This window comes from Pinus tabuliformis, chromosome Q (genome assembly GCF_031772625.1).
Source record: "Pinus tabuliformis cultivar Carrire ecotype Pingquan chromosome Q, CPIR1, whole genome shotgun sequence".
Classification (NCBI taxonomy): domain Eukaryota; kingdom Viridiplantae; phylum Streptophyta; class Pinopsida; order Pinales; family Pinaceae; genus Pinus; species Pinus tabuliformis.
In genome coordinates, this window is record NC_142296.1 from 922,292,751 (window position 1) to 922,581,108 (window position 288,358).

Here is a 288,358-nt window from a genome sequence, read left to right on the forward strand (position 1 = left end):
CGGAGATTAAACTTAAGTGTTAGCGGAAGATGAATCCGGAGGAGTCGTTGCAGTTGTCTGATGGATGAAGATCTATAGTCATCGCATGCCAATAAGCTCGTGCAATAGTCAAGGAAGAAAGGCAGTTTTATTAGCGAAGTTTTTTATCGATTGAAGAAAAAGTGGTAAGCGATTTTTAGAAATTCTAAGCGATTCCATTAATCGACTGACACGTAGCACTCGGTGGAGAGAGAAAACCACTTTATCGGGTGGGTAAACATTGCGCAAGATTCCCGTCTGATATCGTTGTTAACCGTTGGATCAAATGGGTTCTGATCAATGGTGGAGGATCACCGAATTATTTTGTAGATCGGGGGAGCCAACAACTGTTAGATTGAATGGTAAGATCAATGGTGGAGGATGAACATGAAAAAGTGAACCTCGAAAAATGTGTCAAGGCCGTGGAAAGGCGGAAACATAAAGCTTACGTGTGTTTTATGTGTATTTCTATTATATGAGGGTTATAATAGAAATCATGTGGATTAATGTATTTTGGGTTAAGTCGGGTGTAACCAAAGGCAATTGACCATGGTATGAGGTTTGGTCAATATGAGGGGGGGCATAAAGATTAACTAAAGTTTACAAGGGTGTATAAGATTCTGCTGGAAAAATTTATTCAGGTTTAAGAATATGGATAGTCAAATAAAATGTTTCTACATGAGATTTAATTAAAGGGCCTTAAACCTTTATTTGTGAAGGTTTTCACCATGGATCAGGTGATTAATTCCTGGGACCAGTGATATGCAACTTTATTTGTATAATGTGGGTATTGTCGACTTAGGCTGGCATCATAAAGATACAAGCAAAATACTTAATAATGTAAGTCCCTAATGTCAGGTTCTTCGATCTTGACTTTCTTTAAGTCTCCTTCTTTAGCAAAGTTGGCTTGATCTCTTCCTCTCTTCTTATTCCTTGGATTCTCTAGACAGTCACTCTTGTAGTGACCTTTCTTATGACATTGATAGCACTCTATCTTTGATATGTCAACTTTCTTCTTAGGTTCCTTCGATCTCTTTCCTTTATGATGAGCAACATAATCATTTGATACTCCTTAAGGATTGGCAACCATTGAGATCCTTAATTATTCTTGACTACATGCGGTCCATAATTCTTCAAAGGTGGGAGCTACCTTCCAACTGTTAAGACCTAAAACAAATGCACCCCAAGAGGGTGGCAATCCTAATATAGCAGTGATCACCAATTCTTTTTCTGCAACAATCTCGTCGATGGCTAAAAGTTCATCCCTAAGTCTAGCTATCTTCACAAAGAAGGTTGCCACAATATCTTCTTTTGTTATCTTTGTATTCCTCAGCTCATTCTTCAAACTTGCTACTTGATCGATGTTCTTAATAGTGAACAGCTTCGAAAAAGTTCCATACATCTCTTGAGCATGATCGATGTTAGCTATGAATGGGCGAAGATTTTCCTTTATCCCTTCTACCGTCAGAGTCATAGCCACCAATTCTATATCTCTGAATTTTTCTTTGTCGGCATCACTAGCTTCTTCTGTGGGTTTCTTTACATTTCCTTTCACTAAGTCCAGCACCTTGTTCTTCTCGAGAATTAGGTCATTCCTCTTCTTCTAGGATCTGAAGTTTGATGCTCCTTCAAGTTTGTTTTCACCCTTGATTGAGTTAGACATATTCCTTGAATATAATAGACTCCTTCCCTAAGATAGTGCCTATGAATGGATCTGCGTTTTTTTTCTTTCTTCACCAAAGCGCTGATACCATGTTGGAAAATCAGAAAGGCGGTAAATATTTTCTTGATATTGATAATTACTTGTGATGTTTATTATTATTATAATTCTTTATATATTCTTTCTTTAGTCCATCAAGCAATTACCAAAAGCAGCAACGCATAAAACAATGAACACAAGATGTAGGCACATGCCAGGGAAAAACCCCCCTCAAGGGGAAAACCCAGTCAAAGTAGTTCCTCCTTTCAATAGTATTCTTTGAGACTCTTCACCCTAGACCAAGACCAGAACTTCCTCCACACCAAGTCAGCCTCTACAAGATTGACCTCTACCCAGCAACTTGCAACAGCTAATAGCTTCTGACAACAGTCCAACTTGGAAGACTTCAATCTCCCAATCCAGAGCACGAAACAGAGAGAGACCACCACCAAAATTTTGATTTTCCTTGACTCCTTAGACTCACCCAAACTCGCATTCACTTCAGCTTCCCGACAATAGACTTTCCCAGCTACCCACTTCACACTTCTGCCCAATAGAGAGAATTCAAACTTGATGAAAAGTGATGCTCCAAATGAATTCAATGTCCTTCCTTTTATAGGCTTCTTTTGGGGTCGAATAGGGTCTTAGGCCGACTTGATCTTCCCTTAGGCCAACATGGTGTGGAGGTTCCATAATTCATATTTGACTCAATACTAAACCTTTTTACATGATTCAAAAGCCCAAGAATAGTCTCTTTAAATGTACAATAATTCTATAGACTCAGAGTAAATCCTAGAAGGCCTCGATGGGGATTTTTACCTAAAACATGGTGACCCAAGCATGAAACCCATGCTTTAATAGGTCACAATAATAATAATAATAATAATAATAATTTTCTTTATTCTTTTGACAAGTACATTACATAATGACTCAAATACATTATTGAAGACCAAACATAGTTACTTTTTCGAACAACTACAATGTATGTCATGGTTCTTCTTTATCTCAATATCGGAAGTCATCCTAGAATAATATATATAGACTATGGATAACATGTTTCCATTTCTATCTATATTACTATTTGTATTTTATTTCTATCAATTTATATGGTTAATTCTATTTATATTCCATGATATGGATGGATTGTTGAGATAACAATGCACTCTAAAGCTAATATGTTTCTATTTCAATTTTTAAGGTGTAAATATTGATAAAAAAAAATATAAATTCAAATAGACATGTACACAATCAAAGCATTATAAATTAACATGTACACTAAAATCAACAATTATGTATAGGCATATTGAATAGAAATATAAATTTGTATATACGCTAAAATTAATGCATTAAAAATTGAAATTGAAATAGAAATTGACATGTACACTAAAATCGACACATCTAAAAATTGGCAGGTACATTGACATCAATGTGTTAGAAATTGAATTATAAATAAAGTTGATATTGAATAGAAATTAGCATTGAAATTGAAGTTAACATCGAATAAAAATTGAAATTAAGATACATTAAAAACAATACATAAGAAATTGATATGTACACCAAAATCAATACATTAGAATTTTAATAGAAATTGATATTGAAATTGAGTAGAAAATGACAATAAATAGAAATTAAAATTGACATGTACATAGAAGTCAATGCACCAAAAAGTGACATGTACACTGAAATCAATAACTATGTATGTATATGGAATAGAAATAAAAATTGACATGTACACTAAAATCAACAATATATATATATATATATATATATATATATGAATTTTAATAGAAATTGATATTGAAATTGAATAGAAAATGACAATAAATAGAAATTAAAATCGACATGTACATAGAAGTCAATGCACCAAAAAGTGACATGTACATTGAAATCAATAACTATGTATGTATACGAAATAGAAATAAAAATTGACATGTACACTAAAATCAACAATATATATATATATATAGCTTTTAATGTACACTTTTTAGCATTTAACATAGTTACTTTATTTCTATTTGATTTATTCCTCATGTAACTTTTGAAGTATACTTCTAAATAACACTCTCAACAAACCGATGCAACTAGTAAATTTAAATTAATAAGATTTACCTCAAATTTATACATATACATAATTTTGATCCTCTACAAATTGTGTCACTATTCTAAAACTAAAGAAGATAGATTGACATTGATCCTATACTGTCAACTGAGTTAAGTGTGTAAATTTTAAATGATCAAAGTAATATTAAATTTCAAATAATTATAGTAATATGAGATATATACATATACATATGTTGATCATTTGCAAATTTTGTGTGATCTCCCGATGATTGAAACTAACCTAAATCCATCTTAAGCCCAAATCTAACATGCATTGAGAGGAATCAAATCTCTCAAGGTGCAATTCTTTCATCAAATTTTGCACTAAAAAAATAGGCATCAAGAAATTTCATCCTCTCAACACTTCATAAATCTGAAATTAAGATGAATTGAGAGTGATGAAAAGCATATCCTACTCACTATTCAACCAAAACCAATCAACCAAACATATATACATTTCAATTTTATATTTACTTTTCATATACATAAAATGAAAACTTTATTTCCTCTAAATTTTGGTGAAGATAGGCATTTTAATTAAAGAAAAAAACACCTTTCCATTATTTTAAAAAAATGAATACTATTGGGATAAACAAATTTATTTCCTTTATATCTTTAATAATGATTAAAGTGTGCAATAAAAATGCTAAACATTTCATAAACTTTTATTTCCTTTATATCTTTAATAATGATTAAAGTGTGCAATAAAAATGCTAAACATTTCATAAACTTTTGCAAATTTTACTTTAAAAAATTTAAGCGACATTACAATATAAATATTATTTATTAACATATATTTACATTTATATAACCATCATAAACACTCTAATATAAATTTATGTTATCTCTTAATTAATCGAAAAACTATATTGACTTCTAATTTACCAAACGTTAAAGATTTATATTTTCTAACTAATACATATTTAAAATCTCAAATCTCAATTTGAAACTAAATTTCAATAATTCTTAAATTAAAATTAAAAATTATTATAATAATAATATAAACTTAACATCAAATGAAATTAAATTCCAAAAAAATCACTTTACATAAATTTATTAAAAAATAAACTTAAAACAAAATATCTATATTTCAAAATAAAATTTAACTTAAAACTGGATTTACCAAGTACCTAAAGGGATCAAATCTCTCAAAATGCAAATTTTTTTTTATTACAAAATTTGAGCAAATTTTTGCACCCCCAAGAGATTTGATTTCTCTCATAACTTGATAGATCTTTAAGTAAGATGGATCTATGTTGGTTTTTAATGATATAAATTTATGTTATATAAATTTTGCATCTTTGTATATAAAAGTATTTTCATTTTTTATTTACTAATCTTGATGGAATATCCACTAAATATTTTTTAGTAGTGAGGATAAAGAGTTTAGATATATCTCAAAAGTAATTATAATCTCTCTTTTTTTATATTTAATTAAAAATTTTATAAAATAAAATAAAATATTATGATTGTAGAATAAGTTATGGGTTTTGGGCATGTGGTATTGATAAGTTATGATATTCATACATAATATTGTAACAAAGTCAATTTACATGTTAAATAATATAGTGGAGATGAATATCCATGGTCAAAAATCGTGTTATATTGTAAGTATTAAGTTATCATGTGCTTATCAACTAATTTATTTGTTTTTGTAAGTTTGGTAGGACTGCATCTTCATCATGTCCAACTTCACAAAGCCAATTTACATGCTAATAATATAGTGGAGGTGAATATCTATGATTAAAAATCTTATTATATTGTAAGTATTAAGTTATTATGTGCTTATTAACTAATGTTTTTTTTTGTAAGTTCGGTAGGATTACATCTTCATCATGTCCAACTTCTCATCCCGATCCAAGGGGTAGCGTAAGATTTGAACCTGAACTCAAGACTTCCAGTTTGGTGAGAATTCATTATAGAATTATTATTTTAATTTATATGGTAAAATGGATCTTAATTTAAAGCTATTATTTATAAATTATTTATTTTAATGTGATATGCATATTAGGATTTTTGGGGTAGCACAAGATTTGAACTCAATACTTCTAGTTTGGTGAGACTTCATTATAGAATTATTATTTTAATTTATATGATAAAATGGATCTTAATTTATAGCTACTATTTATAAATTATATATTTTAATGTGATATGTATATTATGATTTTTGGGGTAGCACAAGATTTGAACTCAATACTTCTAGTTTGGTGAGATTTCATTATAGAATTATTATTTTAATTTATATGGTAAAATGGATCTTAATTTATAGCTACTATTTATAAATTATATATTTTAATGTGATATGTATATTATAATTTTTTTTATCTAAAAAATAATTCATAATTTTATCTTGTCCCACGAAGAATAACACTAGATGGTTCGAAACATGACAAAACTCTGATAATGTGACTTTTACCAAGATATATATATATATATATATATATATATATATATATATATATATATATATATTATTTTTATTATTATTAATTAAGTTAACATTTAAATATTTACAAACCATACTCGACTCTATATTACTTTTAACATTTTATTTTTTTAATTAAACCCACATATAAATGTTTACAAATATTTACACTAAAATACCTGTGAACCCAAAAATGAATTTAGAATAGTATTAAACCAATGATAATGATAAAAAATAATGTGGTGCATTAAATTTCCCTAACTCAAATAGCAAAATTCCTTGTTGGCTTACTTGTCCGTAGTACCTGGCAAACCATCTTGATAAGTTATGATATTTACACATAATATTGTAACAAAGCCAATTTACATGTTAATAATATAGTGGAGATGAATATCCATGGTTAAAAATCGTGTTATATTGTAAGTATTAAGTTATCATGTGCTTATCAACTATTTATTTTTTTTGTAAGTTTGGTAAGGCTACATCTTCATCACGTCCAACTTCACAAAGCCAATTTACATGCTAATTATATAGTGGAGGTGAATATCTATGGTTAAAAATCTTGTTATATTGTAAGTATTAAGTTATTATGTGCTTATTAACTAATTTTTTTTTGTAAGGTTGGTAGGATTACATCATCATGTCCAACTTCTCACCCCGATAAAGGGGGTAGCAAAAGATTTGAACCCAAGACTTCCAGTTTGGTGAGACTTCATTATAGAATTATTATTTTAATTTATATGGTAAAATGGATCTTAATTTATAGCTACTATTTATAAATTATATATTTTAATTTGATATGTATACTATGATTTTTGGGGTAGTACAAGATTTGAACTCAATACTTCCAGTTTGGTGAGACTTCATTATAGAATTATTATTTTAATTTATATGATAAAATAGATCTTAATTTATAGCTATTACTTCTAAATTATATATTTTAATGTGATATGTATATTATGATTTTTGGGGGAGCACAAGATTTGAACTCAATACTTCCAATTTGGTGAAACTTCATTATAAAATTATTATTTTAATTTATATGGTAAAATGGATTTTAATTTATAGCTACTATTTATAAATTATATATTTTAATGTGATATGTATGTTATGATTTTTTGGGTAGCACAAGATTTGAACCCAAGACTTCTAGTTTGGTGAGACTTCATTATAGAATTATCATTTTAATTTATATGGTAAAATGAATCTTAATTTATAGCTACTATTTATAAATTATATATTTTAATGTGATATGTATATTATAATTTTTTTTTCTCTAAAAAATAATTCGTAATTTTATCTTGTCCTCACGACGAACAACACTAAATCGTTCGAAATGTGACAAAACTCTCTTAATGTGATTTTTACCAACAATATATATATATATATATATATATATATATATATATATATTATTAATTAAGTTAACATTTAAATATTTACAAACCATACTCTACTCTATATTACTTTTAACATTTTATTTTTTTAATTAAACCCACGTATAAATGTTTACAAATATTTACACTAAAATACCTCTAAACCCAAAAATGAATTTAGAACAGTGTTAAACCAATGATAATGATAAAAAATAACGTGATGCATTAAATTTCCCTAACTCAAATAGAAAAATTCCCTGTTGGCTTACTCGTTTACCATCTTGATAAGTTCTAATATTCACACATAATATTATAAGAAAGCCAATTTACATGTTAATAATATAGTGGAAATGAATATCTATGGTTAAAAATAGTGTTATATTGTAAGTATTAAGTTATCATGTGCCTATCAACTAATTATTATTCTTTTGTAAGTTTGGTAAGACTACGTCTTCATCATGTCCAACTTCACAAAGCCAATTTACATGCTAATAATATAGTGGAGGTGAATATCTATGGTTAAAAATCTTGTTATATTGTAAGTATTAAGTTATTATGTGCTTATTAACTTTTTTTTTTGTAAGTTTGGTAGGATTACATCTTCATCATGTCCAACTTCTCACCCCGATCCAGGGGGTAGCACAAAATTTGAACCAAAGACTACCAGTTTGGTGAGACTTCATTATAGAATTATTATTTTAATTTATATGATAAAATGGATCTTAATTTATAGCTACTATTTATAAATTATATATATATTTTTTTTTTTTCTACATAAAGGCTATCTAATTCATATATTAACTGTACAAGTGAAAATTACAAACTGTGAAGCAAGTCTTCCAGGGCTTCTGGTAGCTCTCTGGGAACCAAGAACAAAATTCTGAGGTCTCCCTCTCCGGGAAGCCTTCACAAAACCAAACAGACCAAGCACAGAAGTAACGCTCCCACGCAGGGGCAGCACCAGACCACATATGCAAAACCAGAATTAGACGTCAGCGGGCTCCCCTTGGAGCCCCAGGAAGAGGATTCAAAACATTACTACCCACGCAGGGGCGAATTGCCAGATGGGATTGACTTAACAACCAGGGGCGAATTGCCAGATGGGATTGACTTAGCAACCAGACAAAATTGAAATTGAGAATTGACCAACTGAAAGTAAGACCAGACCAGCTCCCAATCAAAATTACAGAAGGCGAATATGTAGGCATCCACTGCCAGCCATCAAAACGAAAGCGCCAGAGAGAATTACCCGTGTCAATTTTAATCCTTACGATGTGTTGAGGAAGAAGGAAGGGACGCGAAGAAGGCATCAGCTTCGTCGGCAAGGCTGTTGTCCTCCACGGTATACGCCCAGCCCTCTCCCTCTGGTCTACCCTCCCACATCTTTCGCCATGTTTCTTCAGCAATATCCGGAGGAGCTGGTCCCACAGGAGGAAACGATTCGTGCTGTCCAGCCTCAGACGCTGGTGGCTCCAAAGCGGAGCTTTGTTCCCCTGCTTCCTGTACTCCTTGGACAATTTCTTTGCCTTTGCCCTCCGCTTGCTTCTTCTGCGAGTTTTGAGGGGCAGTTTCCCCATTTTCTTCCAGAGTTCTTGTGAACATAACTGAGATGTGGGCACTGAGCCCTGGGTTGCTCTCAGCACTTGGCAATGTGAAAACCACTGAGCCAAAGGAGGGAGGCTCTGAGTTGTCCTCATTAGCACTTCCAACCTCCAAAAACTGGCTGATGGGAAGTGGAGTAGCTTTGGCTCTTCGATGGCAATAGCAGCAACAACAGTGGTGATGCTCATCCACTGCTGGAGCTCGCGAGGAAGAGCCTCTAGCTGGACCTCTCCTACACGGCTGTCGCTGACGAAGTTTAACCATGGTGAAACTGACTCTGCTCTTGTGTGTGTGCAGGTGAGCTTGGAGTCGAAGACTGAACCTATTACTTCCCAAATCTTTCTCTGGTACCCAATTTCCTCTCTGAGACCCGTTCCTTGGTGGCAAGGTGGACCAATTCCGGTTCTCACCCAGCAATTGAGCCAAGTGCCACCGACTACAAGACCAGTAACCAGAGAGGCTATGGCAGTGATAGTAACCACAAGAAACCCGACAGAGCTGCCACCGCCTCGGCTCTCAGCAATTCCTTCTTTTCCCAAATTCTCCAGACATACATTTCTTACGCCCTCCATCGCTCTTGTTATGCTCTGCCTCATGCTCTCGAAACAGGCGCGCATTAAGTGCCCTGTACAGATCCATAAACCTACCACCCGCACCATTAATTCCATTAATCGCAGCTGGGGGTTCAAGTGCCGGTTGACGGCCTTCATATGGAAGCCGTATTGTCTACACGGGGCAGCCCATGCATAGCATGTGGCATGCCCAACGTTGCCGTCCCGCCACCCGCATCCGGGGTCTCTTTGTCCCTATGGATGAGACTCTCACATTCCTGCTTCCTTTGATTATTTGGGATGATGTTCAGGTGTCCCTCAAGGAAGGCCTTATCTGAATCAACCCCTATGTTGGCAAGAAGATCAGCCACTTTATTACCTTCTCTTTTAGTGTGATTGAAAGAGATAGCATTGTAGTTGCCAATTTCCTCCGCCATGCTACTGAGTCTGGCCTCTAGTCTCCAACTATTGGCGATTTTCCTGGCTTTCGATCCATTCTGGATCCGAATAGCCATGTTTATGAGTATTTGGGAGTCCCCCTCCACTATCAGTGGTTGAAGATTGTGTCTCCTTGCAGTAAGAAGTCCTTGCCACATGCCCTCCAGCTCTGCTGAATTATTGGTATCCCAACCTAGATTGCCAAAGTAGAGTTGTTGCAGAGTTCCTAGGTGATCTCTGATGATTCCTCCAAATCCTGCAGGTCCCGGATTGCCCTTGGAAGCGCCATCAAAGTTTAGTTTGTATGAATGGATAGGCGGGGCTTCCCAATTTTCCTTTTCCTTATCATTGTTATTTGCTGCTTGCTGAGAGGTTGGTTCTTGTGTCAGTTGCAGTCCCCAATTAGATAATATGTTTTTCTCATTGTCTTCAGTTGGGAGATCTTGTTGGGTCCAGGACTTCAGTAACATGGTTTCTTGGATGTTGGCGTGCATACTGTTCCATATGACCTCCCTGTTCAAGCTGCTGTTTTTGAAAATGCGCCTATTCCGTTCCTTCCAAATATTCCATAGGAGAAAACCTGGAATTAGGTTCCACAGATGATTAAGCAGGCCACTTTTGTAAGGGCTTTTAGGCCATTGCCTAATGGTGTTTATTATGCCTCCCATTTCTCTGCAACGCCTTTGACTCCTAAATTCTATCTTCTCCCATAGTTGAGTAGCAAGCGGACATGAGTCTAGAAGATGCTGTAATGTTTCCTCATTCTGAAAGCAATTGTGGCAAACTGAGGGCCCATGGAAGTTGCGTTTTTGCAATTTGTCCCATGTGAGAATTTTTTTGTGTCCCACTAGCCACAGAAAGTGAGTGATTTTGGGCCATGTTTTGAAACTCCAAATTCTGGACCATAGAGGATCAGGTTTGACGGGAGGGTCTTCCAAAAGATTGTAGGCTTCAGAGGTGGAGTAAGCGCCCTTGGGGAGGTAGCCCCATCTGAGGATGTCGTCATTGATGTTGTGCTTAATTCTTCTTTTTGCCAATTCAGTGCTAAGGGCTTCTGCTTCCTGCGGTCTGTTGGTGGTTATTATTTGGCTGCTAGCAAGCCATTTCCTGAAGCCGCTTCCCGTGTCCGAATTCCAGAATTGGTGGACTTTGGCGTGCTGTTGCTCTTGCCCTTCTGGAATAATAGCTGCTGGTAGTGCATTGGATAGTTTGGGAAGTTGGTTCCATGCATCTTGCCAGAATCTGGCATGTTGACCATTCCTTATTTCCCAGAAACTATGTTTCTGAATCAATTGGTGGTGCTGCTTGGCCGCATTCCAAATGAGTGAACCTGGACTTGTGGGGGTGAATCGTATAAGCTCTGCATGCGGCATATTGTTGGTGTACTTGGCATTCCAAATTCTGGCCCATGGTTTGTCCGGATTTGTTAACCATTGCCACCAGATTTTGGCGGTCATGATGATATTACTGTGTTCAGGGTCTCGGAGGCCAATTCCACCTTTGTGCTTGGGCTTGCTGGTGGTGTCCCATTTAACAAGCGCCCATTTATGATTGGTAGCTGAACTTCCCCAAAGAAAATTGCGCTGTAAGTTTCTCAGCCTTTTCAGGACCCATTTAGGAGCAGCTAGGATGGAGAACAAGTATAGGGGCATGGCTTGAAGGATGGCTTTGAGGAGCACTGCTCTACTTGCTAAGTTGAGGGAGCGGTGAGTCCACAGGTTCAATTTACCTTCCATTTTCTCAATAAGTCGTCTCCAAGCTGGTTGCTTTATGGCGGAGGCGGTGAGAGGCGCTCCCAGGTAAGTGGAAGGGAGAGAGGCCGTTTGAAAACCCAGAATGCGAGAGACAGCGCGCTTGACAGAGGGAGGGGTATGGAAGAAGAAAATTTCGGATTTTGTGCTGTTGATTTGGGTGCCTGAAGCATTGGAGAAGTCATTAAGCAAAGATTTCAGACAAGAGGCTTCCTGAGCAGAGGGATGGCCATACAGCATGGTATCATCCACAAATTGCTGGTGGGTGGAAGCAGGGGAGTTGTGGATTGAGATACCCCGAATATGATTATCTTGCCTAGCTTGCTTGATGTGCCGACCTAGGCCCTCCGCCATTATTACAAATAAGAAGGGGGATAAAGGATCCCCTTGCCTGATGCCTCTGGAGGGCTTGAAGGGGTGGGAAGGCAGCCCATTGACAAGAATGGAAAAGTGAGAGGAGGAGATGAGGCTCATTATCCATCTTACCCAAGTGGCACAGAAGCCAAAGGCTCTCAGCATGTTCTGAATATAGGCCCAGCTGAGTTTGTCAAATGCTTTGGATAGGTCAAGCTTGAGTAACATGCCCGCTTTTTTGGAGAGCTTGAGAGAGTGAAGGATCTCATGGGAGAGCATTATACCATCCATTATTTGTCGACCTTCCACATAGCCTGATTGCTCAGGTGAGATGATTTGAGGGAGAAGGGGCTTGAGCCTGTTGGCTATGACTTTGGTAATGACTTTATAGAGAACATTGCATAGGGCTATGGGCCTGAATTTGTCAGGGGTGATGGAGTTCTCTTCTTTGGGAATAAGAGTGATGAAGGTAGAGTTTAGAGAGGGCAGCATCCATCGAAGGGCTCGAGATTCCTCTACAATTTGCCAAACCTCTACCTTAATCATATCCCAGAAAGCATGAAAAAAATCAGTGGTAAAGCCATCAGGACCGGGAGCCTTACCTTCTTTAAGCTGCGCCATTGCTTCATCCACCTCGTGGCTGAGAATCGGGCTCATGAGCAGATCGTTTTGCTCCTCCGTTATTAACCTGGGAATGTTGCTTGTGATTTTCTCTATAGCTGCCGTCCGATCCCCTGTTTGTTCTTGGTGGACTTGTTTGAAATGATTGAGGAGGGTTTCCTCAATTTTCTCATGCTCCTCCTCTTTACCTCCTTCCTGGTTCTGGATGAATGAGATCTTATTGTGCATTCTTCGTTGCACTGTAGTGTTGTGGAAGAATTTGGTATTACGCTCTCCTTCTTTGAGCCATCTCACCCTTGATTTCTGTTTCCAATAAATTTCTTCTTGTTTTCTTCTTTCCTCAAGTTGATTGTAGATGCGCTTTTCTTCTTCTAGTGTAGCCTCTGTATGCCCTGAATTGATGACCGTCTGGTGGAGAAGCTTGAGCTCCTGATTGAGTTGTTGTTGGGCTTCGAAGATGTTCCCAAAGGTCTCCTTATTCCATTGTTTGAGGTGACTTTTTAGGTACCTTAGTTTCTGCTGGAGTATGAACATTTTGGTGCCCTCTGGAGGAACAAAGGAGGCCCAAATAGTTTTGACGAAGTCCTTGAATGCCGGGTGGGTTAGCCAGAATTTTTCAAATCGAAATGGCTTCCTGGTGCTGCTCCCTGGTCTTTGCCATTGCAGGGCAATTGGCCAGTGATCCGACCCAGAGTGAGCCAGAATCTCCGCATTGAAATCTCCCCCGATGTGCACTGCGTTGTCCGATAGCAGGAATCGGTCCAACTTGGAGGCAATCTGATGCTTCCCTTTCCTGTGATTGCTCCAAGTGTAGATACCATTACAAAAGGGCAGATCAATAAGGGAGGCATTTAGGATGAAATCCTTGAAGTGTTCCACTTCAGGTTCCAATCTGGTTCTTCCCCCGATTTTATCCTCTAGTCGGGTGATCATGTTAAAATCCCCCGCCACAATCCAGAGAGGATGTTGTCTGCTGTTACTGAGTGCCTCGATGGTGTCAAGGAGTATTTTTTTACTGCCTCCATCCTGTGGGAAGTAAACATTGGATAAGTTCCCATGTACCTGAGTGCCTATAATGTGAAAGGCTGCCTGAATGAGATGGTGGCCTGCATGGAAATCCGTTAGAGTTATAGCTTGAGTGTTCCAGGCTATGGCAAGTCCTCCCGAGGCTCCAGTCGCATCCACGGCCACAGAATGGCAGCCCGGCCAGGCTTTGGAGAGTATTCGTCCCAGAGTATCGCTATTACATTTGGTTTCTTGAAAAAAGCATATGTGCGGCTTCTCCATTTTTATCATGTTTTTGAGCATTCTATATTTTGCAGGGCCGTTAAGGCCTCTAAGATTCCAGGAGATGAGCTTCATTGATAACTAGGTTGAGAGGGGCTGAAGTATTTCGTAAGCTTCGCATAGTGGCCTGAATCCACTAGGACTTCTCCAAGCTCTATTGTTCTTTGCAGAACTGTTTTCCTTCCTCTTTTTTTAAAATCCTTTGGACGCAATCTACCATCCCAGGTGCTTCCTGCTTGAATCCCTAACTGCTGTTGTTGGTAGACTTTGGAGATGACCATCTCCAACTTTTCTAGGTCAGTTTCAGCGATGGATTCAAAGGCCCTTTTCCTGCATGCTAACTCTAGTTCATTAATGTCCAGTCCGTGAAGATCCACGTTTTCAGCTTCTTCCTCCATTATTTCTATGACACTGTTGTCTTCCTGTGCAGGCTCTGAAGTCTGGGTAGATTTTTGTTTCCCGTCTATCTCCATATTCTTGGGTGTAATCACCAGATCCTCCTGATTTCTAGATAAAATGGTGGGAATAATGATAGGGGTTTTCGAGTTGGGGGGGGGGGGAGGAGGGAGGGGGGCGGCTTGAGGAGGATGGATGGTCAGATTTGCTGGGATTTTCCATGGGTCGTTCTTCCGGAATGTTGTTGAGGATTTCAAAACTATTCTTGGATGCTTGGTCTTTGTGGTTATTCGATTGAGACTTTTGCCCGCTGGCATTTTTCCGGTGCGATCGCCTTCTGCTGGTTACTTTGGTGAACCCATCTTGATTTGGCTTGGTGGTGGGGTTCTGAGACAAATCTGGGGCATTTAGCGGACAGTCCCTGAATAAGTGCCCCAGAGCATGGCATCTTCTACATCGGAAGGGCACCTGTTCGTAGTCCAAGGGCTGAATCCATTCCTCATCCCAGTGGGAGAGTGTTATCGACTCTGGCAGCGCTTCATTTAACCTTATAAAGACACATATGCGAGCATATGAAATGAATCTGCGGGATTTGGTTTCTTCAGCTGTCCTGATGTATTCTCCCACACCATTTCCAATTCTTCTGAGTGAATCTTCGTCCCAATATTCATCAGGGAGTCCATATAGCCGGATCCAAACTGGTGCCCAGGTTAGGTCTTCTTTATCTGGGTTGAATCTGGGTTTCCAGTCTCGCATGTACAGCCCTGCAGCATTGAAGAAGTGTGGGCCTGTACCTAGCACCCTGAGTTTGTCTTCCACACAATAGAAGATGACTGTGAAGAAGCCCTTTGGTCCTAGTTGTAGCAGCACATCTCCCTTTGGTTTCCATTTGGCTGCTATCCAACCGTTGAGGGCTTTTTCTGTTGGCCATAAGCCTATAAATTTTCCTATGATTGCATGCTCTTTCATAAATTCTATCCTAGCATTTACCAGGTGCCCTTGTAGTTCGATTCTGGGCCTCTCTGCAGCAACAGGTTTGCAGGTGGCTGAGGTGGCCTTTGGCGTTTCTTCTTTGTCATTTTTCCTTTTGTCCTGTGGTCCTTTTTCCTGACCTGGCTGATCTTCTGTATTGCTATTCCCTTGCTCTGTGGCGTGTTCATTGTTTATTACTTCTTTGCTAATCGAACCGAACAGGAGATACGAATCCTTCTCCGTCTGCATTGGGGAGGGCCCTGGCGCCCCCCCCTGTGGTGTTTCCATAGCGCCTGGCCTGCGCAGTGCTGAGGCGATGCGGTTACCGTGCCTGGAATGGGTCAGGGATTGCAGTAAGCGCTTCAGTCTGAGGCGCCGTCACGGGTTTCAGAGGAACCCTAATCGCTTGCAGAGTCGCTCGTAGTCTCTTTTCTTCGAGCTTGAAATTTATAAATTATATATTTTAATGTGATATGTATATTATGATTTTTATTTTAATTTATATGGTAAAATGGATCTTAATTTATAGCTACTATTTATAAATTATATATTTTAATGTGATATGTATATTATGATTTTTGGCATAGCACAAGATTTGAACTCAATACTTCCAGTTTGGTGAGACTTCATTATAGAATTATTATTTTAATTTATATGGTAAAATGGATCTTAATTTATAGCTACAATTAATAAATTATATACTTTAATGTGATATGTATATTATGATTTTTGGGGTAGCGTAAGATTTGAACTCAATACTTCCAGTTTGGTGAGACTTCATTATAGAATAATTATTTTAATTTATATGGTAAAATAGATCTTAATTTATAGTTACTATTTATAAATTATATAATTTAATGTGATATGTATATTATGATTTTTGGAGTAGTACAAGATTTGAACCCAAAACTTCTGGTTTGGTGAAACTTCATTATAGAATTATTATTTTAATTTATATGATAAAATGGATCTTAATTTATAGCTACTATTTATAAATTATATATTTTAATGTGATATGTATATTACAAATTTTTTTTATCTAAAAAATAATTTGGAATTTTATTTTGTCCTCACCATAAATAACACTAAATGATTCGAAACATGACAAAATTCTCATAATGTGATTTTTACCCCATACATATATATATATATATATATATATTAAATTAACATATTTAAATAATTTTTTATTATTAATTAAATTAACATATTTAAATATTTACGAACCCTACTAAACTCTATATTACTTTTAACATTTTTTTTTTAACCCACTTGTAAATGTTTACAAATATTTCAAACAATACTAAACCAATGATAATGATAAAAAATAATGTGATGCATTAAATTTCCCTAACTCAAATAGCAAAATTCCTGTTGGCTTACTCGTCCGTAGTACCCGGCATTTATTTACCATCTTGACTGTTACACCAAACCATAAATTCTCACCGCAATGGAAATGTAAAAGCCAACTATAGAAATCTCGTCGTCCATGGCCCTTCCACTGGCCTGCTAATAACCTTATTGGCCTCCATCTTCAAATTCCTTTGTCAATCTACCCAATTGCAGGCGTTAACCTAGACAGCAGAAATGCAATTCTCCAATCATCTTCATTATGATCTTTAAACAAACATCATTTCCCACGAAAATCTAAAGCCTAATAATTCAGGCCTGAATTAATGCTCAGCATGATACAAGAGTCATTCCCATATATCTGCGAGATCTAATTCTTCTACATTTTGGATTTGGATTTAGATTTCTTTATGTAAGATTTATTTTTTCTCTATTTTAGATTTTTTAATATTTTGGAATTTTAATCTGGTGATATAAATTTTGATAAAGTTGTTATTTTTTATTGTTTAAATTATATTTTAAATGCTTAAAGCACTAAATTTTTTTACAGACTTCACCACTCAAATCTACAACTGCAACCAATCTCTACTAAATTTTAAGCAAGATAACCAAAATATGCCGAGAAACAAAAGGACCAAAACATAGAATGTATAGCAACAACCCATATATAACATCGTTGACTACCATCTTAAAAGTCAGAATGCTCTCACTGAATTTCAGAAATACTCGACACTGCCTTTTTATTTCTATTTGTATTGTCATTAGTGAAGAGGCCAATAAAGTATTAGTTCTTGCTGGCTGGGGAACTTTTGGATCAGATAACGAAGTGAACTTCCCTTTCCATAACCGTCCAAAGCATTAAAGTTCATCAACCGATAATTTAATGAACCCTTCTTCCTGCAAATAATTGCAGGACTGCATTAAGCGCTTCAGCTACAACACTGCACAAACCCTGCTGGGATTGGTTCCCCTCTCCCCTGTATTCCGTATCGCCTCATGCTAAAATGATGGTTACCTAGTTCTACAATTACATATAATTTCTGGAAATCTAGTTTAAGTGCATAATGTTTAACTACACTGGCACCCGTGTAATTCATGAAGCTCCATGCTAGGATAATGTTTTTATAGTTTTACAGTTGCAACAAATTTATATACATCTAGTTGAAGTGCATATTGTTCAACTAGGCCTAATGCTAAGACAACGTTTATCTAGTTTCACAATTACATAGAATTTCTATACGTCTAGCTGAAGTGCACGGCATTTAAGCTGGCATTCTCAAGTCACCTAGATTTACAATTAGATAAGATTTATATACATCATCGTATTTACGCTGGCATTCTCAAGTGCGCAGAAGCCAAGGTAGAGTTAGGGGCTTTCCAATAATGATGCGGAGAGGAGAATTTTACCTTGAGACTGGCAGAAAAAATGCATGAAACCCAATGCCATGAGGTAGGATGCTATCACATCAACCCAAGAACTTGTGCCTCCAAGCTAGCTTCAAAACTGTAAAAATTTGTGATGCAGGCAATGTCTTAAAAAACCTTTTTTTCACACAATTGTTATGCATGTGGCATTATTCCCAACAACACACATAACAAAAGTAGAGTAATTATTGGTGAGAGACAAGCTCCCAATCATAAGGATATGCACTGTAGTAATAACTTGTAGTGCATTGCATAGACTAATGATAATTTTGTTTGGTTGCCACTTGGCAATGTTCACAATTTCTTCAAATTAAATCTTGTGCACATCCAGTGAGCATCCTATAGTCTCTGCAAAGAGTTTGCTAACAAGCATTCCGATAATCTTGTTACTTTCCATTCTCATTTCTTCTGATTCAACTTGTATGAGAAATTTCAAACTATAGTAATCAGCAATTTTTGTTCTCGTAATGTACATTTTACAAATGAAACAACTTTAAATATGTAGATTTAGAGCTCCAAGTTATTAAATAAACGATATCTGTGCATGTGATTAATCTAAATAAATGGACAAAGATGACTATCTTGTAACCTACCAGCTAGCCACAAAGCATTCTCTCTTTAAGGTGTCACTCAAGCAAATGCTTGTACAAGTGATGCTAAAACTTCAAATTATCATCTCCCCTTGGTAACAGGCAGATGAATCCTCCTGCATACATTGCTTTTCACTATTTTCCAGCAGGCTTCAAGAGGGCCTTGAATATTTCTAATTTTTCTACACATGCAATTGCTTCTTCTGCATTTTCAAGACTAAAACATTTGCTGACCACTAAATCCCATGGTAGATGTGATTTCTTGTCCATAAATTGTACCCCTCTGTAGAAATGGCTGAAATCTGAACCCCATGAACCCTTAATGGTGATGTGTTTACGATTGATCAGGAGGTGAGGGTTTATGCTTACACTCCCATTGTCAGTGTACTGACCCACAACAACATATGTTCCACCATCCCTACAAAGATCCAATCCTTCTGAAACAGCTTCTGGACGTCCAGTTGCTTCAATTACAACATCAGCAAGTTTGGCTCCCATCATCTTCATGGATAACATCCTCCTCTCCGCAGGATCAGGAAACTGTCAATCAAATATTTATAACAAATTTAGACAAGGAAAAATAAAGTTTTTACAGTTTAATCCCAGAAATATCTTTTCTAAAGGTAAAAATCTATCATAATACCCTAAAAAGTATTCATAATTGTTGATAGCATTACCAAAACCAACTTTCTATCAGAGACTGCTTACATCCATAATGTTGATAGTGTCTTCAAAACCAAATTTCCTAAAAATTTCCAGTCGATGAGCAGGGGCTCCAATAACTATGACCTGAATAACATCGAAAGCAAAATTAGAAATTTCAAATTCTGTTCATTCTGAACAAGGCCAGAGGCACCTTGTCAACATTTGCACATCCACATAATCTCAGCCATGTTGTAACAGAGATAAAGAACACAACAAAAACTATGGGTTCATTCAGAACCTTGCCAAAAAGAAAGAAGCTGGAAACTAAACATAAGATTTTGTGTTATTCCTCACTTTAATTAGAGAAGTAAAGACAATATTCCACCTGGATTTGCAGTCTGAAGAAAAGAAAGGAAGAAAGAAATTATATTACAAGTAACCAAAATAAGTCTGGAACTTGTACAATCAGCTATAGTGGCAACGCAGGCTTGCTAAAGGCATCCCCTAGATGCAAAAAGGGAGTAAAGAATAAAAATAAAATGTAAAGCGGAAAATTAAGTGAACCATAGACAAGGGAGTAGACACTAATTCTGTAGGTAAGAGAAGTACTAATCTGCAGCAGAATCAGAAGAGGAGCTAACATCTTCATAAACCACTGTGAAAGTTACAATGAGAAGCCTGAGGATATCTTCAGTAGAAGGGCATGGGATAAGATGATCAGTCTGGGTTAGCATGGGGAGAAGCGTGCTCCTCCTCGCTGAAGTTCTCCTGACATCCAAATTACAGGCCAATAAGTCCCTAGTAGATGAGTGGAACCTGGTAATGGGTGCCTGTCTGCTTGATCTGGATGGGGAGCCGCCTCCACCTCTATAGCGTTTGCTGTAAAGAGCATGTCTAGGTGACCAAATCACATGTAATAGGTATCAGAATTGGGTAATGAGCACCCAAATGAACAAGGTCCAAACAGGAAAGCTAATGGGGCAATGACCCAAACATACATTCTGCGAACTTTGTCAACCCAAATGCAGAGTACGTGTGCAGGTAATTTGTTGTGCTGGGTCCTAAGTAATCACCAACCTGTATACTTTGTAGAGTTCTCTGATGACTTTTTTTAGAATTCTGATCAATTCTCCTCCAATTGCTCTTGTTCTGACTCTCGTCCATTTTTGGACTCGATTTCTACTGTTGGAGCTTCTACATGTGGCATCTGACCAGTCTTAGGCCACTTTCTTTACTCTTTCCAACCATTTTGTAATTCTCTGCGTTTAGCTCCACCTCCTACTTCTGATTGGGGATAGGGTTTCCTGTGCTCTAAACGTTCTTCACTGCCATCCCTCCAAAATGTTATTTCAGCTTACTTGTTGAACCGCATTTAGGCTTGCCCCTTTGAACTCCAGAGTCCATTGGTAGTGTACTGTGTGATCTCTTCCCAGACAGGTCCTTGTGAGCTAAGTGACCCCCATATGTTGGGTCCTAAATGGTCACCAAAATGTAAATAAACAAACACAACAATGGCAATATCTATACCACGTGGGCTCAACTTAAGCTAGGTCTATTTCTCTCACTAATACTTCAGCCACTATCAGACCAAAACATTGAACTAAATGGCAGTTAACATTCAGAACCTATCAAGCTGAAAATTGCAATAAACGGAACCAAACAGAATGATAGCATACTTAAAAGTTAATACAATGAGCAATAACAGTCCCAACAATACGAGATAACGTAGACAACAAAACATAATCAACAGGCAATTTATTCAGATCTAATACCATAAAAACGAAGTTAAATGATTAAAACACCAGAAAATAACAGAAAAAACTAAATTAAACGATTAAATTACCAGAAAATAACAGAAAAACTAAGTTAAATGATTAAAATAAAAGCATAATACATATTCTTGTACATTTACCTTACCAATCACAAACGATAGATCCATATGATAAAACCACACAAGAAGTAATTAAGTAGGGAAATCCGGGTGTCAAGAGGAAACCCAATGCAAAAGAGGCATAAGTATTAAGCTCACGTAATCAAATGTACAAGATCCAGCGTTGTAGCATGCGATCATATATAATCACAAAGTCCTACATCACCTCTTTATGAGTTTTTATTCTCATCTGTTGATCAGGTGTCATCCTTATACATTGATGAGTTTCCAATGTGAAAACATATCTATATCTAGTGGTGGTTACATTCATGTAGTATATATTGATATGATTGGATGTTTTTACAAGAGTCAAGAGGAAACCCACTGCAAAAAGAGGCATAAGTACTAAGCTCCGGTAATAAAATCTACAAGATCCAATCCTGTGTTAGACTGTGAGTCCTTATATAATCACAAAGTCCTAGATCACCCATTTATGAGTTGTTATTCTTATCTCTTTAGGAAGTCGCATTCTTATCCATCGGTAAGTTGTCAATGTGAGAGCATATCTAGATCTATATGGGGTTACATTCATGTACTATATATTGATAGTAGATACCAATGGATGAATATATTGATAAGATGAATTCCCCATCGATTTTATTCTCTTACATTCACAGTGTTAAAATATAATTGGCAATATATATTATAAACTGCTTGCAATACAAATTTAGATCAAATCAAGATAACCTTATTGTACCCTTATACCCCCTAATGGATGTAGATCCGCAATTTTGTTAGTGTAGGAAGTGTTGTTACTCTCTCATGGATCATTTCCATGGAGCAGTTCCATAGTATCACCATTACTCTATATTTGGCTCTTCAATGGCCTCCCATGGATCACTGCCATGGTGCTATCTTGTCACTAATGTCATGGGTCTATCAAACCTCTAAGAGATCTACCCAGGTAGAAGGAGATCCAGCAATCATTTCTAGCGACAGTTCACCCATCCTCAAGAATGATCTGACCACATGATCTATATCCTCAACCAACAATATGCCTGATCTGTGATCTAGAAATCTAGGTTTTGCCACCATTTATGCTGGCAATTTGCAATTGTGACCTGCATGTTGTGATCCATGTCATGATTCATAAGAGATCTATCATTTGAAGAAGCCACTGCCTACAACATCTGGAACACACAATTGATAAGCCAGCAATCCATACAGCAAACATTTATAATTTGGACTTCTGCAGCTTAATTCTCTCCAAAATTGGTGTACCCAAGAGCCTAATTTTATCCTCACTGACATTGAGAACAAGATACTTTGTATCTTGGAGGACATCCATTGTAATAGTAATTTGTCATCGAATTTATAGGCATTCAAATCAGTCTGGAGCTCCATATCATAACATTGTGGGACTGCAAACTTGGGCAATCTCAAAAAGTTTTTAAACATCTTGCTAGTTGTGGTTTCTTTCCAACAGCTCCGTAGCTGTGATCTTAAGAATGCCCCAGTCACCAATGCCCCACGTATGAATATTCATCACAACAAGGAAAACAACTTTGTGCACCTACTGGTTCAAATGGTAACTGCCATATTCCTTTCCTCACCATTGATCACATATGTACATGGCCAGAATGCACCAATCAGCACCACAATAGAAGGCTGAATCACTGAAAACAACCAGCAGATAGTGGATATCTGGTCCATTTGGTTGCATGTTTAGCTTCGTATTAAGAGCAGGCTTGTAAAGTTAACTGCATAGGTGGCCTGTACGCGTGAAAATAACTGGAACGCTATCGCAGAAACCCTCGAATTCGACTCCATTCTGAAGATGTAAGAAGAATGCGTCATGGCATTGTCGTCATGGAAGGACCCCATGCACATTCATCACTTGAGCAACCCATGTGAAGGATTCAATCACCAGAAAGAGAATCAAAGAAGGCCAGTGGAGTTCAGGCATCTGCTTAAAGGAGGTTATATTTTTATTACATTTTTGGTTTTGACAAGTTATCCTACACCCAGCTCTTCCTCCATCAAGTTATCCCACTCAGCAGACCATGCACACTAGAATGCATGTATGCAGCACTTCTGGAGGAAAAATGCTAGCCGGAAAGAAATGACACAACATCAAAAAGTTTGATATAATTGAAATGCTTTACCTCACATAGTAATAAAACCCTCATGTCATACAGAAAAATTGATGTCAAATGTAGCAAGGAAATGAACTACAACGATATCATGTAGGAAGTGGTGAATTGTAAGTTGTAACCTTGTGGAGCTTCTTGTAAGACACTGTAACGAATAAAATATATAAATAATATAAATATAATGTAAAAGATAATAATCATAGATAATAGTTAGTTAAGCTAGTAATTAGGTTGAAGAGGCATGTCTAATAGGACATGACTCTTCATGAAGAAACATTTGCTTGGTATATAAGCAAGCCTCTCGTTTTCATTTGTAAATCATCATTATCATTCTTATTATTTATTTTTAATATATAATATTTATATTCTCATGGATATATTTATATTCCAGACCTTTTGGAGTAATTAATTTATAGAAGGAACTTTGTTCGCTTCATTTGGTATCAGAGCAGTTCGATCCTCTAGGTTGCTTAACCGGTGCACAGAGCTCGTTCTCCGATCCAGGTCCTTGGCTATTGAAATTCGTCAACCTTGCTGCTGTACAATTGAAGCATTTTGCTCAGAATTTGGGAGTTTCTCTTTTTCTCCCTTTTTCTAGGCCTTTGGCCATAAAAACAAAAAAATTAACCCAAAAAAATAATAAGTAAATAAAATAAAATAAAATAAAAAGAAGAAAAAAAAAAGTAAAAGAAAAAACAAAACGGATACAAAATCTCATACCAAGTATATTTAAAACTTTTTACGTGGAGAAGCCCGTGGTTTTAAAAACAACCCATGGTAATAGCCCATGGTATTTTAAAAGTTAAAGAAACAGAGGGATACAAAGCTCTTACATGAAAAGTAAATATTACTTTTTACAAGAGATTTTAAAAACAACCCATGGTAATAGCCCATGGTATTTTAAAAGTTAACGAAAAAACAGGGATACAAAAGCTCTTACGTGAAAGATAAATATTACTTTTTACTTAAAAAGTATTGTGAACATCGTGACCGTGTCATATGAAAATACGTGACCTTTATATTTATTAAGTGTGGTGACATCATAAAAGTTGATATTAAGTGTGACTTTTATATTAAGTGGGGTGACATTAAAAGTTATCAAGGAAGTAATCAAGTATATAAAAAAAGGGACCAATTTATTATTTAAAAAAAAAAAGAAGTGAAACTACTATTATTATAACATACTAAAGTTATTTTGAAAAGGGCTCTTAATATAAAGAAATACATACATATATAGAGGGCAACCATATAAAGGAGTATTTTTTTAATAAAAGGGTATTCAAGTTTTAAACAATCCACATTAAAAGAGAATAGTTGAAAAAATATATATATAAGAAATAAGTGATATTTTATAATAAAAATAGCTCCAGTTGACATATTGTTTACGTAAAAACATCAAGACAAAAATGGAGACTAATAATGAAAGGTTTCCTGAAACCCATATTACATGTGTTTGCACACTATTTAACAACAAAGGATCACTTGCAGGAAGAGACATCATAATCTCTATCAGTCTTACTAAAAGAAGTAATTATGTTAGTCCTAAATATGCTAATCAATTGGTGATTCCTGAATCAAATATAGTTGAAACAAATATTTTTGGCAAACAACACGATATAAGCAATCTACACATAAATATTGGAGATTATACTTTTACCTCACAATTCACCGTGAAAACCTTAAGTTTTAATGATAGTGACATTGTTTTGGGATCACCATGGATGAAAACTCTAGGTTCCTTTAGTCAAATACTAAGAAAAAGTTTTTAACATTTTCTTACAAGAAGAATAAAATAACGCTCCAAGATGTTACACTAAAACCTAATTCAGTAACGCTAGAAGATATATCGGATATTTCAAAAGTAATTTCTCAAGAAGGTAAAAAAGTATTACAAAATATGCAAAATGAAATTGACAAAATCACTATTGACAAAAATAAAAAGTTTCTAGACTTAAAAACCACAGTGAAAAAATATTGACGCAAATTAAGAAACTTAAGAAGGATAAGAAGTCATTAGAAAACAAGGTACAACAATTTATCGAGAAAGAAGTATCAAATGTAGGAATTCAAGTTGATGACAAAACAACAAATACCGATCCAGTGAATATGACAACTCAAGAAGACAAGTCAGTTGAAGAAACAACACACATAGATGTTGCAGTTCAGTCAATGAACATCCCAAGTGAATGTTCCATAACCATCTCAACAACATCTTTGCCAGAAGAAAATATAAAAATTGGCACATGCCCAGTAAGGAGAAATCAAACCAAACAAGTTCCATATCGGCATCCGAATCATGAGAACAGACAAATCAACCATGCTACATATTTGAACCAGTCAGAACCGAAACAACAAACTGAGGTTCCGAATAATAGTGATGGAATCTCAACCCAGTCCTATGCTAACAAGTCGTTACAAAATTCCAGTGATCACAATACTACACAGAAGATTAATCTAGGATGGTCTAATCCCTTCTCAGTGCGACAATCCTGTTTGTCACTAAGAAGATCATATCAGCTTGTATCAACGAAGATGACTATTCCAAGACAGAAAGACGTTCAAAGCCGAAAAAGAGATCAAGCCTTTTGTCATCGACAAGCTTTGAGGACAAAGCTTTTTGAGGAAGGAGGCAATGTAATGAATAAAATATATAAATAATATAAATATAATGTAAAAGATAAAATCATAAATAATAGTTAGTTAAGCTAGTAATTAGGTTGAAGAGGCATGTCTAATAGGACATGACTCTTCATGAAAAGACACTTGCTTGGTAAATAAGCAAGCCTCTCGTTCTCATTTGTAAATCATTCATTCTCATTCTTGTTCATATTTAATAAATAATATTTATATCCTCAATGGATAATTTCATATTCCAAGTTTGTTGGAGTAATTAATTTGTAGAAGGAACTTTGTTCGCTTCAGATACATTGTGAAGCTGAGTGTTTAGAAGTTAGAGCACAACCATAGTGGAAGAATTAAGAGCTAAACGATGCCTTGGTTGCATGGGTGACATTCCCAAAATTTCTCAAACAAATTTGAGTAAATTGTTTTTATCTCAATTTTTTGAAGCATGCTATTTTTTTTGCAAAAAATGTAAACAAAAGGTTAATAGAATATTTTTGCATTCGAAGTAAAAAGAGAAATATCAGTCATCATGAAAAAATCCATAACAAGATCTTTTGAAGCAGTAATATTGACCTGGACATGTCCTGAAATTTGAATAAGGGTTTCTAGGGTACATTTATGCTTGTGTATGATGCTTGATTTTGTGTCCAGTTTTGACACTCAATCTTCACACTTGCAAAAGAAAATTTACAACTACTTATGGTGATTATAACTGCAACTTCAGATTAAAACACTCATACAAAAAGCAAGTATCTAATCTCATGTAACAAGAGGGCTAAGAGTTGATTCTGCCTCTCCACTTGATGGAGCATTGTAAAAAATTAAAAGGTCATAACCATTTATGGTCCATGTAAAATTTGCTCCAATTGATCCATGTCAAGATTAGTTGCATGGCTCTTGAATTCAAATGTCTTTTGGGTTAATAGTTTGTTTAGTGATTGAAATTGAAACATAAGATTGAGTCATTGAACTAGGTCATTGAATTGTATAAAGGGTGGAGTTACAAGAAGCCCTTCTTCGAAAAGGACCCACCGAAATTGAATAAGGTCATTTTCATTGAAGTCTAATCATTGTAAAAGAACACTTTGAGGTGCATGATTAGTAGTACCCGACTCCCCATGGTTGGCAACAAGAACAAGCAAGTGTGATACAAACATATACAAGCAAGTGTGACAATTACAAATCTGAAATGGGTAAAGGAGGAAAGCATTTGCAAAATACCAATCAAGAAATTAAATAACTATAGAAGATCTTACATGATTTGGACAATTGGGTTGTTGATCTTCACAAGTAAATTGATCTTAAGGATAAACTGATCAAACACTTCAACTCAAATTAATTGAAAAAGTGTAGGAAATGCTAACAATGCAAATTGAGAACATGGTTGATAAATGACCCAATGCAAATGGTTGATATTACTTGTAACAAATATGACCTGGTGAAAATGATTAATATAGAAGCAACAAAACATATGGTTAATGATTCATTAACTGGCCATGAGATGGAATCATTCATTAACAATGAATTGATGAAGTAAAGTTTCGTTGAAGATAAGTCACAAGGAAAAGCACAAAGTGATACCTATTGTCGCTCAAATTGTACACCAGATTGCGACAACGCTCAGGGTAGGGGTTGTCACTTTGATCCCTGCCCTCTCCATTTAAGTTGTCTCCTAACTGTAGACTAAGGGGGGTAGTCCCTAGCAGCACTTCACCTTGTTCCAGTTTCAATTGAAGCTCTTTTCTTACAATGGAGATTAGATTTCATAGGTGAAATAGTTCCAGCTTCCAGCAATCAACATGGATATTAACAGCCACTAGTTATTTCACAAAGTGGGTAGAAGCAATTCTTGTTAAGAATGCAACTGATACAGTAGTGATAAAATTCATTGAAGAAAACATTCTGTCCAGATTTGGCCGCCCAAGACAAATTGTTATAGATAATGCTCAAGATTTCAGTAGTATCAAAATGATAGAATTATGTCAGATTACATTACATCATTCTACACCTTATTATCCACAGGGTAATGGGTTGGCAGAATCATCAAATAAAATTATGATTAAAGTTATCAAGAAAGTCTTAGCAAATCACAAAAGAAGTTGGAACAGTCATCTCAATTATGCAGTGTGGGAAAACAGAGTTTCACATAAAAGATCTAACGGCAAATCTCATTTTCAACTTGTATATGGAATTAAAGCAATCCCTACACAGTTAGCATTTCCAGTCATGAAGTTTTTGCAAGAATCATATGAAGAAGCAGAGGATTTTTCAAGGAGAATCAATCAGATTATTGGGTTGAATTAGGATAGAGATGAAATTCAGCATAAACTTCGACAATATCAAAATAAAATGAAGAGTTTGTTTGATAGGAAGGCTAAAGAAAGACATTTCAGACAAGGAGATCTAGTGTTGAGATGGGATGTTAGAAGACAGGAAAAAGGCAAGCATGGAAAGTTTGATAATTTATGGTTGGGACCTTTCAGCGTTCCAGAAGTGAAGGTAACAATAAATTCATTTTATGGAACTAGAAGGGCAGTATTCCTCATTGCCAGCCAATGGGCAATAACTCAAGCATTATATTTAGTATTAAATGTTTGTAATCATCATCATTGTACATTTCTGGTTTTCTTTAAATTTCAGTAGCAAGTGTGATTTTCACAACAAAGACTCCATAACCCGAGGAGAAGGCACATAGATCTACAAATTCTCTGCATCCCACAGGGGGGAGTAGTCCCTAGATGGAGCCGATGTTGTAACTTATTTTTACCCTATTAATATTTTCTAGTTTTTCCCTTTATGTTCAAAATAAAAAATAAAAAATAGAGAAAAAGAAAAGTAGAAAAGAAATAAAAGTCAAAAGAAAGAAATAAAAGGGATAAGAGAAGAATAAAATAAAATAAAAAATCTCAATAAAAGGCGTGCACGATTAAATGTCGCCTATTATAGTTTAAATGTATTTTGTATGTTTTATATAACAAAATTGTTTGATGTGATTGTCACCCATCAGCATTCAACAACAGAGATTGGGCCCGCTCGAATCAACAGTCCCCAGCTAATAGCGGCACCCCCCGCATCCCCTAACGTTAATGAAGGGAGGGGTTCCGCAAAGCGGATTTCCGAAATCCCTCTTTTTCTACGTGGCAGCCCCCCTCCAGTAAATACCACTTACTACTCCCAACCCCCGCAAACCACTCTTCTACCATCCATTTCTCCCGCCATCCAACATCCCGCTATTCTCACCACTTGCCAGCATCCCGCTATATTTAGTTACTGTTATTCCTCCCGCTAAAGTTAGAAAATGGCTGTTGTTCATTTATAACTCCCGCCAGCATTCATTTGCATTTAATTCCTCACACGAATAACGGTTAAACTAACAAAGAAACCATTATTCGCTCCTGATAAACATGGTTATCCTATTCAAATCGGTCATTTGCCAAATTCTGCCTGTACTGTAATCCACGAAACGTTACTGCAAGTAGAATTCCAGCATACAACAACCTCCTATCAGCGCCATATTTTCGGGTAACTCTATCTTGATTTTCTCAGTATTTTGATTTCCTAATGGCTTCCCATAAAGGAAAATCAAAAATCTTTGTAGATAATCCTTTGTTGCCCCCTGTCAATAATCTAGATGAACTCCCACTAGTTGACACTCAGTTTAAGATTCTAGAGACCAATTGTGAGTTCAATATGTACGAACTTCACAATTGAGCATATCAAAAGTTCGAAGACGCCTTTGATAAATTTTGTTTTTGGGAACCCCTACTGCCCCAGTTCTACTTCCCTCAAACCCATCATTTCCCAGAATTCATAGCCTGGTGTGGAGCCCGATATATTCCTAGTCAAAGAGTTGTAATTGCTCAGAATAATGAAACTCTTTTCCATATTACATTTACAGCTGAGTCAATTTTCCAAGCCCTTTAGCTAAATCCTCAGGACTCTTTACACCATTTTTCTTCTGTTGCTCTAATGGAAATCTATCAAAAACTTACTTTCCCACAGAGACCTCACATATTTGAGTCATTTTTTACCAGAAAACTCAGAATTAGCCAGAACTAACCCACCTTATCACTCTGCCATGTTTCCTGAGCTATCTAGGCAAGTAATTTCCATAGTGTCTTGTCTGGTGGGATATCCTAGTGATCAGTGGGTTGATGAAGTCATCTTAGGCTTTCTATCAGTATATTCTTAAGGTAAAAAACCTTCAATTATGTTCAACTATAGTCAGTTTCTTTCTGATATTATTCATGACCAATTTTTAAAGTTCAGCGTTGAAGGATCATTTAAACACCAGTCAATTTTGGTTTACTTGTTCTTATATCATCAGTATGAAAGATTCAACTTTCCTTTACAAAATTTGGATGTTGAAGGTAAACCTTTGTCAGTGATCCATTGGACATCTTTGGTGAGGAAAACCTCTGAAGAGTTTTCTTTTAGTGATTTTGTTAATCAATTATTGTATATAGCTACTTGTTTGTTAAACAGTGATGCAATCCCCAGGATTTCAACAGAGATCAAGAGAATTTTGCATCTGAGTGAGCAGACAAAGGTTGGAGACTGGTATTTATACCAGAATTTCACTGAACTCAGGATTTATGGCTACGAGCTTCAACCATACAAATTTCCAATGTTTCTCCCCATGAGAATTTTTGCACTTGAGTACATCAGACAAATGTTGAACATGGATGAGGTTCATTTTGTTTCCAGAAAACAAAAAGCTCAGTTTAAATTGAAAGCGCAAGTTGGTCCATTCATAGTCAACACCAGAGCTGCAGAGAAAGAGGTCAATGACTTATTGAGCCAGATGAAGTTTAAGTTGAGTTTTAGTTGGTCATATGATCCATTAGGAGTAATCTCATCAATGAGAATTGCTTAGAAATCTGCACCATATATGCATGTGGCAAAACCTGAAATTGAGCAATATGCCAACAAGGAAGAATGGACAGAGAATGCATTGCGGGAAATTGAAGAGCCACTTTCCAGTCAAAAAGCATTGGAAAATCCAAGGATGACAGAGAAAGAGCTAAAGGGACCAAGAGAAAGTGCATCTCCAACAGGGTCAGAACTACAGAAATCAACATTTAAAGTATTCAAAAGGAGAAAAACCGTAAATATTGAAGAATTTTCAGAAGCTCAAACTTTTAAAGAGCTTACTACAGTTGTAATATCAGCACAGTCTCCTTTTTCAATACAGCAGATTCCCGAAGACACATTAGATTCCCCTTCTTCTTCTCCAAAACACCAAAGTATTTTTGCGAAGTTCTTAGAAATGAAGAAAAAAATGAGGCCTTAAAGACTTCTACATATGCAGAGTTCTGAAAGCAGCCTTCCTCAACTCAGAGCAGATTACTTTCGGCCCTTGGCAGTGAAAAAGGTTAGCTCCAATTAGCATTCTTGGAACCAAAGGTCCGCCTAGAAGTGCTGAAGATTATAAAACTTTTGTGTTTTCATTTGACACCAAGCAAATTCATCCTATTGACCAGATTGACCTTCATAAGCAAGCAGGGGAAATGATATATTCATCCTTAACAAGTTCTGCCATGGCAGCTTCCAAGTTACAGGCTTCTCTCAATAACATTCATTCCCAATTAAAATTGGAAAATATGTCTTCTTTAGAAAAGGACACTAAAATCAAAGGGCTTGAAGATTTGGTTATAAAATTAAGATTAGATCCTAAAGATATAAAGGCAGCGGATGAAATAATCAAAAGCAAAAATGTTGATATTCAAGCATTGAGGAAACAGTTGAAGCTACCAACAACTGAACATCCACAGGCTCAAGAAGTCAATCAATTAGAGAAGGAGAAGGAGAACATGTTGCGAATAATCGTTGAACAAAACATATAGATACAAAAGATGGAAGTAGAAATGGAAAAATTAATCAAGGAAAAAGAGCTACAAGTCAGTACTAGAGTAGCAACTTTTACAGTAGTGACTTCAACACCAGTGATTTCTCTAGCAACAATGTCTACAACAAAAACAGAGCCCACACGCCAAAATTCAGCATAACAGTTGTCAAAAGCTATGGGAGACTTGTCATTCAAAGATATTGAAATTGAAAAACTCAGAACACTACTGGAGAAAATTCAAAATGACAAGATAAGGGTTGATAATACACTTCGGGCTGAAGTTCAAAAAAATTTCAGATTAACCAGACAGATAGATAAATATGAAAATGAGTCATTGATTGCACAAACATTGGCAAAGGCAAAAGAGAAAATTGGGATTGATATAAATTCTACCATGATTGAACTTTGGACTTCTATTCAAATTATTTTTCAACATGAGGAATTAGTGGAAAGATCAAAGGCAGTCATTACAGGAGTCAAAAAAGATTTGGAGAATATGCATGGAGAAACAAATAAAATAATTAAAGTACTCAATTCTAAAACTAACGAAGAATTAGAAGAATTTGGAATTGACAACAGGACTGATACTGTCCTAGAGGTAAGAAGAGTTTTGACAAAGAAAAATTTGATGTTATAGTTAGAGAACAAGTGTCAAAACTTAGAAGCACAGATTAAAAGTTTCACAGAAAATTCAATATTTTGCAGGAAAAGGGACTTCCAGCGCTACGACATGCTAGCGGCCAATTGAGTCCACAAGAAGATTATCAGTACAAATTGCACCAGATAGCAACAGACATAACCATTTTACTTAAGTCAAAGGAATAATCAGTGGGAAATCATTTTTCGAACGCCTAGAGTATGATCATTTCATTCAGCATGAAGTTAGTCATTTGTTCATCACTAAGCCAACTTTTGAAAAATATACGGAAGCTGATGAGGCATATAGGAAAGTAACAAAATTTGTTATCCCAGATGAAAAGAGATGGGGTAAGTTACTTGAACTCATCGAGTAAAAAGAATGCAAGGAATTTAGTGACCATCCATAGGAAAAGGAGGAGCAGTAAGCTGAGAAAGAGGAGCAAAAAGCAGAAAATTCAATTAAAAATAGCAGTCATCAAACAACACCCTTAAATTGTGTGTTGATTATTCGAATCAGTTTAGAATAGCTATTTTCCACTTCTATTTTTGTAAATAAAAAATAGTTTCAGATATTATCTCATTTTGTAATAAATTTTGGCTTAGATCCAAGATATTTTTGAATTAGATTCTATAAGTATTTGGTAATTCAAAGAAGTCGAGGTTGAACCCTTGTAATGAACCAGTGACATGCTTGTAATGTTCAAAGCTATCTATGAAGATAATTGAAGGATTTTGGATTCATTCTAAACAGCTTGTGTACCTATGTGAGTTTGTCATGTTATCAATTACATTTTTCAAATTTATATCTGCAATGTTCAAGGTAACATAGAAGTTTCAGCAAGGCTGTATTGAATATCAATCCCCCTGAAAGCCCCTGCAAATTTATAATCATTAAAAGAGATTAATTAACTGAACAGTTTGTCTTAGTTAATTCCTCTAAATCTTTTAATTGTCGTCTTCTGTCATCTCTTGAATGTGTTTTGTTTGGTTGTCGAAAACTTCCACACGCATCTAGTGTATATGATAAATTAAATGCTCAATATGAATGTTTGACAGTGATATACCTTCTTTATTTCCGCTTTTCAAATCAATTCAAAAATTAATTCTGTAAGGAATGAAAATCAGCCCTTCAATTTTCTCATAAATACTTAGGAATTACATATGTTTAAAGGTTTAAAGCACTGGTCATCCATTTAAATCAAAACCTTACTTTAAATGCTTTGGCACATTTCCCCAACCTAGAACTATCTACAAAGATACAACATCAGATTGGCGTTGTTGCCGAGGAATGGAGATTTTATTTTGTTTCCCTGGGACAACAATTAGACTTGCCTCTTAACGGTGAATAACAGGTTAGTAAGATAAAATCCTTCACCTGGCGACTCTACATATTAAATATGGCTTCACGCAGGCATACCAGATCTCAATCAGATCCATAGCTTTTCTCTCCTTTATTAGATCCAGAGGGACTAGTTAGAATTGCATCTATTAGAAATAGGTTTGAAGCCTCTCTTGTTGCTTCTGCCTTTGTTTTATCTGAAGTACCCTCACAATCTGACCCTTTACAGTCAACTCTAATACCTGTTGAATTATCAAATCTTCCTCCAAAAGTTTTAGAACTCCTTTCTAGAGGAGTTGATCTTCAAACTACACTATTAGTTCATCAGCTTGAGGCCTTTGAACTTCCTTATTCCCATTTGGAACTTTCTGACAATGAAGAAGATCCTAAACTTTCTCCCTCTGAATTTAAACCAGTTGATTTTAAATCTTCTTTGTACATACTTATCCATCCACTTCTACTAACCTGAAGAGGAACTTAGTATTTATACTAATCCTCTAGCTTTTGAGGATCCTGAAAAGGTTTTACTTTGTCATGTCCCTTCTCAAACACATTTGTAACAGGGTGTTGCTACACAATTTTGCACAATTTTGGCTAAGAAAGAGAATCCATCATTTTCGACTTAGGGACTTAGGAGGCAATTCGACTTTATTTGGTTGCTAGTGGAATGTGGGGGCCACCCACATGGGACTTCGAATTGGCCCATTCGAATAGCTTGGAGGGAAAGTCGAATAGGTGGATGGAGGGGCCCACATGAGGCTAGGGAGGCCCAAGGATTTATAAGGAGGGAGCAGCTCTCATTTTGGATTCATTCTTACACCTTGCAATCAAAATTACTTGATTGTTCGCTCTGCTATTTAGCTGAGTCAACCAGCTGTTTAGCCACGAATCTCTCAAGCGGGAGATTCAACCTCTACTTCGAGGGACCATCTGTGCCCGCCCTAGAGAGGCAATTCCATAAGTATTTCAGGAGTTCCGGGAGTGTGTTACAGCACTACCATTCAGCCACAACAGGGAGTGCATCTTTCTGGCTAGCTGGATGATAAGCAGGGGGAGTTTGGAGCTATCAATGATCAAACATTTGTCGGAAGAGTTAGAGGATTGGGAGAGCAGCAAAGGGCCAGCCTTCCTTGCGAGTTTGGAGCCAGCGAAGGCAGCATCTCAACAGTCTGATTTACAGTTACCTGGATCTGCATAGAGAGCAATCACTAGGCTCACATGGGAGTTGGAGGAAGGAATTGTAGAGCTGGAGCTGGTCGGTAGAAGTAGGAGATCACTTGGAGGTCCTTTTGAGGAGGATTGTTGGAGTTGGGGGAGCAGAGATTGACGGGATCAGTCACAACAACAGAATTCGAAATTAGAGGAGGGACAAGCTATGAAAGGTCAATTTTTGAAGGTTGGAACTAAGAGAAACCCTTTCTGGGTTTTTCTAGGTTTTGGGCAAGGATCGCACTCTTAATTTTATAGAATTTTCTGGGCAGATCTAAGGAGTCAAACAGGGGTCCCAACTCAGCCAGCAACTAGAGGAGCTAAGGGGAATTTGGGCCAAAATTCCAAGGTCAACATTTTTCCAATTCTTCGTGGGTTTTTCTGGGTTTAGGCTAAGGAGCAAGGAGATAAAATCTCAAAATTTTCTAAGCATGGGAAACAGTCATTCCATCCCTTCGAAGTCAGCAAACAAAGTAGTTTTTTGGGGCAACGCAGTTCAGTTTGGTGCAGCAGTTGTAGCAGCCTTCAGTTCAACATTTTCTCACTTGGGTTTTGTCATGCTTGTCCATTGAGACAAGCCCAGGGGCACCATTCTATTTGACTATTGTATTTGCTCCTGAATAAGTAATAAAATGGCTCAACAGTTCTTTCTTTCCAGTGTTTCCATGGGTGCTTAATGTATATTTCGTTTTTTTAATTGTTGGATTGTTTGCATGCTTTGTATATCACTTACATTCCTGTTTAGGAACATCACATACCTGAAGTTCAGAAATTGTTTATTAATCATCAATTCTTCCAAAAACCTAGACCCTCATCACAACCTTCTTCCAGTAAAGTTGTTTCCCCAAAAAAGACAACTTCATTAAAGTATCAAATGGTTGGTTTTCAACCAATTGTGGTAGCACGCTATGCAGCATTAGTTCTTCCACCAACAACCCAACTTCATGCTTTTTCTGATGGGTATTTAAAACATTTAACTAGATTTAATGCAGAAATTGGGCCATCTGCTGAATATCACTTGGATGCATTTCTAGATTTTGCTGATAACATGAATATTGAGCATGAAGATGTTTACTCAACACTTTTTGTTCAATCATTAGGAGGAAATGTTAGAATATGGTTCAGACAACTACATGCTAATTCTATTAATACATGGGTTGAACCAATCAACATTTTCAGGAATCAATGGGGAATCAAAAAGGATAAGGTTTACTATTTAACAGAATTTGAAGATTTGAGCAGGAATCTCGGGGAACCTGTTGCTGATTTCATTAAGATATTCAATAAAATTTATAACAAGATGCCCCCAGATTGTAAACCTCTAGTTATTGTTGCTAAAGTTAGGTTTTCCAAAGCATTTGAAGATGACTTTGTTGTAATGCTTAGGGAGAGAAAATCTGAAACTTTAGTAAACATGCAAACTAATGCAATCGAAGTCGAAGCTAATAGGTCAACATCTAGTAAACTGAAAGCAAAGGCAGAAAAGGATGAAGAGAAAATGAAAGTTAGAGAAGAAAGCACCTCATCATCAAAAACTAAAGATGAAGAACATAAAATTGATGAAATAACCTCTCTACTTAGAAATCTATCTAACAAAATCTCAAGAATGGAAACTCAACCTAGAGTAACCCAACAAGTTGCAAATAGACCACAAGTTCAATATAGAAGACCTTTTCAACCTCAAATTTTGCAAATACCAAATAATGATCAGCGAATTCAACCTCCCGTAATGATTGATGATCAAGATCCTAAAGAAATTGATCCTATCAATACAAACAATATCAATTATTTTGAAGATCCATCATCTTGAAATGCTATTGTTCCAATCAATCATGATTAGTCTCTAATTCAAAATCAAGATAATTCTCAAATTTCCAAGTATCAAGCTTTTTCTGAATTCCTCATTGTTGAATTAAATATAAGGTACGACTCAAGACCAAGACCGGGACCTGTCAAGAAAGTTACCTTTGATGAACCTCAAGTAAAAGCAGCTGAAATACAAATATCATCAATTCAACCACAAAATCAGTTACAAGAACAGAATACTTCTAAAAAATATGTTCCAACTGTGTTTATGTTGAAAAAGAGTTAGAAAGAGTTAAAATTCCAATTCCATTATCTTAACCCTCCAAAAATCAGGTTATAAACATCAAGTCTCTAAATGGATTTAATCTTCAAGTGTTGATGTAGAGGGGGATGTCATTAGTTTACAGGATGAAAAACCTTCAGTTGTTTTTGGTCTTAGTTCAGATATGATTGATTAAAGTGTACCTCCTTTTTATGTCACTTTGAAAGTTCATGATTACCTTTTATATAATTGTATGCTAGACTTTGGTGCTTCCCGTAATCTAATGCCTAAAGTAATCATAGATCAACTTCAATTGCAAATCACTAGACCATATCATGATCTGTACACTTTTGATTCCAAGAAAGTACCTTGCTGGGGATTAATTAAGGATTTAGTTGTAAAACTTGTTCAAATCCCAATGAAAAGTATAATCTTCGACATTGTTGTTACAGATATTCCCCCAAAATTTGGAATGTTATTGTCAAGATCTTGTTGTGCTAAGTTAGGGGGAAGTCTACAAATGGACATGTCCTATGCTACAATCCCAGTCTATGGAGGTGAACATTTAAGACTATATAGAGAAGCAAGATTTATCAATATAGTTTGTAAAGCAAATCAGGTAATTAATCATCCCATTTATGCAATTGATCAAGACTCTGGATGTTTTACTCTAGCCGCTAATGATCTTCCAAATCCTCAAATCAGCATTGAAGAAACTATGAATACCCTCACTCTTCAAACACTGACATTTGGAAAATGTATTTTGATGGGGCATTTTCTAAAGATGGGGTTGGGGTTGGAATTGTACTCATCTCTCCTGATAAGAAAATTATAACCCAATCTTTTAAATTAGATTTTGAAGTCACAAACAATGTGGCAAAATATGAAGCCCTAATTTTAGGATTGGAGTTAGCTAAGAGTCTAAAAGTTCAAAACTTGGCAGTATACAATGATTTAGAGTTAATTGTAAAACAAATCAAAAATCTTTGTCAAACTAAGCATCCTAGGCTCATTATAGAAATGAAGTTTGAGATTGTGAAGAAAATTATTTTCAAGCCTTCAATATCACATCAATACCAAGAGAAGAAAATATTCATGTTGAAGCTTTGGCAGTTTCTGCTAGTTTTTCAAAATTCCCGGTCCTCTACAATTACATTATCAAATTGAAGTAAAGTATAGACCTTCCATTCCTGACAATTTGAAACACTGGCAAGTTTTTGAAGATGATGAGGAGTTAAAAAAAAATTACAAGCAATAAATGAATTTTTTGTTTTACATGTTGAAGAAGAAAATATTGATGAAATCAAATCAAATGAAAATGATCCATATTCACATTTAAAACAGAAAATTGTTGATCATGATATTATTCAATTATCAAATAATTATATTCCCATGGGGTTGGTTCCCCTTCAAAAACTTTTTGATCATAATGATGCCTCAAAATTTCATTGTTAAATTCACAACAAAAAGATGTTCAGGACTGTGATATTGGTACTTCTGAAGAAATCAGAAATGTTAAAATTTCAGCATCATTGCCTCAAGAAATCAAGACAAATATATCAATATTTTCAAACATTATGGAGATGTATTTGCTTAGTCATACGAAGAATTGAAAATCTATGACACAGCCATTATTGAGCATAAAATTCCTCTCAAACCAGAAGTTAAACCATTTCAGCGAAAATTAAGAAGAAAAAATCTAATCTTGCTTCCAATCATTGAGAAAGAAGTAAAGAAGTTATTAGATGCAAAAATAATTGTTCCCTTAAGATATTCTGAATGTATAGCTAACCTAGTGCCTATAAGGTGGAAAAATGGATAAATAATATTCTGTGTTGACCTGAGGAATCTGAACAAACTATCTTTAAAGGATAATTATCCATTACCAAAAATGGACCAATTACTTCAGAGAGTATCAGGTTCTAACAGGATTTCAATGTTAGATGGTTTTTCTATATATAACCAGATTCTATTTAGTCAAGAAGACAGAGAAAATACAATATTTACAACTCCATGGGGTACATTTATGTATGCCAAAATGCCATTTGTTTTAATCAACGTTGGAGCAACATTTCAAAGAGCAATGGATTTGGCATTTGTTGGTAAGATAAATAAATTTATTGTCATTTATCTTGATGATTTAACTGTGTTTTCTAATTCTAATGATAAACACATGAAACACTTGAGGAAATTGTTTGAAAGATGCAGGAAATATGGGATTTCTCTTAATCCCAAGAAATCACTTTTCGCAATGAAATAAGGAAAGCTATTGGGAGATATAATTTCAAAGGAAGTAGTAGTTATCGATCCAAAAAGAGATTCAGCAATTCAGGTAATCAGTTTGCCTAGAAACAAAAAGGAAATTCAATCATTTTTAGGAAAAATGAATTTCTTGAGAAGATTTATACCTAATTATGTTGATATTGTAAAAGATATTACTGATATCTTTAAAAAGGACCATGAAGTCAAATGGACAGTACAGACTAGATATTCTTTTTCACATATCAACGAAGCAATTTCAGAAGCCCGGTAAGAACCTTAATCTTGAGCTAATTTCAAAATAGCAAAACATGAAATTTTAAATACAGAATTTAAATAATTAATCTAATGAATACCAACCTGCTTGCTTTGCTGAAAATCTGTCTGCTCTGCTGCAATTCTTGTCCGGCTGCATTACCAAAATGGCCAAAACCCACCCTGCCGAACTGGGCACAACCTAGGTACACAGTCTCAGAATGTTTTCCAATTGAAGCAATCTGATCCCCCGTGCCCAAAAACTCCAGTACAATCAGAACTCAAGAGTGTCAGTATCTCTGTTTTAAAATTGGAATTGCTCTCTGTTTTTCTGCCTCCCCCTTCTCAAGATTTCTTTCCTCCTTTTAATTCCCCGTCCACTGCCTTCCTCCCATCTCCATGTCATTATTTTGATACGTATAATTTTTATAAAACCAAATCTCATTTGATTTTGTTGATTTTATTCGAATATGGAGATTTGATTTGATAAAGTTTATTTATTATTTTAATGAATTTATATTATTATTTTATTAATTTTAAATTTTAATTTGCAAATTGAAATTAACATTTTCTGTTAGTTTAAGGATTATCATATATATATATATATATATATATATATATATATATATATATATATTCTGGTGAGGTATTAATTCACTACTTTCATTTGTATCTCCTCCTGTAGTAACTAGCTTATATATAGTGCGATACATGCGGGTCCATGCATACGTAGCTATCGTATGGAGGTCTCGTATGTATGCTAATACTCGTATTTTATTTATAGTTATAGGTGGGTCATTACATACATCCTTCCTTCCAAAAACTTCGTCCCGAAGTTAGGGCTTCTAAAATATATTAGTGATTAATGTGAGTATATAAGTCTTTATATTTCAAAATTGAATTCATTTTATCTGGGTACTTAAAATTTGTTTTTTTCAATATTTTAAGATTTTACAACTATAATATTCATGTTCTTCCCCGGTTGGTTCCCTAACTACTCTAAAATCATCCTATCCTTCCTAATCTCTTCCGCTTCCATCCTATCTGTCATCTACTAGAATGTGCCATGGCATCAGCTATACTGACTAACCATTCATAGGCTCTCAAGGGTATCAGCGTCGATTATATCAACCTGATTGCCCAGTATGTATCTAGCAGTTATCATCACACGTCTATGGGAGCGTGATTTGCACAGTCCTCCCATGGCTCCAAGTTTTGGAGGATAAACGGTGGGCAATACCTCCACCCCTCCTAGTGGGACCTGAGTCAATACTCTTTCATGGAACCTCATTGAGCTTTAATTGTACTGAAGTTTTTGTCATCACGTGGCCATTTTGGTAACCTGCCACGTAAACACTTGTCCATATATTATAACATATGCATCAATATTTATAAAATAAACAGTTTATGTATAACTCATACATATTGTTATCTACAGTATAACATACTTGTCATGTCCTGCTCATGTTATTGGCTTTCATATTGAAATTGTAATCATTCTTTCATTTCTATCTCATTAATCATATCAATATGCATAAATGAAGCAAAATTTATAATATCTTAATTCATAGCATAATTCAAGATTTAGATTTTATAACAAAGTTAATCAAATATTGAACTTCATCTTAGTATCCATAACTCAGTAAGGTAAATTTAAATAACATATTTCATCTTCGTATCTACATACCAGTAGAATTAAGCAGGTAACATATATCTTATTTTAGTAACATAAAAAATTCTTCCAAAAATGGTTTTGAGTATCTGATTTAAAGTAAAGTAAATATATACAAAATATGGCTTAAAGTTCTTCAAAATTGACACAAGTTGGGGTATTTTTGACATGATTTTCGTATCTTCCCAAGTAGCCGATCCAGGACTATACTTGTCCCACTGGACCTTAACTTGGTCTACCAGACAATTCCTGAGATGTTGAACCCTATGTTCCAGTATATGTAATGGTTCGACTGATATGATTCCCTCGTCCGATACCTGCAGGTCCTTCCATTGAAGGTTATGAGATTTGTCAGCTATGTAATGCCTTAATACAGATACATGAAATACATTATGAACTTTATGCACGTGAGGTGGCAATGCAAGACGATAGGCGACAGGTCCAACTTTTTCTATGACTTTAAATGGTCCAATAAATCGGGGTGACAACTTTGTCCCTTTTCCGAATCGAGTAGTGCTTTTATTTGGTTTAATGTGGACGAAAACCTAATCCCTACTTCATACTTTCTGTCAGTTCTATGGGCATCAGCATAACTCTTTTGTCTATCATGTGCTTCTTTTAACTGTTGTCTAATTTGTTTTACGTGTTCCTCCATCTCCTGGATTAATTCTGGCCCTACTATCACCCGATCTTCTAACCTGTCCCAACTTAACGGTGTTCTGCAAGGTCTGCTGTATAATGCTTCAAATGGAAGCATTCCAATTGAATTGTGGTAACTGTTATTGTATGCAAATTCAACTAAGGATAAGTACTTTTCCCAATGTGATTGTTGATCCATAACATACATCCTCAACATATCTCCTAGTACTTGATTTACCCTTTCTGTTTGCCCATCATTCTCGGGATGATAAGCTGTACTCAAATTTAGTTGAGTCCCTAAGACTGACTACATGCAAGTCCAAAATCTTGAAGTGAATCGCAAGTCTCTATCTGATATTATCTTCTTAGGTATTCCATGAAATCTGATAATTTCATTTATAAATACTCGAGCTACGTCAGCAACTTCGTAAGTATCTCTTACAGGAATGAAATGGGCGTTTTTCGTTAATTTATCCACTACCACCAGAATAGCATTGTGTCTTTGAGAAGTAAGAGGTAGCATAGTGATAAAATCCATAGAAATGATCTCCCACTTTGTCATAGGAATGTCATGAGGTTGTAAGAGACCTGATGAATGAAAATGATCAACTTTTACTTGTTGACATTCCAGACATTTTGCAACGAATTGAACGATATCGCGCTTCATGCCCGACTAGAAGAAGAGTTTCTTGGTATGAGTATACATTTTCTTTACTCCGGGATGTGCACAATATACTGCTCTATGGGCTTCCTTAAGAATGGTGTCTCGAAGATCCCCATTATCAGGAATATACATCCTTCCATAAAATCGCAAGATTCCATCATCTTCTAGTTCATATCCCTCAAACTTAGGTTCTTTTGACTTTTTACTATCAAGATTAGATCTTACCTTTAAATACCAGCTATCTCTTATGAGATGTTCTAGTACTCGTTGCCTTAAGTCTACTTTTATAGGTATGAGGAAAAATATTCGGGGTCTTCTGCTTAAAGCATTTGCCACTACATTCTCTTTTCCTTTAATGTATGATATTCCAAAGTCATATTCACTTAGGAATTCACTCCATCGTCTTTGTCTAGCATTCAAGTCTCTTTGGGTGAACAAACACTGTAGACTTTGATGGTCGCTTTTGAGCATAAAACTTCGCCCTACTAAATAGTGTCTCCATATCTTTAAAGCTAGTACTACAGCAGCTAACTCTAAATCGTGAGTGGCGTAGAATTCTTCATGAGACTTTAACTTCCATGAGGCATACGCTATTACTCCTCTATCCTGCGTTAATACTGCACCTAATCCTTGCTTGGATGCATCAGTACATACAGTAAAATCTTTGTCCATATCCTGGACTCGTAAGATTGGTGCATTGGTCAGTAGTCTTTTGAGTTCAGAGAATGCTTTATTACATTCCTCAGTCCATTCATATTTAACACCTTTACGTTGAAGAGCTGTAATTGGCTTTGCGATTTTGGAGAACCCTTCCACAAATCTTCGGTAGTAACCAGCTAAACCCATAAAGCTTCGCACTTCATGTGCATTTTTCGGTATTGGCCATTCCATGATTGCCTTTACCTTCTCGAGATCTACTGAGGTTCCTTCATTAGATATGATATGACCTAAGTAAAGTATCTTTTTTCTGAAAGAAAGAACACTTGGATAACTTTCCATATAACTGGTGTTTTTTAAGGCAAGATAATACTATCCGTAAATGGTCTTCATGCTCTTTCTCGTTTTTAGAATAGATAAGAATATCATCTAAGAAAACTTGTACAAATTGATCAAGATATTTGCGAAAAACATTGTCATAAGGTTCATGAATACTGTTGGTGCATTAGTCAACCCAAATGGTACCACTGTGAATTCATAATGCCCAAAGCGTGTTCGGAATGTTGTCTTAGAAATATCGCTTTCCGAAATCCTTAACTGATGATAGCCTAATCGAAGATCAATTTTTGAAAAGACAACAGCTCCTTTCATTTGATCGAAGAGGTCATCAATTCGAGGCATTGGATATTGATTCTTTACTGTAGCTCGATTCAAGTCTCGGTAATCTATGCATAATCTTAAGGAGCCATTTTTCTTCTTAACAAAAATTACGGGAGCACCCCAAGGTGATATACCGGGTCGAATGTGTCCTATATCCAATAGTTCTTTCAATTGAATTTGTAATTCTTGAAGTTCTGGAGCTGTCATTCTATAAGGTGTTTTAGAGATTAGTTGAGTACCAGGTTTCAATTCTACTGTGAGATCTAGCTCTCTTTCGGAAGGTAATCCTGGTAGTTCCTTTGGAAATACATCCGGAAATTTAGCTAACACCGGATATTGTTCCAAGGATGGTCCTTTTTCTTTACTTACTTCTTGAATTACATATGCTTGACAACCTTTCCTTAAACAACGCTTCATTTTCATTGCTGATATGTAGCATAAAGATACTTTTCTCTTGATACCTTGAATTTGGATTGCCTCTCCTTCATCATTTATACCGAGAATTCTTTTCCCATAATAGTCTACCCAAGCTTGATGAGCTTCTAACCAATCCATACCTATGACAAGATCATAAGTTCCTAGGGTTGTGACATAAACTTTCAATTTAGTCGAACAGACCCCTAGATCAATTTTGCATTGATCCACACTTAAGTCTACGGATTGGAGTTCTCTTGAGGCCATTTCTACCTGTTTGAAATCATTTTGTTTGCGAGCTGCCAACCCACATTTATTTAATGCATATGACGAAATGAAACTATCTGTGGCACCAGTATCAAATGAGATTTTGAATTTTATACCATTAATAATACCTGAAGATTCCACTACAGTGGATTGACATGCTACTTGATTGTTGTTAACTACTGCATGGATTCTATGATTGCCTTGGGTATTTGGTATTGGTTCTTTTCATGTCCTATGCAATATACTTGATGAAGCTTCTGGACAATCACGTTGAAAATGTGGTCCTCCACATCCCAAACAATTAACCTGGGTCGGTCCTCTTGAATCATAATGTGAGTTTCTAGATAAAGAGCTTCGCCCTCTCATGTTGCTTCCTCTCGAATTTCTTCCTCTATTAGCAGTTCCACGAGATTTCCATGGACTTGTGTTTGATGATTCAGCGGCTATAGTATTAAGTTTTAATTGTCATAGGAGCTCTTGCTCCTACACTTCTTGGGGTAAATTTATTACCATAAGGTGGCCTTGAGCTACTTCCCCTGAAGAAATTTCGGGGACTCTTTCCTAGAAACCCTGATTGTAGAGGTTTTGCTGGTCCAACATCCTTTTTTATTCCTAGATGCTCTTCTGCATAGCGGCCACATTCTACCACCTCGGCTACTAATGATGGCTTCCACATCCTAACCCAGGCCCTGATGTGAGGGTTTAACCCAAATATGAAGCGTTCAGCTTGACGTTCATCGGAATCTTAGTAGTGAATGTATTTCACAAGCTCCATAAACCTTATTGCATATTCTTCCACTGTTTTATTACCTTGAATTGATGTATGAAAGGCCCGAGCTTGTTGTTCTTGAAAATATGGAGGTAAATACTTAGCGCAGAATCTTTTCTCGAACAATTCCCAAGGGACATTATCCTTTGTGAGGTGTAATTGTTTTTCTAGATTTCCCCACCAAATCAAGGCACTTTCCTTTAATTGAAATACGGCAATTTTTGTTTTTGAAGAAGAAGGATACTCTCTTAATTTAAAACATTTGTTCATTCCTTCTAACCATGCCTCAGCACGTTCTCCAGCTCGTCCTCCAGAAAATTCTAGGAGTTTAATTTTCTGTAACTCCCTACAAATATCTTCCTTTGATCTTTTGTACTTAGAATTTTTTGGTTCCACTGAATTGGTTTCTATGGGTTGAGGTTGCTCTTCTTTGGTCTTAGCCATTTTCCATTTTCGACCCTTTTAATGTTTCCAATAAGGCTTCCAATGAGTGCGTTATCACGGTCAACTTCAGTGCTGGAGCAATTGGTGTTGATGATGGTCTCGATGGAAACGGTGATGGTGGTGGTGATGAAGATGGTGATGACAACGGTGGTGGCGTTAATGATGGGGTTGTTGCCCGATCACGTCGCCATCGCTGATATGTCCTTATCATCGTAGTGTTTCCTGTATACATAATAAAATTGTAAAAATTTTGAGGTATACTTTCAGATTTAACATATAATTTTGTAATTTTAAGGTTACAAACCAGTATAGTTTTTTTTGCTATTTTTACCTGCTAGGCAGGTTTCACTGGTACAGAGGTCAAGGAGGGTGGTCTCGCGACCTCCTTGTCCTAATGCATGGTATTCTATTCTAATGCCTCATAATTCTTAATAAAATGCATGGGTCGTCATAAACCATAATATTACTTCATAATTTTCTATATTATAATATTTTTTTTACCCTCCTATATTATATATTTTCAATATAATTTCTTATATTTAAAATTCATAGAGATAATAAATCACATAAAACATATAATTCATATGTATATATAGAAGATATAAATAATATAAAACCATTATAGCAATGTCCTATAATTATGTGTTTATAACATGATACTAAATTATTTATTAAAATTTAAAGATTTAAAAGTTTCTAAAGATTGTAATACTTTGTCATATACTTTATAAAATTGAACTTTCGCGTGTACATGAAATATGCATAAAATCTTAAAATTTTTAATTTACCTATTAAAATCTTAAGCTAAACTTTTTGATACAGATTTATTTAATTATAAATTTCAAAATCGTATTATACTTTTACACACTAAGTTTCCAATTAATATAACTCGACGTTGTAATACCTATATTATATATACTCCTTGCACGATTTATAACAAGAAACGCCGATAGTATATGAAAAACTTTTTAACATTTATTTTTTTTTTCAGAGAGAAAATCTACATATCGCCGAAGCCTACAGATATTTTTACAATACGGCAGAAGCCAGATTTTCAGAGAGAAAATCCACATATGGCCGAAGCCTACAGATATTTTTACCATACGGCCGAAGCCAGATTTAATAACCGAAGCCAGCAGAATACGGCGTAGCCGTTCAAAATCACCCAGCAAGGGGCCGCCGCAGGACTCGATCACGGCTGGGGTGCGAAAGCCAACCGCCCCAGCCGTCCTAACATGCACGTCATGTGCAATTAATATATATATACATAAATTAAAATCAATAAACAATGTTCAAATAATGATTTATGAGTTATAATAAAACACAGTAACGATTCGCATATTGCAGCCGTGATTTCAATTTGAAAAAGAGGTTTCAAGTTTCCTCTAAAACTCGGTTAACTCGGTCGATATTAACGCTGAGACTATTTACACAGTATCGTATATTTACAAAAAGTATAGGACCCACACAGAAACGCCTCCGTGCAAAAAAATGAAGATAATGTTAATAGTTTTGGCCGGATACTAAGCAAATTAAAACGATTTATTTCTTTTATAATCATCTGTATTATTAAAAGTCTGTGCTTTTTTTTAGATGCAGTAATTAACAATTGTTATTGTTAATTTAACATCGTCTCTGTGGTTTCGAAATTAAATATATAATTCCATGCTAGAATTAAATATAATCCCTGTCGTGGCTCATTCTTTCTCCAATAAATAAAGTTACATTTATAAAATATAATTTTTCTAATTTGATATTGGCCAGATGAACTATCCTACGTATCACTGTTTTGCCAAATGTAAAGAAATGGTTCTACCACGAAAAAGCTTAATTGACGCGCATTAATCTTTGGACTTGGTCTGGTTTCACTTGACACCGTGTGACAGTACCCAGCTTTAAAGCCGAGTATTTTCACCATGCGGCTAGTCGACTCACGGCATTCTTTCAGGGAGTTTACCAGCTCTGCGCTAGAAGAGAACTCACATTTTAATTGATGCCAAGTTTGAGTGGGTCAGGCCACTATGAGGGCGGGCATCAGCTTCACTGTGTTCGGTTTCTTTCTGTGCTCAGGAATTAGATCGAAGAGTCCACGGTCCTCTCAAACCTGATATTTCTAGTATTTCGATTATCAGTTCCAATTACATGCGTGCACACATCTGCACATGCACGCACACTTGCCCTAGCACTCAACATTACCAGAGGGACTCAGTGCTCACATACAGAGTCTAGAGTCTGACGGATATAATTCAATTTTAATGAGTGCATATTGTAATGATTCATGTTTGTGAAGATGAAAACGGTTGTCAGAAGACTGGAAATTAGGTCGACTCCAAGTCAACAGCAGAAATGAATGCAGTCGTCAATTCCTGTAATGCACTGGGGAATTCTTTTTCTTTTAATTTTTTCTTTTACACAATTTTATTGTTGTTAAATTTATTTTTATTTTCATTCACACAATTTCGTTGTTAAATTTATTTTTCATGTAAAAGGAAGTGGGTTAAGCCCAATAGCTGAGAACTGGACTGTCATATTACATATTTATGTTTATGAGTTAACAATTATTTTTGGCTTCGGAATAATTGAACAATTATTCTTAGCTACTGAAACCTCTTACAAGGAAGAGAGACATCAACACATAATACTTATTCACAATTACAAGGAAGAGAGACATCAACACATAATACTTATTCACAATTTTGACAGGAACGACATATATATATATATAATCAACAAACATGTTGATAGATTTATACATTTAAATACCTGAATTAGTTACTTCTAGGGCCTGCAAGGTCCCAAGGGTTTAAAAACTTGCTCTGATACCAAAATGTAAGAACCTTAATCTTGAGCTAATTTCAAATCGCAGAACATAAAATTTTAAATACAAAATTTAAATAATTAATCTAATGAATACCAACATGTCTGTTTTGCTGAAAATCTGTGTGCTCTACTACAATTCTTGTCCGGCTGCGTTACCAAAATGGCCGAAAACCACCCCGCCGAACTGGGTACAACCTGGGTACACAGTGTCAGAATGCTTTCCAATCGAAGCAATCTGATCCCCCGTGCCCAAAAACTCCAATACAACCAGAACTCAAGAGTGTCAGTGTTCTGTTTTAAAATTGGAATTGCTCTCTGTTTTTCTTTCCTCCCCCTTATCAAGATTTCTTTCCTCCTTTTAATTCCCCATCCACCGCCTTCCTCCCATCTCTCTGTCATTATTTTGATACGTGTAATTTTTATAAAACCAAATCTCATTTGATTTTGTTGATTTTATTGGAATATGGAGATTTGATTTGATAAAGTTTATTTATTATTTTAATGAATTAATTTGATTTATTTAATTTATAATTTAATTAATTTATATTATTATTTTATTAATTTTAAATTATAAATTTTAATTTGTAAATAAAATTAACATTTTTTGTTAGTTTAAGGATTTATCATATATATATAATATTCCGGTGAGGTATTAATTCACTACCTTCATTTGTATCTCCTCCTGTAGTAACTAGCGTATATATAGTGTGATACATGTAGGTCCGTGCATATGTAGCTATCATATGGAGGTCTCATATGTATGCTAATACTCGTATTTTATTTATAGTTATAAGTGGGTCATTACAAGCCCCAGTACTATCTAGTCCAGAGAACACAAAACCTTTTAGTATCTTCTCCTTTGTCTCAGATACTACCATAGTAGTTGTTTTACTACAAAGAAATGATGATCAATATGAGCAACCAATTGTCATTTTCAGTAAGATGATGAGAGATGCTGAACTAAGATATGACATCATTGAGAAACAAGCTTATGCCTTGGTGCAAGCTTTGAAATCATTTAGGATCTATGTCTTACATTCTCCTATAATTGCTTATGTTCCCAACAATTCAGTGAAAACCAATGTTGCAGTAATCATTATCGGGATAATATCGGTAATGGAAAAAATCGTAAAAATCGAGAAAAAAATCATAAAATACAAGAATATTCATTTTTTTCAATTTTTTTAATATCTAAAACATCTACAACATAAAATAAATACATTAACACATAAATATGATAAAATAACTAATATATAAGATGTGTAATATCATTTCTAGTGCTACATCACACATAACAGTGAATCATGTCCTGAATAGTCAGTCCTGACTCCTGAGTCCCAACTCAACCTCAAAATATCAACAAAAAATATAATAATGTATCTCATATCATGAGTGATAATGTCATATACAATGAAATGAACCAAATAACTAATACCACTGATTTCCTCTGCCCCTCTTGTGAGAAAATGCGATAGTTTTCCCTCTAGATGTAGATGTCAGTGGAGTTGGCAGTGGACTCTGCTGTGCTCTAGAAGCTAAAGAACTAAGAGCTACAGGAGGTAGACCATGTCCTCTACTAGTGACAGGGGTTGCCTAGGTAGGTTGTGTCACCTCCTCCTCCTGTTGCTCCTCCTCCTCGTCAAAAAACGGCTCATAAAAAAATAAAAATAATAATCAAGATTTTTTCCCAAAAAATCGCGATTATTTCAAGTTATCGCGATTTTTTGCAATAAAAAAATTTAACGTAAAAATCGGGCGATAATAACGCCAAACTCAAAAATCGCGATTTTCCGATATTATCACGATTTTCGCAATACTGTTAAAAACAGTGCTAACTCAATCTGATATAGATGGAAAGAGAGGAAGATGTATTGCTAAGATACTTGGGTTTGATCTAGACATCAGACCTACCAAGTTAGTGAAAGGACAAGGTTTAGCTAAACTTCTAGCTAAATCAAATTGTAAAATACTTGGTATCAACACTATCATGCAAATTTTAGGTGAGAAGAATCCACAGGAACCTTCTCAGATTTCAGATGAGAAGAATCCACAAGAACCTTCTTCCAGTGCAGATCTTGTTCCTCTTCCTTTACATATTGATGAGAAATTTTTACTTTCAAATTGGTATAAAGACAGTGCATTTTCTTCATGATTTTGAGTATCCTCTTGAATTCACAAAGAATCAATGCAGATCTCTTAGATTCAAGGCCATGAAGTATTGTATAATAAATACAAATTTGTATTGGAAGGATCCTTTGAATATTCTCTTATTATGTTTAACTGAGAGTGAAACTGAAGGAGTAATTGAACAGTTTCATGAAGGCATTTGTAGAGGACATTATGCTTGGAAGGCAACTGCATATAAAATTTTGAGGGCGGGTTTCTATTGGCCCAAATTGTTTGTATAGGTTGGAGCAAAGGTGAGGAGTTGTATTCCATGTCAGATATTTGTTGGAAAAGAGAGACTAGCAGCACTTCCCCTTGTTCCAGTTTCAATTGAAGCTCTTTTCTTACAATGGAGATTAGATTTCATAAGTGAAATAGTCCCAACTTTCAGCAATCAACATAAATGGATATTAGCAGCCACTAATTGTTGGCGACATGCTTAACACATGCAAGTCGGACGGGAAGTGGTGTTTCCAGTGGCGGACGGGTGAGTAATGCGTAAGAACCTGCCCTTGGGAGGAGAACAACAGTTGGAAACAGCTGCTAATACCCCATAGGCTGAGGAGCAAAAGGAGGAATCCACCCAAGGAGGGGCTCGCGTCTGATTAGTTAGTTGGTGAGGCAATGGCTTACCAAGGCGACGATCAGTAGCTGGTCCGAGAGGATGATCAGCCACACTGGAACTGAGACACAGCCCAGACTCCTACGGGAGGCAGCAGTGGGGAATTTTCCGCAATGGGCAAAAGCCTAACGGAGCAATGTCGCGTGAAGGCAAAAGGCCCACGGGTCATGAACTTCTTTTCTCGGAGAAGAAAAAATGACGGTATCTGAGGAATAAGCATCGGCTAACTCTATGCCAGCAACCATGGTAAGACAGAGGATGCAAGCATTATCCGGAATGATTGGGCATAAAGCATCTGTAGGTGGCTTTTCAAGTCTGTCGTCAAATCCCAAGGCTCAACCCTGGACAGGCGGTGGAATATTCGAAAGAAATATCTGACAAGATGGGTATATCTAGGGAGATATAATTTGTCTTAAAGCAACTACTCCCTAGATATATGAATAAAAAAATTGAAATATTTTTATATTCGACAGTTGGATCAAATTGGAAAAGACCTAAAGTTAAAGATTCATCAATAGGCAATGCTGCCCCAATACCTAACCAAAGGGCTACTGCAATACCGATCAAGGATACTGTTGTAGCTACTGGACGACGAAATGGATTCTGAAATTGATTCACATTCTCTAGAAAAGGCACCATTAATGATCCCGCGGGTACTGAGCCCATTAAAAGGACACCTAATAATTTGTTAGGTACTATACGAAGTATTTGGAATACAAGGAAAAAATACCATTAGGCATAGAGCACAGCTAGAGGGTCTAGGCAGATAACAGGTAGGTCAGGCAGGTTGGAGAAAACGTTATGGGCGGAGGAGCTTAGTTAAAGGAGCAACGGAGCTAGCAGCACCAATGGCAGTGACAGGTCCAGACTAAGCAGTTGATCCGGGTGATTCGCTAAGTCACTTAGGTAATCTTAAGAATACTACCACAAGCTTAACCTTCTTCCTTGCTCTCGCTGGCAGAATGGTGAAAATAGCCTCTAAGTATTATGTATTGCGCCTTGGTACTAATATGACTCTATTCATTCTGACCTACCTACTGCTATGCCTACTCCAGCCAGCACAAAGTGGGTAGAAGCAATTCTTGTTAAGAATGCAACTGATACAGTGGTGATAAAATTCATTGAAAAAAACATTTTGTCCAGATTTGGTTGCCCAAGACAAATTGTTACAGATAATGCTCAAGCTTTCAGTAGTATCAAAATGATAGATTTGTGTCAGAAATATCAGACTACATTACATCATTCTACACCTTATTATCCACAGGGTAATGGATTGGCAGAATCATCAAATAAAATTATAATTAAACTTATCAAGAAAGTATTATCTGATCACAAAAGAAGTTGGAACAATCATCTCAAATATGCGGTATGGGAGAATAGAGTGTCACCTTAAAAATCTACCGGCAAATCTCATTTTCAATTTGTATATGGAATTGAAGCAATTTTCCCTACACAATTAGCATTTCTAGTCATGAAGTTTTTGCAAGAATCATATGAAGAAGCAGATGATTTTTCAAGGAGAATCAATCAGATTATTGGGTTGAATTAGGATAGAGATGAAATTCAGCATAAACTTCGACAGTATCAAAATAAAATGAAGAGTTTGTTTGATAGGAAGGCTAAAGAAAGATATTTCAGACAAGGAGATCTAGCGTTGAGATGGGATGTTAGAAGAGAGGAAAAAGGTAAGCATGGGAAGTTTGATAATTTATGGTTGGCACCTTATAGCGTTGCAGAAGTGAAAGGTAACAATACATTCATTTTATGGCACTGGAAGGACAGTATTCCTCATTGCCAGTCAATGGGCAATACCTCAAGCATTATATTCAGTATTAAATGTTTGCAATCATCATCATTATACATTTCCGGTTTTCTTTAAATTTCAGCAGCAAGTGTGATTTTCACAACAAAGACTCCATAACCTGACGAGAAGGCACATGGATTTACAAGTTCTCTGCATCCCACAAGGGGGAGTAGTCCCCAGATGGAGCCGATGTTGTAACTTATTTTTACCCTATTAATATTTTCTAGTTTTTCCCTTTATGTTCAAAATAAAAAATAAAAAATACAGAAAGAAGAATTGAAAAAATACAAAAAAAAGAAAAATAGAAAAGAAATAGAAGTCAAAAGAAAGAAATAAAAGCGATAAGAAAATAATAAAATAAAAAATCTCAATAAAAGGCGTGCACGATTAAATGTCGCATATTATAGTTTAAATGTATTTTGTATGTTTTATATAATAAAATTGTTTGATGTGATTGTCACCCGTCAGCGTTTAACAATGGCACAACAACCAATGGCAGAGATTGGCCCCGATCAAATCAACGGTCCCCAGCTAATAGCGGCACCCCCCGCATCCCCTAACGTTAATGAAGGGGGGGGGGGCTTCCGCAAAGCGGATTTCTGAAATCCCTCTTTTTCTACATGGCAGCCCCCCTCCACTAAATACCACTTACTACTCCAACCCCCCGGCAAACCACTCTTCTGCCATCCATTTCTCCTGCCATCCAACATCCCACTATTCTCACCACTTGCCAACATCCCGCTATATTTAGTTACGGTTATTCCTCCCGCTAAAGTTAGAAAATGACTGTTGTTCAATTATAACTCCCGCCGGCATTCATTTGCATTTAATTCCTCGCACGAATAACGGTTAAACTAACAAAGAAACCATTATTCGCTCCTGATAAACACAGTTATCCTATTCAAATCGGTCATTTGCCAAATTCCCCCTATACTATAATCCACAGAACGTTACTTCAAGTAGAATTCCAACAAACAACGACCTCCTATCACCCCCATATTTTCGGGTAACTCTATCTTGATTTTCTCAATATTTTGATTTCCTAATGGCTTCCCATAAAAGAAAAACAAAAACCTTTGTAGATAATCCTTTGTTGCCCCCTGTCAATAATCTAGATGAACTCCCACTAGTTGACACCCAGTTTAAGATTCTAGAGACCAATTGTGAGTTCAATCTATACGAATTTCACAATTGAGCATATTAAAAGTTTGAAGACGCCATTGATAAATTTTGTTTTTCGGAACCCCTACTGCCCCAGTTCTGCTCCCCTCAAACCCATCATTTCCCAGAATTTGTAGCCTAGTGTGGAGCTGATATCTTCCTAGTCAAAGAGATGTAATTACTCAGAACAATGAAACTCTTTTCCATATTAAAGTTGAGTCAATTTTCCAAGCCCTTCAGCTAAATCCTCAGGACACTTTACACCCTTTTTCTTCTGATTCTCCAATGGAAATCTATCAAAAACTTATATTCCCACAGAGAGGTCACATATTTGAGTCAGAATTAGCCAGAACTAACCCACCTTATTACTCTGCAATGTTTCCTGAGTTGTCTTGGCAAGTAATTTCCATAATGTCTTACCTGGTGGGATATCCCAGTGATCAGTGGGTTGATGAAGTCATCTTGCGCTTCCTATCAGTATTTTCTTAAAGTAAAAAACCTTCAATTATGTTCAACTACAGTCAGTTTCTTTCCGATATTATTCATGACCATTTTTTAAAGTTTAGAGTTGAAGGGTCATTTAAATACCAGTCAGTATTGGTTTACTTGTTCTTATATCATCAGTATGAAAGATTCAACGTTCCTTTACAAAAGTTGGATGTTGAAGGTAAACCTTTGTCAGTGATCCATTGGACATCTTTGGTGAGGAAAACCTCAGAAGAGTTTTCTTTCAGTGATTTTGATAATCAATTCTTGTATATAGCTACTTGTTTGTTAAACAGTGATGTAGTCCCCAGGATTTCAACAGAGATCAGGAGAATTTTGCATCTGACTGAGCAGACAAATGTTGGAGACTAGTATTTATACAAGAATTTCACTGAACTCGGGATTTATTGTAAAAATCTCTGTTTTCCCACCCCGGTTTTCAGTTTCTCCTTATTTCTCCCATGTAGTTAAATGCCCATTCCCATAACCATACATTTAACAGACTGAAAAAAATAAATATTGCTGAAAACACAAATTCTGGAAATTTTTCAGAATGCTGGAAATTGCAGAATTAAAAATCAGCAATCAAAAACAGCCGTTAAAACACATTAAAACACTGATATTTTTGGTCAACTTGACCCTGGAAAAACCCCCTACAACTCTTGGGGAAAACTAGTTTGAGAGCTCTTCTTTATTTCTGAAAATTGCCTTTTTACAGTGAGAATTATTCAGCAAAAAATCAGCAAGCAAATTTACAACTTATCTCCTTTCCCGTGCCTCACAGCAATCTGGAAATTACAGCAAACAGGACAGCAATAAATGCTATACGACCTCCATTTTGTGTGCAGAAAAATCAGCAAACTGCTCCTCGATTTTTGTGCAAAAATCTGCCTTTCACTATGTGCTGAATCAGCTGTACAAATTTGCTCAACTGCTGCCTTGGAATGTGTGCCAAGCTGTTGTCTCCTTCTCCTCCCTGCTCAGAAATCTCTCTTGCTCTCCTTCTCCCAATCTGCTCATGAAAGAATGAATGATCTTTTCCTCCTTTTCCTCCTTTAATATAACTCCAAGTGACTTTTGGGTGATCCAAGTGACTTTTGGGTGATCTCTAAATCCAATGGCTGAAATAGATTTAGATCAATGGCTGAGATTAAATGCTCATTTAAATCTCACTTTCTATTTTTTAATTCACCCCACTTTAATAAAGACCCACTTAGTCATTTATTTCCAAAGTCACTTTTCCTTTCTAATTTTTCATTTACTTTATAAAAGTTACTTTAAAATTAGACTTAGTAACTTTATCACTTAAAGTCACTTTTAAATTAGATTTAACTTTATAAAATTATAAAGTCACTTTAGGAGAAAAATTAAATTCTTTTGGACACTTTTCCCTAGGCCAAAGATCAAAGCCTAAGGGAACCACCTGTCCTCCGGTACCGAATTTCAACACCCCCTCTTACCGAGGAAGGTGTTCCTCACCACACCCATCTTGTCTCTGAAGTAGACATGCTTGCCCCGTGGTAAGGCTTTGGTAAGGATATCTGCAACCTGCTCATCAGTGGAAATATACTCAAGTTTCACAACTCCCTTCTGAACATAGTCTCTGATGAAATGATATCTAATCCCGATATGCTTTGACCTGTCATGAAATACTGGATTCTCCGTGAGTTTAATGCAACTATGATTATCACAGTAAATCACTGAAGGTCTCAACGGCTGACCAAATAAGCCAAACAACATCTTGCGAAGCCAGATGGCCTCACAACTAGCTAGACTGGCTACCATATACTCTGCTTCCGCTGAACTCAGTGCTACTGACTGCTGCTTCCGGCTGAACCATGACACTACTGCTGAACCCAACCCAAAACAGCACCCTGAAGTGCTCTTCCTATCAGAAGCACAACCTGCCCAATCAGAATCAGTGTATCCTGCCAATCTCACTCCATCTCCCTGCCTGTAGTCCAGACCATAATCCACTGTCCCCTGCAAGTACCGCAAAATGTGTTTTGCAGCCACCCAGTGAACCTTCCTAGGCTCACACATAAACTGACTCATCGTGTTGACTGCAAAACAGATATCTGGTCTACTGTTGACCAAATACATCAAGGAACCAATCAGTTGCCTGTACAATGTGGGATCCACCAACTCGGAATCCGAAGCATGAAGCTTCTTCCAGTTGGTGATCATCGGTGTCGACATGGGTCTACAATCCTCCATGTGGAATCTGCTAAGGATGTCCACAATATACTTCCCCTGCCCCAGGAAGAAATGCCCCTCCTCCTGCCACACCTGCAAACCCAAAAAGTAATGCATCAGGCCGATGTCCTTCATCTCAAACTCCGCCGCAAGATCTCTCTTGCAGTGCTCTATGAGTCTCTCTACACCTGTAATGATCAAGTCATCCACATACAGCACCATAATGAGAGGCTCCTCACCAATCACAATAAAGTAAAGGTTCGGATCTGCCTCACTCTTTGTGAAACCCATCCCCTGCAAGTATGTATCTATCCTGGAGTACCAAGCTCTGGGAGCTTGCTTCAGGCCATAAAGGGCCTTCTTCAGTCTGCACACATGGGACTCCTTCCCATGCACCTCAAAGCCCTGTGGCTGCTCAATGTACACCTCCTCCTGTATGAAGCCATTGAGAAATGCGGTCTTCACATCCATCTGGTGGATCTTCCAACCCATCTCTGCTGCTATCGATATAATGGAGCGGATCGAAGTATATCGAGCCACGGGAGCGAAGGTCTCCTCATAATCAACTCCCTCTACCTGGGAGAACCCTCTAGCCACAAACCTCGCTTTGAATTTCTCAATGCTGCCATCTGCAGCATGCTTTACCTTGTAAAGCCATCTGGAAGTAACCACGGATTTGCCCTCAAGCCTCGGCACCACCTCCCAAACATCATTCTTCATGATAGAAGAATACTCCTCCTGCATGGCCTCTCTCCAGACCTGCTGGCTAGCTGCCTCCTCATAGCTAGAAGGCTCAGAGTCAAGGATGCTAGTAACCATCGCCATATAGCTACAAAACCTCTCAGGTGGTCTACTCTCTCTGACCGGCCTCTTCGGCTCAGCAACAGATGTGGCATCTCTCAAGGTGTCCTGAAGCCACTTGGGCTTCCTCTTCCCTGAGCGCACTTCTCCCACTGGAGAATGAAACTCCTCCTCCTCATCATCATCAGTAGCCTGAACTCCTGACTGTCTGTCTGCTGTCCTCCTGCCTGCACCTGAACCTGTAGAAGCTGAGGTACCGTGTGAACTGTCCATCAGTGGACTCCCTAGTGAACTGCTCTGTGAACTGCTCTGCATGCTGCCCGGAGCACCACCCCTCTGGCTCGATGAGCCACTGCTCACTGACGGACCTGACATCCTCATAGATGTACCTCCGGATCCTCCTGATCCCTGCCCACTGGATCCCTGCGACTGACTCAACTGCTGCTGAGGGTCTGGCTGATCCAGATACTCTAACTCCCGTGACCTCCTAAAGGCCCTGTCCTCCTCGAACTTCACATCCAGTCTGACAACAACTCTCCTCTGTGCAGGAATGTAAATCCGAAAGGCCTTTGAGGTCTCACTGTAGCCCACAAAGATACCCTTCTCTGCGGTGGGCTCTAGTTTGGTCCTCTTCTCCTTGGGTATATAGGAGTATGTTATGCATCCAAAGATATGAAGATGACCAATATCAGGCTTCTTCCCAGAGAAAGCCTCCTCCGGAGTCATGTGCCCCAAGGCACGATGCGGACTCCTGTTCTGCAAGTAAACAGTTGTGTTGCAGGCTTCTGCCCACAAGAACAATGGCAACCCCTGATCATGTAACATGGCTTTGGCAGCCCCTATGATGGATCTGTTCTTCCTCTATGCAACTCCGTTCTGCTGGGGGTTGTAAGGAACAGTGAACTCCCTCCTAATGCCTGCCTCCGCACAATAGTCAACAAACTCTCCAAGGGTGTACTCTCCTCCATTGTCCGACCTCAAGGACTTGATCTTTCGACCTGTCTGAGTCTCCACAAGAGCTCTGAACTCCTGAAACCGCTTGAAGACCTCACTCTTGGTCTTCAAAAAATAAATCCAGGTCCTCCTGGAGTGATCATCAATGAATAACACATAGTACTCATATCCACTCAAGGAAACATGAGACATCCGACCGCTCACATCGGAATGAATCAAATCAAGTATCCCCGTCGCTCTGCTGTCACTGCTGGGAAAAGGGGATTTGGCAAACTTGCCCATCGCACAACCTCTGCAAGTATCAAAGTGATCAGTACTGAAATCTGGCACACCTGTAGTGATCTCCCGCAATATCCTCAAGGCTCCATGATACATATGTCCCATCCTGCGGTGCCAAATCTCACACAGCTCAGAACTGCTAGCTCTGCTGTCGGTACTACTGCTCAATGTCAAAAGGGGCTGGAATGCAAACTTGTACACCTTTGCATGGCGTACACCTATCACTCTAGCTGAATTAGTTGGAGTGTCCCTGGGATACATCAACACCTGTCCTCCCCTGAACAGTACCTCATATCCTCTGTCCTCCAAAGCTGAGACGGATATGAGGTTCTTCTTCATCTCTGGCACATAAAGAACCTCTGACACCTTCAAGGGAGGTTTGGACTCCCTCTGAAATGTCATTGTCCCCACCCCGACTGCTCTAACAACTCTGTCATCACCGAGTACTACCTCAATATCAGTGCCACTCTCTGAAAGCTCTGAGAAGTACTCACGGACTCCTGTCATGTGACGTGAAGCCCCACTGTCCACATACCAGATACCTGAAGATGCTCCGTTAATCGAGGGAAAAGCATGCTCCCTCTGAACCTGTGTGGCAGGTGATCCTGCACTAGAGGACTCACACGTAGTGAACGCAAACTCCCGGTCAAAACGACCTGCAAAGTCCTCAATCTCTGCTGAAGCTGCCACGTCCTGGTTCTTCCCCTTCTTCTTCTTCTTCTCCGGACACACAACTGCATAGTGTCCCATCTTTTGACAATTCCAACACTTCACCTTGGAATAGTCCTTCTGTGTGTTCCCCTGTTTACTTTTACCTTTGCCTTTGCCCCCACCACTGCTTGTGGAAGCCTGCTTCTTCCCTTTGCCTTTCTTGCCTCCTGCCACCAGTGCTACGTCCTCATCCTGCTCAACTGGCTTGGCTGCCCCAAGCTGTCCTTTTTTGATCTCTGTCTGAATACAATCATCCCAAAACCTCTCCCATGTGGGAAGGGTCTCACGTGCACAAACCCCATCAGCAAAGTTCAACCATGAACGGGGGAGGCCATTCACTACAATACGCACCAACTCAGTGGATGGAATGGCCTCTCCAATCGCTGCCAACTCATCTCTCACATTGGTAATCTTTGTGAGATATCCAGCTGCACTATCATTCCCCATCTTAATGTTCTTCAGCTTCTCCTTCAGGACCATCTTCTGGTTCTCATTGGTACTCTGGTAGAGATTGGACAATGCTGTCCACATCTCATGGGCATTGCTCTTTCCTCTCACATGAGGAATGCAATGGTCTTTGATTCCGTCTAGAGTCAGCCTCTTACCCTTATTGTTCTTCTTTTTATACTCAGCCAACTAAGTAACATCAGTGGGCACAACAACAGGGTTCTGTGCGGTATGCACCATGATATCTCAGACTTCTGCCTCCTCAAAGATACTCTGCATTCTCTCCTTCCAAACGCTGTAATTTATATGCCCATCCAGCCTATCCTCCACCCTCAATCCCAATGACATCCTGCTGTCCTAAAACTGAAAAATAGCACTGCTGTAGTAAAGATAAAACTGTTGTTTATGAAAAAATCAGCTTGCTGGAATTTTCTGAGTGAAAAATCAGCAACTGTAATTTTTCCTTTTGCTGTCCCAAACTGCCCTTCAGCACTCAAGCTCTAATATCATGTAAAAATCTCTGTTTTCCCACCCCGATTTTCAGTTTCTCCTTATTTCTCCCATGTAGTTAAATGCCCATTCCCATAACCATACATTTAACAGACTGAAAAAAATAAATATTGCTGAAAACACAAATTCTGAAAATTTTTCAGAATGCTGGAAATTGCAGAATTAAAAATCAGCAATCAAAAACAGCCGTTAAAACACATTAAAACACTGATATTTTTGGTCAACTTGACCCTGGAAAAACCCCCTACAACTCTTGGGGAAAACCAGTTTGAGAGCTCTTCTTTATTTCTGAAAATTGTCTTTTTACAGTGAGAATTATTCAGCAAAAAATCAGCAAGCAAATTTACAACTTATCTCCTTTCCCGTGCCTCACAGCAATCTGGAAATTACAGCAAACAGGACAGCAATAAATGCTGTACGGCCTCCGTTTTGTGTGCAGAAAAATCAGCAAACTGCTCCTCGATTTTTGTGCAAAAATCTGTCTTTCACTATGTGCTGAATCAGCTGTACAAATCTGCTCAACTGCTGCCTTGGAATGTGTGCCAAGCTGTTGTCTCCTTCTCCTCCCTGCTCAGAAATCTCTCTTGCTCTCTTGCTCTCCTTCTCTCAATCTGCTCATGAAAGAATGAATGACCTTTTCCTCCTTTTCCTCCTTTAATATAACTCCAAGTGACTTTTGGGTGATCCAAGTGACTTTTGGGTGATCTCTAAATCCAATGGCTGAAATAGATTTAGATCAATGGCTGAGATTAAATGCTCATTTAAATCTCACTTTCTATTTTTTAATTCACCCCACTTTAATAAAGACCCACTTAGTCATTTATTTCCAAAGTCACTTTTCCTTTCTAATTTTTCATTTACTTTATAAAAGTTACTTTAAAATTAGACTTAGTAACTTTATCACTTAAAGTCACTTTTAAATTAGATTTAACTTTATAAAATTATAAAGTCACTTTAGGAGAAAAATTAAATTCTTTTGGACACTTTTCCCTAGGCCAAAGATCAAAGCCTAAGGGAACCACCTGTCCTCCGGTACCGAATTTCAACATTTATGGCTGTGATCTTCAACCATACAAATTTCCAGTGTTTCTCCCCATGAGAATTTTTGCACTTTTGTACATCAGACAAATGTTGAACATGGATGAGGTTCATTTTATTTCCAGAAAACAAAAAGCTCAGTTTAAATTGAAAGCGCAGGTTGGTCCATTCATAGTCAACACCAGGGCTGCAGAGAAAGAGATCAATGACTTATCGAGCCAGATGAAGTTTAAGTTGAGTTTCAGTTGGTCATATGATCCATTACGAGTAATCTCATCAATGGGAATTGCTCAGAAATCTGCACCATATATGAATGTGGAAAAACCTAAAATTGAGCAATATGCCAACAAGGAAGAATGGAAAGAGAATACGTTGGAGAAGATTGAAGAGCTAGTTTCCAATCGAACAATATTGGAAACTCCAAGGATGACGGAGAAAGAGCGAAACAGACCAAGAGAAAGTGTATCTCCAGCAAGGTTAGAACTACAGAAATCAACATTTAAAGTATTCAAAAGGAGAAAAACTGCAAATATTGAAGAATTTTTCAGAAGCTCAAACTTTTAAAGAGCGTATTATAGTTGTAATATCAGCACAGTCTCCTTTTTCATTACAGTAGATTCCTGAAGACACATTAGATTCCCCTTCTCCTTCTCCAAAACAGCAAAGTATTTTTGTAAAGTTCTTAGAAACGAAGAAAAAAAATGAGGCTTTAAAGACTTCTACATATACAGAGTTCTGAAAGCAGTCTTCCTCAACTCAGAGCAGATTACTTTCGGCCCTTGACAGTGAAAAAGGTCAGCTCCAATTAGCATTCTTGGAACCAAAGGTCCGCCTAGAAGTGTTGAAGATTATAGAACTTTTGTGTTTTCATTTGGCACCAAGCAAATTCATCCAATTGACCAGATTCACCTTCATACGCAAGCAGGGGAAATGATATATTCATCCTTAACAAGTTCTGCCATGGCAGCTTCCAAGTGACAGGCTTCTCTCAATAACATTCGTTCCCAATTAAAATTGGAAAATATGTCCTCTTTAGCAAAGGACACTAAAATTAAAGGGCTTGAAGATTTGGTTATAAAATTAGGATTAGATCCTAAAGATATAAAGTCAACTGATGAAATAATCAAAAGCAGAAATGTTGATATTCAAGCATTGAGGAGACAGTTGAAGCTACCAACAACTGAACATCCACAGGCTCAAGAAGTCAGTCAGTTAGAGAAGGAGAAGGAGAACATGTTTTGGATGATCGTTGAACAGAACATACAGATACAAAAGATGGAAGCAAAAATGGAAAAGTTAATCAAGGAAAAAGAGCTACAACTCAGTACTAGAGTAGCAACTTCTACAGTAGTGACTTCAACACTAGCAATTTCTACAGCAGCAGTGTCTATCGCAGAAACAGAGCCCACAGGGAAAAATTCAGCAAAACAATTGTCAAAAGCTATGGGAGACTTGTCATTGAAAGATATTGAAATTGAAAAACTCATAACTCTGCCAAAGAAAATTCAAAATTACAAGATAAGGGCTCATAATACATATCTGGCCAAAGTTCAGAAAAATTTCAGATTAACCAGACAGATAGAGAAATATGAAAATGAGTCATTCATTGCACAAACATTGGCAGAGGCAAAAGAGAATTTGGATTGATATAAATTTTACCATGACTGAACTCTAGACTTCTATTCAGATTATTCTTGAACATGAGGAATTAGTGGAAAGATCAAAGGCAGTCATCACAGGAATCAAAGAAGATTTGGAGCATATGCCTAGAGAAGCAAATAAAATAATTAAAGTACTCAATTCTAAAACTAAAGATGAATTAGAATAATTTGGAATTGAGGACAAAACTGATACTGTCCTAGAGGTAAGAAGAGTTTTGATAAAGAAAATTTTGATGTTACAGTTAGAGAACAAGTGTCAAAATGTGGAAGCACAGATTAATGTTTCACAGAAAATTCAATGTTATGCAACAAAAGGGACTTCCGACTCTACGACATGCTAGTGGCCAATTGATTCCACTAGAAGATTATCAGTACAAATTGCACCAAATAGCAACAAAAAAAACCAAATTCGCTAAAGTGAAAGGAATAATCAATGGGAAAGCATTTATAGAAGGCCTAGTGTATGATCTTTTCATTCAGTATGAAGTTAGTCATTTGTTCATCACTAGGCCAACTTTTGAAAAATACACAGAAGTCGATGAGGCATATAGGAAAGTAACAAAATTTTCTATCCTAGATGAAAAGAGATGGGATAAGTTACTTGAACTCATCAAGTAAAAAGAATGCAAGGAATTCAGTCACAGGAAAAGTAGTAAGTTGAGAAAGAGGAGCAGAAAGCAGAAAATTCAATTAAAAACAACAGTCATCAAACAACACCCTTAAATTGTGTGTTGGTTATTCGAATCATTTTAGAATAGCTATTTTCTAGTTCTATTTTTGTAAATCAAAAACAGTTTCAGATATTATCTCATTTTGTAATAAATTTTGGCTTAGATCCAGAGATATTTTTGAATTAGATTCTATTTGGTAGTTCGAAGAAGTCGAGGTTGAACCCTTGTAATTAACCAATGACATGCTTGTAATGTTCAAAGCTATTTCTAAAGATAATTGAAGGATTCCGGATTCATTCTGAACAGCTTGTGTACTTATGTGAGTTTGTCATGTTATCAATAATGATTTTCATATCTATTTTTGCACATGTTCAAGGTAACATAGAAGTTTCGGCAAGGCTAGATTGAATATCAATCTCCTTAAAATCCCCCGCAAAGTTATAATCATTAAAAGAGATTAATTAACTGAACAATTTGTCTTAGTTAATTCCTCTAAATCTTTTAATTGTTGTCTTTTGACATCTCTTGAATGTGTTTTGTTTGGATGTAGAAAACTTCTACACGCATCTATTGTATATGATAAATTAAATATTCAATATGAGTGTTTGGCAGTTATATACCTTCTTTATTTCCGTTTTTCAAATCAATTCAAATATTAATTCTATAAGGAATGAAAATCATGCCTTCAATTTTCTCATAAATACTTAGAAATTACATTTGTTTAAAGGTTTAATGCACTAGTCATCCATTTAAATCAAAACCTTACTTTAGATGCTTTGGCACAATTCCCCGGCCTAGAATTGTCTACAAAGATACAACAAAACCCATGCTACAAAATAATAATAATAATATTTCTTTCTTTTTACAATATGCAAGAATCAAGAGTACATTTCATATTTATGAAGACCGAACCTAGTTACCTATTTCAACAGATTATACATGTATTTTATCTTGTAACTTAGCGTTGTTATTGATAAAATTTTTATCTTATGTCTAATGTATGGAATGCATTGATTATCTAGGGTTTTTCTATTGGACAATTTATTATTGAAGATCAATTGTATAAAAGCTAGATATCATCATTATATGAATTACTCATGTATGGAATGTGAATGGTAATCCCCTTGGTGAATCTTTGTAATAGCTCTCCCAAGTGATAATGATCCCTCACAAAGATAATGGTTAGGATTTTGTGCTAGGGCATCAAAACATCCTTACTCCTTTGCAAGATTTAGCTAATTTATCACACCCATAGACTCCATCATCCAAGCTCTAGGCACTACCCTTGTCAATCTGGTGATCAAACCTCATTTTATCCATAAATTTGAATTTCGCTCTCTTTCTCCTAATTTCGGCCCTCTTAAGGATAGGCGACCAAACTAGGGCTTAGTGTGAATCAGCCTAGAGGAAGAATTTTGGGTGGTGGAAGGATTCAACATTAAGATAAGACTTGGTTTCCTCAAAAACAAGATTCTTTGGGGCTAGTCTTTCCATTTTAAGCCTTAATTCTCTTGCCCTAGCTAATTTGCCCTAGGTAAACCCTATGTTTGCTAAGCTTCAACTTGAGGACTTTTCAAAGGTTTCTTGTGCCATTGGCTTACTAATATTTGTTGTTTGAAAACCTTTTCTTGGGATATTGACCTTAGAATATTCAATTTTGTTTGCTATCTCTCAAACCCTAGGTCTAGTGTGCCCAAATTTGGCCTTTCTAGATTATGTAAATCACATTATTTTCCTTAATTGAACCTTGTACTTAAGAAGAGCCATCCTCTAGTAGCCTTTAGTGTCACCTTGACCCTTAAAACCTAGAATATCTCTCATTGGCAACCTATATAACGGGAAGCCTCCCATTGGTGAAAGTCCATAAAGAGCAAGGGGTAGTGGTTGTGGTGGTAGTGGGCCATACCTCATTGTTGTCACTTGGTCTAGTGCTTGTCTTGTAGGGTACCCCACTACAAGACCTGCTAGATTTTGAGGCAACGGTAGAGACAAGTAGTAGTTATCTCATCCCTTAGAGGCTCTGCCATATGGGGACTAGATACTGACAACTACTTCATAGTACAATTATTCCTATAGATCTGGGCTAGTGGGGACAACCACTAATTATCCCATCCCTTAGATGCTCAGTCATATGGGGTTGACATCATGACAACTACTTTATAGTACAATTATCTTTATGTACAAATCAAAATATTGGTCCAACACACTTCAATCAGGAGTACATTCTCAATATCTTTCAACATCTAAGTAAGAAAGATGGAGATCTCTAGTCCTCTTCATATCTTCAAAAATAGGTTCATTAGGCAAAAATCCGGAGTCATTGGAGGAAGCTGAAAAAATCCTCTATGAAAAGGGGAAGCCATGTGTTCTCCTTGGCCATAGCCCTGCATGAACTTGGAACCAAACCATGATGATGCATGTCACCATTTTTCTCTAGTTTGCAAGTCTTCAGCAACCAACCCCATGTTGATTCTAAGGAAGTCTAACTTGGAAATAATACCAATGATAATTACGGGTGCCTTAAAATAAATCAACACTTAAAAGTTAATTCTACATATATCTATAAACCTTTTAATTCTCGATCATCACATGGTGAAAATATTGACATGAATACTACAAACCATGAAGTGACATGGATTCGAGCTACTGTAGAGCAATCTCAAACTATCCATATTGATCTCCTATATTTTATTAATTTGATGATCTCACAACAATTACCATAATCCCAGTGAGTATCTAGAAACTATATTATTGTTTGACCTATATATGGCTCATGTTTTAATAGATGGATTACAAAGTCTCTATTGTGAGCAAAATAGCTATATTTATTTTCTAAATCATAATTATATGACTATTTTTCTAAATTCTTGCTAAGCTCTTGACTAATTTTTTATTGCTTGTGCAAAGCAATTCCAACAGAAATTGCGCTCACGTTATTTTGTCATGCTTGCTTGGATCTGGCTCACTTGTTGAACAAGATGTTTCATATGCAACTTGCTTCGCCTTTTCTTCTGCTATAATGAATTTGATGAATATTGTGTTTGCAACAGCTTCTCTAGTGAGCATATCAGCAATACCATTTCTTTTCCAGGTTTATAATGTATGTCAAAGTCATAACCATCAATGCGAAGACTCAATCTGAATATTCTGCTATTTCCCTATTCTAAAATCCTTTCATTTTTTAGCATATTTGCCATGTGCTTTAAATCTGTGTATAATGAATTTCATAAGTTCGAGGAAGAATATGAATCTAGCTATGCTCTTTTTCATGGCTAGAATTTCTTTGTGGCTTGAAAGATACCTGGTTTCTACATCTTTGAAAGTTCCAGATGTATACATACATATTTCCTCGTTATTATTCCTTACTTGGAGCAATACCCTTGACCATGAAATATCAAAAGCATATGTTTCCAAAATATAAGGAAGATGATCTTCTAGTAACCTGAGGGAAGGCAAGTCTTTTACCTCATCTTTGATTCTTTGGACTGCTTCTATAATTTCCTGTGTCCATGGATGATCTTCTTTTTTCAACCTTCGGTACAAGCAGACTGCATCTTTTGCTTGCCCCTTATAAAAGTGTCTAACATAGTTCACGGCACCAAGAAACATTGCGGCAGTTGTTTCTTGTCTTTATTCTCATTAGGGAATGCAACGAGTTTTTGTAGTACATTATCTTGGAGCTATAGTCTTCCTTCTACTATGATAAGACCTAAGAATTCCATTTTGGTTTTCCCACTTTCTATATTTTAATCAAAGAGGACTAATCCATGTTGGTACACCTTTAGGTAAAACTTTTCCAACAATTTTTTAATGCTATTTCTAATCCTTCGAGCAAATAGAAAGATCATCACTTTATACAATAATGAATTCCAAATCATTGAAAATATCTTCCATCTATTTCTTAAACTCGGATGGAGCATTCTTAAGACTGAAAAGCATAATTTGCCTTTGGTATTGACCACGAGGAACTTCAAAGGTAGTTTTGAACCTATATTCCAGTTTTATTCCTACTTGCTTGAACCCATTCCTCGTATTGAATTTCCTAAACAAATTACATCCTTTGATATTTTGAAGCAATAGCTCTTTATTAGATATTGGATACCTAAATGGCAATGACGCTTTATTTAATTTTTTGAACTTTTATGACCAAACTTGGCTTACCTCATTTCTGTTGTGAATACTTATTGTTATAGAAGGATGGGGAGGCCCATGGGCTTCTGCTTTTCTCAATCAACTTCTGTGTGAACTTTCTGGCTACCCAGAATGTGCTATTAACCCAGTGAATTATTTCTTGTTACTTATTCACGACAAATTAATTCTTCTGTGAGAAGTAATGAATAATAACATGAACAACACCAATCACATAAGTAAAATTACAGGAAATATTCGAGAAACCAATCACACAATTTACACCAGTATTTTTTGACAAAAGATCCCTGGAAAAACCGCAATATGGGGCAAACCAATGTTCAGATCTGAGGGCTTTTATTATTATCTTCAGAAAAAACTACTATTGAGAAATTACAACTGCTTTCCTGACAATGGCTAAGCTCCGACAATATTTTTATCATCACTTTTGAACAAATTGATCTGGGAAACTTCGTTATCTCCCTCTGCAAATTAACTTGGCCCCATGAAAAATTTTAGGGGCTAATATTCGTAGGTGGACTAATTTTCATGTTTTTTCCAAAAACAATATTCGCAAATTTCCTTTTTTTCTAAAAATGATTCGCCCAAATTTTACAGTACAAAATTTTTGTACCTTAAAATTCGCCAAAATTTTATATAGACTAATATAAAATCATTATAAATTTAAATATTTTTACAAAAATATCATCAAACATTTCATAATTTGCATATTAGGGACTAATAAGATTCACCAAGGTTTCTAAATTTTAAGATAAACTTCCATCCTTGAAATTTTCCTTGCTTGGCCCTTTCTTGCGATTCGCACCTCCTCTGAAACTCGCACTGGAACCCTCCAACAATTCATACTAGCAATGTAGCAGCCTCCAGAAATTCGATCTACCTTTCCTACAATTCGCACGACCTTTTCCTATAATCGCATTGCTCTTCCTGCAATTTGCACCGCCACTGGAAATCTTAATCTGGCTTTCCCGACAGCTCACACTACCTCTAGGAATTTGCTCTGGCAAATTGCACTAGTAAACTGGCAAAACTCGAACTAGCAAATTCGACCTCCATCTGCAGAAATAATTCGACTTCCTTCTATCACTAAGAAACTGGAAACTCTATGAAGAATAAACTTCGACAATTTCTTCCCAATCACTACTACTGAAACTGTCTTGGAATCTCTGAAAAATCCCCCACTCGATATATCTCCAAAGCTTCCCATCAACTTCCCTTTATAATCTCTCATTCACAAATGAATGGCCATGATTAGAAGTTAACTTGATCCAATTGATCGCTAAGATCAACTTGGAAACTTTATACAAGCTTCTAGAGGAAAAACGATCTTATTCTTATCCCAATAAATGTCAATTAATTATCCATTTTTCCTAAGTTTAGACTAGGGAAATATTTTTAAAATCACTAATTGTCATAATTAATATATTTCAATTAGGAAAAATTACATGGGTTTGGAGATAATTAATTCCTCCATGTTCTTAGCCTTAATGACACCTATCAAGTCTAGAACACATGTCTGAGCTACAAAATCTAACACTTCCTCTTAGCAATGAAGGTGTTCTCCACAACGCCCAACTTATCCTTGCAGAAAACAAACTTTCCTTTACTCAAGGCCTTCATCGGAATGTCTGCAATCTGTTGATTTGTGGGAACATACTGTAGTTGAACAGATCCACGCTATACACAATCCCTGATGAAATGGTATCTGATGCCAATGTGCTTCGATTTATCATGAAGCACTAGATTCTTAGATAACTTGACGCAACTCTGATTATCACAATAGATACTAGTCGACTCCATCCTTTGACCAAACAATGCCATTAGCAGCTTTCGAAGCCATATGGCTTCACATGTAGCCATGCTTGTTGCCACGTATTCTACCTCTGCAAAACTTAATGCAATTGAGTTCTTCTTCCTGCTATACCAAGAGACAATCCCTTATCCCATACTAAAGCACACCCTGAAGTGCTTTCCTTGTCCACTGCATTACCTGCCCAGTCTGCATCAATATATCCCATCAAATTGACACCATCACCCTGAGAATATCTCAACCCATACTCAATTGTACCTCATGGATATCACAACACTTGCTTTGTTGTTGTCCAATGCACTCTTTTTGGCTCCATCATGAACTGACTAAGAGTGTTGACCGCAAAGCAAATGTTTCGCCTTGTGTTAACCAGATCCATGAGAGAGCCAATAAGTTGTCTATACAAGGTGGGATCCATTGCCACCTGCTTTGATGCATCAAACTTCTTTCAATTGGTTATCATAAGCATAGACATGGGTCTACAGTCCAACATCCTGAATTTCTTCAAGATCTCCATAGCATATCTCCCTTGACCGAGGAAAACCCCCCCATTTGTCTACCACGCCTCTAGACCTAGAAAATAATGCATGAACCCTAAATCCTTCATCTCGAACTCTGCTGCTAAGTCCCTATCGCAGTCCTCTATGAGGCTTGGTGACCCCATAAAAAATAGATCATCCACATATAACATGAGAATGAGTGGCTCACCTCTAACCATATGATGGTAGAGGTTTGAATCTACCTCAGTCTTCACGAAGCTCATTTCCTGCAAGTAGTTGTCAATCCGACCATACCATGCTTTGGCAGCTTGCTTGAGTTCATATAGCACTCTCTTCAACCTACAGGCATGGGCCTCCCTCCCATGGGTCTCAAAACCCTTTGGCTATTCGATGTACACCTCCTCTTTTATAACTTTGTTCAAGAATGCCATCTTGACATCCATCTCATGGATCTGCCATCCCATTTGTGATGCAAGTGAGATCACGTCCCTAATGGAAGTATACTTGGTCACAGGAGCAAAAGTCTCCGCATAATCTCTTCCCTCCTTTTGAGAGGACCCCTTGGCTAAGAACCTTGCCTTGAACTTTTCTATACTGCCATCTGCAGCATGCTTGATCTTATAGATCCAGCAGAATCAATCATTTCTCTGTCCAATGGTCTAGGAACCACCTCCCAAACATCGTTCTGCATGATATAGTTGTACTCCTTCACCATTACAACCTGCCAGACCTAGTGTTGTGCAGTTTCCCGATAGCTGGAAGCCTCACTGTCAATGAGTTCACTCATCAATGCCTTATCCTTGGTACGGGAGCCCTAAACTGTTGTATTATCAGTTTGATTAATATAATGAAGTTGGGTTGTTGTATAAATTTGTAAAAAGTTGTGTATATTTTGTGCACTTGTAGATTTACTGATATATAATATTCCACTGTGCAAAGTAGTCTTGTTGTGATACTTGGATTGGTAACATCAATAATTTAAGATTCTACCCTAGACTACAGTATCATGGAAAAACAACACACAGAGATAAAGTAAGAGATTGTGGTAGAGAAGAAGAGCTTAACCATTTTTCAGACACAGAGCTTGATAACACTAGAGAATGCATGTAGGACTAGGGGGGCAACGAGCAACCTAGGCAGAATGGGTGAGATCCATTGCTGGAAGAGTTGGTGAGGTCGAACCAGTAGATGATGAGGCAAAATCAACAGGTTATAGACATGATGTGACAGATGTTGGTTCTACAATTGTAGAACATACAAGGAGGGGCCAATGATGGAGAAGGTGGGTCTCGGACAGGAGAGGGGAGTCATGTGCATGCACACACAAACCAATAGTTGAGCACCCACACTTATGGCCAGAATATGAGACCCACAATGCCTCACTTCTTGGAGGAGCCAGATAGGGAGAGGGAGCTAGACGCATTTGTTGAGCTGATGAGATCTTTCACTGATGGAGTTGATGAGTATGAGGCATTGGACCCAAGGGTCAGGAGGATCCTGTCCTTTGGTGACTACTGCCACATAAAGGAGAAGTACAGACCTGGGCCAAGAACACCTTTCAAAGGAGGACAACAACATCAAAACACAGACACTCAAAAGTTGGCAGGGGAGGTGATATTTCCCAGCTTTGATGGATTAGCTAGGAGTTTAGCTAGGGCATGGATTCAAAAGCTAGATACATACCTTCATCTGAATCCCATGTGGGTGATAGATGCGATCATATTTGCCACCCTACACCTAGACAAAGGTGTGGAGGAGTGGTGGTACCACCGGTTGGTCACATTGGGGCATGCTTCTATTACATCTTGCACCGAGTTTACAAGGAGGCTGGTGGAGAGATTTGACAGGAAGGACCTCTAGTTACACTTCAGGGAGTTGGCCAACCTGAAGCAGACAAGCAGTGGCGAGGCATATATGGTAGAGTTCTAGAGACTAGTCATTATGGTCTTTGACATCTCAGAGACGAGGTTGATCATGTTGTTCATTGAGGCGCTGGTAGAGCCACTACATGGTTGGGTGAGAGCTTACAGGCTTGTGTCGTTGCAAGATGCCATTAACTGGACCAGGGACATGCTTGATGCAGTTCCAAAGGCCACGACACTAGTACCTCTCAGGCTTACATTTCCTCAGAAAGGTAAGGACATTAGACCTCCACAGAACGAGTGAATGGGGCAACGACAGTTGGATGACGAGACTAGGAGAGACCTCCAAAGGAGGAAGTTATGCTTTACGTGCTAGGAGCCATGGGCACCAGGGCACAGGTGCACAAAAAGCAAGGCCCATTACATAGAGGTGTTCTCAAACAGTGAGTCGGAAGATGAGGGTGAGAAGGAGACATTTGGAGGGGATTGCGGGCCACAGGCTATGGGAGGAGGAGGACCATCGCCCCCTCCTAGAGGAGGCCCACCACTACCCACTAGAGGAGTTATCGCTTCACTTCCGGGAGTTCCAAAGTATTTGACATTGAGGATCAAGGGCACAGTGCAGGGGCAGCGAGTGTCGGTGTTGGTGGACAGTGGGGCTACCCACAATTTCATTGATGCACAAATGGTGGAGCGTAGAGGTATACACACAGAGGCTTTTGAGGGGTTCTCAGTGTTGGTGCCAGGAGACAGGACCATGTAATACATGAGATATGTTCCCAGTTTGACCCTGACCATGGGGAACTACTCCATGACAAATCATTTGTTTGTTGTTGATGTGTCAGACACCAATGTGGTGATTGGTGTCCAATGGCTATATTCTCTAGGGCGTGTCACTACCGATTGGAAGAAACTGGAGATGGAGTTCGCAGGGCCATACAGGATGCTAGTAGTACTTAGAGGCATGCATTTGAACCCACCACAGACTGTGTCAGCTCACAGGATGGAGGTTGATTTGAGACATGGAGACACAACGTGGGCACTAGAGTTGTGTATTTCAGAGTTGGGGAAGCGTGAGCAACAGCCACACCCAGATATTTTGGCACTATTAGAAAAGCATCACGCAGTGTTCGGAGACATTCCTCCAGGTTGTCCACTGGATAGTCTTTGAGCACACCATAGAGTTGGATGAGGGGGTGCATGCAGTCATTACCACTCCATATAGGCATCCCAAGGCATACTAGGATGAGATTGAGAGGGTTATTCAAGAGTTGTTGGTATTGGGGCACATTAGGCTCAGCTCCAATCCCTTTGCTTCTTCAGTTGTGCTAGTAAAGAAGAAGAATGGGACAATTTGCATGTGCATTGACTACGGGGCCCTCAACAAGAAGACGCTAAAGAACCAGTACCCGATTCCACGCATTGATGAGTTGATGGACGAACCTAGAGGGGATAAATACTTCTCTAACATAGACTTGTGTTTTAGATACCATCAAATTTGGGTGAGAGAGTAGGATATCCTGAAGACTGCATTCTGGTGCCACTATGGGCACTTTGAGTTCTTGGTGATGCCCTTTGGGCTAACCAATGCACCAGCAAATTTCTAGTCTTGCATGAACCATGTGTTCCGCAAGCGGCTACGCAAATTTGTGTTGGTGTTCTTTGATGACATTTTGATGTACAGCAAGACTTGGGAGGAGCACCTGCGGCACTTGGAAGAGGTGCTACATATCCTAGAGCAGCAGTTATACGCCAAGATGTCCAAGTCTGAGTTTGGACTTACGGAGATGTTGTATGTAATATTCCTAATAGGAAAAATGCAGTAAATAATAGAAACAATGAACTAATTACAACTATAAAATTTTGAAACACACAAGCATAGATATTAAACACCATAAATATGAACCAAACTCTGAGCCATTGTATTAATAATAGGAAATATGGCACAACAATGAGAGTAAAAGAACCTGGGCTTGATAGTGCAAGCTTAAGGCAAAACCCATGTGTCAAAGTTGGCTCAAAGTGTTGGTAGCTCTCCCCACAAAAATTGTGCCCTGCTATGAAGTTTTTTGTTGCTTCTAGATGGAAAGGAATAGGTGTTTCAACCCTCTAAAATGCTCAGAAAATTCTGGAAATTTAATTGCAACCTCCTCTCAATAGACCCACAAAAACCTAGAAAGGGTTTGGGCCCCTTCCACCCAACCTCGGGACCCCTCAAGAAATGCAAGTTCCTCCTACAGCTAGAAATTCGCTCCCCTGGAAATGTCACTTCAAAATAGGCACCAAACTCCCTAAAATTTCCTCCCAAATTCACCTCTGAAATTCCACCAATTTTAGCTCCAACTTATCACCTGTATGGGGTAGTGATAACTGTGTGCACCCCCTCCACCAACTCTATCGTGTGCTCAAACCCCTTATCTAGTGGACGACCTAGAGGAATGTCCCCGAATACTGCCTGGTGCCTCTCCAAAAGTGCAAGAATATCTGGGTGCAGTTGTTGTGCCTGAGTGCTTGCCTCTGAAATCCTAAGCTCCACAGCCCACTCTATATCTCCTCTCTGTATATCAGCCTCCCATCCGATGGGATGATACCTCTTGTGGCGGGTATGAATGCATGCCTGTCAACGCCATGAGCTTCCCATCTAGCCCAATAAACTTCATTTCCAACTTCCTCAAATCAGTAATGATTGTCCCTATGGAATAGAGCCATTAGACACCCATCACCACATTGGTGTCTAGTACATCAACCGTAAAGAAATGATTTGTCACCGAGTAGTTTCCCATGGTCACTATCAAACTGGAATGTAGCAAGTACAATGCATAGTCTTGTCCCCTGGCACCAGCACTGAAACCCCTCAAAGCCCTCTATGTGCAAACCCCTCCTCTGCACCATCTGTGCATCAATGAAATTGTGGGTAGGCCCACTATCCACTAACATAGACACACGCTACCCCTGCACGGTGCCTCTGATCCTAAGTGTCAAATAATTCAGAACTCCTCTCAGTGAAGCAATAACCCCTCCAATAGGAAGGGTTGGACCTCCTCCTCCTATACCCAGTGGCTCACAATCGCCCCCACCTGCCTCCGGCTCAGCCTCATCCTTTGGTTCATTGTCTGAAAATACCTCTATGTAGTGGGCCTTGCCCTTGGTGCACCTATGCCCCGGTGCCCAAGGAGGTCTCCCCTAGTCTCATCATCCAACTGCCCACGCCCTAACATCTCCCTCTGTGGTGGAGATCTGGTATCTCTACCTCTCTGTGTGAAAGCAGGTCTAGTGGGTACTGGTACTCTAGTCTTGGGGATTGCATCTTGCAGATCCTGGGTTCTGCCCACTACATCCTAAAGCCTAGGGATATTCGACCTCACTAACCCACGTAAAGGCTCAGCTAGACCCTCTACAAATAAAGAGACTCTCCTGGCCTCTGACAAATCTGGCACCATCACTGACAGTCTTGAGAACTCTGCTACGTAATGCTCTGGGTTGCTTGTCTGCTTGAGCTGGGTCAACTCTCAGAAGTGTACTTCAAGGTCCCTCGGGTCAAAACACTCCATCACCCTCCACGTAATATCCTCATAAGAGATCACACTAGCATGCCCCAACGTAGATAGCCCATGGAACCACCAATCATGAGCTTCCCCTCCCAAGTGCAAGGTAGCAATTTTTATTGCTTCCACCTCTGTCATCTGGTTAAGTTGAAAATATGTGTCGAATTTCTCAACCCATACCCTAGCAGTGCTCTTGGAAGAGCCATCAAAAGTAGGAAGGAACAACCTCCCAACTAGGTGCTACAAATCAGTGCCCTCCGTAGCTGTCACATTAGATCCCTTGCCTTTAATGCCATGCTTGAGCTGGCAAAAATCCTTAAAAGTTAGAGCAACTCAAAACTCTTCCATGATGGACTGATACTCACGAAAATAGTCCCCTAAGGGCATACCATCCATATTTGTTGTCCTCCAGTCCCTGTAGTCAAGAATGTGGGCATGGTAGATCTGGGTGGTCCACTATAAAGTGAGGGTGGCTTTTGTTAGTTTTTGTAGCATCAAATGTGTTCTGGCCTTGAAATTTGGTGGAGAGGCTAGAATAAATGAGATCTCCAAAACCCATAAATCGTTTCTAGAAATTCCTCCTAGAAATGACTTAATTAGATTATTAACCAGTTTTTAAATATTTCCTAAGTCCAAATTTAGGGAATATGGTTAATTAATTAGTATTAATTAAGTCAAGGCAAGAATCATCTCGAAACTCACACGGATCTATCCGAAGATGATCCTGGCCATTGATTAAGTTTTAATCTTGGTCGTTGGCGCTCCAACAGTGGATTATAAGAGAAAATCGATGTGGTGATGGAGAAGACACTTGTGAGGTTCGATTTTTGAGCAGATTGATTTCCAGAGTAGCAGCATTCAGTTGTCGGAGAGAGAGCTAGAGATTGAAGTAGTGTGAGAGGGGCGGAGACAGTGATTCGGAGGAAAGATTTCCAGATTCGAAGAGGCAGCAGCAAGAGGGCCGAGTTATCCCAGCGTGGTAGCAACAAGAGGGTCGAGTTATCCCAGAGAGGTAGCGCAGACGCTCTGCACAGTAGCTTCAGCAGGCAGATCGATTTGTTGGTGAGGAAAAAACGTTCTCAGTTCCAGAGGCCCAGCAAAGGTTCCAAAAGGTCGGAGAGACGATTCTCTCAGCAGCCAGAGGCAGAACGACTTCATAAATGGCAAGCCACACATGTGGCGGACAACACAGAGACAGTGCAGGAGAGGCTCACGTTGGGGTTTGGAGGCCGAATTTTCTGAAGGCAAGTCGTGCCAAAAATTGCTTCTGGGAGAAGGGAAATTCCCTTCAATATTTTGCCCATATTTTCTTGTTTTGGATTGCCAATTTCAGGCATCATGATTTTACTCATATTATTTCACTGTTGCTTAATATTAAAACCCTCATCTCCTGCACTGATTTTCCAAAGTTGGGTTTTCCGAGGACTTTTGTCCAAAAATAACTGTGTAATTTTTATTTATGTGTGCTAGCATTTCTTCTAGCATTTATTCTTTCGCAGTTTTATTTGTGTAGATTGCAGTGTGATTTATTAAGTATTTGTTGTAGAAAACAGTAAGTAAATTGTTAAATTAAATTAACAATTAGGAGAATAATTTCCAGTTGTTGCAATAGGATTCTAGTTTGTAATTTTCACATGGTATATCGGAGCGCAGTTGATCAACCGGAGAGCTCAGAGGCGAAGAGAGAAGGAATTTCGCTACTCATTGTGGGCAGCAGGCCAAAATTCCCAAGGGCAGCGCAGTTATTCTGCCAGGAGGCCAAATTACTTGTGGAGGTTCGATTTTTCTAAGTTAGGGGCAGAAAAATTATATCTTTCCAGATCAAGTGATTCTAGAGGCAGAGGGAGCAGCTCAAATTTTTCGTTGAGCAGATCTCTAGCTAGATGTAGTGGTTTTTGCAGCAGTTTGCTAGAGCAGAGCCAACATCAGGTGGAAGGAAGAAGAGCACACACTAAGGGAAAATTTTCCTCAGGGAACTTCTAGTCTCAAGAAGTTTGATTTTTCCTTGCAAATCAACAGTCATTGTGAGCAGTTCTTCTCACTCCAAAAGCGTGTGCGAATAGCTGAGCAGTAACTGAGCAGAAGGAAAGAGGAGGTTTTCGACATTTTGTTGAGATGGCCACTGTTGGGCTTCCTGATCAGGACAGGTTGGATGGGGCTTCCAACTATGTCATATGGAAGGCAAAGATGTTCTTCCTTCTAGATGAGTTTGGCCTAAAAATGTATATCGATGCAATGGTAGCAATTCCCCAGGATGCAAATCAGCTAAAGGAGTACAGAAAGGAGATGGCACAGGCAAAACATTTGATCCTAGATGGAGTCCGAGACCATGTGGTTTCACACATAGCTGGCAAAGATACTGCCAAAGAGATGTGGGATGCTCTCTCTACGTTGTACCAGGGTACTTCCGAGCAACAGAATATGTACCTAGAAGAGAAGCTGAGGTGTGTCAGGATGCAGAAGGGAGAAGGCATAGACCCCTTCCTTACTAAGATTCTGGAGATACGGGACCAGCTTGCAGTTGTTGGGGCAACGCCTCAACCCACAGAGATAGGCGATTGGCACTCAACAGTGTCTAGAGGAGTGGCAGATATTCGTCAAAAGTATCTTGGGTAGAGATACCTTGTCGAGGTGGGACAGAATGTGGGCCGATTTGTAACAAGAGGAGTTGAGACAAGCTCTATTGAAGAGCTCCATCAGTGGCAGCAGCAGCGGATTCAAGCAGGTGAAGGAGGAGGGGAATGTGGCCCTCGCATCGAAGGTCCCAGTCAGAGACAGGGGGAACAGAGGAAGAAGATGAAGGACCTGTCGAAGGTCAAGTGCTTCAAATGTGGTGAGCTTGGTCACTATAGTACCCAGTGTCCTCTCAAGAAGAAGGATAAGGAGGAGAAGCAAGGCCAACAAGCAGCCTCAACAAAGATTCATAGGCTTTCCTCCAGGTTGGAGGAAGAATTCGCCATGTTTGCTGATATACCTCCAAGAATGAGGTGAGGAGATTTGGTGTTGTAGCCCCAGAGAGCTACAGAGATTAGGCAGGATCCATGAGGATTCCACCTCATGGATCAATACCTTGCTACGGTGGCCCACAGTTTTCAATAGCAAGATGGATTAGTGACAGTTGATGCAGTCAAATGCCACTGTGACAGTTGCAGAGACTAGTAGTAGTCAGATGCTGGGGAGCGCAATGCAGAGTTGGCAGCAATACAGTTGGCATAGTGCAGAGTCAACAGCAACGAAATTCTTCAGTGACATTGCAGATACTAGCAGCAACCAGAGACTCGGGTGATAGATGCATTATATTGATCACAGTAGATTCAGTATTTTGGATGTTTTTCAGTTGCATATGTTGCAGTTGCAGCAGAAACAGATGAGAGGGAGTTGCAATGCAAATGTAGTGTTGGCAGCAGTATGGCAGTGTCAGCAACAGCACAGATGCAACGTATATCAGAGTTGCGCAGCGGTCGATGAGCAGTATGGCCAAACATCAGCAGCGTGACAGGAGATGATACAGAGACAGGGTGTTGCTACAGGGTGTGCAATAGCACTAGAACACATTCCTCGCTAAGAGGGAGTGTTAATTTTTGCAGCATCGAATGTGTTCTAGCCTTGAAATCTGGTGGAGAGGCTAGAATGCATGAGATCTCCAAAACCCATAAATCGTTTCTGGAAATTCCACCTAGAAATGACTTAATTAGATTATTAATCAGTTTTTTGGGATAACTCAACCCTCTTGTTGTTGCCTCTCATCTGGAAATCTTTCCTCTGGATCACTATCTCTGCCCCTCTCACACTGCTTCAATATCTAGCTCTCTTCGACAACTGACTGCTACTACTCTAGAAATCAATCTGCTCATAAATCGAACCTCACAAGTGTCTTCTCCATCACCACATCAACTTCCTCTTATAATCCACTATTGGAGCACCAACGACCAAGATTAAAACTTAATCAATGTCTACGATCATCTCTGGATCGATCTGTGTGAGTTTCTAGATGATTCTCGCCTTGACTTAATTAATATTGGTTAATTAATCAGTATTAATTAAGTCAAGGCGAGAATCATCTAGAAACTCACATGGATCGATCCAGAGATGATCCTAGCCATTGATCATTGGTGCTCCAACAGTGGGTTATAAGAGGAAGTCGATGTGGTGATGGAGAAGACACTTGTGAGGTTTGATTTCTGAGTAGATTGATTTCCAGAGTAGTAGTAGTCAGTTGTCGAAGACAGAGCTCGAGATTAAAGCAATGTGAGAGGGGCAGAGACAGTGATCCAAAGGAAAGATTTTCAGATGAGAGGCAGCAGCAAGAGGGTTGAGTTATCCCAGAGAGGCAGCGCATAGGCTCTATGCAGTAGCTTCAACAGGCAGATTGATTTGCTGGTGTGTAAAAATCGTTCTCAGTTCCAAAGGTCGGGCAGAGGTTGCAAAGGTTCTAGAAAGCAGAAGAGACGATTCCCTCAGCAGCTAGAGGCAAAACGACTTCATCAGTGGCAGTTTCGAGCCACGTGTGCGGCAAACAGCGCAGGAGAGACTCACGCTAGGGTTTGGAGTCCGAGTTTTCTGAAGGCAAGTCGTGCCAGAGATTGCCCGTGGGAGAAGGGAAATTCCCTTCAGTATTTTGCCCAGATTTTCTTATTGTGGATTGCCAGTTTTGGGCATCCAAATTGTACTCGGATTATTTCATTGTTGCTTAATATTAAAACCCTCATCTGCTGCACTGGTTTTCCCAACTTGGGTTTTTCTGGGGACTTTTGTCCAAAAATAATTGTGTTGTTTTTACGTGTGTGTGCTAGCATTTCTTCCAGCATTTCATCTCCTCCAACATTTCCTTCTACTCCTTTGCTAGATCATTCCAAGCCTTCAAGAGACTTTGGAAGGTTGTGTCCTCCTTGCTAGTGTCCCCCATGTTTATTTCTTCCACTTTCTATTCAGAAATCTTCGGATCAAGGCTAATCTGCAATTTCCTTTCTCTACTCTTGTATTTATGCTTCCGATATGGTATATTATGCTTGTCTTCTAGGATCATAGAAAAGGGTTTTTCCCATAGCTGGCCAGATCACTGCTCTGATACCACTGTAATATTCCTGATAGGAAAAATATAGTAAATAACAGAAACAATGAACTAATTACAACTATAAAATTCTGAAACACACCACAAATACAAATATTAAACACCAGAAATATGAACCAAACTCTGAGTCATTGTATTAATAATAGGAAATATGGTACAATAATGAGAGTAAAAGAACTTGGGCTTGCTACTACAAGATTAAGGCAAAATCCAAGAGCCAAAGTTGGCTCAAAGTGTCAGTATCTCTCCCCACAAAAACTATGCCCTACTATGAAGTTTTTTGTTGCTTCTGGATGGAAAGAAATAGGTATTTCGATCCTCTATAATGCTCAGAAAATTCTGCGAATTTAACTGCAGCCTCCTCTCAATAGACCCACAAAAACCTAGAAAGGGTTTGGGCTCCTTCCACCAAACCCCGGGACCCCTCAAGAAATGTGAGTTCCTCCTATAGCTAGAAATTCGCTCCCCTAGAAATGTCACTGCAAAATAGGCACCAAACTCCCTAAAATTTCCTCCCAAATTCACCTCCGAAATTCCACCAATTTTAGCCCCAATTTCTTCTGCCTCCATGCCACAATAAATTTACTCCCCAAGTGCCTGCACAATCCCAACCAGTAAACCTTTGTGCAGTCCCTAAAGACAAAAATTTGGCTTATAAGTTGGCCTCATATCCAGCCCTGCAAACCACCTCAAATTCCCTGCAAAATTACTAGACAAAGCCCCTCCAATTTCCCGGAAACCAATATGCAGTACTAGACAACGCCCCTCCAATTTCCTGGAAACCAACATGCAATACCAGACAAAGCCCCTCCAGTTTCCCGGAAACCAACATGCAGTGTAGTTGCTCCTCTAAGTAATTTGACTTCCCTCAACTGTGCCCAGTCTACACAAAGAGCAATTTGAATCCCCCTGAAATCAACTCTAGAACAACTCCAAAATGTAGCAAGATCTCCCTTAGGGTGACACTTAAGGTTCATCAAAGGAGTTGGAAATTCCTACCTGGAAATTCCTTTGTGCTAAGCAGCATGAGTTGACTTAGCTAAGCAGCTCAAGCAAACTATGGCTCAATTTTCAAATTGGCAAAAGACTCCAAAATGGAGCTCATCTCTTCTATTTATACTTGTTGCCATCCTCTCTCCTTGTGGGCCCTCCCATTTGACCTCCTTTTCTTCTCTCTCTTCCCCAAAATCAAATTTCCTTGAGGGGTTCGAATTCCCTCCTTGAGGTGGGCCCCACATTCCACCATCCAATAAATTTTCCATTCTTTCTAATGTTTTGGAGCCTCCCTTCTCTTAAAAATTAAAGTGGTGTCTCCTCATCCACTTTTCCTAAGTTTTATGCCCAAAAATTTTCCATCATCAAAATTGCAAAAATCTGGAACTTACATAGCAAAATTAATTACTGGGGATATTACATTGTATCATGGCCATGTGATCGGTGAGGATGGGGTGTGTGTACATTAGGAGAAGATCAAGGCCATTTTGGATTGGCCTACGCCCAAGAATGTGATGGAGTTGCAGGGATTCCTGGGTATTTGTACCTACTACAAGTAGTTAGTAAAGGGGTTTTCTCAGCTGGCAACACCCCTCATGGACTTGACGAAGAAAGGGGTGTTCGAGTGGACAGACGTGGCACTGGAGGCTTTTGAGCCCCTCAAGAGGGTGATGAGCAATTGCCCAGTCTTGACCTTACATGATTTTTCGCAACGCTTTACCTTGGAGTGTGATGCATCTGGAGAGGGCCTTTGGACGATTTTGATGCAAGGGGGCCACCCAATTACATTCGAGAGCCGAGAGCTATAGTCCTTAGAGGTTGTATTCCATATATGACAAGGATATGTTGGCCATTATGCATGCTTTGGCAAAATTCCGACAGTGTTTGGTGGGTAACAGATTCAAGGTGAAGACTGATCACAACAGTCTTCAATTCTTCTTGGAGCAGAGAGAGCTGAATGAGAGGCAGCAGAAGTGGGTCAGTAAGATCCAAGTGTATGATTTTCATATAGAGTATGTCAAGGGCAAGCAAAATGTAGTGGATGATGCATTATCCAAGAGTCTCACAACACTCTCATTGATGGACATCACTCAGGATTGGAGGGCACAATTACTAGTAGAGTACTCCAAAGATCGACAGGCGTGTGATATCTTGGATGGTACTGTTGGGGATGATAGGTATAGAATAATGAACGAGGTGATTTCCTACAAAGATAGGATCTATTTGGTGTCAGGCTCACAGTTGCGAAAGAAGAGCCTGCAGGCGGCTCATGGTTCACCCTTGGCTGAGCATCAGGGGTTTTTCAAAACATACCGCACTATCAGGGAGCGCTTCACTTGGAGAGGCCTCAAGGAGGACATTCTGAGGCATGTACAGGAGTGTGATATTTTCCAGAGGAACAAGGGGGAACAGACACATCTAGCTAAGCTACTATAGCCTCTTCTAATTCCGAAGAGGAAGTGGGAGAGTGTCTCCATGGATTTCATCACAGGTCTTCCAATTGCACACGTGCGTGATTTCATCTATGTAGTGGTGGATAGGTTGACCAAGTTTGCTCAATTTTTTGTAATTCCATCCTGATCCTCAACTTCACAAGTAGTTAGATTTTCTTCCTATAGGTATTCAAGCTGCATGGTTTTCCCAAGACCATCATCAATGACCGAGGTAGCAGGTTTAGGGGGCATTTTGGCAAGAGTTGTTTAGAATGGTGGGTATTGAACTCACTCCCAGTACTAGCTACCACCCCTAGACAGATGGGAAAACAGAGATCGTGAATAAATGGTTGGAGGAGTATTTGCGGAACTATGTGACTGAGCAGTAGCGCGCATGCGTGAAGTGGCTACAGCTTGGGGAGTACTGCTACAGCACCACTCACCATTTGTCCATTGGTATGTCACCTTTCCGTGCCCTTTATGGTTATGACACATTATCTTTTGTTGATTTGGTTTTTTGAGACAGTCAAACCCCCAGGGTAAAGGATTGGATACAGGAGAGCCAAGAGATCCTGAGGGCTCTAAAGGACAGCTTAGAAACAACAAAAAACCAATAGAAGATGTATGCAAACAAGCACTAGGTTGAGAGACATCTCTAGTTGTACAGGGAATCTACATTGAAGCAAAAGGGAGCTAAGAAGCTCAAACTACGTTTATATGGGTCATATAAAGTGACTATGCAGGTTGGAGAGGTAGCTTATGAGTTGGAGCTCCCACCAGGGAGCAAAGTGCACAACGTGTTCCATGTATCTTGCCTGAAAAAGGCCTTGGGACAGTAGGTGCAGCTGCCACAAAGTTGTCACCCTTGGATGATGAGGGACACTTGGTTTTGGTGCCAGAGGCTATTTTGGAGGTGAGAGAGAGGAAGATTAGGAACAAAACCATCAAGGAGTTTCTTGTCAGGTGGAAGGACATACCAAAGGAGGATGCCACATGGGAGGGAGAATAGGTACTACAACATCCAACATTACAATTGCTTGAGGACAAGCAAGCTTTAGGCGGGGAGGATTGTGATGTCCCAACTAAATAATTTTGCTAAGTAAATTCCCATTTTTGCAGTTTTGGCATTAGGAAAATATTTTGGCATGAAAACTTAGGAAAAGTGGGTTGAAGAAACCCCACTTAAATTGTGGAGGAAAAAGGAAGCCATAACATTAGAGAAAAAGAAATAATTGGTTTGCTAGTGGAACGTGGGGGCCACCAACAAGGGGTATTTGACCCCCCCTTGAGAAATCCGCACTACTAGAAGGGAAGAGAGAGAAGGGAGTTCAAATTAGTGGAATGAGGGACCCACTAAGGGAGGATGAGAAACACTTATAAATAGCACAAGGAAACCACCATTTCACATCATTTTTTTTGCCTATCTAATTCAGGAGATCAAACTCTCTCTTCGAGGTTGTTGAGCACAAGAGGAGCAGAGTTGTTTAGCTCGAGTTTCAAGCAAAACTCTCTCTCATTTCAAAGAACTTCGAGTGTCTCCCTAGTCAGGCTTAGGGGAATCTACTTCAAGGCTTGTTACCACTCAAACCAGCAAGGGACCTAAAAGGGTTCCTAAGAGGGAAACTGCTAGGTTAAGTCCAACGGTGGAGGCTTAGCTCACTGTCACCACAGCTAAGTCTCCCTGCTCTTTACGGACTTTCATCGATGGGAGGAGTCTCGATAGTGTAGGGATCACTTGCAAAGTATATGTCAATAGATAGGTGAGAAGTGACCCTGAAAACCCTTTCCCAAGGATGGAGGGAAGAATGGAACTTGCTTGCTCTTTAAGCAAGGGACTTGGTCCACCAGGGATAAAGGGTGAGGATTGGAGGGTTGAGGGAGAAAGGATAGGCTTATAAACAAGGTTTTCAATCCCTATAATCCTTGGGAAACATGGATTCCCAAATGGTCCTTGACAAATAATCTTTACTGAGAAGTGGGACCACACGAGGCCAAGTGGACCCAGCCCAAGTTCGGGGATGGAATGCAACAACCAGTGATGTTCCTATCCTGGACAAGGTGATGGGAAAGGACTAAACAAGAATATTCACTTCAAAAGGTTGAATTGATCCTATTGAGGTCCAGCCTTGGGGATGCCTATGCAAAATTCGATCCTAGAGCTAGGGCTTGGGATTGTCGAAGATTCCATTGTTAGAATTGCCTCAAATTTGGAGGAGAGGGAGGAGACCCACTAACGCAGTAGCCTATAGGAGATCGAAGTCAATTCCCGAGAAATTGATGCCCTAGGTGACCTAATGGGGCTAGACTTCGGGAAAAGGGGGAAAATGGTAAAAAGAGGGTTTAAATGATCATCCCTTTAAGGGACCAGTGCCTAATTCACTTGGGGATATGGAGTCAAGGATGGTAGATGAGTAAGGACTTGGTTTCTTGGTCAAGGAGGCCCAGAAAGTCACCTTCATCCAATGTTGAGAGAAAGAAAAGAAAAGTGACCTTCAAGCATTTATACTTCAAAGCAAACGATGCAAGCTTATCAACACAAATAATCTCTAGGACATTTCATTCATATAACATTGGCCCATACATTAAATTAGCTAAAACATGCTCAATTCCACATTTCGATTATGTAGCTACTAGCCCTAATTTTAGCAGTATGCAGCAACAGAATAATAACATCAAAATTCACTTACAACGTTATAGAGTATATCCAACCAGCATTTCGTTCACAAGACAAAACTCCAAGACAAGATAAATAACCCAAATTCATCCGTCAAAATTCATCCATCTCTAGAAAATATCCTCCAAGGAAAAAATGTGAAGTTCTCTATTATTAGAGAGATCCCAAGTCAAGTGATGATCCAAATGAATGTATCTAACATCAATATATAGCCTCCTGAGGAGTTTGAATTACCCTGTGGGCCTACATTAGCCCCTAATCATAAAATAATGTGCAAATAAAACCCCTATTGGTGACAAGCCCACCAAACTAGCTCACAAGTGTAAAAATAAGCCTCACAAGGGGCCAAATAATAATATGTACATGTCGTGGGGCCCTCCAAAGGCCTAATAATGTCCTAAAGTGCCATACTAAGGAATAAATTCCTCGGAATATGATGGACAAGGGGGTGGCCCCTTGTTCTCCAAGTAGTAGACCTATGGTGCTCGCAGTCGGTTTGAGGGCACATAAATGACCCCATAAGTCTCTATATGGATTGGAGATGCCTATAGATCCTCTGCAAGGGTACGAGTGGTGGAATGAATGCTACCATGACATTGTACAAGTCCTGGGACACCTGTCAAGAGTGTGGGGCTCCTATGGGGGTCTGTTGGGCATAATGTACCAAGCACATCACGATCATCCCAAAAGTGAATCGCTAGTAGTCTCTAAGCATCGATGAAGATCTGTGGAGTGTTTTCTGTTGCTGTAGAGTCCAATGGTTCTCTATGCACACCCTATATGTGCCAATGTAGACCTCTAGGGTCAAGATCCCATATAGGGAGACCAAACCCAAATGGAAACCACCTGTAATGCTGCATAAGATCCAATGCGTCCCCTAGGCTTCCAGTACAACCAGTCATTGAAATAATTGGGTAAAAGAGTTTACAAATCATGGATAACAAAGTGGACACTTCATAATGGCATGCCCTTCCGAAGTTGGCTTTGGCATGTGCTAGTGTCTCCAAGCTCCGAAGGCAGTTAACCAAGTACCTTATTAGTTGGTTTTAGCCCTTGAAGAGGATAGTATGTCCAAAGCACATCCCTCTAATAGGGGTGGCAAGTGATAAATAAGTGGAATGGAGAGGGAATGAGAGGGGCAATCCTGGGCCACATATTTGGCATAGGGTAGCTAGATAAGGGGAAGCCCACACTTGGGTATGTAATGTGTAGGAGGGAGAAATCGTGGTACATGAGGTGCCCTGGCCTTGATTTTTCCACCCTTCTTTATATGTCTTTTGCCTTTTATGAATTTTCTTTAATTAACTGCTCGGGGCTCAAAGGACAAGAGCATGATGTGTAAGATATAGCAATGATTACCCCCTTTTAGGTAGGGTTGTTCATTGCCCTCCGGGGGTTGGGACAATCATGGGTTCCTGAATGATAAAGGAGGTTCATCTAGGGCCTATGGAACCAGGGTGATGACCATGGATTGGGGTAGCGCTCATGTATTGCCTTTTGCCCACGTGCTAATTATTTTGTCCCGGCCATCCTTTGCATTTTGTGGTACAATTTCCTGTTAAATATGGCCACTTATGCTTTTTTCTTTTTCTTTTAATTGCTTCAACCTTTGGGGCATCATTCCAGGCCTGACCCAAGGTGGGGGCAAGGGGATAGGAAGGCTAACCCTATGTGGACCCTAGGGAAAAGTGCTAATTCCAGAGGAGAATTTGCAAGAAATTATTAGCTATTTGTGCATAGGTTTGAGCCATTTTTCATTTCCTCTAGTTGGGCACAAAACTGACTGGCTGGATAATTCTCACTTTTTAAGGCTTCCCAAGTCAACTGGAATTGGCCTAAGATATTTCTAGGTTTTGGTGGATTGGGTGCGAGGAGCCTCCAATTAATTTTGCAGAATTTTTAGAGCAAATTTGAGGGCCAAAACTATAGTTCACCTCCAGTAGAAGCAACAAAATTTCTGGGCAAAGTGAATTTCTAGTTTGAGCCATTTGTAGTTCAAGGTCCACATCATTTCGCCTAGGTTTTGCATGCTTGCAGTAGCAAGCCAAGGTTCCATTGTTCTACTCTATTTGTACCTAGTTTTAGCATTGATATTAATAAAATGGCTCACAATTCCTACTCATGTTATATGGTTTACTAATTGTGCATGCATGTGAAAATTTTTGTTGTTGTAGCTTAGTACATGTTTCTATTATTTATTGAATATTCCCCTTAAGAATATTACACTTGGAGAAGAGGAGTACCAAGAGGAAGAGGAGGAGGAGGATAAAGGGAGTGAAGATGACGAAGAGAAAACCAAGGTATACCAAACACCCTTGTGGAAATATGTCACAAGGCTTGGAGGAGGGAAAGGGGGTCGAACCACTAAATTTGTATACCCCCATTGCAATGCTACTTACATAGGTTCATATACTCGTGCCAGAAAGCATTTAAGTGGGAAATGGCATGGGATGGGAATAAACAAATAGGAATCAAAACCTATGCAAATGTGTCAACACAAAAAAGAACCAAATATATAAGGGAAGAGGAGGAAGCATAATACCAATCAAAAAGATCAAAGGCTGAATATGACACCACTAGCACACATAGAGCAACTACAAGAACTCCATCAACATCCACCCCTGGTAGTGGATTTGCAACCACATGTACAAACATCCCTCTAAGGCGTAAAACAATATCAAAACTCCTTGACAAAGGGACATGGATGCAAAAAAATTCCGATTTCTCTATGCATGTGGCATACCATTCAAGGTTCTTTGCTCACCTTCTTGGCATGAAATGGTTGCCACCATCAATGATGCCCCTAAAGGATATAAGAGCCCTAGGTATGACAAAGCTAGAACCGTGGAACTTGACAGAGAAAAAGATAAAGTAAAAAATGCTTTGGGAAAATTCACAAATTCTTGGAATGAATATGGGGTATCCAATGTATCTGATGGTTGGACAAATGTAAAAGGAAAGCCATTGAAAAGTGTTCTTGGTGTGTTTGCTATTGGTGCAGCCTTCCTTTCATCTCATGACTACTCAGATAAGTTTAAGACCGACATCAACATTACAAAACCATTAATTCAAACAATTGAAAGTATTGGGCCATACAATGTCATCCAAGTCATCATTGATAATGCTTCTAATTGTAAGGCAACGAGAGCAATTATTGAGGATAGATACCCCAACATATTTTGGTTTGGGTGTTTGGTTCACACAATGAACCTTTTGATGCATGATATTATTAAGATAAAGGAACCTCAATACAAATGGATTGGTTCATTGTACAAGAAAGGCAAGAAAATGATAAGATTCATTACCAATCATAGTAATACCCATGGCCTTTTCCATATTCACTCAAGGTTGGAGCTATTGAAGATAGCAAAGACTAGATTTGCTAGTTATTACCTCACCTTCAAGTGCCTTTTGAAGGTAAGAGAGGCATTGGCTAGCATGGTATCAAGTGAATCATGGCAGATATTAAAGGATAGGGTTGCAACGACATCTGACAGGGAAGATTTTCAAGAGGTGGAGGACATCGTTCTTGATGGTCATCTTTGGACAGGTGTGAGTAATGTTTTGCAATTCACCAATCCCATTTATAATATGATTTGTTTTGCAGATACAGATGCGCCAGTGATTGGGGACATGTATGAGTAGATGGATAGCATGCTAGGGCAAATAAAAGATATTGTTGAACCAAAAGATCCCATCTTGTATGATCATATTCATAAACATGTGGTCAAAAGGTGGGATAATATTAATGTTCCACTCCATGCCTTGGTGTATGTCCTTGCGCCAAAATACTACTCTCCATCTTGGTTGGCCCAACCTACACCTGGGGGTGGGGCTAGGAGAAAAGCCCATACATATCCAAAGGTACAAAATGGCTATATGACTGCATTAAACAAGTCAGTGCTTGATAGGGAGGAGTGTGTCAGATTGCATGGAGAATTAAGCAAATACTTCAGTCAAACTGGAGTGTTTGGTTCTTTGCATGCTATTGATGATAGAGATAGAATGGATCCTATTGAGTGGTGGAACATGTATGGCTTCGGGGGGCCTTTGGAAAAATTGGTAGTGAAAGTGCTTTCATAGGTGGTTAATACTTCTTCTTCAAAGAGGTGTCGGAGCACCTATAGCTTCATCCACAATGTCAAAAGAAATTGCATCAATGAAAATTGGGCAGAAAGCTTGGTTTATGTACACTAGAACTTGAGGTTGTTGATACATTATAGTGATCGGGCTCGATATGATAGAGCATATGTCACTTGGGACAACAACCCAGAGGAGGAAAATTTAGAGGATGAAGCCTTACATTTAGAACAATTGGAAGTAGAAATTTTCAAAGATGAGGATGAAGCAACAGCAACAACGTCAACAGCCATGCCACCCCCATCATCCACTAACAGGGCTCACATTGCAATGGCTTCGCCGCCATCTCCATTTGCAACCTCACATGGATGTCATGTGTCTTCTGGTTCTGGAAATGGCCGTCCAACTATACGGGAATAGCCTAGACCACGAGAAAAGAAATTAGAAATTTCTCACGGCAATTTAATTGTCTTTCCTAGTTTCCAATACTTTTTATGACTATTGACTTTTTCATATTTATTATGGTATTTTTTGTAGACAATATATGACAATTTAAGTTTGAAGTTTGAAGTTGGAAATTATAATTCATTGGTAATGATTCATAAATTATGAATATGACGCTTCATTAAAGTTGAAACGTTTCATTTCATGTTTGATATTCTTTGTTGTAGTTTGGTAATGGTTACAAGAACAACTTTAGTGATGACAAATGTTATATATTGAACTTTGAAACTTTTAAATTTTAAGATTGATGAATCACGAGAATTGAGATGTTGTAACTTGTAACTTGTGGACCTGTGGTTGATGAAGATTATAACTACTAGACGATTGATGGTATATTGTTTAATCCATGTTGTTATGCTTTTTATAATTAATTCATCATTCTACATGCTTTTGTTGACATATACACATCAAAGTGTATAAAAATATATATTATATAAAATTTGCTCCCGACATGGAAGCTTCTGAAAATTGTCACTCCCCACTCTCGCTTCCACTTCAACTCCCTGCTTCCAAGCAACGTTGGTAACAAGTCCAATGGTGTTGTTTTCATCCAAATCTAAGAACTTTCTATTTTTAGCAGTCAGCGCATAGCAATAGGTCTAAATCTGACAATGGTGGTTTTGTCTCATTCTAAGAAATTTTTATTTTAGCAATCTTGATAGCATATCTGGGTTCCCCGTCAAGATTCTAAGACTAATGAGTATAATATTGTGGACATGCAAACATATTTATATTTTACTAGTACCTATTTTTTGATGTGCCATATATGGCAAGGTCCCCCTATCTATTCAAGGCAGTTGATACATTTTCCTATTTTTTTAAGGGGATTCCTATTTTTGGCATGTCTAATTTTAGTAGAATGAGGTGGCAGTCTGATTGGTCGACACATGCTAACAATTGAGCATGCACAAATGGCAAGGATTTGTATGAGTTATCAATGACATGGCTAAAGATAAATTGACATGGCAATTGAGCAAATTTATTTTTCTCTCCCTGTGCATTTCCCTTTTCTAAATTCTCCCCTATTTCCCCTCATCTTTATTCCTTCTCTTCTATCTAACTTTCCCTCCTAGTTTTCCTCTCACTTGTCCCCCTAAATCTTCTCCCATTTTTTCTCACATTTCCCTTACTTTCCCTCCTAAATTCCCTCCCCATTTCCCTCCACAAAAAAGCAGAATAAATTTGACCCCCAAATAAAAGGCTAGTTAAACTGAAACAACACAGAATTCCAAATTTTTATTAAAACCCCAGAAGGAAAAATCAATTATATTCTGGGTTCGGGCCTCAGAGAGGGTCTACCAACTGAAGCAAAGTATTTTGCACTTTCTAGGTATTCTAATTCTCTTTCAAACCCTGATCTTCGAAGGAAAATCTTTGCAAAGATGAACTAAGAATACAAGAGTACAACATTCTTCTGTCATCCAACATCATATTAAATTTGAGGCTTTGGGGAGGCTCTCCTGGTCCAAGCAATCAAAAGGGAACAGAAGGAGTATTCAGATCTAGTCTCCCCAAAGGATCATAATCGAATCAAGGACCAGTATATGGAGGTCTTTCATTCAAAGACATCCTAAAAGGGAAATCTGGAGTATCAACAAAACCATAACAAACACACAATCTACCTAGTCCCTATATAGTGGAGTCGCTAAATCAAATACCAGCTATGACTGTAGATATTACAGAAACAATTGATTTATGCACCACTTATGAATCACAAGTTTTTATATGCAAGTTCAATGGTTTCTAGCCAAAACCAGTGGATCTTTTTCACTAGATTCTCACAACTTGGTCAATAAATTGTGAGATACACCTCTGCTCCAGGGGCTTTTTCATAGTAAAATTTGCATCATCAGAGAAACGTGAATATGTATTGCGAGAAGGCCCGTGCTTTCGGGGTTCTACAGGACTTTTTGTCACCCCATGGTTCCCAGATTTCGATGCCAATACAATGGTGGTATCAAGAACGCCAGTATGTGTTAGATTGCATAATCTCCCCCTTCATTTTTGGCACCATAAAGTGCTTGGAGGCATTGGGGACCTCTTAGGGAGATAAATTAAGATAAACACACAAAGAATCGAAGAACGAATTTTCACTTTTGCCAGAATTTGTGTGGAGGTGGATCTCAGCGAAGGATTGTCGGACCGTATTCTCCTCACACATAACAAGCAATGCTGAACACAGTTTCTAGATTTTGAGAACACGGCATTTAGATGTCGATCACGCCGGCAAACAGGACATTTACAAAGCTTATGCCCTAATAACTAGAAAGTACCTCGAAGGAAGAAGAAACCAGGAAAGCAGCCCAAAGGATGGCAATTCCCACAGCAACAGCCTGAAGAAGAAGAGGATGAAGAAGAAACAGTGCACCCTACCACTGAAGAAACCCAAAAGCCACAAGACAACGTAGAAAAGGAGGGAGTAAATCATGAAGATTTAGGAATCCCAGCACACACATCGAGGCAGGAGACCATCACTAAAGCAAAGGAGACAGGGGGCTCTAAACATCATCATGTATCTGATAGCTCGGATTCAGATAAGGAAAATCCAAGAAAGAATGAAGGATCCCAGCTAGCTCTTGTAACGACCACTCCATCCCAAGGAGAATGGAGAAAGGTAGAAAAGAAGAAATGGAGAAGAGGATAATGCTCATCTCCATTTCGAAGTTAACTTTTTGTCTATGTGAACACCAGTTTCGACTGGAATGATTGAATGCATTGTAAGCATCTACGACATGTAATTTTGTTTTCATTAATAAAATTACAGTTTTTCCTAGGGAAAAAAAGCCAAGTCAAATTATAGTTAATGAGAAAATTGTGGCAAGTCAACTCACTTGATGAAAAATAGCCAACTTGAATTGCTAAAATTAATTAGGAATGTTTTTTTCATGAAAAAGTTTGCCCAAAAATTAGCTAAGTCAAATTTGATAAATAAGTCCCGGAGCTATTTTTTGTCTAATGCTTCAATTTAACTCAAGAAAGAACCACTTAACTCAGTTTCTTCTCCACTCAAAGCTCAATTGATGCAACCATGCAAAGTAATGCCCAATTATGGAAGAATTTGACTTTTCCTCCTCATTGCCATAATTGCAAAGGAAAAAACTATTTAAGTGGAAAGCCAGCCTTTCAACTTGAGTTGTCCTGAGTAAGAGAAAGCAGCCATGCTTTCTTCTCTCTCTCTCTTTTCTGGCTCTTATTACTCTGTGGCTGGGTATCATTGTATTCAAGTTCTGTGATAGTCATCTTGGTGCAGCCAACCTTCTGCCTCTCATGGAATAAGTCAATTTTGATCCACTCAATCTGGTTTGCTTGATTCAATGTTATATTGTGCAAATTATTGAGAGTTTTCAGTGATTTATTTGGGCAATTAGCCACTTAGATACACTTTCTTCTTGTATTACTTTTCTACATAACAGGCTGATTTGTGAAGGACTTTAATATATGAAGTTTTACATACTTGTTTGGCCACTAACTTGCTGATCAAACAGCATTTACCTTGCTGTTTTTCAAATGTTTTATTGCAGAATTACAGGTTAAAACAGCAGGAACAAACATTAGGGGGACACCCCCCTGAGGTTGGCAAGCACAAGTCCAAACGTAGAAGATTTGCCAGTGACCCATAGGTCAGGTTTTCCTATATGTTCGCTGATTTTAAAGTTTATATCAGCTCTAAGGGCATAAAAATTAGTGCTAACAGGTAGATAACAAAGGAAGGAAAAGAAGTCATAGAAACAAGAAGGCTGAAATTTACATCCTGAAAACAATATCTTTACTCATCTGTTCCTTTATTATAAAGTAAGTCTTCAAAGAGAGAAATTCAAGGCATAGGAAAGAATTGACTTGGCTCATCTTCATATTTTTCTGAACAATATATTTACAACAGGATTAACCATAATCATCATCCTCTTTGGGAAACGAAGCAACCTAAATGATTCCTCAAATTCCTCCAGAAACTTTGCGGCATAATATGCATGTTGAGCTGACACACTACATATTGACACCTTAATCAAGTAAATCTTTTATTTATAATTCAACATATAATGTGCATATTTAGAGTTGAAATTCATGTCATTGTTTATCTGTTATTTCAGGGTTGTAAGTTAATCTTATAATGTATCGATCAATCTAGTTTCTATGAGAAATTGACAAAATTGTTTATAGCTTGACTGCTTTCTGTAGAAGGTTCTGGCTTGAAACAATATGCTGGTTTCTGAGTCAATGTTAGTGAGAAGCCTGCATCATATACCCATTTCCAGAGGAAAGCAAAGCTTAGGCTACAATAACATTATTATCTTTTAGTAAGGTTACGCAGATCTTTGTACATTTCATGATAAATGAAGTTTTCAAATGGGGAATAAACTTGAGTGGGCTACGAGTTTATGACCAAGATCATGCAATATCGTTCTCGGGTATATGTATCCATCTGCTATAGCTTTGTCCCTTCAAATTGAAAAAATCAAATAATCTACCCTCACAAGGGCAGTGCTTTACTGCAACCATCTTAATATTTATGAGATTGCATAGTGGATCTTTACTAATATTGCAGTTTTTGCATCATAACTATGGATAAGCATCTCCAACTGCAATTATGTCCCCCATAATTTCATATATTGTTCTATCATAATGCATATATTAATTTTTAAAGCATGGATATTTATCGCAAATAGATGAGTAAAGTCCAAACTAGTCTTTCACCTGAAGAGCCCCACTAGCTTGTGCCAGCACTGCAGCTAATAACCCAACAGGTCCAGAACCTTGTATGATTACACGGTCCATTAGACGTATATTTGCCCTGTCAACTGCATGCATCGCTGTAGGGAGCCTACAAGAACCAAGGTTTGAGCGGAATTAAAACACAAGTACACATGAATATAAGCTCCATTTAAAAAGTGGCAGTATAGTTCAGTGACAAATTATATTAACAAATGCATCGTGCTGGAGAAGGCCGAGAAAATTATCCAATAGGAGAAAGGGATATAAACCAAAGTGGAATAAGTGTCAACTAGAAATGACTAGAAAATGCTTATAACCATCCAGTTCAGTTTTGGATTTACAATGACCTAGATATTATAAAGGATGTAAAAGATAAGTCGAACCTCAAATGAAAAATGTGCAGGAAAAATTACCCACAACCTCCTGCCATGAAAACTTGTGGAGGGAGAGTACTTGGGAGTCGGATTATTTTGGTATTTGGTGGAAGATAAATATATTTTGTCCAGCCACCAAGAAGCCCTCTAATGCTTGTATGGTCTGCTTTGCAAGTAATCCCCATAACTCTTCTTTTAGGACACCGAGTGGATTGTTTATCCACCTGTTGGTAAGTCACAGATAAAAGCAAAATGCCATAAGGTTGCAGCTGAACAAAAAATGAAAAAATAAACAGACATTAACTAGTTGGACTGATTGTGGTCAGACTTAGAGTATCAAAATTCATTGTATTTGAGTGCCTATTGTAGAACTGCATGAGGATTTTTCTGGAGAACAGGCTTACATACCAGGCACTGAATGCAAGAGTTACAGGTGTCAATCACATCCAAAAAGGTCACCATATCACCTTTCTCAACCTGCATAAAAAAAATCATTACTCACTCTAATGGACAGCTCTCAGACAGCTACTGAATTACAAATTCAAGAAAAGATAAAATTTTAAATATTTATATGCTACTCATTTATACTTCCAGAAAAAGGAGTAATATCTACACTATCTACATCTGTAATATGTATCTACACAATAGCTTCCGCACCCACCACACCACCTATATAAACAGCCTCTGGCATGCCTGCATGCATAAAGGATTTCATTATATCAATTATTTACCAAAGTTATGTATTTGTACACCATTGTATTTCTAAAGTGAGAAATGAGCTCTGCGGCTAGGAGTAGGCATCAGAGGTTAAAGCTGCAGGCCCTGAAGCAGACAAAAACCCCAATAAATTCGATGTCTAGATCCAGGATTACAGAGGAGGAACATCTGGATTACACAGAAAACCCCTCTGAGTGATACCAGGACATCACCAAAGACCTCAGGTAGGAACCCTGCCCTCTCCCAATTTCTCTCCAAGTGAGCTGAAACAAAGCCATTGGAGGAAGAAGCATTGGAAGTTTTGGAATCCATCATTAAGGATATTGGAATCCAAAGGCAGTGGACATCTGATGGGACTGTGGATTTGCCACCTATGTGCACAAGTTTGTTGAATGATTTTGGCACAAGGGCACCTAAAGGATTGCACAGATTTGGATTGGAGGAGGATCTGCTCATTCACTCCCTTTCTGAGGATGCAGAGGAGACAAATCATTATCCCTACACGACATCAAACTCCACCCAAATCAAGAAGGAGGTCAACACTCAATTGGGAATGAGAAGTCAATTTGGATTGCCCTCGGAAACTGAATTAGCTACACACATAAATGGCAGGTTTATTACAAGATTTCTCTCAGGAGATCTTATGTGCGACATTGCACCAGAGAAGAATGTGGATAACATCTCTAAGAGGACCAGAGTGTGATGTGTGGGGAAGCCTAGGAAGAACTGAAAATGTGTCAAAAGAAAAATAACTGAAACCAATATAAAAATAAGGGAAGAGATTATGCTACATGAAATTATGGAAATGGAGGATTTGGTCATGGTGGGATGTTTTGCAAGCAAAAGAATGTTGCCAAGAATGTTAAAAAGCTAGACAATTGACGATTTTCCCAAAATTATTAGCTATGAACCTCAAAGCTTGATATTAACAAAAGGGTGGATGGTATGGATTACAAAATCAGGAACGATGCCAAAAAAAACCTTCATTCAAGATGAAGCTGAGGATCTCAAGCTCTTTTTCTAGAAATAAGAGATCAATTTTGACACATCCAAGAAATTAGAGCTAGTGCCAATTTGTGTTAGACACCCCAACCTGCCCTTGATTCTCTAGTCACAAGAGGTGTTCAAAGAGATTGGAAATGCACTGGGGTTTTCTTTATCAAGGGGACAATTCCTTCCGGTTCAGTTGCTATATGGCCATGACCCACATCTTGGTGTGTCTTAATTTATCAAATGGCCTGCTACACTCCATTACCATCAAGAGAAAGAACATTTTGTTTTGCTAAGAGCTAGAATATGAGGGGATTCCATTTAAATGTGGATGATGTCACTCCTATGGTCACCTGCCAATAGATTACTTCATATTCTCTAAGCACAAAATGAGTGCTTGGAAAGGATTGGGTGCTGCGGTAGCATCTACTCAGTCTACTCTGGAAGCAATTCAAATGGAGAAGGAACCAACAGAAACCATTTAGCCAGATGATTGGAAGGATGCAAATCCTCCAAAGCAGATAAATGACCCCTCAAAATCAGCCAAGCATTGTGCTGAAGATTTGATCTTTGGTAAGCCATGTTCTCTTCCCTCTCATGTTCCTCTTTCAACTGAAAATGAAATTCAATTCGGCTCCCTTGGAATTTTTCCCTCTACCTATTGGGAGACCATGGGAAAAGACTTCCTTGCTAGCCTTTCAAGCCTATGGGGACCCTAACCATCAACCTTCATTCTACTTCATGAGGTAAACCATACCAATGAGGACTCTATTCCTCATAAAATCTGTGACCCCCCTGAAGTCACCTCTGCATTGAAGAACTCCCAAACCGACCTCCAGCATCCCGAGGTGCTTGTTACCCACCCAAGTGGGTAACCCATAGGAGAATTTTTTCCCCTATTTGTTTAGCTTGCCATCCAACAGCCTTATGATGATCCATAGATAGCTAGCCTCAAAGGCCCCCCATCCATGCTCCGGTAAGTGCTTTACTTCATCTAGCTTACTTATCAGACAAAGGTGAGTCATCTATTATAAGGTACATTAACCATTTTTAATATCAAGTGCTTCCATTTAATATTTAAGGGCATTCTGTTGGAAATAATACTGAGAGGGGGGGTGAATCAGTGTTATCAAATCAATATAACCTTTTCATTTCCATATTCAGATTCATATACGCTACTTCAGTTAAGGCAAACCGCGTGTATACGCAACTATGATTAATGCAACCAGCGTATATCCAGTAAACTTATGATTCAGTTAGTTGATCCTTAATGAGTGCATCAGAACATTATTAACCATATGAACAGTAAACAGAAGCAGTAAAACAGAACAGATCATCACACACAAGAAGCACACATGAACACCATGATATAAGGTGGAAACCCAATGTGAGTGAAAACCACCTGATGCAAGTCGTCTCTATCTTCTTTTAATTAGAAACTTCTTTTTACAATGATTCTGTATTGGTGCAGTCTTATACCAGTACACAGGGTTCTACCTGCAAAAGGCTACAACCTTCTCTCGTTCTCCAGACGCTCCTGGAAGGGAGCTACAACCCCCTTAGCTCTTGAACTAGCCGATCCATTTACTAGTACGTAGGTGCCGGCCTACTGAAATGCTCCAATATTTACTCGTTTTCCAGCTGCTACTGGAAGGGAGCTACCACCCCCTTAGCTCTTGTACTAGCTGATGTACTAGTACGTAGGTGCCGACCTACAGAAGGCTACAACCTTCTCTTTCTTCCTCCAGGTACCACGTTTCATAAATTTTCAGACTAGATACTCCTGAAGCACAACTCCATAATCTGAAAGGCCACGTTTCATCCAATTTTCATACTGGACCCATCAATATCATTAAAGCACAAAATCAATCAATACTAGCATCATCAATCTCTGAATCACTGAAACACTGAAACCATGTCAACAACACAGTCACCGGAACTCTGCAACAATAACCAGATCCAACTGCAACTTCAAATATCAAATGTCATAATGTATACGCTACTATGACGAACCAAACCCGCGTACATACGCGCTTTAACCAAAGCCAACCCGCGTACAGATCTACAAATATTTTCTCATAACTTTGCAGTTGATCCAGACACCAGTCATACCCATATCATAACATTTACAGAACATTACATGCGTCAGTATATAGATCTAGAATAAGCATGATCAAACCGTATAGACATGATTCATTCCAAGCCATTAGATCCCGATCTCTCCTTAGATCTTGTTCTCCATCAACCGCTTAGATTCCTCCTTAGCAAAGCATCATGAACCCATAACCTGCATACTGGATCTCATACTTCATCAGATATTCAAGACTCTCTCAATACACTTGCCTAATGATCTTCTCCTTTTATAGTCTTAGGCCTTATTCAATACCATGGTCCAAAACCATAAATAATCAATACCTTGGACCAAATACTTGGGTTCAATATTTTAGACGCAATACCAAGGACCAAAACCATAGGTTCAAATATGTCGGACTAAATACCATGGACCAAAAGATAAGTTTTTCACATGTACGCGCCTTTCCGTGCATGAATGTGCGTGCATACGCATACGCGACTTTTGGTCAGCAATATCGCGTGTATACGCGCCTTTGTATTAGTGAACCTGCGTATATACTTTTCTCTCTTCATTCTTGTAGTCTGATCATCAATTCCTTGCTACTGACCTGCTGCACTATGATTTGTCATCTGTATCAAGAACAACACTTGTCTCATAATGCCAACAATCTCCCCCTTTGGACTTGATGGCAAAGCTAACTTGTCATACTGAGAACTGTCATCTGATTCCTTTGAGTTGTCCTGCATCCCATGCATTCAGTCACATCTAATATCTCTTTTGTAGATTCATCTAGTTATAAATAAGTGAGATGTTCTTCTACGAGTGGATTGCCATCAAGTACAACACATGCATCATACTGCCAACAATCTCCCGCTTTGGACTTGGTGGCAACAACACCAAATCACTCTCCCCCTTTGACATCAAGGGCAAAGGGCGGACCAAGATATTCTGTTTCCTTGATAAACATTCCGTTGTGCATCCTCCCCCTGAGTACCTGCAGAAATCTCTGAATGAGCTCCCCCTTTGTATATGCCAAGGTGTACCAATCTGACCATGCTCCCTCTAAGTACATGCTGAAGTCTCTGCTCTGCTGAAATGTGTTGTTCATGCTCCCCCTGACTGTAAGCAAGGTCTGCAAAAATATGTTCTACAAGAAGAACATGACTCTATCATAAATGACCTTCCTATCAGTAAGGACTCATACATACATCCATCTCCCAACCCAGTGGGGATATACCAATATTGACTCATCCACCTAACCAAGTGGGGAAACCAACATAGGTCGTTACATGACCTTGATAATAAAAGAAATACATGACTGAAATATTTCATCATCCTTCCTATGCATAGTGGGGGTACAAATTACATCATATGACCAGAAGAGATTTCATCAAATGACTACAATAGATAGAGACACACTATTACATCATGAGTCTTGATATGACCTTTACATGAGACCAAACATCTAAATAAGACCATGATAGTCATCAGCAACTATCATACACAATGTATGATCTGCTCCATAAGCATCTGTCAACAACATCTAGACCAGCAATCATGTTCTCCCTCTGCACCTGTTCCAGATGGTCTCTGTCAGACCCATAACAGACTTTTCTCATTCTGAGTCTGGCCCACTGATTTCCAAAATATACGCGACTGTATCCACAGAAACATGCGTATATACGCGGATGTCCCTCATAAAACTCGCGTACAACCACTTCCAGATCAGCAACCTGTAAATGTCCTGTAACAAGGTATGTTTGCATATAGATATCAACTCATCATCATAAAATCATCACATTATAACATTTGTGAAAAACACCATAGTCATCTCATCATCATCAAGAACTGCATGATCTTATATACCATCCATTACGCGGAAATATCCCTTATCTGATAATCATCAATCATCATATGTGAGTATCAACCTATCATCATATAGGTAAGAACTCATCATCATCATATCTCCAACAATGCAACTCCATGTATCCAGCACTATGTATCTAAAGCTCAAGATCTTTTGACAAGACCTCTTGATATCATCAACAGCCACAATCCTCATCCATGTGAGCGCCAAGAACTATAGGAATCCTGCATCATAACTGTATTATATGATCCTTATGACTAATCATCAAGTAATGAAGATATGTATTTGAGCTTTGTACTTCTCCTTATCCTTATGAAAATCACCATGTAAGCATCATATATGCACCATCAAATAATCAATCCACAAATCTGATCTGAACACCAACTATGTAACCCCAAGAATCATATGAGATTTTGTCATAGACAACTTATAACCATATCATAGCAAGATATATCATTTAGTCATATAAGCATCATTACCAAGGACTACTAACCATAATGCCAACAATGCATTATTAAAAGGATATGCTCCCCTTGAACCTGTGCCATCTGTTCACTGTCAGATCTGATCATGCATATATCAGCAAGAAGTATCAAGGCATCATCATCATTAATTTAAGATCAATAATACTTTAAAACATCTTACAAGTGTCAAGACATTTCCACACATCATCAGCAGATTGTAATCATTATCAAACAGAGAAAATAATGGACTGAATCATATCAGACCCTTTTTCTGAGCCTGTCCCTACTGCTTTTCCTCAAACTAACATATACGCGACTGTGCATTAACTAACTCGCGTATATACGCGACTTCCCTTTATGAAACTTGCGTATGAGATTTAGGACACTGAAGTTTTACACTTTCAGCTCCCTCTGAGTCTGTTATGTCTGTATATTGTGCTGTGCCACCTCTTTCTGACAGTACTTCCTTCTTCTTCCATATCTTCAAGTGTGATGATGTTTTCTCCTTTTGGTATGGTGCCCGTACTTTGTTCCTGCAATTCTTAGCTATATGTCCAAGCTTGTTACATGCATAACATCTCACATGTTTCATATTTTTTCTGTAGCAATCAACAGCTCTGTGACCAAACATATTGCAAGAAAATCAATATCCCTTAAAGTACCTGGAACGTGATGTTCTTTCTGTGTGATGGTCTTGAACCATTCTACTTCTGCATCTGGCTACAACATGTCCAAGATTATGACATACATAACATTCAACATTATTCATTGGAGGAGTAAAAGAATTTCTTTGAATAATTTCTTTCCTTGGTTGTTGATGGGGTTGACCTCTCATCTCCTTGTGGAGCATTTCAAATTTTGCATTACAGTTCTTTGTCTTTCTTTGTGAACTAGATTCACCTTCAATAGATTCATGAAAACCAAGACCAGTTTTGATAGCAGGAGACCTTTGACTACTAAGAATATCATCCAAAATCTTAGTACTATCTTGAAATCGTAAGAGCTTATCCTTTTCTTCTAATTTATCTTTTAGAAAGTTTACCTCAACCTGAAGATGCTCTTCCTTTTCATGATACTGCTTCTTCATGTTCTCTTCAGCTTTCCTTCCTTCTTCCAACTGATGTCTTAATTCAAGAACTTCGTTTTCTTGTTTTTCAAGAGCTTGGAGTAGTTCTTTATTCTGCTTATTTGATTCTTCAAGATCTTCCTTTAGCGAGAGGGTCATAGCTTCAAGCCTTTCATAGTAACTGGATCTATCTCTGAGTTTCTTGATTATTGTGCTCCTTTCATTCACTTCATCCTACAACTTTTGACATTGATCTTCCTTTTCCTTGAATAGCTTCCTTACCTTGTTACCTTCCTCTAGTTGAGCTTTTAGTTTAGTAGCTTCTTCTTTGAAGGCACATTCCCTTTTATTCAATAGATCTTGTTGGTCTCTAATTTTGTCTGTAAGCCTTTTAAATACTGCCTCTATTCGATATCTTTCTTGCTCACCCATAAGAGCAAATTCAGTTGTTTCGCTATTGCTTTCATCATCTTCAAATGGATAAATAGATGTATCACCAGAGGATAACAAATTCATACCTGATAGTTCTTTTGCTTGTTCATCTTCATTCTGAAGTGATTCTGAATCTGAAGAGCTTCTTCCACATATTCCCTAATCGATTCTCCCACTGTCATGGTTCTTCTGAGATATCTTCTTCTTCTTAGGCGCCTTCTTCTTAAGCTTCTTTCCCATTGATCTACAGATCTCCTTCAAGCGATCAAGCTTCTACCAAAGGACCTGCTCTGATTCCAATTGTTGGAGAGGGGTGAATCAGTATTATCAAATCAATATAACTTTTTCATTTACATATTCAGATTCATATACGCTACTTCAGTTAAGGCAAACCGCGTGTATACGCAACTATGATTAATGCAACCAGCGTATATCCAGTAAACTTATGATTCAGTTAGTTGATCCTTAATGAGTGCATCAGAACATTATTAACCATATGAACAGTAAACAGAAGCAGTAAAACAGAACAGATCATCACACACAAGAAGCACACATGAACACCATGATATAAGGTGGAAACCCAATGTGGGTGAAAACCACTTGCTACAAGTCGTCTCTATCTTCTTTTAATTAGAAACTTCTTTTCACAATGATTCTGTACTTGTGCAGTCTTATACCAGTACACAGGCTTCTACCTGCAGAAGGCTACAACCTTCTCTCGTTCTCCAGACACTCCTGGAAGGGAGCTACAACCCCCTTAGCTCTTGAACTAGCCGATCCATTTACTAGTACGTAGGTGCCAGCCTACTGAAATGCTCCAATCTTTACTCGTTTTCCAGCTGCTACTGGAAGGGAGCTACCACCCCTTTAGCTCTTGTACTAGCTGATGTACTAGTACATAGGTGTCGACCTACAGAAGGCTACAACCTTCTCTTTCTTCCTCCAGGTACCACGTTTCATAAATTTTCAGACTAGATACTCCTGAAGCACAACTCCATAATCTGAAAGGCCACGTTTCATCCAATTTTCATACTGGACCCATCAATATCATTAAAGCACAAAATCAATCAATACTAGCATCATCAATCTCTGAATCACTGAAACACTGAAACCCTGTCAACAACACAGTCACCGAAACTTTGCAACAATAACCAGATCCAACTGCAACTTCAAATATCAAATGTTATAATGTATATGCTACTATGACGAACCAAACCCGCGTACATACGCGCTTTAACCAAACCCAACCCGCGTACAGATCTACAAATATTTTCTCATAACTTTGCAGCTGATCCAAACACCAGTCATACCCATATCATAACATTTACAAAACATTACATGCGTTAGTATACAGAACTAGAATAAGCATGATCAAACCGTATAGAGATGATTCATTCCAAGCTATTAGATCCCAATCTCTCCTTAGATCTTGTTCTCCATCAACCGCTTAGATTCCTCCTTAGCAAAGCATCATGAACCCATAACCTGCATACTGGATCTCATACTTCATCAGATATTCAAGACTCTCTCAATACACTTGCCTAATGATCTTCTTCTCCTTTTATAGTCTTAGGCCTTATTCAATACCATGGTCCAAAACCATAAATAATCAATACCTTGGACCAAATACTTGGGTTCAATATTTTAGACGCAATACCAAGGACCAAAACCATAGGTTCAAATATGTCGGACTAAATACCATGGACCAAAAGATAAGTTTTTCACATGTACGCGCCTTTCCGTGCATGAATGTGTGTGCATACGCATACGCGACTTTTGGTCAGCGATATCGTGTGTATACGCGCCTTTGTATTAGTGAACCTGCGTATATACTTTTCTCTCTTCATTCTTGTAGTCTGATCATCAATTCCTTGCTACTAACCTGTTGCACTATGATCTGTCATCTGTATCAAGGACAACACTTGTCTCATAATGCCAACAATCTCCCCCTTTGGACTTGATGGCAAAGCTAACTTGTCATACTGAGAACTGTCATCTGATTCCTTTTGAGCTGTCCTGCATCCCATGCATTCAGTCACATCTGATATCTCTTCTGTAGATTCATCTAGTTATAAATAAGTGAGATGTTCTTCTACGAGTGGGTTGCCATCAAGTACAACACATGCATCATACTGCCAACACATTCTAGTATGGATCACGGATTGAATTGGAAAATAGATTGTTTTTTATTGTATTCTTATTCCCATGCTTCATCATGGTGGTTATCCATTGCCCCTAGTCTAATGTGACCTTCCTTGAGGCCTTTCTTTCCACTATGTAGAAGGGGCACAAATAGGAGGCATTGATTGATGTTGTGTGTCCATAATAATCCATACTTAACACTTTCCATCTATCCCTCATATCCACATCCCATATTCAAGTCGATTGCAATCTATCACCAATATCGGTTCCTTGTTTCCCTCATTCTTGAGTAGGGTCCCGGAAACTTTTCCCTGAGAGGTTGATGCAGCAAAAAGAAAAGAAAGAGCATGAGCCATATCGATAAAATGCAAAAATTGGTTGGGATACGATAAAGTGCGTGGACAAAAGCCTAGCATGAGCTCTACCACCTTCATTAACCCTCAACCAATTCCTGGCTAATGCATAAGTAATCAACATGAAAGGAAATATGAATATCCCAACCCCGATGAACAATAAATCACTTCATCTTTAAGGGGTTAATGGTGCATAAATAAAAGCTTGTAATCCAAGCTATGCAAGAAAAAAAAATCAACAAAGAAAAAGGCGCACAAGAGGGGTGGTAAAAATAGGTCAAAGAAACGGGTAGCTTAAGTCCCATGATTGCTCCCTCTCCACATTATAATGCTCAAGAATGATGAAATTTCATAGTTGGCACAAAGGTTGTGGCATATTCCATGAAGTAAACCCCTACCATATTAATAACCACTAGCACCTATTGATTGATTGGTCAGCATAAGAACTATTCCTCCTCTTATGGTTGGAAGCACCTAATAGGACTTGTTAGCTATCATGTCAATAGGGGTACCTATAAAAATTTTGTAACATATTCATCACCATTGTAAGCAAAACGTCACAAGTCAAAAGCATTGTTACAATCATGTGAGGCTTTGTATTAGGCATCCTAGGCCTGTGTCTTATTGCTTGCATCTTGTTCTGTTGGTCAGACCATGGTCGATCCCTTGTAGTTCATCTTGGGTTCCTTTCATGTTGTATTGGATTGGAGGACCTTAGGTGGGATTAGTTGAGGACTAATGGTTTTATGGGAGCCTGCATTTGTAGGGGTAACCATTGATGTATGGGCCAGTCCATCCTGCATCAAGGTGCACCTATGTTTTGCCTCATGGTTAGAGTCTATAGAGTTTGTAGGTGACCCTAGCTGTGGTGCAGTATGCCTTAGACAGTTCTCATGCATGGCAATCTCGTATTGACAACTTTCACAATTTCCGAGGCAATTCATAGTTCCTAATGCAAAGTGGTCACAGTGTTCAAAAAGTCAACTTAGTCTCATATTGTTCAGCTTGATGAAAGGAGTCTATCCCACATTGATTTTTTCCAATCAAAGAAGGCAGTGGCTAGTTACAGGTTGGTCAAACAAGTGAAACAAGTTTCCAGGTGGCAGAACAAAGTCAATGTTCGGTAGTTTGGTACATCTACAGAATGAGAGGAACAAAACCCAAGTGTCAGAATTTCTAGATTTCTCTGAGCATTAGAGAATCAACAAAGTGGGCAAATGACATGGCAGGGATAGTGATGATTATTGAGAAAATAATTATTATTGATGTCAAAGGATGATCAACTGTAAGACAAGAGTAGCATGGGCCTAAAGAGCACTTTAATCCCTTCCAACGAGCTATTGCATGCCCCCTAACTCTCTTCCTTTCAGGAGAAACTATTTTTTTAAGACAAAAATCACTTGTTTTTCCCTTTGTTCAAGTCAGCCCTGTCTAGGACAAGTCATCCCTATTTGAAGTGGTTTGACTAGTATAAATAAAAGAAACCTCCCCCATTTGACCTCCAACTCGACCAAGCGAGGAGAAGATACAGTTCGGGCCTAAGGAAGAAGTAATAAGTTCATATATGATGAACCTTGAGGTGAATTGAAGGAGAAAATACTTGGTTTCTTGGTTTATGTTCTTGGGTTATGGTTATTGGTGATCTTTTGATTAGTTTTTTGAAGCAAAAATTGATTGTCTTTGGAGCAGACATCGACCTCTTTCGTAGCTTGTATCTCAACGCTCTTTTGAAGGACAAACCTCGGCGTAGACTCAACTTGAGATAACAACAGATCTAGGCCTAATTCGGCCTAAGGTAGGACAAAATTCGGCCTGTGATTCAGCTTGAGGAAGGATAGAATTTGGGTTTGTGATTTGGCCTGAGAAAGGGCACTTCTGACCTGTGGAGATTTGGCCTCTCTGTGGCTTGCGGAAATTCGGCCCTAAGGTAAGGAACTCAGCCTTCTGTGGACTAATTTCGAGTCTACAATTCAGCCTCCTGTGTGTTGATTTGGGGTAGCATCGGATGTGCTCTAGCCACGAAAATTGGTGGAGCAGCTAAGGCGAATGAGATCTCCAATACCCAGGAAGGGTTTGGGCAAATTCTAAACAGTTTGGGAAATATTAAAATAATTAATATTTTTAATGGAGTCCCTATGTCTAAACTTAGGGAAAATAAAATATTAATGTGAATTAATATAAAACTGTGTTAGAATGGTCTAAAAGTCGTGGATCAAGCCAAATCTAATCTTAGCCATTAATTAGGGACTTAATCTCGGTAGTTGATTTGTCAACGAGAAAAGTATAAGAGGAGGCTTGAGGGTCACTTGGAGAACACACCAAGAGATCAAGATTTCGACTTTCTGGGGTTGGGTTTGCTGAGAAAGTTGAGAGAGTGATCAGAGTTGCAGCTAAGGGGCAGTGAATACAGAAGCAGAGAGGCAGAGATAGCACGGGAGGATCAGTGCAGTAGCCGGAGAAAGGGACACAGAAGCAGCCAAGGGTTCACACAGAGCCATCCAGGGCTCACACAGAGGCAGCGAGGAGCTGCGCAGTACCTCAGAGGGCCAGCAAGTGTGACGCAGAGGGCCAATGGACTGACACAATGCCTCCAGAGGCTGACGCAAGCCAAGGCAGAGTGACGTTGGGCTAACATTGGGCCAGAGAGAGGCCGACGCAGTCCCTAGAGACTAACGTTGTGGTTTCGTGGGGCAGCTTGGAGCTGTGGAGCTGCCGGAGTGTTTATCCGTGGTTTCAGCCGGAATATCTGCTTCCAAGTAGAGAGGTACTACTGCTGAGATTTTTCTCTATTAGGTGACCTAGATTTGGCACCCAAATTGTATTCTAAAACTGCTTAATAAATCAAACCCTCAGATAGTTCCACCAGTTTTCCCACATTAGGTTTTTCTAGGACATTAGTCCAAAAACAACAGTGTCACTTGTGTGTTTGTTTATGTTTCCTTCAGTTGATGATCTGTAATGTGTTGAACATGCACTTGTATTTATTTCCAATATTTACATGGTAAATAACTTGTTAATTAACAGAACAAGTAGGTAGGAATAAATCAGTAAAGTGCACGAAGGGTTTCTAACAGTTAAGCTTAGAAACTTCAACATGGTATCAGAGCATGGTTGCAGATCACAGGAGAACCAAGGACATCAGCTGAGCAGAGCAGCAACAGCAGAAAACAGTTGTCCCGAGTGACAGAAGTTGTTCCTAGCAGAGTAGCAGCAAGAAAGGGGTGACGCAGTGCCTGCGTCATCAAGATTGAGCCAAGAAGAGGCTAAGGGAGGCAAAGACAGGCTCACGCAGAGCCACGCAAAGGCCAGGAGGGCTGACATAGTTGGCTGAGGAAGCTGATTTGCTTGTGTCGAGATTGCACAAAGCCTAGGAGCTCTAACCTTTAGTTTGCTGGGGTTTAGGAGGTTGTGGGTAAGTTGCAGAGTGGAGCTGGTGGGGTACTGTAGTCAAAACATTACTTAACAGGGCAAGGCCAAGGGAGAGGGAGTTGCTACCGAGGGTTTCTAGCTGAGAAATCTGGATCAGTGGTGTAGATGCACAAATGATCAGAGTGGGGGCATCTCGACATTGGCAGAAGGGTTTCCAGGAAGGAAATTGAGGCTCAGAGGGAGTCACAACGAGAACATCTAGGAGGGAAGTAGAGGAGCAGCGAAATGGCACTACACGGAGTAAGAGGCCAAAACAGACTGGACAGATCCTCAAACTTCATAGTCTGGAAGGCCAAAATCTTATCCATACTAGACAGGAATTGTGTCAAGTACTTTGCCTTGAGGACGATAGCTATCCCAGTTGACCCAGCTAATAACGACAAGTACGAGGATGCAATGGTGAGGGTTAAGAGTATCATCCTTGACGGGGTCAAGGATCATATAGTACCACATATTGCCGAGAAGAACACAGCACAGGAGATGTGGGAGGCCCTCACAGAGTTCTATCAACATACTTCCGTGCAGAGGAAGATCCTACTAAAAAATCAGCTGCGATCATACCAGATGCAGAAAGGAGAACTGATGGTGAGAACAGCCCTGAACGCAATCTCAAAAGACTAGGAGGTGTTTGTCCAGAGCATACTAGGCAGGGCGACCCTTCCAGATTGGGAGGAAATGTGGGCTGCTCTTTGCCAAGAAGAGATCAAAAGGCTAAGCAAGGCGGGAAGCAGTGGCAAGGGGATCAGAATCAAGAAGGAGGAGGAGAAGGATGTTGCCCTAGCATCTGAGGGAAAGTAGGAGAAACAGAAGAAGAAGGACCTCTCCAAGGTCAAATGCTTCCACTGTGGGGAGCTGGGTCATTATGCAACCCAGTGTCCAAGGAAGAAGAGTAAGGGAGAGGCCTCCGAGACCAAGGCAGCGCCAGCAAGGGCAGAGAAGGAAGTGGAGACAGATGATGACTGTGCCATGAGTGCACACACACCACTTGAGCAGAAGTGGGGAGACATTGAGTTGTAGTCATGCGGACTACAGGTGATGAGGGGCAAGATTCTCGAGGTACCCAACCTCTTGTACTAGCCCTTGCTATGGGAGCCCCGAAGAGGAATAGCAGTACTGGCGATGTCAGTAGAGATGGATGCGGATGAAGTGACAGAGGGAGGTACAGTGCAGGATTCCCAGGATAGCGCAAGGCTAACAGGCTGCAACAGTGCGAGAGGCACGGGAGTGTTGCACTAGTGCAGGATGGCACAGAGAGGTGTGTAACGGTGTGAGATGCATGGAGTTGTTGCAGCAGCGCAGAGGTCAGAGAGGGAGCACTTGTCAGTGACAGAGGGAGCTTCAGCATCAGGAGTGTTTCTAGCCTGACGGAGATGTCAAAGTTGGGAGATCAGTTACTTACTTCTCAGTAACTGAGTTGCAGTGCAGCAGTTAGCAGTGGTAGTGCTATGGGCAGCATGATGAGAGGGGTTGCAATGCAGATGCAGCAGGGGCAGTGGCAGGGCCATGGGCAACAGCACGGATGCAGAGGAAGTTGCAGTACAGATGCAGCAGTGGTAGTGGAAGGGCCATGGGTAGCAGTATAGGATGCAGCAGTGCAGAGAATGTTGGGCAACAGGCCTAGCATCAGCACAGGGACCGATGTCGGATGATCAGGGTGATGCTCAGTGAGGAGTATTACTAGAGCACAGTCCTTGCTAAGAGGGAGTGTTGATTTGGGGTAGCATCAGATGTGCTCTAGCCACGAAAATTGGTGGAGAGGCTAAGGCACATGAGAACTCCAATACCCAGAAAGGGTTTGGGCAAATTCTAAACGGTTTGTGATATATTAATAATTAATGTTTTTAATGGAGTCCCTAAGTCTAAACTTAGGTAAAATAAAATATTAATGTGAATTAATATAAAACTATGTTAGCATAGTCCAAAAGTCATGGATCAAGCCAGATCTAATCTTAGTCGTTGATTAGGGACTTAATCTCAGTCGTTGATTTGGCAACGAGAAAGGTACAAGAGGAGGCTTGAGGGTCACTTGGAGAACACACCAAGAGATCAAGAATTCAACTTTCTGGGGCTGGGTTTGCTGAGAAAGTTGAGAGAGTGATCAGAGTTGTAGCTGAGGGGCAGTGAATACAGAAGTAGAGAGGCAGAGATAGCACCGGGAGGATCAGCAGTAGTCGAAGAGAGGGATGCAAAAGCAGCCAAGGTTTCACGCAGAGCCAGCCAGGGCTCACACGGAGACAGTCAAGGCTCACACAGAGCTAGCCAGGAGTTGCGTAGTGCCTCAGAAGGCCAGTGTGGGTGACGCAGAGGGCCAGAGGACTGACGCAGTGCCTCCAAAGGCTGATGCAGACCAAGCCAGAGTGACACTGGGCTAACACTAGGCCAGAGAGAGGCTAATGCAGTCCCTAGAGGCTGACACTGGGGTTTCGTGGAGCAGATTGGAGCTGTGGAGCTGCCGGAGTGTTTATCCGGGGTTTCAGTTGGAATATCTACTTCAAAGTAGAGAGGTACTACTGCCAAGAGTTTTCTCTGAGCCGGATTTGGCACCCAGATTGTATTCTGAAACTGCTTAATAAATCAAATCCTCAGATAGCTGCACCGGTTTTCCCGCATTGGGTTTTTTCGGGGACATTAGTCCAAAAACAACGGTGTCACTTGTGTGTTTGTTTCTGTTTCCTTCATTTGATGATCTGTAATGTGTTGAGCATGCACTTGTATTTATTTACAGTATTTACATGGTAAATAACTTGTTAATTAACAGAACAAGTAGGTAGGAATAAATCAGTAAAGTGCATGAAGTGTTTCTAACAGTTAGGCTTAGAAACTTCAACACTGTGATAGACTTGAGGGAGTATATTCAACCATGTGATTTCAACCTTGTTTGAAGCAAACTTGGATATGTTTTTGAGGTTTCCTTGGGGCAGCCTTTTGCAACATTGTTGAGGACTTTTGGATCCGCCCTTCTGTTAATTTGGTAGCTCAGTGACAAATTCCAACCATGGGACTAGATTCCTCTTTTTGAGAGGACCAATTTTGACTATTGAAGTGCTCAATTTGGACAAGGGAAAGTGTACTTATGAAGAAAATCCCACATATGCACATTTGGACAGGTCGGCCCTAACAGGGAATTGGTCACCCTTGGAAGCCTATAAATAAAAGTGACCTCAAGCCCAATTGGACATCACCAAGCATCTTCTTCTTCTTCTCTTCTTCATTGATTGGTTCGCACAGGTCTAAGGCTGGGTCGACGAAAGAGGTTCACAAAGGTCCGAGATTACAGGGTCTGAAGCTCGCACATGTTTCCAGGGATTTGGGTTACAGTCGCTGGCTTGAAAAAAGAAATCTTCGACTGCAGTCGTTAGCTTGCAGGCCCAAGGGAGTGACTGGAAGCTCTCAGTGGCTCGCATACCTCCTCCTCCCTGCGACTGAAAAGAAGGGCTAAAATTTGACAGTTGACCACAGTTGACCGCAGATAGGAAAACTTGTCTCTAATCTATATTGATACTAGAAACATATTTTTGAACATTGTTGGAATAATTTTGCTAGATGATATTGTATTGAGCTCATTGTACTCTTTGTTGAACATTTTATGACAATCTAATAGAAGAAGAATTTGAAAGGGTTTTCCCCCTTGTGGGGGTTTTCCCCCTTGTGGGGGTTTTCCCCCATGTGGGATTTTTCCATGGTCTTTGACCAAATCTGGTGTCACTTGTTGATATATTGATTGTCCCCTTTGTCATTGAATTTATTGTTGTATCTTCAATTATTGTTGATGATTCGAAAGATTATTTTGTATTGAAAAGATTGTTAATTGAAGTATTGAATTGGGCTAGAGTAATTGGTACAGCATAGAACAATATGAAAATTAACATGGTATCAGAGCTAAGGTGAAAGGACAAGCATTGAAGCAATCATCTTTGGAAAGTTGAAGGAGCCGAGCCTATCTAGTCAAGTCAAGATGTCTTCCTCTTTCTTCAAGGAAAATGAAAAGTTGGGTGACTCATCTAACTTTGTTGCATGGAAAGTCAGGTTGGAGATCATAGCTGACAATAATGATGTTTTGGTTACATTTAGGTAAAAGTACCTAAGCCTTTGGAGAATGCTTTTGTCGCTGCCAAGAACAAGCACAAGAAAGGTGAGTTAAAAGCAAAACAAATTATAGATTATCGTTTACAAGATAATTTACTTGCATATGTTGGAAATTTGAGGAAATCTAAGCACGTGTATGATAAGATAGTTGGCATGTATGAAGTCAACAATTTGAATGAAATCATCTCCTTGAAAGATCAACTCAAAGACACAAAGATGAACAAAGGAGAGTTTGGGCAATCCTACATTATGAGGATATCTTGTCTTAAAGATCAATTTCAAAGAGTTGGGGAATCTGTGCCTAACAAGGAATTGGTGACTGTGACTCTTAGAGGTCTCCATCCTATTTGGGAAACCTTCGTTACTACTATAAGCAACAACAATATTTTTCCATCTTTTCATGAGATTGTTGGAAAGCTCACTCAAGAAGAATCAAGGATGACATCAAGAGGAAGGATTCAAAAGCATGAAGAGGTAGAGCTCACGGCATTCATTACTCATGACAAGAAGAAGAAGAAAGGAAAGGGAGGTCCATCAAATTCAAGAAAGCCTCCTCCTCGAAATTCAAATAGAAGGAAGGAATCTTTGCACTTTGAATGCTTCAATTGTCATAAGAGAGGCCACTGTGCTCGAGATTGCCCCAAGAAGAACAATGGACCATGCTACAATAAGAGAAACAACAACAACAAGTTTGATGATCGAAGAAGAAGAGATGACCAAACGAATGATCGCAATGGAAGAGATGAAAAAAGAAGAAGAGATGCTCCAAGTGATCATGAAGAAGATCGTCGTCCCCAAAAGAAGTCAAGATTCTCTAGGTATGAAAGTAATGTTGCAAATCAATCTGAATATATTCTTATTTCTGCTCTCACTAGTTCTTCTCCTATGGCTTTGTGGGATAGTTGGTTGGTTGATAGTGGGGCCACTCATCATTTCTCTAAGTATAAGGAAGTTTTCTCCAATTTGATAGATAGGGAATTAAATTTGAAAATTATTCTTCGAGACAACTCCACTCATCCCGTTAAAGGTTTTGGGTCTGTCAAATTTCATCTAGATTCCGAGGAATTCGTTTTGCTCCATGATGTGATGTATTTATCGGGATTGAAGAAGAATTCGGTATCAATATCCGCTTTAAAAGACAAAGGGATGATGGTTGCCTTCATCAAGGGAAAGGTTCTTACTTGGCCTATTGGATCACCTATGAGAGATGCATTTACATTGGGATCAAGATTTGAAGGACTCTATAGAGTCACTGGTAGACCTCTTCTAGCATTGGTCCATGATACTAATCATCTAAGTGAGCTATGGCACTGAAGATTGGCCCATCTACATTATGATGCTCTTCTGAAATTGGAGAAATTGGTCTCAGGGATTCCCAAGGTTCAAGCCCAACATGATGGAGTATGTCCAGGTTGTGCCAGTGGAAAGAAGACAAGGGGACCATTCCCCTCTAGTGAGAACAAGACAAATGACATCCTCCATCTCATTCATTCTGACATATGTGGTTTGATGCCCGTGCATTCTATTGGTGGCCATCTCTACTATATCACCTTCATTGATGACTTCTCAAGGAAGATGTGGATATATTATTTGAAGCACAAGGATGAAGCCTTTGAAATGTTCAAGGAGTTCAAAGCTTTGATCAAAAATCAAACAGGGAAGAAAATCAAAATATTCAGGTCTGGCAATGGTGGAGAGTACACATCAAAGGAGTTCATTAATTTTTGCCAGTAGGAAGGTATCAAGAAAGAAACAAGTGTGCCCTATACTCCTGAACAAAATGGAGTGGCTGAAAGTAAGAACAAGTCCATTATAGAAGTTGCCCGTGCCATGCTCCATGATCAAAAATTGTCGAAGTTCCTTTTGGGAGAAGCAACAAATGCTACCACATATTTTCAAAACAGGGTGCCTCATCAAGCATTGGACAACAAGACCCACGAAGGAGTATTTACAGGTGTCAAGCCCAATGTTGGCCATCTTTGTATCTTTGGCTGCCCCCGTATACTTTTATGTGCCAAAGGACAAAAGAAACAAGCTAGAAGCCATAGGAAGAAAATGTACGCTTCTTGGATATTGCGAAAATCCTAAAGCTTTTAGAATATATATTCCTGGTCAAAGGAAGGTTGAAATTAGCAGGGATGTAACATTTGATGAAGATGTTGCTTTTGGGAAAGCAAGGGATATATTGCAGCAATGAGCACTATGATTCAAGCCGAACCACCCACCTTTGAAGAAGCTATGAAAGAACAAGTTTGGAAGGATGCTATGGTCGAAGAATATGAATCAATTATGAAGAATGATGTATGGCATGTTGTACCGAGACCGAAGGGGAAATCCGTGGTGACTTCAAAGTGGCTATTCAAGATCAAACATGGAATTGATGGTAGCATTGACAAATACAAGGCAAGGTTCGTGGCCCAAGGATTCTCCTAGAAAGAGGGATAAAATTATGACGACCATTCATTAGATTGTTTCCCTTGCCGCAAGTCAAGGATGGACCCTTCATTAGATGGACGTAAAGACATCATTCCTCCATGGCATGTTACAAGAAGAAGTGTACATTGAGCAACCACAGGGATTTGAAGTAAAGGATCGTTTTGCATGTTGAAGAAGGCATTGTATGATTTGAAGCAAGCCCCCAAAGCATGGTACGCTCGCATAGACAGTTATTTGATGAACATGGGATTCACAAGAAGCAATGTCGATCCCAACCTCTACTTCAAAGTAGTCCATGGTATGCCGTTGATTTTTGTTTTATATGTTGACGATCTATTCTTGACAAGTAGCAAGCCCCTAATGATCGAGTGTAAGAGGGAGCTAGCCTCTGAATTCGAGATGAAGGACCTTGGACTCATGCACTACTTTCTAGGCCTTGAGGTGTGGCAAAGCCCCGGTGAGATTTTCCTTTCACAAGGAAAATATGTCGTGAAGTTGTTGGAGAGATTTGGAATGACAAAATGCAAATCCTTACGCACACCGATGGAGATGAATTTCAAGAAGTTATGTGGAGAAGCTGCAGGACCCGATTTGGTGAATCCATCCGAGTATAGACAGTTGATTGGGGCTCTGATGTTCCTAGTGAACACCCATCCAGACATATGCTATGCAGTGAATACATTGAGTCAATTCATGACCGAGCCTCTCCATGCACATTGGATCGCTACCAAACACATTTTGAGATATTTGCATGGGACAATCACACTTGGTCTAAGATATTCTGCTAGAAATTTTCGACTTCATGGATACATTGATGTTGACTGGGTAGGATATTTGCAATGATATCTTGGATGAGCAGGAAACAGAAGTCTGTAGCATTGAGTACCGCCGAGGTAGAGTACATGTCGCTAGCATGGCTAGTTGCGAAGTAGTTTGGTTGAGAAATCTCTTTGGAGACCTATTTGAGCAGGTCCTAGACACTATAGTGATATATTGCGACAACAAGAGTGGGATCCGTCTGGCAGAGAATCTTGTATTTCATGACAAGTCCAAGCACATAGAGATCCGATATCATTTCGTTCGAAATATGGTGCAGAGAGGAGCTGTTAGACTCCATCATATATCGATAGATGAGCAAATTGCAGATATTCTCACCAAGGCTTTACCAAAAGGGAAGTTCTTGGTCTTCAAAAAGCAGCTTGGATTGACAGATGTGACCCCTCCTGATAAGGGGCATCGCTGATCGAGGACACTGAGCCAACTCTTCCCCCCTATTTGAGCTCCCAAGGTGTGGAATTGAGATGGAGGGCTCCTGGGGTTGAGGGATCTCTGGACAATAGGGTATCACCCCTATCTGTTACCCATAGGGTTGGAGATGTTGCTCCCCTATCTTGGTCTTTGCAGAGTATACCCCAGTTGGCATCATACCCACAACTCGAGCTTGTTGGGATTATCCCTCCCCATCTGGCCAATGGATTGAGAAGGCTTGGGGGCGTGTGATCCTTACCTTTTGGTAAATCAGGTATCTCGCCCAAACTCGGATTATGATGCAGGTGTTCTACCACATGACTCTTGAGGGTCATTGTTGAGAAGATTAGTAGGCAATAGGATGAGTTGAGATGTGCTCCCCTATATCACCTATTGCACGATATGGAGTCAAAGATGTTAAGCTCCCCCATGAGATTTTGGGTTGAGATGTGCTTCCTGATGTAGTTTCGAAGTGAGATGTGCTCTCCGACGATGTAGAGGGTGGTAGCTTTAGCTCCCCGATGATTCTTCTTCTTTAGATTTGAGAATGTTTCAGCAGAAAGAGTTGAGCAGAGATGGGACGTGATATGACAACAGGATACACATGACATCACATGATGTAGTTGGAATTTCTCCCTAGCTGAGAGCGAGTGTTAATTTGGCATCTTAGTGACAAATTCCAACCATGGGACTAGATTCCTTTTTTCAAGAGGACCAATTTTGACTATTGAAGCGCTCGATTTGGACAAGGGAAAGTGTACTAATGCAGAAAAACCCACGTATGCACATTTGGACAGGTCGGCCCTAACAGGAAATTGGTCACCCTTGGAAACCTATAAATACAAATGACCTCAAGCTCATTTGGACATCACCAAGCATATTCTTCTTCTCTTCTTCATTGATTGGTTCACACAAGTCTGAGGCTGGATCGACGAAAGAGGTTCGCAAAAGTCCAAGATTACAAGGTCTGAAGCTCGCATGTGTTTCTAGGTCTTTGGGTTACAGTGCTTGGCTTGACAAGGAAATCTTCGGTTGCAGTCATTGGCTTGCAGGCTCAAGGGAACGACTGGAAGCTCTCAGTCACTCGCATACCTCCTCCTCCCTCTGACTGGAAAGTAGGGCTAAAATTTGACAGCTGGCCGCAGATAGGAAAAGTTGCCTCTCATCTATATTGATACTAGAAACATATTTCTAAACATTGTTGGGATAATTTTGTTGGATGATATTGTATTAGGCTCATTGTACTCTCTGCTAAACCTTTTATGACAATCTAATAGAAGAAGAATTTCAAAGGGTTTTCCCCCTTGTGGGGTTTTTCCCTGGTCTTTGACCAAATCTGATGTCTCTTGTTGATGTATTGATTGTCTCCTTTGTCATTGCATTTATTGTTCTATCTTCAATTATTGTTGATGATTGGAAATATTAATTTGTTTTAAAAAGATTGTTAATTGAAGTATTGAATTGGGCTAAAGTATTTGATACAGCATAGAACAATCTGAAAATTAACACCTTCGAGTAGACTTGAAGCAGACTTGAAGTTGGTTTGAAAGCATTCTTGGGACAGTATATTTGAAGCATTATTGAGGAATTTTAGAGCAGCCCTTTTTTAGCAAACTTGAAGACACTTTGTAGCAGACCTTGTAGTCCTTTTGGAGCAGCTTTTGAAGTGTTTTTGAAGCAAACTTGGAGCAAACCTTAAAGACCTTTTGGAGCATCTTTTGAAGCATCTTTGGACCAAAACTTGGAGAGCTTTCTAAAGCAGACTTGAAGCCACATAGAGATATTTTGAAGTCATACCTTGGAACTATCTTGATTTTTAAGTTTATTTGAAGTATTTGGAAAGGTTGAAGCCTAAGAGGACTGATAGATTAGGTTGGTGCTTGCATTAGCTTGAGAGGATTGGTGTCCTCATTCAAGGTTGGAACCTTGTAAAAATTGATGTATTTGTAATGGTTAGACGCAGAATTTGAGGATTCGTGTCCTCATCATTTGAACTTGTGGATGACTCTTAATTTTAGATAACAATGGTATGTTCTATGCTTAGGAGCAATCTACTTCAATTTTTATTATTAGCCCAATATCAATTTCCAATTCAGCAATCACATTAACATCAATAGTAAATGTTGATAGAACATAAGCAATAACCAGAAGACAAGCCAAGACGACACAATATTTGGGGGATTCCAGGGAAAAACCCCAATGTGGGGAAAACCCTTTGATCAAATCTTCTTATTATTCTTCAAAAGTTCAACAGAGGGAGAGTACAATATACAAAATTCACTTGCCCAAACACAATCAAGTCTGTCCAACCAAACTGCAGTCAACGGGATGCCCTAACTAGAAAGTCAACACTGGTCAAATCAGCAGAATTACTCCTCCAAATCAGCTCAGTCAAACCCAGTCAATTTGGCCTCCAAAAACAGTCCAAATCAGCCCAAAACAGTCCTGAAGAAATCGGTCAAACGTGGTCAACACACAATCAAACCTGTGGTCAAAGGGCCTGCGATCAATGTTGGTCAACTTGTCCAGAAATCCTCGAAATTTGTGCCAAAGAATGCGGGCTGCCCAAATAGAAATTCTCCCAAGAAAAACGTAGTCAAAAAAGGTCAAATGTTGCTCAGTCAACGCTGGTCAAACTTGCTGCAACTTGGTCAACGCAAGAAAACAGAAAACACAGTCAACCCTTCACACATGTGGAGGAGAAGAAGGCTGCCCTGAAATTTGTACAACCCAATCAGATGAGGAGAGAGAGATATGTGTGAGATGATGAATGTCCAAATGACGTAGATGCTCCTTCTATTTATATGCAACGTTGAGATGAAGAGACATGACTTTTGGGCTTCTGAGCCTACATTAGATTGTTGGCCGACCTTGACAATTTGTCAATAGAAGAAATAAATTCATAATTCCATTTATACATGTCAGAATGAGATAATCTTCAGATCAATCCTACACCTCTCAGAAAGAGGAATCCAACAAAAATATCATCTCCATCATATGAGTTGTCTAAGGTGGAGTTTGGCCCTAGTTGCCAAATTTAACACTCCCTGTCAACTAGGGAGAACTCCACCTGCCAAACCATCTGTCACTCTGTACCATTTTTGTCATCCCTGCTCTGCTGTGTGAAAATTCCTAAACCAGAATCCCTACTGTAGCAACTGATGATATTTCTCCTACTTGTTAGATTTACATGAACAAGTTATTTGCAGTTTCCTACGACAAATATTGAAATACATACACTGCAACCTTCACTTAATTAATTTATATGCGGAAACAAGAGAATGAGCAAGAAAGAAAATATAACACAATAACACCATTATTTTTGGACAAATGTCCCCGGAAAAACCCAACGCAGGAAAACCAGTGCAACAGATCTGAAGGTTTATTATTATTAAGCAGTAGCAAATTATGAATACATCTCTAAATACCTCAAGGGTTATTTATTTACAGAGAGAGAAATATTGACAGAAAGATTTGTTTGATTACCTCACACAATCACTGAGAAAAATCCTGGTTGATCTGGTAACTGGATGCGCTGCCTCTACGCAGTCCTCACACAGTCCCTGCGTCAGCCTCTCTAGACACTGCGTCACCTAGCCAACTGATCAATTTTATACCCGGAGTCACTACACTTAGCCTCCTGATCTCACACCCCGACTCCCGGCTTCTGAAACTGAATCTACTGCAAAATTTTGGACTCTCTCTCACCCTCTGCACTGCCTCTGCGTGACCCTGCGTCAGCCTTTGCATGAGAGTCGTTGGATCACTCTCTGCCTCTCTCTGCTGATGATTCTCCAACTGAGAAAATCTCTCTTTGTGGATGCTATCTCTGCCCCTCAACTGCAAGAAATATACTCGATCAGAATTTCCTCCTGAGAACTTCTCACTTCAAAAATTCGATCTCTTGATCTCTCGGTGTGTCTTCCAAATGACCCTCAATCTTCCTTAAAAAATCTTCTCATGGACAGTCAACGGCCCATATTAAAAGCTAATCAATGGCTAAGATCATTTTAGCTTGATCCTCGTCTTCTTCTAGAAGTTACACCCACGATTAGATTAATACCCATTAATATTTCTTAATTCCTAAGTTTAGACTTAGGGGCCCATTAAAAAATATTAATTATTTTAATAAAATTGTTTTTGGGTGGAATTGCCCCAGACGCTTTCTAGGTTCTTTGGAATACATGTGCTCAAGCCTCCCTGCAAAATTGAGACCTAGAGCACATCCGATGCTACCCCAAATCAACATGTTGAACCATGAAGAAATAATGAAGAAGAAATGATCGAGAGTGTATCATACCACTCTCCACTGACTCGAAGTCAATCCTAGATCAATATCAAACATCCTTGCATAGGGAGTACGGTAGTACATGATGCATCCATCGGTAATCCTATGGTCCCTATCCTTATTTCCCTACTCATTGGCCAAATGAGAGGTACATCCCATGAGTCCTGGACTACATGGGTAGGATGTATCGGCAGGAAAAGGTGAACCACCCATTCTGCTCATATGCCATAGGAGAAGGTGAACCACTCATCCTATGCATATATCAACCATCATGGGGTATCACTGGGGAAGGTGAACAACTCAACATGTACACAGCGCACCACCAGGGGAAGATGAACCACTCACCCTATGGTCGTTGATCACTCCAAGAAGTACCCCAAGCCCCCTGGAGCTCCCAGAGCTCAATATCCAATTCAAACGGGACCGTCATAAGAGGGTCTATCCACGACTACAAGTCGTTCACAGAAGGTTAAGAATTTGACCTTCCCTAGGGGCTTCGTAAGAATATCTGCGACCTGATCATCAGTCCCAATGTGATGGAGCCTTATTGCTCCCTGTTGTACCATATCTCGAATAAAGTGGTACCTGATATCAATATGCTTGGAGCCGTCATGAAACACGGGATTCTCAGAAAGACGAATCCCACTTTGGTTGTCGCAGAAGATCACGGTGGTATCCAGCAGATGTCCAAACAACTCACTAAAGAGCTTTCTCAACCAAACAACTTCAGAGGAGGCCATACTAGTGGCAATATATTCAGCCTCAGCAGTGCTCAAAGCAAACGATTTCTTCTTCCTACTCATCCAAGATATCGAAGCAAAACCTAGTGAGAAGTAGCATCCTGATGTGCTCTTGTGATCAACCACATTGCCATCCTAGTCAACATCAGAATAGCCATAGAGCCTCACATTCCCGACAATGTATCTCAGTCCATAGGTGATTGTGCCCCGAAGATATCTCAAAAGATTCTTGGCAGCAACCCAATGTATGTGATGAGGCTCGACCATAAATTGACTCAGCGTATTCACTGCAAAGCATATGTTCGGACAGGAGTTCACCAAGAACATCAGGGCCCCCATGAGTTGACGATACTCAGAAGGATTTCCCAAATTGGGCCCAGCAGCACTTCCACATAGATTCTTGAAGTTGAGTTCCATCAGAGTAGTTACGGACATATAATCCACCATCCCAAATCTTTCAAGTAGCTTCACAATGTATTTTCCTTGAGAAAGGAAAATCTCACCTGGCTTTTGCCAAACCTCCAACCCTAGGAAATAATGCATTAGTCCTAGGTCCTTCATCTCAAACTCGGAAGCCAACTCCCTCTTGGATTGATGAATGAGAGGATCTGCACATGTCATAAAGAGTTCGTCCACATAAAGTACCAAGATGAGAGATCTATCATTCTCAACCTTAAAGTAAAGGTTCGGATCAGCTTCACTTCTTGTAAATCCCAGCTTCATCAGATAGTTATCGGTCCTCTCATACCAAGCTCGGGGAGCTGACTTCAATCCATAGAGGAATTTCTTCAACCCACATACATGTGTCTCATGATCTTGAACTTCGAACCCCTGGGGTTGTTTAACATAGAATTCCTCCTTAAGTGAACCATGCAAGAAGGCGGTCTTAACATCCATTTGACGTAAATTCCATCTTTGCGAGGCAGTAAGGGCTATAATCGAACGCATGGTGGTATATCGGGCAACTAGTGAAAATATCTCATCATAGTTCACACCTTCCTTTTGAGAGAAGCCTCGAGCAACAAACCTGGCCTTGAACTTTTCAGCACTTCCATCAGCTCCATGCTTGATCTTGTAGAGCCATTTCGAGGTGACAACAGATTTGTCCTTGGGTCTAGGGACCACATCCCAGACATCATTCTTCATAATCAACTCATACTCTTTGTTCATAACATCTTTCCAAACTTGGTGCTTCATAGCTTCTTCGAATGTGCAAGGCTCAGTTTGAACAATGGTGCTCATGGCAACTAAGTACCCTTGGTACCTATTTGGCTTCTTACTTTCACGAAATGTGCCCCTTGGTGCAATATGTCTCTCGACATCTTCGAGAGTTTCCTTAAGCCATGAGGGTCTCCTTTTTGAGGAGGAGGGCTCATGAGGAGGTGGATCAATGGGATCCATTGGTCCTTCAACATCGAGCATCGTGTAATCCTGCTGCTCTCCCTGGTTTTTGGTATCTGCTTCTTTGTCCTTCCTTCGAATAGGAAGGTTCCTAATCTTCCCAATGGGAGCATCTTCATTGAAGGTGACATCATGACTTATCTCCACTTCTCTTTGAGCAGGCATATAGATTCTATATGCCTTAGAAGTTTCACTTTATCCCACAAATGTTCCTTTCTTCCCAGACGCATCCAATTTGCTTCTCTTTTCTTTCGGCATATGAAAATACACGAGGCTACCAAAAATTCTAAAATGAGAACATCAGGTTTCTTACTGGTGAAAACTTCTTCGGGGTTTTTGGAGTCCAACGCTTGATGAGGGAATCAATTTTGAACATACATGGCAGTGTTGGCAACTTTTGCCCATAGGAACTTCGGAAGGGTTTGATCATGAAGTATGGCATGGGTGGCTTCTATAATGGACAATTCTTTCTTTCAGCAACACCATTTTGTTCAGGAGTATATGTGGTAGTAGTCTCTCTCTTAATGCCATCTTCTCTACAATAGTAATTGAATTCATTTGATTCATACTCGGTTCCATTATCAGTCCTCAATATTTTGATCTTCTTCCCTGTTTGATTTTCAACCAAGGCTTTGAAATAACAAAACCATGTGAACACTTTGTCCTTCTTCTTTAAGAAATAAATCCAAGTTTTGTGAAAAAAGTCATCCACAAAGATAGCAAAATATAAATATCCTCCCAAAGATGTCACGAACAACATACCAGATAAATCAGAATGAACCAGTTGTAAAATGTCTGTAGTCTTGCTATCACTTGAGGGGAATGGTCCCCTTGTATGTTTTCCTTCGGCACATCCCTAACAAACACCTTCATGTTTTACTTTAAATTCGGGCATACCTGTCACCATCTTTCTTGCATCGGGTAGAGCTTTATAATGCAAATGAGCAAACCTACGGTGCCATAATTCGGATTGAAAAGATGTGTCGCAAGACATAGCTCCTAATGGACTTCCTCCAACTTGATATAGGCTATCAACCCTGAATCCAAGAGTAAATGCTTCTTTGAAAAAAAAATCCAAACACGTACTTTTCCATCAATGAATGCCACCTTGAATTCTTTGTCTTCCATTGCCGAGATAGATACCAGGTTCTTCTTTAGATCGGGTACATATAGTACTTCTTGTACATGAATGGTGTTACCTTGATTCAATTGAAGAACAACATTCCCAACTCCCTTCACAGGATAGGTGGCATTGTCTCCAAGAATGATTTCCAAATTTGTATCATTTTCTATCAGATTTAAAAGAGCTTCCTTATACCCAGTGAAGTGCCTTGAGGCACCACTATCAATCAACCAATTTCCCAAGGTATCCGAAGGGGAGGCAGTAGAGAGGGAAGATATAAGATAAAAGTATTTTTGCTTGTTATCTACAACATTAGATTCATCATACCTAGAGTTTCTTGATCTTTTGGGAGGTTGACTATTTCCATGTTGAGTAGAGGGATCATTCATTTTTCCTTTGTTGCTGAACCTGCCATTCCTTTGATTGTTGTTGCCCTGGAAATTGTTGTGGTAGTTGTTGTCATCATCCCAAGGTATATCCCTTCTATTAGGACACTCCCTAGCATAGTGGCCAAACCTGTTACAAATGAAGCATCTTCCCTTCCTTCCATCTTTGAATCTCAGTTTTCCTTGACATTGCTTCTTTGAGCCTACATTGTTCTTTCTTTTAGCATGAGCGAAGAATGCAGTAGGATCATTCATGTTTGAAGGCATGTCTCTCTCCATCATCCTTGTCTCTTCTCGAGTACATCTAGTCAGCAATTCATCAAAACCTGGAATCCTATCATTGTTGAGGATAGTAGTGCTGAACACATGCCATTCACGAGGGAGACCTCCAAGGGCAATGAGAGTGAGCTCCCTGTTGACCACTACGTGTCAACGACCCATAGCAGTACACCCCCTTTTTCCGCAAAAGGGATAGCGCATGATCGATGTGTTCCAACCATCCAACTATCATCATCAGCTTGATCATCATTTTATAATGTAAACTCGGTTTGCATGTGTATAATGTAAATAATCTCAGCAGATACATGTCGTTTATGTAATTACCTAGGTAAACCTACTTTTCTGGTGACGATCTACATTCCGGAAGGTTTTTTGTCTCATTGATCCATTCTCGGATGGTCAGTAGAATTTTCCTTCAGCCTTACCCCAAAAGCCGAAATGAATTTTGTCACTGGAATCTTAGGGGAAGTCCTAGTGTTCTAGATCGAGTCTATGTAAAAGTGATTTGGGAATAATCCTAACTATTTGGTTAGGTTATTTTATTACAAATTGCTTGATCTGCTAAATTATATTTTGTGTCGCAGAACTGGGTGGTCTGTGAGGGTCCTTTGCAAATGGGTTTTCCCCCTTGAGATGTAAAAAATGTAAAAAATCACGATGTAAAGTGTCTTGAGGGTTAGAAAAATAATTTATCCCCTCATAAGTTAATTAACTAAATTTTCTGGCCAAAATTAATTAAAATCCTACGCCAAAAATTTGATTAATTCGAGGTCCTAGGTAAATTTAAATTCTCCAAAGGCAAAATCTGTTGATCCTTAAAAAATTAAATTTTAAGAGGTCCTGGGACTAAGGTGAATTGATTATTTTGTTGCCTATGGTCCCTGGGGTTAAGTCAAAGACAAAATTTTGAGGAAATTAATTCAAAAATTTAATTTTTGAATTAATTAAAATGCATTAAATTGAAAAATTCGAATTTCCTCAATAATTTAAAATTTCGACAGATGAGATTAAAATAAATTTTAATCCTCATCAACAGTCGAGATCAATGTTGCATGAAGTGGGGATGAAATAGGGACGTTTTTTGGAAGCGGGGACGTGGAAGCGTCATTTTCCAAAAATCTAGCTGCGGAAGCGTCTGCTATATATATATTATATTTTTTTGCATTTATATTCAAAATAAACATCACAAATACCAAATTAGTTGTAGAAGACATGAAAACATGCACATTTTTGCATAAATCAAGATAGACATGGCATCCATGATTCCATTGTAGTTACTAGTATGTACATCAATGATTAATTATTCGACAATCAACCATCTATATTCTAGCAATTACAAACATATAGCAAATTTTTAAGCATATTATAAAACATAAAACATTTAAGCATACTATAAAACATAAAACATAGAGCATATTATGATTTATCTAGCAAGTGAGCAACTATCAACATTTGTCACGTCCAAATTCAAATAATAATGTTTACAAAAAAGGTCACCTGGTCACTGCCAAGACAAAAAGGTTCAAATTCACAAGCCTACAAGTCTAATGATTAATCTATGACAAAAGCAGTAAATTGTGAATATATCTACTAATCTTTCCTAGTTCCACCGCGAAGAGAACGTGGCGGCGGGCCTCCATGTGGTGGCAATGAAGAAGATGGTGTCTGTGGAAGTTGTGGCACTGAAACTGATGAAGACGAACCCCTTGCTATTGGTGTTGAACCATGGAAACTAGGAACCAAGGGACCAGATGGGCATGGCATCTCAACTCGATCATCATCATCTTGGAATCGCTAATTGCATGCATGCTCCCAAATGGACCAGTGCTAAGCATATAGTTGCTCAATTATCTCCGTATGAAACACGTTTCGGAAAAAACCAAAACGTGTTTCCAGAAAACCAAAACACGTATCCAAAAAACTGAAACGTGGATCGGAAAAAACCGAAACGCGTTTTGAATGGGCCATAAGGTTCCGAAATGGCAGGAACCGCATTTTTCAGCCCGATCCACGTTTCGGAGGGCAGATCCCCCATGAATCCATACGGATTGTGGATCAGGTTTTTGATGCGTGTGGGGGAGGGGGGGGCGACGTTACCTGCAACACTGGTCGAGATTGCTTTGACGAGGATCACTCGAACTAGCCATTGGAGGATTTATCTTTAAATAGGAGGTCATTTGTCAGTCAGCTCATCCAATCTCTAGATCGTGTACTAAGCTCTCAAGCTCTCTTGTATACTTTTTTGAATTAATACAAAAGTCTTTGGGGTTTCAACTTGTTGTAGTGTTCTTATTTATGAATTTATGGTAACATTGTTTTAATTTCTACTTAATATTACGTGAAAACTATCAATCAATAGCTCTCTTAGAATAATCTGAATACAGGTATCTTATTCAGTGAGTTGGATCTAGGGTAACATTTTTAATTTTGATTGAAGTAGCAGGTATCTCTATTTCTTCAGAATTTTATTGTTGTTCTATTTCTCTACTTGATTTGATGGTTGATCTAGTGTTTGCAGAAGATCTCTCATTGAGCGTTTGGGGATAGTTCTCGATTGGACCAGCCAACTCTCAACACATATTTTCTGAAGAGCCTACTTCATATAAGCCTTAGGATTTATCTAACGATAAAAAGAAAAAATTATGCAGGGTGTTTTTGGACTAGAACCTCTCTAAAATTTCAAAAGCTTTTAAATATTTTGTGGAAAAATAGCTAGATCTGGCTAGAAAGAGCCTTAGATCTACAGATCTGAGAGCGAAGTTGGACTCATACTCCTCAGATCTGATAGATCTGTAAATTATTTGTATAGATCTGTTATTTACTTGTGTAGATCTGAAATTTTGTAACATAATTTTGAATTTTAACACTTGGGTTTTTGGGATTTTCTCTATTTTTGTACATATTGGGTATTGGATTTTTCTCTTTTCACTTGTGCAAAAATAGATCTGAGAAATCAGCCAAGAAAATCTTCATATCTAAGCTAGATCTAGACCCTGGAGGACAAGATCTGGGTTCAAAAATTGTTTGCAGGAATAGATCTGAGAAATCAGCCAAGTAAATCTTCAGATCTGAGCTAGATCTAGACCTTGGAGGGCAAGATCTGGGCTCAAAGATTGTTTGCAGGAATAGATCTGAGAAATCAACCAAGTAAATCTTCAGATTTGATATTTTTCAAACAGATCTGGGGGTTTTGAGACAGATCTAGGCCCTGGAGGGAAATATCTTATCCCAAATCTTTTCACAAGGCCAGCCATTAAAAATTTTGCAATAAATCTGAAGATCTGAAGCAAAATAATTTTTTTCAGAACAAGGGTTCAAGTTTTGGGGCTCCTAAGACCAGATCTACCTTCTCCTAACCCAACGCTAGTTCTATTGGGCCTAGTTGTAGCTCTCATTGGCCCTAGATTCCCTTGCTCCATTTCTAATTTGACTATTTGATTTTCTGAAGCTAATCATTGGTGGGTTTTGCAAAAAAATTGGTAAAAATTTGTGTTTCAGATATTGAATTTTTTTTTTTACAACTTGGGCAGGTGATCTTCAAGGCCCAGGGCCTAAGGGTTTGATCTCTAAACCATCTTTTTCCTCATTGTTTGCTACAACAGCCATATACTTTTCTAATAGTAGTGAAAAACACATCTAAGTGGTTTGAAATTAACTAAAAAATTGCTAAATACATTAATAAGTCATTTATGTTTGATGTCTATCAAGAATTTCGCCTAGATCTACATTTTGGGTCATTGTTATCTCTGAATAATTCTGTTTCTGAAGTCTGAAATATAACAGTGGAAAAATTTCATTTGGGTTAGCCTAAAATAAGTTCCTAAGTTGTCTAATACATCAAGGAATTAATTTCTTGAGTTGGGCATTCATCATTAGGCATATTTCATGTTTTAATTGCTAGCTGTAATAAGTATATCAGATCTGATATGATTCCGGACATCACATCACAACAGGCTAAAACAAAATTATAATTCTTGTAGGCAAGTTTGGAAAAAATTCGGTGCGACAACATTTTTTGGCACTGTTGTCGGGGACCGATTTATTGGGCCTTGGCTTTACGACATTCATCTTTCATCTTTCTCATCCCTCATTCGAGCCGGCAAAGCCAAGACTTCTTGGCATTGCCACCGGGGAAAGAGTTTTTTATGTCCTTGGTTTCTTCGACATTGCTTTAATCTTCTCATATTTTCCGCCATTCATTAGCCTATCAGATAGCACAATATTTCCTGGTGTCATTTTATCTTTTCATCACTTTATCTTCCGTCATCTCATTAATCATTTCATCTACACTTTTAGCACCTAGACATTTCGGTTTGTTTCTTGTTTGGGTGGCGACTCCACTTATTGATCCCCTTATTTCTCAAACAAGAAACCCTCCCTTGTATCTAGTTGTTTGCCTTTTGGATCTTAGAGCTAGGTTCATGTTCAAGTGGCGACTCCACTTCTTTCATTTCTTACAAGAGTTTCTACTAGAGGCTTGCTTCTTGTGGATCTCTTGATTTTCTTGAGCAGGGTTCTCTCTCTAGCATCCATTTGGTCCCTCATTATCCCTTCAAGCAAGTCATCATGGATGATTCGTTTACCCCGTGTCATTTTATTGATCTTCTCCGTGATATTCCGAAAGTGGCCATTCATAAATTGTCTTTGTTCTTGGGTGGTGATTCAGTCGCTGTTAGAAAGCATCTATGCAGGTTTACTCATACAATAATCAGATATTGTCATTCTCCCCAATATGATCATGAAGATGTCAAAATGTGTCTATTTGCCTTTTCTTGAGAGGGTGACGCTTTGAATTGGTTTAATAGTTGTCCTGAAGATTCATTCGCTTCTTTACAAGACAATGTCAATGCTTTTACAGATAGATATGGTTATCAAGGTAGCTCACCTTATGCCCGTAAAATTATGCAGCGGAATGAAAGTGATCTTGTAAAGGATCTAGCTGTCAATGAAGGATTTCAAGACAATTCTCCATATCAAAATGTGCCATCCACTTGTACCATTGCAAGTCAAATCCATGACAGTGGAAAAGCAGGAACAAGTTATCAAATCAGTGGCTACAATGAAAGGGAGAATGATATGCATCTTATAGAAGAACTAAAGCAGTTGGTTAAAGACATGCAGTTCAGTCAAACGTAGCTAGTAAAAAATATGGAGCTTAATCAAGAAAAATTTGTAACTGATTACGTCAAGGATATGAGAACTTTATATACCCACCTAGAAAAACACGATAAGGAGATGGAAATCATGAAAATTAAACACTTTGATCACGTAACCGACATGCAGAGTCAGCATGCTAAGGAAATGGAAACCATGAAAGCTAATCATGACAGAGAAATTAATTCTATGCAAAGCAAGTTATTAGCCCTAGAGGAAAAGATGACGATCATGGAATTCAATCATTCAAATCAAGTGACAGACATCTGGAAAAACGTGATAAGGAGATGGAAATCATGAAAATTAAACACTCTGATCACATAACCGACATGCAGAGTCAGCATGCTAAGGAAATGGAAACCATGAAAGCTAATCATGACAAAGAAATTAATTCTATGCAAAGCAAGTTATTAGCCCTAGAGGAAAAGATGACAATCATGGAATTCAATCATTCAAATCAAGTGACAGACATGGAAGCAAGTTATCAAGAAGAAATAAGTTCGATTCAGAGCAAATTGTCAACTATGGATGAAGAAATGACTATCATGAGATTCAATTATAATAATCAGTTAGCTATCATGCAATAAAATCATAAGAAAGAGATAAACTATATGCAAAATTGTTTCACGGACATGAAAGAAAAGAATGATAAAATTATAAAAGACATGGAAGTTGGTCACATATCTCTTCAGAATAGATTATTGGCCATAGAAGAAAAGCAGGTACCATGTGTCATAAATACAGATGGAATACATATCATCGAGAACAGATTAAAAATAATGGAAGTTAATCATTCTAATCAGATGTCCACTATTCAGAATCAAATAAAGGCTATGCAAGCTAATCATGTCACTCTGCAAAAAAGATTCGTGAAAACTGAACTCAATCAAGCGAAGTTAATAGTAAGACATGCCCGAGAAATGGGTTCATTACATAAAAGGTTGGAAGAGAGGAAATCACAGGTCCTGTCTTGTTGTGAATATCCCGAGAAAGAGGCTAACTCCATTAATAAAGATTTAACTAAGAATGACATGATCGAAGAAGAAATAAAAAAGGGTCAAGTTATAACTCATGATACCTGTGCGACTGATCCATCATTCTTGATAGAGAAAATCCAAAATGAAGAAAGACATGTCACGCATATCTTACATACTTGATCTGAGAATTTTGAAGCAGCATGTTCCACATCACCAGCGATACAACCTGCCACAAAGAAAAAGCGTAAGAGAAAAAGAATGAGGAAGCTGTTTGATGCATCTGATGGTCGCGAGCAGCTTGATTTTTGGATAGGAAAAAGTCCTACTGTATGCAGGATTGGACATGGCACATCCGAGAAACAGCCGACAGATTTGCCTGTTTGCCTGAAAGCAGGCAAATGCTCAGTATGCACTATATTGAACGCATCTGATGCCATGGGGCATCTTTGTATTGTATTTCTAACCTTATGCCCTGATGTTTCAGTATTTCATTTTGTAGTTAGACTTGTGTTTTTCATGTTGTTAGACTAGTTAATAAATGAAGAGCTTATATCTTTCCTGTGCTTAACATTATATAATGATTTTTGGATCGACGCTACTTATGTTTTGTTGTGTGTTGCATGGATGCAGATTCTGGATTCTCACATTCCTCCAGTGCAGCAACGTGTCCCCAAGTAGAGCCAGAAGTTGACCACTACGTGTCAATGACCCATAGCAGTACACGCCTTTTTTCGCAAAAGAGAAAGCGCCTGATCAATGTGTTCCTGCCATCCAACTATCATCATCAACTTGATCATCATCTTATAATGTAAACCCAGTCTGCATGTGTATAATGTAAATAATCTCAGCAGATACGTGTCGTGTATGTAATTACCTAGGTAAACCTACTTTTCTGGTGACGATCTACATTTCGAAAGGTTTTCTTGTCTCACCGATCCATTCTTGGATGGTTGGTAGAGTTTTCCTTCAGCCTTACCCCAAAGCCGGAATGGATTTTGTCACTGGAATATTAGAGGAGTCCTAGTGTTCTAGATCGAATCTATGTAAAAGTGATTTGGGAATAATCCTAACTATTTGGTTAGATTATTTTATTACAAATTGCTTGATCTGCTAGATTATATTGTGTCGCAGAACTGGGTAGTCTGTGAGGGTCTTTTGCAAATGGTTTTCCCCCTTGAGATGTAAAAAATGTAAAAAATCATGAGGGTTAGAAAAATAAATTATCCCCTCATAGGTTAATTAATTAAATTTTCTGGCCAAAATTAATTAAAATCCTAAGCCAAAAATTTGATTAATTCTAGGTCCTAGGTAAATTTAAATTCTCCAAAGGCAAAATTCGTTGATCCTTAAAAAATTAAATTTTAAGAGGTCTCGAGACTAAGGTGAATTGATTGTTTTGCTAAATTTTAAGTCTATGGTCCCTAGGGTTAAGTCAAAGTCAAAATTTTGAGGAAATTAATTCAAAAATTTAATTTTTGAATTAATTAAAATGCATTAAAATGAAAAATTCGAATTTCCTCAATAATTTAAAATTTCGACGGATGAGATTAAAAGAAAATTTGATCCTCATCAACAGTCGAGATTGTTTTGACGAAGATCACTCACACTAGCTGTTAAAGGATTTATCTTTAAATAGGAGGTCATTTGTCAGTCAGTTCATCCGATCTCTAGATCGTGTACTAAGCTCTCAAGCTCTCTTGTAGACTTTTTTGAATTAATGCAAAAGCCTTTGGGGTTTCAACGTGCTATAGTGTTCCTCTTCATAAATTTATGGTAACATTGTTTTAATTTCTACTTAATATTATCTGAAAACTATCAATCAATAGCTCTCTTAGAATAATCTGAATACAGGTATCTTATTCAGTGAGTTGGATCTAGGGTAACATTTTTAATTTTGATTGAAGTAGCAGGTATCTCTATTTCTTCAGAATTTTATTGTTGTTCTATTTCTCTAATTGATTTGATGGTTGATCTAGTGTTTGCAGAAGATCTCTCAGGTTCTCATTGAGCGTTTGGGGATAGTTCTCGGTTGGACCAGCCAACTCTCAACACATATTTTCAGAAGAGCCTACTTCATATAAGCCTCAGGATTTATCTAACGATTAAAAAAAAAAAAAAAAAAATCTGCAGGGTGTTTTTGGGCTAGTACCTCTCTAAAATTTCAAAAGCTTTTAAATATTTTGTGGAAAAATAGCTAGATCTGGCTAGAAAGAGCCTTAGATCTACAGATCTGAGAACGGAGTTGGACTCATACTCCTCAGATCTGATAGATTTGTAAATTATTTGTATAGATCTGTTATTTACTTGTGTAGATTTGAAATTTTGTAACATAATTTTGAATTTTAACACTTGGGTTTTTGGGATTTTCTCTACTTTTGTACATATTGGGTATTGAGCCTTTCTCTTTTCACTTGTGCAGAAATAGATCTGAGAAATAAACCAAGAAAATCTTCAAATCTAAGCTAGATCTAGACCCTAGAGGGCAAGATCTGGGTGCAAAGATTGTTTGCAGGAATAGATCTTAGAAATCAGCGAAATAAATCTTCAGATCTGAGCTAGATCTAGACCTTGGAAGGCAAGCTCTGGGCTCAAAGATTGTTTGCACGAATAGATCTGAGAAATCAACTAAGTAAATCTTCAGATTTGAGATTTTTCAAGTAGAACTAGGGGTTTTGAGACAGATCTAGGCCCTGGAGGGAAATATCTTGTCCCAAATCTTTTTACAAGGCCAGCCATTAAAGATTTTGCAATAAATCTGAAGATCTAAAGCAAAATAATTTTTTTTAGAACAAGGGTTTCAAGTTTTGGGGCTCCTAAGACCAGATCTGCCTTCTCCTAACCCAACGCTAATTCTACTAGGCCTAGTGCTAACTCCCATTGGCCCTAGATTCCCTTGCTCCATTTCTGATTTGAATATTTGATTTCCTGAAGCTAATCATTGGTGGGTTTTTGCAGAAAATTTGGTAAAAATTTGTGTTTCAGATATTGAATTTTTTTGGCAACTTGGGCAAGTGATCTTCAAGGCCTAGGGCCTAAGGGTTTGATCTCTAAACCATCTTTTTCCTCACTGTTTGCTACAGCAGCCATATACCTTTCTAATAGTGGTGAAAAACACATCTAAGTGGTTTGAAATTAACTAAAAAATTGTTAAATACATTCAAAAGTCATTTACGTTTGATGTGTATCAAGAATTTGGCCTAGATCTACATTTTGGGTCATTGTTATCTCTGAATAATTCTGTTTATGAAGTCTGAAATATAACAGTGGAAAAATTTCATGTGGGTTAGTCTAAAATCAGTTCCTAAGTTGTCTAATACATTAAGGAGTTAATTTCTTGAGTTGGGCATTCATCATTAGGCGTATTTCATGTTTTAATTGCTAGTTGTAATAAGTATATCAGATCTGACATAATTCCGGAAATCACATCACAACAGGCTGAAAAATTTTTATAATTCATGTGGGCAAGTTTGGAAAAATTTCGGTAAATTTTTGACATAAAGATATCATTGATAGCTCACTGTTTTCATTGTCATATTGTTGTTGTCATAAAGTTTTTCTTACTGCTATCCTAAAAATTAATTTCTGAAAATTAAGTACACTGTCATGGAATTGTGATAGAATGCATATCCTTTGTTTCATAAACTGAATATTTTTTTGATCATCTGTTGACATTGATATCGAATTGCAAAGTTGTTTTTGTTCTCTTTGAGCTAAATTGTATCAAGAAGATTTGAAATAAGCTGGTGCTTTAACTATAGTACCTTCAAGAATTTGTTTTCTAAGTCTTCATCTAAAAAAAAGGCGAGCATTTCATTTGGGTAATTGAAGGCTTTTGCGGCGGCATAAGTGTTTTCCCATTCTCAAGTCTAACTTCATCTCATCTTTTGGTGCATTTGCATATAAGTTAACTTTGCATAGATAAAATTTACTTCCAAGCATAAGCTTGGTCGATAGACAGATAGATCTCCATCCGTCTTTTCTGGAGACACCTGTTTTAATAGAACTTAAAACATTGACCTTGTAGTCGTCAGAGCCACAGTTCTCTGCAGCGCCGGAGACACCGGGTATGTTAGAATTTCAGGAGAGGTATCGTTAATCACACCTTAGTGTGCTTCTCCTGATCTTCTCTCTGCAAATTACTACGAAATCAGGCTCAACACAAAATGAATTGAAGGATTCACATTTAAGTAGGCATTTAACTAAAATTAACCAAGATTCTTGCATCTCACATTAGTTTTAAGATCTGCATTTCATATAAGATAGTCATTCATCTAAGCAGTAGTAGTTAATCGATTACTTGGTCTTCATTTCCCTAGCAAGATCGTTGACTCCATATGGCACTGATATCAATCGTTTAAAATATAATCAAATCCTAAGTCTTGCTAAATTTTAATCAAGTACTTGATCGCCTCACTGTGTCTCCCGAACTGGTTGGTTCCCAACTAGTTCTCATCATCCCATTTTTCCATAGGGTCTACCCGCCTTAACCCTGTTGTAGGGAGAGCTTAAACGGAGAGATTAGGGATCACGGTGACAACCCCCAATCTGAGCCGTTGTCGCGGTGCCTAGACATTCTGTGCGACAACACTCCCTATCAACAATAACTTCTCCAATTGAAAGAAGATCATTTTTTATCTCGATAATCCTCGTGAAGTAGGATTGGATGTCTTCACCTCTTCCCTTCTTTATGTCCTTCAACTTGTTTTTGAGAAAGAGGACTTGGTTTGCATTACTAACTTTGAACATGCCAACCAACCTGTCATACATCTCCTTAGATGCGTTCAAATCAGAGATGTATGCAATCAAATGCTTATTAATAGAATCCCCGATGATCTTCATAGCTTTGACTTCACCTTTCTTGTACTTTGTCTTAGCGGCAGCCGATGCATTTGAATGAGGTTTAGTAATCTTTTCCTGCACACAGTCCATAGCATCTTTCTCTTCCAAAGTCAAGTCAAGAGACATCTTCCATGCATGATAATCAAATTTATCATTGAGCTTGTCATCAGATTTGAAGTAAGATGCGGAGGCCATTGAATCTTGTTCTTGTCCAACAAATCTCAGTGATTGCTCTTCTCACTCTTGCTTGGGCTTTGTCTTCACCTCAACCCTGATTCCATGTTAATTTTAGATAACAATGGTATGTTCTATGCTTAAGAGCAATTTACTTCATTTTTTCTTATTAGCCCAATATCAATTTCCGATTTAGCAATCACATTAACATCAATAGTAAATGCAGATAGAACATAAACAATAACCAAAAGACAAGTGGACACAATATTTGGTGGATGCCAGGGAAAAACACCAATGTGGGGAAAACCCTTTGATCAAATCTTCTTATTATTCTTCAAAAGTTCAGCAGAGAGAAAGAGTACAATATACAAAATTCACTTGCCCAAACACAGTCAAATCAGTCCAACCACACTGCAATCAACAGAATGCCCTAACCAGAAAGTCAACACTGGTCAAATCAGCAGAATTACTCCTCCAAATCAGCTTGGTCAAACCCAGTCAATTCGGCCTCCAAAAACAGTGCAAATCAGCCCAAAACAGTCTTGAAGAAATAGGTCAAACTTGGTCAACACACAATCAAACCTGTGGTCAAAGGGCCCGCGGTCAATGCTGGGCAACCTGCCCAAAAATCCTTGAAATTTGTGCCAAATAATGTGGCCTGCCCAAACAGAAATTCTCCCAAGAAAAATGTAGTCAAACAAGGTCAAATGTTGCTCGATCAACATTGGTCAAACTTGTTGCAACTTGGTCAATGCAAGAAAAGAGAAAACGCAGTCAACCCTTCGCACGTGTTGAGGAGAAGAAGGCTGCCCTGAAATTCATACGACCCAATCAGATGAGAAGAGATAGATATGTGTGAGATGATGAATGTCCAAATGAGGTAGATGCTCCTTTTATTTATATGCAACGTTGAGGGTGAAGGGACATGACTCTTGGGCTTCTAAGCCTACATTAGATTGTTGACCGACCTTGACAATTTGTCCAAAGAAGAAATAAATTCATAATTCCATTTATACACGTCAGAATGAGATGATCTTTAGATCAATCCTACACCTCTCAAAAAGAGGAATCCAACAAAAATATCATCTCCATCATATGAGTTTCCAAATTTAACAATGACTAGTAAAAAATATTATTCAAGTCGAACTAGTCATTATCTAGCCATTACAAGTGTTTTACAAAAGGCTAGCCTCCCCTCTTGTAACCGTTGTTGTCTTATGAGATAAGTACGATCAATAAAAAGAGCTCAATTTTTCAAACCCTTGTTCAAATATTTTTTGTTCGTTGTGTGAGATGGTTGTTACTAGTTCCTTTATTCTTAATTAATTGTTGTATTCGATCTATAATCTAATAATTTCTCTAATAATTAAGATTACACAAAAGTTGACAAGTTGAGACACCGCGAGGCTATTTAATCACATTGAGAAGACAAACTTAGGAGAAAACCCACTTTGTTTTTTTTTGTATTGCAAGTAGGTCGCTTCAAATAGTGAGACTATTTCGAAGGAGAACTTCACCCAGGACGAAGTTCATATTCCATCTCTCACTCAATCTAAAGGCTGAAAAATGCCACATAAAGGGGTTGCTCCTAGTTGTTGGATCTAAAAGTTAGAGAGCTTGTTAAGTCACAAGGGAAGAGTGACTTCTCCGAGTAAACTAAACCCTTTTCCTTGACCAACTGCAAGATTGATCTAAGAAGGCACATGTTTCACATCCCCACAAGGCGAGGTAAACATTGCTTGGTACAAAGTATAATTCAAACCACTGTTTTATTTTAAAAACTTCAAAAAAATTATTCTTTAGCATTAGATTAGGAATAAATACTTGATGGTTTTTATTTATTTCATCTTAATAGCAAGTTTTACCTAGGAAAAATTGAGAACATTAGATCTAAACCAAGGATCGATACATTGTTTTATTGGGCATATCTTACATTGTATCTTGTCAATTGAATGCAGATATGAACCTTTTGTTCATTGTGTCTGTTATTGCCTAAGATGTACACCTAGGTGCTAGAAAAGTTTCTAACCCCACAAAGTATAATCTTTAAGGCACAACTCTCAGAGTAGGGGTTGTCACCTATTCCCTACTCACTCTGATTAAGCTATCTCCTAGATAAGCTAAGTGGGGTAATCCCTAAGGATAGTTAGAAAGGGAAAATGTGTTGCAACAACAAGTCTAGGAGACTAAAGGCAAGGCAATTATTTATCTAAGCAGCTTGATTAAAATTATTTAGCAAGCTTGATTACTAAAAGAGCAATGTAAATATTTAGGAGGACAAACTCAATAATATAGATGAGACAATGACTAGATTAACAATGATAAACAAATGCCTTATAACAATGCTTAATAGAGATTCATTACTTGCAAAATATAATAATATTTCAAGTCACAAGATAAATGATGTTGTAAGACAATGTATTAGTACAAGAAATGGCACAATATTAAAAAAAGGAGCAGAAAATATAACTTGCAAGAATGAAAGAAACTTGTACTCTGCTTTTAAAGAGATGCTCAAGTAAATATGACAATGTCAATGGACAATGAGCAAGGAAATTAAATGAAAATATAAGAGCACTAATATAGTATTGCAAGTAAAGATAGAGTGCTCACAAAATAACACTATGCCAAGTTAGAGAAAGCAAGAATGATGAATGCAAACTAAGCTAGGTGGAATGAAAGATCTTGGTTGATTTTAATTAAGATGCCTAATCTAAATGAATCCCTTGATCTTTATCTATATTAAGTCTAAACTCTATAGTAAGTGGTAGAGAGAAGTCAAAGTGAAGTACACGAAGGTGTGATTAACAATCCCTCTCCCTGAAATCTAACGTACCCAGTGCCTCCGACACTGCAGAGATTATGACTCTGACAACTGCAAGGTCGTCGTTTTAAACACTAGTAAGGCTAGACTTCTCAAGCAAAGATGAAAGAGTTTTCCTATCTCTCTATCAACCAAGCTTATGCTTGGAGGAAAATTTTAAGATGCAAAATCTAACTCTAGAATGCAAATATTTATGCAAGATTTCAATGGAATATAATGATAACAACGTTGCTTCAAGGAAAGTAAAATGCCAATAAACTTGTAATCACAAAGTAGATAAATGCTTCAAAGCACAAGATTACTTGTTAATGACAATGATCAATGAAACAACAGAGACAATGCTAACTTAAAGAAAATCTCATAATGTTTTTAAGAAGTGTTAGTTAAATATGTTCTTCACTTAGCTTAGAACATGTGAAAACTTATATGATGCTAACACAAGTAAATGATGGCAGATGAGTTTGCTAACAGGAAATTAAAGAAATTACTACTTATATCTACAATTGCAACTGAAATAGAGACAAGAAATATTCCAAGCACCTAGATGCAAATAGTGAAGTAAGATCTAGTATGCAAAAGAGATGACATGCAGGAGCAAATTTGATCTAAATTTAAGAAAACAAGAAAGCAAGAAGGCTTCCTTCTAAACAAGGAGGCAGGATACCATGGGATTGAGGTCCCAAGCTCCCTCAAGAAAACCTGAAATTTTATTAATTAAGTTACAAAGAAGGCCCCTTTGACAGAGAGAAAGGCCTTTTTTTTCAAGGAGCTTTACACCAAAGATATGAGAGTTACAAAGATAAGACAGCTCCTTCAGATGAAAGACAGATCCAATTAATTGAAAAAATATCAGACTTGGAGTTCCTTTGTCCTTCCAAGAAAGCACTGCACAAATATGATGGATCTTCTACTTCAATATGAGGCTTAGCACTTTGATGATTGAACTTGTTACAGCAACAAAACTAATCCTCCAACAAATTGATGCCAGTGAGAAGGGCTCACGACCTTAGATGAAAACAAGAGGAAAAATCATAAGCCAACAATTCCAAAGCAAATGATTTTCTCTGGTAAATAAAGCTCAATATTTCAAAGGGAAATGTCGCTTTAAGGAAGAATTGATGATTGTCCCTGCAAGACAAAATGTTAGACCTAAAACCAATGGTCGATTCGCAAAGGATACACCATTCCACAAAGTACCACTGTTAATGAAAGATCAGATTACTGTAGTAAAAATATAAGTCCTCCAATACCCAAATCAGTCATCCAAATTTGCAAAAGATGTGAGTTAAATGCTTATGATTACTCTTGGAATTATTGTGTGTGATTTTGGAGATTTAAGGCTTATTATTATTGTTGTTCTGATTGATTTTCTCGTGTGACTAGGTTGTGCAATATAAAGCTTGTAATAACCTTATCCAAACAAAACCCAATTTTTAACAACTAAAAATTTAAACAAAAACTCATCAATTAATATACAGACATCTACTTGGTTTTCGAGTTTGAAGTTGATCCTCCGTTGTTGTAGCACTCAATTTTCTCCGGTTACCAAAAGACCAAAACCTCCCTGCCAAACCGGGTATAATCTCGATACCCAACTCCAAAATACTTCAGAAATGAACTACTTTGGCCCCCGTGCCCAAAAGCTTCAAGAACAATCAAGGCTTCTTTCTCTTTCTTTGTTTGTGGCTCTCGATTGTAGATTTGTCCTTTGTTTCTCCCAAAAACAATCCCCCCTTCCAAACCCCTCTTCCTCTCTTAAATAGCAAAGGTTCCTTCACCTCTACGCATTCGTTCACCGTCTTTATAAAAGAATATAATTTTCTGTTAAACGGTGGTTGCCTCATCATGCTTCTTGCATTTAATTGAATCGGATGACTTTACAATATAGGGTGGAATCACTTTTAACTATGACGGTTGGTGTTTTGATTTACTAAAATAGTATATAGTCATAATGATTTAAATATTATTTTATTTTTATCACATATCAGTTTTAATAATAAAGTTTATGTATTCAGTTTATTTAATATATATTTGGGTTACATACAAGGTGGTAAACCTATGAATAAACTCAACATTTTCACTATATTTCTTACTAAATGTATATTCATTATATTTACGAGAGTTAGGTATTTAATTAGCACTTTTGATAATTAATTCATTTATCTTATATTTAGACATTCTTCATGAGTAGTCGATATATATACTAGTGCAATGTAGGTGATGCATGCATATGTAGCTATCATATGCATGCCTCACATGCATGCTAATATTGCTATGCTACACGTGATTCCAGATAGGTTGTTTGTCATGTCCCTTTCTAAATTAATTTGGAACAAGATTAATTATTGCATTTTGGGGCCAATTTTGGAGATAGTGGGGCCCATTCGATTTTATTAGGAGATTAGACTTAGGAGAAGTTATTTTGTTGTGGTTAAGTTCCACATGGGGGCCATCCACACTAGGGAAATACACACTCCCTAGTTCGAATTGCATGGAGGGGAAAAGTCGATGGTTAAGTGAGGGCCCACGATGGAGGGAAAATTGGAGGGAAAAGTGCTCCACGAAATCTATATAAGGAAGGAAGCTCTCCTCATTTCATCATCTTTTGGCATATCGATTTCTCTTTGGTTGCTCAAGCTGCTTAGCCGAGTCACTTGTTGTTCAGCAAGAGTTCTTCAAGCAAAGAGCTCACCCTTTCTTTGAGGGACTTCGAGTGCCACCCTAGGAAGGTTTTTCTTCATTCTTCCGAAGGAGGATTTCAGTGTGGTTTCTAGCAAGTTGCATTCATCTCCATGTGGTGCGTATTTTTGGAGGACGCAGTGAAGAGGAGGTCAAGTTTGCTTGTGGTGTCTTGCAGTGGAGTTTGGTTGGGAGATTTTCTGGAGAGGAGGCATAGGAGGTTTGCTGTCATTTTGGAGAGTTTGGGAGCTAGAGGAGAGTGCTTCTTGGCAGTGTGACTTTCGCACTTCCTGGGCCAACACAGAGGCAGCATTTGGTGCACACGTGGGAGGTAGAGCATCAGTCTTTAAGGCTGAACTTTGTCGGGGGAGCTAAGGGAAGCATTTGTGGAGGAGATTGCTACATTTCCGGAGCTTGGGAGGAGGTTTTTGCTTGTGTTCCTTGCAGGCCGTATTCTTGAGTAGTTTGGAGGGCGTAGGGCATATTGGAGGCCGAATTTGGGAGGTTGGATTCAGACCAAACCCTTTCTGGGTTTTTGTGGGTTTTGGTCAAGGAGCTTGGGGCTGATTTTGTAGCATTTTCCGAGTAGTGGAAGTGGAGTTTCTTGCAATTCATTTCCAGCCAGCAGTGCAGTTTTTTGGGCAGCGTAGAGCATTAGAGGAGCAGTCATTTTCCAGTACTTGATATCATTATCTCATCACCTAGGTTCTGTCACGCTTGCCATTGAGGCAAGCCCAAGTGCATTCCTCCATACTATTGTACTTGCTCCATAGATTAATAAAATGGATCAACTAGTTCTACCTCTGGAGTTTTTATGAGCATTTACTGATTGTTGCAAATTTTTGTGTATAAATCATTTTTGTTTTGCATATCACTGTTTATTTAAGTTTGGAACATTACATTGTTACAAAGCTTCAGGTCTGAAGTATTAAGATAGTCTGCAATATGATACTATGAAGAAGGATCAAGGTCTCTAGGCCCTGTAGGTCCTTTCCAGAAATTGCAATATAATTCCTGCAATAAAAAATTGTTAGCCATAGAGAAAAAGACCCTAATATAAGCGCTTCTAGAACATAGAAGGGCTGCAATAACCACAGACCCTTGGCCTTGCAAGGATAAATAGGTTGGAAAATTTTGAGGAAATTTAAAGGTTGAATTGTGACCAATTTCAGAAAATTTTAAAGCCTTGCCAAAAATTAGATCTTAAAACCCCTTTATATGACTAGACTCAGATGCAAATGATGCCAAGCCTCTTCTAAGGCTCACGGTAAGGAGAAAACAGTCGCACAGGCCTGTGGCAACCTTTGAGGAAAAATGTGTGATGGTGCAGTATGAAAGGGCTAGACCCTAGTCATAAACATTGATATAAAACTCCTCCCGACAGTGAGCAATAGACCTGCAAAAATAATATGCAGTAAATTTCAATGACAAAACCCTTTGCAATCAACGAATTCAGGCCTGCAGTAAGAATATTAACTTTGAAAAATTAATTGCAGTAAATATATGATGCCTTTAATGCTTAAACAAGTGATAAACCCTTAGAAATTTAGATTTTAAAATCTGGAAAGAAACTCTTTGATGCTTACGGTCAGCACAGATTTAAACTCAGAAATTGATCTCAGAAATTTTGACGATGAGTCTCTTAATGCTTAAAGGCTTAAATTTCTTAAAAGAAATCAAGGGTTAGCATATAATCTCACGATTCACAGGTAGAAATGCAGCTTTCTCTAAAAGAATTTCAATGAAACAAGCCTGCAAAACGAAAATTTCTTGCCCAAATTTAGATGATAAACCTCTGTCCGAAAGATGTTAGACCACTGCGAAACCAAACGATGGTTAAAGGTCACAAAATTTATTTGAGCCACAAAAATGCAAAATTTTTGTCGCTAAGGCTAGGAGAGGCCTCTCAAGGCTCTCGGCCTTACCCAAAAAAATATTAGGAAATTAACAAAATTGAAAACTTGAATAAAAATCGATTTGAGACCAAGCAAGTGCCTCAAAACCCTGCAGCTACCTGTAAAATTATGTCAAAATAATCTCAAGCCACAAATTTGTAATAAAACCCTTGCAGCCCTATCAGATTTTCAATTTTGGAGTGAAATGTAAGGCATCTAAGGCTGCAGCCTTCTCAATTCCATAATCGAAATCAAAATCCCTGAAAAGTTTGGTTTCCGGCTTAAGAGAAAGGCTTGAATTTGATTGTGGCCCTCACAAATTTAATTTGTTCCTCTTCAAACCCTACAAACAAAATAAAGTTTCCACGCTCTCTCTAAACCTGCCAAGAAAAGAAAATAGATGGCATGTATATACAATAATAAAAATGCCAAAGGGTTATGGGTAGAAATGATTATAGAAAAATATATTCACAAAAATTACAAAGCTGTCATAGTATTAGCTTCTTAAATAGCAAGTTTTCAATTAATGGTCAAAAAATGAAACTTAATATAATTTTCCCCTTTTTATTTTTGATGAGATAAGAAAGGCTAAAAAATAAAAATAAAAATTAATAATATTTAATAAAAAAATCATTTTTATTTACAAAAGAAAAGTTTATATATATATATATATATATATATATATAACAAGCTCTAAAAAAGCATATATTTCCATTAATGGCTCTTTGATTTAAATAAGTAAATAAAATGAAAGAATTTTTCAAGCCCAAGCCCAGAAACCCTACAATATATTTGTTAAGTAAATTCTTCAAGTGAAATAAAATGGATTCTCCCACTTAGTCACTCAAGAGTTGGCTAACTTAAGCAAAAGCATCGCCTCATGCTTGAGATCTGATTCAATTAAATGTTTTCTACACAACTGAGAAATATTTTGTTAGCTTCAGGTGAGATAGGAGAAATATAATGGAAAGAAATTCTAGCAACTTAAACGAAAACACACTAGCCACGTCCAATCCTAAAATATTTTCCAGATCTAATTACTAGTGTAAGATACCTATACACTAATAATTCTATGTAAGCAAATGAAGTATTAAATAAAATCATCAGTAGAAAATTAAGCTCAAGAATTCATTACCATATCCATAAGAGAAGAGCCACAATATTTCACCCCAAAGACTTGTATATTATTATTTCAAAATAGAAAGAGAGCTTCGAGAGCAAAAAGCCAAAGCACGACATCAAGAGATGTTACAATGAGGAGCATTTTCTTATATAGAAAAAATGAGAGCTCTAGAGACTCTTCCAAATGAATAACGGCTAGTTCCATGAAGGTGCACAAATTTGACTCAGTCGTGGTTGATTAAATGCTTGATCCATGTCAAAATAATCTCCATTGTTGATTGCTTGAGAAAAAAAACCAATTCCTTGATGATGTCTTTTTTCTTGGTTCAAAAAAAAAAATTCTGACTTTTTCTCCTCGAAAAAACCCCATTCTCTTAACCAACTTGGACCATAAATTCGATTTTCATCAAAAAATCGATTTTTCAGCCAAAAATATTTTCTTGAATTTTTTCTTTCTTGATTTATTGAGATTTCCTTCTTGGAAAGTGCACATTCCCCTTTTTAATATTTTTCACTTTGAGAGAATTTATTTTTCTCTCATTTTTATTTTCTAACCAATATCCGGCTAATTATTTAACCATTTTTTTGCCGGAAACCAAAAATAAAAAATAGTCATTTTTTACTCAAAATTAATTATTTTTTTGCCTTAGGATTTTAATTTATTTTTGCCAGAAAATTTAATTAATCGACACTCAAGGGGATTAATAATTTTTCCACCCTTAAATATTTAAGCCATGGGTCTAAATATGAGGGACCATGCACCAAAATATTTTTACATCAAGATATTACAATTTTAACCCTCAAAGGTGGAACACCCGTTCATTATGGACCCTCAATTTATTACCCAATTCTGCGACTCAATATGATCTAGTAGACTAAGTGATTTGTAATAAAATTATTTAGCTATTTAGCTTAAATTATTCTCAAAACACTTTTACAAAAGACTCGACTAGAACACTAAGACTTACCTAAAATCTTGACGACAAATTCCACCCTAGCTTTGGGGTGAGGCTAGAGGGAAAAACTTTGTCGATCATCCGTGTTTAGAAACACAGATGAACCAGTGAGACAAAAAACCTTCTAGCATGAAAATCATCGCCAAAATAATAGACTTACCTAGGTTGTTACATACATATATGGTCTTACTAGGATCATTTACATTACAAACATCGCAGAATGGATTTACAACTCTGATAGATTGATGACTGATAATGATGAATCCTGGATATTTGATTGCTCAAACATGACGGAATTTCTTTGAAAAAATGTGTATTGTTATAGGCTATAGTTGACACTGAGTGGTCAACAGTGCCATCCAAAATCTACACCAAAAATCCAAAATTTCAAACTCCCAACAAGTAAATAACTTTATGAAATATTGTTTAGTGACTCGTCATTTTGCTCGTTTATTTTACTGTTTTAGAGTCAAATATTTAATTTTCAGCGATAAAAAAAGTATATTTTATATCTGGAAAAAATTTGGGCACTTTGCCTAGAGGGATTTACTCGCATTTTTCAAAAAAAAACAATTTCCATCTTGTTGGAAATTGCCTCTTTTTATTGTTACAGGTTGACAAGTTGGTTTTAAGGACCCATTTAACATCTACCAATCTTCCCACCCCTAGGTCTATGATTTAGGAGTGCTTTGGTACTTGTTGTCGCACAAAGTGTCTAGGCACCGCGACAATGCTCAGAGTAAGGGCTGTCGCTCTAATCCTTACTCACTTTGTTGAGACTCTCTCCAAAAAATCAAAACACAAAGGCATACAAAATAAAATTAAAAAATAAAAAATAAACCAATCGAAATAGTAATAAATAAATTTTAACTTACGCAAATAATACAAATCAAATTTTAAATAAAACATAAATAAAAAGAATCAAATCAAAACAAAATCAAAAGGAAAAATAAAATAAATCTAATGCAACCTAAAACTAACCTAACGCATACAAATGGAATAATGAAGAGAAAAGAAATCGAAATGCTTTGTTGTGCAGGTGTAAGCTTGGACGGTGGCAGAAGGGATAGAAAAAATCGAGGGAGGAGCTGCGAGCAAGATGGCTGAGCTACGAGGAGGAGAACACGCAGAGAGGGACGTCGGTTCGACGGAGGGATGGATATGGCTGTGAGAAGAAGGACAACGTGAAGGGTTTAATGCAGGCAGCGCTTGACAGCGAAGGAATGGAGGACGCTAAGGGAGGCAGCAAGCAGTAAGGGAAAACGCACGTCAGACAGCTTCTAGCAGAAGGATAAAAAACCCACGCAACAAGGAGGGATGCCGAGGAGGGAGGAAATGAGCTCTGCGGAGGGATAAGGAAGCCCGTTTTTTGTAAGCAGAGAGGAGAGATGGAGTTGCGGGTTAGAGGGAAGGATATCTCAACGCAGAGGAAGGGACAGTGTGAGCGCAACGATAAAGGGACGATATTGGAGGGATAAGGGTTTCCTAAAAAAAAAATTGAAATTTTGCAGCAAACCCAAAAACCCAAGCAATAAATCGAAAAAACCAATCAGCAAAGAAATGGTAGCCCGTAAACTTGAAAAAAAAATCAGAAACTTTTTTGATTTAAAATGATGCGTTCCTTTGCTTCAAATTTATCCCTGGAACCCTCATGAAAATTTCCAGATCTAAGAATTTCACAACCCTTGGACTGCAAAGATTGAATAATATCCCTGCAAAACTATATTGATAAACCCCAGAGATCTAGTTCTTACCCCCAAGGGCCTAGATCTGGACTCTACATAAATTTCTTCCTCAAATCTATAGCTACACAACAAACAAGAAAACACCCAAACGATATATACAATGATAAAAACTAAAACCCAAATTAGAAAAATAATTACAAAATTTACAAACTATAGGCTCTAATCAGCCAGATCTATCATTAAGTCGCACAAAAATAATAAATTTTTTAAATTTTAAAGAAATGCTAACTCGAAACCCTTCGTGTATCACCAACAAAAAAATTTACGATAAGCCCGAGATTAATTTTACGGGGCTCCTCAAAAAACACGGATCCGGAGTTGGCTGGTCCAACTGAAAACTTCCCTTAACGCCCAAGGATCTAAAATCAAGATTTCCCTGCAAAACTCGATCCGGCCATTAAAAATAGAGTGAGAAAATAATAATAAAATTCAGACAAATAGAATACCTGCTATTACGTTCAAAATTTAGATTATTATACAAACTGCAGCAACTAAGCAAGATACCCGTACTCATATCACTCATTAGAAGCTATCATCAATGGCTTTAGAAAAAATTATTCATGAAAACAACACATCTTACAGTATTCCCATGAAGAGTAACACCAGCAAAACTTAACCCCAAAGTCTTTCTTTATTATCCAGAAAAAGATTACACTAGAGCTTCTTGCTAAGCACACGACTCGAAGGTCGGATGAATCAACTAACAAATGACTTTCTATTTAAACATAAATCCTCCAACAACTAGTTCAAGTGATCCTCGTCAAAGCAATTTCGACCGTTGATGAAGATTAAAATTTCTTTTAATCTCATTTGTCGAAATATTTAAATATTTGGGGAAATTCGAAATTTTTCATTAAATGCATTTTAATTAACTCCAAAATAAAAATTTTGAGTTAATTTCCCCAAAAATTTGACTTTGACTTAACCCCCAGGGATCAAAGGTTTAAAATTTGGCAAAATAATTAATTTACCTTAGTCCCGAGACCTTTTAAAATTTAATTTTTAAGGACCGACGAATTTTGTCTTTGGAGAATTTAAATTTACCTAGGACCTAGAATTAATTAAATTTCTGGCTTAGGATTTTAATTAATTTTTTGCCAGAAAAATTAATTAATTAACCTATGAAGGGATAAATTATTTTTCCAACCCTCAAAGCACTTTACATCATAATTTTCATATTTTTTACATCGTAAGGGGGAAACCCATTTGTAATAGACCCTCACAGACTACCCATTTTTGCGACACAAATATAATCCAGCAGACCAAGCAATTTGTAATAAAATAACCTAACCAAATAGTTAGGATTATTCCCAAATTACTTTTACATAGACTCGATCTAAAACACTAGGACTCGTCTAAGATCCTAGCAACAAAATCCATTCCAACTTTGGGGTAACACTGGAGGAAAACTCTTCCGACCATCCGAGAATGGATCAGTGAGACAAAAAACCTCCCATAATGGAGATCGCCAGTGGAAAAGTAGAATTACCTAGGTCGTTACATACATGACACAGATCTGCTAAGATTATTTACATTATACACATGCAGAAAGGGTTTACATAACATCTTGGAAGTCAAACTGATGATGATAGTTGTATGACACGAACACATCGATCTAGCGCTATCCCTTTTGCGAAAAAGGGGGTGTACTGTTATGGATTGTTGACACGTAGTGGTCAACATCTGGCTCTACTTAGGGACACGTTGCTGCACTAGAGGAATGTATGAATCCAGAATCTACATCCACGCAACACACAATACAACATAAATAGTGTCCATCCAAAAATCATCATATAACGTTAAGCACAGGAAAGATATAAGCTCTTCATTTGTTAACTATCCTTATAACATGAAAAACATCTACCCACGAAAATAAAATAATGAAATAAAAGGTTGTAGGATTAGGAATACAATACAAAGGATGTCCCATGGCATCAGATGTGTTCAATGTAGTGCATGCTGAGCATTTGCCTACTTTCAGGCAAATATGTTGGTTGTTTCTCAGATGTGCCATGTCCAATCCTACATACGGTAGGACTTTTTCCTATTTGAAAATCAAGCTGCTCGCAGCCATTTGATGCATCAAATCACTTTCTCATCCTCTTTCTCTTGCGTTTTTCTTTGTGGCAGGCTGTATTACTGATGATGTGGAACATTCTGTTTGAAAACTCTCAAATGAAGTATGTAAGATATGCATGACATGTCTTTCTTCATTCTGCATCTGCTCTGTCAAGAATGATGGATCAGTCTCACATATGTCATGATTTATAACTTGACCTTTTTTAATTTCTTCTTTGATCATGTCATTCTTAGTTAAATCTTCGTTAATGGAGTTAGCCTCTTTCTCGGGATATTCACAACAAGAAGGGACATGTGATTTCCTCTCTTCCAGCCTCTTATGTAATGAACTCATTTCTTTGGCATGTCTTACTATTAACTTCGCTTGATTGAGTTCATTTTTCACAAATCTTTCTTACAGAGTGACATGATTAGCTTGCATAGTCTTTATTAGATTTTGAATAATGGACATTTGATTAGAATGATTAACTTCCATTATTTTTAATCTTTTTTCGATGATATCTATTCCCTCTGTATTTATGACACATGGTACCTGCTTTTCCTCTATGGCCAATAATTTATTCTGAAGACATATCTGACCAGCTTCCATGTCCTTTATAATTTTATCATTCTTTGCTTTCATGCCCATGAAGCAGTTTTGCATATAGTTTATCTCTTTCTTATGATTTGCTTGCATGGTAGCTAACTGATTATTATAATCGAATCTCATGATGGTCATTTCTTCATCCATAGTTGACAATCTGTTCTGAATCGAACTTATTTCTTCTTGATAACTTGCTTCCATGGCAGTCACTTGATTTGAATGATTGAATTCCATGATCGTCATCTTTTCCTCTAGGGCTAATAACTTGCTTTGCATAAAATTAATTTCCCTAGCATGATCAGCTGTTAATGTTGCTTGATTAAGTTCCATATCTTTAATAAGTTGAGCCTAATTAACTTCTACATTCTTGCTTACTTGAGCCCGATTTAACTATATGTCTTTAACCATTTGAACTAACTCCTTGAATTCATTTTCATCTTCTATAGTTTCCTTTACTTCATATTTCGCTTTGACTTTGTCTTTATCTCCATATCTATCTTCAAAGGCATCAACGATTGATTGTAGAGAATCAAAAGTGTTATCAGAGAAATTAACAAACCAATCTAAAGCATCTCCAGATAAGGTAAGAATGAAAATATTCATCTTCACATCTTCATATTTAGAATATGGGAGACACTTGCTTATACAGAGGCTGACATTCTGAAGGTGAGTTTCGGCAGTAAAAGCATTGTTACCTTGAAAAGGAGGAAATTCATCGATGGCGTCACCAAAAAAAGAAGGATAACCATGCGGAGCTCCTTGAATATCAGTAAAATCACAAGGAGCAAACAAGTCATAACCCATGATGAGTTGTTTAACGGGAAAAAGATGGGCCAAATGGATATCAGAGAAAAAGATCCCTGCTCAAGAAAATCAAAACATCTACAAAAAGCGAGCTTCTAGCAGAAATTCTTGTAAGAAATGGAAGAAGTGGAGTCGCCACTTGAGCATGAATCTCTCACAGATTTTCCAAAGGCGAAATCAAAAAGTTAGTGGATGGGGGCAGATGGATATTCAGGGAGGGCTCCTTGTCTAAGATTAAATGACTGAATAAGTGGAGTCGCCACTCAAACAGGAAACCAACCGAAATGTCCAGGTGCAGAAAGTGAAGATGAAAGGATTAGATGGGAGAGATAAGGAGAGTTAGGATGGTGAGAAATGAAGAGACGAAATGACGCCAGAAAAATGAGATGAAATGTTGTAAAGCCAAGGTCCAATAAATAGGTCCTTGGTGGCAATGCCAAGAAGTGTTGGCTTTGCCGGCTTGAATGAGAGATGAGAAATGAGAAGAATGATGAGGAAATGTCGATGAAACGCTGAGAATAAAATATCCCCCGCAACGGCGCCAAAAAATGTTGTGCCGCTTGACAGGATAATGAATGGAGGAAAAGATTAGATGATTAGAAAAATATCGTGAGGACCAAGGACAAAAAAACTCTATCCCTGGTAATGGCACCAAAAAATGTTGTCGCACAAAGTGTCTAGACACCGCGACAACACTCAGTGTAAGGGTTGTCACTCTAATCCTTACTCACTCCGTTTAGACTTTCTCCTAGAAAAGTCAAGGGGGTAGTCCCTAAGGTGAATGGGTGAAGATAGTCTGTGGAACACAGACTCTAAAAGATTTAAAAATAGACAACTTAATAAGTGTAAACAAGTCCTGGTTAACTGAGATGGATAGATCTAATAAAATAAGACACAACCACAAGATAAAAATGATTTTAGACCAGTGTCTTTATATTCAATTAACCATAGATTAAATACAAACAGGTTACCCAAAGAAATTTATAAATGTGGCGAAGGTGACGATAATGAACGATTAAATGTAAATGCCCAAAACTGCAATATATTCTAGCAATTAAAAATGATTTTCTTCAATAACCCAAATCTAGAATAACTTATCATTCTCCAATATTCAATGAATTTTAAAAAATTAATCGCACTTGACAATAGAGAAATCACTACCACGAAAAGACAACAAGGAACCTTAGATTAACAACTTAATTATTCCTTAGGCAATTAATCTAATGAGATAAATGAAAAAATCGAACTTTTAATGTGACTAAAAATCAAATCAAAAGACCTTAATTAAATTTTTTTTTAAATTATGGGCCGTAGGCCACATAAAAAATTAAAGTGAGGGCACAAATTCCCCTTTTTGATTCAATTCCCTAGCAATTTTAAAGTCACATAAATGAAATTTTTTAATTTTTAGATTTTTTTAAATGTTTTTTAAACTTTTAAAAAATTTAGATTTTTAAATGTTTTTCTTTTTTATGGAATCAAAATAATAAAAAATCCAAAAAATAAAACACAAAGGCATACAAAAAAAAAACTAATTGAAATAGTCATAAAATAAATTTTAACTTATGCAAATAATACAAATCAAATTAAAAAAAAAAAAAAAAACAAAACAAATCAAAAGGAAAATTCTAATGCCACCTAAACCTAACCTAACGCATACAAATGGAATAATGAAGAGAAAAGAAATCAAAATGATTTGTTGTGCAGGTGTAAGCTTGGACGGCGGCAGAAGGGATAGAAAAGTCGAGGGAGGAGCTATGAGCAAGATGGCAGAGCTGCGAGGAGGAGAACACGCAGAGAGGGACGTAGGTTCGACGAAGGGATGGATATGGCTACGAGAAGGAGGACAACGTGAAGGGTTTAATGCAAGCAGTGCTTGACAGCGAAGGAATGGAGGACGCTAAGGGAGGCAGCGAGCAGCAAGGGAAAACGCAGGTCAAGCAGCTTCTAGGAGAAGGATAAAAGACCCACACAGCAAGGAGGGACACGGAGGAGGGAGGAAATGAGCTATGCGGAGGGATAAGGAAGCCCTTTTTTGTAGGCAGAGAGGAGAGATGGAGCTACGAGTTAGAGGGAAGGATATCTCAAAGCAAATGAAGGATAGAGAGAGGGCAACGACGAAGAGACGATATTGGAGGGATAAGGGTTTCCTACAAAAAATTGAAATTTTGCAGCGAACCCAAAAACCCAAGCACAAATCGAAAAAACCAATCAGCAAAGAAATAGTAGCCCATAAACTTAAAAATATTTCAGAAATTTTTTTGATTTAAAATTATGTGTTCCTTTGCTTCAGATTTATCCCTGAAACCCTCATGAAAATTTCCAGATCTAAGAATTTCACAACCCTTGGACTACAAAAATTCAAATAATATCCCTACAAAATTATGTTGATAAACCCCAGAGATCCAGATCTTACCCTCAAGGACCTAGATCTGGACTCTACATAAATTTCTTCCTCAGATCTGTAGCTGCAAAACAACAAGAAAACACCCAAACGATATACACAATGATAAAAACTAAAACCCAGAAAAATCCACGTTAGAAAAATAATTACAAAATTTATCAACTACAGGCTCTAATCAGCGAGATCTATCAAAGTCGCACAAAAAGTTAATTTTTTTTAAATTTTAAGGAGGTGCTAACTCGAAACCCTTCGTGCATCACCAACAAAAAATCTTATGATAAGCCCGAGATTAATTTTACTGGGCTCTTCAGAAAACACGGATCAGGAATTGGCTGATCCAACTGAAAATTTCTCCTAACGCCCGAGAATCTAAAATCAAGATTTCCCTGCAAAACTCGATCCAGCCATTAAAAATAGAACGAGAAAATAATAATAAAACTCAAACAAATAGAATACCTGCTATTACGTTCAAAATTTAGATTATTATTCAAACCCCGAGAACTGAACAAGATACATGTATTCAAATCACTCTTTAGAAGCTATCATCAATGGCTTTAGAAAAAACTATGCATGAAAACAACACATCTTACAGTATTCCCATGAAAAGTAACACCAGCAAAACTTAACCCCCAAGTCTTTCTTTATTATCTAGAAAAAGATTACACAAGAGCTTCTTGCTAAGCACGTGACTCAAAGGTCGGATGAATTGACTAACAAATGACTTCCTATTTAAACATAAATCTTCCAACGGCTAGTTCGAGTGATCCTCGTCAAAGCAATTTCGACCGTTGCTGAATATTAAAATTTCTTTTAATCTCATCCGTCGAAATATTTAGATATTTGGGAAAATTCGAAATTTTTCATTAAATGCATTTTAATTAACTCAAAAATAAAAATTTTGGGTTAATTTCCCCAAAAATTTGACTTTGACTTAACCCCCAGGAATCAAAGATTTGAAATTTGGCAAAATAATTAATTTACCTTAGTCCCAGGATCTTTTAAAATTTAGTTTTTAAGGACCGACGAATTTTGCCTTTGGAGAATTTAAATTTACCTAGGACCTAGAATTAATTAAATTTCTGGCTTAAGAATTTAATTAATTTTTTGCCAGAAAATTTAATTAGTTAACTTATGAGGGAATAAATTATTTTTCCAACCCTCAAGACACTTTACATCATGATTTTCATATTTTTTACATCATAAGGGGGGAAACCCATTTGTAATAAACCTTCATAGACAACCCAATTTTGCAACACAAATATAATTCAGCAGACCAAGCAATTTGTAATAAAATAACATAACCAAATAGTTAGGATTATTCCCAAATTACTTTTACATAGACTCTATTTAAAACACCAGAACTCGCCAAAGATCCTAGCAACAAAATCCATTCCAGCTTTGGGGTAACACTGGAGGAAAACTCTGCTGACCATCCGAGAATGGATCGGTGAGACAAAAAAATCCCAGAATGGAGATCGTCACAGGAAAAGTGGGGTTACCTAGGTCGTTACATACATGACACAGATCTGTTGAAATTGTTTACATTATAAACATGCAGAAAGGGTTTACATGTCTTGGAATTCAAACTGATGATGATAGTTGTACGGCACGAACACATCGATCTGGAACTATCCCTTTTGTGAAAAAGGGGGTGTATTGCTATGGGTCGTTGACACGTAGTGTTAAACACTCAACAGCACTCATTAGGTGGCCAAAATAATAGGTTTACCTAGGTTGTTACATACATATATGGTCTTACTAGGATCATTTACATTACAAACATTGCAGAATGGGTTTACAACTCTGATAGACTGATGACTGATGATGATCAATCCTTGATATTTGATTGTTCAAACATGATGGAATTCCTTTGCAAAAATGTGTACTATTAGAGGGGAGTTGACACGAAGTGGTCAACAATGCCATCCAAAATCTGCACCAAAAATCCAAAATTTCAAACTCTCAACAAGTAAATAACTTTATGAAATATTGTTTACTGACTCATCATTTTGCTTGATTTTACTGTTTTAGAGTCAAATATTTAATTTTCAGCCATAAATAGAGTATATCTTATATCTAGGAAATTTCTGGGCACTTTGCCTAGAGGGATTTACTTGTATTTTTCATTAAAAAAAAACAATTTCCATGTTTTTGGAAATTGTCTCTTTTTACTGTTACAGGTTGACAAGTTGGTTTTAAGGACTCATTTAACATCTACCAAACTTCCCACCCCTAGATTTGTGATCTAGGAGTGCTTTGGCACTCATTAGGTGGCCAAAATAATAGGCTTACCTAGGTTGTTACATATATATATGGTTTTACTAGGATCATTTACATTACAAACATTGCAGAATGGGCTTACAACTCTAATAGGCTGATGCCTGATGATGATGAATCTTGAATATTTGATTGCTCAAACATGATGGAATTCCTTTGCAAAAATGTGTACTGCTATAGGGTAGTTGACACAGAGTGGTCAACAGTGCCATCCAAAATCTGCACCAAAAATCCAAAATTTCAAACTCCCAACAAGTAAATAACTTTATGAAATATTGTTTAGTGACTCATCATTTTGCTCACTGATTTTACTGTTTTAAATTCATATTTAATTTTCAGCCACAAATAAAGTATATTTTATATCTAGGAAATTTCTGGGTAATTTGCCTAGAGGGATTCACTCGCATTTTTCATTAAAAAAAAAAAAAACAATTTCCATCTTGTTGGAAATTGCCTCTTTTTACTGTTACAAGTTGACAAGTTGGTTTTAAGGACCCATTTAACATCTACCAATCTTCCCACCCCTAGATCTGTGATCTAGGAGTGCTTTGGAACTCATTAGGTGGCCAAATTGGGCAAAATATGTGGCTGCCCCCTGTCATTTTATGTAGACTTTGCAATCTGATTTAACAGGTCAGCGAGCTATTTTGATCCATAAATCCTTCACCAACAATACAAACAGAGAACTAAGACCATATTTGGTTAGAGTTTTTCCTGTACATCAAATTTGAGTAGTTCCACGTTATATTTTAAATAATTTGGTGTAATTTAATTTGTTGTTTTAGTTTTTTGCTGCATAATCATACACGAAAACAGCAGTGCAGCCCCGAGAATTAACTCCTCCACCTCTCCTTGACACCATTTTAGGCACTAGTCTTATTTGGAGTTGGTTGGAGTATCAAGGGAGACTCTTCCCTTGACCTTTTAGGAGAAAGTTGGGTCTAAATATTGGTGGTTTGAGCCAAGGTGACAGTGGATCCCTACCCTGTGTGTGCCAATCCTAGCAAGTTGCCAAGACCTTAGCAACTTTGCTAATTGTATAGGTAATAGGGCCTTTGGATAACCCTCCCATATCTAAGCATGGTAACTTGTTTACAAATCATCAACTAAGAAGACATTTGAAGATGATGCTTGTGTGAAGTACTTTGATGTCTTTTGCATTAGATATGGCCCATTATGACGCTCTTATGGTCATTTATCTATGATGATGATCTCAATTGATTTTGAGAAAATGTTTTAGATGCTTGCTCCCAAATATAGTTGCCATCCCTTCAAGGATTGTTTGAAACTTTCCAGCAATTCAGAGAGAACATCCAATCCCATTTGATGACCATTATGGGCACTAGAGTGAGGGCATTGACCAATTTATGAAGAGCGTTGACCTTCAAACATATTAGACATTGATGGTGACCTTCTCTTCTCCCTTTAGAGCCTAGAATGCTGCACAATGGAGCTAGGACAATGCCAGAAGACAAATGTACCCCAGAGACTACAGAATGCCCCCAAGCTGACATTGTATCTTCTTGAAGGACACTGTCTTATTTTTTAGCCAAATTGATGATGATGATGACTTGAGATCCCTATTGGTACACTCTTCAAGATGATAGAGTCATGCCATAGCCTTGTGGCATACCCTTCATGTGGCTTGGAGCGATGACATGGGATTGGTTGATGATGACATATTGATGAGGAAGAGTTTTGCTTGATGATTGGACACTTGATGAGGAGATGATATTTTGAGTGAGAAGCAATCTTTTAACCATCCATAGTGTTAGTGTCAGTATCTTCATCCCCCCATCAGGGATCAAATTTCTCTTTTTGCATGCATATTAGGTGTCCCATCCGATCAGCTGCGTTCCATTAGGTCATGGATCAACTGATGGCAGTGGTTCATTGTTAATTCCCTCATGGCATTTACTTGCTGACCTGTTTTCACATGTTTAGCTCATTTACTGTCATTTTATGTCATTTCATTTGCAAAAGCCATTTCTAGGGTTTTAGGTCTCACTAGGTCTAGGGTTTGTCACCATGGTCATCAAAAATCCAATAAAGGGTCAGCAGGCACATGAGGAGGTCTAATAAGTTCATAAGATCAAAATTTCACTAATGATATGCTCAATAAGTGATTTTTACCTCAAAACTCTGTTTTGAGGTGAAAACAAAGTTTTTATTTTCTATGTACAAAATTTATGTAATTTGAAATATTTTCTATATGTAATAAGTTCCAGCTGCTACCCTTGTTCACCTTGCCAACTCCAGCCACTACAGACAAAAGTAAAAGCATCAATGCATCAGTTTACCAAATGATCAAGAAAAGTCAATTCAAATGAAAAAACAGAGCTTATGTCCAAAAGTGACTTTGACATTAGAAAAGTGGGTTTGGAATAAGTAAAAATTAAAAGCCATCCATATATAAAGTGAAAGGAGTGCCATTTATCATTTTATTGTGCAAAATACCCTTGGAGAGCACAAAATTGCGATTTGGAGGCAAATTGAGCTAAGGAGGTTAAAAACCCTGTTTTCCAAGCAAACTTGCCTGGCGCTGCGCATCAGTGACTTTCTGCCAGTGTTAATTTGCACGGGCGCTGCGCATCAGGAGGGCACTGCGCATTGGGCCCAGTGCGCTGCGCATCAGTCCAGAACTTGCTAAATCGTTCCAAATCGTTCAATAACCCTCAAAAACGCTGCATTGCTATTCTACAAGTAAGTTATCATTGCCCTAGAGCTGAATTTGATCTCATACTTGTGTTCTTCATGAGTTTTGCATGTTGAAAGTTAAACCCTAGCTTGTCTTCATTATTTTCCATTCCATTGTGCAATTTTCACTCCATAATCCCAAAAAGCATCATTAAACCCTTTTCCCTCTTCCATTTGCCTAAATCACTCCATTTATCCCATTTTCCATATCCCACTCCCCTAAAACAACTAATTCCCTTCACCAAACCCTAAATCCCTCACTAAACCCTAGTTTCCCAAAACTTATTCCTTCATTCCCAAACTCCATTTCCTATTAGTAAAATCTCTTCATACTCATCTCCCTTGTCCTCCCTCATTACCATTTTCTACCATATCATCATCACATCCCTTCCCTAAGACAAGCACCAAGCACCATGGCAAGAAATAGTGAGTCAAGCTATGAAGAAGAAACACTAAGTGACAGTTCAAGAGACAGAAATGTACAACCTAGGAGACCTCACAAGGGTGGGAAAATTATCAGAGAGGAACCTATTAGCATTGTTGAACTCCTTGCTTGCCCCCTTGCTACCACTTGTTTCAGATACCAATCTTGCTTTGAGTTTTGTGAGATGGTTGAGAGGGTTTGTTGTCGCGCAGATTGGCACGACAACGCTCGGACCGGGGGCTGTCACTCTGATCCCCGATCCCTCCGTTTAAGCCTGTCTCCCGCGGCTAAGGGGGGTAGACCCTGCGAGGTAATGAAGACCAACTGCCAAACAGTTGGTTGGGAGACACGAGACACGATATGAAAAGCACTAGATGGATTTGATTAATTTAGCAGACCAGTGCCTTAAGAGATTGTGGTTAAAACGATTACTTGTTAAATGGTGTAGAAACATGAAACATGAACAGTAATCATCTATCATCAACTAAATCACAATGCTCAAAACGATATCCAGCAACTGAAAGTTTCGAAAAGATAAATGCTTTAAACCACCACGAATCATAAACCATTAACCAGATATCAACTTCGCATCTCGACTTTAAAGTTCAGCATGAAAGATATAACATGAAAACAACTGAATCTGGCAAAAATAAATTTTCCACGAAATTTTTATATTTTTTCGAATTTTTTTTTTTTTTAAAAAGAAAATCTAAAAATCTAAAATATTTAAATTTTAAAATTCTATTCTAAAACTAAACTATTTTAAAAATGAAACTAAAATCTAAAAATCTTTTTTATTTTTTTTATATATTTGAAATTATTTAAAATCTACACAATCTAAGAATAAAAAGAAAAATTAGAATCTAAAAAGCTAAAATAAAACTAAAATTGAAAATTTCTAAAATAATTAAATCAAAATTTTAACATGAAAATCTAACAAAACTAAATAAATCTAAACTAAATACAAATTAAGATCTAACCTAAAAATCTAACTTGAAGCACTAACGCTAACATTTAAAAACTTAATTAAAACAAAACTAAATGAAACAAAATCAAATCTAATTAAAATCTATGACTGAAACGTGAATACTAAAAAAACTCAAACTTAAATCTAACATTTAAATAACCTAAACTCCAAAACGAAATGAAAATCGCAATACCTTTTACCTCTTCAGAAAAATGGGTCGATATTACTGTCTGCGTGATGAGCGGAATAGGCCTGCTGCCGGCGTGAGTAAGTTCGATGCCCACGCAAATGTTTGGAGGTGATAACCCGTGAAATACATTACCTGAAGACGGCAGCGAGGGTAAGACAAATGCGAAACTCACACCGGGATCATTCACGCACAGGAAATGACGGAACAGGCTTTCAATCGGTGAAGGAGCTGAATCGATTTAAGCTTGCAGGGCTGAGAAAGCACTCTCGTATATCTGTAGGGGATGAAGTGGGCACGTTTTTGTCTGCAGGTTGCCTGAAAGCGTGATTGAAGAATGCGATTGAAGCTGGACGGAGACAGCAGAAGCTGAACATTGCATAAACGACCTCGATTTGCTCGGACTGGCGCTAAATAGTTCACATTGAATAGCTCTTCTTACTCAGTCATGTCAATACCACGATTTATGCATATATATACTGTCGACAGCGGAGAAGAATGTTGCAGACGGATCTTTTGCATCAGTTTTTATGTTACGCAGAAGTCTGGACGTTGTGATCTGAGTTTGGAGCTGGCTGCGAATTATAAGTTTATACCGACGTTCATCTCCTTTCAACCGCAGCTCTAATCCATCATATGCAGAAAGGTTTTCCAAAAAAAAAAGCTCTGAGACCAAACTCGTGGATGTGTATACAGAAATGACAAAACTCCGTGGTTAGCAGGTGTCTCATCCGATCTTGACGGTGTTTGTTTGGGCTGAAGGCATCGCGAGACACGTCCCACAGATTTCCCGGTCCTTATGCGTTTGCAGGTGCTTGGGGCTGAGAAGATTGACGATGGTCATGCAAAGACAAAACCCTATACCTGCAAAAGAAAAACAAAACCCTAATGAAGTATGCCAAAAAGAAACTAAAAACCCTAGATCAGAAAAATTGAAACCCTAGAACAGCTAGTAAATGTACAGATTTGGCCCCTTTGACAGCCAGATTTGACAATAATTGCAGTAATTGTTTTCAATATATCAGAAATTTTGAACTTCACTGTGAACAGAAAGAAAATCTCTCAATGTAAAACAGAAAAGAAACTCTTAATGATTAACCCAGGGCACAATCAGCTGGGCTCTGCACAGAAGAGCCTGCGGGAGTTGGCTGGTTCAGCCGAGAACTTCCCTGAACGCCCACAAAATTTCCTTCAAAAAAAATGTTTTCCTGCACATCTCAAGCAACCATCAGCAAAGAGAGAGAGAAAGCTGCTAGATCTCAGGAAATAATGGAGATACCTGCCATTATTTCAGAAACCCTAGCAGCCCTCAAACCCTAGCAGGTGAACAAGATACCTGTGCTCACACTACTCTAAAAAAAAAAAAAAAACTATGATTAATGGCTGAAAACTGAAATATGCAGAAAATTAAAGATCTCACAGCAATCCCAGAGAGTAACACCAGCCAGTTTGAACCCCAAAGTCTTCTTTATTAATCAGAAATCAGATTACAAGAGAGCTTTCAGTACAGACTCACAGATCAGATGATCTCAAATGACCCCCTAAGACCCTATATAAAGGAAATGATCCTAACGGCTAGTTCAGTGATCCATGTAGAAATGATCTCGACCGTTGATGAGGATCAAGACATCTCTTGATCTCATCCGTCGATTTATTAACTCAAAATATTATTATTTTATTAGTTAGGGTTTTTGCTTGATTTTTTAATTTTTTTATTATTTTTCATTATTTTATTATTTTTATTCATTTTTTTAATTTTTTAATTCATTTTAAAATGGATCACTGAACTAAACCTTCGGAAACATTACCTAGGACCTAGGACTTAGGACTCATGAGGGGATTTAAAACATTTCTCGACCCTCAGGACACATTACATCATGACTTTTACAAAATTACATCTTAAAGGACAAACCCATTTAATACAGACCCTCACAAAACACCCAGCTCTGCGACACAACGATAATCTAGCAGATCGACACACTAGGATTCTCCTAAAGTTCTAATGACAAAATCAATCCCGGCTTTGGGGTCAGGTTTGAAGGAAAACTCTGCCGATCCGTGGATCGGTGAGACAAAAAACCTTCCGGGACGTAGATTAACATCAGAAAGTTAGGTCCACCTAGGCAAATTACATACATGACTCATGTCTGCTAAGATTATTTACAATTAATACATGCAGACTGGGTTTACAATCAAAAAGATCAAGCTGCTGATGATGGCAGGATGGCACGGACATGCTGATCAGGTGCTGCTTCTTTCTGTCAAGAAAAACGGGGTGCACTGCATGGGTGGTTGACCAGTAGAGGTCAACATCTGGCTCTACTTGGGGACACGTTGCTGCTTGCAGGAATGTGAGAATCCAGAATCTGCATCCATACAACACAAAAATAAGTAGCTTCCATCCCAAAAAATCAGCATATACATTAAGCACAGGAAAGATAAAAGCTCTTCATTTATTAACGATCTAATAACATGAAAAGTAAATCTAATCCTAAAACAGAAATGAAATGCTGAAAAGACAAGGAGTAGAGTTAAAAATACAATACAAAAAATGCCTCACGGCATCAGATGTGTTCAATATAGTGCATACTGAGCATTTGCCTGCTTTCAGGCAAATCTGTCGGTTGCTTGTCGGATGTGCCATGTCCAATTTTGCATATGGTAGGACTCCTTCCTATCCGAAAATCAAGCTGCTCACGGCCGTCTGATGCATCAAATCTTCGTCTAATCTTCTTCCTCTTGCGCTTCTTCTTTCTGGTAGGATAAATTACTGATGAGCTGGAACTTTCTGTTTCGAAACTATCAGATGAAGTGTGTAAGATATGCATGCTAAGTCCGTTTGTGTCTTGCATCTGATTTTTATCGTTTTTAAGCTTATCTGGATCATCTTCAATTATCCACCTAATGACCTCCTCATAGTAAGATGGAACTTGTTGCGACAGATGAGAAGGCTCTTGGTTTCTCTTATCATCTGACCATTGTTGAATCTTTTGAACTTGTATTCTAATGGCATCCATCTGACTAGAGCATTCATCCCTTATAGCGCTGATTTGCATGGCATGGTTTTCTTGCATGTGTTTTATTACCTTATCATTCTTTTCCTCTATGTCCATCAAGCAATGTTGCATGAAATTTATCTCTTCTTTATGATTCGCTTGCATGTCAGCCAACTGATTGTTATGATTGAATGTCATAGAGTCAATTTCCCTATCATGATCAGCTTTCATGGTCACCATATTTTCCTCTAAGACTGACATCTTGCTTTGCATGCTTCTAATTTCTGTTTCATATTTAATTTTCATGGCCTCAATTTCCTTAGCATGCTGATTTTGCGTGTCCTCAATCTCCTTATTACGTTTTTCCATATGGGTGCGTAAAGTTTTAACATCATTGATAAGATTAGTTTGGTTGCTTTCCATATTTTTCACCAGCATCATTAAATCTTGTATTATTTGCTTTTGCTCTTCTTTTTCATTGTCACTTGTCCCTGATTTTTCACTATCATGAACTGCAATATTTCCGGTGGATGACACATTCTGACATGATGAATCGTCTTGGGATCTTTCAGCTGGACCTCTTATTAAATTACTTTCATTCTGCTGCACAATTTTAGAGGCAGAAGGAAAGCTGTTTGGATAACCATATTTATCTTTAAAAGCATCAATAATGTCTTCTAAAGAAGTGAAAGATTCCTTAGGAAAACTGTTAAACCAATTCAAAGCATCATCTTCTAAAGAAAGGACAAATAGACGCATTTTGATATCTTCATGATTAAATTGAGGGGATCTGCAATATATGATCATGATGCGATCAAACAAGCCTAGATGCCTTCTAATAGCGATTGGACCACCACCTGAAAAAATAGGTAATTTAGAAATGGCCTCTTCTGGAAAATCATGGAGATGGTGAATAAAACGACATTGTTTAAATGAATAATCCATGATAAATAATAAGGGATCAGATGGATGATAGAACTAGCTCTTTGCTCAAGAAAATCAAAAGATGAAAGAAGTGGAGTCGCCACTTGAACAATAAAACTGATTCTAAGATCCAAGAAGTAACCACAAGCAGATATGAGGAAAGCTTCTTGTCTGGGAAAAATGAAAAAATGGAGTCGCCACCCAAACAAAAACCGAAGAGATGCTGCTGATATGTGATGAAAAGATGCCCAAATTATTTGAATCTGCCAGCTCAAATGAGAGATGAGAAGATGAGAAGATGAATGTCGATGAAACCCCAGGAACAGAAAAACTCTGTCCCCGGCAACGGCGCCAAAAATGTTGTCGCGCAGATTGGCACGACAACGCTCGGACCGGGGGCTGTCACTCTGATCCCCGATCCCTCCGTTTAAGCCTGTCTCCCGCGGCTAAGGGGGGTAGACCCTGCGAGGTAATGAAGACCAACTGCCAAACAGTTGGTTGGGAGACACGAGACACGATATGAAAAGCACTAGATGGATTTGATTAATTTAGCAGACCAGTGCCTTAAGAGATTTGGTTAAAACGATTACTTGTTAAATGGTGTAGAAACATGAAACATGAACAGTAATCATCTATCATTAACTAAATCACAATGCTCAAAATGATATCCAGCAACTGAAAGTTTCAAAAAGATAAATGCTTTAAACCACCACGAATCATAAACCATTAACCAGATATCAACTTCGCATCTCGACTTTAAAGGTCAGCATGAAAGATATAACATGAAAACAACTGAATCTGGCAAAAATAAATTTTCCACGAAATTTTTATATTTTTTCGAATTTTTTTTTTTTTTTTTTTTTTTAAATCTTTTTCATTTTTTTTTTTTTTTAAAAAGAAAATCTAAAAATCTAAAATATTTAAATTTTAAAATTCTATTCTAAAACTAAACTATTTTAAAAATGAAACTAAAATCTAAAAATCTTTTTTATTTTTTTTATATATTTGAAATTATTTAAAATCTACACAATCTAAGAATAAAAAGAAAAATTAGAATCTAAAAAGCTAAAATAAAACTAAAATTGAAAATTTCTAAAATAATTAAATCAAAATTTTAACATGAAAATCTAACAAAACTAAATAAATCTAAACTAAATACAAATTAAGATCTAACCTAAAAATCTAACTTGAAGCACTAACGCTAACATTTAAAAACTTAATTAAAACAAAACTAAATGAAACAAAATCAAATCTAATTAAAATCTATGACTGAAACGTGAATACTAAAAAAACTCAAACTTAAATCTAACATTTAAATAACCTAAACTCCAAAACGAAATGAAAATCGCAATACCTTTTACCTCTTCAGAAAAATGGGTCGATATTACTGTCTGCGTGATGAGCGGAATAGGCCTGCTGCCGGCGTGAGTAAGTTCGATGCCCACGCAAATGTTTGGAGGTGATAACCCGTGAAATACATTACCTGAAGACGGCAGCGAGGGTAAGACAAATGCGAAACTCACACCGGGATCATTCACGCACAGGAAATGACGGAACAGGCTTTCAATCGGTGAAGGAGCTGAATCGATTTAAGCTTGCAGGGCTGAGAAAGCACTCTCGTATATCTGTAGGGGATGAAGTGGGCACGTTTTTGTCTGCAGGTTGCCTGAAAGCGTGATTGAAGAATGCGATTGAAGCTGGACGGAGACAGCAGAAGCTGAACATTGCATAAACGACCTCGATTTGCTCGGACTGGCGCTAAATAGTTCACATTGAATAGCTCTTCTTACTCAGTCATGTCAATACCACGATTTATGCATATATATACTGTCGACAGCGGAGAAGAATGTTGCAGACGGATCTTTTGCATCAGTTTTTATGTTACGCAGAAGTCTGGACGTTGTGATCTGAGTTTGGAGCTGGCTGCGAATTATAAGTTTATACCGACGTTCATCTCCTTTCAACCGCAGCTCTAATCCATCATATGCAGAAAGGTTTTCCAAAAAAAAGAAGCTCTGAGACCAAACTCGTGGATGTGTATACAGAAATGACAAAACTCCGTGGTTAGCAGGTGTCTCATCCGATCTTGACGGTGTTTGTTTGGGCTGAAGGCATCGCGAGACACGTCCCACAGATTTCCCGGTCCTTATGCGTTTGCAGGTGCTTGGGGCTGAGAAGATTGACGATGGTCATGCAAAGACAAAACCCTATACCTGCAAAAGAAAAACAAAACCCTAATGAAGTATGCCAGAAAGAAACTAAAAACCCTAGATCAGAAAAATTGAAACCCTAGAACAGCTAGTAAATGTACAGATTTGGCCCCTTTGACAGCCAGATTTGACAATAATTGCAGTAATTGTTTTCAATATATCAGAAATTTTGAACTTCACTGTGAACAGAAAGAAAATCTCTCAATGTAAAACAGAAAAGAAACTCTTAATGATTAACCCAGGGCACAATCAGCTGGGCTCTGCACAGAAGAGCCTGCGGGAGTTGGCTGGTTCAGCCGAGAACTTCCCTGAACGCCCACAAAATTTCCTTCAAAAAAAATGTTTTCCTGCACATCTCAAGCAACCATCAGCAAAGAGAGAGAGAAAGCTGCTAGATCTCAGGAAATAATGGAGATACCTGCCATTATTTCAGAAACCCTAGCAGCCCTCAAACCCTAGCAGGTGAACAAGATACCTGTGCTCACACTACTCTAAAAAAAAAAAAAAAACTATGATTAATGGCTGAAAACTGAAATATGCAGAAAATTAAAGATCTCACAGCAATCCCAGAGAGTAACACCAGCCAGTTTGAACCCCAAAGTCTTCTTTATTAATCAGAAATCAGATTACAAGAGAGCTTTCAGTACAGACTCACAGATCAGATGATCTCAAATGACCCCCTAAGACCCTATATAAAGGAAATGATCCTAACGGCTAGTTCAGTGATCCATGTAGAAATGATCTCGACCGTTGATGAGGATCAAGACATCTCTTGATCTCATCCGTCGATTTATTAACTCAAAATATTATTATTTTATTAGTTAGGGTTTTTGCTTGATTTTTTAATTTTTTTATTATTTTTCATTATTTTATTATTTTTATTCATTTTTTTAATTTTTTAATTCATTTTAAAATGGATCACTGAACTAAACCTTCGGAAACATTACCTAGGACCTAGGACTTAGGACTCATGAGGGGATTTAAAACATTTCTCGACCCTCAGGACACATTACATCATGACTTTTACAAAATTACATCTTAAAGGACAAACCCATTTAATACAGACCCTCACAAAACACCCAGCTCTGCGACACAACGATAATCTAGCAGATCGACACACTAGGATTCTCCTAAAGTTCTAATGACAAAATCAATCCCGGCTTTGGGGTCAGGTTTGAAGGAAAACTCTGCCGATCCGTGGATCGGTGAGACAAAAAACCTTCCGGGACGTAGATTAACATCAGAAAGTTAGGTCCACCTAGGCAAATTACATACATGACTCATGTCTGCTAAGATTATTTACAATTAATACATGCAGACTGGGTTTACAATCAAAAAGATCAAGCTGCTGATGATGGCAGGATGGCACGGACATGCTGATCAGGTGCTGCTTCTTTCTGTCAAGAAAAACGGGGTGCACTGCATGGGTGGTTGACCAGTAGAAGTCAACATCTGGCTCTACTTGGGGACACGTTGCTGCTTGCAGGAATGTGAGAATCCAGAATCTGCATCCATACAACACAAAAATAAGTAGCTTCCATCCCAAAAAATCAGCATATACATTAAGCACAGGAAAGATAAAAGCTCTTCATTTATTAACGATCTAATAACATGAAAAGTAAATCTAATCCTAAAACAGAAATGAAATGCTGAAAAGACAAGGAGTAGAGTTAAAAATACAATACAAAAAATGCCTCACGGCATCAGATGTGTTCAATATAGTGCATACTGAGCATTTGCCTGCTTTCAGGCAAATCTGTCGGTTGCTTGTCGGATGTGCCATGTCCAATTTTGCATATGGTAGGACTCCTTCCTATCCGAAAATCAAGCTGCTCACGGCCGTCTGATGCATCAAATCTTCGTCTAATCTTCTTCCTCTTGCGCTTCTTCTTTCTGGTAGGATAAATTACTGATGAGCTGGAACTTTCTGTTTCGAAACTATCAGATGAAGTGTGTAAGATATGCATGCTAAGTCCGTTTGTGTCTTGCATCTGATTTTTATCGTTTTTAAGCTTATCTGGATCATCTTCAATTATCCACCTAATGACCTCCTCATAGTAAGATGGAACTTGTTGCGACAGATGAGAAGGCTCTTGGTTTCTCTTATCATCTGACCATTGTTGAATCTTTTGAACTTGTATTCTAATGGCATCCATCTGACTAGAGCATTCATCCCTTATAGCGCTGATTTGCATGGCATGGTTTTCTTGCATGTGTTTTATTACCTTATCATTCTTTTCCTCTATGTCCATCAAGCAATGTTGCATGAAATTTATCTCTTCTTTATGATTCGCTTGCATGTCAGCCAACTGATTGTTATGATTGAATGTCATAGAGTCAATTTCCCTATCATGATCAGCTTTCATGGTCACCATATTTTCCTCTAAGACTGACATCTTGCTTTGCATGCTTCTAATTTCTGTTTCATATTTAATTTTCATGGCCTCAATTTCCTTAGCATGCTGATTTTGCGTGTCCTCAATCTCCTTATTACGTTTTTCCATATGGGTGCGTAAAGTTTTAACATCATTGATAAGATTAGTTTGGTTGCTTTCCATATTTTTCACCAGCATCATTAAATCTTGTATTATTTGCTTTTGCTCTTCTTTTTCATTGTCACTTGTCCCTGATTTTTCACTATCATGAACTGCAATATTTCCGGTGGATGACACATTCTGACATGATGAATCGTCTTGGGATCTTTCAGCTGGACCTCTTATTAAATTACTTTCATTCTGCTGCACAATTTTAGAGGCAGAAGGAAAGCTGTTTGGATAACCATATTTATCTTTAAAAGCATCAATAATGTCTTCTAAAGAAGTGAAAGATTCCTTAGGAAAACTGTTAAACCAATTCAAAGCATCATCTTCTAAAGAAAGGACAAATAGACGCATTTTGATATCTTCATGATTAAATTGAGGGGATCTGCAATATATGATCATGATGCGATCAAACAAGCCTAGATGCCTTCTAATAGCGATTGGACCACCACCTGAAAAAATAGGTAATTTAGAAATGGCCTCTTCTGGAAAATCATGGAGATGGTGAATAAAACGACATTGTTTAAATGAATAATCCATGATAAATAATAAGGGATCAGATGGATGATAGAACTAGCTCTTTGCTCAAGAAAATCAAAAGATGAAAGAAGTGGAGTCGCCACTTGAACAATAAAACTGATTCTAAGATCCAAGAAGTAACCACAAGCAGATATGAGGAAAGCTTCTTGTCTGGGAAAAATGAAAAAATGGAGTCGCCACCCAAACAAAAACCGAAGAGATGCTGCTGATATGTGATGAAAAGATGCCCAAATTATTTGAATCTGCCAGCTCAAATGAGAGATGAGAAGATGAGAAGATGAATGTCGATGAAACCCCAGGAACAGAAAAACTCTGTCCCCGGCAACGGCGCCAAAAATGTTGTCGCGCAGATTGGCACGACAACGCTCGGACCGGGGGCTGTCACTCTGATCCCCGATCCCTCCGTTTAAGCCTGTCTCCCGCGGCTAAGGGGGGTAGACCCTGCGAGGTAATGAAGACCAACTGCCAAACAGTTGGTTGGGAGACACGAGACACGATATGAAAAGCACTAGATGGATTTGATTAATTTAGCAGACCAGTGCCTTAAGAGATTTGGTTAAAACGATTACTTGTTAAATGGTGTAGAAACATGAAACATGAACAGTAATCATCTATCATTAACTAAATCACAATGCTCAAAATGATATCCAGCAACTGAAAGTTTCAAAAAGATAAATGCTTTAAACCACCACGAATCATAAACCATTAACCAGATATCAACTTCGCATCTCGACTTTAAAGGTCAGCATGAAAGATATAACATGAAAACAACTGAATCTGGCAAAAATAAATTTTCCACGAAATTTTTATATTTTTTCGAATTTTTTTTTTTTTTTTTTTTTTTAAATCTTTTTCATTTTTTTTTTTTTTTAAAAAGAAAATCTAAAAATCTAAAATATTTAAATTTTAAAATTCTATTCTAAAACTAAACTATTTTAAAAATGAAACTAAAATCTAAAAATCTTTTTTATTTTTTTTATATATTTGAAATTATTTAAAATCTACACAATCTAAGAATAAAAAGAAAAATTAGAATCTAAAAAGCTAAAATAAAACTAAAATTGAAAATTTCTAAAATAATTAAATCAAAATTTTAACATGAAAATCTAACAAAACTAAATAAATCTAAACTAAATACAAATTAAGATCTAACCTAAAAATCTAACTTGAAGCACTAACGCTAACATTTAAAAACTTAATTAAAACAAAACTAAATGAAACAAAATCAAATCTAATTAAAATCTATGACTGAAACGTGAATACTAAAAAAACTCAAACTTAAATCTAACATTTAAATAACCTAAACTCCAAAACGAAATGAAAATCGCAATACCTTTTACCTCTTCAGAAAAATGGGTCGATATTACTGTCTGCGTGATGAGCGGAATAGGCCTGCTGCCGGCGTGAGTAAGTTCGATGCCCACGCAAATGTTTGGAGGTGATAACCCGTGAAATACATTACCTGAAGACGGCAGCGAGGGTAAGACAAATGCGAAACTCACACCGGGATCATTCACGCACAGGAAATGACGGAACAGGCTTTCAATCGGTGAAGGAGCTGAATCGATTTAAGCTTGCAGGGCTGAGAAAGCACTCTCGTATATCTGTAGGGGATGAAGTGGGCACGTTTTTGTCTGCAGGTTGCCTGAAAGCGTGATTGAAGAATGCGATTGAAGCTGGACGGAGACAGCAGAAGCTGAACATTGCATAAACGACCTCGATTTGCTCGGACTGGCGCTAAATAGTTCACATTGAATAGCTCTTCTTACTCAGTCATGTCAATACCACGATTTATGCATATATATACTGTCGACAGCGGAGAAGAATGTTGCAGACGGATCTTTTGCATCAGTTTTTATGTTACGCAGAAGTCTGGACGTTGTGATCTGAGTTTGGAGCTGGCTGCGAATTATAAGTTTATACCGACGTTCATCTCCTTTCAACCGCAGCTCTAATCCATCATATGCAGAAAGGTTTTCCAAAAAAAAGAAGCTCTGAGACCAAACTCGTGGATGTGTATACAGAAATGACAAAACTCCGTGGTTAGCAGGTGTCTCATCCGATCTTGACGGTGTTTGTTTGGGCTGAAGGCATCGCGAGACACGTCCCACAGATTTCCCGGTCCTTATGCGTTTGCAGGTGCTTGGGGCTGAGAAGATTGACGATGGTCATGCAAAGACAAAACCCTATACCTGCAAAAGAAAAACAAAACCCTAATGAAGTATGCCAGAAAGAAACTAAAAACCCTAGATCAGAAAAATTGAAACCCTAGAACAGCTAGTAAATGTACAGATTTGGCCCCTTTGACAGCCAGATTTGACAATAATTGCAGTAATTGTTTTCAATATATCAGAAATTTTGAACTTCACTGTGAACAGAAAGAAAATCTCTCAATGTAAAACAGAAAAGAAACTCTTAATGATTAACCCAGGGCACAATCAGCTGGGCTCTGCACAGAAGAGCCTGCGGGAGTTGGCTGGTTCAGCCGAGAACTTCCCCGAACGCCCACAAAATTTCCTTCAAAAAAAATGTTTTCCTGCACATCTCAAGCAACCATCAGCAAAGAGAGAGAGAAAGCTGCTAGATCTCAGGAAATAATGGAGATACCTGCCATTATTTCAGAAACCCTAGCAGCCCTCAAACCCTAGCAGGTGAACAAGATACCTGTGCTCACACTACTCTAAAAAAAAAAAAAAAGCTATGATTAATGGCTGAAAACTGAAATATGCAGAAAATTAAAGATCTCACAGCAATCCCAGAGAGTAACACCAGCCAGTTTGAACCCCAAAGTCTTCTTTATTAATCAGAAATCAGATTACAAGAGAGCTTTCAGTACAGACTCACAGATCAGATGATCTCAAATGACCCCCTAAGACCCTATATAAAGGAAATGATCCTAACGGCTAGTTCAGTGATCCATGTAGAAATGATCTCGACCGTTGATGAGGATCAAGACATCTCTTGATCTCATCCGTCGATTTATTAACTCAAAATATTATTATTTTATTAGTTAGGGTTTTTGCTTGATTTTTTAATTTTTTTATTATTTTTCATTATTTTATTATTTTTATTCATTTTTTTAATTTTTTAATTCATTTTAAAATGGATCACTGAACTAAACCTTCGGAAACATTACCTAGGACCTAGGACTTAGGACTCATGAGGGGATTTAAAACATTTCTCGACCCTCAGGACACATTACATCATGACTTTTACAAAATTACATCTTAAAGGACAAACCCATTTAATACAGACCCTCACAAAACACCCAGCTCTGCGACACAACGATAATCTAGCAGATCGACACACTAGGATTCTCCTAAAGTTCTAATGACAAAATCAATCCCGGCTTTGGGGTCAGGTTTGAAGGAAAACTCTGCCGATCCGTGGATCGGTGAGACAAAAAACCTTCCGGGACGTAGATTAACATCAGAAAGTTAGGTCCACCTAGGCAAATTACATACATGACTCATGTCTGCTAAGATTATTTACAATTAATACATGCAGACTGGGTTTACAATCAAAAAGATCAAGCTGCTGATGATGGCAGGATGGCACGGACATGCTGATCAGGTGCTGCTTCTTTCTGTCAAGAAAAACGGGGTGCACTGCATGGGTGGTTGACCAGTAGAGGTCAACATCTGGCTCTACTTGGGGACACGTTGCTGCTTGCAGGAATGTGAGAATCCAGAATCTGCATCCATACAACACAAAAATAAGTAGCTTCCATCCCAAAAAATCAGCATATACATTAAGCACAGGAAAGATAAAAGCTCTTCATTTATTAACGATCTAATAACATGAAAAGTAAATCTAATCCTAAAACAGAAATGAAATGCTGAAAAGACAAGGAGTAGAGTTAGAAATACAATACAAAAAATGCCTCACGGCATCAGATGTGTTCAATATAGTGCATACTGAGCATTTGCCTGCTTTCAGGCAAATCTGTCGGTTGCTTGTCGGATGTGCCATGTCCAATTTTGCATATGGTAGGACTCCTTCCTATCCGAAAATCAAGCTGCTCACGGCCGTCTGATGCATCAAATCTTCGTCTAATCTTCTTCCTCTTGCGCTTCTTCTTTCTGGTAGGATAAATTACTGATGAGCTGGAACTTTCTGTTTCGAAACTATCAGATGAAGTGTGTAAGATATGCATGCTAAGTCCGTTTGTGTCTTGCATCTGATTTTTATCGTTTTTAAGCTTATCTGGATCATCTTCAATTATCCACCTAATGACCTCCTCATAGTAAGATGGAACTTGTTGCGACAGATGAGAAGGCTCTTGGTTTCTCTTATCATCTGACCATTGTTGAATCTTTTGAACTTGTATTCTAATGGCATCCATCTGACTAGAGCATTCATCCCTTATAGCGCTGATTTGCATGGCATGGTTTTCTTGCATGTGTTTTATTACCTTATCATTCTTTTCCTCTATGTCCATCAAGAAATGTTGCATGAAATTTATCTCTTCTTTATGATTCGCTTGCATGTCAGCCAACTGATTGTTATGATTGAATGTCATAGAGTCAATTTCCCTATCATGATCAGCTTTCATGGTCACCATATTTTCCTCTAAGACTGACATCTTGCTTTGCATGCTTCTAATTTCTGTTTCATATTTAATTTTCATGGCCTCAATTTCCTTAGCATGCTGATTTTGCGTGTCCTCAATCTCCTTATTACGTTTTTCCATATGGGTGCGTAAAGTTTTAACATCATTGATAAGATTAGTTTGGTTGCTTTCCATATTTTTCACCAGCATCATTAAATCTTGTATTATTTGCTTTTGCTCTTCTTTTTCATTGTCACTTGTCCCTGATTTTTCACTATCATGAACTGCAATATTTCCGGTGGATGACACATTCTGACATGATGAATCGTCTTGGGATCTTTCAGCTGGACCTCTTATTAAATTACTTTCATTCTGCTGCACAATTTTAGAGGCAGAAGGAAAGCTGTTTGGATAACCATATTTATCTTTAAAAGCATCAATAATGTCTTCTAAAGAAGTGAAAGATTCCTTAGGAAAACTGTTAAACCAATTCAAAGCATCATCTTCTAAAGAAAGGACAAATAGACGCATTTTGATATCTTCATGATTAAATTGAGGGGATCTGCAATATATGATCATGATGCGATCAAACAAGCCTAGATGCCTTCTAATAGCGATTGGACCACCACCTGAAAAAATAGGTAATTTAGAAATGGCCTCTTCTGGAAAATCATGGAGATGGTGAATAAAACGACATTGTTTAAATGAATAATCCATGATAAATAATAAGGGATCAGATGGATGATAGAACTAGCTCTTTGCTCAAGAAAATCAAAAGATGAAAGAAGTGGAGTCGCCACTTGAACAATAAAACTGATTCTAAGATCCAAGAAGTAACCACAAGCAGATATGAGGAAAGCTTCTTGTCTGGGAAAAATGAAAAAATGGAGTCGCCACCCAAACAAAAACCGAAGAGATGCTGCTGATATGTGATGAAAAGATGCCCAAATTATTTGAATCTGCCAGCTCAAATGAGAGATGAGAAGATGAGAAGATGAATGTCGATGAAACCCCAGGAACAGAAAAACTCTGTCCCCGGCAACGGCGCCAAAAATGTTGTCGCGCAGATTGGCACGACAACGCTCGGACCGGGGGCTGTCACTCTGATCCCCGATCCCTCCGTTTAAGCCTGTCTCCCGCGGCTAAGGGGGGTAGACCCTGCGAGGTAATGAAGACCAACTGCCAAACAGTTGGTTGGGAGACACGAGACACGATATGAAAAGCACTAGATGGATTTGATTAATTTAGCAGACCAGTGCCTTAAGAGATTTGGTTAAAACGATTACTTGTTAAATGGTGTAGAAACATGAAACATGAACAGTAATCATCTATCATTAACTAAATCACAATGCTCAAAATGATATCCAGCAACTGAAAGTTTCAAAAAGATAAATGCTTTAAACCACCACGAATCATAAACCATTAACCAGATATCAACTTCGCATCTCGACTTTAAAGGTCAGCATGAAAGATATAACATGAAAACAACTGAATCTGGCAAAAATAAATTTTCCACGAAATTTTTATATTTTTTCGAATTTTTTTTTTTTTTTTTTTTTTTAAATCTTTTTCATTTTTTTTTTTTTTTAAAAAGAAAATCTAAAAATCTAAAATATTTAAATTTTAAAATTCTATTCTAAAACTAAACTATTTTAAAAATGAAACTAAAATCTAAAAATCTTTTTTATTTTTTTTATATATTTGAAATTATTTAAAATCTACACAATCTAAGAATAAAAAGAAAAATTAGAATCTAAAAAGCTAAAATAAAACTAAAATTGAAAATTTCTAAAATAATTAAATCAAAATTTTAACATGAAAATCTAACAAAACTAAATAAATCTAAACTAAATACAAATTAAGATCTAACCTAAAAATCTAACTTGAAGCACTAACGCTAACATTTAAAAACTTAATTAAAACAAAACTAAATGAAACAAAATCAAATCTAATTAAAATCTATGACTGAAACGTGAATACTAAAAAAACTCAAACTTAAATCTAACATTTAAATAACCTAAACTCCAAAACGAAATGAAAATCGCAATACCTTTTACCTCTTCAGAAAAATGGGTCGATATTACTGTCTGCGTGATGAGCGGAATAGGCCTGCTGCCGGCGTGAGTAAGTTCGATGCCCACGCAAATGTTTGGAGGTGATAACCCGTGAAATACATTACCTGAAGACGGCAGCGAGGGTAAGACAAATGCGAAACTCACACCGGGATCATTCACGCACAGGAAATGACGGAACAGGCTTTCAATCGGTGAAGGAGCTGAATCGATTTAAGCTTGCAGGGCTGAGAAAGCACTCTCGTATATCTGTAGGGGATGAAGTGGGCACGTTTTTGTCTGCAGGTTGCCTGAAAGCGTGATTGAAGAATGCGATTGAAGCTGGACGGAGACAGCAGAAGCTGAACATTGCATAAACGACCTCGATTTGCTCGGACTGGCGCTAAATAGTTCACATTGAATAGCTCTTCTTACTCAGTCATGTCAATACCACGATTTATGCATATATATACTGTCGACAGCGGAGAAGAATGTTGCAGACGGATCTTTTGCATCAGTTTTTATGTTACGCAGAAGTCTGGACGTTGTGATCTGAGTTTGGAGCTGGCTGCGAATTATAAGTTTATACCGACGTTCATCTCCTTTCAACCGCAGCTCTAATCCATCATATGCAGAAAGGTTTTCCAAAAAAAAGAAGCTCTGAGACCAAACTCGTGGATGTGTATACAGAAATGACAAAACTCCGTGGTTAGCAGGTGTCTCATCCGATCTTGACGGTGTTTGTTTGGGCTGAAGGCATCGCGAGACACGTCCCACAGATTTCCCGGTCCTTATGCGTTTGCAGGTGCTTGGGGCTGAGAAGATTGACGATGGTCATGCAAAGACAAAACCCTATACCTGCAAAAGAAAAACAAAACCCTAATGAAGTATGCCAGAAAGAAACTAAAAACCCTAGATCAGAAAAATTGAAACCCTAGAACAGCTAGTAAATGTACAGATTTGGCCCCTTTGACAGCCAGATTTGACAATAATTGCAGTAATTGTTTTCAATATATCAGAAATTTTGAACTTCACTGTGAACAGAAAGAAAATCTCTCAATGTAAAACAGAAAAGAAACTCTTAATGATTAACCCAGGGCACAATCAGCTGGGCTCTGCACAGAAGAGCCTGCGGGAGTTGGCTGGTTCAGCCGAGAACTTCCCTGAACGCCCACAAAATTTCCTTCAAAAAAAATGTTTTCCTGCACATCTCAAGCAACCATCAGCAAAGAGAGAGAGAAAGCTGCTAGATCTCAGGAAATAATGGAGATACCTGCCATTATTTCAGAAACCCTAGCAGCCCTCAAACCCTAGCAGGTGAACAAGATACCTGTGCTCACACTACTCTAAAAAAAAAAAAAAAACTATGATTAATGGCTGAAAACTGAAATATGCAGAAAATTAAAGATCTCACAGCAATCCCAGAGAGTAACACCAGCCAGTTTGAACCCCAAAGTCTTCTTTATTAATCAGAAATCAGATTACAAGAGAGCTTTCAGTACAGACTCACAGATCAGATGATCTCAAATGACCCCCTAAGACCCTATATAAAGGAAATGATCCTAACGGCTAGTTCAGTGATCCATGTAGAAATGATCTCGACCGTTGATGAGGATCAAGACATCTCTTGATCTCATCCGTCGATTTATTAACTCAAAATATTATTATTTTATTAGTTAGGGTTTTTGCTTGATTTTTTAATTTTTTTATTATTTTTCATTATTTTATTATTTTTATTCATTTTTTTAATTTTTTAATTCATTTTAAAATGGATCACTGAACTAAACCTTCGGAAACATTACCTAGGACCTAGGACTTAGGACTCATGAGGGGATTTAAAACATTTCTCGACCCTCAGGACACATTACATCATGACTTTTACAAAATTACATCTTAAAGGACAAACCCATTTAATACAGACCCTCACAAAACACCCAGCTCTGCGACACAACGATAATCTAGCAGATCGACACACTAGGATTCTCCTAAAGTTCTAATGACAAAATCAATCCCGGCTTTGGGGTCAGGTTTGAAGGAAAACTCTGCCGATCCGTGGATCGGTGAGACAAAAAACCTTCCGGGACGTAGATTAACATCAGAAAGTTAGGTCCACCTAGGCAAATTACATACATGACTCATGTCTGCTAAGATTATTTACAATTAATACATGCAGACTGGGTTTACAATCAAAAAGATCAAGCTGCTGATGATGGCAGGATGGCACGGACATGCTGATCAGGTGCTGCTTCTTTCTGTCAAGAAAAACGGGGTGCACTGCATGGGTGGTTGACCAGTAGAGGTCAACAGGGTTAAGTATCATCATGAATTGGCAAGGCAATTTGTCGTAAACATGGAGAATAACATGGTACATCTTGCTGGCATCAATTTCACTCTTTCACCAGCCATATGGGGAAAGGTGGAACAAAAGACAGAATATCAGCAAACAACATTATGAACCATATATTAAGGCCAAATATCATGGTAAATTGAACAGGGTGTTTCCTTTCAAGTTCTTAGAGGACCAGTATGTTCCACTAATGAAACTCATCATCAAATATTTCACATGTGAGGGGAGGTTCTCCAGACTCTATGCCTATCATATCAGATTACTTATGCATTTCACCAAGGTTAGAATGATGAGGATTCCATATTTCATTTGCAAAAACATAGAGAGGATGAATGTGATTGCAAAGAGAAAACCATACCCACAGCAGCTCAACAGTGTTTATCACTTTGTTGTCATCAAGATTATTGTTGTGCATCAGCTCACTCAGTTGGGAGTGCCATGGGAAAACTTCATAGCCCATGAAATCTTCAAGGGGCCTCAATTTTTTGCAGATCCTCAAGAGGGTGAACCTTCCGGGCAACAAAAAAGCCTGAAAGCAAAACTAAAGAGGCTCACATTCCTGTGTTCATAACTTATGAAAAAGGCACAAGAAGACTTTTTACAGCTGCTAAACGAGTATTATCTCCACCAAAGGTGGAAGGGGTCTCGTTTCCTTCACTGGATCACAAGCAAATGCTATCTTCACCTGGGGTGAAAGGGGCTTTGCCTTCTTCTTCAGTAGAACAGGTACAGGACAAAGGAAAGCAAAAATTGCATGATGAAGGGCCTTTTGAAAGGCAAGACAGGGATTTTGTTTTGGATGAGGAAGATGACACTGATTTGAGCTCCCAAAGCTCAAGACTCAAGGATGTGGTCATCAAAGAGAAAGAAGCCGAGATCCAAGCCTTATCACTTGACCTTGAGAGGGCTAAGTGGATCATTAACTTCCTTGAGCAAGAGAACAAGCAATTGGAAGACAAAAAAACTATCATGGCGCTGCAAACCATTAGGGAAAACTAGCAAGTGGCAAAAAGAAGGAAAATCAAGATAACATCACTAGAACAAGAAATAGAGGCTGACTGAGAATCATGGTTGGAAAGAGTGAATATCCACCTTGAGAAGCTGCTTGATAAGGCTAACAAGGAAAAAAACATGTTGCGCCACATGGCTTATCACTGCTTGGCCCGGAATAAAATTTGCAAGACAAGGATAAAAAACCTAAAAGCTAAGTTAAAGAGAGCCTTAGAAGCCAAAAGGGAGCAAGATAAACTTAAAATTTTGGTTGAAGCTTCCTTGGCTCAGCAAATCAATTAGTAAGCTTGCCTCTTGCCAAATTTGAAGCAATTTTGAGAAATTTTTGTCATTTCACAATTTTTAAATGCAAAACACAGGAATTTTCATCTGATGCACAGCGCCACCGGTGTTGCGCATTGAGCTGGCTTGGAATTTTGCAAAATGGCTTGCATTTTTGGATTCCTCATGGAAAAATACTAAAACCCAAAAAGTTTCATGAAATTTGGAGGAGATTTGGGTCACCTAAAGGGCAAAAAACACCTAAAAAATGCCCTCTCTGCCACTTTTTGGACCCACAGAAAGCAGTCTTGGGAGAAGTGATTTTTGAAGGGGCAAATGGACTCCAAATCCAAAAATTCCAATTGTCCTAGAAAGTAGACAGGCAGAGCTTTCTAGCAAAGCCATCTTGGACCTAATTTGGTGAAGTGGAAGGCCTTCAAACTCAGCCTTGAAGTGGCGCTGTGCATCAGGCTCAGGGCACTGCGCATCAGGCAAAATTTTGCCAATTTTGCTCAAAAACTCAGAATTTTGCCTAGTTTTCTACCAGTTTGACTTTTTCTTCTCTCATGGTAAAATTCATAATGTAATATGATGTAACTTGATGTAAAAATGACTTAAGGAGGTAGATACATCAGTTATAGGTGGTTTTGAGCTAAATGAATCAGTTTCCATAGTTTTAGAGGCAAGCTGTTCCATTGCCTATTTTTCAGTTCCTAGTTTAAATCTTGTTGAAACAGCTCCTTGACTCATGGATTCGACCCCTGATGGCTAGCATAGGTGGTTCGATACCTATATCTTGTACTTTCTTAGTCATTTGTCAAGGTTGGACTCTTGTGGATGCATTGAGCACTATTGTAAATCACTTCTACAGTTTGGCAAGGAAATGAACCAGGGTTTTGCAGCATTTTGTGGGATTCTTGTGGTAATGTGAATTAGCATTGTTTTCTCCTTTGTTATTCAGTTTATCTTATGTTTATGTGTGCCATCATCTCTCAATTTCTGCATAACTAAATGAATCAAGATTAAAAGGGTGGAATCCATTGATGTTCAGTGCTTTGCCTTGGGGTTTATTTAGTTCTAAATGTTTTCTGTTGTTTGAAGAGGACTCATGAAACTTGCATGCCCTCTCCAACTCCTCACCAGTCTTTAGACTCACCATCACATTCATTTTAAAGTGCTAAAACACTTGCCTACCTCGCCCCATAGAAACCTCTGCAAATCTGAGTTGATTTCCCGGACCCAAAGCTGCCTTCCTCATCTGATCCAGCAAGCAACCATTGAAATCAATCAAATTCCTCTGAGCATATACCTAGCCTAAAATCAGCATTAACTTTCAGTCATCTCAAGTCCTGTTGTCATATTCTAATTGAGATTGACAAGGAGAGAGCCCTCTCCCGACCTGGTAGGGCTAGCTACCAGGTTAAGCGTGGTTTGATGTTACCCTATACCTGCCTTCCTTCAACCTGAGGTAGATTTAGGCTATAACACATGGCATATTTTGATGGAGAATTCACCTTTAGAGGATGATGCTACCCTTGGCAAACCTTTTGCTCACACGTGGGCAAAATGCAAGATTTTTGTTATGATTTATCATTGAGATAGCGATTTTTAGGTCAAATTCTGACCTACTTAACTTGTAATCACATATATTATTATTTTTAGGGCTTTTAGTCAATTTACTCCAAAATCGACTTGTTATCCCTGATATAAATAGAAGGAAATTGATTTGGAAAGGATTATTGTCACACAGTCATTTTTACTCACTTCAAAGAGAGAGTATGCACTCGTTTTTCTTCTTCTTTTCTTTTCTTTTTTTCCTCTTAGACGCAATGGAGCATTGATGTAACAAATTGTCCTGAGGAGGATATTGTGATTGGAGGGATAGTTCCTCATGGATTTTGATGAAGTGATTCGATGGTGATTTTGTACAACTCTTTTGTGAATATATTCTTCCATTTTGCAATTGTTGTAGATTAGGGTTTTACTGAAATTTTCATCTTAATGTATTGAATTTCTTATGGGGCTCTAACATCTCATTTTGCAAGATTATCACCTAGTTTCCATCAAGGAACCTTAGTATAGCTTCCTTGCTCATAAATATTTAATTGATTGAAAGTCACTAGGGTTTTGATGGAGATATTTTCTCTCTTAACTCACTCCAATCAAGTCTTTTTCCATAGACTTTGTCTTTTAACTCCATTAGCCCACGAAATGGGAAAGGCACTAGTCTATTTAGTGTGTCAATCCTTATAAAATAATTTAAACCCTAAATTTTTTCATGTTTTATGGGGCAAATTAGGATTAGGATATGAAAAAATCTGCATTTAATAACATAAAATACTTTGGATTTCATAGTCCTAGGGTTAGCCTTTGCATCTTCTAAATTGAAAAAGCAAAATATCATTTATATGTATTTTTCAGCCATCATTTTAGGGCTTAGGTCTAGGGTTTTGTAGTTGTTTTATGCATTTCTAGCAATTGAATTTTTTGTGATATTCCCACTTAGCAATATTGCTAAGGGAAATATCAATTTTGTCAAATTTAGATTACTACTTAGGAAAAGTGGGTTGTGGGACCCCTCTTAAAAGTTTTGAGCTAAAGTAAGGGCCCAACATAGGAGAAAAGAGGAATCGAATGGTTAGTGGATGGTGGGGGCCACCCCAAGGAAGGAATACGCTCCCCTCTTGGTAGTATGCACTCTTGGAGGGAAAGAGAGTGGGAAAATCGAAGGATGGGCCCCACATGGGGAAATTGGAGGCACAATGACAAAATAGGAGGGAGCACTCATTTTGGGGCATCTTTGATCATTTGAACATTCACCCTTGACTAGCACGCTTGAGCTGAGAGCCAAGTCTGCATGTGTTGTTGAGCACACGAGATTTTCAAGCGAGAATCTCACCCTACCTTCGGTGGACTTCGAGTGCCAACCCAAGGAGGTGTCTTGCATCATTTCAGATCTGACCAGGGAGCTTGCCAAGTGAATTCGTGGAGCTAGAGAGCAGGTGGGACGCAAAAGGGAAATATGCAGTCATTGGAGGAGCTAGTTGTGGGATTGTGATTTGTTGGGTTTCCGGAGCAATCCAAGGGCCATCATCTGTTGAAGATTTAGAGAGTTTCCAGAGCTCTATTTTGGAGAGAACTATTTGGGCCAAGCATTCATTAGCAAACACTGCATGGGCATGCGCAGCAGTATTTCGTGCCACACGTGGAGCATTGGGAGGAAGAGGATTTTGGGGCTAAGACTTGAGGGGGAATTCCGGAAGGGGATTTGCTGAATATTTCAGCCATTTTGGGGACCTTCAGCAGTGACATCTACAGGTGGGTCGAAATACCCAGCAACTAGAGGAGCTAGGAAAAATTGGGCCGAAATTTTGGGGTCAACATTTGGCCAAACCCTTTCTGGGTTTTGGTGGGTTATTGGAGGAGAGACCAGGGTTACTTTCCTGGAATTTTCTGAGCATCGGAAGAGGGTCAAATCAACCATTCTTTCCAGCTAGCAGTTTAGTTTTCTGCTGTGTTGCATGAGTTTCTGGAATGTCGAGAACTTGGGTATAGGTGTCCAGAACGGCTCGAGGTTTCCCCAAAATTTACAGGAAATGGCTAATCAAGAATGGTGATATTATATAATAAATAAATTAAAAATACAAAATATTTTTTTAATTATATAATGGCTTAAACAATCTTTGAAACAATCTGGCTTAAAAATACAAAGGAACAGTTTTACATATGTTTCTCTAGTTATTCATAGAGAAAAAGCAACTCTAATGTTTAAGCATTGACTGCAACATACAATATGCACACACAATCTTCTGTGATATATACATAAACAACAAAAGAAATACTCATCAACATGACATCCCAGATATCGCCACACACTTCCTTAACCCATCAAGGGATTGCTCAAGTTTCTCAATTAAGGATATTAGTATTAAGGATGTCTTTGGCCTTTCGTCCTGTGAAGGTTTCAACATAGGCTCATGTTTTGTCGGCAGTGCAGCGTATTTCTCAACAGGCTTTGTATTCCCCAACCCTAGGGTTGGATCTTTAGAAATAGGGGTTCCATAAGAATTATCCACAGCTGCTTGTTTAGTCCAAGACTCATGAAGCATTTTTATGAATTCTGACTATTATGAATTTATGAAGCTTGCATACTAGAGAGACGTAATTATGAATTTGTACTAATTATACTGAACTATGAAGAAATTGTGACAACTTCGTAATTCCCTTTTTTGAGCAATTGTCATGATTCACAACCCTAACCCAATTTATATGTTTAAAAAACCTATAAATTATTTTCTATGCGAACATAGTTTGGCATAGCCTTCAATAAAGAACATACTGAGACGATGAGGCTGTAGACATAGAGGTTACACCGGACAACAGAACCTCTCCCTCAACCATTGTTCGCAAATGAATAAAATTATAAATAGCAAACAACTGTGCGCTCTCCCGCTCTCAACAACAAACTATAGTGCTGGAGTGAAAAGGAGGCTCGAGGAACAACATTTATGGAGGATTGTGAGTCGGTTTGGCGGGAACTAGAGATTTTGTTGGCACCAATTTGTGTCAATTCAACTGTGGGAACACCGGAACTCCAAAAAAATAGTCTTCAAAGCTCTCAGAACTGTCCCCAACTCCCATGGCAGCTCACGCTGAAAAGATAATGTTCCCATACAATTCCAAAGCTCCCAGGAGCGCGGGAACCATTGGAATGGGTTTTCTGCCTCTCCAGAGTGGTTTCGGTGTAACAGAGGTTTTCTAGGGCATCAACGAAGAGCTATTGAAGGGTCAGCGATTCAGCAACTGGGGCAGTTAATCTCATCACTTGGGCTTTGCTAGCTTGCCTTGGGGCAAGCCCAAGTGCACATATTACAACTTTTATTGTACCCTATACGCTATAATAAAATGGCTCAGATTAGCGCAATTTTTGGCTTATTTCATGGTGTCTAATTTGTGTGGAATTTTTGTGGGTATTTTTGCTATGTATGTTTTGTTTATCATTATAAATTTTCCTTAGGGATATTACAAAATTGTTGCAATCTATTCTCGTTACTGATTTAACAACCTTTGTATATTTATGGTTATTTATAATTTTATCATTTATAGGGTATTTTGTTATTGTTGTCATAAATTTTGAACACTATATATTATGCTTCTTGAAAACCCTAATTTATTACTACAACTATTAATTTAAAGATAGCACGTGTTTGAGATCTTTTTGAGCCTCTCCAACACTACTCAAGCCCTCTGGATTTAGCCATAGGCCCTTTGAACTTGCTACTTTATCTCACCTAAAGCCTTTCTTTATTGAATATCATATTTTGGTGTTTTATTTAGTGAAACCCTTGGAGGGTATTTAGCCAAGGAGTTCTTGGGTTATCTAATCTCTGAGATTCATCAGGGAAGCCTCCCTTATGGGGGTAGTATCCATTCAAAGAACAAGGAAGAAATAATCAATAAGGTAACAATAGTGGTTGATCCCATTGTTGCCCTTAACCTAGAGTGCTTAGTGAGGCTTTGCACTAAGGTGCTAGATTTTGCAGTAACAAGGCTCAAATCTAATCCCTATTCCAAGACTAAGGCATCTCTTTCCCTTCTGAGCAATATTGAAGGGGCCTTGGGATCATTTTAAGTTGGGGACTTGAATCCTTCCCAAAGAGGAAGGAAATCTCTCCTTTCTACCACTCAGAAGAAAGCCAATTCTAAGGTTCCAACTAGTAAATAACATCTCCTCTCAAGGCTCTTAGAGAAAATGCCCCAAGAGAGGCCTCTTCATGATTATTATCTCCTTGAATTGTAGAGGGTTGACCAATCCCTCCAAAAAATTGTCATCAAAAGGTCCGTTGATGCACATAATCCATCAATGTTTTTCTTGCAAGAAACTATGTTGGAAGAAGACAAAGCTATTAAAATTATCTCCTCCACTCCATTAGGTTGGGTCTTCATGGCTACTAATGGTCGAGAAGATCAAGGGGCCTTCTCACTAGCTGGAAAGGGAATTTTTGGTCTTTAACAAACTCATGGGCCTTTTCGGCACGACTCAGTACCTCTTCTCTTCTCTCGAAAACTGCTTAAGATGTTCATTTGAATAAAAATTTATAGGCCCTATACTGATAGGAAAAGCCCTTGGGAACACAACTTACAAAAGTCATGCTTCCACTCTAGGCTTGCTTTGGTAGGGGGGAGACTTGAATTTCACATTGGGTGCCTTTGAAATTTGGGGCCCTGTTACCGCTCAAACTAGTAGCAGACCTAAAGGGGATTCCTAAAGGGTCAAATGCTAGACCAAGGGTAACAAATGGAGACTTAGCCCACTGTCACCTCAGCTAAGGCTCCCTACTATTTACAAACTTTTACCGATGGGAGGAGGCCCGGTATATATGGAGTCACAAATGAAGGATAAATCAACAAATGGATATGAAGTGACCCAAATCTTTCCAAAAGAGGGTCAAGAATGGAGCTTGCTTGCTTTCTAAGCAAGGTACAATGTCTTCTAAGAGAAGGATGTGGGGATTTGGGGGTTAGGTTTATGGAATATGACCTATGAAAGATTTTCCCAATTGTAAAATCCTTATTGAACTTGACTTCCCGAATGGTTCATGAAGATTTGACTTTTCAAAGATGCGGGACCACACGAGACCAACTGGACCCAGCATAGGTTAAGGGGCAAGAATTTAGCAATCAATGATGCTCTTAACCCAGACAAGGAGGGGGAAAGAATCAAGGCAAGAATTTTCACTTAAAGGTGTCAAATTGATCCTATAAAGCACTAGCCTTGGGGATGCTAGGGCAAAGTTTGATCTCGGAGCTAGGGCTTGGGATATCTCACAACTCCATAGTCAGAATGGCTTCAAAATAGGAGGAGGCCTTAAGGACACACCAGTGCAGGAGAGGCTAGGAGATCAAACTTTTTGGAGGGCTACTTTGTCGGGAAAGTGATGCCCTAGGTGACCCAACTTGGCTAGACCTAAAAAAAGGTGAAGAAATAGGTTTAAAGTGACCACCTTTTGATGGATCAATGCCTAATTCCTCTTGGGGATATGGAGTCAAAGAGAACTATGAAGATGGATCTCGTTTCTTGTTCAAGGAGGCTCTCAAAGTCAACTTCGTCCAATGTTAAGGGCAAGAGAAGAAAAGTGACCTTAAAATCATTTATACTTCATTGCAAATGGAGAAGGCTTGTCAAGGTAGCTTTGACCTCTAGGGCAATTTGTTCATCAAACGTGGCCCATGCATAGACATAAGCTATATAGAGACATAATTCCACATTGATGTCGTAAATGCATGCATCAACTAGCCCTAAAATAGCAAAAATCCCATGATCAATGTATGTAGCAAAGTAAAGACAAAAGTGTCAAAATTGTACTTACATGTAAGAGAATATATCCAACCATCAACACATTTGCAATATAAGAAGCTCCAAGATAAGAAGACCCAATCCACACATCAAAATTCATCCATGATCCAAAAATAACCTCCAAGGAAAAATGTGAAATTCTCAAGAGAGAAAATGATCCAATTCAAGTGATGATACAAAGTGAATTCATGTAACTCCTATTTAAACACTCGTTAGGAGTTTGAATTACCTAATTGGGCCTACATTAGTCCCTAAAATGAAATAATGTGCAAATTAACTAACTTTTGGTGACAAGCCCACCAAACTAGCTCACAAATAAAATAATAAGCCTCTCAAGAGGTCAAATAATAATCTATGCATGTCGTAGGGCCCTCCAAGAGGCCTGATGAGGTCCATAAGTGCCATAATGATGAATAGGACCCTCAAAAGTGATGGACAAGGGGGTGGCCCCTTGTTCTCCAAACAATAAACCTGTGGTGCTCCCAGTGGGTGTGGGGGCACAATAATAACCTCATGGGTCTCCAAATGAGTCAAAGATGCCTATAGATCATTTGTAAGGGATTTGATGATGGTGTAAGTGATGCCACATCATCCTACAAGTCCTGGGTCAGCTGCCAAGTGCATGGTACATTTGTGGGGTTGGTTGGGCAAAGGTGAACCAGGTGCATCTTCCTCGTCCAATAGGTGAATCTCGAGCAATCTCTGAACATCCTCGGGGATCCATGGAGTGTTGTCTACTACTGTGGAGGCCCATGGCTCTCAACACACACCCTAAATGTGCCAATGTGGCCCTCTAGAGGGTTAGGACCTCGTATAGGGAGACCAAACCCAAGATGGAGACCATCTGCAATTCTGCATAAGATCCAATGTGTTCCCTAGCCTTCCAGTACAACAAGTCATTAGAGAAATCAAGTAAATGAGCTTACCAACCATGGACCACAAGTGGGGACTTCATAATAGTTTGCCCTTCCATAATGGGCTTCGAGATGCGTCAATGTCTCCCAAACTCCAAATGGGGTTAATCAAGTATCCTATTAGGTGGTTTCTACTTCTAAAGGGGATAATATGTTCAAAGTACATCCTTTAAAAGGTGGTCATATGTGACAGAGAGGTGAATGAAGTAGGGGATGAGAAGGGGCAACCCTGGGCCACATGCTGGGGTGCAAGGGTAGCTAATAAAAGGGAAGCCCACACTCGGGTTTATAATGTATAGGAGGGAGCAATCATGGTACATGAGGTGCCCCAACCCTAATTTTCCACCCTTCTTTATATGTCTTTTCGCCTTTTTTTATGATTTTTCTTTGATTAATTGCTTGAGGCTCAAGGGGTAAGATCATGATGTATGAGATGTAGTAGTGGATACCCCCTTTTAATGTAAGGTGGTTCATTTCCCACCAGTGGTTGGGACAATCATGGGTTCCTATTTCATGAAGGAGGCTCATAGAACCTATAGGAACTAGGGTGATGGTCATGATGATGGGGTAGAGTTCATGCATTGGATTTTGCCCACGTACTAAATGTGTTTGTCCCGACCATTTTTTGCATTTCGTGGTACACTTTCCTGTTAAATGTGGCCAAATATGCTTTTACTTTTCTTTTTAGTTGTATCAACCTTTGAGGCATCATTCCAGGCCCGACCCAAGATGTGGGCAATGGAAAGGGGAGAGCTAGCCCTATGTGGACCCAGTGGAGGAATGTGGACCCAGGTGGGAGAAATGATGAATGGGGAAGTAATAAGTGGAAAGGGGGTAATATATGCATATAAGGGAGTGAGACCACGCAACCAAAATCAGGGTTTCCCGTGAAATACCATCCCTAAAGCCAAATGGTCAGTAAAAGAAATCATACGGGACTAGAATCCAAGGTTAATATCCCAAAGGGATCTAGGGGACAAGAGCACAAACATAGCCCATTCTTTCCGCCAAATCCCCCATTAATCCATGCCCAGAAATGTCCATGATAAGCAAACTACAATACTCAATTACCAAATGACAAGGCATACCTTTAGGTTCGAGAGGCCCACCTTAAAACATACGATCATAGCAGATGGGTGAGGGACCACATGGCTGGCTCAAGTGGTGGAGAAATGGCACAGCGAGCTAGTTGGTGACTACAAGGGGTTGTTTACTACCGACTAAGGACCATCTTGGAGAAAAAATTTCTCCTAGTGATATCACCCACAAAATGGTGGGTAACATCTAGCTCCAACTAAAGCGTGATCTCTCGAAGAAGTGGACGAAGCTACTTGAATGGGAGGACACGAGAACTCAAGCAATCTCTTAGTTACTGTAGACTTGTTATCTGCACATAATAGATGAAGAACACGGGGCAGTATGCTTTCGCGACATCTCATGATCACACATGCTTAATGTTAGGCCATAAAATCAACCGAAAATAAATACAATGCAAATTTAATCTAAGTGCATCTAATCTACCATGAGAAATATCATATGATGTTAGTTCTAATGAGAAAATGAAAATGCAATGCATCCTACTCTAGCATGCATATAGTAATGCTAATGCTAAGTGTAATCATAAAGTCAGTGCAACCAACATATCATCATATCAATATACATATGTCTGCCAGTGTGACTACTCATGTAGCAAATCCCGAAGCAGATGCAGATACATTTGTATGGAGGATGAAGCGCGTGGTGTAATGACCCGCCTACAATTATAAATAGAATGTGAATATTAGCATACATATGGGACATCCATATGATAGCTGCATATGCATGAACTGCATGTATTGCACTACTATACTTATTGGCTAATAGTGAAAAAGTTTAAGTTTAGGTGGATGAATCGATTATCGAAATAAATTCCTAAACTCACAAGAATATAATTAATATACCAAGTGGGGCATTGATACGTGTACCACCCAAATAGAACTATATATATGACTAATCTTTTAAATCTACAATATATATATATATATATATATATATATCTATATACATAATAAAGATAATGAAGATATAAATTAAAATTTAATTAATTTATAATTAATTAAAGTAAATAAAAGAATCTAATTAAATGTTAAATAAAGTAATTTATTTAATATATGAATAAAACAACTTTAGAAACTAAAATTTAATAAAATACTAATAAGATCTATAAAGTAAATAAACTATTTCAAATGATTCTTTTAAATTAAGAACCACCTCCATCCAAAAGAAAGAAGGGTTGAGAAGGTAGTAGGAGGATGACAGCGAAGAGAAATAGGAAGAAGTGAAGGAAGGAGGCGGGCAGCAAGAAGGTTGGAAGACAATGGAATAAAAGATATAAGGGAGTGAAGAAGGCTAAGACAAGTGTGAAAATTTTATCACTACAACAACTGATTTATCTTTCCTACTTACTCCACAATAAGTTATTTTAGAAATTTCTTCAATGAACATTAAAATAAATACGGCTGCAGATATCACACCGTAATACAGAAATAAACATATGCACAAGCATTAACACATTGACACACATATTTTGGACAACAGTCCCCAGAAAAACCCAATGTGGGAAAACCAGTGCAGCAAAGGAGGATTTTATTATTCAGCAATTCTTCAATACAACAGGGTGCCAAACTGGCTTACCCACAAAGAGAAATAATTCTCCAGCACTTCTCTCAATCCAAGTGTCAGCCCGGCTGACCTCTGCGTGGCTCTCAAACCTTCTGCGTCAGCCCCTGCTTGACTACGTCAACCCTAGGTCTCTCTGCGTCACTCACGCAGGCCCGGCTAGTGACCGCACAGTCTTCTAATGCCTCTGCGTCTGCCTGAAAAGCCCTGCGTCTGCCTCTCCTGCCTCAGCGCTGATCTCTAGTGGCTGATCCCGCCTCTCTGCTCCGTACTTGCTGCCTCCTGACTGCTTACCAGACCACTGATTCAATTTCTCAGTTAACCCCGCTCCAGAAATTGAACTAACTAGTCTCCCTCAGTGTATTCTCCAAGTGACCCTCAAACCTCCTCTTATACTTTTCTCGTTGACAAATCAACAGCCGAGATTAAGTCCCTAATCAACGGCTAAGATAAGATCTGGCTTGATCCATGACTTTTGGACCATTCTAACACAATTTTATATTAATTCACATTAATATTTTATTTTCCCTAAGTTTAGACTTAGGGACTTCATTAAAAATATTAATTATTTTAATATCTCCCAAACTGTTTAGAATCTGCTCAAACCCTTTCTGGGTAATGGAGATCTCATGTGCCTTAGCCTCTCCACCAATTTTTGTGGCTAGAGCACATCTGATGCTACCCCAAATCAACAACAAGGAAGGGGGGAAGGAATTACAGAGAAGGGAAATTACATAAAGGAAAAAATTCCATGTCACTGATAGAAGGAAGTCTGAGCTCAGTTCTTCTTGAAATTTTGGGCACAGGGGCCAAAGTACCTCGAATTTGAAATACTTTGGAGCTGGTTAATGAAGTTGTGCTCAGTTTGGCAAGAAGGTTTTGGTTGTTTTGGTAATGGGAGCGGGAGCGAGAACCACCAGTAAAACTCTACTAACAGTATATGAATTTCTTACTAATCCCATTGTCTGAGGAACCATCCTCAATTTGCTCACTATAACAGGACCTCAAATACTACATTGCGTCTTGTTAGCTCCAAGAAAGAGTCAAACTGCTTCAAGGTTAATTTCACACAATTCTGTCTACCAGGGCGTTCGCTCTACTCTAGTGAGATGTAGTAGTATGCCTCAGAAAATACACACCACCTCAGGGAGAAATTCAGCTGCCTTGCATCAGAAAATCTCGATCTATTGTTGCCTTAAGTCCCAATGTAGTCCAGCCTCAAAAAGAGGCGTCCGAGTGTTGCCCAGGAAGGCCAAGGTACCTCTATACGGGTATAGGTCGAGCTTCATGGATGCGAAGCTGCCTTAGAGATACTACACCGAAAATTCCCAAAATACGTAGCAAATCTGCCACAAAGATTTGGACTATCACAGAGAGTAAATGTATTGAATTTCAACTTTTGAACAGTCCCACGATCTTGACTTCTTGCCTTGACTTGCCACCAAACTTGATAACTCTAGGTAGACAAATTCTTGCTTGCCATAACTTAACAAAAGATGAAAAGAATATTTACTAACTAGGATGGAATCTTTCGCCGCAAAAATCAATAGAGGAAAGGGGTCTTAAAATCCTCAAAGCCACAACTCAAGAAAATAGAAGATTTGATCCACAATTGATGATGATTCATTTGATCTCAACTATTCTCTATTTATGGATTTTTCCATTGGATCCAAAATTTAAGTGGTTGCGGGTGCAACCCCGAATTTTGGGTTTTTTTGCCCCAGCGGACCCAACTTTTGCACAATGTTGCCCCAACATCGGAAAAATTGGGTTTTTACCCCTTTATCAAGGCTATAGCCTACAAGGTCGGATAGGCTATTTCATACTCCATTAACCCATTAATTTGGAGGGAACATTATACACCTACATGGTTAGAGAAGAACCATTAGTAATACAAAGGCAGCAAGAGGAGGAGGAGAATGTGGCAACATCAGTGCCATCTTCTACAGATATAGAAGAGCACAGTTCCATGCCCAGCATGTTGACTTGGAGTAGCATCGGATGTGCTTTAGGCCTCAAATTTTGCAGGGAGGTTTGGGCACATGTGTTCCAAAGAACCCAGAAATTGTTTTGGAAAATTCCACCCAAAAACGATTTTATTAAAATAATTAATATTTTTAAATGGGACCCTAAGTCTAAACTTAGGATATTAAAAATATTAATGGGTATTAATTTAATTGTGGGTGTAACTTCTAGAAGAAGACGGAGGTCAAACCAAAATGAATTGAGCCTTTAATTAGGAGTTATTCTAGGTCGTTGGTTGTCCAACAGAAAGATATAAGAAGAGGCTTGAGGGTCATTTGGAAAACAAACTGAGAGATCAAGAGATCGAATTTATGGAGTGAGAATTTCTCAGGAAGAAATTTTGATCGAGGAGATTTCTTGCAGTTGAGAGGCAGGGATAGTTGGGTTGGAGTATCTTCTCCAGAGCCCAAGATACGCAGCAAAGAGAGGCAGAGAAACACCAAAGGGGTTGACGTTGAGCCAGAAGGGCCCACGCAGAGCTTGACGTTGAGCCAGAAGGGCTCACGCAGACGCAGCTCAGTTACCCACACAAAACTCTGAATTTTGCAGAGGAGCTGACATTTTTGAGTCGAGAGGGCTAGAAACTGCTTCAAAAGGCAAGACATTTCCCAGTTGAGTCGACGCAGAGCCTTAAAGAGCTCCACGGAGGCCCACGTAGTTACTGCGCAGGGGCAACAAAGTTGTAGCCGAGGACAATTGATTCAGCTGCCAGAACAGTCGGGATTTGCTGAGCAGAGTGAGGTAATCTCACAATTCTTCTCTGCCAGTTGTATTTCTCTGTAACTAGATTGTCGAGAGTGCATCCATAGTTGTATTCAGAAACTAATACTTAATAATATAAAACCCTCAGAGTTGCTGCACCGGTTTTCCCACATTGGGCTTTTCCGGGGACATTTGTCCAAAAATAACGGTGTCTATTGTGTTGTATTTTCTTTCTTGATCAATCTCTTGTTTCCGCATAATATTTAATTAAGTGAAGGCCGCAGTGTATGTATTACGATATTTGTCGTAGGAAAATGCAAGTAATTTGTTTAAAGGAATTTATCAAATAGGAGTAATATCATCAGTTGTTGCAGTAGAGGTTCCTGTTGAGGAATTTTCACACAGCAGTCATCGTTTGACATTAGGTGCAGGGCTAGGGCCTTCTACTGCTAAGGGTAGGCCTTTCAAACAGCCCATCATCTTTTCTCATAAAAGGGAGAGAAGGCACTAATCTTAGATAACTCGCTATAGTTTTGTTTGCTTTGCCATTGTAAGTATTGTTTGCTTTGTCATTGTACATATAACCCATGATGATGAGATATATTTATATATGTGATGTTATTTTGTATTGTTTCTTTGCATTTGAATCCTTGATTAGACAATTCTAAAGGACTAGCAGGATTTAGTATCGCCTTTGATGTATCATTTTTATTTGACATCCACTACATCAAATATATCATTGCTTTCTTCATATTTATGTGCCATGTTGTTGTTGCTTTATATGTTTAAAAATCTGAAGAAAATAAAATAAAAATAAAAATAAATTGTAGGAATTTACAGGGTGAGTTCCTCAGACAGAACACCAAAGGACACCGCTCACAAACAGATCACAGATCAATACACTAGTATTGTTGACGTGGTTAAAACCCTCAAAGAGGGAAACAGTCCACGGCTTGAGCCAACGTGGCCACTTCAGGCAATTTATTAATAAAAGAATGAAAATTTACATAAGCTTCTCTCATGAACGGTTACCCTACAAATGACCTTCCATGCTCTTTAAATAGAGATCATGGACCAATCAGGTGTTAAGTCACGGATCAAGTGTCAGTAATACCGAGGAGAGAATGAACCGCCGGATCACCACATATCGTGACCGTCGGATTGTAAGTTACAAAAGTACATAGTAAAGAAACACACTTTACCTAACTCTACACTAGACCAAGTTATACTTAACTATTTCCTATGTGTCAGAATATCCTAACATCCCCCCTTAAGAACAACTTGGGATAGGATTGAAGGATGTACAAATATGACACAATAGGAGAAGGAAGGAAGCATTATAGCCTACATGTGTTTGCTACACTGATGTTGGACTGAATCTTTGCATAGTTGAATGGCACTTTGATTATCACACCAAAGTGTAGTCGGATGCTGCTGCTGAAAGCCAAACTCTGACAGGATCTGACGAAGCCACAAGGCTTCCTTACTAGCTTCTATGGCACCACGATACTTTGCTTCTGTTGAAGAAAGAGAAATGGCACTTTGTTTCTAGCAAGTCCATGTAATAGGTCCTGAACCAAGAGTGAACACATACCCTGCAGTAGACTTCTGATCATCAAGGTCACCAGCCCAATCAGAATCAGCGAAACCAACCAATAGAGGAGATGCTTCTGCACTGTAATGAATCCCAAACTGAACTGTACCTCGAACGTAACGAAGTATTCTTTTAGCTGCTTTCCAATGACTTTCATGTGGGTTTTGCATAAACCGAGCAATAAGGCCAACAGCAAAGGAAAGGTCAAGACGAGTATGGGTCAGATACAAAAGTTTTCCTACAAGTTGACGGTATAAGGTAGCATCAACTTCATGGGAAGTACAAGTGACTGAAAGTTTGGCTCCAAACTGAAAGGGAGAAGGGGTTGGCTTACAGTCTTCCATGTGAAAATGGCGTAGAAGATCACATGCATACTTGGACTGGGAAAGGGAAATACCTTCCTTGGATTGCAAGACTTGAAGACCAAGAAAATAATGCAAGTGTCCTAAGTCTGTCATTTCAAACTTCTTTTTAAGGCTGGACTTCACATGGTTTATAAGGTTGGGATCACTACCAGTAAGGATAAGATCATCAACATAAAGAACAAGAATGATAAGAGACTTGCCCACTTTTTTGGTGTAGACAGTATTGTCAGAATGACACCTAGAAAATCCAATTTCTAAAAGAAAGCTATCCATTTTGGCATACCAAGCCCGAGGGGCTTGCTTGAGACCATAAAGGGATTTCTTAAGCCGATATACAAGGCTGGATTCTATTTGTATAAAGCCAGTAGGTTGTTCCATATAGATTTCTTCATGCGAGTCCCCATGCAAGAAGGAAAATTTAACATCCATCTAATGGACTTCCCATTTGAAAGAGGCAGCAAAGGAAAGAACAAGGCGGATAGAGTTCATTTTGGCAACAGGGGAGAAGGTTTCAATATAGTCAATGCCTTCAACTTGTGAAAAACCCTTAGCAACAAGACGAGCTTTATGTTTATCAACTTTTCCATCTGGTCCATACTTGGTTCTGTAAACCCATTTCCATCTAATAAGTTTTCTTCCCTTTGGAAGGGGAACAAGACCCCATGTATCATTTGCCAATAATGAACGATATTCTTCATTCATAGCTGCGTCCCAATCTGGATGGCCTGAAGCTTCTGCAAAGGTGTCAAGATCATAATTAGCTAAAGCTTGAGCTAGTAAAGAAGAGGCTCTATCGAACTAAGACGTGTACGTTGTTGATCTGTAGGATCACCGGCAAGAGCACCTGCTGCATCCCGAGTAGCACGGACCCATTTTGGAAGTTGAGGAGTTGAAGGAGGATCCTGAGAAGGTGGGGGAGGATTGTCATCCTCGCTATCATCATCTGAAAAAAAAGAAATATTTTCAAAAGTAGAAGGGATAGAGAGAGGCGGCACATCCGCTGGCAATGTCTATCAGTCTTATTCCCTTTGTTTCTATTTGCCTTATCATTTTGTTGAAATGATTTTTCATTTTGAGACTGAAATGGCTTAGGACCCTTGTTTGGTTTAGGACCATTCTTTGAATTTGGTTGTTGTTGGGCAGCTAATGCTTTCTTAGAAGAGTTTTCAAGATTAAAAAGACCAAGATGTAAGAGTTTTTCTTGTTCTCTTATTAAAGAATCACAAAAGGCATCAAAGGAAGGGGACTTGTAGTCTTGTCCTTGAGAAATGAAAGCTTCTCTTATAGAATGGAAGGTGGAAATAAACACAGAGTAGGTTGGTCTCAACTTAGTAAGAATGTTATAGATAAGGTTATCATCTTCTTTCTTAACCTTAACACCTTCCAAGAGAAGTCTAAGGGTCTTGAACTTGGACAAAAATCTTCAATGGAAGAAAAATTATTGGGGTCCAATGTAAGCAACTCATTTTTGAGTTGATGGGCTCTAAGTTCATTTTTAGTTCCAAAAACTTTAGTGATCTGTTTCATTGCTTCATTAGGAGTATCAAGTTCTGCGATATGGAATCTAAGGTCTGGAGAAATAGACATCCCTATCAACCCATGTGCTTGATCTTGCCTATTTCCCATTTCACTGCCTTATCTTCATCTTTCGGTTTGGTTTCATGGCCTAAGGCTATTCTGTAAAGACCTTTACTTCTAAGTAAATCCACAATGAGGAACACCATTGGAAGTAGTTGGTGCTGCCAAGAATAACTTAGCATGGAATTTTCATTTTAACAGAAACTGAAGCTATAGATGTTGAAACTAAGTGTTCCAATCGAAAGATCTCGAAAAATTAGGTTGATTCAAAAAAACGGCTTTAAAAACGGCTTCCAGATGAAGAAGTTATGGCTTTTTGAAGAAAAATTGTTGAAGATGCCGACGAAGTGCGGGAATGTGAGGAAATGAATGATAATGTTATATTTAAAAAAAATCCGCCCCCTTTCCAAACTTAATCTAATTAGCTCAACAAAAAGAAAGACTTGAACTTAAGACCTCTATTCTCATAAAGTAGCTTTGGACCAAGTGAGCTAGAATAAAAGGTTAGTAATTTTTGGAAAAGAGGAGGGGGGGTGGGGGGCGTTTATTTTTATTTTTTTTGTTAATCACTGAAGCTTTGGGGTGCGTGCTTACTTGAGAAAGTTATTTTTTGCCTACAAAACAAAAAACAAAGTACAAACAACCCAACACGGACATACAAAAAACAAAACAAACCTTACGACTTGAAGTTAACTTTAGCCGGAAACTAGATATTTTCCTCAATGTTTCTGATTTTCCGAGATCATACTAAGACGCGGAGGAAAAAAGCATACGCATGAGAAAAATCCTTCCTTTCTGTTTCTGATTTGCCCAGATCGCACAGAGTCGCGGGGCAAAGAGCATACGCAGAAATGAAAGGTATAGATCCGGTAATAAAAAAATCAAAGAACTAAATAAACCGAAATAAACAGAGAGAAAATAACTAAAAACTGCAAATAAACATTGTATACCTCTAGATCTTAAAAATGACATAGCTAGGCCTATCGGAAACCTTTTCGCATCAAACGAAAGGGGTTCCTCACTGGAACAGATGCTCCTAACACAATAGACCAGTCCTCTCGGCCCAAAAGCAGTCAGTAACAGTAGATCTAGGAAACGACAGTCAGATGCAGTTCTACAGGCTTCAGATTTGGATCACCAACGAATGCGGCCCTCAACTTGGCTCTGATACCATGTAGGAATTTACAGGGTAAGTTCCTCAGACAGAACACCAAAGGACACTACTCACAAACAGATCACAAATCAATACACCAGTCTCATTTGCAAAACCGCTTTTCCCCACACTAGGGTTTTTCCAGGGACATAAACCCTATATTAGCGGACAGCCTTTATATTTATGTTCTATCTGGGGAAAAGCGGACAGTCTTCTGTGTTGTGCGTATATGGTCATGGCATTCTTCATAACGCATATATATACAATGGATTAGGGTTCATGTAGTTGTGCGTTTGCTATCACACGTAGCTGTGCGTTTGCTCCATGACTGCGTGTGGAGTTCCTTTGACTATGTAACAATATCTATCTGCGCAGAAAGGTCTTTATGACTGCATATTTATGCCTTGCATATTAAAGTCTACAAGATAGTGATTGAGTGCATATAAACTGCGGGTTTCTTCATATCACAGCGGCTCCTCTTCCAATCTCAGAACCATATGGTTGCTTCTGGACAGCATTCCCTTGACTGCATTAATAAATTGATTGCTAGCTCAATGTATAGGGTTTCTATTGACAGTGTAATTGTCTTCAGCATGAACAGCGTGCAGGTTGTTTCTGGGCAGCGTTCCCTTGACTACGTTCGGCTCAACATATAGGGTTTCTATCCACAGCGTAATAGTCTCCAGCATGAATCAGCGTGCAGGTTGTAACGTTTCCTTGACTGCGTTAATAACTTCATTGACTGCGTTGAATACCAGCCTATAATATCCTCAACGTATCCATTATGAACAGCGTAATCATGAACAGATCATGACTGCGTTGGATGAGTCTTTATTCACTGCGTCGAATATCTCCCATGACTGCGTATAAGGTCTTACATTCTAGCGTATGAGATATCTTCATTTGACAACGTGTAGGTGTCTCTGTTTGCTGCATAGATCGACCTGCGGCTAGGGCATCACCATAAGGCCAGCGTATCTTTTGGTTCTCTCCTTCCAAAAACCCAGACGTGGAGAGGAGATCACCTCAAGGATACATATTCAAAATGACATCAAATACTCATCTGTTTATACTAAAATGAGGATGATGAATAGACACGTCGGTTGGGCTTCTAGATCCTACATAAGAGCTGGTCGGCTTGATAATAATTACATAGACAAAAATAAATTCATATCTCCATAAATACTTATCGGAATCGGATGATCTTTGGATCAATCCTACACCTCTCGACGAGAGGGATCCAATAAAAATATCAGCTGCTATAAATAAGCCGACCCACATGGAGTTTGGCCCTAGTTGCCAATTTAACACTCCCTCTCAACTAGGGAGAACTCCACCCATTGATCCATAAGTCCGACTGTACTATCTCTGCCATCAGTGCCCTGCACTATTCTGCCCAACTCTGCTCAACTCTGTTGGCTCTGCTCAGCTCCGCTGGCTCTGCTAGCTCTGCTCTGCTCAGCTCAGCTCAGCGTTGTTGGCTCTGCTAGCTCTGCTCTGCTCAGCTCTGCTGGCTTTGCTAGCTCTGCTCTACTCTACTCTGCTGGCTTTGGTAGCTCTGCTCTGCTCAGCTCTGCTGGCTCTTCTAGCTCTGCTCAGCTCAGCTCAGCTCTGCTCAGCGTTGTTGGCTCTGCTAGCTCTGCTCTGCTCAGCTCTGCTGGCTTTGCTAGCTCTGCTCTACTCTACTCTGCTGCCTTTGGTAGCTCTGCTGAACTATGAAGAAGAAGAATTGATCGAGAATGAGTCATATCATTCTCCACTAACCCGAAGTTAGTCTCAGAGTGCGTACCACTGGTCCCAGACCAGTCTCAACCGACCCGAAGTCAGCGTCATAGTATGTACGACTCTCACTGGTCCCAGACCAGTACTGCACTGACACGAAGTCAGTCTCGGAGTATGTACCACTGGTCCCAAACCAGTCTCAGCCGACCCGAAGTCAGCGTCATAGTATGTACAACTCCTACCACTGGTCCCAGACCAGTATCATTGATCCCAGATCAATGGAGGTCATCCTAGCATAGGGAGTACGGTAGATACAACGATGCGTCCATCAGTACTACTATGGTCCCTAACTTCATTTCCCTACTCATTGATCAGATGAGAGGTACTTCCCATGAGTCCCAGACTGCATGGGTAGGATGCCTCGACAGGAGAACTTAATCAATCCTGTCCTCACAGGAGAACACATCAATCCTGCTACAATCGCCATGGAGAACACATCAATCCAGGCCTCACAGGAGAACACATCAATCCTGCTACAATCGCCATGGAGAACACATCAATCCAGGCCTCACAGGAGAACACATCAATCCTGCTACAATCGCCGTGGAGAACACATCAATCCAGGCCTCACAGGAGAACACATCAATCCTGCTACAATCGCCATGGAGAACACATCAATCCAGGCCTCACAGGAGAACACATCAATCCTGCTACAATCGCCATGGAGAACACATCAATCCAGGCCTCACAGGAGAACTAATCATCCTGCTACACAAGAGAGCGTATCATCTTGTCCCACAAGAGAGCGAATCATCTTGTTCCAGTACGCACCACCAGGGGAGGGTGAGTCACCCTATGGTCGTATGTTGCTCCAGTAGAACTGCAAGCCCCCCAGAGCTCCCAGAGCTCAATGTATGCAACATGCAGGACCCTTTTACAAAGGTCTCTCGATGACTCCAAGTCGTTCGGGAAAATCACAAATTTGATCTTTCCTCGGGGCTTTGTCCTGTACATCATCTCAGTGCGATGGAGCCTCCTTGATCATCGACTTACCATATCCCAGATAAGGCAATATTTGATGTCTATCTGCTGAAGCAATTGTCAAATACGAGATTCCTCAATAATCGAATCCCACCTCTAGTTGTCACAGAGAATCACAGTGGTATTCATCATGTGTACAAACAGCGCATTGAAGAGTTTCAACAACCAGACTGCCTCACAGAAGGCCATGCTATCAGCAATGTATTCTGCTCAGAGTCACTGACTTCTGCTTCCTGCTCATCCAGGATATCGAGGCAGATTCCAAAGAGAAACAGCACTGGGAAGTGCTCTAGTGATCCTCCATACTTCCTGCCCACTCATCATTCGAATAATCATGAGGTTTCATATTTCCGCCAGTGTATCTCAATCCATGAGAGATTGTACCCTGAAGATATCTCAGAAGATTCTTGGCACCAATCCAGCAAGGCTCAAATATGAGCTCACCATGCTAACTGCATCCCATATGTCCAGACGGAGGTTCTGAAACTCAAAGGCATTTCCCAAATCTGGTCCGACATCATTACCATATAACTTCTGAAAGTTAAGATCTTCGAGGCAGTCACAAGCTTGCAGCTTATCTTCTCACATTCAGAATCCAACTCCCTCTGTCTCCTATAAATGAGAGGGTCTGCACCTGTCAGACATAGGTGCCGGTATGAGAGGTTTATCATCCACAACCTTCGAGTAATGGTTTGGATCGGTTTCACTCCTAGTGAATCTCAGCTGCATTAGACAGCTATCAATCCTCTCATACTATGCCCGAGGTGTTTTTCTTCAAGCCATAGAGGGCTTTCTTCCATCAAACTCCTCGGGTTGTTCCAAACCTGTGAACTTGCTACATGAGGGGAAAGGTCCCCTTATAATATTTTCCTTCGGTACATTTCAGACATGTACTTCATGCTTCTTTTTGAATTCAGGCATCCTAGTCACCATCTGACTCACAGACCTCCAGTGCTGAGTCAATGGACATGGTCCCCAGTGGACTTCCTGCAACTTGATACAACCCTGAACTCAAAACATCTTTAAAATATCTATTTTCAAACACGTACCTTTCCATCGATAAGTGCCACCCTGTAACCTTTGACTCCCATTTCGAGATGGACATCAGGTTCGATCAGGTACATAAAATAGATTTTGGGGTTCCTTGCTTTCCTGGAAGAGTCGACCATTTCCTTGATGACCTGCATTACCAGTCATTCTTTTGATCATTGAAGATGTCCCAGGAATGATTGTTATCTTCATCAAGAGATGTGTCTCTGCCATTCGAACACTCCTTCGCATAACGGCCGAACTTATTTCAACAAGGCATCCGCCTTTCCTTCCACCCATAGATCCGAACTTCCCAATGAAGTGATCATAATCTTCCGCTGCGCTATTCTGATAACATTCTTTGCTTTGACTTCACCCTAGGTGAATTATGAGGAACCCATTGATCCTTCTGTCTTGTCCCAACTGTCTTCGGTGATTGCTCTTTCACTCTTGCTTGGGCATTGTCTTCGCCTCAGCTCCAATACCATGTTAAGTTTTGGTATGTTCTATGCTAGAGCAATTTCTTTAAATTTTCACAGTTAGCAATCAAATCAGCATTACGATAAACTGCAGATAGAACATAAATATAAAACGCAGAAGACAAGCCAAGGCAAGAGGACACAAGATATGGCGCGAGCCAGGGACAAACCCCACAATGTGTGGGGAAACCCTTTGATCAATTCTTCTTTTATGTTCTTCAAAGTTCAGCAGAGAAAGCAAGAGAGATAGTACATTTACAATAGCAGTCAACACTTTGACTTTTGATATCTGCCGAGATCAGTTGAAGACATATTGCTTCAACTGATTCTCTAAGGTGACTCCTTCACCTATCATAGTACTGCATCTCATCCATTTGCCGCACCTTACCGTGTAGTATCATGCTGCCTCATCACCATGCTGGACCTAGGTGACTGAGCTGCTCTTATCTTCATGCTACTCATCTTGCTGCATCTTCCATGGTCTCATTCATCATCAAGTTGCCCATGCTTATGATTACATTCACCATGATGTTGCCCATGCTCCGTGTATCATTGTGCTGCCCATGCACATGATCTCATACATCATGCTACCCATATATATCAAGTTGTCCATATATATCATGTTGCTCATGATCTCATCTCTATGCTACATTATGCTTGATCTACATCATGATGCTGCTCATGCCATATATGTTTTCTGCCATATTATACATAGTGTGTCTTTCATGCCATGTCATGCCATAACATGTCAATGAATATGCTGACACAATTCCACTGAAGATTGTTACAGTCATACCATTGACTACTATATTAGCATTACTGCCCATCAAGTATGCACTGTGATAGATGACAACGTATAGTCATAGTTGTGCGTATATAGTTCATTGTTGTGTGTATAGAGCATTGCCAATGAAGTAGATGTTTCCATACCTGACTGCGTTTCCCATATAGACTGTGTTATATCATTATAGAGTGTTGTGCGTATATGGTCATGACATTCTTCATAACGCATATATATACAATGGATTGCCAATGAAGTAGATGTTTCCATACCTGACTGCGTGTTATATCATTACAGAGTGTTGTGCGTATATGGTCATGACATTCTTCATAACGCATATATGCAATGGATTGCCAATGAAGTAGATGTTTCCATACCTGACTGCGTGTTATATCATTACAGAGTGTTGTGCGTATATGGTCATGGCATTCTTCATAACGCATATATATACAATGGATTAGGGTTCATGTAGTTGTGCGTTTGCTATCACACGTAGCTGTGCGTTTGCTCCATGACTGCGTGTGGAGTTCCTTTGACTATGTAACAATATCTATCTGCGCAGAAAGGTCTTTATGACTGCATATTTATGCCTTGCATATTAAAGTCTACAAGATAGTGATTGAGTGCGTATAAACTGCGGGTTTCTTCATATCACAGCGGCTCCTCTTCCAATCTCAGAACCATATGGTTGCTTCTGGACAGCATTCCCTTGACTGCGTTAATAAATTGATTGCTAGCTCAGTGTATAGGGTTTCTATTGACAGTGTAATTGTCTTCAGCATGAACAGCGTGCAGGTTGTTTCTGGACAGTGTTCCCTTGACTATGTTCAGCTCAACATATAAGGTTTCTATCCACAGCGTAATAGTCTCCAGCATGAATCAGCGTGCAGGTTGTAACGTTTCCTTGGATGCGTTAATAACTTCATTGACTGCGTTGAATACCAGCCTATAATATCCTCAACGTATCCATTATGAACAGCGTAATCATGAACAGATCATGACTGCGTTGGATGAGTCTTTATTCACTGCGTCGAATATCTCCCATGACTGCGTATAAGGTCTTACATTCTAGCGTGTGAGATATCTTCATTTGACAACGTGTAGGTGTCTCTGTTTGTTGCATAGATCGACCTGCGGCTAGGGCATCACCATAAGGCCAGCGTATCTTTTGGTTCTCTCCTTCCAAAAACCCAGACGTGGAGAGGAGATCACCTCAAGGATACATATTCAAAATGACATCAAATACTCATCTATTTATACTAAAATGAGGATGATGAATAGACACTTCGGTTGGGCTTCTAGATCCTACATAAGAGCTGGTCAGCTTGATAATAATTACATAGACAAAAATAAATTCATATCTCCATAAATACTTATCGGAATCGGATGATCTTTGGATCAATCCTACACCTCTCGACGAGAGGGATCCAATAAAAATATCAGCTGCCATAAATAAGCCGACCCACATGGAGTTTGGCCCTAGTTGCCAATTTAACAAAAGCTCTGGCAAATATTTTTCACTTCACAAAAATTATTTGGAAACACAAAAGCCTCCCTCCGCAAGTGTATTTGGCCTCCTTGTGCAACTCGCACTGGCTCTACAACTCACACTAGCTACTCCAAAAATTCGCATTGCCTCTCGGAAAATTGTTCTGCAAGAAAACCTGCCTCTAGCACCTCGTCTGATTAACTCGCACTGCCTCCGGGTGATAGATTCAGCACTGGAAATTGATACGAGCTCCTTTGTCACTCGCACTGGCAAACCGGCTACTCACACCGCTGAGTTTGGCCTCCTCTTCTACTGATGAAATTGATCTCCTTGCTCTCACTGGAAACTGGAAATCACCAAGAAAAATCCTCCTAAAATCTTCTCCCCAATCTTCTCTATTGAAACACTTCTATCAGTGTCTCTCTCGATCAAATTGCACCCTTGCTAACTACTACAACTGGGTAATTCAAACTCCTTGATGTGTCTCCAACTAACCCATCGATTTGCTCTTATAATTTATCATTGACGAATCAATGGCCATGATCTATGTTGAAAAGTGTAGCGAAGAAGGTCTTCTTCTTGACTTGTGCCTTAGTCACGAAAGACCACAAATAATCTTCCTTAGCATGCACAAGTTCCTAGGAACTAGGATGAGTCATGGAGCAGTTAACTCATGCATAGGAGTTGGAGGCTCAGTTTTGTTTGTCTCCAAGTGCGAGTTTAATTTTGGAAAAGGATGAGTGAGAGTCTCACTATCTAATTGAGGTTAGAACAAGTTACAAGAGTCAATTTGACTCAGTTAACATATCAGTCAAAAGTCCAAGTTCTAAATTTAAACTTACCATTTATAGCTGAGTCAAAAAGCATAAAAGGAGGATGAAGGCACCTTTATAATTCATTCTTGTATGCATAGGTTGTGTGTGTGAGAGCATCTTGCTAGCGAAGCATGTAAGGAGCGTCCTATACGCAGTTTTGAGAGTAGAGAATTTCCTTGTGTTGTGCACTAGGATTTAGGGAGAAAGTCCTAAATAATAGGGTCTCAGGTTTGCGCTAGGATATAGGGATTCCAACGCTAAGGAATAGGAGCCCAATTGCGCAAGGAAAGAGGAGTTTGATCATAGGCTCTTGCAGGGAGTTTCAGCTAAGTACTAGCAGAGAGAACATTTGTGTTTTTCTATTGAAATAGTTTGTAAAGAAATCTAATTGCTCAGCAATTTTTCTCAATAAAATCTACAGGAAGTAGAGGGTTTTCCGAGTTGGGTTGCCTGGAAAAAAAAAATGTCTCTTGTAATTGTGTAGTTATCTCTGTGTGTAATTCTGCGGCTTCCATTCTTGAGAAATTTTGTGTCCTGGTGAAAAGAAAAGTAGTTTCAAATTCTTCATTCAAGCAGCAAGCAGAAGTTTAAGGAAATTCAACAATCTAATCACAATCAATGGCTAAGATTATCTTAACCCCATCAAGTGACTTCCAAAAGTCTCTAGAGAAAAATCGATTTACCTCAATTAATCTGATTTAATTAACCAAATTTCCTAAGCTAGACTTAGGAAAATATTAATAATTGGCTAATTAATCTAATTAAGGCATTTTCCTTGGAAACTTTTTCTGGGTCTTGGAGATAATTATCCTCCTGTGTTTCTTAGCCTCATTGACACCATAGAGACTAGAACATTTATCTATTACTACCAAAAACTAACACTCCTTCTTAGCAAGGAAGGTGTTTTCGACTACTCCCATCTTATCCCTGAAGTAGACAAACTTTGCCTTACCCAAGGCCATCGTAAGAATCTCTGCAACATGTTGATCTGTGGAAAGATATTGTAGCCGAACTAATCCATGTTGTACACAATCTCTGATAAAGTGGTATATGATGTTGATATGCTACAACCTATCGTGGAACACTGGATTCTCAAAGAGCTTGATGCAACTTTGATTATCACAAAAAATATTGGTTGAATCTAACCGTTGACCAAACAATCCCATTAGCAGTGTCCAAAGCCAAATAGCTTCCCATGTGGCCATGCTTTCAGCCATGTATTCTGCCTCTGCAGAACTTGGTGCCATGGACTTTTGCTTCCTACTGCACTAAGAGACAACCCCTGATCCAATATTGAAGCAGCACCCTGAGGTGCTTTTCCGATCCACTAAACTACCTGCCCAGTCTGCATCTGTATATCCCATCAAATTGACACCATCACCTCGAGTATATCTCAGACTATACTCGACTATACCTCGTAGATACCTCAATATATGTCTCGTTGTTGTCCAATGTACTCTCTTTGGCTCCACCATGAACTAATTCAGAGTGTTGACTGCAAAACAAATGTCTAGCCTTGTGTTGACCAGATACATGAGAGATCCAATGAGCTACCTATACAAGGTTGGCTCCACTGTCGCATCCTCTAATGCGTCTATCTTCCTCCAATTGGTAATCATAGGCATAGATATGGGTCTATAGTCCTAGATACTAAACCTCTTCAGGATCTCCATAGTATATCTCCCTTGCCCAAGGAAAATATCCCCATCTATTTGCCATACCTCCAGCCCTAGGAAATAATGCATCAGTCCCAAATCCTTCATCTCGAACTCGACTGCCAAGTCCCTCTTGCAGTTCTCTATGAACCCTGATGACCCTGTCAAAAATAGATCATCCACATACAATACTAGGCTGAGTGGCTCACCTCCTACCATCATATAGTAGAGGCTGGAAATACCTCGCTCTTCACAAAGCCCATATGTTGTAAGTAGCTGCCAATTTGACCATACCCTGCCCTGGGAGCTTGCTTGAGTCTGTATAGTGCCCTCTTCAACCTGAAAACATGTGTATCTCTCCCATGCGTCTCAAAACACCTAGTACCTATCTAGCTGTCTACGCTCTATGGTGCTCGCCCTAGGATTTCCCATGAACTCTTGTGCATCCTTCAATGTCTGAAGCACCTCTCTACTTCTTCTTCCATTAGTGCTTGTTGGAGCTTCTTGCTCCTAATCCTGCCCCTGTTGCTCTGTCTGTTGTGAACTCGCTAGACCACCTGCACTTGAGCTAGTGCTCATACTGGTAACTAGTGCTCTATTGCTGCTCAACCCTTGGAGCTTCTACTAGCCCACTTTGATCATCTGTTGGCAGCTCACGAGATCTCCTGAAGGATTTCTCCTCCTGGAACTCCATGTCCCGTCTAGGAATGTAGATCTTGTATGCCTTGGACGCTTCGTTGTACCCAACAAAATAGCCCTTCTCTACAACCTGATCCAATTTGGGGTGTTTGTCATCTAGCATGTGACAATAAGCGATATTACCAAAGATTTTGAAGTGTACAACCTTTGGCTTCTTTCCTATAAAAGCCTCTTCTGTGTCATCTTCCCCAACGTTCTGTGAGGAACCCTGTTCTGAATGTACATTATTGTTCTACATGTCTCTGCCCATAGAAACTTGAGCATATCCTAGTCATATAACAATGCCCTCGCTGTCCCAACTATCATCCTGTTCTTTTGTTCAGTGACCCCATTCTGCGGTGGGTTGTATGGAGTTGTCCACTCTCTCTTGATACCCTCCTTCGCATGGAACCCCATGAAGGCCTTATGTATATACTTGTCTCCATTGTTTGTCCAAAGTACCTTGATCTTTGTGCCTGTCATATTCTCCACAAGAGCCTTAAACTCTTGGAAACGACTGAAGACCTTGTCTTTCGTCTTCAGGAAATAGATCCAATATTTCCTGGAGTAGTCATTGATGAAGGTTATGAAGTACTCATAACCCCTAAGAGATCTAGTAGACAACGGGCCACAAATATCTGAGTGTATTAACTGAAGCACATTACTGGCTCGATTGTCGCTCCTTGGGAATGCAACTTTCGCAAATTTCCGAAGCACACACCCTCTACACACATCGTCATGTTCCATGCTCAATTCCGAAACTCCTATCACAATCTCCATGAGCAGTCTAAGTGCTCCATGATGAATGTGCCCCATCCTCCTATGCCATAGTTCTCCCAAATCTCTGCTACCGCTATAGTTGTTGCTAATCAGTGCCTTTGGAGAATCGAACTACAACTTGAATAGCTTGTTGCTTCAAACCCCAATCTGTTTGACCTTCTTCCAACTCTGGTGTTTGATGTACACCTTCTGCCCCACGAAGTAAACATCATATCCCTTATCCTGTAGTGCAGAAACTGAAATCAGGTTCATGCCTAAACTTGGCACATGCAACACATCTGTAACATTGTTGCTCTTGCCTGACTCCCTCTAAATGTTGATGGTACCTCTCCCGACTGGAGTACATTTAGTCTTGTTTCCCATCTATATTTGGAAGTCTGTCTCCTCTTCCTTATAACTGTTGAAATATTCTATAACTCCTGTCATATGTGTTGAAACTTGACGCTCCACTTTCAATATACCAAACACCTGTGGATGTAGAGCTAGAGAGGCAAGCTATGAGAGCGAATTCATCCTCCAGCCTGGAAGACAATTCCTCAATGTTCGTCGAAGTTATTATCTGCTTCCCCTTCTTTTCCTTCTTCCAATTAGGACATTGGCTGACATAGTGTCCTAGCTAACCGCAACCAAAGCACTTGATTTTACTCAATTCCTTCTTCTTATCTCCTTTCTGGCCTGATCCCTTACTGGAACCCTTCTTCGCCTTCCCTTTTCCTGCTAGGGCTACATTCTCCTGCTCCTTCTCAACCTTCGAAGTTTTGTCGTTGTTGCTGCTAATGCCATTGACTAAGTTGAGCCTAAGCTCCTCCTGAGTGAAGTCACTCCATAAGCAATCCCAACCTGGTAGTGTATCTCGCCCATTGATCACTTGACAAACATATTCCATTCCTTGGAAAACCCATTCAGTGCTATTCACAGCAGCTCATCATCGCTTGACTTATCTCCAACTGCAGCCAATTCATCTTTTGCAAGTCGAACCCTAGTGAGATAGGATACTGCATCTTCATCCTTCTGCATCTTGATGGTCCTCCACTTTTCTCGAAGAATCAATTTCATATTTTGTGTAGCATTTTGGTACAGATTGACAATCGCGTCCCACGTCTACTTCACTTAGTCCTTCTCTGTGATATGCGGAACAATATGGTCCTTGACTCCATCAAGGATAATCCTCTTAGCTTCGACATTTTCCTTTTTATAGGCTGTCAGTTGTTGTAGATCTGTTGGTATAGCAATAGTATTCTCCGCATACTCCTTCAATCCATAGTACATACTCATCCAATAGAATGTCATTTTGGCTTTCCACAGGAGGCTCCATCCAATATATCCTGATCTCTCAAACTTGTTGCGTCCATCTCTAGTAATCTAGAAATATCGTGAAACCCAAATATAAATATGGAGAAAAAGATTGGGTTATAAACCCTTAGTATTTCTCTTCATGTGCCCTACATTGATTTACTTGTGAAATTTCCTTAAATTGCAGTAACTAGAATTTTATTCTTTTAACTGATTAATTATGCAGTTTATTTGTTACGGCAAATAACAAATAAATCACACTGCAAATATTCATAACAAAATTACGCTACAGAAAATAAACTAGAGCTGAGAAAATAGATACACATACAAAATAAAAATGACACCAGTATATTTGGACAAACGTCCCCGAAAAAACTCCAAAGGGAAAATCGGTGCAGCAGATGAGGGTTTATTTTATTATTATGCAACAGCAAAATCTGAGTACAATAATCTGGATTCCCAAACTGGCAATCATCCAACAAAATCTCAGCAAAATAATTTGGAGAAAATTTCTCCCTTCTGCAAAATCATTGAGCCTCACTCTGGCCTGATCGCACTACCAATCTGGTTGCTCGCACTTCTGCCCTACGCAGTTCGTACAGCCTCTGGAACTGCTCCAAAACAGGTTGTCTAGCCTTCTCCTGCCACTGAAAAATTTCACTTTGTCTTCCGAAATGACTTTCCAGACTCCACCCGCTAATCCAACCTCTTCCCGACAATTTGCTCTACTGATATGGCTAACTCGCACCACCTAGACGACTTCTCTACGGAATTGTTTCGGCCTCCTCTTTGCTGGCTTTCCAGCACTTGAAATCACTGGGAAATTCCTCTTTGTTGTTCCTTCTTGCTTCTGCTTTCCTTATGGCTCAAACTCTACAACTAGATAGCTCGATCTACCAAGGAACTCACTCTCCCCGTGTCTCACAACTGTATCTATCATCAACCGCATCGATCTACTCTTATAATCTCTCGTTGGATCATCAACGACCATAATTAAACCGTTATCAATGACTAAGATCATCTCAAACTCGATATGTGTGAGTTTCTAGAGCTTTCTCAACTTTCCTTAATTAATTCTTATTAATTAACCAGTTTTCCTAAGTTAGACTTAGGAAAAAATTAAATGATGGTTAATTAATTTAATTAAGGCATTTTGCAAGCTTATCTTGCGAAACATTTTCTAGGATTTGAAGATCTTGTGTTCCTTAGTCTCTTGGACACAAGCCGAGACTAGAACACCTATCCGATGTTACAAAAATTAACACTCCCTTAGCGAGGAAGGTATTCTCTCCCATAACATCTTCCCTCATGCTACTGATATCTAACATTTGTAACAGCCTGCCACTGTCCACCAAGCTATTGTGCATACTCTGATTCATCTGCTAGCCCTGTTGTTGAACCACTCGGCATCTACGTTAGTGTTGACACTGCATTGTGCAACCCTACACTGTTGCCAACTCTGCCTACACTGCATCTAATCTCGTATTGTTGTTGTTATTGTTGCAACTACTGCAACTAAGAATTGATCTACTGATCCACTGTGTTCCTCTATTGGCTCTACAATTGTCTCCTGAGACTTTCACTGCAATTAGTTTTTGCAACTGTCTACTAAGAAACTATCTACGCCCAACTGTCTCTGCACCCCTCAAATAATTGACTGCAACTAGTCTCTCCAACTGTCCCTCAAGATCTGACTGCGCCTACTGAGACCGATCCTCCTACTACTGATGATCCATGAGGAAACATCTATCTAATGTTGTCTAGATGCTTTCCTCCTTGGACCCTACCAATCCAGCGACTTTGAAGTACTTAGCTCCACCTTCTTCTGGAGGTATAGTCGCTATCAATGTAAATTCCTCCAACCTCAAGTTTAACTTATCTATATCTGTCGAAGTTGTGGTCTGCTACTCCCCCTTCTTGTCCTTATTTTTCTTGGGACAGTGAATGTTGTAGAGACCAAGCTCACCACACCTGAAGAATTTGATCTTCGACAAATCCTTCTTCTTTTTCTCTTCTCCCCTTGAGCTTTGTCGTTGACTCAGACCTTTCTTCCCCTTCCCTTTACTAGCAAGGGAAATGTTCTCTTCCTCCTTCTGAACCTTTAATCCTTTGCTATTGTTGTTGGTGTCGCCCTAAACTAAATTGAGCCTAAGCTCCTCTTGCGTGAAATCGCTCCATAGGCATTCCCAATCAGGCATTTTGTCTCGTCCAATAATTCCTTGAACAAATGTGGCCCATTCTTTGGTAAACCCATTTAGTGTTATTCGCACAAGTTCACTGTCCTATGGTTTCTCACCTACATCTACTAGTTCATCTTGGACATCCCTAATTTGGTGAGATACGGAGTTACGCCTTCACCCTTCATCATCATTATGGTCCTCAGCTTCCCCTTGAGAACCATTTTCCGATTCTCATATGGATCCTGGTATAACTTCACAACAGCGTGCCACATGTCATTTGTTGTTGCTTTTTCTGCAATATGTGGAATAATATGATCTCAAACCCCATCCAAGACCATCCTATTTGCTTTGGCCATATCCTTCCTATACTCGAGGAACTAGATAGGGTCTGTCGGTACAGCGACAACTATTGTCACAAACTCCTTCAGGCCCATGCTCATCCAACAAGAATAACATCTTAGCCTTCCAAATAGCAAAGTTTGAGGCTTCGTCAAGTCTATCCTGATCTCTGAGACTTGTAATCATCTCTATGAAACTCAAAAAACTGGAAAAATAAATAGGAATCTCCTCTATTTCCTGCTCAACCTCTTTCTGCTACTCGCACTCCCTTAGGAATGCGCAGATATGCTTTTGTTTGCCTCTGGAAGTCCTTCTTCGGCTCTCACACTGCCTGCAACACCTCAATTAGCCAACTCGCTCAACCTTCCGAAATCTGGCACATGATCTGCTACTCCTAAAGCTCGCACTGGCTAATTGCAAAATTGCTACGGCCTACTGCAACTGGAAATCTCGGATCTCCTCCTAAAAACTAGATTTGGAAATACTCTGTGAAATTCTAGAAATTTCTCTTCCTTTGTGTGCTTTTCTCTTCCACCTAGCATTGATCTATTGCTACAAAATTTTGTTGCAAATCAATTGCGCCCATATCTACTCACTGAATTGATTGATTTTCTCACCAGAACCATCTATCCAGCAAATCCACAACCTGCAAATCTCTACTCCTGAGGCTGATCAAATTTTCCTCCTGCCTGGAACTGGAAATTACCCTTTGCCTCTGCAAATTCACACTTCCTGGTGGCTTGCACAGATCTAAGAAATTTGTGCTCAAAACTCCAGCTGAACCTGCACAATTTCTCCTCGCTATTGAGTCTCTGATCTGATCTTCAATGTTCAGATACCAAGTGAAATTTCCTTTAATTGCAGTAACTAGAATTTTATTCTTCTAACTGATTAATTATGCAATTTATTTGTTATGGAAAATAACGAATAAAAGACACCGCAATTCTTCACAATAAAATTACGCTACATTAAATAAACTGGAACTGAGAAAATAGATGCACACACACAATCATAATGACGCCAATATTTTTGGACAAACGTCCCAAGAAAAACCTCGAAGGGAAAATCAGTGCAGTAGATGAGGTTTTATTTTATTAATATGCAACAACAAAATCTGAGTACAATAATCTGGATGCTCAAACTGGCAATCCTCCAACAAAATCTAGGCAAAATAATTTGGAGAAAATTTCTCCCTTCTGCAAAATCACTGAGCCTCCCTCTAGCCTACTCGCACTCTTGGCTTGCACAGTTCGTATGACCTCTGGAACTACTCCAAAATTGGTCGTTTGGCCTTCTCCTACCATTGGAAAATTTCACTCTACTAATTTGGCTAACTCGCACCACCTGGACGACTTCTCTGCAGAATTATTTCGGCCTCCTCACTGCTAGCTTTCCGACACAGAAAATCACTAGGAAATTCCTCCGAAATTTCTTTTTGTTGCTCCCTCTTGCTTCTGCTTTCCTTCTGACTCGAACTCTGCAACTGGATAGCTCGATCTGCCAAGGAACTCACTCTCCCTGTGTCTCACAACTGTATCTGTCTCCAACCCCATTGATCTACTCTTATAATCTCTCGTTGGATCATCAACGGCCATAATTAAATAGTTATCAATGACTAAGATCATCTCAAACTCGATCTATGTGAGTTTCTAGAGCTTTCTCAACTTTCCTTAATTAATTCCTATTAATTAACCAGTTTTCCTAAGTTAGACTTAGAAAAAATTTAAATGATAATTAATTAATTTAATTAAGGCATTTTGCAAGCTTATCTCGCGAAACTTTTTCTGGGATTTGAAGATCTCGTGTTCCTTAGTCTCTTGAACACAAACCGAGACTAGAACACCTATCCGATGTTACAAAAATTAACACTCCCTTAGCGAGGAAGGTATTCTCTCCCATAACATCTTCCCTCACACTGTTGATATCTGACACCTGTAACAACCTGTCACTGTCCACCAAGTTACAGTGTATACTCTGATTCATCTGCTAGCCCTGTTGTTGAACCACTCTGCATCTGCGCTACTGCTAACATTGCACTGTGCCACCCTACATTGTTGCCAACTCTGCCTGCACTGCATCTGATCTCATGTTGTTGTTATTGTTGTTGCAACTACTGCAACTAAGAATTGATCTATTGATCCACTGTGTTCCTCTATTGGCTCTGTAATTGTCTCCTGACTCTTTGACTGCAACTAGTCTTTGCAACTATCTACTAAGTAACTATTTGCGCCCAACTGTCTCTGCACCCCTCAAATAATTGACTGCAACTAGTCTCTGCAACTGTCCCTCAAGATCTGACTGCGCCTACTGACATTGATCCTCCTACTACTGAAAATTGTGGGCCCCTGTAGCCAAGGTGATGATCCATCTTCCCAAGCAAGCAAGCAACTTGGTCTATCTGAGGAAAGAAAACAAGTCTAAAGCAAGCAAAGAAGATCTAAGGCATGCGTACAAGATTTGAAGCAAGCGGAGATAAATAAGGCAAGAGTTTCTGAGGTAATCAAAAGTTGCAGGATCGAAACCTTGAAGTGCAAAAGAACAAGTTGCGGAACTGAGACCTTGAAGTACCAAAAGGATGAGTTGCAAGACTGAATTTATTGGGTGCAGGAGCAGGCCGAAGTTTTGGCCCTAGCAGATCTAATCAAATCAAGTTCAGTGGCAGGCTTATGACTTGACTGACTTGACTAAGAGGCAGTGGACCAAGTTTAACCAAGCATTCTTAATGACTAAATGATCTAGGTGAAAGTTGAACTGGAGAATTTCTCTAAGGAAAAAGTTTGTTGGGTTCTTCCCCATGTGGGTTTTCCCAGGTAAACTCTTGTGTTCTTTGTTTGGCTGTCTTTTCATAATTCTAAAATCATAAATGTTATATTGTTGATGTTTTCATTGTAATTGCTTAATAATGGAATAATGGATAAGTATGTGAAAAAGAACTAAATCATTAGAAGTAATTATGAGTATAGAAGACCCTATGAAAAATCAACAATGAATGAGTCCTTCGTGTTGCAGAACTATTCACTTCTTCCACTATTTCAAAAGATCTATAACAGGGCAGAAGATTTCTCTTGCATTACTTTCGATCATGTGCACACAAATAGGAACCGAGAATTGGATAGACTCTCAAAAGCTGGTCTGGAACTGGACCAAGGCATATGCAAAGTTACAGTAAAAACCCAGGCTGTACTCTCAAAATATTTTCACAACGGCTATAATAATGAACAGCCGTTTTTTTCTTCATGTCTATATACCTTATGTTACATAGCTGAAGTTGATTGCCAAACTGTAGAGTTGAACAGAACTTTAAAAGTTATTTTATGTTGTATCTCGAACATTATCAGCAGCTCTGAAAGCTGGTCACTTTGGTAACTGTTCGCGGTATCTTTTTCTCTTTTGATGGTGCTGGTGGACAGCCAGTTTTGGGCTTATGGCCAGCAGAATGCCGGTAGCATTTACAAATGTAATTTTTTCTCGGCAAAAAACATGTATATATACACCATTAAACCTGTGGGATTTGCTGTCTGCATATCTTCCTAGCATAATCAATTTGAGCTACAGAAGAATAACAGCCAATAAAAAAATAAAGAAAAATATAAAACATCCGTATCTGTTATGCCCAAACCTGGACTCCTTCCACATCTGCAACATTCCCACAGAGCGTATGCACAGTTCCAACAGCAACATGGCCAGGTATTATTGGATACACAACAGTATTGAGACGCCCATGCCTGAGATGAACATCTGTTCCACAGACTTCCCCCAGAATTGTGGTGAGAAGAACAGAACCCATCTCCATATCACTCACATTGACCACATTCTCCTCGATCCTGACAGACCCATCTCTCTCCAAAACCACACATTGATTGGATATGTTTCTATCATTCCCAAACTCCATACTCGTATATCAATAAATGGAATGCAAGCAGCTTATGACTCAGCGCCCACGGATCCCACAATGGTTTTCAGCGTAGGGAGGGTAGGGGAAGCGGCTGGAAAAAGAAAGTACAAATGAGAAGATGACCAATCCAGCGCCAGTAGAACTGCACATCAACCTAAGAGATGCACGGGCAACCAGTGACACGAACAACATGCAAAAAAGACAGCGAATTGTATAAAGTTTTGATTGCCATGGAGCTTTTAGCGATTAAATTGAGTTTAAAAGGCGTGACATTGGCAGGCTCTTTTATACAAAACACTCTTAAATGTGGCCATTGATATGTGTAAAGCGTTGGAGGGCTAGTAAAACACTCTTAAATGGATACTCAAATTATTATTGTTATTGTTGTTTTTTGTAATTTGTAGTTTTCATTGAGAAGATAGGAAATGAAATGAAATGATAGGATATTTTCATGTTCCTCTAACTAAAAATAGTCTATAGTACTATTGGTTCTCTTCTTTTTGTCTTTTGCAATTCAATATTTTTTTAATTCAAATTGATGATGAGTTGGCTCAACCTTCTCTAAAAAGACAATGCCAAGAAATCGATGCTAACATATTCTCATAACTTTCTCTGATGTCTTTGAATGCATCACATTTCAAAATGGAATGTTTTTCCGATTCCACTGCCCGAGACGTGCAAAATGTACACACTCGTTCTTCCCAAGCTTCTTTAGGCCTTTTCCACCGTCCTGTTTCACATCGAAGTTGATGCAAATCGGTTCTTAATTGAGCAATAAGAACCTTTGCCCTCCACGGAATGCTAGCTCCAATGAACTCTTTTTGTTGTAGATCACACGTAAGGTTGAATTCCTCAATGTAGTACTTCTTGTTTCTACCCAACTCTTTTCCCCATACCCGTTTAGGAAACTTCTCTATAACAAAATTCTTTAGCTCCTTGCTATTTGTGGGACAGGCATTGAGGTAGATATTCCATTTTTTCATCCATGTGTGGTTTTGTCTCATCCATGTTTTCTTTCTTTCGCTCATGCCTTCATTGAAGACAACATTAGGTCATCTACCTACTCCCATTTGCTCAATTCTTTTTAGATATCTTATGAGCCGCACCATAGCAATTGCTTTGATGGGAATTGCTCCTATTTCACTTAGCATTATCTCATAAGGTACCGAACTTTTTATTTTGAACTTGCCATGGTCAAGCATTTTTGGATTTTCTCAATTTGTTTCCATTTTGAGACGAGGGTGTTGCTAGCCCACAATTCACACCCATATAGCGTCACCGGACAAACTAGGAGTCCAAAAAGTACTTTGATGGTTTTTCTAATCCCATAACTCTGTCTCTCTACATTTGTTTTGAAGAGCATATAATGCTTTCACCCTCCTAAAATTCTCTTCTTTCTGTAGTCCTCCCAATTAAGTTTGTTGTTGAAATCAATCCTGAGGTACTTGTACTCATTTACTTCTTCAAGAATGTTGCCTTCAAAGAAGAATGTATGTTGGCTTTGCTTCCTTTTATTAGAGAAAATCATTATTTTGGTTTTGCTAGTATTGACTTGCATCCCCACTGCTCTACAAAAATGCTCAAGGGCATATAGGTGTGTCTGCAATCCATGGGCTGATTTAGAAATCAAAATAAGATCATCAGAATATAAAAGAAGCTTTATCACAAACTCCCCCGACAGAATACCATCTCCACCTTGCAGATTTAGCCACTCTTCCAATTTATCATTATATAAACCAAAAAGAGTAGGGGATAGAGGGCAACCTTGCTTGACTCCAATGTCACTTCTAAATCTTTCTAGAATACCCACTGAGGTTCTAATTTTGACTTTCACCTCTTCATAAATTCTATGGACAACAGCTCTATAATGCAAAGGAATTTCAAGTTCTTCAATTCTATGCCACAACTTATCTCTAGGAACTGTGCCAAATGCCTTTTTGAAGTCAACAAAGCAGCAGAATACTTATTCTTTGTCCTCCCAAACCTTTTCAATAATGTGCCTCAACATAATACCATGATCCATTGTAGAATGTTTATGCCTAAAACTCGCTTGTCCTTTTTCCCTCTTTTATTTTACTTTTTCCCACTTACTAATTCTATTTTCTACCATGTTGCCAAAAAGCTTTGCAAACAAAGGATTGATCATAATGGTTCTATAGTTGGAATGATTATTAATGTCTCCACTTTTAAAAAGGGGTATTGTTAGGCTAGTTGTCCAGTCCCTTGGGAATCCTTGTTGAATGATGGTGTTGAATATTTCCATGATGTGTGGTGCAAGAGTGTTCATTTCCCATTTAGATACTCTACTTGAAGTTCAACCAAGTCCTTTGCCTTTCCTATTTTCAGCTTCTTAATTCCAATCTCCACCTCTTGTAACGTGAAGAGATTTATAGTTGTGTTGATCCTAGGGGGAGGCTCCGCCTCTAATTCTTTCTCATAGAGTTGTCTTGCATATTCAAACCATTGATAGGTTGCAATATTATTTTTTATTTACTTCCTCCTTGGTTGAAGTTCCTGCTAGAAAAGCTTTGGGTTATCCTTGCCTAGGGTTATCCTTGCCTAGATATATTAACTCTTCTCGCCTTGTTTGCATGAATTCATCTTTTTTCCTCTTTAGTATCTGCTTATATAACTTTGCATTCATCTTCTCCTTGCCTGCATCTTTCAAGGTTCTCCTTGCTATTTTGCATTCCTCAATCAATTATTTGGTGTTACAATCATTCAATTATTACTATCACTCTCACGCTTACTTTGTATTTACTAAATACATTAGCATAGATCTATCTTAACTCCGGGTCTATCAAGCGCCAAGATGGATCAAATCTTTCGAAGTGAAAAAATGGGCCTTGAAACAATTGATGCACAAAATAGAGTAAAACAAAGGATTTTTTAACGGAGTTCACCCCTCCTGGGCTACATCTCTGGGCCTGTCAACATGACTAGACCACTCATATATTCAGTATCAATGGAGTACATAAACAAGTGCTACAATAAATATGTGGTTATTACCCCTCATGGGTAATGTTCTCCTACAAAGAACTCTCACAATAACATCAACTCAAAGCATCTCCTATAAAGATGACAAAACTCCAACTGAAATGAGTTAAAACAAGCATGTGAACACCTCAATTCCACATTGAAGTACATACACAAAACTTCATAATAAAATAAGTTGAATTGGAGTTGAACCTTGTTGGCTACAACTATCGTAGTAGCCTTCTGAAATTGAGAATACCCCTACAAGTTCTTCTCCATGTCCAAAAAACCTCCAGAACTGCTTCCAAACTCTAATTGATCCATACACCTTTAGTCTCAAACATGAAAAAAAAAACTATATAGATGTGCTCTAATCAGAAAACAGAGGTTACCAATGGTTTCAAAACATCCAAAAACCCCTAAAAATCCTCTTTCTAAGCTTAATTTGGATAAAAACTCCCAAATCTATGAGCTTCTTGCTCCTCCATGAATTTAACTGTTAATTGTCCTACAAATTCGCATGTATGTCTATCGATTCTACAATTCGCCCTGAATTTCGCTAGCTGGGTGACAAATTGGCGAAAAAACGATAGAATTTGTGGAACGATTACTTTGGCTAACGACCCTTGTGCGCGCACTAGTGGTCATATGGGCCCCCATGTGACTGGGGGTTGGCCCCCTTTCCCGCACCCCATGCTCTCCAGCGCTCAGTCATTTGAGTTTACATATGGCATGTGGCCAACGCTTAACGTTGACCCCCTTACCTCTGCTTCGTCCCTGGTCAGGTTGTCTGCCACATGCCCTAGGGTTGGAACCTCAAGGTTGGCACTCTCCTCTTCCACCCTCAGTTCCCGACCTTGGGATGTATGGCAACGTTTTATGGAGGGAGTGGGGCTAAGCCGTGACCCCTTACCACTAATCTTTTGCCATATAAACTTTAAATAACATTTTGCTTCGAGGGCTTAACAACAAAGCCTCGTGGCCTAGTGGTAAGATCGTGCGCTTATGGGGATCAGGTTCCGTGTTCAAACCCGTTGGCTATTGCTCAGACCCTTAACAAATTTTGGTGGCCCCATGCTACCACGTGGCGGCCTCTGGATGGGCCACGCGGCAACCTCTGGTTGGCCACTTAAACAACCCAACAACCAATGAAAATCGACCATGTCAGTGCAATCTGGGCTTGCCACGTGTCGATCTGCCATTGCCTCCTGAAGCCCAGTCACCCTACCGAGTCAGATGTATGGACTGCTAATTGGGCGTCCCTGCAACTCAAAATCCCAAAAATTTGCATATTTCCCAAAACGATCAAAATGCAATTCTAGGACCATACAATGTCGGATTTGAGTGAAATGAGTTGCGTTGGATTCAGATCGTCAAGCTCTTCGATTTCGTACTAGTTTCAATAAGTTTTGGGCACTTTAATTTTTGAGCCTAAAATTGATCTCCTAATCACTCCTCCCCACTAGGAACTTTTGGACTCCTCAAGTTTACTTTCCTATTCCATATGAAGAGTCTGGAACTCATAAATACTGAAAAACTCAATTCCACTTACAAAATTTTCAATTGGTTCCCTTCAAGCCCCAGTCAATGCACTTCACTTATCATCCTCATGAAGACCTGTTGTCCTGTCAAGAATCGAGCCAACTTTCCTATCATTGTTACAGGAAGAAAATATCGATGAGTGGAATCTGAAAATTCTCTTTAATCTCATCCTTTCACGGCTCTAGAACACTTCATCTTGAAGTAAAAATTTGTTGAAGACAAACTTGATTCCATCTTGGAATTTGTCAGCAAAATAAATATGCTTTAGCATCCTTAAACTGAGCTTGTATACTGCTACAAAAATTTTCACTGACAACATTGGTCTTGCCTACAAACACAAACATCTTATATAATCTTGAAAACAAAGATTTTATTTCACACAAGATTCATCTTGAATACTTGTATCAGTGAATCATATGACAACTTATAGACAATATTGAATGACAAACTTTGTATATTCACTAAAAAGTCCTGAACATGTGGACTCATAAAAAACAAATACATACATAAAATGAAAACAACTTCTTGTTGATCATAGTGACCCTGATGTTCACTTTACAAAGTACCCAAAGGTAATGTCAACAAGTATTTACAAATAATTTACAAGACAATTGTACAAAAATTCTATCCACATTTCGCCTCTCCTAAGCATTTAGGTTCTCTTATTGCAAAAGAAAATCGCCATGTTTGATGCCTAGAATTTCATTCATTCTTTTAACCATTACTAGGTGTTTCTCGCACACAACTACACAATGGTTAGCAACATTACAAAAAGTACAAGGATATTGGTTCCATAGGTATTGAAAATTTCCATGCATTGGAATTTTATACCTTTCTCTGGAGTTGCAACTCTGACGGTTGTCGCAAGGTGGTGACATCTCATGCTCAGATGTTTGATTTCCTTCAAGCCTTTTGGAGCATTCTCCAAACTCCCTTTGGTTGTATCCCAATCCCTAGTACTTTGGCCTTTCCTCAACCATAACCGGATTGGTAATGCCTTAACCATTCTTGCCAAGACCTACACCTTCATATCCCATCTTGGAGAGAAACCTCATACCTATACCCTTGGTATGTTGCTCAAATTCCGCAAAAGAGTTATTGTATAAATGAATGGAAGGAGTAGTACTTGAGATATTGATTACCTCTTTAAATTTGTCATGCATCCTTCTGCTCTTGATGATGACGATGGTGGCCAACTTGTAGACGAATCCAACCATCCACTCTTATTCACTAGCATAGGATGTGCTTCTTCGATATGCTTGCAAAACTCACATGGATCATCTTCTACATATGGTCCAAAACCACTTTTTGAACCATGTGCACATACTGGCTTCATATTAGAGGTCTCTTTTGTTGGTATAGGAGTCACACTTTCTACAACTTGCTCATCAAGCACTTATTGAAACAAAAATTGCATGTGTCTATTCTCCTCTTTAGCGATCTCCAAAATCCTTCTCAATTCCATATTCTCCATTTGAAGAGCCAAATTTCACTCCTCAAGCTCTTGAATACTCTGTTTGTTTCCCATCTTACAACTCGGTCAACTTTGTGCTCTGATACCAAATTGCTCTGAAAGTGGAAAAGGTGAATTCTTCCTCTCTTTCCAAAATCAAATAAAATAAAACTAATTATCGTGTCAACACTTTGCAAGAATGAAAAATGGCCCTTGAAACAACTGATGCACAAAAAAGATCAAAACAAAGGATTTGTTAACAAAGTTCACCCCTCCTGGGCTACATCTTCGGGTCTGTCAACATGACTAGACCGCTCATATATTTAGTATCAATGGAGTACATAAACAATTGTTGCAAGAAATATGTGGTTATTACCCCTCCTAGGTAATGTTCTCCTACAAAGAGCTCTCACAATAACATCAACTTAAGCATCTCCTATAAAGATGAGAAAACTCAAATTGAAATGAGCTAAAACAAGCATGTGAACACCTCAATTCCACATTGAAGTACATACACAAAACTTCATAATAAAAGAATTTGAACCTGAGCTGAACCCCGCTGGTTACAATTGTTGTAGTGGCCTTATGAAATTGAGAATACACCTACAAGGTCTTATCCATGACCAAATAGCCTCCAGAACTGCGTCCAAACTTTGATTGATCCATACACCTTTAGTACCAAACCTACAAAAAGTCTCTATATATGTGCTCTAATCATAAAACAGAGGTTACCAATGGATTCAGAACATCCAAAAACCCCTAAGCAACCTCTTTTTGAGCTCAATTTGGATAAACACTCCAAAAGTTGCTCCTCCATGAATTTAACTGTTAACGGTCCTACAAATTTGCCTGTTTGTCTATCGGTTCTACAATTTCACCCTGAATTTTGATAACTAGGTGACAAATTGGTGAAAAACAGTGGAATTTGTAGAACGGTTAGTTTGGCTAATGACCCATGTGTGCACGTCAGTGATCACATGTGCCCCCATGTGATTGGGGGCTAGCGCCTGGGGCTAGCCCCCTTTCCTGCGCCCCATGGTCTCCAGCGCTCGGTCATTTGAGGTTACATATGGCCCGGGGCCGGCACTTAACGTTGGCCCCCTTACCTCCACTTTGACCCTGGTCATGTTGTCTGCCACATGCCCTAGGGCTAGCGCTCTCCTCTTCTACCCTCGGTTCTCAGCCTTGGCACGTATGGCAACATTTTATGGAGGGGTTGGGGCTAAGCCCTAGCCCCTTACCTCCAATCTTCTACCATATAACCTTTAAATAATGTTTTGCTTCAGGGGCTTAACAAGGAAGCCCCGTGACCTAGTGTTAAGACCGTGTGCTTGTGGAGATCAGGTTCCGTGTTCAAACCCGATGGTTGTTGCTCGAACCCTTAACAAATTTTGGTGGCCCCATGTTGCCACGTTGCGGCCTCTGGTTAGGCCACGTGGCAACCTGTGGTTGGCCACTTAAACAACCCAACAACCAATGAAAATCGACCACGTCAATGCAATCTGGGTCTCTCATGTGTTGAGCTGCCATTGACCCCTAAAACCCAGTCACCTTGCCCAGTCAATGGTACAAACTGTTGACTAGGCATCCCTGCAACTCAAAATCCCAAAATTTTGCATGTTTCCTAAAACGATCAGAACACGATTCTGGGAGCATCCGATGTCGGATTTGAGTGAAACAAGTTGCGTTCGATTCAGATCGTCGAGCTCTTCGATTTCGCATTGGTTTCAACAAGTTATAGGCACTTTGATTTTTGAGCCTAAAATTGATCTCCTGATCAGGTAGTCTACTTGAAGCTCTCTTGTTGGACCGTAAAACCTAATAAGCTCCTCTGATATATGGTAAAACCCAATAAGAATATATATCTTTGTCTTACAATAGTCGAGGATAATAATTATCTCTTGTTTTATTTTATTTTTAATGTTATTGTTCAATCTCCTAAATAAAACTCAATAACAATTGTAGCTAGATCTGGAGTTAAGATAGATCTAGGATGGTTATATATATATGACAGTCTACTTGAAGCTTTGTTGTTAGATTGTAAAACCTAATAAGCTTCTTTGCTATATATTAAAACCCAATAAGAATATATACTTTTGTCTTTGCAGGAGTTGAGGATATTAACTATCTTTTGTTTAATTTTATTTTTAATGCTAGCATTCAATATCCTAAATAAAACTCAATAACAGTTGCATCTAAACTAAGTTGTTATGAATATTTGAGAGACATATTCCAGTGAATTTCATGTGGAGGTTAAAACTAATGAGTGACATAGTATAAAGTGTGTAACTCCAATAAACTTTAATTTTAACAAAAAAATATAAACAAAATGTAGGACTACATGTACTAGTTTTTTTTTTTTTTGCTCTTATTTCTCTTGACCTTCAAGAGTAAAATTTCAAACATGTAAAATAAAATGAATAACATACAGAACAACCTGGAAAAATGTAATCTTTAAAGGCTATGTAACAAAGTGAGCAACACCATTTTTCCCAAGTTTTACTTGGAAGACATGCATCCGTTGAGTTATAAAGTCTTTGTGTAGTGTGCATTTATTTAGTGGTTTTCTTTGCCAAATTGGATATGAAAATTGTTGAGGGTTATAATATTTGTTGTGGAAATTATGATTTATTTTGATCTAGCTAAAATCTTTTATTGCAATGAATGTCTCACATTAGCAAAGAATACCTTTAAATAGGCTACATTAGATAAGAATAACATGGGTTGATAAAACCTGGAGCCCAAAAACCTTCATCCATAAATTTAATATTTTATCTCAATTTTATTTTAATTATTAACTATTATTATTATTATTTTAAATTTTATTTTTTTAATCTAATTTGACCATTAGAGAAAAATGCCATGAGTAAAATCATGGGTTGTGAAAACCTGGAGCCCAAAAACCTCCATCCATAAATTTACTATGTTATCTTCTTCTTTCTTTCTCTCTTTTTTTGGGTGACCCAGAGGAACCCAACAACTTGCATGACACGTAACTACTAGTAAACCTCTGGGGGGCTACAATATGTCCTCCTCCCTGTAGCTCGAGTCACAATAGGGGGGATTTGAACCTGGGTCTTTCGAGTTTCAACGATTTCACATTTCTCGGATTAACCAATTGAGCTGCCCCCCGAGACCTATTTTATCTCAATCTTATTAAAAATATTATTATTTTTTTAATTTTAATTTTAATTTTACTTTTAATTTTATTTTTATTTGACCATTGGAGAAAAATATCATGGGTTGTAAAAACCTAGAGCCCAAAAACCTAGTAAATTTACTACTTTATCTTAAATTTATTTTAATTATTAATATTTTAATTATTTATTTGTTTTATTTAAAAAAATTTAATGTAATTTGACCAAGTAAAAATGTTTACATAACCTAACATATGTATATTTATGAGTCTAGCATTTAAAAAATATTCCCATATTTAACTCCTACACATCTAACATCTAGCACCTACACATCTACCCCATACTGGGTTGTAGGGCGTCTCCAAGGGCAATGATAAAATGTTGTATCCATAGACTGGACATATTTCATTAGCAACATTTTACAATACAAATTTAATGAATGACTTTATGGGAGTGTAAGGGCGAACTACACGTAATAAGCTCTCACTAAGTGTTTATTAAACTATGTAATGTTGTCACAAAATGCTCAGTTAGAGCTTTGTACAAAGAGGAGGAGCGAATAAATAGTGGGATCTGTAAAAATTCTAGTGAGTGCTCCACCCAATAGTGTGACCATTTCCTGTGTGTAGAACTCAATACAATTTATAGCTCGCTTTATGTAACAATGTTGACCTTTTGTGTGTTACTATCATTGTGAACCATAAAATAATACAAGATAGTATTCCTATTGCAATTGTAACCCATCCTTGGACGACACCTAAAGGAGGAATATTCGAGTACAAAGGGAAAAATTCATTCTTTTTTTGTTTGCAATTTTTACATTCAATATATGCCTTGTCATTATAAATATAGCGTGCACTTAAAGGCTAACCTCTTCTCCATGTTTTTCGTACTGTATAAAAAGATTGTGTTTGTTATTTTATGAATGTATAACATCCAAGGTTTTCATTAGACAATATCACCTTAGGATATGAGATAAATATAATGCAAATGGTGTATTTGAAATCAGACTCATTTGGTTAACAACCATGGATGTTCTAGTAAACCTTGATCGATATAAGAGAGAATAAACCATAAAACTTCACAAATAAATCCTTAAACTTCAAAGATACCAAAACATTCACCACAAACAACCCAAGCATATACAGAGTATAAAACTTAAAGTAAAGTAATGTTATCAATTACTCCTTGTGGAAAGAATCATTGTACAAGCCATGTGTGTCATAAAACAATACAATCTAACACACCTCTAATAAAATGATACCTATGTGCATTTATATTTTCTTGTGAGTAATCTCAGGGGTTTATATCGATCACCCATTATTATTATTATTATTATTTTCATTACATAGTGAGCCTAGTTATTACCCATCAATTGTCAAGTTGGTTTTTTCCATTATTATGACCACATTATATTCATTGACCCTTTGGATATCTCCCTACTTACCCCATATTATCTTCCCTAGATAACACTTGTAATGTACTTAACCCCATAACTTCAAAGTAGTAACATAAAATGTAGTAGAACATTGGTGCAAAATAGAAGAATACAAGAGAAGATAGATAAGCCTTAAGAAACATCTCTTGTATTAAAATATAAAAAATTAGAAAAGGTATGTTCACTTGTAGTAAACCTCAATAGATATAATAGAGAATAAACCATAAAACTTCAAAAATAAACACTCAAACACTAAAGATACCAAATTATTCACCATCAGCGACACAAGAGTATGGAGAGAAGAACTCTTAAGGTAGGGTAATTTCATCAATTATTCCCTATAGTATGAATCACTTTACAAACCATGTTTGTTGCAAAACAATACAATACAACACACATCCAATACAATGATACTCATGTGTATTTATACTTTCTCATGAGTATTCATAAGATTCTATGTCAATTACTCTTATAGTGGACTTTTTTATTACTCATCAACTGCCAAGTGAGCATATTCCACTATTATGGCCACATTCCATTCATTATATCCTAGGCTACCTCCCTAAGTCCCCCATGTTATGCTTCTTAGATATATTACATATGCTATATTCCTTGTCTGTAAACAAACAAACAAAAAGAGGATAACATTTTGTTTTATGTGCATTACTTACATGTCATAAGAGCAATGGACAATCATGCTTGCCATGAACAAGAGGGAAATTTAAATATTAAAAATAATCACACACGTAAAAGGCATATTTGATTTAGAGGAAATATACTCATTTTCTACAATGATGGAGAAATTGGTTCAATTCCTAAGGTGGCATGTTATGATAAGACCCAAATCCACAAGAGGATTTACAAATTTAGTTCCTTAAATCTAGCTTTTTATTAGTCACAATGTTATATGTAAAAGAAAGATAAAAATAAAATTGTCCTTCCTAACACTCAAAGTGGTGTATATAAATTTAGTTATCATTTTTTAAGAAACTCTAATAAGAAATGATTTCTTGAAACACACAATATATAGGCAAGTTCATACAAAAAGGTTGGTGGTTCCACATACGCTAGTATTGAATATTGCATAAATGAAACAACATTCACAACATAAGGGCTACCAGCATTAAAATGTTTCCATCCATTTACAAAATACCTTCTCTAGTCAACACATTCAACACATTGTTTGGAGGGAATATTTCATGATCTTTTGTCAATATAATTTCAACATATAAAGGATTTAAAGACTTGTGGCATATGAAATAAGTTGCAATGAATTCTGCAATTCCAAAATAGAGATGGATTACACAACTACCAAGTAAATGAATAACTACACACCAGAAGAGAAACCCTCCTCCTCATATGTTGAAAGAACCCACTATAGATGAAAATGTGAGTCAAAGTGGCACCAAATCCATCCATGCCTTAATACATATTCTTCAAAGTAAAGAACTAGTCATTAGGATTAGAGTTATGGTCGCAAAAATGAATTGGGAAAACACAAGGGTATCCATATGAAGAAGGGGCTCAATCATTGTTCTCTCCACTCCTCCATTCTTAATGTACGGAACTGTTTTAGAGACTTTTGGTTGAGTACATGCTTTATATTCTCCTGGAAAGTGCAAAATTTTATCACCAAATGACATTTTCTAGGCACACATGACCCAACAGATTAAAATGATTAGAAATGTCAAGTCGTGAATGCATAATTTATGGCACATTTATTCTTCACAAAGGTTCCATATAAAGTAGCAATGTTTGGCACATGTTGCATTCCTACAATGATTGTGACTATCATTTTCCATGCATTGTCTCCTTTATTAAACCAATCATTGTTGTGCAGGCAATCCTTTCTGTGGACATAAACAATCCCTCTGGTCCTATGGGAAGATCTAGCAACTACATATAATAATTAATTGCAATATTTCCTAATTCATACTAGACAATACAATGGAGGATAGATCTCCTACCTCTCTCTTATGTTGATACCCTTGATGTTCACCTTGACTCTTTGGATTCCAAGCTCATGATCTCTTCTTTGTTGGTGTAGATGAGTGCCTGCAAGAAATATCAAGGGAAGACAGCGAAACTATGCAAATCATAACATTTTCTAATACAAATTACGTAACAGATCAAGGAGCATTACAATAAATGGACAAGAATTGACACATTTATGCAAAGAAAACATATAGTGTACTATTAATATATGAAAAAGGGAGCATTACAACCAATGAAGCCTTGATGTTGGAAGCCTCCTTCAAGTGAGATTTCAAGTCCAATCCTTAGCCTTCAAACACCTTTTCTCCTTTGCAAATGGGTAGCATTTTGGCACAATTAAGCACTAGGATGGAAAAAAACCAACAAATAGCCAACCATAAGTGGATGGTGGGAAATTCATTTAAAGGGAAGGAAAGAGAGTTGAGGATCCATGAAAAGAGGGAGGAGTTCCACATCTCAAGGGAGAGATCCATGGAAAGAGGATCTAGGGCCAGGAATGGGAGGTCTCGTTCCAAGCTTCATCTAACTTAAACCACATCGTCATTCTCGAGCTTTCTAGTAAGTGAAGCTTCTCCTCCATTTTGGGAAAAAATGCCTGAAAACGACCAACGCAAATTTTCATGCTCAAAGTAGCGCTGGCAGCGCTAGACATGTGTAATGCCAGAGCTTACCAACACGAATTTTCCTGATAAACGTAGCATTGGGCTTGCAAAAAAAGGTTTTTGACAAGCTCTTCATAATTCTTTCAAGGCAAGTTTTATTCCTTTTCTTTAGGGGTGTTATAAACATGTTTCATGGTGAATACATTGTTTGTGACAACTTTCATCGCTTTGCAACACTTATGCCACTGACGACACAAAGTGTGACACTTCAAGATACGACACTGGGAGTGTGACAAAATATTGTATAACAGATGCCCCCTAAAGCATGAAGTCAGAACGGGAAGTGATGGCTGAGATGCTTTACAAGAAAAGGCAATGACTTAGAGAACCACCATCAAGAGACTTATAAATCACACATAATACAATACATCTGACATCTCTGATGTAAGTATGCTTAAAGTGTAAGCATCTAACAATACATGGATCCACGACATGGACACAATCATCTGTATAAAAAGGATTGTGTTTACAATCATGAATACTTAATAACTCCACGCAACCTCGATTTATCAAATGAAACCCAAAGTCTTCATCTCTATCTCGATCCAACCAAAGTACAAATCTCACCATGCAAATAAATGGGCTGAAGTCAAACATGGTAGAAATCACTTGATTACCGGTCAATGATGTAAACCGTTAACAGGCATGAGAGAGACCACCAATGACGAAAATGGCTCTCAAGGTACAACAACACAATCCACGAGTGTGAAAAATGAAGGTGAAGTCGAACACTCACAGAATCATTCGATCGAAGGCCAGTGATGTGAACCTATCGTTGAATGCGAAGAACCTACCATTGAGGCATGCAAGCTCCAAGGTAACGAGTTCGAGTCAACAGGAAGTGATTCGTCAAAGGATGGCCATAATTTTTCCCACATCATCGATGTGAAACATAGGATTTTTCAAAGTTGGCAAGAGTGATTCAGGATTGATGCATAGAAAGTCAAACGGGGTATAAGTGGTTTGAACTTTTAGGTGGGACTTCTCTTGAACATATCGGTGGCACGACTTCGGAACTTTCTGGCATTTGACTCAAAATAGTATTAGAGGTCATGGTGACAATCTTATATAATCAAATGAGAGGAAAATGGATTTCCAAAACCCGACAAACCTAGTGACAAAGTGAGGATGTCCCAAACCCGATACGAGATACAAATAAGTGTCATGTTCAAGAGTGACATACTTCCTTTCATACAAAATACGAGGTATATGTTTCTTTCCATTTTCCCCTGCTATTTCTAGCGAGTACCTCTTTATTTTTAATCTCAAGCTTGAAGAGGATACCATATGCTTGTCGTATAAGTTCATCCTTCGGATGAATCCATCCTAGTATTTACAACGATCCCTAGGAAGCAGTAGTTCGGTCTCGTCATGGTGACAAGTGCTTCGTCGTTTTAGTTTTACGAGTTTTACAGAGGGGTAACTCGACATCTTTTTCATGTTTAGAGAGTTTCAAAAAGAGGCGAAAAGAAAACTCCAGACGTCCCTTTTCGTAGATAGTTTCTTAAGTCCAAAAACGTTGAAAAAAATACTCAAGAGAACCTCTTAGCCATTGATCTGAAATGACCATATACTAAAAACTAATGTAGAATTGATTAGCCATTAATGAGGTGAATGTTAACCGAAAGCATGGAAATCAAGGCAAATTGCTTGAGCAGAGCACTTTACGGCAGTTGATAAACCATTAATTAAGATGCAAAATAGAAGTGAAAACAGTGAAAACACAGATATACCAGACAACAAGATTGATTACGGAGTTTGTCCCTGATGGACTACGTCTCCGGTTCCAATTTCAAGATGGGCGATCGTTTTATTAGGAATGAGAAGAAGGTGTTGATTAAACAATGAATTATATAGATTGAACTTGCACACAGGCAATTATGACCTTTGTCATGAGATAGCTCTCTGAACAAACTTTCTAATGACGCTTACGGTTTCCAAATCCGACTCACGATGCTCTCAAAACACTGAAAACAAAATCGCCTCTAACCTCCAGAACCTGCATACAAAAACCCAAAACCACCAATATCCTCTTAATTGAGCAAAATTGTCTTTTATAGGCTTGCAAATGCATGGAAACCTCCCCAACTGAATTTGAGGTGAATGAGCTAACTTTAAGGTTTCATTGGCCTTGGTCTGGTCACCTTCTGACACCTAATGAAGAGGTTACATGGTGGAGGAATTAAAATAGCACCAAAATCATAACAAAAACCCACTTTAGACTTTGGTAGGCGCAAACTGCCAACGGTTTTTCTAACCGGGTGGAAAAATGGTGACAGCGCATGTGAACACTGTTTCATAACCTACGGTTATTGCTCTGGCGGTTCTACTGCCAACTGACGATTATGGTGACAGTGGCAGTGGCGGTCACATGCCGCAGTTTGCTCCACAATCTCCATTGCGATGAGAACTCCGCAACTCTGTAAACCCCGACGATCAACTCCAAACCTGACTGCTCACATGCTGACGGTTTCGACGTAGTTAAGGTCTACATTTATGGTTAGCCCTGTCTCCATTCACATGCCAAACCTCCGCCACGGTTTCAAATTGCGGTTAACTCTAATGTTAATGTTTAACTGATGGTTTATCACATCTCTGGTCACATGACCATGCGGTCCCGCTGCAGTCTCATGTTGGCGGTTAGGGACTGTTTTATGTATTTGCAATGGTTTTGTGTATTATTTAACAGATATTTGAAGGTCGAGGATTAGAGTTAGGTTTGTAATGTATTTTTTTAATACATAGGTTAATGTATTAGGGTGAGGGTCTTAGCATATATTTAATACATGAATGTATGGTTTAGGGTTTGGTGTTTAGCACATAGCTTTGGTTAGGATTTAGGCATAGGTCTAGGATTTAATACATAGATTAGGGTTTTATGTACTTTAAAAAAAAACCATATGTAAAATATTGTCACAATGCGACGTTCACGACATTCGTCACATGGTGACAATAGACCCATGCCTATCGTTGACAAACGATGATATCGATCATCTACCATGACGACAACCCATGTCGACACATCAAACCTCTGTGATGGACGACACAACCATGTCGACACCAATCCTGCAAAGTCGAACGACAAAACACATGTCGTCGACCAATCCTGGCGGAACTGTCGATGAACATAAGTCGACAGCCAGGTACAACACCACATCAACTGAATGCCATGAAAAACTATGAACATTACCTGAACAACCTGATCCTATCCAACATTGTTGATCTATTGAAGCTGAACTGAAGCGACGACGACACTGAACGACACCCATGAACACCGATGACGACACTTTGAACACCTGTGCAATTGAATCAATGGATCCTCCTGGATCAACCATGTTCGACTAAGGTATTCCTTTTTCGTAGCTAGTCTATCTGAGTTTGGAAAAGGGTTAAACTTATACTGAGTAGACATATTTTCATTTACTTTTATGAGTTCGAAAAGACAAGTTCTCGAAAATCTTTTCATATTTTTTGAGTCTGAAAAGAGCTGAAAGAGGACTCCACCTAGAGGAACGAGTGGTATAAAAGGATAGAAATTGGTTTCGGTCATGATGTAACTGCTCAAAACATGAAAAGGTCAAGAGGTTAGCTAATAAAACCACTCATTGTAGATGTTCCTCAGGCAAGGGTAAACAACCAAGTGAAAGTGTATGATCTGCCAAAGAGATAGTGATGATGGAATGAAAATACCAAGGTTGATCTTGTAAAAACAGGCTGATAAAAATGGAAATCATGAGAGGTAAAGTAGGAATGGTTTCCTTTTTACACAATCTTGAAACATGGGACACTATGCTTGAGGATACTTGAAGATAGTTTCATTTTTTCACAAGCTTGAAACATGAGAAAAAGTTGTGCTTGGATTTGGTTTCATTTTTACACAAGCTTGAATTGGAGACAAACTATGCTTGATATTAGTTTCGTTTTTACAAAAGCTTGAAATAAATAGAAATATGCTTGAGATTGGTTTCATTTTTACACAAGATCAAAGCAAAGACAAACTATGTTTGAGATTAGTTTGCATGCCCCTAGCATAATGACTCAATTCAAGGTACATGCCCCCCAAGCTTCATTTCATTCACCTAAGTAGACTACTAGTTACTAACAGGTGGATGGAATTAAGTTTCATTTACAAGATCAAGTGAAAGACTCGACTGGGAATTTACGAGATCTAATCAAAGACTCGAATTAGAGGAGGATTTGTTTCATTTTTTAATGAGCTTGACACAGGAAAAGAACCAAGCTCATGACACATTGTTTCATTTTTTAATGAGCTTGACAGAAGAAAAGGAACTCTGCTCCAGGAACCTTGATTCATTTTTTAAGGAGCTTGACACAACACAAATAACTCTGCTTCGGGAACCTTGATTCATTTTTTAAGGAGCTTGACATAAGACAAAGAACTCTACTTCGGGAACCTTGATTCATTTTTTAAGGAGATTGACACAAGACAAAGAACTCTACTCTGAAAACCTTGATTCATTTTTTAAGGAGATTGACGCAAGTAAAGGAGTCACCATTTAGTTGTCCAGGAAATCCTTTCTGCGGACAGAAACGATCCCTCTAGTCCTATGGGAGGATCTAGCAACTACAAAAGACAATTACATGCAATATTTCTTAATTCATATTAGAAAATATAGAGGAAGATAGATCTCCTACCTCTCCATGATGTTGATACCCTTGATGTCGAACTTGACTCTTTGGCTTCCAAGCTCACATCTCCTCTTTGTTGGTGTAGATGAGTGCCTATAAGAAAAATCAAGTGGAGACAACGAAACTATGCAAAGGATAACATTTTCTAATACAAATTATGTAAAAGATCAAGGAGCATTACAATAAATGGACAATAATTGACACATTTATGGAAAGAAAACATATATTGTATTATTAATAGATGAAAAAGGGAGAATTACAACTTATGAAGCCTTGATGTTGGACGCCTCCCTCAAGTGAGATTCCAAGTCCAAGCCTTAGCCCTCAAACACATTTTCTCCTTTGCAAATGGGTAGCATTTGGGCACAATTCATCATTAGGATGGCAACCAACCAACCAACAACCAACCATTAGTGGATGGTGGGAAATTCATTTATAAGTAAGGAGAGGGAGTTGAGGATCCATGAAAAGAGGGAGGAGCTGCACATCTCAAGGGAGAGCTCCATGGAAAGAGAATCTAGGGCTAGGAATGGGAGGTCTCATTCCAATATTCATTTACCTGAAACCACATCATCGTTCTCGAGCTTTCTAATAAGAGAAGCTTCTCCTCCATTTTGGGAAAAATTGTCTGAAAAGGACCAGCATGGATTTTCCTACTAAAAGTAGTGCTGGCAGCGCTAGACATGTATAATGCCAGAGGTTAAAAACATGGATTTGCCTGATAAAAGTAGCGATGGGCTTGCAAAACAAGGTTTTTTGAAAAACTCTTCAGAATTCTTTCAAGGAAAGTTTTCTTCCTTTTCTTCAGGGGTGTTATATACATGTTTCATGGCGAATACATTGTTTTTGACAACTTGCATCACTTTGTGACACTTGTGGTATTGACGACACAAAGTGTGACAATTTAGGACACGAGAATCAGAGTGTGACAAAATATTGTATAACATATTCCCCCTAAAGCATGAAGTCATAATGATAAGTGATGGTTGGGGTGCTTTACAAGCAAAGGCAAGGACTTAGAAAACCACCGTCAGGGGACTTGCAAATCACACATAAGATAGTATATCTGACATCTCTGATGTAAGTATGCTTAAAGTGTAAGCATCTAACAATACATGGATCCATGACATGGACGCAACCATCAATATAGAAAGGATTGTGTTTACAATCATGAATACTTAATAACTCCACACAACCTAGATTTATCAAATGAAACCCAAGGCCTTCATCTTTGTCTCGATCCAACCAAAGTACAAATCTCACCATGCAAATAAATCGGTTGAAGTCGAACATGCTAGAAACCACCTGTTTACTAGTTAATGATGTAAATCGTTAGCAGGCATGAGAGAAACCACCAATGATGACGATGGCTCTCAAGGTACAACAACACAATCCACGAGTGTGAAAAATGAAGTTGAAGTCAAACACTCGTAGAATCATTCTATCAAAGGCCAGTGATGTGAACATATCGTCAAATGCGAAGAACCTTCCATTGAGGCATGCAAGCTCCAAGGTACTGAAAGGGAATTTCTAGATCATATTCCTGGATAATGAGTTGGAGTCGACAGGAAGTGATTCGTCGAAGGAGGGTCATAATGATTCTCATATCATTGACATGAAACACAGGATCTTGCAAAGTTGGCAAGAGTGATTCAGGATTGATGCAGAGAAATTCAAACCAGGTATAAGTGGTTTGAACTTGCAGGTGGTACTTCTCTTGAACATATCAGCGAAATGACTCCAGAACTTGGCAACATTTGACTCAAAATAGGATCAGAGGTTATGGTGACAGTATTATATAATCAAATGAGAGGCAAATGGATTTCCCAAACCTGATAAGCAAGTGAAAAAGTGAGGATGTCCCAAACTCGACACGAGATACAGATTAGTGTCATGTTCAAGAATGACATACTTCCTTTCACACAAAATATAAGATAAATGTTTCTTTCCATTTCCCCCCACTATTTCTAGTGAGTACCTCTTTATTTTTAATCTCAATATTGAAGAGGATACCATATTCTTGTCATATAAGTTCATCCTTCGAATGAATCCATCCTAGTATTTATAGTGATCCCTAGGAAGGAATAGCTCAGCCTCGTCATGGTGACAAGTCCTTCGTCATTTTAGTTTTATGATTCCGACAGAGGTGTAACTCAACATCGTTTTCATGTTTAGAGAGTTTGAAAAAGAGGTGAAAAGAAAACTCCAAATGTCCATTTTCGTAGATAGTTTCTTAAGTCCGAAAAGGTAGAAAACAATACTCAAGAGAACCTCTTAGCCATGTTTGACTAAGGTATTCCTTTCTCATAGCTAGTCTATCTGAGTCGATAAAAGGGTTAAACTTATACTAAGTAGACATCTTTTCATTTACTTTTACGATTTCAAAAAGACAAGTGCTTGAAAATATTTTCATATTTTTGGAGTCTAAAAATAGCTGAAAGAGGAATCCACCTGCAGGAACGAGTGGTAGAAAATGATAGAAACTAGTTCTAGTCATGATGGAATTGCTCAAAACATGCAAAGGTCAAGAGGTTGGCCAATAAAACCACTCATTGCAAATGTTCCTCAGGCAAGGTTAAAACAACCAAGTGAAAGCGTATGATCTGCTAAAGAGTTAATGACGATGGAATGAAAATACCAAGGTTGATCTCGTAAAAACATGCTAATAAAAATGGCAATCATGAGAGGTAAAGTGGGAATGGTTTAATTTTTACACAAGCTTGAAACATGGGAAACTATGTTTGAGGATACTTGAAGATGGTTTCATTTTTACATAAGCTTGAAACGGAGACAAACTATGCTTGAGATTAGTTTCATTTTTACAGAAGCTTGAAATAAATAAAATATGCTTGATATTGGTTTCATTTTTACACAAGATTGAAATAGAGACAAGCTATGCTTGAGATTAGCTTGCATGCCTCTAGGATAATGACTCAATTCAAGGTACAAGCCCCCAAAGCTTCATTTCATTCACCTAAGTAGACTACTGGTTACTAACAGGTGGATGGAATTAAGGTTCATTTACGAGATCAAGTGAAAGACTCAATTGGGAATTTACGAGATCTAATCAAAGACTTGAATTGGAAGGGGATTTGTTTATTTTTTTAATCAGCTTGACACATGAAAAGAACCATGCTCATGACACCTTGTTTCATTTTTTAATGAGTTTGACACAAGAAAAGTAACTCTACTTCAGGAACCTTGATTCATTTTTTAAGGATCTTGACACAAGATAAAGAAATCTGCTCTAGGAACCTTGATTAATTTTTTAAGGAGCTTGACACAAGACAAAGAACTCTGCTCTGGGAACCTTGATTCATTTTTTAGGGAGCTTGACACAAGACAAAGAACTTTTCTCTAGGAACCTTGATTCATATTTTAAGGATCTTGACACAAGACAAATAACTCTACTCTGAAAACCTTGATTCATTTTTTAAGGAGATTGACACAAGTAAAGGAGTCACCATTTTGTTGTGCAAGAAATCCTTTCTGCGGACATAAATGATCCCTCTAGCCCTATGGGAGGATCTAGCAACTACAAAAGACAATTACATGCAATATTTCCTAGTTCATACTAGAAAATACAAAGGAGGATAGATGTCCTACCCCTCTCTGATGCTGGTACCCTTGATGTCGACCTTGACTCTTTGGCTTCCAAGCTCACGATATCCTCTTTGTTGGTGTAGATGAGTGCTTGCAATAAAGATCAAGTGGAGACAACAAAACTATGCAAATAATAACCTTTTGTAATACAACTTATGTAACAGATCAAGGAGCATTACAATAAATGGACAATAATTGACACATTTATGCAAAGAAAACATATATTATATTATTAATAGATGAAAAGGGAGCATTACAACCAATGAAGCCTTGATGTTGGAAACCTCCTTAAAGTGAGATTCCAAGTCCAAGCCTTAGCCTTCAAACACCTTTTCTCCTTTGCAAATGGGAAGCATTTGGGCACAATTCAGCACTAGGATGGAAACCAATCAACCAACATCCAACCATTAGTGGATGGTGGGCAATTCATTTATAGGGAAGGAGAGGGAGTTGAGGATCCATGAAAAGAGGGAGGAGTTCCACATCTCAAGGGAGAGATCCATGGAAAGAGGATCTAGGGCTAGGAATGGGAGGTCTCATTCCAATCTTCATCTACCTGAAACCACATCGTTGTTCTCGAGCTTTCTAGTAAGAGAAGCTTCTCCTCCTTTTTGGGAAAAATTGTTTGAAAAGGACCAGCACAGACTTTCCTACTAAAAGTAACGTTGGCAGCGATAGACATGTGTAATGCCGGAGGTTACGAGCACGGATTTTCCTGATAAAAGTAGCACTGGGCTTGCAAAACAAGGTTTTTGACAATCTCTTCAGAATTATTTCAAGGCAAGTTTTCTTCCTTTTCTTTAGGGGTGTTCTGAACATGTTTCAAGGTGAATACATTGTTTGTGACAACTTTCATCACTTTGCGACACTTGTGCCATTAACAACATAAAGTGTGACACTTTAGGATACAAGACTGGGAGCGTGACAAAATATTGTATAACAATCATGCACTATCATTCCACTATTAGGTTATTTTCAATGCCTCCATGATCACTACAAACCAAAATGCTAGAAACCAACAACCAAATTCAAAAATTTGTACATAATCCATCAAAATACGTGAAGTTATGCATTATAAGATTCCATGCTAGAGATATTAGATCAATGTGGCTACTTACACAACCCTACAATTCTTATTAAAGAATTTCATGTTAATCACTGCATAAATCAATATTACTTGTTATAGAATTCCATGTTTGAGATCATAAAAAACCATAACACACAATTAATCATTACATAATTCTCGAAAACAATCATAGAAAACCATAAGTTATATATTAACAAATCCGATCAAATATGATGTGTTTTTTTTGTAAGTATGGCTAGAAATTACATTAATTCATAGAAAAGTACACATTGACCTCTTTGCGACTAATGGCCTGCCACTAGGGAAACCATACCAGTAGCACAATAATAAATCTTTAATCCATATAAATTTTCTAACCAATGTTACAGGACCATAAATATATAAGATTTTGAAAAACATTAGCAATCTATTGAAAGTCGTGATCCCTCCATCTCCTATGACTGCAACCTTGTTGCTACTACTTTGCAAAAAAAAAAAACATTTATGTAGATAGTGAGTATCCTGGATGGTGTGAGAAGAGATTCTCACTCACTTAGGCTCACGCGCAAAGATAGTGGAAAGAGGAAGAACACTTTCTTATTACCCAAGGGTGCATACACACATGCAACAAAAAAGGGAGGACACAGTGAGAACATTGCAAGAAAAAATCCTGGAAGGGCGGAGGTGAAAAAATAAATCAAGCTCTGAAAAAGTAAGCATTTGATGAACCCTCACATAGGCTTGTTGGATGGGAGCGTTATATAGAGAGAATTGGCTTGCATGTAGAGCTGAAGAACCCATTGGAAGCTTGTGAATTTATAAACCTATAGGTTTCAGAAGAGTCACTCAAGTGCATGTGAAGGTTGTTGAACCGCCAGGAGTTTCCTTGGGGCTAAAGCTCTACTGCTTGACTCACTAATGAACCATATGGAGAGGTAACTTCTTACCCAACAATAGATTGTACATTGATGAACCTTATCCTGGCAAGGATGTTAATTATGTATAAAAGGATAGAGTGAAAACTTGTGTAGAAGGTGGATGGAGGTAGTGTTACCTTGTGGCATCTTGTTTCAATTATTTTGTTAGTTGAATTTCCTCTTAAGAAGCACTCCACCTCAAGCACTGGAATTTGGATTAGGGGTGATGACTACAAGTATTTGTGGTCATAGCTCGTATATGGTTGGGTGGAGGGTTAGAGTCCCACTCATAGTCGACAAATCATGTGTTGCATAAGATAAGTGTTTATTTGTGCTCTTTTATTTAAATGTTTTGTGTATATGTTTAGCATTGGTTAAATGTTACATTCATGATATGAAATTGGAACTCCATTCATAAAAGAATAATGCCAATTCTCTGTACAAATATTTTTAAGGAACAAATTGTTTTCCTGTGAATATTTTGGGACTCTATGGTAACTATAATAATTGGTTAAATATATGGGTCGAATTTCTTATTTAAATGAATTTCATGTTTATTCCGAGATTGGAAATTTAGCCAATGGCATGTATACAACCCTTTTATTTGAATAAATTGTTAACCACATGCATTGGGCTATCATTTTGCCCATTTAAGCTCAAAGGAGATAGTGTAGTATACATACATACATACACATATATACATCTCTTTATGACCACATTGTATGGAGCTCTATGGCCATGGTCGAGTTTTGTTAAAGCTCAAGCGGGATAGGCTGGAATAGCATGTATATGCCCTCGTATGTCATTAACTCGGTATCTGAGGCCTGGACGGAGGCCTTTCATATTTTAGGAGCAGTCACCAAACACGGGGCTAGAATTCATTTAAGCACAAAGCACAAGAGGTCAGACGAAAGTGGCACAACCTCATTCAACCCTGTGACCAGATGTAGACACCATAGGCAAAACAGGGGAAACTTGGAACGTAGAGGGTGGAGAGCTCTTAGTTGCACACATAGCGTAGGAGATCTTCCTTAGAAGATCTAGAGGTAACACTAATAGGGAATTCATGGGGTTGTTTTTTCGGGATGAGGTGGCAGTGGGGCTTGTCACCTAGCGCATGAAGCAAGGAAACCCTCCCAACCGCACACCAAGAAGTAACTGCAAATGTTTGGGTTTGAAAGTTACGTGGGACCATGTCCACGCGGGAAAAGTGACGAAGGTTGACATCACCCTAGACCTTGGAAGAATTGAATGGAGGGATTGATAGACTCATTGGGATCGATTAGGTGGGGTGATTTGGTGAGTGGGGCCCGCTTTGTAGGGATGTGTATTGAATGGCACGAGCGTAGTCATTGACCGATCATGTGGGAGGCCAATCTTAAGTGTTGAGTTGACATTGCCAATGCAACTCGGAAGGAACACCCCAAAAGTTTAGCAGGGAGCAATGTGAAGAATCTCTAGGGTTCACTTTTGCGGGGTGACGTGGTCATAGTAGGCCCATGTATGTGCATACATATGTTTGGAAGGGTTTGGCGGTATGAACAAGTCGGCAGTCGGGAAGCACTGCCACATGGTTGGAGACACGGAATATAAAGGGCCAATGATTATGTGTTATATAGTAAACTTTTTATATGTGTGTTGTTTGTTGGCCTCATGAGGCTTCAACGTGTATAAGTGGGTCGACAACTGTTATATTGCGACAAAAAGAGGGTTGACTGTTATTTACACATGGGGACCACGCGGGTGCCACATGACAGGTTAGTGAGGCGGTGCAAATTAAATGGCTAATCTTTGGATGGCCATATCTTTCAATCCGGGAGTCAGATTGAAACAAATTTTATATCATTGGAATCATCTCGCCGGGATGAACACAATTATGCTATCTATTTTACATTCAAAGAAGTTGTAAGAGGTAAAAAAATTTAGACTCCATTTCCATGACGTGACTATGGGATTCAGGTTAGCATAGTAAGTACCTCTTTGTACCTTTGGTTTAGACCGAGGTTAGTCGGGGTATGTTATAGAGTGGTATCGAAGCCTCCCAGGTTCGACACTTAGATTGGATGGGCTCTGCCATAGGAGTAACCAGGTGAAGGTTCAACGTTGGACCTTGAAGATTCAGTGAGGTATTAATGATTTATTATAGGTGTGTTGTAGGGAAAACCCAACACCCCCCATTTTTTACTCAAATAATGGGGAACCCTTTCCATTGATTTTGGACAAAACCATTTTTATGTTTTTTCATTTAAATTAATTGTCTAACAATTTCCCCTTTTTACTTTCGTCGAATTTATATTTTAATTGTTTCATTGAATTCGAATTTTCATTAGCTTACCATTGATACTTGTTTATGCTTATTTGATTATCCGATTTGCAAATGACACTCCTTTGAAATTTGATCATTTTGTTGCATGGGTTGAATTTACGTACAAAATGTATAATATTTCAAATTTTGCAATTAATTAAGTTCAATAGTCATTCATTGTAAATATTAACTCCTAGTTAATTTTTACTATTTTTTTTATTTTCAGTATCAGTCCTATAAAATGACCCAGCCAAATTATAGAATAGTTCAAAAACGTGTTTCGAGATCTCAGTAATTTACTCCAATTTATTATTTTAAAACAAATTGTCAAAAATCTCAAAATTACAAAATAGTTGTAATTCAATTTGTACAATTTTTAATTCCACATGAGGTCCACTTTACATCACCTCTTTCCTTCCAAAAAAACGAAATTTAAAAATGCGATCAAAAAGTGTGATGCAATATTTCAATATCGCATACATATATCACAAAAAAATTGTGCATTTATTTAAAAATTCCCAATTTACGATTCACGATTTCGAAGATTATACGGCGGTTATTTTTCTTAGAGTTTTGCTTTGACCTCCTTATGACTCCCACTCCATCCCGAGCCTACGTCACCTCCACCTCACTCTCCACTCACCTCCTTATTCCTCCTCGTTGGCTTACACTCTCCACTCACCTACCTTATCCCTCTCCTCAAATAACTCCTCTCCACCACTCCATTAATACTTACACCAAACCACGCTAATTATTTATTTAGTTGAATTTATTAATTTATTTTGGATTTTAATATGAAGTGGTTAGTTATAATATAACTTAATTATAATGTAAATATAATTATATTATACTGTAATTAATTTTTAAATCATTTTTTTTATATTAATTAAATTCTTGTTTATAATTAATTAAGATTAATAACATAATTATAATTATATTAGAATTAATTAATAAATAAATGTAATTTAATTCAGCATTAGAATTTAATTTAAAAATTCCATTTTTAATCTAGGTAACAAAATTTCTAGCATTCTAGTAGTTTTGACTCATTAACTTTAGAGGCTCATAAATTGAGTTTTACTTAGCCAAATGAGGCCTAGGACAACTCATTAGATAAATGAAATCATGGAGATTATTTATGAAGTGGTTTAATTACCAGAATTGATAATTTAATGGGTCTAAAATTCAGCATAAGATCAAGCTCTGAATTTTTAAACAAAATTAATTTTCTGAGTTTTATTGTCTGCATTTTCATTTCCCCACAACCTCTATTTAGTGCAGATCCATTCATCTATGTTCTCCTTGACCAATTAGATCATCATAGCCATCAACAAAAAGCCTTGATTTCCTTGTCATTTAATTATTTAATTATATTTGATTGAAGACATTTTATTCCACATTTGTTTTTTTTTAATAAGATAAGTTGTATTACTGAGAAGAAGAGGTATTTACATAAGTTGGTTTGTGCGAGACTGTGTCTCCAGCACAAGAGCCAACGACCCTGGTTATTGTGACAGTCAATTTGACATAGTTACATTGAGACTTTACAAAATATAAGTTATGTTTGCTTTGAGAATTACAATGATCGGTACAAGGCAAACAAACATAAAACCAAAATTGTTGTTGACTCCAAAAAGAGACCAAAAGACTCAGTCAAGCCTGGGTTGTCAGCACTGAGGGCCCTTATTTTCAATATCGTGTTCTTTTTGTGACCTTGCAACTGCATGGGAGATGTATAAAAAAGGAGTTTGTTACACTCATTAAGGGTTGACGGTGACCACATCATCGTCCAAGCTTATGGGCTGCGCCTAGGTGCTTCCCTCATGCGGTGCCATGGCGGACGGACGACTGGAGGAGGCTCTTGTAGTTTCTTTCTTTATGCTTGGAGAGAAGTCTGCTGGCGAATGCATCTTGGCAGTGGAATTCTTCTTTAGGACAGTATATTGAGGAGATTCTCGAGTGATGAAATGACAGTGGTGAACAACCTCGACAAAAACCACAAATTTTTCGGTGAGGCTGTCAATTTTGTTCTCCACCACCTTGGAGTGCTCTTCCTGCTCCTGCAAAGCCAGTCCCAGGATGGTCTTCATTTTCCACCAGATGTTGATGGAGCACGCATAGATATTTTCTCTAGCTCTAGTGAGAGTGGGGTCGGGGATCCAGGCAAAGTCGACATCCACTTCCTCTGAGGGAACACCTCTTCTTAAATCTCTGGCATGAGCCTCTAAGCTCGCAATTCTCTCTTGGGTTTCAGGGTTCACTGCCATAGAAAAGTTTAGAACTGCGCGCCTTGCAAAGGACTCAAAGAGAGTGGTGGGAGGAGAACTTAAGGAGTTCTAGTGTGAAGACTCTCTACTTCGACTGCGCCCCCGACTGGGATACAGGCTAGAGCTGCGCTTGGGGGCCATGGGAGAGGAGGGGGCGGATAATGCGCCGAGCGTAGGGGGGAGATGGATAGAACAAGGGAACAATGCTTGCAGAATGACAGGAAGGGGAGAGAGAAGGGTGGTATTCATAAGGGCTAGAGAACCTCGGGGGGCGAGGAGATGAGGGAAGGGGAGTGAAGATGGAACGTGGGAGGTACTGGAGTTAGGTGGAGGGGATGGTACCTCACATGGTTGATTGGAAAGAAGGGTGGCGGCCTCACTGGAGAGTGGAGCCATGGGAGGGTTGCAAAGCACGACTGTCGAATAGAGGACGACCTTGGGCATATAATCATCATAACTACAGTCCTCCAAATTCCTTGAACCATCATTGATGTGACTGGGGATCCTCGAACAATTATTGTTTGTTTTTTCGGTTGTCCTTGTCATTTATGACTTCACAGTGCTAACAGAGATCGTCGTATTCTAGGTCATGCCATGACCTTGATCACAACCGGAGGTTACCTGTTGTACCTTCATTGGCCAACCTATCCACCAACTTATTTCCTTCTCTTCTGATTGCCTAGAAGTGTAGCCCTTCCATGCTTTCAATGTTGTTTTTTATTCTTTGTAGGATTTTATTTAAACACTAATTAGTCGATACCTTGGTCACGTCCATCCCCTGCTAGAGTTTCCTACTGACTTGCGTTGCCAGAGTTGAATCACCTTCTATGATCAGAGGGCAGAACTTAAGGCTCTTTGTGATGGTTATTTTGTGTTCCAGAGCGTGTAGTTCAGCAGCGTTATTGGTTGAAGAACCAATGTTGCCCTCGTAAATCCACAAAATCCCCCCTTGAGCATTCCTGAAGGCCCCCCTGAATCCCACCAAGCCTGGGTTGCCTTTGGCTGCTCCATCGTAGTTAAGCTTAATCGTCCCTTGCTTCGGGGGCGACCATTTGCCAGCAGGTCCCCTGTTTCTGGAAATGGAGGAGAAGCCGGGGCTCGAGCGATATGGAGATCCAACATGGTAAGAATTCTCATGTCTAAGCTGTTGGGAGGGTCGATGGGATCCTATAGAGTAGAGGAGGCCACAGATTCCCGAATTGATTTCTTGACATTAGAGAGGGTGATTTCCTCCTAAAGTGAGGTTCCCCTGAATATTCTGACATTTCTTTCCTTCCAAAGTGCCCAACATATTATGCTCGGGACAAGATTCCATGCCCTGTTGACAAGAGGATTGGGGGAGAAGGAGGATCGCTAGTTTTCGATGGTGTTAAGAATGGAGGAGGGATCCTGATTTGATGCTTTAAAGACCAAATTTACCCAGTTCCATAACTTAATTACATAGGGGCATTCATTCAGCAAATTATTTGTAGTTTATTCTTTTTGCTGACATAGATAGAATCTGGAGGGTCCGATAAATCCATTTTTTATGAGATTATCCCAAGTTAGAATTTTCCTGTGCATTGTGTCTTGTATCCCAAGTTAGAATTTTCCATTTGAGATCTGCTTGAAATTGATCATGAAGGGTTATGTATCTATACGCTTCCTTTATATTGAAGTGCCCAACTGGGTTTTGACCCCATCAGATCTTGTCCTCAGAGGTCTCATGGAGGATTTGTCTCTTTTTGAGCTCACTTGATAGCCCTTGCCACACCTGAGGGTTGATTGGGGGATGCCACTCTTTCTCATCAATCCATTCTCTCCACCGATCACCTTCAGTGATGGGTTTCCAATAGTGATAGACCCTGCTCCTGCCCCTATTTTACATTTCAGACTTAATTTGTTGATATTGATCCTTATCAAGGTTTGGCCTTTACTGCCATCCATCTTCCCAGAAGAGTGCCTTGTTCCCTTTTCCTACCTCCTAGAAACTATGTTTATGGATAATAGCCCAATTTTCCCATGCCTAAGTCCAAATTACCGAACCTTTTATACTTCTATTGAGCCTTATTATTTGCTCCTGCGACTGGGAGCATATTTTTCCTTCCATAGGATTCCCCAGGGGGAGTTGGGGTTTACTATCCATCTCCACAGAGTTTTGGCTCCCAAGGCTTTTCCAAGGAGCTAAGTGTCCTTGAGTCCAAGGCCACCATCTTTTTTGGGCTTACACATTTTTTCCCATGCTATTAGAGCCCATTTCTGCTTCTTTTTCCGCACCTCTCCATAAGAAGTTCCTTTGTAGATTTGTTATGAAACCAGCTCAAGAAAAGATAGAAAAGATAGATCAACGCCTTAGAATTCAGCCTCTTCGAGGGGGCAACCTCCTTTACATTACATAAATGAACAATTCTTGGATGATTCAAATGACAAAACCTCCTTTCTATATATAGGAGTCTAAGGAGTCACAATATAATCTAGCCGACCTAACAATAATAATATAAAGCCACAAAAATAACAATAGAGGGATTCTATGGGGCATAGTAATAACAAAATGGGGGCAATAGGGGCACAACAATATTAATAAGGGGTATAACTACAATAGTAATGGGGTAATCACTAGTATTATAGGGACCCAACATGCCCCTTTCCTTCAAAAAGTGTTGTCCTCAACGCTTGAGTAGTTCTGGATACTTCTGCATAAAATTCTCATCCTCCCATGTGGAATTTTCAGCGAATAAGTTCTTCCACTTGATAAGATACTCTGAAATTGATCGATTTTGTAGCTGTCGAGTTCTTGTTTCTGTGACTGCTTCCGGTTCCAATATAATTTTTCCTTCCTCGTCAAGTTCTGGCAATATTGTTTGAACTGGGAGCTTGTCACCTATAACCTTCTTTAAACATGAAACATGGAAAACTGGGTGCAATCGAGAAGCTGCAGGAAGCTCCAATTTGTATGCCATAGTACCAATCTTTTGCAACACCTTGTACGGACCATAATACTTTGGTGATAATTTATTATCCTTCTTAGCTTGCTTGAGGGACATTTTCTTATATGGTTGTAGCCGTAGGAATACCCAATCACCTACATCAAAACTTCTTTCACTGCGATGTTGATCTGCCTGTTGTTTCATTCTATTCTGTGCCAACACGAGGTTATCCTTTAAGAGTTGGAGGACTTGTTGTTGATGTTCGATGTGATGTTCCACTGCCTGAACCTTAGAATTTTCTCTTAAATATGATGTGATGGATGGTGGTTGATACCCATAAAGTGCCATAAATGGGGTCATTTTTGTTGTTGTATGGAAGGAAGTGTTATACCACCATTCAGCCAGAGGCAACCATTTGACCCATTGTGTCTGTTTATCAGATACAAAGCAACGAAGATATCCTTCCAAACATTTGTTTACTATCTCAGTTTTCCCATCAGATTGAGGATGATAAGATGAGCTATGAGCTAACTGAGTACCAAGACAAGAAAATAATTCTGTCCAAAAATTTCCAGTGAAAATGGGATCTCTGTCACTTACAATAATCTTTGGGTTTCCATGTAGCTTTTGAATTGTTTCCATAAATGCAGTAGAAACTGTACTGGCTTTAAATGGATGTGATAATGCACAAAAGTGTGCATACTTGGTAAGTCTGTCAACTACCACCATGATGACACTCTTTCCCTCAGACTTGGGTAAACCTGTGATAAAATCCATTGAAACCTCCTCCCAACGTTGGCTTGGAATGGATAAAGGTTGTAATAGACCTGGTGTCTTAATTGTTTCAACTTTATTTTGTTGGCAAACCAAACATTCCGCCACAAACTTTTGAATATCTGATTTAAGGCCATCCCAAAAAAATTCCTTCTTAACCCTGTGGTAAGTTTTTAAAAATCCTGAGTGCCCTCCTAAGGGAGAAGTGTGCAATTCCATAAGAATCTTTTGTTTTAGCTGGGAATTCTTACAGAGGTATAAGCGATCTTTGTACCATAACGAATCATTTTGTCAGCTAAATGTATCAGACGTACTGGAATCTTGTTGTAACTTTCGAATAAGTGCCCACACTTCTTCGTCATTCTTCCATTCCTCCCTTGCTTCATTTATCCAATCTGGTTGGATAATAGAAATGGCGCACAACAATGCTTCCACATCCTCATCCTTTCTTGAGAGTGCATCTGCCACCACATTTTGCTTCCCTTTTTTGTAGATGATTTCAAAGTCATAACCCAACATCTTTGTGACCCACTTTTGTTGCTCTTCAGAGGATAATCTTTGTTCTAAAAAGTATTTAAGGCTATCATGATCCGTTTTTACCTTGAAGTGTCTTCCCATTAGGTAGGGTCGCCATTTCTTAAGTGCATGGAGTATTGCCAACATTTCCTTCTCATAAATAGCTTTGCTTAAAAACTTTCCCTTGATTGGACGACTTTCAAAAGCAATGGGTCTTTCATCTTGCATTAGAACAACACCAATTCCATTTCCTGAAGCATCACATTCCACAATAAAGGTTTTTGTGAAGTCCGGTGTAGCTAAGACCGGTGCTTGGCACATTGCCTCTTTAAGATGTTCAAAGGCCTTTGTTGCTTCCGGAGTCCATGAAAATGCATCTTTCTTCAATAATGTTGTTAGAGGTGCTGCTATTCTCCCATAATTCTTAACAAACTTGCGATAATACCCTGTCAACCCGAGAAATCCTCGCAGATGCTTTATGGATGTGGGGATTTTCCATTCCTTAATGGCTTTAATTTTGCTAGGGTCTACCTTAACTCCTTCATGAGATACAATATGACCCAGATATTCCACCTCTTGGACTCCAAAGAAACATTTGGATCTTTTTGCATATAATTGTTTCTCCTCCAATAGTTGTAGCACCCTGTCAACATGTTCAACATGATCCTTCCAAGACTTGCTGTAGATTAGTATATCATCAAAAAATACTAACACAAATTTTCTAAGGAATGGTTTGAAAATTGAATTCATCAAACCTTGAAATGTTGAAGGTGCATTGGTAAGGCCAAAAGGCATGACCAAAAATTCATAATGACCCTCATGAGTTCTAAATGTTGTTTTCGGAATGTCTTCAATCTTCATTCTGATTTGATGATATCCTGAACGAAGATCCAACTTGGTGAAGTAAATTGATCCATGCAATTCATCCAGTAATTCATCAATGACAGGAATGGGGAACTTATCTTTAATAGTGAGCTTGTTGAGCTCCCTATAATCCGGACACATGCGCCATGATCCATCCTTCTTGTGCACCAATACTACTGGAGCAGAGAAAGAACTTTGACTCGGTTGAATTATACCAGCCTCTAGCATTTCTGCAACCATACGTTCAATTTCACTCTTTTGGACATAGGGATATCTGTACGGCCTGATGTTTGGAGGAACACTTCCTGGAATCAGATGAATAGCATGATCATGATCACGCATAGGTGGGAGACCTTTGGGAGTCTCAAATACCTTGGAATGATTGTCCAAGACTTTTTGGAGATCTGGAGAAATAGATGATTCCGATGTGGAAACATCTAGCGAACATAATTGTGCAATTACACCTCTTTGCTCCTTTTTTAGAAGCTTTGTCATACCATTAGAGCTGATTATCTTTCCTGGTTTCCCTGCAATACCCCTTAATTCAACTTCCTTTCCTTCCGTAGAAAATTTCATGAAAAGTTCTTGAAAATTAAAAGCTATTGTACCCAAGGATTGTAGCCATTGGACTCCTAGTACAACATCAGCACCTCCCATTGGAATGGAAAGCATTGGGCTAGTCAATACATATTCTCCCATGGATAGCTTGATATTATGGCACTTTCCAGAGCAATTTATTGTTCCTCCATTTGCAATCATCACTTGACACTCTGGTGCTGGATATAGGAAGCAATTCAATTCTTTTGCTACCTTACAATGAATAAAATTGTGGGTGCTTCCTGAATCAATCAACACTATTACCTTTTTCTTCTTGATTTGTCCTTCTATCTTGATGGTTTGAGGAGTGGTAATTCCCACCAATGCATTACAAGATATGGTCGGATTTATTTGTTCTTCATCTAGGCTTTGTTCCTGAAGTATATCCTCTTCTTTTGACCTTTCTTGCTCCTTTTCTTCTTCCTCTTCACAATCTATGTAGAATAATTTCTTCTCAGCACACTTATGACCTTTAGTGTATTTGCTATCACAACTGTAACAAAGCCCTTTTGCTCTTTTTTCTTCCAATTGTTGTGGTGTCAACCTTATAGGTTGTGGAAGACTAGGGGCAACAACACTTCCGTCTTTATAGTTGTGAGTGGTATGCTTCCTGGTTGCCATAATTTTGCTTTCCATTTTTCTTGCTAACCTGAATGCCTTCTCTAATGAATCAGGTTCCCAAAGGCGAACATCATGTTGGATATTATCCTTTAAAGACCCTATGAACACATCAATCCTATGCTCCTCTGGAATATCTTTTACCCTTATGTTCAATTTTTGGAACTCCTCAATGTGCTCCATTATTGAACCCTTTTGTTTGAGACTTATCAATTGGCTAAAAAAAGTGTTGCTTTTTGTATCCTCATAATGTGCTATCAATTCTTCCGTAAAAATTGCCCAAGTGATAAATTGTTTACGAGAGCAAAGCCATTGATACCATACAAACTGATTTGGTTCCAAATATAAAGTTTCCATACGTACCTTTTGTGTGTTTTGCACATTATTGAGATCGAAGAATTGCTCCATCTGTAATATCCATGTTGCGGGATCCTTGCCATCAAACTTCCTCATATCGATTTTTGGAATATGGTGGGTCTTCGATCCAACATTAGAGTCTATGGAATCATGATTAACATTTCTTTTGTTCTCATCATGAGTTTCCTTTACTACCCTTTCACCATTAGTGACCCTTTCTTGTAGCAACTTCTTCAATTCTTCCATGTCTGTCTTCAAATCTATCTTCAAATCGTCCATCTTAGCTTCTACGCCTTTCTTTAAACCATCCATCTTAGCTTCTACATCTTTATTTAAACCATCCATCTTAGATTCTGTTCCTTTTTGTACAAGTGACACTTGTTGCACTTGGTCTCGTAATTTTGATATATCATGTTGCATTTCTTCCTCTTCTTCATGAGTCATGCTAGAGCTTTCAGGTTGCTTACTAGGTGTTTGCATTTTCTTTCCTCGGGGCATCAATTACCAATAATAATGTTTTACTATGCCCTTTGAATTCCTTCAAACCAAGCTTACGCAAAAATTTAAAAAAAAACTACACACCTTTTTTCACTTTGTAGAAGCCTGATATTGAATCTGATGTATCTCTGTAATTTCAAATCATCCAGTTCTGAAATTGTGACCTGTAGTAGCCTTTTTTGTCCTCTTTCCAATGCCACTAGTCTGATCCAAATTGGATTCTCCAAGAAAGAGTTATGCACAATCTCCCGCAGTGACCTGATTATAGACTAGTTCATTAGAGCGAACTTGTATGAAGCGCCACGTGTCACTGTTTCGACCTTTGACTCTGAAAAATATATAAAAAAAACTATGGTTCGTCCTCTTTCTCTACCTTCTTACGAAATTTCAATCCGATGCTCAGAAAGAAAGTTATGACGATTTTCCCCAGGTCACCTGTTTGGAATGTGATTCAGGAGTCTGCAAAAAGACCAACTTCCTCAGATCATATCTCCGCAAATATATCGCGAAAAGCTCTGAAATTCGGACTTGAGGTTCAGCGCGATTGCTTCTCAAATGGTTTTTTTTTGCAACTTCTGAAACATCGCAGAAAAAAAGTTATAGCGAAAATTCCACGATGACCTGTTTGGAGCAGCGAAACCCTAGAATCCAAAGCTCTGATACCAAATGTTATGAAACCAACTCAAGAAAAGATAGATCAACGCCTTAGAATTCAGCCTCTTCGAGGGGGCAACCTCCTTTACATTACATAAATGAAAAATTCTTGGATTATTCAAATGACAAAACCTCCTTTCTATATATAGGAGTCTAAGGAGTCACAATATAATCCAGCCGACCTAACAATAATAATAGAAAGCCACAAAAATAACAATAGAGGGATTCTATAGTAATGGGGTAATCACTAGTATTATAGGGACCCAACAAGATTTCTGATAGTGTTGGAGATCACTTTAGGGGCAGCCAAAGCTGAATATAAATAATGAGGAATAACATGTAAAACATAATTTATTAGAACTAGGCAACCATCCATATTTAGCAATCAGAAGGTCCAATTTGCCAGCCTCTTCTCTAATTTGATTATCAATGCTTCTCAAGTGGAGCGAGCCATTGGCTTGTCTGTGAGGGGGACCTCGAGGTATTTGGAGGGGAGGATGCTTATAGGAAAATCAAGGATTCTAGTAATGTTTCTTTGAATGGACAAAGGGGTATTGAAGAAGAACAACTTAGATTTTTCTTGATTGATGGAGGTGCCAGAGGCAACGGAGAAATCAGAGAGAATGGCCTTGAAGGAGGAGGCTTCTTTAGTAGTAGGGAGACCCATGAGTAGAGTGTCATCCACAAATTTTTGGTGTGTGGAAGGAGGAGCTGAAGTGTAGAGCTTGAGGCTAGATAGGGCATTAGAAGATAAGGCAACAGTGATAGAGCGGCTGAGCCCTTCTGCCATTATGACAAAGAGAAAGGGTGAAATGGGCCCCCCTGCTTGACGCCTCTTGTAGGGTGGAAGGGTAGAGAGGGGAGCCAATCAGAACGCTATTGAAACAATCACCATTATCCATTTAATATAGTCTTTGTGGAACCCAAAAGCTGCCAGAACTTCTCTCATGTAAGCCCAACTGATTTTGTCGAAAGCCTTGGACATATCTAATTGGATCATCATACCAGGTTTCTTTAGCATTTTGAGAGAGTGGATTAGTTCATGGGAGAGGATGATATTATCCATTATTTGCCTACCTTCCATATAGCTAGTTTGATGTTGGGAGATTAGAAGAGGCAAGATGATTTTCAAGTGGTTAGCCAGAACTTTGGAGATAATCTTGTAGATAACATTGCAGAGGGCTATGGGACAAAACTTGTCCTGGGAGTCTACTATGTCGCCTTTAGGAATTAGAGTGAGAAAGCTGGCATTGAGAGATTTTAAGATAGACTTTTGGATTCTGAATTCATCAACCAGGGCATGGATCTCATTTTTTAAGATATGCCAACACACTTTTTAGAATTCAATGGTGAACACATTCGGTCCAGGAGCTTTCTCATTGGGCATACTCATGACTACTTCCTCCACCTCCTAAAGTGAAACCTTTCTTAGAAGAATTTTGTTATGTTCCTCTGTGAGGACCCTAGGAATGTGGTTGGTAATTTTTGTATTTCCTCTGCCTGATTATTCCTTGGCTCCATGAGGAGAGTGCTGAAGTACTGAGTTAGTTCTTCTTCCATTTCCTCCTGAGAATGAATGAGGTTTCCCTCTCAGTTCTTTAGAGCTAGAATTATGTTATTCCTTCTGTGCTGGATCATTGATCTATGGAAAAAGGCGTTGTTCCTTTCCCCACATTTTAGCCAGTTTATTCTGGATTTTTGATGCCATAGTTTCTCTTCTTGAGTGGCTCTTTCCTCCCAGATTTGTTGTAATTTGAGCTCTTATTGTTTTATGTGATCAGTGATGCCTTCATTGATGATTTGTTGCTGGAGGAGTTCCATTTTATGCTCCAAGTTTTTTTTGTCGGTGAAAATATTGCCGAAAGTATCCCTGTTCCATTTTTTTATTTCCTCTTTGATGGATTTTAATTTCTGTTGAAAGGTGTACATCTTGTTTCCAATTCTTGTCTTCAAGTTGTCCCACCATTGCCTCATCTTTCCTAGGAAATCCGGGTGATCAAGCCAAAAGGCCTCGAATTTGAAAGGCCTATTTTTGGGGCCATGAGAGATATGTATCTTCAGTGAGATCGGCCAATGATTAGAACCAACTTGCAGGAGAATTCTAGCCTTCATTTCCCAGGAGGTAAGGTAGACTTCTTCAGAGAGGAGGAAACGGTCTAGCCTGGAAGGTATTTGCCATTCTCCCCCTCTCCTATTATTCCAAGTAAATGTGTCGTTACTTATAGGGGTATCTATGAGATTGAGGCTTTCTATAGTGGCTAGAAAGGCTTATGAATCCTTGTTCAGTTTTTGAATTCCTCCATTTTTTCCAAAGATTCGTTATCATGTTGAAGTCCCCGATGAGGATTTTATAAGCCGTGTGGATGGAATCCATTAAATTAGAGATATGTTGAAGCATCTTGATTCGATCAATCACCTTATGGGGGGCATAGATATTGGTGATGCAGATGTTGTCATTGGAACCTATAATTCTCAAGATTGAAGTAATGGAATGTTGAGTAGCCACAGAGGAGATGAGATCAAACTGCGAGCTTTTCCATATGGTCATGATTCCTCCTGCTGATCCTATGCAAGAGTTGGCTATGTAACTGTAATGTTTGAAGTAGATTTTTTGCAGAAGAGGAAGGTGAGCAGACTCAAGTTTGGTTTCTTGGATGAGGAGGATATCAGTTTGTCGACAGGATTCTAGTTTTGAAGATTCTTTTCTTTCCAAGACCATTGAGTCCTCGTATATTCCAAGAAAGCAATTCATAGATAATGAGAGGGGGTTAGGGCTAGGGCTTTTACCTTTCCTTCATTGATGAGCTTGGCTCCCAGTTCTTGAAGAAGTTGGTTGGTGGTTTTTCTTCCCCTTTTGCGGCTTGGTCCTTTTGGGTTATACCTTCTTGCTGATATATTTTCTATGATGCCTTTCGATGCGTTGTTGTCCAGTGGAGGATGAACTGCGCTATGCTTGAGTTCCTCTTGGAGGAGATATGCTCCTTCTATTTTTTGGAGTTGGTGTTCTGGGATTGCCTCTATTCCATTTGTCTTCCATTCCTCTTCTATTGATTCTAGGTATACTCCTTTTAGTGCTTCTTCTATAACACTTTACTCTGGGGTTTCATCCATCAATATCTATTCCATTTCTGTGTCCTCCTGTGAGTTCTTTTTTTCCTTATTGCTTTGATCTACATCTCTGTCCTCTTGCTTCATCTCCTGTCAGGTAATTCAAAGATGAACGTTCTTGTAGATTGACTAGGGCATCGAATTGGTTCTAAGTGACAGCTTGTTGTCGTTCCTTCTTTGTATTGTTTTTCCTGCTATTTTTATTTCTTGTATTGACTCTGGTGAAGCCCTCACTGTCCTTTTTCTTGCTTGCATGTTCATCATTTTGAGGGGTTTTGTTTTGCAGACAGTCCCTGAAGAGATGTTTGTGTTCATGACACTTCCTGCACCTGAAGGGGATGTGTTCATAATCTATACTTTGGAGCGAGAATTCATCCTTTAAAATTAGTTTGATGGCTTCTGGGAGGGATCTGGAGAAATCTATGTACACGCATATTCTGGCATAGGAGACAGAGTTTCCGCTTCTGGTGCCTTCAGGAATTTTTATGTATTCTCCCAGTTGGTCTCCTATGCCTTTTAGGACTAAAGGAGCCAAGTAATCCATTGGAAATGAATATAGGCACACCCAGACTGGGACTCTTGTGAAATCCTTCTTCTCTGTACTGAAGTTTTCTTTCCAAAATCTCATGTACAGTCATGCCGAGTCTAAGAAGTAGGGACCTTCTTCAAATATCCTGTCTCTATCTTATAGGAGGTCGAAAATTACTGTGAAGAACCCCTTTGAGCCCAGTTGGAGTCTGATTTCCCCCTTTGGTTTCCATTTGGTTTGGATCCAGCAATACAGGGCTTTCTATGTGGGCCAGATGTGAATTTGCAGATACTGTATGTTCTTGCGCGTATTCTATGTAAACAGCTATTGTTGAGTCTTATATTTCCAACTCCGGAATTTTCTTGTCTTTTTGGTTACAATTACTCCTTGTTTTTGTTTCTTTTTGCTGCACCTGACCCTTTTTTGTGGTCGCTTCTGTTATTGAGGGGGAGGTCGAAGTGGTGCCTTTTGCTGAGTGAGTCTTAACCTTTTTTCCTTTCTCCAGCCTCATTTCTCTATTCTCTGGTTTCTCACTTGAGGAGCAGAAGGCTGTGTTGGAGGCTAGCTTGGTGAAGAAAGAGTCATGATCCAGCGAGTGACCTGTTACCACATCCTTGAAGGAAAGAGCGCCAGGGCCAGAATCCATCTCTGTCATGGGAGAGGGAGGAGTGGGGGCACTGTCAGTCAGAGTGGTCGTCACGCCGAGGGCGGCGACCACGGGAGCCGAGGGGCCTGCTTAGGTTTCCCTTGTCATGGATTCATCCTTGGAAAATCCACACTATCGATCAAGGGGTTTATACTTTTTGGATGGGAACTCAATCCTAGATTTGGTATTTTGATTTGATTTTGTATTTTAATTTAATTTGGATTTGTTTTTCTGCAGGGAAATAGTTGAAGAGATGAGAAGAAGAAAGTATCAATGAATGGGAATGCTCCAAACAAGAGAAGAATGGTATCTTGGGACAATGAAAATTGATTGAGCATAACTACTCTTCAACAAATTTCTGATTGAGAATTATTTTTGCAAATATTATAAATAATAGATTATAGAATGTATCAAGGGCTTCCCAGTTCTGCAATTCTTGAATTCCTAAAAGCACTATTGTAATGAGGATTTAGAGCTATAGGTGAGAGGAATCCTGGGGGAAGAAGACTCTATATTGCAGTGTTTTCATCTATTTGTGGAGAAACTCTTTTTTATTATGTACTATTGTTGTAAGGAGGAGGTCATTTCTGCAAGAAGAGATCGATTGTAAGCCTATAGGATTGTGCACTACTGCCATACTGTGAGGTTTTGTAATTTGATTTTCTTTTATTAATAAAGATTTGTTTCACTGATTTTCATATAGCACTACTGTTTGTTGAATTCATGGATGCAAATTCTTTCTCAAATTTTCAATTTACATTTACAGATGTATGAATTAATTGTTGGCTTCATGCACTATTGCTGAGTTTTAATTCTTAATTCATTTAAAAGTCTGATTAGACTATTCTACATACTTGATCTTAAATGTAATTTGAAAACTGAAATATACATAGGAACAAATAGTTATAATCTTAGATTGGCAAGCTATCTTATGATTTAGGATAATAATTGTTTGCTTGCATACATGATGTCTTATTTGAACTCTTCCAGTAATTCCTCATGAATTTTTTTAGTTCTTATGCATATGATAAATAAGGAATTGGATATATTTTCAATAGACACTTATGTAACTATTTACTAATTGTTTGATTGTTAGCATTTCTGTTAATAAGGAATAAGATCTTGTGAGCTAACTCCTTGATCTAATTCCTCCATCTTGATTCCATTTGTTTAAAGCTTCTTTTCCTTGTTAAGTTAATTGGCTCTCGATTGAGAGAATGATTTCCCTTTCCTTCAATCGAGATAGGTTAGATTAATTACATATTAGACTAGATACTGCATGTGTTATCATACCTTTGGCATTATAGAAGTCCACTTTTTAAGAGGCGAAACTTTGGAGTGGTTTGGCATTTCCGTTAAAACAACTTAAGGGTCATTCTCTTGCCTGATTAGCAAGAAGAATTGATTCGATGTCCCTGCCTATTGGTAACTAAAGAAACATATTAAACCGATAGCAATAGGGAAAAGGTAACTAGACCTAGTTAAACTAGTTGGAACCACCATTCCAAACAGAAAAGGAGTTGCTTTAAGGTCCGGACCGGTTGGTCTCCCTAAAAATGTTGTAGGTAGAGAGTCTCGACCCTTCAACATTTTTTGCACTAGAAGGAGGGCCTGAAAACTTGTTGTCCTTTAGAGTTTTTGTATTTTAAAGCTTTATTTAATCACACTAGCTCCTTTTAAACTTCCAATTTGGAGTTGTATCCACGGACGCGCATCTGCCACTACTCCACTAGAAGTGGTAAGACTCTTGTCTCAGGTAAAGTTTAACAGTAAGAGGAATATTTTAGCATTTAATCATGCCTTTCAATTCATTCAAAAAATTTCAAAATTTGATTTTCAAGGAATTGATGAAGGTATTTTATGCAGGATTTTTACTCTTACATTCGCGGCAAAAGCTAGAAGTTGGTGTCAATCTCTTCCAATTGCCTCAATTCACAACTAGGATCAGTTTATTACCATGTTTCTTTGTAAATTTGAAGGGAAAGACTATGAATAGGTATGTGACGATTTTGAAAATTTACGAAGATTCAAAAATGAATCTTTTATTGATTTTTCCATTCGATTTCGTTTAAATTGTTTGAGATTTAAATTGAAGAAAAACCTTTGAAAGGTAAATTATTAGATTGGTTTGAATATATTTACTCTTTTCCTCCCATTCATTATCCATGTGGAATGATTACAAGCCTTGATCAATCCTCTTCAAATTCTATTAATATAATTGAGAATTCCAACATAGAGGTGCATACCAATCATGGTGAAGTGGCCTCAACCATGTATGATAAATTCTTAAATTTAGTACACACCTCTTACGATATTAATGATAATCATGTTGATGAATCATTATCACAAATCTTGCAAGAATTTTCTAATTAGATGAAAGAAAATACTAGCAATAATCTTGGAGAAACCGCCGCCTTGAAATCAGAAAATCATTATAATTCAGAAAATTAGATTATAAATTAGCAAGTAAAAGCATCAATTAAAGTTTCCAATAACGCGCAATCTGTTGTACAAATTTCTGAATTCTTTCATGATGAGCAAATGCCAAATTTAGGACAACAAAACAACATTCTTCAAGAAAGCACAATTAGCCAAGTAAATGATCTTAAATCTGAAATTTGTAATGAAGAAAATGCACAAGAGTTCTCAAACAGAGACATTTTTAAATTCATTGCTTTTGATTCTCATTTTCGCCTCTATCCTGATACTTTTGCTGATAGCAATTTATCCTTCTTTGCAATAATGTTTTTTCCCTGGGGAAAAATCGTAATTTTCTATTAATTGGAAAATTACATGTTGTATATGTTTAAAGGCATATGCTGTATGTTGTGGCCATAGCCTTCAAAATATAAGTCTGTACAAAAAAGTACCCACAGAGGGTATAGAGTGACTGTTCAGTAAAAAGTTTTATACAAAAATATAGAAGGCATATATAGCTGATGTGTGCTGCAGTATAATAGTTGTAATTAGGGCTTATCTGCCCTATGATGTATCTGATCGATGTATGGCATGTGGTAGTGCTGAAAATGCTCTACCTCCTGCTGTTCTTGAATTAACCATAGACCTTTGGGATGGTTCGTGGCCTCCTTGGATAATTGATCTGCAACCTGATTGCGTTCCCTGTAAATGTGTAGACAAGAAATATGATCAAAATGTGTTTTTAATTGCATGGCATCATCCAATATGTTCCTGAGTGAATGCACATGACATGTAGATGTGTTATTGAACCAATTTATAATGATTTTGGAGTCCCCGAAAATCTGTAGTTGTCTGCATTCATGAGCCAATGCAAAATGTAGTAGGTGTTTGAGTGTGATGAGTTCAACAAAGTTATTAGTACCAACACCCAATCCCATCTGGATAAAGTAAGAATGATTGTCTGATAAGTGAAATAAAATGCCCCCCCCACATCCTTGTTCTTGAGAAGATCCGTCAAAATAGGCCCAAGGTTGATTACGGTTAATAGCTTCAGGTATCATTGTATGGACAAGAGGAGTATGGTCATCATCAGGAACCTCATGAAATGCATTGATAATTTGAGCAATTACTAAAGGCCACCAAAATTCTTTGTTGCTAAAGATGATACTATTCCTATTCAACCAAATAGACCACCATATAATCAATGGGAGATTACGATTTTTCAGATTTGAGGACCTAGCCCACTAGTGGTTCCAAGCATCCAAGATCTTTTGACCGAACCATCGATGTGTGATAGCCCTCTTTGCAATAATGTTATTCCTGAAAACATAGAGGCTAATATAAATGAATTGCCAATTAGTTTTTATCAAGATAGAAAATCAAACATTGATCATTCTTCTGGCATTAATATTCCTTCTTGTTTTGATACATTAGATGAGATCGAAGGGAATTCTAATGAATGTTGCGAGGTCATTTATGATAGTTACTTTGACATTAAGGATACTAATTTGTCTTCTTCTCAATTGAATCCTCATGATCAAATTCGAATCACATGTGAAAATGAAGAACACTTTAACTCAGAAATTGTTTCAAATAGTTCTCATTTTCAAACAATTAATCATACTCATGATTTCAACATTCAAGAAACCATTCCAATTTATGATTTATATCAAGATCAAGCTCTCATTCCTATCCATAGTCATAACCCTCTCTCTAATTCACAAATTGGTATTGGAAATCATTCTAATATCATTATTCTGCCCAATCCTTGTGAAAATGAAATCATTTCAAATCAATCCCAATTGTGTTGTAACACTAGTTGTACCAATTATGATTTAATTTTACTATTGTTCCTTCATTTTATTTTGTTTAATTTCAGATTTGTTCTCTGTTTTCAAATTTCAATTTTTAGATACTTTGTGCTGACATATTAAGCAACTCAGTATTGAACACTCTGCTAATACATTGTCTGAATGGGAAAATGAAGTTTCACATCATAATCGTGACCATCAAAAGCTATTAATCTTCCAATTTCAATTGATGTTCATATTTTATCAATTACTTCTATCTTCTCAAAAGCAATATCAACAAAAGAGTGTATCTTCAGAATATGACCAACAATCAATTCAATTAATAATATTCCATTGTATCTAACAGATTTTCATCCATTTTTCATTGACCCATTTGAAAAATATTTGGAGAATTTTCCTACACGGAAGATTGTTAATAATTTAACACTTGCACATAACACTAATAAATTTATGCAGGCCATTGTATCTAAAAGCTCATTTCCACAATTTGGCCTGTCATCTTCCCTTTTAAACCTCTCTCAATCATTAATGGAAATTCATCTAGATTTCTATGATCCAATTGAAATTCAACTGGAAAGGACATTTCAAGAGAAGGTAATTGTAAATAAGCTGCTTTCTGTAAATATGTTAGCAATAAATGTACATTTTGCATTCAGATTTAGTTTTTTTAGTTTAATTATATTTGTATTTTTGTTACTAATGTTTGACATGTACATACATGCAAGAAACAAAATGCTTGCATGGTTACATTGGAAGTATGACTATACCTAGTCATGTTTCCTTCATTAAGTTAGAAATAGGAATAGATTAATTTAGATTAAATTTCTTTTATGTTTGCATTTATTTCATTATTGCAGATTTTTAATAAGCAAGTAATGAATTCGACTTCTTTTGGGCATCCCCTTTCATTTTTGGAAAAGCGGCTTAGAACATTTTAGAAGCTCTTGAATAATCAGATCATACATATTTGTGAAGCCCTTAATTGTCTTGTTTTGCAAAAATTCATCACATTGATCATACATCAAGAAATTCCAAGAATTTGCTACAGCTTGACAATTTTTTATTCACAAGTATTTCTAAAAAGAAGCTCATATTCACCACTCTTGTCCTCCGATGTAAATTTGAGGTGGATGCAATTTGAAAATTCATCACTTAGCGTTTTAGATTAAATAAGTAGATGATCTTGAACATATGCAAATTTTGAGAAATACATGGGAGAACTTGAAGATTCATGAGGTAAACCTACAGTCAAAATTCTTCCAGGTATGTGTTTACAGGTTCATCGTCATCTGTTGTTAGTTTTATTTTTTTTAAAGGTTATTTCTTATTTCTGTTTTGTTTCTTTTACAAGTCTTCATTGACTTAATTGTGGAGACCTGAGATAAGCAAGCAACCAACCTTTTTTCAAATATGCAACATGTTCAGGGAAGTATTATTTGTTGTTCATCAGAATTTGAGTATTCCTTAATTTTGCTTTCATTCATTAAAACCTCGATAGGCCTTTAAAACAATATAAGAAGATTCATATCAAAGCATTCTAATATCATAATTCTCATCATTTGAAAGCTTCGATAAAATTATTCCCCGATCTAATATTTCTGATAATTGATAAAAGGGTCTTTTTGTTAAAAGGCGAAATTGAGCTAAGCACTTCTTTATGAATATGATAATGAAATAACCCGACCCCACACAATTTCCATTTCGAATATCGGAACATTTCAATATGAACTTCATTTCGTCGATACTGCGATATCTATACATCTGTGATATTCCCTTCCCGCTCATTCTCTGAAAATGACTTCGCCAATATTACGATATCCATAAAACCCTCGGACCTGATATGACATTTAAATCTAGTTTTAAAAGATATCATGTTCATTCATAAATCATAATTTTGGTTGGGGCATATGTTTAAAGGTTTCGATGTCCTGGATCCGATATGAAATTAAATCCACATAATAAAACTATCAGGTCCGTTCTTCATCACACATCGACGTATCAACAATGTTACATCCCGTACTCAAAACTTTTGATCGTCGATCTCTTATAAAATCCAAATTCGGTCCCACCGATGAGCCACATTATTTATCACATTCCCGCTATCACAAGAATAATAGCAACATTTCCTTTTATTAATAGCTTCGATCTTCGATATCGTAATCGCTCCATAGTAGTTTCTCATCACATATGCTCATATAGCAACCTTGCTATCAAAACACTTATATCACATCATGAAACTCAAATGAAGCCTCACCTTAAGATCCTCCGATGCGATAAACTCTGATATGTGCCTCTCTTCCATTATCTTTTAACTATTATATAACACTCAATCACATATCGGCAAAGGTAAATATCACAGCTTGAAAATTATGCATGGAAAAGAAACTTGCGATACGAAACATCCGATGAGGCGCTGACATGTATAAAAGACTTTAAGGCACGCTTGGGGAGCCAATATCGTAATGAAACAATTCCAAAGAAATTTGGAACAAGTAAAGGTAATAGATAATGGTTAATTTGTTTTTGAATTCTCTTTTCTCTGAATTTTTGATATTTTGTTCCATACTTATCGTATAAAGATTCTAATCCTCTTTATATACATAATTGCTACATTATTTTGGATTTTGAATCAACTTCAATATTTTGGGGCTGATATAAATTCGGAATGGAAAAGCAAATATAACAATCATCGTTGCAATTCATTAAGAAGCATATCTTCATTCTGTGGATTTGGTTGATTTTTGATTCCTTGAACATGAAACATTGTTTTCTGTTAGTTTACTGCTTATTTTAGTTTAGATTTAATAAGTGATGATTTTGGGTCAATAAGATTTTAGTCAACTTATTCATACTTTTATTTCTAATTAAAAGAAGAATTTATATTCACTTGGAGAAGATGATATCTTTCAGGTAATATTAAATGAATTTCTCCAATGGTAAGTTTCAAATGCTCATTTTCATTTTTTTTTTTTTTTTTTTTTTTTTTTTTTTTTTTTTTTTCAGTTTTGTTTTTAGTTTTGGCTGATATAATACTCTGTTTTATAGGTGTTCGTGATTAATTTTCGTGCCTCTGCTAGATCAGATTTGGAATTAATTTTCCTTTGTTTGGTTTGCTTTGAGATTCTTGAAAGAAGTAGTAATGATCCTCATCAAATCAGTTAAACTGGGGAGTGTCTGAACCTTTAGTCTATTTCTTGGGCGTTACTTTTGTCAGAAAATGGATAAGATGCTTTTATGCAGATTTTACTTTGAAACAAGAAACTTTGCAGAGATAGAGACTTCTCATTTAGCATATTATCTAGCATCACTGCTATTTACCCTCTGCATTTTGAGAGCCTCATTTCTTATAACTCTGCAAGGTTAAAAAAAAAAAATCTCAACATAGGAAGGAATATACATATGCTTATTTTCTTTTATCTCTTTTGTTGAGACATTTGTATAAGTAGTCTTGTTGGGGTTTATCTTTTAAATTTGGATTTTTATTTCACCTTTCACCTTCTTCATTTTTATTTATGTTTGCTGATTTCTTTTCTTACTTTAGTTTAGGGTTATTTTCTTTTTACTTCCAGTGATGTTTTGATTTTGGTGATTCTGCCATGATTTATGTGAAAGGTATTTTCCTCACCCAATAGTGATTGGCATACATGGGAAATCTTTTAATTCTATCTATTTCAGTGAATTTCATTTATCATTAAAGGCATATCCTTATGGAACCATAAGACCATCTTGATTTAAATATTTTTCATGGAGGAACACACATCATTTCTAAGTGATTGAGTTTACATTTTCAAGGAAAGAACTGATTTGGATTTAATACAATGAATCCCTCCCACCCCTCCACTTTATAAAGCCTTTGATTGATAGTCACAGGGAAAGAATTTGGAGTCAACATTATGAAAGTGCTATGTCCATTAAACATAAATCTCTATTACCATCCTACCTCTTTCACTCAAATACATCGTAAACTAAAAGCTTGCAAATGCCCTTATCAAAAGGGTGATTAAAAGAGGAAGCATAAGAAATATAAGTAAACCCATCGGGGGCTATAGATGCTCGCTTGGAGCGGGACTAGGCTTGTATTGCATAAAAGACAACTTCGCTAGGGTACTGTTCAGGCTCGATGGCAGTGAAGCGATGTCAGAGACCATTCATATAATGGATATATGCTTTATCAAAAAACTCATGTTTGTACGTTCTTCTATTTTTCATATGAGGTCATTTTAAAATAAATTTTCCCAAATTTGGATTCATGACTTTTACTCGAGTCTTCTTTGAGTACTTATCTATACAAACTCATATTACTTAATCTATTTATTTGGGAGCTATGGAAATGTTTTACTATTAGATGATTTCGTGATTTCCATTATTTTTAATCTTTGGGTAAATTAAAGTTCATTATCTTTAACTAGAGATAATTGGTTATTCTCAGTGTGCCGCCATTGTTGTAGGGGAAATGAACACCCCCCATTTTTTACTCAAATAATGGAGAACCTTTGCATTAATTTTGGACAAAACCCTTTTTATGTTTTCATTTAAATTAATTGTCAAACAATTTTCCCTTTTTATTTTCGTCAAATTTATATTTTGATTGTTTCATTGAATTCTACTTTTCACTAGCTTACCATTGATACTTGTTTCACCTCATTTGGTTATTTGGTTTGCAAATGAAACTCCTTTGAAATTTGATAATTTTTTCGCCTCAGTTGCATTTACATACAAAATGTATAATATTTCAAATTTTGAAATTAATTAAGTTCAATAGTCATTCATTGTAAATATTAACTCTCAGTTAATTTTTACTAATACCCCTGGATGCGGGTGGTAGATAGACATTTATGGCGCACAAGCAGGTGGGCAAACAGGCGGCCCATCCATATAGCCATATGTGCCACCGCTTGTGTGATTACAAAGCAAATAATGGCTCTCAGGCTGGCAGCATTAACCACCTGGGAATTTCAAGACATTCCCGGCAACTCCCAAAATATGGATCAGGCGACTCCACCCAGCTCCATTCAGCCCCTCAACTGTTCCTGTCCTCCCTCCGTCACTGAACTGAACCTACGCACTACTATTGGAAGGAGATGCTAATGATTATGTTGTATAGACTTGGACAATGGTATTCACCACTCCCATTCCCCTCTCTGCCATCAGCGGTCTGAGTTCCCATCTCCTTCCTCTGCTACGCCTGTGAATTCAACGGAACCCTGTCTTCTTCCTCCCGCGGAGCCTCTCTCCATTAGCCCCATGAGATATCGCCACAGATTGAGCAGCAGGCGCGGAGGCAATCGCGGTGGTGCTCCGCGGGCCAGCTATCGTCCCCCCCTGCCTCTTCTTCCCCTTCAGTTTCCCTGTCCCCTACCCTCTCCAATCCCAGCCCCCATGGCAGATATCCGAACACGAGAAGCGGGCAAGGAAGAACTAGCTCCAGCGGGGCACGTCTCTCTGGAAGCATCCCCCTGCATGCAGCGACCAACGCCTCCTCCCAGCAAGCTCACTTCCAATTTCAAAGCACCCTGAACAAGCCGAGAATTATGGTCACCATCACCGTGGGCTTTAAGGAATTCTCTGCGTCCAATTCAGAACCTTCGTCCAACAGGGATTTCAGCCAAGTTCCTTCTTTTAATTTCGAACCAGGGGAGCCAAGCTCCAAACTTCCGACAACAGATAAGGACCTCCCCTCAAGCAGCAATCCGCGAACTATGGAAAACGAAACCCACCGAAAGGATAAGGGCATTCAACTTGAGGATAGCGCAGGTGGCGGACATGCAGAATACACAGGCTCTGAAGTCTACGGGTGGTGTCCGATTGTGGAGGAGGAACCTACCGAGGAAACCAAGCAGCTGGCCACCAGATCACGTGGCGAGCAGTAACTGGGTTCTGTTCAGCTTTGTCACCTGTCTTTTGTTGTTTTGCATCCTGTCTAGTCTTTTTACAGTCTTTTTTTCCTTCTTGGTTGTAATAGCTTGGAATTTTGTCCCCACTGGTCGACTAAACATGGTCAAGTCTGAATCCAGTTTTGATTTACTCAGTCTTAACTCCAATTTTTTGTATATGAGAACTATAGCCCCTGCGTGGGCAGCTGAAACTTTTCAATTTTGGGCCGGGATTGGTTTCCCCTTCTGGGGCAGTCTCATTTTCAAGTTTGGAAGAATAGAATGGTCATTCCATTGACCCAGCACCGCTGAGGCCGGAGCCTCCTTGTACATTTTGCCTATATCAATAGATTAATTTTACTTAGAATTTTATTTTATTTTTACTAATATTTTCATTTTCACAACGGTCCTACAAAATGACCCAGCCAAATTATAGAACAGTTGAAAAATGCGCTTCGGGATCTCAGTAATTTAATCCAATTTATTATTTTAAAACAAATTGCCAAAACCGAAATCTCAAAATTGCAAAGTGGTTGTAGTTCAATTTGTAGAATTTTTAATTCCACGTAAGCCCCACTTTACATCACCTCTTTCCTTCCAAAAATCTCAATTTAAAAATGCAATAAAAAATACGATGCGATCAAAAAATGCGATGCGATATCGCATATCGCAAAAAATTACGATTTTCAAAATTATACAACGACTATTTTTCTTTATCCTAAAGTTTTGATTTGACCTCCTTATGACTCCCACTCCATCCACTCCATCCTCGGACCTACCTCACCACCACCTCACTCTCCACTCACCTCCTTATTCCTCCTCCTTACCTTACACTCTCCACTCACCTACCTTATCCCTCTCCTCACTAACACCTCTCCACCACTCCATTCATACTTACACCAAATCACATTAATTATTTATTTGGTTGAATTTATTAGTTTGTTTTGGATTTTGATATGAAGTGGTTAGTTATAATATAACTTAATTATAATGTAAATATATTTATATCATATTGTAATTAATTTTTAAATCATTTTTTATATTAATTAAATCATGTTTATAATTAATTAAGATTAATAACATAATTATAATCACATTAGTATTAATTAATAAATAATTGTAATTTAATTGTATTATAATTTAATTTAAAAATTCCATTTTTGTCTAGGAAACAAAATTTCCAGAATTTTGACAGTTTTGACTTATTAACTTTAGAGGCTCATAAATTGAGTTTTACTTGGCCAAATGAAGCTCACGGAGATTATTTTTGAAGTGGTTTCATTACCAGATTTGATCATTTAATGGGTCTAAAATTCAGCAGAAGGTCAAGCTCCGAATTTTTAAACAAAATTAATTTTCTGACTTTTATTTTTTGCATTTTCATTTGCCCACAACCTCAACTGAGTGCATATTCATTCATCTATGTTTTCCTTAACCAATTAGATCCTCACAGACATCAATAGAAAACTCAGATTTCCTTTTCATTTAATTATTTAATTATGTTTGATTGAAGATATTTTATTCCAAATTTGGTATTTCGATTTGATTTTGTATTTTAATTTAATTTGGATTTGTTTTTTTGCAAGGAAATAGTTGAAGAGATGAAAAGAAGAAAGTTTCAATAAATGAGAATGTTTCAGCAAGAGAAGAATGGTATCTTGGGCCAATGAAAATTGCTTGAGCAAAACTATTTTTCAATAACTTTCTGATTGAGAATTATTTTTGTAAATATTATAAATAATAGATTGTAGAATGTATTAAGAGCTTCCCTGCTCTGCAATTCTTGAATTCCTAAAAACACTATTGTAATGAGGATTTAGAGTTGTAGGTGAGAGGAATCCCAGGGGAAGAAGACTCTATATTGCAGTGCTTTCATCTGTTTGTGGAGAAACTCTTTTTTATTATGTACTAATGTTGTAAGGAGGAGGCCATTTCTGCAAGTAGAGATCGATTGCAGACCTATAGAAATGTGCACTACTGCCATACTGTGAGGTTTTGTATTTTCAATTTTCTTTTATTAATAAATATTTGTTTCAGTGATTTTCATATAACACCACTGTTTGTTGAATTCATGGATGCAAATTCTTTCTAAAATTTTCAATTTACATATACAGATGTATGAATTAATTGTTGGCTTAATGCACTATTGTTGAGTTTTAATTCTTAATTCATTTAAAAGTTTGATTAGACTATTCTACAAACTTGATCTTAAATATAATTTGAAAACTCAAATATACATAGGAACACATAGCTATAATCTTAGATCGGCAAGCTATCTTACGATTTAGGATAATAATTGTTTGCTTGCATACATGATGTCTTATTTGAATTAATTCAGTAATTCATCATGAACCTTTTCAGTTCTTATGCATATGATAAATAAGGAATTAGATATATTTTCAATATGCACTTATGTAACTATTTACTAAGTGTTTGATTGTTAGTATTTTTGTTAATAAGGAATCAGATCTTGTGATCTAACTACTTGATCTAATTCCTTCATCTTAATTCCAATTCTTTAAAGCTTCTTTTCCCTGCTAAGTTAATTGTCTCTCGATTGAAAGAAGGATTTTCCTTTCCTTCAATCGAGATAGGTTAGATTAATTACATATTATACTAGATCTTGCATGTGTTATCATACCTTTGGCATTCTATAAGTCCTATTTTTAAGAGGAAAAACTTTAGAGTGGTTTGGCTATGCCATTAAAACAAATTAAGGGTCATTCTCTTGCCTGCTCAGCAAGAAGAATTAATTCGACATCCCTACCTATTGGTAACTAAAGAAACATCTTAAACCGATAGCAATAGGGAAGAGGTAACTGGACCTAGTTAAACAAGTTGGAACCACCATTCCAAACGGAAAATGAGTTGCTTTAAGGTTCGGACCAGGTGGTCTCCCTAAAAATGTTGTAGGCAGAGAATCTCGAGCCTTCAAAAAGGTATTAGAAGCCCGATTGTTGTTGTGAATGGATTGTGTGTAAGGTTTTGTGCATCTTTGTATGCTTGTGACATGGAACTAACAATGTATTTGATTTTATTGATACTAATGTGCTAATCAAGGTGTAATGTTGTAGCTAGCTATGCACCAACAAATTTCCATCAACAAGCCAAGGTGATGGTGTTTATTATGCAACTAAATTTTGTTAATATCTAACATTTATATGGGTGTATGATAACACATAAAAGATACTAAGGCTCGAAGAGATGAAGCATAAGGACCACATGAAAAAAGGGGTGGTACAACATAGAACCAACAGACTAAGGAAATCATAGTAAAATGGTGCAGTATAGCTCCGACCAATCACAACATGGACATAAAGAGGAAATATTAGTTGAGCAAAAAGGAGGGGTATACTCTCTTGATTATATGGACACGTTGAGAAGCCTGAGAGCACAAATAAGGATTTGTAAAGTTGACAATGGGAGGCTTATCAGAGTGCAAGAAAAGTAAGTTGAAGTCAATGCAGTCATACTACAAATCTTATCATATATGCAAAGGTAGAGAAAGCATGAATTGGGGGTCAACCATAGAGACATACGAAGCCCATTGGGGTAGGAAGAAAAAACCAATGGGGAAAATTAAAGAAAATACAAAAAGAGGCATTGGTCGTCCAGTGAAGACACCATGAAATTAGTAAGTCTGTTGAGAACTCCTACAAATAATTCTGGCACCCATGAGTAGTAGAATGGCGACACTCATAGAAGCTTGCATTATTGTTGTTGGAAATAATACTGAGAGGGGGGGGGGGGGGTGAATCAGTATTATCAGATCAATAAAACTTTTTCAATACTCAGGAACATATACACTACTTCAGTTGAACCCGCGTGTACACGCTACTGTGTCTAAAGCAACTAGCGTATATCCAGAGATCTTATGATTTAGTTAGCTTATCTTCAGTAAATGCATCAGAACATTATTAACCACATTAACAGTAAACAAGTGCAGTATAACAGAACAGATCATCACATAAAAGCCACACACATGAACACCATGATATAAGGTGGAAACCCAATGTGGGTGAAAACCACCTGCTGCAATTCGTCTCTTTCTTCTTTAATAAGAAACTTCTTTTACAATGTACTGGTACAGTCCTTTACCAGCACGTAGGCTACAACCTGCAGAGGGCTACAACCCTCATAGCTCTTGTACTAGCCGATCCATTTACTAGTACGTAGGTGCCTACCTACAGAATGCTCCAACCTTTACTCGTTTTCCAGCTGCTACTGGAAGGGAGCTACAACCCCCTGGCTCTTGTACTGGCTGATATGTTTACCAGTACGTAGGTGCCGGCCTACGATCTTCCCGGGACCACGTTTCATCAATTTTCAGACTGGATCCATAAGAAAATCAGCATTGTAGTACAACCTGCATCATCAATCACTGAAACACCCAATACTGAATCACTGAAACCCTGTCAACATCATAACAACAACCAGATCCAACTCCATCTACAAATATCATACTTCACATTGTATACGCTACTTCGACGAGCCCAACCTGCGTGTATACACTCTTTTACCAAAACCAACCCGCGTACAGATCTGCAAATTCTAACTTATAACTCCGCAACTATATCAGACATCAAAACATACCCAGATCATAACAATAAACATGCGTCAATAGATCTAGTCTATCCACAGTCATACCATAGGAAGATAATCCTTCCAAGCCTTGAGATCTCGTTTCATCATTCATCATCCTCCACATGAGTGAAACCTTGGTTCAGATCACCAACCCATAACCAGCACTTGGATCTCACACTTCCTCAGATCTTCATCACACACACACACTCACACCTTACTTACATCTCTTTGCCTAATGATCTTCTCCTTATATAGCCTTAGGCCCTTCACAATACCACGGTCCAAAACCATAGTAACACAATACCATCATCTTCAAAACTAGGGATCAACACGTCCGTCGAGACACCATGGTCCAAAACCATAGGCACAACTTCCAAGGACTAACCGCCACGGACCAAAGATAAGTTTTCCACATGTACGCGCTTTTGCTGAAGCCAACCTGCGTGTACATGCTGATTCTCCTTAATGAACCTGCGTATATCTCTTTCTTGTCCTGTTGTACTGAGATCTGTCCTCTGATCGAGTTGCCATCACTTGTACCTGTCTCTGAGTGAGTTGCCATCAAGGACAACACTTGTATCATAATGCCAACAATCTCCCCCTTTGGACTTGATGGCAACCACCACACCAAGTCACTCTCCCCCTTTGACATCAAGGGAAAAGGGTGGACCAAGATATTCTCTTCTTTGGTATACCTTCTGCTGTCCATACTCCCCCTGAGTACCTGCTGAAATCTCCAAATGTGCTCCCCCTTTGTGTATGCCAAAGTGTACCAATCGATCCATCCTGCTCTTGCTGAATTGTGCTGTTCATGCTCCCCTTGACTGTAGGCAAGATCTGCAAAAGATGTTCTTCAAGAAGAACAAAGACTTATACATCATAGAAGACCTTCCTATCACCAAAAGACTCAATACATACATTCATCACCCAACCTAGTGGGGATATACCAATATTGACTCATCCACCTAACCATGTGGAGATACATTAAGAGTTTACTCATGATAATACATGAACATTACATTATTCATCCCAGGCATAGGCCGTTACATGACCTTGACATCATAAAAGAGATATCACAAAAGAGATACATGACATAGTGATGAAATATCTAGACCAAGACTTATGAAAGCCACCAGCAGCATTATGATCTGTACCATAAGCATCAGCCTGCAATACCATTCCTTTGATCAAACAACAAGATGTATCATTTAGCTTCATAGACTTTATCAACAACTTCTAACCATAATGCCAACAATGCATTATTTGAAGTATATGCTCCCCCTGAGCCTGTGCCATAAGTATCAAGACATTTCCAGACATCCTCAGTAGACTGTAATTGTTAACCAATAGAGCATATATAGGACTGGATCATATAAGACCCCTTTTCTGAGTCTGTCCCCACTACTTTTTCACAAACTGACATATACGCGACTTTGCAGTGTGAAACTCGCGTATATACGCGTCTTCCCTTCATTAAACTTGCGTATGAGAATTCGACCACTGAAGTTTTACACCTTCAGCTCCCCCTGAGTCTGTTATGTCTGTGCTGTGCTGAGTACCCTGTGCTGTGCCACATCTTTCTGACTGAACTTCCTTCTTCTTTCATATCTTCAAGCATGTTGATGATTTCTTCTTATCATGAGCTTTGTTCCTGCAATCTTTTGCTCTATGTCCAAACTTGTTACATGCATAGCATCTTACATGTTTCATATTCCTCCTATAGCAATCAGCAGCTTTGTGGCCAAACATATTGCAAGAAAAGCAATATCCATTAAAGTACCTTGAATGTGATGATCTTTCTGCATGATGGTCTTGAAACCTTCTTCTTCTACATATGGCTGCAACATGTCCAAGATTATTACATACATAACATTCAACATTATTCATGGGAGGAGTAAAAGATTTTCTTTGAGGAGTCTCTTTCCTTGATTGTTGATGGGGTTGTCCTTTCATCTCCTTGTTGAGCCTTTCAGATTTTGCATTAGAGATTCTTGTCTTACTTTGTGAACCAGATTCATCTTCAATAGACTCATGAAAACCAAGACTAGTTTTGGTAGCAGGGGACCTTTGACTACTAAGAATATCATCCAAGATCTTAGTACTATCTTGAAATCGTAATAGTTTATCTTTTTCTTCTAATTTACTTTTCAAGATATTTACCTCAACTTAATGTTGTTCTTCTTTTTCCAGACATTGCTTCTTCAAGGTCTCTTCAGCTTTCCTTCCTTCATCAAGCTGATGCCTTAGTTTGAGGATCTCGTTTTCTTGCTCTTTATTCAGTGCTAGCAGCATTTGTCGAATTCTGGATGCACATTCCAACTGATCTTCTAATATGATGATTTCTTCTTTGAGGGCATTCTCCTTTTTGCTAGGTAGATCTTGCTGATCTATGGTTTGATCTGATGCTTCATTTGCTTGTCCATCTTCATTCTGGGGTGATTCAGGATTTGAATTCTTGCTTCCACTCAACGACAGGTTGTCATTGTTCCTTTGAGCTGTCTTCTTCTTCTGACGCGCTTTCTTCCCCATTGTTCTACGAATCTCCTTCAAGCGATCAAGCTTCTCTGAAGGACCTGCTCTGATACCAATTGTTGGAAATAATACTGAGAGGGGGGGGGGGTGAATCAGTATTATCAGATCAATAAAACTTTTTCAATACTCAGGAACATATACGCTACTTCAGTTAAGTGAACCCGCGTGTACACGCTACTGTGTCTAAAGCAACTAGCGTATATCCAGAGATCTTATGATTTAGTTAGCTTATCTTCAGTAAATGCATCAGAACATTATTAACCACATTAACAGTAAACAGGTGCAGTATAACAGAACAGATCATCACATAAAAGCCACACACATGAACACCATGATATAAGGTGGAAACCCAATGTGGGTGAAAACCACCTGCTGCAATTCGTCTCTTTCTTCTTTAATAAGAAACTTCTTTTACAATGTACTGGTACAGTCCTTTACCAGCACACAGGCTACAACCTGCAGAGGGCTACAACCCTCATAGCTCTTGTACTAGCCGATCCATTTACTAGTACGTAGGTGCCTACCTACAGAATGCTCCAACCTTTACTCGTTTTCCAGCTGCTACTGGAAGGGAGCTACAACCCCCTGGCTCTTGTACTGGCTGATATGTTTACCAGTACGTAGGTGCCGGCCTACGATCTTCCCGGGACCACGTTTCATCAATTTTCAGACTGGATCCATAAGACAATCAACATTGTAGTACAACCTGCATCATCAATCACTGAAACACCCAATATTGAATCACTGAAACCCTGTCAACATCATAACAACAACCAGATCCAACTCCATCTACAAATATCATACTTCACATTGTATACGCTACTTCGACGAGCCCAACCTGCGTGTATACACTCTTTTACCAAAACCAACCCGCGTACAGATCTGCAAATTCTAACTTATAACTCCGCAACTATATCAGACATCAAAACATACCCAGATCATAACAATAAACATGCGTCAATAGATCTAGTCTATCCACAGTCATACCATAGGAAGATAATCCTTCCAAGCCTTGAGATCTCGTTCCATCATTCATCATCCTCCACATGAGTGAAACCTTGGTTCAGATCACCAACCCATAACCAGCACTTGGATCTCACACTTCCTCAGATCTTCATCACACACACACACTCACACCTTACTTACATCTCTTTGCCTAATGATCTTCTCCTTATATAGCCTTAGGCCCTTCACAATACCACGGTCCAAAACCATAGTAACACAATACCATCATCTTCAAAACTAGGGATCAACACATCCGTCGAGACACCATGGTCCAAAACCATAGGCACAACTTCCAAGGACTAACCGCCACGGACCAAAGATAAGTTTTCCACATGTACGCGCTTTTGCTGAAGCCAACCTGCGTGTACACGCTGATTCTCCTTAATGAACCTGCGTATATCTCTTTCTTGTCCTGCTGTACTGAGATCTGTCCTCTGATCGAGTTGCCATCACTTGTACCTGTCTCTGAGTGAGTTGCCATCAAGGACAACACTTGTATCATAATGCCAACAATTGTCACCATAATCATCATCACCATGGGGGAAGAAGAAAGAGTATATATACCAAAGGAGTTTAAAATGGTTAAAACTCCTACCTTTGATGACGAAATGAGGAAATCAGAGGATGTCAAAGCGTGACTGTTGGAATGAAGAAGTTCTTCCGGATCCACGATTATTTAGAAAACATGAAGGCAAAGGTAACTACTTTTAGCATAAGAGGCAAGGCTGATATATGGCGGGAAGATCTGGAAAACATAAGGGGCATAAGGGAAGAATAATTGTCTCGGAAATAGTTTGAGGTGTATTTCAAGATAAAATATTTATCTGAGGCTACTTGATAGCAAAGCGAAGGATTTTTATGAGCTTAGACTGGGAAAAATGGAATATGATGATTACTCCACAAATTCCTAGAATTTATGAGGTATGTTACCTACCTTAAGGAAGAGAAAGCAAATATTCATAGGTATGTTAGTGGTCTGCCACAACCTTTCAAGGATATGATCGAATTTGATGAGCTATAGACATTGGAAGGCACAATTTGGAAACTAAAGCATTGTTATGAGTATTCTAGGTGTAGGCATGAATATAAATCAGAATGGAGATTCAAGGGAAATGTCAAGTCTAAGGGAAAAAGGAAAAAGGTAACCAAGGGATCAAGTGAGACCCCTCTTAATCACAAAAACCAACAGAAGTTCAACGCTGCCAGCAAAGGCCATTTTATTCAGGATGAAGCAAAAGTCATGAGAAGGGTCCATATAAGTGCTAGACTTTTGGAGGAAATCACCTAACGAAAGATTTCCCATAGCACAAGCATGATGACCCAAAACTATATAATGCACATGAGGCAGAGAGAGTCAAGGAAGTAGCTCAAAGTATACCCATAATTTATGCAACAGTGGATAATCACCAAGCTGATTTTTAGGTAAAGACTATAGAGATGAAATGCATGCTCCATGACTAAAACATTTCCATTTCGATGGACCCTACTTCAAATTTGTGTTACATCAATCATGTTGTTGTTGAAAATTGTGCATTAAATAAGGAAGCATGCGACGAGTCTTGGCTAGTTCAACTGGTCATAGGGATGAAAATAAGAGTTGAGTATTGGATGAAGGCTTGTCCAATCGAATTAAATGGGTCGTTGATAGTTTCAAACCTCAATGTACTACCATTGGGAGTATATAGCGTATTACTAGCCATGGACTGGCTATATGCGTATAGAACAAAGGTAGATTGTTTTGAGAATACCATTGAATGTTTGGAAGAAGCTGGAGAGCCTAGAGTATTACGTGGAAAACTAAAACCTGCCTTTGTGAGATAAATTTCAACTATGCAAGCCAAGAGAATCCATAGAAAATGATGACTTCTATTTGTCGTTCAAATATACAGCAACGCTAAAGCTAGTTACAGTGTTGATAATAATGACAATGATGTCGTGAGGAAATACCCTATTTGAAAACAATTTTCATATGAATTGCCTGAATAAATTCCTAGTTTACCTCCTCACTGAAAAGTAAAATTTTCTATAGAAGTAATGCCAAGAGCATCTCTAGCATCCAAAGCTTTGTATATAATGATCACTCCAAAATTAGTTGAGTTGAAGTTACAGCTCAAGGAGATGCTGGACAAGGGATGCATAAGGTTGAGTATGTCTCCATGGGGAGAACCAGTTATGTTTGTTAAGAAGTATGGCACACTTAGGTCGTGCATTGATTATCGAAAACTAAACAAAGTGACCATCAAGAATATGTATCCATTATTGTGAATCGATGATTTATTCGACCAGTTGAGAGGAGTATAAGTCTTTTCCAAAACTGATCAGAGATCAGGCTATCATCAGATGTGTATAAAGGATGAGGATATCCATAAAAGAACCTTTAGAATAAGGTATGGTAATTATGAATTTGTGGTAGGGCCTTTTGGGCATACCAATGCACCTGCAACCTTTATGTGCCTTATGAACAACATGTTGTGCCCCTATCTGGATAAGTTTGTCATAGTCTTCGTTGATGACATTTTGGTCTATTCAAAGACTAAGGAGGAGTATCAAGAACACCTAGCAACAATACTACAATTTCTAAGAGAGCATAAGCTTTATGCAAAGCTTAGAAAGTGAAACTTATTTCAGTCACATATTCATTACTTGGGACACATTTTCTCAAGAGAGGGAGTAGTAGTTGATCCCGAGAAGGTCAAGGTTATCATGGAATGGTCAACACCTAGAAATGTGGCTGAAGCTAGGTCCTTTATGGGTCTGGCAGGATATTATAGGAGATTTATTAAGAATTTCTCCAAGATTGGTTGTCCAATTACCACTTTTCAAAAGAAAGGAAAGAGGTTCAAATGGACAGTTGATTGTGTTGCAAGCTTCAATTAGCTTTAGCAGTTGTTTACCAATGCACTAGTGTTAAGAATAGAAAATCCTAAAAAGGATTTCATTGTATGTATTTATGCCTACAAGGAGGGACATGGTGGAGTCTTGATTTAGGAAGGCCAAGTGGTCTCCTATGAATCCCGAAAGTTGAATGAGCATGAGTAGAATTATGTAACTCATGATTTGGAGTTGGCAAACAACATCCATGCATTAACATGTGGATACACTACCTTCTTAGTAGGAAGTTTACTATAAGGACTGATCATGGAGGGCTGAAGTATTTAATTGAATAGTGCAAGTTAAATGCAAGGTAAGCTAGATGGTTGGCCACGCTTAACAAATTTGACTTCGAAATCAAATATATAAAAGGAAAGGAAAGTAGAGTGGTTGGTGCACTTAGCAGGAGGGTGAGAACACATCATATATCAACTATAATTTCCTATAGAATTGATCTTGAAGAAAAGATAAAAAATGTTGGGTAGTAGGACTAAAAGTGTCAACAATTAAAAGGGAAGCTACAACAAGGCTCTCAAGGCAATGAAGATAACAACTATTTCCTTACCAAAAAGGGGTTGGTTAAATTCTAAAGCGAATTTTATGTTCCATATAACAATGATTTGAAGAAACTCGTATTAAATGAGTTTCATGCCAAGTTGTATTCTGGCCACCCAGGTTACCAAAATACATTGACAACCATCGAGAAAATTTATTTCTGCCTAACTTTAAAAAGAGAGGTGGCTGATTTCATCTCCAAATGCATAGAGTGCCAATAAGCGAAGGCTAAGTGCAAGCACCCAATTGGCTTGTTGCAGTCTATTCCCATCCCAGAATGGAAGTGGGAAGTGATTTCGATGGACTTCATTACATGACTGCTAATAACTTCAAAACAACATGACACAATCATGGTAGTGGTTTAAAAGTTGAGCAAGGTGGCTCACTTTGTGGTCATTAAATTGACAAATTCATGTAGTGACGCAGATCAAGTTTTCATTAAGGAGATTGTGAGGTTACACAGATTTCCCAAGAAAATCATATCATATAGAGATGCCAAATTTACTTCAAGGTTTTGGAAAGATTTGTTTGCAAGCTTAGGGTCAAAGCTAGCATTTAACACATCATACCATCCTCAGACTGATGGGAAAATAGAGAGAACAAATAACATTCTTGAAAATATGCTAAGAATATATGTAATGCACCAACTCAAGGAGTGGGAAGAATACCTTCCACTTACAAATTTTTCATATAACAATGGGTATCAAGAGTCGTTAAGAATGAGCACATTTGAAGCACTTTATGGGAGGGGTTGTAACACTCGTATCAACTAGAGAGATCTAGCGAATATGGTCCTCATTGGGCCTAATATGTTGAAAGACATGGAGCAAGAAATGCAAACCATCAGAAAAAATTTAAAGGTGGCACAAGACAAGTAGAAGAGCTAAGTGAACCAACATAGTGCTCACAAAGAGTTTCAAGTTGGGGAGCATGTTTCCTTGCGAGTTAGACCCAAGAAAAGCTCCTTGAAATTTGGGACTTGCATCAAGATGGTGCCATGGTTTTGTGGGCCTTTTGAAGTGCTCAAAAGAATAGGGCCAGTGGCACATAGGTTGGCTTTGGCTCTATCAATTAGAGTGCATTATGTTTTCCAAGTTTCATTGCTTAAAAGATATATGCAGGATGCTAATCATATGATTGATTAGTTTTTGTTATAGATAGAACCAAAGGGAGAGTTGCTACTGAAAACTTTATGAATCATGGATCAGAGGCAAATCATTCTCCATAATTAAGCAATTGAGCAATTTAAAGTGTAGTGGAGGCACTTTGGGCCCGAGGAAGCCATGTGGAAAATCGCTGACTAGATGCAGGCAACATATCCTTTCTTAATTGATGAGTAGAAGTAAGTGTAAATACAATGTAAATTTTGTACAAAGCTATGTATATAAAGCTCCATAATCAACAATGGTTGTTCTATAACATGTTTTGTTGTATATGGTTATTGAACACCAAGAATGGTGTCCCCCACCAAAGGGAGTGGAAACTGTGACATTCCCCAGTTAATATTTTCCCTTGCAAATAAATTGTAATTAATTAAAGGCTGAGAGGAGGGACACATATTCCATAGTTCTTAGGGAAGGAGATTGCTTGAGGGAAATGTTGTTTTAAAAATTAGTCTTGGTTGGCTAAGTGATTTTAAATGGGTAGCTAGGGAATAAATTAAACTGAAAGAAGAGGATAGGCCGAGGTGTCCTTTAAAATCCAACCATAAGCAACAAAATGACACAAATTTAAGGAGAGGTATGGATTGCATTGTCTAGTGGTTAACTGGCGTGGAGCTGGAAAATGAGATAGATGGTTAGAGTATTAAAAAAAGGAGGGGATAAGAGATTCTTTCTCACTCGAGCTCACGCATGGAGAAAATGGAAGGAGGAAGAACGATTTCTTATTACTCGGGGGTGCATACACATAGGAAAAAAAATAGGGAGGACACAATGAGAACGTTGTAAGAAAAATTCCAGGAAGGGCAGAGGTGAAAACACATATCAAACTCTTAAAAAGTAACTAGTTGATGTGTTGGGTTGTGTTATATTCTTTCCACGACTAGCCCACATAGTTAATTAGGGGGTTAGAAGGGGGGCGGAGCCCCCCCTTCGTTGCGCTGATTGGGGGGGGGGGGGGGGTCATAAGGGGTTTGAGGGGTGCAAATAACCTATATTAGGTTGGGCAGACCTACCTATGGTTTTGTGCATGATTTTTCGCACATGGTTTTGGACGCGATGGTTTTCGATCCATGGTTTTGGACGCGATGGTTTTCGGTCCATGGTATTGGATGCTTCAACATGTATAAATATGTATTGTAACATTGAAAGGAACATAACGAAAAATCAAGATGGTAGTCTCGGTTTTGGAATCCAGGGGAAAATCTCTATGTATATGTGTTTTATGTGTTATGCTCTTGCATTGTTTATTTTTTATGTCTTAGAATTCGTATGTAGGTAATTTCTGTACGGGGTTAAAACCTACATTTGGTATCAAAGTTGTTTTGGCTTCAAGGGGATGCCTTTGTTGCTGAGGGGTTTTGCTCAGGCCAGTGGTAGACCCCGTTCAGTGGGAGATCTGTGAGATTGATTCTGGTGGTAAAAGAAGATGGCGATCAGTGGAAAGATAGAGATCGAGAAATTTAATGGTCAGAGTTTTGAGTTGTGGAAACTCAAGATGGAGGATCTATTGATGGATAAAGGTCAATGGATTGCGGTAGATCTGGATACTAAACCAACGGGAGTTTCCGATGAAGAATGGAAAAGGTTGGATCAGAAGGCAAAGAGCATAATACGATTGTGTGTCTCGGATTCAATATTGCTGAATGTATTAGGGGAAGCTACGACGAAGGCTTTGTGGGACAAGTTAGGGACTTTGTACCAATCTAAGTCTTTGGTGAATAAACTGTTCCTGTGGAAAAATTTGTATAACCTGAGGATGAAAGATGGAGACTCGATGACAGAGCATTTGAACACATTTAATACTGTGGTAAGTCAGTTATTATTTGTTGATATTAAAATTTCAGATGAATACAAGTGCATTAGCTTGTTGTGTTCTCTACCAGATTCGTGGGATAGTCTGGTTATTGCAATAGGTAGCAATATAATTGCCTTGCAGTTTAATGAAATAGTCTCATCCTTGTTGATGGAGGAGATGAGACGGAAAAATATGGAGAGCCAGAATGGTGATGCCTTGTCTATATGAGGACGGTCCCAGAACAAAAACTAAAATAAGTCATCGAGTGGGAGATCTAAATCTCCAGGAAAACTTGTAAAGGTGGTGTGATGGAAATTCGGAAAGGAAGGGCACTACAAAAGGCACTGTAAATCTAATGTTCCTGATAAAGGAAAGGGATTTGATGATGCTCCTTCTGCAAAGGCAAAAACCATCTCAGATGAAGGTGGGGATGTGTACTTGGCTTCTTCAAGTACACATGTAGATCATGAGGCATGGTTGATTGACTCAGGTGCATCCTTTCACTTCACTCCCCATAGAGAGTGGTCCTGCGAGTATGAGAAATATGATGGTGGTGATGTCTTCTTGGGGGATGACAGGAAGGCTAGAATCGTTGGTCGCGGAAAAGTAAAGTTGTGTTGCAAGGTGGAAGGGTTAGAACACTTTCGGGTGTTCTGCATTAGCCAAAAATCTAATTTCTGTAAGCGAGCTGGATGATGCAGGTGAAAAAACAGCGTTCGAGAAGGATACCTGCAAGATGGTTCAGGGGGCATTGGTATTGATGCGGGGAGTTCGAATTGGAACTCTGTGCAAGCTGCAAGGTAGCACTGTTGTTGATGGGTGCAACAACTCTATGGTTCCTGAAAGTGGAGCAGAAAATATAGTGGTCTCTGGAGAGAAGACCATGCTGTGGCATCAAAAGCTTGGACATATTGGAGAGAAGGGCCTTCGAATACTTCATGGTAAAGGTATGGTAGAAGGTATGATTAATAACTCTCTAGATTTTGATTTTTGTGAAAATTGTGTATATGGGAAGCAAAATCGGGTGAGTTTCGCCTCTGGTGGTAAGAGGGCGAAACATATATCAGAGCTTGTGCATAGTGATGTGTTTGGACCTGTGAATGTTCCTTCACTGGGTAAGTCTGTGTACTATGTATCATTTATAGATGACTTCTCAAAGAATACATGGATATATTTCCTTAAGAAGAAATTTGAAGTCTTTGATAGGTTTAAAGAATTTAAGGCTCTGGTGGAAAACCAGACAGAGAAGAAGATAAAGGTGCTGAGGACAGTTAACGGTGGAGAGTTTTGTAGTAAGGAATTTGAGGAATTCTGTAAGAAGTGTGGTATAGCATGACAGAGGACTACTCCATACACACCTGAGCAAAATGGATTTGCAGAAATAATGAACAAGACGTTGATGGAAAAGGCAATAAGCATGCTCAGTGGTGCCGGGTTAGGACAAGAATTCTGGGCAGAGGTGGTGGAGATAGCATGTTACCTGGTCAACAAATCACCTTCATCAGTGTTGGAGGATAAGACTCCACAAGAGGTATGGACTGGTAAGAAACCCTCTCTTTCACATCTGAGGGTATTTGGATGTGACGCATATGTACATGTTCCAAAGGAGAAAAGAACCAAGTTGGATAGTAAATCTGAAAAGTGCATCTTTATTGGGTATAAGGATGGTTTAAAGGGTTATAAGCTTTGGAACCCAGTAACAAGGAAGGTTGTGTACAACTAAGATGTGGTGTTCAGAGAGGTGAAAGATGTTATTAAACACGAAGTCCAACCAAAGGAACCTGAGAAGATAGAGTTTGAGCTAAAGGAGGAAGAATTAGACTCTACATTAGAGGAGGAATTAGAAGATGATGAGCCACAAACTCCAAGTGTGAGAAGATCAGTTCGAGAAAGAAGGCAGCGAGAAAGGTATAGTCCATCTGCTTTCTGTTCAAATTTTGCTTTATCTATTACTGATGATGATACCAGACCTGTGAAGGAAGTAGTAGATTCAGAGGATGGAAAACTCTGGAAAGAGGCCATGGTTGATGAAATGGCATCTTTGCACAAAAATGATGCTTGGGATCTGGTGGAGTTGCCGGCTGGAAGGAAACCCATTGGCAGCAAATGGATGTTCAAGAAGAAGACAAATGCAGAAGGAAAAGTGGAGAAATACAAAGCTCGGTTGGTAGCAAAAGGTTATTCCCAGGTGCCAGGAATTGATTTTGGTGATATTTTTTCTCCTGTTGCCAAGGTAACTTATATTAGATTACTTTTATATGTTGCTGTTGCTTTTGATTTTGAGGTAGAACAGATGGATTGTGAAGACAACATTTCTTCACGGGGATCTAGAAGAGGAGACCTACATGAAGCAACCTTAAGGTTTTGCAGTGAAGGGTAAGAAAGAACTGGTATGCAAGTTAAAGAAGTCTTTGTATGGGTTAAAACAGTCACCAAGGATGTGGTATCAGAAATTTGATACATATATACGGGGACTTGGCTTCACCAAAAGAAAAGTGGATCACTGTGTGTATTTTAAATTAATTGGGGACCGTGTTATTTATATGGTCTTGTATGTGGATGATATGTTGCTGGCTGGAAATGACAAAGAAATTATCCAGGATTTGAAGACCCAATTGTCCTCCAAATTCGACATGAAAGGTCTTGGTTCTACAAACTATATTTTGGGCATGGAAATTAAAAGAGACCGGGAAAAGAGGAAGCTCTGGTTAAACCAGAGGAAGTATGTCGAGACAATACTGCAGAGGTTTAATATGCATGATAGTATACCGGTGAAGGTTCCTATTCCTGTAGGTGTGAGGTTATCTGTGGAACAGTGTCCCAAGACACAAGAAGAGGAAGAGGAGATGTCCCGTGTTCCATATGCAAGTGCAGTCAGTAGCCTGATTTATGCAATGGTCTATACTAGACGAGACATTGCACATGCATTGGGAGTATTGAGAAGGTTTATGTCAAAACCAGGGAAGGAGCATTGGACAACAGTGAAGCGGGTTTTTAGGTATTTGCGTGGCACTAGTGATTATGGTTTGTGCTACCAAGGAAGACCAGGTTTGGACAGAGTGTTGGATATTCGTGGCTTTGTTGATGCAGACTAGGCTGGAGATATAGATCAAAGAAGATCTACAAGTGGGTATGTGTTTAACCTATTTGGAGGTGCAATCAGTTGGATGAGTAAGAAACAATCTGTAGTGGCACTATCAACTACAAAGGCAGAATACATGGCAGCCACTCATGCAAGCAAGGAAGCAGTTTGGTTGGAGAGATTGTGTTCAAGTATGGGGTTAGTACAGGGAGCTATAAGGATAGACTGTGACAGCCAAAGTGCAATTTTCTTGGCAAAGAACCCTGCATATCGTTCAAAGACAAAGCACATTGATGTTCAGTATCACTTTGTGAGAGATATGATAGAAGACAAAAAGGTGTTGCTAGTAAAGGTGGACACTTTGAAGAATACTGCAGATACATTGAAAAAATCTATGAGCTCTGAGAAATTCTCTTGGTGTAGAGAAACAATGGGCGTTGTAGGGCTGGATAAAGCCCCCTGTGGAAAGAAAACAACAAGTGGGAGAATGTTGGGTTGTGTTATATTCTTTCCACGACTAGCCCACATAGTTAACTGGGGGGTTAGAAGGGGGGCAGAGCCCCCCCTTCGTTGCACCGATTGTGTAACGGGGGGGGGGTCACAGGGGGTTTGAGGGGTGCAGGTAACCCCACTCTATGGGGTTCGGGTAGCACCCCGGAAAATTTTGTTTTTGGACCCTATATTAGGTTGGGCGAACTTACCTATGGTTTTGTGCATGATTTTTTGCACATGGTTTTGGATGCGATGGTTTTCGATCCATGGTATTGGATGCTTTGGCATGTATAAATATGTATTGTAGCATTGAAAGGATCATGATGAAAAATCAATTTGGTAGTCTCGGTTTTGGGATCTAGGGGAAAATCTCTATGTATATGTGTTTTATGTGTTATGCTCTCGCATTGGTTATTTTCTGTCTTAGAATTCGTATGCAAGTAATTTCTATACGGGGTTAAAACCTACATGATGAACCCTCACAGAGGCTTGCTAGGTGGGAGCACTATAGAGAGAGAAGTGGCTTGCCTGTAGGGTAGAAGAACTTACTGGAAGCTTGTGAATTGATAAACCTATGGGTTTTGGAAGAGTCACTCAAGTTCTTGCGAAGGTTTTTGAACCACCAGGAGCTGGCTTGGGTGTAACATACCTCGTTACCACATATGGTCCACACTTAGGTAGAAGGAGGCACTATAATGACCTAATATCGATTGTCCAATTATGGAAATGGAGTCTCAAAAGTTGAAAATGAAAACCCAAAGTTACAACTATACACATATTAGATGAACAAAGATTCATGGCATTACAAATATCTCCTGGATCACATGAGATCACTTGGTCATGTATCCATACTAAGTTTATCTTAACCACACTTGCAAAAACATGATTTTCATCTCTCTTGCATTTTGTTAAGCACTTTGCAAGTAAACCTTTCTTCAAAATATTTTGTATCCAAACAATTGAGTAGCATTTCTCTTGTATACCTTTTGTCAAACATTTTGTATGAGATTAAATTACAAGCATTTCACTTATTCCATTTGTAACATACTAACTAAAAAACATGCCACTTAATCATGCCACTTTTCCATTTCTTTGCATGCAACTTTTCAAATTCCTTGCATGAAACTTTTCAAATTCTTTGCATGTAAATTTGCAAATTTTTTGCATGCAAATAGGCATAGATCAACTACAACAATAATATCACACAACAATACTATCCCATCAACGAAACAACATTTTATTCGAACAATTACCATACTACTACTTTTTCTTCAAACAATTACTATACTATTACATTTGCATTTAAGCATTTCTTCAACCACCTTGCATGCAGTCTAATATAGTGAATTCCTTATATACAATTAAACAAATATCAACTACACAATACTATTACACAACAATACTATCTCGAACCATGATACAACTACTCATTGGGGCATTTCCTCAAACAATGTGTATGCAATAATTCATTAAATCATTTGATCATTTCTTCAAATGCTTTGCATGCAAACTAATAATGTAAATTATTTTCATACAATTAAACATGTATTATCTACAAAAACTATCCCCAATCACAACATAACATTTTCATTGGGGCATTTCATCAAATAATTTGTATGCAATGAATCATTGAAACACTTAAGCATGTAATCAAACACTTTGCATGCAAACTATTATAGTGAATGATTTAATGCATATCTCCTAAATTGTAGCAATACAAGTTATGGAAACTGAACCAACTGATCAGTGGGAGTTTACCTCACTATGATTCAAGTTTCAACTTCTGAAACCTCATAGATGAAAGGTTATAACAAAAATACCAACACAATTCTATTTGGTTCACAATTATTTGAGCATTAAGGAAGGCTCACTTCCACTGGTTATTTCTCCTAAAATATAACAACCCAATACCTGATTTTTTTTACCACATTATCAGTGGGATTTCCCCTCGACGTGGACAATTTTTTTAGATTCTAAAACCCAACAGAAGAAAAGTTATAACATAAATGAGAACAATTGTACTCATTGAACCTTGCATATCCACATGTGCATGTTAACTCGCACATAAAAATCAAGACATTACTTACAACCTCAAGGAATAATTTCAATATAATTCACAGATCAATTAAGATATTTTACCTATTGAATTCTTTGCAACAATTTCCTACAACCATGCAAAATTATCACAGGTACATACATAAATTTCAATAAGGAGCTAAGCATCATATTCACAACTCAAATTAATAACACTTAATGATATTTTAACAACAATTGGAATTGAAGGTGGGACTTCAATTTTCCACCCATTAACGATAGACTAGTTGCAACCTATATTTCTACAAGAAAACTTAGTTGGCAATCATATTCACAAGTTTTGGCTTCTTGCCAAAATTCAAATTATGTCCGCAAGCTTCTTTCATTCAACCAAAAGTTAGCTTGAATTCCTCTAACCAACCATTCTAGTGTTATTCAAATCCATTTTTATTATTTTCTTATGTCTCTCCATGTTCCTCATGGAATATTCTTGCGTGTCTCTTCATGTTCCTCTTGGACATTTCCTCTTCTTTTCTTTTTCTCATTATTCACACCATAAATTAATTTAAGGTGCCAAATAATCCCACTTGGGTTCATCTTTCATCTTTCCTATTAGATCATGGATTTGTGGTCCCACACTTCAGGCCATTTCATTATTATAAAATTCATAGGAACAAGGAATACGGGTGTCACATTGGGGCGAAAGCTCTGGTGCTTGAATCACTAATGAACCATTTGGAGAGGTGACTTCTTAACCATCAATAACTTTTCCACTGATGAGGCTTACTCTACACAAACTCTCTTCACTTAGAAGTGAGTTGAGGCCCTCTACACTTGGGTATCCTTGCAGGGATGTGTTAATGGCCAAAATAACCTAAATGAACATTAGGGAGACCACCTGATCAGAGCTCCAAATTAGACTCTTTTCCTTTGGGGTGGTGGTTTCGACTGGCTCAAATGGGTGCAATTACCCTTTTCCTAAAACTAACCTAAGTTAAATGTAAATCTAACTTAAACTAATATATATATACAAACCTAATTCTAACAATGCCCTCTGCCCACAAATGTGAGATTTTTCTTGTTGTTATAAGCAGACAAAGGAGAAGGAATTACTTTCTTGCAACTACTTGAATAAAGTAATCGTTTACTACACGCTGGGGTTTGCTCCCGCATAAGGAGACTCTACTAAAAATGAACTAAATGCATATGCGGACTTAATCTAGGATTCAAACAATAAAATAAAACTAATCTATCTCGATCAAGATCCTTGTCCCAATCGAGAGCAAGATTAAAAGAGAAGAGGCGAAAGGACTGCAATTGGATTCAAGTTTCAACTATGCCTAAAAAACTATAAAAATAGTTCATATAACTTGTATCAGTTTATGCAAATATGCAATAAAAATGATCTCCATAAATAGTTACTCGAACACCTCATGCGCATACTTGAACCTAATAATGAAAAATGCACTTGAAAATTAGATGTATCAATACATTAGGAAATAGTTCACTTAATGCATTGATAATTAAAACAAAACTAGAATAAAAGTTGATCTAATAAATAGTTATCAACAAGTTTTATTCAAGTCCCTTCAAATCCAATAATTAATTATGATTCAAACTTATATACACCTGCAAAGATAGATTTACAGAACATTAACTAGCATAGAACAAGAAAACAACAATAGTGTTGACATTCATTATCTATACTAATTGCATAGAA

At 38.3% G+C, this 288,358-nt stretch overlaps 1 protein-coding gene across 1 annotated transcript; it reads right to left on the bottom strand.

Annotated features, from left to right (window-relative positions):
• Positions 1–18,591: 18,591 nt before the first annotated feature.
• Positions 18,592–216,578, bottom strand: LOC149222473 (uncharacterized). Its single transcript, XM_089385457.1, has 6 exons — positions 216,070–216,578; positions 96,492–96,560; positions 96,123–96,307; positions 95,692–95,818; positions 19,664–19,744; positions 18,592–19,495 (listed from the first exon to the last, which is right to left on the bottom strand). Exons 1-6 carry the CDS (start codon positions 216,340–216,342, stop codon positions 19,091–19,093), a joined length of 1,140 nt encoding a protein of 379 aa, XP_089241583.1. The 5' UTR covers positions 216,343–216,578; the 3' UTR covers positions 18,592–19,090.
• Positions 216,579–288,358: the final 71,780 nt, after the last annotated feature.

What these genes read in the sequence shown, in the direction of transcription:
- LOC149222473 (XM_089385457.1), bottom strand. Translation starts at nt 216,342, where the DNA reads ATGGAGTTTGGGAATGATAGAAACATATCCAATCAATGTGTGGTTTTG. An exon ending in TTCATGGCAGGAGGTTGTGG is followed by an intron (nt 95,819 to 96,122) that starts GTAATTTTTCCT and finishes TGGTTCTTGTAG; the next exon opens with GCTCCCTACAGCGATGCATG. An exon ending in AAGCTAGTGGGGCTCTTCAG is followed by an intron (nt 19,745 to 95,691) that starts GTGAAAGACTAG and finishes GATGTTATTCAG; the next exon opens with GTCATAGTTATTGGAGCCCC.